The 243,793-nt window shown below is 43.0% G+C and overlaps 2 protein-coding genes across 3 annotated transcripts; both read left to right on the top strand.

Moving 5' to 3' along the window:
- Nucleotides 1-1,001: 1,001 nt before the first annotated feature.
- Nucleotides 1,002-52,488, top strand: LEMD3 (LEM domain containing 3). 2 transcript variants are annotated; one of them, XM_030002779.1, is made up of 13 exons: nt 1,002-2,616; nt 22,108-22,142; nt 24,560-24,626; nt 31,820-31,887; nt 33,858-33,937; nt 34,018-34,166; nt 36,026-36,127; nt 37,159-37,261; nt 37,492-37,670; nt 45,188-45,269; nt 49,755-49,860; nt 49,951-50,029; nt 50,281-52,488. In XM_030002779.1, the coding sequence occupies exons 1-13, from the start codon at nt 1,080-1,082 to the stop codon at nt 50,442-50,444; spliced, it is 2,751 nt and encodes a 916-aa protein (XP_029858639.1). In that variant the 5' UTR covers nt 1,002-1,079; the 3' UTR covers nt 50,445-52,488. The 2 variants fall into 2 exon arrangements, 1 of the variants encoding a protein (XP_029858639.1); XR_005931478.1 differs by lacking the exons at nt 49,755-49,860; nt 49,951-50,029; nt 50,281-52,488 and adding an exon at nt 43,390-43,513 and having other exon boundaries at nt 45,188-45,275.
- A 960-nt stretch (nt 52,489-53,448) lies between these two features.
- MSRB3 (methionine sulfoxide reductase B3) lies at nt 53,449-140,378 on the top strand. The gene is given in 9 exon segments (XM_030002846.2): nt 53,449-53,596; nt 53,598-53,684; nt 73,062-73,095; nt 79,070-79,198; nt 86,806-86,914; nt 88,701-88,778; nt 100,515-100,543; nt 132,783-132,880; nt 137,936-140,378. Coding segments are annotated over 9 exon segments (867 nt in total). The 5' UTR covers nt 53,449-53,458; the 3' UTR covers nt 138,101-140,378.
- The last annotated feature ends 103,415 nt before the right edge of the window (nt 140,379-243,793 follow it).

The following is a 243,793-nucleotide window of genomic DNA, read 5'->3' as shown; positions in this document are numbered from 1 at the left end:
AATAACAAGATTAGCAACTTCAGCTTTGACATCAGCGGGGCACATCCACAATACCCTCACTGCAGCAGACTGGGAGGGGGAAAGTTCTGCAGCTGGATCTTGTTTCTGGACCACTTCTGCGCGTGGTGTTGTAAGGCCAGTCAGAGTTAGGTCAAAATGGAGACTCAGCCTCCTGCATTTATGATGTGATAAGCAGTAGGTAAGCCCAGAGTTTTGTCATTTGCGGTGGATAGGAATGCAGAGGTCAGAAGGAGATTTTGAAGCCTCCACATGAGGTCCCGTGGCCAAAGGGCCAATTCAGAAGTGCCAGCGCACACCTCACGCTCTGAGAAACGCCCATATGACACCTCTTTTATATAGGCACAACCACTTTGAGAAGCACGCGTTTCTGTATATAGCTAGGCAGACAGTTTCAACTGCAGTACATTGCAAAGGCCGTATTTTCCCAAAGAAAAGAGCAAAACACATCCAGGCCGCTGCAGACTTGACGAGGGCGGCGCTCAGCCGCTGCCAGGGAGGCTGCAGCTCCCCAGAGCGTCCACGCCGCCACGCTTCCCCCGTCCCCTCGCCGCCGTGATGCCCCGATGCCGGACCTTCCTGAGAGAGAAAAACGAGCCAGCGCACGGCTGGAAGCGAGCGCACCGCCTGCCACCGTGGGCCCGGGCCCGGGCGAGGCGGGCCGTGGGCTCTTCGGCTCCCCTCAGGCCGAATCGTCAGGCCGGGTCTGTGACCACAGGGTGCTGACTGGTGCCCGGTCCGACGCTTCCCACTGCCGTCTGTCCGCAGGTAACGGGGCGTTCAGCGAGCGGCCGCCTCTCCACGTCTGTTTACAGCGCCTTTCCGACTGGATCTGCCCCTCTCGCTCCGGCTCCTCGGCCCGCCGGGGTACGTGCGGCCGCCGCCGCTCCCGCCGCCGCGCCAGGCCCCGCCTCCCCCTTCCCCCGTCCGGCCCCGTCGGGCGGCGCCCGCGGGGTGACAGGCAGGTCTAGGCCACAGCCGAGTGCGCACGCGTCAGTTCCGGCGGGGAGCGCGGCGCGGCGCGTGGGTAGGAAACGCCGCGGCGGCGGGGCGAGCGGAAAATGGCGACGGCCGCGCAGCTCACGGACGAGGAGCTCTTCTCGGAGCTGAGGCGCTTCGGCTTCTCCCCGGGGCCGGTCACCGAGAGCACCCGGCCCGTCTACCTGAAGAAGCTGAAGAAGCTGCGCGAGGACGAGCGGGCCGGGGCCCGCGGCGGCGCCAGCAAGACCCGGAACAGCAACAACAATAACACGGGGGCCGGAGCGGCGCCGGGCGGCGGCGGCCCCGGGCGGGCGGCCCCGGGCGTGGGCGCGCGGCTGGCGGGCGCCGAGCACCCCTACCTCCCCGGGGCCGCCGCCGGGAGCGGCCGGAGCCGCGCGGCAGCCCCCGCCGTGGGCGGCAAAGTGCTGCTGGGCTTCAGCTCGGACGAGTCGGATGTGGAAACCAGCCCCCGGAGCCAGGCCGGCGCCGGCGGCCGGAGGGAGCGGGCTTCACCCCTCTTCCGCGGCCCGAGGCCCGCCGCCCCCCACGGCGCCGGCGGCGTGAGTAGCGGCTCCCCCCCGGAGGAGGCGGCCAGGCGGAAGCCCAGCGCCTGGTGGGGGGCGGCGGCCAGGAGAGCGGCGGCGGCTCAGGGCGTGAGGGGGCCCGGGGACGGCGACGAGGAAGAGGGGGAGGAGGACGACGAAGAGGAGGAGGAGGAGGCGGAGAGCGAGCAGCAGCGGTGGAAGAACCGGACCGTGAACGGTAACCGGCTCCTCCCCTACGGCGGCGGCAGCAGGGACAAGTACTCCGACTCGGAGGAGGAGGAGGCGGCGGGGGCGAGGGCCAGGCAGCAGGTACCGAAGGAGGAGGCGGCGGTTCGCCGGCCCAGACGGAGCCTCAGCAAGTCGCCTGCTCCATTCATAACAGGCAAATGCGCTGCAGCCGGCGCTGGCGTGATGGAGACGGGCCAAGAAAGGGCTGGCGGAGGCTGCGGTGCTGCTGTAGTCGTAACGAATGACAGGGCGGCGGCGGCTGCCGGGAGTCTAGACAGGGGCAGGAATCGGGAGGAGGAGGAGGAGGCGGCGGCGGCGGGGGGAGGAGGAGGAGGAGGATGTGAAAATCTGGACTCTGGTCCTCCCAGCCCCAGATACCGTATCGGCCTACCTAAGAAATCCCCTCCGGTGTTGTTGCTGCCACCGCCGCTCACGGAGGTGGACAGCGGTAAAATCACTGACCCTTCAGGCACCGTTAGGAAAGCGACCAATAATCACGTTCTCAGCGGTGCTGCCGGTAGCTATAATGTCGAATCCAGGATCTATTCAGCTACCAACAGCCTTCCCCCGGGTGGAACCACCTCCTCCCTTAGACTCAACCACTCCAATCATACGGGTTCAAATCATACCTACCTGAAAAACACCTACAAGAAGAATCTCTCAGAGCCCGAGGAGGAGCTTCTCCAACAGTTCAAAAGAGAGGAGGTATCCACCACTGGAGGCTTCAGTGCACATTACCTGTCCATGTTCCTCTTAACTGCTGCATGCTTGTTCTTTCTGATACTGGGATTCACATACCTGAGAATGAGAGGTTCTGGAGTAGCTGAGGATGTGGGAGCCAACAGTAAGTATTAGGTGAAGGGTAAGAGCAGTTTCTTTCTGCAATTGGGTATACAACTGTTAATTCACCTTTGCGTTCCCAGACATCCCTTAGTGAGCAGTTCTGGGTTCCACCTTGGTATAATCTTTCTACGTAGGATGGAGCGCAGAGGACTTGTCTCTCCTTAAGTATTATACCTTGCCAGCTGGTATAATGAGCTTGCAAGACATTTGAGGATAAACTCAAATCCTGGCATCCCTGCCGTAATCTGTTGATACCTTGTTTTCTAGCATGTTTTCTTCACAAAGCAATTTTATGTGTTCTGTTCAATACAGCAGATATATGGTTAATACAGAATTGATGAGTTAAGGCTTTATGCTGGTCTCACAGAAGTAATTATGCACGTCTAGATACCTGGGATTCCTAGCAGAATCTTAGCAGGGCTAAGATTTGACTGTAGTTGTTTGGTAATAAAGCAGGTTGTTTTCATTTATGTGTACTGAGGCTTGAAAAGGATGCTAGGTTGTGATGATGTTACACACTACAATGAACTTTGTGCAGTGAATGCTGGACCTGTTGTGTGTTGTTTTCTAATAAGTACTCTTTTCTAAATTTAGTGGAGAGTATGTTTTTGTACATGAAATACCATTGTGCTTTAGTTTGAATTTCATTCTTTTTTTAATCCTGAATTACTTGGGAGCTTCTTTAATATGTGAAAGTAACTTCTTGGAATGGTTTTAGAAACTACCATTTTCTAGTCACAAAGCATACGAAAATGGAAACGTACCACCTAAGGGTGGTGATTCATGCTAATTCAATTCTTGGCTGCTCTGAAATGGACAGTGGAGATTCTAACATCAGAAAGAAAAATCATGCCATTACTATCTTAATTTCTCATCAGGAGCAATGAAAATTATGCAAAAAGCTAATTTTGGGACGTGAGAGCATTAGAATGTCCTTGGGGATGTGCATTTTTCTTGAAATGGTTGAGGAAGGCGTTTAGGGTGTATGCACGTGCATGTATTTCTTCATATAGATAGTAGCGGATTTATGTACTTGTGTGTGGGCATGTATACAGTGCCTTGTAAGGAGTGATCCTGCTGCTAGATTGGGATCTGCTAGATGTCACAGGGCAGAAATAGCAGTGTGGGTTGGTTTTTTTCTTTTTTTTTTTTTTTTTTCCCTCCCATTCGAACGTTATTCATTACATTATGGTAGCAGACTAGTTCTTAATTCTATTTTGTGCTTGGGGGGGGGGGGGGCAGTAAAGGATTTAGTGTTTAGGAGGGACAATGGCAGCAAGGACTTAAACATTTGCAATGGTTTCATAGCTGTCCACGTGGCTCTTAACTACTGTTTAGTCTTGGTTTTTGGGAAGGCAGTGAACATATGCAGGTGGGCTAAAATTAGATACAGTGTAGTGTGTCTGTTGGGACTACTCATACTCATATTCTGTGGTTAACTTCTGGCCATAGCTGCTAGAGACATCAGTACATAAGAAAATTTATGTATAAGCTGTGTAATTCTACAAACATTTATTAAATTTTTTTTTCTCCCTAATCTTAAAATCTGATGATTTTAATAGGGCAGAAGGTAGGTCTGTCAGCCTGCTGGGGTAAACTTTCTGACTGTCAAATTCAGTGGTTGAGTTAAAAGTTGCCTGCCATGCTGATTGATAAAGCTGAATGTCTCAGCTATGCAGATAGCAATACTGTGGAAAGAAGGCCACTCTGAACTTTTTGTCTTGGAAGAAAACTTTGTTTTGAATGTGTGAACTTCCCTATAGAGCATGTGGGATCACTGTGTTGAGTATATTGCTCTTAAAAAGCTAACCCAGCTGGAACTGATATACAGGGAAAATTGTTCTCTTCTGCTGTTTTGCTTAGGCTAGGCTGCCCAGCCAATGGTCTGGTAGCCCAGTGTTGCTTGGTAGTCCAGTTAAGCCAGTTCTTGGCCTGTTCTTAATTGTTCTGTTTTCAGTGGAGCTCCTGAAAGTGGATTTCCTGAAGATTTGTTCTGTCAGTGGCACTCACGTTTCATCTGTCCTTTGTCACAGCCCTGGGCTTTGCAATGTAACAAATGGGAATAGTGGGAATAGTACCCATTGGAAGAAGCAAACAGCAGGATTTGTGGCTAGCTTCTTTGATAGGAAGAGGAGCAGGCTGCTTCTTCTAAGTAATGTGGGAATGAGCAGGGAATTACCTTGCCCATATGCTCAGCACATGCTCACTAAATTCTTACTTCTCAAATGGGCACATGCAACAAAAATATGGTAGGTCTGTAGATCAGGCAAGAACAGACAAGACAGGCCAATAAAGACTGATTGCTACTGGGAAGGGAAAGAACCCTGTCTTGTATTGTACACCCAATATTGGCATTTACAGTATTTGTCGGGCTGTAATCTGAGAAGGAGGAGGTGCATGTAATGGGGGAGGCTTAAAACTAGGTGTTGGGGCTGAATTTAGGCCAGCTAAAATAATATAGATGAGAAGATTCAGAAGAGGATTGTCGCTTCTATCATGCATAATGTTCAAATGATTTCTTACTCAGAGCTCTGAAATAGCTATGAAGTCCTTTAGTTTTTCTGCACATGCGGCATAAAATGTTCAAAGGCAAATCAGAATTGGGCTAATTCTTCTGTATCTAACCTACATATGGTCACTTGAGGTAAGGTTTTTATGCATTTAGCTGTCTAAAATGCAGATAAATATCTATGGGGCTTTTTCTAAAGCATCTTAAAACTGTTGATATTAAACTACTTTTTATGTTTACATAAAAGACCAACTAATGCATAGGCGCACATTGTGCTTGCTATCTCTGACAGTGTTGGATGTGAAAAGAAAGGTCATGGTGGGGGGCGTGGGCTTGGTGCTGGTAGCCTCATTCATGAGGCTCTGGCTGTAAAGCATGTTTTGCTTGCACCTGCCTTCAAAATACCATGGAATTCTATCAACTTCTTGCCAAGCCAGCATAGTATTTTGTCAGGAAAATGGTAGGTTTGACTTTAGTCTACTTCCTTAGGGTTCTTCAGACCCTGAAGAGTTGGGTATCTCTTCCAACTTCTTTGGTTTTGTTTTGTAATGTTATTGTGAGCATCTCGGGTAGCTGCTCCTGGGAGTTAGTTCTAAAGTTATTTTTCATGGAAAGTTGTTAATGATATCGGATCAGTAGATGTTGCTTTCAGGTCTTGTTTACTTTCTGAAAGATGAGGGCACTAGTACTACGTTTAAGGTTGTGATATGAAATAGGTTGTGTTTAAGTTACTCTCACTGTTTCTGCTCCAGTACTTTGCCTGGGGAGTAGTTGATTTGTGAAAAACCACCACCAACAAAAAGTAATGTTTAAACTTTAGGTAGGTCTTGTTTAAAATCTTATTAGGAGAGGCTTTTGAAAGTGACATCTCTTGCTAGTAGTTTCGGTCTTTCTATGATACTTGTTACAAAACAACTGCTAGGAGGATAATCCTTACTATATTTGCTACAACTTGTGTTTTTGAAATGTTAATTCAGGTAGACTTAGCAGTCGTGTATATTGCAAGTGGAAGCTTATGCAAATCACAATTCTAAGAGTTTAATTCTATTCTATTGATGTTCCTTTGTTCTCGATTTTTAAATCTCTCAGGTGTTAAAACTTCTATGGAATTTTATGCAGGGTGTTTCATTGTTAAGAAGTTAGACTTGCTGTATGAAAGACAAGAAGATGACTGTTGCGCTCACGGGCCTGCAAATTACTATTAAGGTGCTGTGGTATTTCACAGATAACTGTTACAAATCTACTTGCCTTCTAAGATCACTTTCTCAGGAGAGTCTATCTTCTTGACAGTGTTGGCTTCAATGGAAGAAAATGAATTCTGGATAAGGAATATTTATAGAAGAGAAGATAGTAAAGGGAGGAAGCAAAATTAAATTCCTGTGTTGTGTGGCTATTAATGTTGCTTGTGCTTTGCAAGTGATACTCTGACTTGTATTTGACAATATAACAACTTCTTCTATTGACATGTTAGCATATAGCTCTGTTTCACTTTCTGTATATTGCTTTAAACTCTAGTCAGCAAGTATTTCTCATCTAGGTGATACAAAAGAAAATCCTGATGTACATCTTAAAGACTAATCTCTCTTGTAGCTGATCTCACTTCTGTGGTTTGGTAAGTTTTGGATCAAGATCAGTAGATAAAAAAAACCCCTAGGCTGCCTTTGTAAGGTAAAGCCAGGCAGAATAGTTAAATTTCCTTAGGATCCTTGACCTTTTTGAACTCTAGTCTTCCTTATGGTATATCAGAAATAACTCTTAAAAATGCAGAACAAATTTAGCTGAGACCTGTACCCAGGAAAGTCCAAATAATTGTTACGTAGTGTGAAATAGTTCACCTTAGCTGACAACTTCAAGTCCTTCCTAAAGGATAATAAACAGTCTATTTGCCTTTGCAGCAGATCTGTAGTATAAAGTATAAATAATGAAAATTGCTCATCAGTATTTGAAACAAAAATTATGTAACTTCAGAATTCCTGTTTTTAGGGAAATAGCGATGTTTGATACTTTGTTCAGAATATTTAGAACTAACTAACTTGGCATTCATACCTTAAATGTGCTGCTGTTTGCAGATGTGTACAAAACTTTCCTTATGCCATGACTTTAGATATTCTTACAATGACCTTTTTTCAACGTTCCTGTTGTAGGCTATGCTTTTTTGTGAAGTAAGTCATGGGAAATTGGAACTAAAATTGCTTGCCTGCGGAGCAGGGATGCAGAAGAGCTCTGGCAGGATCTGTTTTCGCTAGGTATAAAAAACTAATGGAAAGTTTGCACTCCATTCCATAGCGCATGGTAGTTTTCTCAAAAGAAAATTTGGTTTCTGATCTGAGAAAGTTACAGGTGATCTAGGACCTGAAAGCAGATCTGGTTGCAGCTTTTCCATGTTTATAAAGCATTGCAGATTAGAAAGGAGTGGGAAAGCAAACTTGTGTTTCTTCTGTTAAGAACCTCTGCCAACTCTAATAGTGTTCTTCAAGTGCAATGCAGACTTCTTTCTGCTTAGGACAGATGCATACAGCGATAATGGATGTTAAGGAAGAGCCCATGATACCTAAGGACTTAAATTTAGCATTGTAGGAGCCCCGCTTTGCACTGTTTAATAAAGTATCCCAGTATGAGAGGAGAATCAGGCCTGCAGTCTTGCTATTCCTGGGGACCAATTGTGTTTCTAAAAAAATCATTTACATTTAACTCCTGTTGACATCTGTGTTTCATCTGGGAGTAGTAGGTCGCAAAACTTTGGCTTGATTGCTAACCCAGCTAAGCTGGCAGGAGTGCTAGCATCATACCCAACAGATCCCTGTCATGCTTCTAGACTTCTGCTTCAGAAATAGCATGAACGTGTGAACAGGCCAGAGCTGCTGTTTGAGAAAGTTGTTTGGTCACTTAACAGAAAAGCTTAGGCAAGTAAATTAAGCAAGTACATCAGTTTTTGTTGACGAAAGTGCTGTTCCAGTGCTGTGGAGAAGCACAGAGTCCAGTGTAATCATGAGGCATATATTCCTTACACCTTTAAAGTTCTTCTAGGTATTTGTATTCTCTGGTAAAATTAGTTTTCTGTTGTGCTTTGTGGTAGGTTGAGGGGAGTAAGTTGACTGGTTGAGGGATTGTGAAATCAAGGTATATTAAGAAGAAAAAGTGATTTTTCAGGGGACTCGCGTGTTTGCTAAGAACTTCAGTAGTAGTATCTTTGTCCTTGCTCTTCCTTTCTTGGCTCCTACTGTTGTTGCTGGTAGGTGTAGAGTTGTGGGAGAAGGTGGCAATGCCTTTGCTGTGATTGTAATAAATGAGGTCATGGTGTAACTCTGTCACTGATCAAAATAACCATGATGGCTTCTGTCCACTGAGGAATTCTGATTTAGAAAAACTTGGAAAAGGAGTGGTGTTACTGATGGAAAGCAGCATACTGATGGATGCAAGGACAGATCGAAGAACCACTGCACAACTTAAAGCTGGTCTCATATAGGTTCCTTCTGTGTAGAAGGTTTGCTCCAGTTTATAACATCTGATGTTGAGTCCTATACTATCCACAATGCTATTTAGTGCTGTTTCTCTTCTCTGCTGTGTGTTTGCGGTCTACTGTGGAGGGTGAGAGGGTAAGGAGCAAGTGAGTGTGGATGCATGCTAAATGTGAAACAGGCAAATGCGGTGTGCCTGCTGGGGCTAGTTTGTTGGAGGAGATGTGCTGTTATGTCTGGTGTTGTGCAGAGATGAAGTCTTCTTTTTGCAGAGGAAAGGATCAAATTTTCTGCTTACTGAGGGTTGTATTGTAACACAGGTATTTTGAATAAAGCTGCCCTTTTTAGAGTCTTAAATTCCTTCGGCTGCTTTAAATGAACTCTGAGTGACAGACTGAATTGATATAGAAGACTGTTTAATGTGGGGAGAAAAAGAGGTAGGGGCTTAAAAAGAGAGGTCTAATATTGAATTTAAGTGGCATTAAAACTTACTAAGTAATCTACAAGATGCATTGAATTCTAGTGATGCTGTCCTGGGTAAGTAAGAAATAGGTCTGTTCATAAATGAAGAATTGTAAACCAATTGCTAGGCCAGTTTTTCCTCTGTCTTAGAGAAGGCCATTTGCTTAATTAAAAATTGGAAGGTGGCTTGTTAGAAAACACTTTTTTATATACATAGTAAGACTTCCTTCACACTGCCTTTATTCAATTAAGTCTTAATACAGGGCTTATATATAGGTCACATCCCCTTAACCTTTTCTGTGTTGAAAAAGTACAAGAAACTTTTATACTTGAACTCATGGTGTCTTGGGTAAACGCAGCATCAGCCTGTCCTTGCTAGGTAGTCAACTGAACTTCATCATGAGAGGACTGCTGGGATGAGTTGGATAAATGTAGTGTTACTCCGGACTAGATTTTTAAGGCCACATCTGGATCTTAATTTTCCTTTTCTCCACAGAAAAGTGTTTCTTTGAAGGTCAATTAAATCTCTGAATTGCTTATTGGAGAAGCCTCAGACTGTCCATTAACTTCATAACCACTTATGTTAGCTTTTGGATGTTTTCAATAGGCTGTGTATCAAAGCCACTCACCTTAACCATCTGTCCCCTCAATACTTGTCATCTCACTATGTAGTTATACGATAAAACATTCCACAGCACACTCATTCAATAATACTTATCCCAGAGTCTGTTCAGTATCATCAAGCTGCCCAACGTGAACCCCTTATGTCCAGTGTTCCTGTGTCTCACAGCACAACTTCATCAAACAAATTTTTAGCTGAATGTTTAGATTTTGTTGGTCATAGAGAGCAAAAGTCTAGCTAGAACGAATCTGAAACCTGTCAATAGATATTGACCAATGGAGCATTTACTGTGAATGAGGGATTTCAGATATCAAAAGGTAGTTGTGTGGTTTGGTTGGTTTTTTTGTTTTGTTTTTTTTGTGTTAGTGTTGCCTGAAACAGCTCTTGGTTGTGGTGTGTGGTGGTTTGGTTTTTTTTTTAATTCGCAGGATATTTTCTGGGAAATGGTAAAACATTCATCATGAAATTTTCTGTTCGTCTCTGGCATTTGACCTATATCTAAAAGTTCAGTGGGCTGTTTGTTCTTTTTCAGGTGTATGCTTCAGACCACCAAAGAGGGTATTTGTTAATTTTTTTGAGTGACAGACTGGGTGGTGCATGTGTGACAAACCCCTGAGAGGCCTCACTCAGGCTATGGAAATCCACAGTCAAACCGAATGATTGGGGAGGGGCCTGTCTGGCAGTCTTGCTTGTGCAGTTTCTCATTCTTGCAAATTCCTTGGAAAGAGTTTACTGTTACTTTGTAAATAAGAGAAAATGATTTACGAAATTCCTTGGTGGGATCTTGAAAAGAAGAGGAGAGTGTGATGTCAGGTTCATCTTAGTCTGGTTTTGTATTGGTTTGCACCTGATGTATGAACCAAGGAAGCTTCTGGAGGTGAGAGGCATAGTGTGTTTCAAGGAAAAAGCTGGAAAGGTGTGGGGGTTTTTTTTGTTTGTTTTGTTTTTTTTTTTGTCAAAGGAACTTTGTGCTGTCTTGGGGAGACTTTGTCTACCTGACAAAATGAGGTTAGAGATGCAGGTTTCCTTCTGGAGAAGGAACTAGTCTCACTACTTGTTTTGGGGTTTTGTTTCTCTTATCTGTAAGCATGTGAAGTACTGCTTATGCAAAAGCAGTTTTGGATAAAGGTGTTCCTAAATCACTGTGGGAAATGGGTAATCTGAGCTGTATCTAAAGGATATATTCATGTTTGGGTACTTCATATTTTGTGAATAATATCAAAATGAACATGTGTTTGCTATAAACTTAGGAAAAAAAATAAAATGGAGTGTTGAGAACATCTGAAAGAGCCATACTGTTGTACTGTCTGTGCAGTGTCCTTTGAGCTAGTTGTTTTTCATTTCTCATTGAAAACCAGAAATACCAGCCTTTTAAGTACTCCTGAGAGCTCATTCATTCAGAATGGGCAGATGTATATGCACAGTCTGACTTGGTGATCCTAGGTGTATTATGACCAGTGTCTGTTCAAAGTTTGACTTCCATCAAAGGTGGTACTCCCTGCAGAAATGCTGTAGATGTTTTTTTTAGCTTGTTTATATTGAGCACTAATGTGTCTATGTACTTTGGCATTGGATAATGCAATGGCTAATGCATTTTTTGATTTATAACTTTACTGTATTCTTTCTCTTGACCTTCAGCTACAGTTGCTGCTTATGAACTAACAACAAAAATGTGCAGATTGAGTACAAGTGCACATGAAGTAGGGGAAAAAAAAACAATGGGATGTTAAATCCAGACTTGTTTTATTCCTCTCTATAGGATGTGTAGTATTAAAGTAATTCCTTTGGAGGAAGAGCAAACTGTGGAGGGAAATTGCATGAAAGTAGCAGACCTGGTCATGGTGATTTGAGGACCAAAGGCCAAACAGAGTCTGCGTATCCCTTCTGTAAGGGAATGAATTAGCATGTGACGTCCTTTGCCATTCAGGAGATGGGAATGTACTGAGCTTCTTAGACAAACCCTGGCATCAAACTGTTAGCTATATGGCCAGCTATACTTCCTTAAGCATGACATAAATGGTTTGAGGAAGGAGAGTTCAGATCTTGTTTTGTACAAGCACCTAGCTTTGTACTACTAAGTAGTAGTGACTTACATACTACAGAGTTTTCATGTATCTACAAATAGTCAATGGTGTGGTAAGGTTTTATTGTCCCCGGTGTTTGATATCTCAGTAAGAGTCACTTGTTCTTCCTTTCCATCCTCTTTTTTTGCTGTTTCTGTACAGCAGATGAGTTTCTTGCCAAGATAGGTTCTTTATTCTCTCTAGATCCACCTGGCTCAGGAGAAGTGCACACAGTACTGCTAGAAGATGCGTCAGCTTAACCTATGAGCTGATGATGTAACCCTTTAACTAATAGGCATAACCTGTTTAATTAATAAACAATTATGATAACAATATTGGAAGCCTTAGTTCAAGCAGACTCTTCAGCTGAGTATAGGAGCCATGGCAAGGCATGTGTATAAGGATAATGGTGATGTATAGCTGTGTGGTAGTCCAGTTGTTCCCTTCAGATAATAATTTTGATTTGAACCAGCCAGTTTCTGCTATCAAACAAAATGCAGCTGGTATGGTGGACAGCCTGGAAGGTTAGCCAACTCTTCAGAGTCTTAGTCCAGCTGAGTAAAAACGGAAGTTGCTGAATACTGCCTACTTTTACTCACTTCCAGTCAAGTGGTATTATGTCTTGAATTACTGCTGCGCTCATCCTGGTTTTGAGCTCTGCAAACTTCTGCTATGTGTGGTGGGCAGTTTTCCTTCTTCTATTTAGCTAATATGGATACTTGTGGTAAGCTGGCTGCTCCTTCCTCTGTGAAAGCTCATCTTTGTCATCACAGGAGACCTGCTAGCAGCTACCTCTGTATGTCTTGCATAGAGTAAGCTCTTTTTTCTCCTTAGGATACACTAGGGCACCTGTTTTCAGAGTTTTACTGCCGTGTTCAGGCTTTGTATTGATCATTGTTCGGTAGTTCTCCTGCTCTTGGTGCAGCAAGCAGTGATAGACCAATGTGCGCTGAATGGTTAAAAGGACAGAGGCACAGCAGAAGCCCAGTTTTAAGTATGAAAAATCCCTATGTGATCTTTATCTTGACTTTGTTAGTGCATTTGCTGTCATGATTGAGGGTCTCTCTTCAGAGTTCTCCTGTTAGTGTTCTCCATTTGAATGTTATCTTTGGATGCTGTAAACTGTTCATACTATTATAGTATATTACTAATACTTTGTAACTGAAGTCTGCCTGGAAGGAGAGGTTATAAGTGGGTATTTTTACAGGAATCCTTCCTGCTTGTACGAGATCACAGGAGTGTTTCTATCCAGCCTGGGCCCCATGGCAATGACAGTAGATTTAATATTTAATTGCAGATTCACATTGATTCTTAAACCCTCTGTGTTTTAATAACACTTGCTTTATGAGTTTGTTTTCCATCTTCAACTTTGGAGTTTGAGGGAAGCAGACCACTTCCTAATTTAACATGGAGCTGCTGGTGTTGCCATATTTTCAAGGTGGAGTTTCCCCTGCTTCTGAATATCTTTGTGGGTTTTTTTTTCATTTGTGTTCATTTATTGAAGTCATGGGTGTTTTTTGACCTTAAAGTATAAGAACCTAAAATATTTGGGAAGGAGCACAGAGGAAGGGAGAAGAGCTATTTCAGAAGCCTATTCCAGTTCTCTTGCAAGTGAAGGTATTCTCTACCCATTGTAAAATGCGGGTAGGTGTCTTCAGTCTTAACGTTTCTCCTGGTGATGTTTTGCAACTGCTGATAAAAGCAGTCTTAGTGTGTTGGGTTTTTTCTTTAAGAAAAAACATTTAAACACTAGCCTATAATGGAGACTGTGTGTATATGTGTGCAAGGAATGTAATATTACCTAATTGTACAATGCATGGCAAATGCACTTCTGAGCCATTTTTCCTTATAGAACAGAGACAGCTGTTTCTTCATTGAAATGTAATGTTTTGTAATATAATGTAAAAGGGGCTGTGTGCAAATTCCGTTGCTATAAACCATTTCCTTACATTGGTAGAAAATAAAACTGGAGAAGAGAATACTTCATTGTAAGAATTGTTTTACCTTTCCCCAAATACAGATAATGAAAAATGATGTTGTAAATAACCAAGCAGCTTAATGTGCTCTTGCCTAAGTGTGCTCTTGTACTGAGTATGCTTCACTGAGATTAATGGAGGCATAGGGGAGATAGAATTTGGGGTGAAAACCAGTTCCTGGGTGGGCGTAGCCACTGGAAGTACAGTCTGGAGTGTTTGGTGACTGGCACTTGCTACTTCTGATGACACCCCCCACTCCTGAGTTAGGGGTATGAAACACTGCCTGAGCCTTTTCTGCCCAAATTTCTTAACCTGTCTGGTTAATTTCCCTCGAGTTGGGGAATGAAAATGCAGTTTTGTTTTCTTGCCAATAGTGTTCTCAAGCTTGTTCTGTTTCTTGGTGTGGCTGCATTGGTTCTTGTTTGGGCTCATTTACCTGTTCCTTCATATATTGCATACAGTTATTTTCACAGGGTCTGCTAGTAGAAAAAGTGAACTTCCATGGTTTTTTCATATGTACAGGCAGGTTGCACATTCTTGCTTTTGAAACAAGCAGTGTCTGTACTATAGCTCTGTAGGTGTTTTTCTTCCCTGAGTCTTGCTGTGGTTGATGGTGATCTTTAGGAAATGGGAGACCAGAAAGAAGGAAAGGCAGCCTCTCTGTTAGTATTTGTAGGTGTTAGTTTGAGGTATCATCTCTGTTTGGAATGGGCACTTTGATGCGGTAGATTCTAGCTGGCAGCAGTATTCATGGAGTGAATGTGGCAATAATATAGTGAAAACTTCTGAAGTCAGCTCTGATGTTTTGGCAGCTTTCAGTTCTGGATTTATTTTATAAGGCTTTTTGCTTAAAAAAGGTGATGTTCTGAAGAACTGACTTAGAACCAACTATTCTTTCAGTTTCACAGTACTGGGATATCTACAGGCACTACACAGATTAAAATATTTTACTTTAATCTTTTAAGCACAAAATTTATTCTAGGTTTTCAGTCATTAATACAGGTACTAGAATGAAACAAGTATTTTTATCCTAGTGAAACTGAATAATCTGGTGAGAAGCTCTCCCAAAACTTTAGTGTCTCTTCTTAAATATGGACCGAATTGACAGGACTCTTGAGAGCATCTTTCAACATTCAGGTCTTTTCTAACCAGTATTTAAATAGGCAGGACTAGATTTAAGCATTTTTAGAAAGGGTGATACAGCTAAAATATGGAGAGGTTTTTTTAAGAAGCAGTGAAGAGCTCCAAAGAGAAATTCTGGTATTTCTTACCCTTTTACTTACAATAATGAAGACTGATATTTTCAGGGCTGAAAGAGAATGTGTCTGAACTGAAATGTCTATCCCAAATATGATAGTTTTAATTCTTTTAGAGGTGGGTTTTGTCAAAAAAGAGATTATGAAATAATTTAGTTATATCATCAACGCTTATATCACCTATTGACAAACAGAATGAATTCAAATGATACTGGGGAAGAATGAGCATTAAAAGCTCTCTAAACTGAGGAAGTTGAAAAACTGACTTGATGTTAAGGAAAGATTTAGGTTTTTTTAGAATTCTCAAATCCCTGTGGTAGATTGTGCTGCCATTCAAAATTGGTATGGCCAAGGACGATTCAAACTGTAATGGTGTACTGATTTAGAACTATAAAAACTTTTTCCAAAGCACACAAAGAAGATCTGTAGTGAAGGAATTGCTCAGCTTGACATATGACTTGGTGTCTTAATATCAAAGCACAGAGACTTAGCCTACTGATTCAAAGTGGCTTCTACCTGAATTAGCATAATCTGGAGATGGAGGTCATGCAAAGCTGCTCATTTGTTTTTAGTGTTGAGTAATTGCAAAGAGGAGAATAAAGGCAGGATTATTTTATTTAAGCTGTTTGAAAGATGGAGCTCTGGAATAATTTATTTCCTGTAATAACTTATTTGTTTGGTTTTTTTTTTTTTCCTGGCATTTTAAGGTTTAGGAGCTTTAAGAGACAGCATGTTAGAATTGTCCTTGACACATACACAGTATGTCACTGGGTGGAATCATTACTTGACCCCAAACTTAGAGAAAAAAAGTTACAGATCTGATTGTTGATGTTAAAAGTACCTGGATTGTAAAATTATTGAGAACTTGTTTCCAAGGTTGTGTAGAAAAAAGCTGGGCTAAAGGCCCATTTTGGGTAGCAGTGCTTCCAGTATTGTTGCTTCTGCTGTTAACAACACATTATCCAGCTAATTTTTTTTTTTTTTTTTTTTTTTTTGACAAAGAAAAAATTCTAATGGAAAGTATTAGGTTATCCACTTACTGAACATACCTTTACAGGACAAATTTTGGAAAAAATACTGCTTCTGTTTTGGGATTAGTCTGCTTGTGGCATGGTGGGTGGTGAGGAGAAAAGTACTTTTCTGTTTGCAGGGAGGAACATTGATTCTGATTCCAAGTGGCTAACTTGGAAGTGTGTGTTGCAGTGTACAGTCTCTGAATCCTTGTGTGGATGGTATTTGGCACTTCTGGTATCACCACATTGAAAAATTAAGTGCTTACAGGTTAATTGGGATCATTCTTGTTTCTGCAGCTGTGGCTTTGCAGCTCCTGGAAGTTGCATTGGAAAGTCGCTTTTTTGTTTATAAAATCAAATTATCTGTACGTTCAGAAATAGATTATGGCATTACAATGACTCTGTTAAAAATGTTAGCTTAATACTCTGTAGTGGTCAAGAAGGAAACACAATGGTAGGATTTTCTATTTTTTATGAAAGGAATTGATAACAAAGTATATATGAGAGGATATATTTGAGAGTATCAGTATGGCACTAATAATCCATGGTGCTCCTTTATTTTGAATAGTGTCCGACTGTGGTCTCCAACCTCAGAAAGCTCATAGCAGAGCTACAAAACAGTTCAGAGAGTAGCAATATGATCAAAAGCATAGTATGGCTTTCATAGCAAGGAGGAATAGGACTCAAGTGTGGAAGAGTGAGGACCAAGGAAGAGACTGAGGAATGAAGTAAAGGCATGAGGATTATGGAGAGGGTGAATAGGGTCTGATTACTCACTATCTCCTCTAATACAAGGAGGAGTTTCTCAAGTTAACAAGTGGCAAGTTCAGAGTAAGCAGAGAAACTGGTTTTTCACACATGCACATTTAAGTTATGGAACTCTGTGACCATATGTTGCTGAAGTTAAAAGCTTGCTTGGGGTTAATGTGGGACTAGACAAATTGGTAGGGAAAAATACATTGGAGTTGATAACTTGGGGGGGAAAGCCACTTCTGCCTGTCTCAGGAAGCTTCTGAGGTGCAAATTTTTTTATGACTGGGAGAATATTCTGTTGAAATGTCAGCATATACTTTATATTCTTACGCTCTGACACTCATTTTTGCCACTTTTGTTCTGTTGATTTCCCCCCTCCAGTTAGGGACAGGTGTCTCTGAAAAGAGTAAAACTTCTTGCTGCTGCTGGAGGCAGGATTCTGGGCTAGTTGAATCCTGGTTTGTCCTGGTGGGACTGTTCCTTCATGCTTCAGTATTGATGTTATCTGTTGAAGTGTATTGAATACTGAAACTGCAAGAATGGCAACACTGTTTGGGGCAAAGTACCACAGCATCTAGGAGATAGCAGTAGTGGAAGGATTAGCTAGCTACCTTTTGGCATCCTAATTTGGTGAGCGGAAGGTAACTGGATCCCTTATTTTGGTACCATGTTAGTGATACAGTTCTAGCATATATCCTAAGCAAGGGTATTTTTATTTGTGCATGTCTTCTTTCTAGGTATGACTGCCTGTGAAGCTATGTCAGTCTTTGGAACTTGTACTAGTAAGGCTCTATAAAAGCTGACTTGTGTGCTCATGAATGTCTGCAATTAGACTGCAACTTCATGTCTGTTAAACCATGCTTTGAAAAAGAGAAATCCCACTTTGTGCTCCCTGTTTGTCTTGCTGAAGAAAACTAAATACTATGTCTGCAATTGTTACCAATGTATTAGGGAGGAAAATGGGGGGTGGTGGTGAGTGGTTTTATTGTTACTTTAAAGATGAAAGCTTCTGTAGTCTTGCAAAAATTAACCTTGTATGTTGACACTGACTGTGCTTGTATTCCTAAAGTTGAGCATCTCTGTGAGATGGCTTGGTACATGCATTTGTGTTGATGGTTCTAGTTGGAATGCTTTGGAGCTGTGCTGTGACCCTTTGTTACTTGAGACTGACCAGTTCTGCCATTCTGAGGAATTCTAGTAAGTTGTCAACATTTACAGCTTGTCCCAACAGTAACATGTGTAAATTAGTTACTTCTAAGGGTCATTAGTAGTTTTTTCAGTTAACCAGAACAGTATTTGCATGCTGCTTTGATTTCTTTTGCAGGCTTTTTGGTAATCTTATCGTCTTGTTCTTGATTAACTAGCATTTAAATAAGATCATTTATTAAAAATGGAATTTAAATAGCATATCCCTTCCTGTTCTGCAATCAAGTTTCATGTGAAGATGATGACCCTTAGTGTGCTTACTTTTTGTTTCCTTCCAGGTCTGGCCAAAGAATCCTATTATCATTACACCTTACCAGGAATAAAGCTCTTCTCCCAGTGTATCAAACTTTCATGCAAAATGTTTAGCTATTATAGTGTTTCAGGCAAGTTGGTACAGTTACCTTTGTCAAGTTTTTGAGGTTTTTCTTCCATGAGAATACGCTTGCTTTTTTATCCTGCAGCTAGTATTCATATGTGGCCGAGTAAAACTGCCATGCTTCTCAGTTTTGGTGCTGTCTGGGGAGTTCTAATGGCTAATGAAATTGCCGTGTCCAGGTAGTTTGTTGCATCCCTCCTTTTTTGAGGGCAGTGGATGTGGTTGTTGGTTGGTTGGCTAATCAGGAGAGAAGAGCCCCTGGGACATCAGTCAGGAGATTCCTGTTTTAGAAAATGATCTTGATAGTTTTTAGCTTTATAGTATAGGTAGATGAGAACTTGTTCTTTGAAGGTTATAGAAACGTGAGCTTGATAGACTACTTTCAAGGCTGGTAATTGTTGCTCTATGGTACAGGTCTTGAACCCTTATTGAGGAGGAGCCTGGGAAGTATGATAGCTTCACATAAGAAACTCAGTAATTAGTTACTAAATTAATGCTTAGTTTGGTAGAACAAGAACTTGTTACCTTAAAACTATACTTATCTATTGTATGAACTCTCAGGAAACCTTTTGAACCAATAATGTTGACGTAATATATTGAAATACCTTAAATGTGGTGGAGTAGATGAAAACTTTAACATCTGTGGCTGGAGCAAGTGGGAGGATTTGCTAAGAGCTTAGATCCTGGACAAAAGAAAGAAGGGTGGATTCAGAACAGAGGAATTACTGAAGTAGTTAAGGAGTGGCCTTATTAACTCAAGTTAATCAAGGTTATGTGGTAAATAGATGCAGATTGATTAACAGTTGTTAATTGCATATGCAGCTGATAAATTGCTGCAGTTGCATTTAACATACTTGGCTGTTAAGGCATTAAGCTTTCTAAACTATATTAACTTCTTATATAAAATGTATCTCACCTACTCATTAACTTGCCATAAAATCACTAACTTCAGAGGCATTTCATGGAAATCCTATAGTGTGAGTTAAAATAATGATTTACAAGGATTTTTAAATTTTTGTGATAGATAATTTTGAAGGAGAGCCCTTTTTTTTGGTCACTTTAACCACTATGTATTTGTGAAGGAGAGGCAAACATTGACTGATCTGGATTGCTTTGTAAATTCAATGTTTTAATTTGTCCAAATATGAAGTTGCTCACATGTGGGATTGACTTTACACTGGGATTGTGATACAGGGAAGATCTGAGTATAGCACCACCATTGCCTTCACTTAATTGCTGTACCGTTCTAGTGTATGTAGAATTGCAGCTGACAGTTTTCAGTTTGCACCTTTGCAGGCATGGAAGTACTGCATTTGTTTGTTCTGTGGGTTTCGTCAGTGCTAAAATATATGTTGCGTATACTGAAATATGTACACGGTTGTGTCTCATGCCCCACCCCCCTTCCCCTACCCCCTCCAATCTAAAACCATATAATCAAGATTTCACGTATGCTCAATAAGATTGACCTTGGGAAGAGACCATGATTACATAATTATCCTGTCTGGATAACTAACGATCAAACTGGGAGGTTGGCAGTCATCTAGAGCCTTGGCTGTGTTTCTCTAATCCTATTTTAGGCTATTTAGATTACAAGTTTAGTGTACTGGGAATGTTCTGCTGAGTTAATGAATGAAATACATACAAGCTTTGTCAAGTTGGTAGCTTGATAATCTAGTAGGCAGTGTCTGAGAATTTGCACCTATGGAATGAATCATGGAAGCGATATAGGGCTTGGTTTACAAGAGTACTTGAACATCATCTGCTTCTATCAGTTTTAATTAATCTGATATCTGAATCAAGTACTTGGATGTCTGTGAAAACCTGTCCCTGTGTTTGGGTGGGTTTGTATTTTTTTTTTTTTTTCCCATTTGCTGTGTCAGAGGAAGTTAAAGTGCTGCTTGCTGTTGGGTAGGTAGCATGCTTAATTTTCTTCTGAGCTCAGGCACATCGACAAACCGTTGTTTGCAAAGTTTCAGAGAGTCAAGTTTTCTTTTTCACACAGAAAACATTTTCATTGCCCCACTGTTTTATACATCATTTATTGGTTGTAATTGTAGAAAGGTGTTCCTTACCATTGCTACATGTAGGAGCAATGAAATGGTAGTCATTCCCACTTGAAACTTGCCTTTCAAAAATAAGGTGAAGCGAGTCAGCATCTGGCTGCTGCCAAGAGCTCCATGGAAGTTTGTGCAGGTAATAAAAATTACATTGTTTTACAAACAATTCATTTTTCTGTTTATAAAATCTATTATTTTTTTTTCAATTAGTCATCCAGATACGATTATGCTTGGCAAAGGTTAGGGGATCCCTGGTTTATAAGTTGGTTCTTAGTTTCTTTTGCATTCTCCATTTCTCCTAAATGAGAAATCTTGCCATGAATTTGATCTAGTGTGTCCACCTTTATTTCTCTTATTTTTCCCCTTTATAACTAAATTAACTGATCAGCTTAATAATCATGGTTATGGTTCAGGAGTCAAGATACTGTCAATCAGCTGACTGTTGGGGAGGCAACTCCTGATGTTTTGTGAATATCTTTATGCATGGGAGTGCCTTATAAGAAGTCACATTGATAACACTGTCAGAGGCTGTTGCTGAGTTATCTTCAGATGCAAGCAGAAATGCAGTGTGAACAGCTGCAATATCTGGGGGGTGTGTGTGTAATTAAGTATTTTGGACACTATTTAAGATGGTACTTGTTTTTTACTATGCCTTGGTATAGAAGGTTGAACTGCAGGATTTCAAAATGCATGAAATTCTTCCCAGACTGAGATTTCTTCCAGATTCTCTATGCAAATGCATCAGACTTAAAAGTAATGGAAAGTACTCTTTTTCTTTTGGAAGAACTACTTTTTGTAGAACTGTATATGGAGCAGTGTGCCCTTTCAAGTGCTACCTGTTCTTGGTGTACTTTCAACATCAGTGTGATGACATTTACAACCTAGACCTTCAATTTTGTGTCGGGTTTCCCAAGATAGATTTTTCTTTTCTTTTGCTTTTGTGCTTGGTGAACTATGGTCAGTAGAAGCTTCATTTCTTGTTTGAATAGCACATAGAACTGTTAATATCTGTATGAGCTCAAACTGTGGGTGAAGAGTGTGCAGATTAGAAAGGCAAAACAATATGCTTTAATGGTGATTGCTTCCTTTTCAGTTACCAGCTGGTTGGTCTTTAAGTGGAAGCATAGCACAAATTACTTGTCTGATTTCAACTTCTCTTCCTTGAAGAATATATTTTTGTAGCCAAGAGGAATATAATAGATAAAGTTATGCTTTTAGGAGCTCTGGAAAGTGTTTTGTTTAGAAGGGAAGGAATGGTCATTTAGTCACACTGCACTTTTCATCTGAGCTGTCAGTGTCATCTCTTACTCTTGTCAAAACAGAAAATGCTGATGAGTTGTACAGCTTTGTGTTGTATGGATTATTGCTTAGTAAAAAAAGTAGTTTTACTTTTTTAAACTAGACACTAAAAAATATAAAACCTTCAAATTAGGACTCAATTACATTGACATCTTTAAAGCAAGAGTTTGGCAAATGGCAAGCATGGTTTTGTTTGCATGGAAATAGCTGTGAAATTTGCAAATATACAAGATACTGCTTTAACCTAAATGCTAGTATAGTGCATTATCAAATGCAGAGTTAAGTCAAAGGTTAATAGCTGTCTAATTGTTATTTGTCACATTATGGACTTGTTTGTTTTTATCTAAAGATTACAATGTTGTCATAAAGCTACAGTGCTGGTATACCTTTTTAGTATTTTCAGACTCTAGAATGAATTAATTTTTTTCTCTTTTTTTGACAGTCAAGAATCCCTTCAGTGAAGAACTAAAAATAAAAGTAAGTAAAACCACTTAATATTGAGATTTTAGTCTGTCAAATGATTGTATAAAAACAATATAGATTCGTTCAGAAGGATGCAGTTTCAGATGTTTTGCATGAGATTAATGTAATTCTTGAAACTCTAAGGTTTTGATTTTTTTTTTTTTTTCATCTTGGGAAATGTCACTAGGATTACAAGATTTGGCTGTGGCATGCTCGTTGCTTTATATACTAAGAGAATGTTACATAATTTGTGTTGTAGAGCTATGAGGAAGAATTGTGGTCTAAGTTTTGAGACTAAATATATCAGTTTGTCTCTTACTGTTACCATTTGGCTTCTCAACCTTGAAAGACAGCTGGTAAGAGATGATTGACTTGAAACACCAGGATCTTACTTAGTGCCATAGAAGAGCAAGGGTTAGCCTCCTTCAGAAAATGGATTTAAAAGTTTGTTTTTTTCACATTGATTCTATTCTGTTACTTGTTCCTATATTCACTCTTTGAACTGGAATATCAGGATAACCATTTTTGAGATGTCACCATTGAAGATATCTGTCTTATTAGTTCTGCAGCATGTGTTTTGGTGGTTCTCTCTTCTGGCCTTCAGTCTTTCTGCCTGGACTGTAAACGTAGTGACCTGCTTTTCTTAGGCATATATAAGCAGGTATTGCAAGATAATTGTGTGTGGGTTTTTTTTGTCTAGGATTGAGCTCTCCAAAAGTGAATAGTTGTGTACTCTAAGTAGGTAGCCTTGGGTAGTTTCTTGGGTAGAAAATGTTTCTGAATCTTTTGAACAGATTGAATTTTGTGGGGTAAATTCTGAGGATTCTTTCAGAATGACTTTAGTAGTGCAGAGAGAATACATCTTGTGCACTGGACTTGGCAGCTTGAGAACCTGTTTTGTGTATTACCTTCTTCTGTGTTTGTTGTGTACTGTTCCATAGTAATCCTACTCCATGCTTGATTGTTCATTAGCTACGAAGGTTATACTGTTCAGTTCCTCCTTTTAAGTGGTCTGCCCATTGATCTACGAAAAAAGAATTTGTTCGCAAAAGTGTTTCATGTGTCTGTCTCAGTGTAGCTATTAGCGAGGTCTTGGGTGTACCTACTGGCAAATAAATGGAACTTGGAGTACTGCTGTTGTGAGGTATGCAATAGAGGACTGATTTTCCTCTTCTGCCATGCCTGGTATTTTCCAGCCAGGAGATGAGTTAATAAAGTTGGTTAGTTTCCTGGGGAGTACTGACTATATCAATTTAATATCAATGATGATTTTGTAGGACCAGAATAGGGAGAGGTGATGCTGGTGATTGTTGATATCATCCATGGGAATTAATTTGTCAAATGTTTGCTCAATGAAAGAAGTGTTCTGCTTTTTGGTAGCAGTTTTCTTATGGAAAAAAAATTGGAGTGTTTAAATTTAAAATTGTCAGATAGTGCTGGTGTATCAGGGAATTAAACTTAAAATACATTGTTTTTTTCAATGTCAATATAATCAGATGCACAAACCGGAAAATTACCTTCCTTGCATATTTTCTGAATAAAGGCTGTAGTCTTATCTCAGTCATTTGACTCTATCCCAGGAGTCAGAGCCAACTTCAAGAAAACCCCAACGTTTTATAATGGCCTTTAGTACGCAGTGTATGTAATTGCATGTTCCTCATCTTTGTATTTTAAATAATTCCTTCTAATAGAAAATGTTTCTGGATATATTTCATTGAAATTGCTCAGTATTTTGATAAGTTTAACTCCCCTGTAAGTAACAATTATATGACATTCATGCTTGTTTTGGGAATTAGGCCTTTTTATACTACTGGCATATGCAGGAAGTGTCAACAAGATTGTATAGTCCACAGCTTTCTGGTGTTGGTTGGTTACGGTTTTTTTGTGTGGCTTTTTTTTTAAATTAAGTTACTGTGGTTTGAAGGTAGACAACAAATGTCTTAGTTTGCTATGAATTTCATGCGGGAATATGACCAGATGGTACTTTAGTATGGCTTGTATGAAGTGTCACTGCACATTTATTAAGAATAAAACTTTTATTTAATTTTGTTTAATTTTTGTTTCATTTTACATAGTAGCTGTCAAAAAAACCCAAACGAAAACCCACCAAACTTATTTTGGATCATTGTACTGTTCTCTCAGTAGTATTAAAATAACCTTTTGAGTTGTTGGTTTCTAACTGGCAGATCCATCACAGTCCAGAATGCAATCTAGTTTAGTTTCAGTTAAGATCTGAAAAATCAATATTGTGAATACTTTGATTCAAAATCTATTGGTTGTATCATTGTTGATGTGTGAAACACTACAGCTTTCCACCTGTATGTGTAAAACAATTTTTTTCTCATGGTATATAAAGATTTTGGGGGTAAATAGAAGAAAAATACATCTCTACTAATGTTTATTTTAACATTAATGTGTTTTTCTAATTCTAGGAAGATGAAATAAGTCTCATGATGAACAGCTTATATGCACTTCATGATAAATTGGCACAAGTAGCAGGTAATGCTTTAAAAATATTGTGACTAAGTGTTTTGGCAACAACTACAAAGAAGTCTATGCTCAGATAGTGATTTGCAACAACTGGTATATGCTGGGGCCGTGATAACCATTTAGAGTTCCTTTTGGGGAAACTAGAAATCCCATTTCTAGTTCACTTACATTACCTTTTTCACCAGTGTAGTGCCTTTTGTTGCAGTGTTTTTTAGTTAATGGGATAAGCTGTTGAATACTGTGATCCTCTATGGTTTTTGATCTAATGTCTTAATGCTTTATTAAGCTGCTGTCATTAAGAGGTTTAAATATGCTATATGTGAAGAGGAATATGTATTTATTTTAAAGGTAGTTATTTCACTATGGTGGAAAAATGTCTGAAAACCAAAATACTTTGCAACAATCAGAAAATGGTTACTAACACAATGAACAGTAGTGGTTGAACAAGATTGCCTTGTTAGACAAAATAGTTCAACTTAACCATACTAATTATATAGTAGTGAAAAGTGCTCTATATGGTAATGTGTCAGAGATGGTGTTTAGGATCAGTATTAATTATTGAATATTCAAAGTAAAAAATACAGTGTTTTTGCCTAGAGTCATAATTAACACAGCTTTAAACTATAGATATTTACACATCATAATCAGGAAATGGTAAAGTTAAGACTGTATTTATAACTTTGGCATCTGGTGAGCGTGAGTTACAGCAGAATCTATTTCATGACTATTAAGCCATTTATTTATCATCCTTGCTTATTTAATCCATAGTGTATTTAGGGGGCAGTGGTTTCGGGTTTTTTTGGTTTTTAAGCCTTACTGTTCTTTGTGCCAACTATTTGTTTTGCAACAGCAAGTTTCACCAAGAAGGCTTTTCCACTTATCAGACATTTCTCAAACATTAAAAAATGTGGAAACAACTCTGTCAGATATGAGGCTGACAATTTAATATGTCAGGGCTATATAGGAAATCTGTGAGAAATTTGAGCAGCTCTGTAATACCTCTAAATTGCAAGAGTAATCTTCCTGCAAAAGCTCTTTGTTTCCAGAGCATTTACAGTATCTGCAGTGAATAAAATAGATGTTTGGACAAACCCCACATACTACTTCTTGTTTACATTATTCTTTAACCCAAAATAGTGAAAGAATGATGTTAATCTGAGTACATGCAAAATAATAGCTGCTTTAGTCTTCATTTTGTTGCTTTCTGACTGCGAATGCCTTGCAGCGTTGATCTTTCACAGGTCAATTACATCTTGATACGCTTTTATCTCTTTCAAACTATTTCATACTTAATAGATGGTAGTAGATAATTCCATGCTATAAATCATTGGGGCCAAAAGAATTTTTTTCCATGCAGGGTAGCCAAACTGGTGTGTGTAGGAATGTCTTATGAGACCCACAGCTGTGTGCAGTAGAGCACTGACTGGCGTGCAGTGGAAGTAATGGGTTATGCTACTTCTCTCCCTCTTTTGAAAAGAAAGTATAACAGCTTGCTGTTCCCTCAGTGTGTCATCTGGCCCTCCGGTGGCCATACAGTAAACAGTGTTCTTGCCTGAATAAAAAGGTTTGGCACCTCAGTTCTACATCAGTGAAAGAAAGGGAGTCGTCTTCATTAGCTGGGGCTTACTTATGTGCACGTACACTTACAAAAACATTTACCTGTCTGCCTTATGAGAGCAATTTGTATCCTCCAAGATGACTGCTTTCTTCCCCAGTTCTCAAAGGTGCATTAATCTCTATTAATTAGTCTATTCCTGGCCAGGAGAATCTTCAGTACTTACTTTCAAAAAATATAGCTATGCTTTCTGGTTAGATGATCCCACAAACTGAAGCTGTGTTGTGAGATCACCTGGTTGCTCAGCAGAGTAGCTTTCATGCAGTCTGAAGAATGACCTAATTCATCTGTACTTAGAAGTTATCTTCAATGCCAAGTTTCTTGAGGTATGAGAGGAAGAAGTCTGCCGTCCGTTTTTGAATACCATATTGATGTAGACCTGGCACAATATCTGGAAGCTGTTTAAAAGCCATAGAACAGAGAAAGCTGCTAGAGAGATGCAGGGGTTTAAGTGTTGATCTTGTACACGGTGCACCACTTCAAAGGGCAGAGAAGTAAAGGAATGTAGTTTTAGTAAAAGTGGTGCTTTTCAGGTCTCTCTGTCACATACTTGGAAAAGTTTCTCTCATTTCATACTTGGCTATGAATCATTTGTTCATGTTATAACTATTAATATTAAAAAGGCAGGCTGGAAACTTGCAGTAGTCTGTTCTGTTAAGCTTTATTCAACATCTTGACTACCATGAAGATGGTCACTTCAGAATTTGGTTTCTAGCCCTCTTTGTTTTATTAGACTTCCTCCATTTTTACTGAGCTAGTTTCTTGCCCTGTCAAATTCAATTGGAGAGCAAGTGATGGGGCTTCTATTTTAGAAGGTAAAACACTGGAAGTTGTTTGAAGGAAGAAAAAGGGTAACAGTTTGTTAATTTTATTTGACTTAATATATACTATGTTCCAACTGTAGATGCCTATTCTGTACTGTGGTGCTCTGATATGATGTAAAATGATTTAATTATCCTATATAAAAATAGATTGCCTTTAATGCATCACTGTTCTCAGAATTACTAGTCTGCCAAACCTATGGTGAGTAAATGCCTACCTCACAAGAAACTAGAGGGAGAAGGAGTATCTATCTACTCATCCAGTTCTGAGTTGAAGTTTGTGTTCCTGTGTTCTTCTGTAATGGTTCAGCCTTTCTTCAAAACAGCAACTCTTTATAGACAGTATGTATTTCAGTGCCTAACACTTTCTCCTAAACCAAAAGATGTGCTTTATTTAAATTAGACGTCCTTCAGGCATATGTTGATTACTGGATGTCTTGGTCTTTCATGGAGAGACTTCAGTAGATCACATCCATTTTCAGCAAGGCTTGCAAAATGGATAAACCTAACCACTATATCCACAAGAAGCAGCCAGCTACCCATGGGTATGACCCTTCTTTTTTGTACGTAAGGGATTTTTATTTAGTTAGACATTTCTTTTGCTTGGCATTCTCTACAGAGTGATGATCTATCAGATTTGGATGGTTCCCTTCTGAGCTAGTAGACAGCACGGGTCCTTGAGATGCAGGAGTGAATTAGACTTCCATATGTAATAAGGCTTACTGATACGTCCATGGCTGGAAGAAAATCCTGGCAAAACACTAGATATTACTTAATTTCAAGTGTCAGCTACTGTATCTGATTGCTGTCCCAGGCTCTCTGTTCTGTCACTCTACTTAATCTTTAGTTCTTTAGGTAATTGATATTGTGCTGTTTCCAACTAGTGATTTAAAGACTATTTAGCCAGTTCTGGTTTTCCGCAGTTATTAAACTGTTGAATTTGCCTTTGGGAGATCAGGCACTCTTACTTGCTCTCACAACACTTGTTCTGTTCCTGCTTTTCTTCAGCTACCCACTTTAGTGTCCTGCTGCAAGTAACCTGTAAGCATGGGACCTGCTAAACAAATGTTTTGTATGCCATTTGCTTTTTGTATTGGTTGACTGTATCACATCAAGCTATAAGCTAGAGACCTGTGCTAAATCCTTGTGTTCCTTAGATTTCCACTGGGTTTTGGTTCTGGTACTTTTAAGAGAATGATTTACCTTGTAAAGCAAATATTTTAAAATTCTGAATATTTCTGTTAAGCGTATATGCTGCAGCTCATACATTCAGCTAAATGCCTAAATGAAAGTCAGTTTCAAATATTCTAGCCTGCATGGAAACGCAGATCCGACTTACTTTCTGTACTGAAAGCAATTGTGAGAACAGACTTAAATGTTTCTTTAGAACTGAGCCTTTAGTTGCTTTTTGTTAGTATTTCTAAGAGAACAACTCAGCTTCTTATGTGGCTTGCCCAAGTACTCTAACATAAGCTAAAAGGTAATTTTGTGATCCTTGTTGGGATGTGTTACTTCTCCCCTCCCTACAAAGGCAAGTAGAATGGTTCTCTGATTGCACTTGAAATTGAAGTGATCTCTGCCCAAGAAAAGTTTGAGCACAAAGATCCGTGCTTTCTGTAAGTTCACAATAGGCATTTTAACAGAGGGGCAGTTTTTACAAAGAGCTTAGACGTCTCTTGCAGCAGACCTGTGTAAAGGTTTTTTTTGTTTTGGTTTGGGTTTTTTTGCCTCTGCTTCAGTTTTATTCCTGGGATATAGGGCCTCAGATGGAACAGTTGGGAAACATTTTTGGCTCAGACTATGGAAAGTGGGTTTCCAAGCCAAGTGGTTAATGATTGCACCAAAGTTATTCAAAGTAAGCCTTCATTTGCAGAACTATTAGCTAAAGCTTGACTGAAATGGCATATAGGAATATCCTGCTGTTTGCAGTAAAACAGAAGGTTGTCTGACTTGTGAATTGCCTAACTTTCTGCAGGCTTTCAAATTCAGAGTTTCTCAGAAGAAAGCTGTTAAAAGGTTCTCAGCAATAGATGGGTTGGAATGAGAAACTGCATCTCCAGCAGCTTTTTATATAGGACTGAAACTCCATAAGTCTGATTAGCTTACTTGTTTGAAGAGTGGGAGGCAAGATGAAAGTGATTTTTTTACTCCCCCCCCAGCATTGCATGAAGGTAACTTGCACTGATGGGCCTTTGACATTGTCCAGGCCTAGGCAGCAGAGGTGTTTTTAACTGTTAAACTTGTTCAGAGGCAAGATAATGTGAAAAAAATTTCAGAAGGGGGACTGTGAGGAAGCTGTCTGCTGGTTTTTGAAGATGAGACCATAAGCTGTGAAGTCAGTGTGTTGGCTGCATACCGCATAAATGTAATTCCTGGAGGAAGGCAAATAAGATTAGAATTTAAAACTACCAAAGTAATCCAGTAGTCCCCCACCTGAGGGAGCTTTTGTCCTCTCGTAAGAGGTAATACCGTGTTCTTGTAAGATTAAAAATCTGAAATTAATCCTGAAACTTGTTTTTTAAGCATTAATTTTTCACAATCCGGTCTCCTGCTTGTGTGGTTTGTTTGTTTTTCTTTTCTGCGTATTAACCTCACCCTTTCTATTCTTTCTTATTTATTTCATGAACGGGCTTTCCTGCTTATCTAGACAATTAAAAACCAACAAACAAAAACCCCAAAAGTTCCTAAGCAGAAGGGTCTCATCCCCCTGCTTTCACAAGCTGTTTTGTTCACTTGAATTACGACTAAAATGCTTTTTCTGTATTAGAAAGACCCCAGGAAGACTTCAGGTCTTACCAAACAACAAAAAAAATGTTAAATGGATGAATACCTATCAGACTTGCTCATGTCATACAGCTTAATACCTGATTGAGATTGTACATATGGCTTCTACAGAGATACATTTTGGTTTTGTTGTATTTATTCCATCAGTTCTAGATTTAAAACAATGTGTTTACACCAGAGAATGTACAAGTATGATATATAGTTTTCCCAAGTCTGCTAACCTTGAAATATTTAAGTCACTGATGATTAGTCATGTGAATTTACAGGTTGTAGAGTTTATGCTGCAGAAAAAGAATGTCTGCCTAAATTACATACAAGAATAGCCCATATCTCTAATTCTGGGGCTGACTTCTAAGTTCAGAATGTTTTTTTGGCAAAGGTGGTGTCAATTTTCACCAGTGATCTCTGTAGTTTTGCTATTGCAGTAGACTTAGGCACTTTGAAAGTCTAAGATGTTGCATGTTAATTATCAAGTGAAACAACTTTTAAAGTAGTGCCTTCTCTGCTCAGTGCTTGATTGAAAATACACGCATGCATACAGGCTTAGTTCCAGCAGCATTTCTAGTCCAGGTAGCTTATGAGCACTCTTAAATGAAACTGTTCCTATTTCTATACAACCCAACAGTGAAAGAAGAGCATCCCCGTTATGCTGATGTGCTTGCAAGGCCAAATTCACTTAAATCTATTGAAGTGTATTGAACAAAACTTTGCTTTAGCAGTGTGAGAAGGACTTTTGATTCATAGAAACACTTATTTCTTTGGAACTCCCTACTGTGAATGAGACATAAGGATGCTTCTCCGTAACTTGCTAGTGTTGCCTAATTTTTGTTCAGATCGCCTCAAATGTTCTCATTTGTGAGGGGAATTAATACTTGAAGTTGCTCCATTTAAAGGGTATTCCAGCGTGGAGTAATTCCAACTTTAAATACTTTGTAAGAGTATAAGCAAATGTTTATATTTATATTATATGCATGAGTATCTTAAACTTTCCTAGCCTTGCTATAGCTTTGGGAATAATAGAGCTTGGCATAGATTTGGGAGGATAAGGCAGGCGTAACCCTGAGCCAGTAAAAGACTGAATTTGTTGTTTACTATTTTGTTGTTTTGACACAGTAAAATTATAGTTACAGATGCTAAGATTTCTTTCTTTTTAGAGAGATCAAGAAAAAAGTGATTTGCCACTCCCTGACAGTTTTTCAGAAATGATGGCCTAGTGATAGATAAAACTGGTGTTAGACCTTTTCCTTTTCTGTGTGACTTTGTGTTGGTATGACTGTCAATACATGTTTTTTTGCATGAATCAGGTACCTTCAGTTTAGCAAAGAAAATCAGGAAGATGGTGGCACGTGGCTGTGAGGACTGACTGTGTATATAACACCTTATTTCCTGACTACTTCTGCATACTTTCCAAAAGAATTAGGAGGATGGTAAAACCACCAGTTTCAGGCCATATTGGGATTTTGTGCATGTTCAGGAAGGTGATGAGTTATTGTGATAACTTGGACCAATCTAAAATGTAGTAACTTTGTAGTGCCTGAAATACTGTTGTGGATATGTTGCAACTGGAACTAACTTAGTCTGTATAAAAGATAATACATGTTTCAGAGTAAATAGAAATTATTTGGAAGAAGTTGAATCAGGGTACAGCAACTGTTCCATGGTAACGTCCTTTTGATAGTTCTTCATAGTATGTTTTGTTCTACTTTCAGTGTAAATGCCGAATTATACTTTCTGAGCAGTATATGAAGTTGTATTGATGTGATTTGTACATATTATTAGCTGTGACAGTCTTCATTTTTAAAATTTTTTTGAAGGAGAAATTTGTCCAACATTTTTCTAAATTTTTAGTGGAACTTGTGAGAATTATTGAGCTACTGCTGCTTGTGTAAATTGTGTGAACTGTAAGCTTGTGTTTAGGTGATTTTATTTTATATAATGCAGTAATAAGTAAATCAAAATAAACAAAAGTTTAATTTTACCAGGGGAACATGAATGTGGCAGCTCTATTCAAAGAAATCTTACCGTCCAGGAGGCAGCTGCGTATTTAAAAGTAAGCAAATGAGGTATTTTTCATTGGTTGTGTATAAGATTTTTGTAAGTTATAAATTGTAAGGCCTGGTTTCATATCTGGTTGTATTGACTAAAATTTGACTTGGTATACAATGTTATTTGGAAATGTTTGGAATTTATGTCTTTAACACATGCTACTTTATGATTTTTATTTGGGGGTGTAGCAAGATTTTGGGGGAGAGGGAAGGTGAAATAAACTGGCTTAATTGCAATGGAAGCGTAGATGATAGTGATTCAATGGCATGCAGTTTTTTTCCCCTTTAGTTAAAACACCAGGGCAAAAATTGAATTGATGGAGATAGTTGACCAACATGAAAATCATAAATTTATGAAATTCAAATCTCTAGAATCTTCTCCAGAAATCGGTATACTATGTTTTGAGACTTAGTAGAAAAGGATACTGTCTTCTTTTCTTTGGGAGGAGAGGTTGACATGCGGCTCTGTGCAGCGGGCCTGACAGGCAGCAGCTGTATGCAGACACCATTCATGGATGCTTTAAATAGAAATGGTGAAAAAAGGCCTTTTTGTTAACTTGATAGGTGTGCAGTATTATGAAATCCCACTCTGCTGTCATTCCCCTGCCTCACTCCCCAAATAAAAGATTACTCTTGCCTTGTCTTGACAGCTGTAGGGTTTATTTTAGCCCATGCTGGTGTACCGTTCAGTGGAAGACTACTTGAAGCTTTTAAAAGGCTGAGAGTATAAGATTTCTTTGATTGGATGGGGGGAGTTAAGCTGATGTGACTTAATATACAAATGTGTAGAAATTTTACGTTTTGGCAAATGTTTACATAGTGGACAAAAAGGGGCAATGTTAAGAGCATCCTGAAGAAGCTACTAACACTGGTTTATGGTTTGGCAATGATATTCTATATCTGCTAAAACCAGTGCATTGTGGGAATACGTTGGAAAAAATGAAGCTGATGCATGATAATTGATGGTCTTACCTATCTATTGTGCCGAAAGGATGACAGTTGTTATCATAACCACTGTTTTAGCTCTGGTAAGAAGCTCAAATTTCATATGAAAATTTGTTACTTTGTATGAAGTCTCATTAACCCTACAGTTCCTCATTTTGGGAGTATAAATATAACTCCTTTGCAGAATTTCAGTGTTCAGTGATAAAACTTTAATATTTTACTCTCAAGGTGAAAATAAAAGTTACTGGTTTTTTATAAGTGCTTATCCTTTAATTCTAGGTCAGTTACATTATGTGAGGTTCAAAGAAGAGATGGAGATAAATCTTTTTGGAGAGTATAATTTCAAATACAGTAGTAACTTCCATTTTTGCTTTTTTTTTTTTTTTTTTCCCCTGCAAAAGAACATGCAAAGTGAACTATGGAGACAGCCTTAGCTCAAATAGCAGTAAATGTTCTATGATAGCTGATACCAACTAATAATAATAATAAAAAAAAGTCAATTTCTACATAGTAATACCAGTTCTTGAACTACAAACACTGGACTATTTGCAAAATATCAGTTAATTTATTTTCCTCAAGCTTCTTTAAAAAAAAAACAACAAACCAACAACAAACCAAAACAACAACAACAAAAAAAAAGACACCAAAAAACCCCCCACCTGAACTGCTTTTATAGGACCCATTTTCAGCTGGCTTTATATCTGGTTTTTACTCTTGAAGTAGATTTTCCATGAGCACCACCTAGTGGCTGAATAATTTTTTCTTGCTGTCGGTTAGAATTATTAATAATAAAACAGTGAATGTGCCTTGGCTTTTCAAACAGTCCTTAATTTGAGGAATGCTAGTAAGTCAGATACCTGCTCATAGCATGTATAGATTCACTTTGTGTAATGAACACTTATGCAAAATCTGAAGAATCAAGAACAAAACCACGTAGTTTTGGCTACTAATCTGTGCAGTATCTGAATTTTACTGTGGCATGATAACTTTCTGGTTATTTATGGAATTATTAATATTTGTCTTTTGACAGAATTTAGATCCAGAATATGAAAGTGTACTTAACACAGCATTACAATGGATCTTGAATAGTGGGGAAGATGTTGGCATAAAGTAAGTGGTCTTTATTTCTTAACTTAATTTCTTCTAACAGAAGGCATCCTTTTTCATAAATACTGTATATTTTTGACTAGGTGTCTCAGCAATGACCCTAATGAGATGGATGTCACTAATGTGACAGATGTGAAGTATCTGGAATCCACTAGTCCAAAGATGTCTTTCAGGTGTCGTTTTCGCCGTGCGTTTGTTAATGTAACTCACAGATTATCAATATTGCTTTTGGGTAAGTTTAATTAAAAAATCAAACATTTTTTGTTATAACTTGTGTTTATGTAAGTGAACAGGGAGAAGTAAACAGCATGTTTAGAGAAAGTTTTTATTCAACCACAAAACTTGGAGTTCCTATCAGTATCTTGATTACAATGCAGTTTGCTTTGCACTTTTGTTGCATCACTGTATTTTCACATTGGTTCCTATCATCTGCTGCTGTAGTCAGCTGAACATACTCATTCTTTGGGAACTCTGCCTTTTTCCCTGCCAAAGCAATACCTTGTGGCTTTCAAAAATTCCAGTTTGAACTGATTTGAAAAAGCAAAATGCTCAGTAAAAAGACATGATAGCCTTAATTTTGAGGATATTTCACTATTTTTCCAGGAACTTTGGAAACATAACTACAGAAAAGATGATTTTCCTAGTTTTAGGAAAAGTTGGATACCCAACATGGTTGTCACCAAAAAGTCTTACCTCTCAGATGATGTTGTGAAAATGTATCTAATCCTTCAGTAAGACTAATTTGTTTAGTCTTTGATAGTTCTCTAGTTAAGCTTCAAATTCTTTCAAGTTTATTTAATTCTTAACCATACTGAAAACTATGCAGCATAAGAATACGGTACAGCTGAATGCATACACTTCAGTCCTTTCCTTGTGGCTGGTTAGAAATATTGAAGATGCAGTGTTCATCTCATGCACCTATTGAATATTTAATACTTTTTTTATCCCAATATCTTAACAATCTCATGCTTATGAGCAGAAGACTTGAGACTTTCTTCATGAGCTTTTTGACAAATCAAAAGAATCAAAGGCAAACTCTCGCAGATTGCCGTCTTCCTGTTAATAGTCAATATGAGGGTTGAACTGGGATGCAGAGATGAAACTCGGCATCCAAGTCAACCACTGGTCTCATCAGTCATGCTGAGCAAATTGCTCCTTGTCTCAACTTTTTCATCTGTAATTAAGGTTAATATGAAGCACCATTTCAAAAATAAAACATTGTATAAATGTTAGATGTATAGTCATAAACTAACACCCATTTTGACCTAAAGTGGTGTCCCCCAGTCTCTTTGATGTATCGGTTAACATTGCCTTGTGATCACTGGTATGCAAACCAAACTATGTATAATTTGTGTATGTGTGGTTTTGGTGGTGGTGTGTTTTTTTTGGTGGTTGTTTTTTGTTGGTTTTGTTTGTTTGGGGTTTTTTTTGGTTTTGTTGGTTTTTTTTGGTTTTTTTGTTTTTTTTTAAGAGATCACGGGCGTAGTGGTGCCCTCAGCTTGAGATAGAAGAAGGAATAAGATTTTTATTTTCCGCTTATGCTGTTGGCCTTCCTAACTAGATTGTCCTTTTGGGGAATAATCTTTAAAGTAATAGAAAAAGAGCATGCAGTACTTTGTTGCAAAAAATACAAATCTGTAGCTGAACTGAAGGAGTCCAAGTTAATTAGTTTTGGCTGGTATATCTGAAGCATGTGACTTGTATATGAATTAGTGAATATTGTGCATTTTTAAATCTTAACATGTTCTAAATTGTCAGTTTATGTGACTTTTGATATGACTTTGAATTTTTCCAATATAATTGTTGTACTGTTTTTCTTCACAAATGGGTAATATTTCAAACCACAGGCATGGGATACCAGGCTATTGTTAAAACAATGAAATGTTTTTCTAAAGGTAACTGCTCTTCAAAGTTTAAGAGTTCATGTTGCTGTGTTAGTAAAAATAAAATATTGACAGTGAGTACAGTGTATTTCACTAGCTTTGAAACTTAAGTACTTCAAAATGTTAGCTAGTTCAGCTAACTTCTGAAGTATGTGCTGTAAACCAATGTTCTAATACTGTTTAAAGAGTATTATACATCTTAATGCAGGTATAGCAGTGGTTTGGGGAGTCTTGCACTACATGAAATACCGTTGGGCAAAAGAGGAAGAAGAAACGAGGCAGATGTATGATATGGTGGTAAAAATCATAGGTATGGCTTTTTGTGTGACATTTGATGTATCTGTATCACCTCTGTATAAGCTTTCAAAGTACTGGCATTAATTCAGTTATGTTTGCTGCCTGTTTAGTTGTCAGTCACCATGCTGTTAGAGTTCTTGGTCAAATGTGTGGTTCATGTGTTTTGTTTCTCACTTTAAAAAAAAAATATCATCCTTTAAACCTAATCAAAGCTTTTGGTATAAAGATTGTAATTTGTGAATTACATCGACATGGCTATAATAAATTTCCATTGACTTGGCAGTATTTTATCTTACTGTTGAAAGCAAATACAAATGCGATGTTTGACTGTAAGTAGGGTGGCATGTTGCTTTCTGTATCTGGTTTTTCAGTGATCCTTAGCTAAAATATCCGCTCCTAAAATGTGTGTTAGTTCTCAATTCCATCCTTAATGGCTTTTCATAGAAAAAGCAGGTTTTTAATTAGTCACTTTGAGCAGCAATTATGTTACTGAAATAGAATGCATAATTCAGTTCTGAAATTCTGCCTTTCTACTTGAAGCCAAAATGTTTTCAGCAGTTTGTGTTTGTAGTTTTTAAGCTCTGTTTTGGGCTGTGTTTTTACTTAAATTGTCTTATTACTTTCACCTACGGCAATTATCGTAAATACAGAGATGGCAGACAAATTGGAGCTGTTTTCTTGTTTTTACCATTTTCCTACCTTTTTTGTTTGCAAATCAAGTTTTGTTGGGGTGGGGGGGAAAGCACTTTATTTTCAAAGGTGACTGTCTTAGCTAACAGTTAAAAGTACCAATCAAGAGTAAGTGCAAGAACTCTTTTCCTTTATTCCAAAGTTATTTGGGGTACTTGGAGGCGCTGTGTGTGGTTAGTTTTCTTGATTTGCTTTCAGCATGGTTAGGAGGAAAAATGCTTCAAAATGCTCAAAACACCTTAACTACTGAAATTGGGAGGGGTCTTCAGAATAGCTGTTCATTGCCAGAATTGCTATTTTTCTTCATGTTTGCATGAACTACGTAGTTACCAGTCTTTCTTATGGTGTCCTCAGATGTTCTAAGAAGTCACAGCGAGGCATGCTCTGAAAATAAAGATTTGCAGCCCTACATGCCGATTTTGCACGTGCGTGATTCTCTAATACCACCTCAGGACAGGTATGTTCTCACTAGAAGTATTGAATTTTCTTATGTGTAATTAAGGAAAAATAGTAAAAATAAATTGGTTGAATAACTAAGTTAATTTCAGTAGGTTGCATAGTATAGTATTTTGGAGATTCTTACTGACACAGGTGGGGGAAAAAACATTGGATTTCTCTTACGTGCTGGATGTCAGCTATGGAGGTTGTTATAATGCTAACTTTGTAATTCTTGCTTCAATTTTTAAGGAGGAAAATGAGGAAAGTCTGGAATAGAGCAGTTGACTTTCTTGCAGCAAATGAATCTAGAGTTCGCACAGAAACACGAAGAATAGGTGGTGCCGAGTTCTTGGTTTGGAAATGGATGCAACCTTCTGCAGCATGTGACAAAATCTTAGTAATACCATCGAAAGTATGGCAAGGCCAAGGTATTGAAGTTTAGTTATATTTTACAAATATAATTGTTTTAATTTCTGCAACTAATTTTTAAACAGTACTTTGTTGCTTGAGTATTGTTACGTGAACTGACAGTGCTATTTCTCTATTATCTTGTTCAATAGACTTTTTCTCTGCATTCAGTGTCTTGTTTTCAAGCAAAATGAGCTTTTCTGTTACAGCTGCTGCAGAAATACAGCAGAGGGCATGTAGCGAAAATGAGTTGCTTGTTCCTTTTCATGAATTTTAAAAAATACTCTTTAGTTGGTCAAATTCTGACCTGCCTTACACTTACTGGAAGTATTGTAATTGGTTGTATCTTGACAGCAGATAAATTGGAGCTTGTGGACTTGAGTTTCCTACTGTTAAGTTATCAGTCAGATACTTAAAGACAGTTTGGAAGAAGAGGTATTTCTTTATTTTGAAAGGGCAACTGCTGGGACAAAAGACTCTTCAGTCAGCAGAACATGGATTTTGAGCATCTTCTAGTAGTCCTTCCTTTCTGTCGTAAATGTTTTTCTACACTGTGCATTTGTATTTCAAGCAAAGCAGCAAAGGTTTTGCTGTAATAGAGGAGGCTGTTGTCATACATGGCTTTTTCAGTGGTCTGTCACTTTTCAGCTTTATCATGGAGCCAAGTGGCAAGAATCCAGTGGGTTTGCAGTTGTCTGGCTGCAGTGGTCATCTTTTCCTAGCTCTTTTTCTTTCTGACTTTCTTCATGTTAAGCTTCAGTGTATGGGGTGGGTCTTTTTTTGTCAGTGAAAAATTGAAGCTAGAGGACTTGAATTCTGGGTTGCAATAAAAAAGAATGTTAATTTCTATCAATGTCTGAATGTGAAGGTAAATGTTTAAAGTGGAATCTTAATTGCCAGTTGTTTAAATGTTGTGACTCTTAAGGAGTCTATCTTGCCTTACACTCTTTTGTAATGCTGTATTATCTCTCCAGTGGGACTGAAATAAATGCTGTGCAGAATCCTAGTTTATAAACTCACCAGCTTATTTTGATGGTGAGGGAGGAGGGAGTGGTTGCTTCTCCAGTTTTTAGTTCAACTTTTAAAATCGGATGTTGTCAAGGTTGTATCATGCATTACTTCCATGGCATTGAACTAGATGCTGAAAAAAGCTTGGTTAAAAAACAAACAGACTTTCTGCTCTTCCTAGTCCCACTTAAAATGAAAATTCCCACTGGCAAGCAACTGCACTCTCATCTATGTTCTTCTGGAGTGTGCTGATTTTGGTCTTAGTTTAACTAATGCAAGAGTAATAGGCTTCCTTCTTTTGCTTTTTACTGGTATACATTTTGAAAAACACTGTTTCTTACAAATATTGTTTCCTATAAAAGAAGGTACAGTTTTAAAGTAGCTCCTTCCGATGTGATTATTTCCTTTCCAAAGACAGACAGAAAGAGCTTCTTTGTGGCCTGGAACATTTATGCTGTCGCAAGCTTGATCGCCCGAGTAAAAGTACTGCTAACATGCTGGTTTTGTCCCAGCCCACTTGCATGTTTTCATAAGTTCTATGTATGCTTTCAGCCCTTGGGTCTTAAATTTTGCTTTTCTGTAAGTTCAAAGCAAAAAACGAACGATCCTCTCTGTAAACTTGAAAAGTTAAATATTTTGAGACATTTTCAGATACTTGTTATCTGATGAGGCTCTTGGTAGTCTTGGGGCCCATTTCTTGCTTGTCTATGCAAAATGTTATATCGGGATATCATTATATACTTCTCAAAGTTATGCTGCTGGTTTTAGCATTATGTTTCTCATATTAAGTCATTTATTGGAAATGAGGGCTGCTTTGTTGTAAAATAACTTGTGAATACTACTGCAGCCTTGAGGTTCTGCAGTCATTGTCTTGCAGTAACATGGCATTCATTCAGCTGTGACAACTGTATTGCATGATTTCATTTTCTCAATATTTTAGTTAGTAAGATGTAAATAGTAAGTTTATTACAAGAGTTCAAGAGCCTTTTCTTCATAGGACATTGTCCATTAAGGATGTGCAGGTGCTTTAGGTGTAGTGCAGAAATGGTGGGTTTTGTCAACAGCTGTGTCTGTTCCATCTCTGTAATACTGTGATGATTGATTTTCAAACACTTAAATTGAACATAGCTTCTGCAAGCTATGTATATTATAAAGCTGAATCTTCTATGTAGTTTATTGTTCAATACAGGCTGTGAAACATGACACTGCAGTTCTGGAATTTCTCATTTACTACTCATTTGCTCTCAGTTTTTCTTGTCCTGTTTGATTGCAGTATAAATCACCCCATAACATTCTGTCCTGTATTAGAACTCAGACTGGATTTTCCTTCATCTGGAAGACTTCTCAGAGTGTGGTAGCTCAGGTTCTACTTTGCTACATGGAATATACATTCAAGACTCTCAATGGAAGAGTAGTTGCCAAAACTTCCTAGAAAGACAGCTACTGTAGTAGCTACTGTTTAGGTGCCATCTGAATTTGAGTATCTGATAGCTACTTCAGCATACTGTGAATGCGGACAGAATAACTTTCAGCTGTGGCTTTTAGCTGTATGTTGCCTGGAGTATATACTTAAGACTCTATGCTTTCTGTTGAATAGGATATTAAGACCTGTCCTGTTTCAGTTCTTTTAATAGCGATTTTCCTAGTTTTCTTGTTATGTTTGTAGTTCAGCAAAGATCTTTGAAGAATTGAAAACGCATGTTTGGGCTCTAACAGAAGGGCATGGAAATAGGGGTGGCTGAAATTACGTAGGTCATTTGGGCTCTGTGTATCTTGGTAGTCAGCAGGCAAAGGCAATTTTCACATGCAAAGGCTCTTTCTATTTTGTTTTCCTTGTTTTCATACGACTGTTGGAAATAGTTCCATTACATAAGTCTCATACTTCTTGCACAGCTGTTTATTTCCTCATGTTAGGAATTCTAATGTATGTGTCACTTTCTTCATTTTTGGAAGTATAAATCAACTGGAATTAAGTTCATCCTCCAGTTTTGATGTTTGACTATAGAAGTTCATAAATCTAAATACTCTTCAGGACTGCTAGGTCCTGAACAAGCTCGGTACATACAAAGTCAGAATGAATTCTTGGTTTTGAATCTTTTGAATAAATTTCAAGGTCTCAATTTTTTTAACCTTCTGAGATCTGGCAGTGCTCTGTAGCAGAGCACAACACCTAGAGTATGTGCAATTGAAGAAGAAAGCCTCTTGACCTGTCAGTGTGTACTAGGATATTGGTAGATGATAGCATGCACTTTAAATAGGGGATCTGTAGCATGTGTGAAGATCTAGGCTCTACTGTCTGTTAGCATCTAGAGTTCAAGCATCACTGTGGCATTTTGTCCAGCCCTTCAGAATGCAGCCTGTCTTTTGACAGGCAGTTTGGGATTTTTTTTTTTTTTTTTTTTTTTTACTGGGTCAGAATAAAGGCTGGTGTATTTCCTTTGAAGTATTTTCTACTAGATACATTAGATGTATCTGAAAAAAAAAATTGATAGGTAAGCTCATTGTAGGATGATGGACAAGTCAGCTGTTTTCAAATCATCGCTTATAAGAGAATTGTCAATTGAAAAACAATCTTGATCATGCCAAGGTGTAATTTAATTAAATCAATGGGGAAAAAAACCCCAAACATTTCTAGTGTGTTCAGTTTGCTTTTGCAAGAACAGATACTATTGTCCTATCATGCCTTTGATAACTGGAGCTCTACAGTAAAATAGGTAGGCAGTGCTCCAATGTAGCTAAGCTAACAGCAATAGCTAAGGTTCCTTGACAGTTCTGGAGATGAGATAAAAAGGTTCTCTGAAGTACCACATCTAGGGTGATATTTCATCCCGCAGCATGGAAGATAACCTGTTACCTTGTGTGAATGATACCCCTCCTTCCTGACTTGTGAGAATATAATCCTTTCTCCATGTTAAAAAAAAAAAAAAAAAAAAAAAAAAAAAAGGCACTGCTCTTAACTATTGCAAGAAAACTCTGGATTTTATGCTTGTTGTAAAATTCTGTATCCATCCCATGCTGGTCTTCTATAGCTGAACTTAACTGTATTAAACCCCAAGTCAACCACACTCTCCTCTCTTAATAACATCTGGTAGTATTTTGATTTCAGTATCTTTCCTGTTTACTGAAGAACCTTGTGTTATGTGGAAGTGCATAACTTCAACATTTTCAACTAAATGTTTTATCTTTTTGTTCTTGCCTTTGATAAGAAGGGTTAGTACTTAATAAATTACAGTGATCTGTGGCTTAACATGAATAAATCTGTTCTTCAGAAACATGGTTACCTATATTTGATGCAAGTCTTCAACCTTATCAGGTGCATGAAATCCACATCTAAAGATCTGTTGGCCTGTCTTACAACCCATGGTGGTGATACTGGGGAATCCCTTTAGCAATAATACAGTATTAATTCAAGAGGTGTAGAAAGCTGTACTATAGTTTTTTAATGTTCATTTTGAAGTCTGTGCAAGAACCACTTCTTCCATTGCAGACCTATTCCAGTCACAGTGATAAAGAGGTTGTTGAAAGCACATGCTTTTAGCTGCTGCTCTTCTTTGAATCTGGAATGATGCAGTCATACTCAGTTTAAGGTAATAAACCAAAGTACATTATGATTGAAATACAAAGTGGCTTTCTTGTCTTGAAGGTGCTCACTAGTCCCCAGGAGGAATTTCTGAAAGTCCTAAAGATTTTCTTGTCAGTGACTTCCTGCACAAAGTTGTCCTTCTGCTTTCCTATTTCATCTCTACCTTTTTACTCTCATCTTGTAAGTCTTGCTGTTGAGACCTATTTAGGAAAAGAAATGGCATGTGAGGTGCTTGCGTAATTATGGTGCAGCTTAGACTGTTGTCCCGCAAGAATGTCTGCTTATGCCCTTACTGTGAGGAGAATATTTTGTATGCCCCACACCAGAGTAAATTTTCAAATAATTGGTACAGTAATCTGAATAGGTTTGTCACTTAAACTTGCTCTTCTGGGGGAGGGGGAGAATTAATTGTTATAGATGTGTAATGAAGTTCAAGAGACAGCAGTTAACTATGCTATTTTGAATTTTGCTGTGTAGGTGCAGCATTATTTTAAACTTGCCCTGTGTCTTCCCTAGCCTCCTCTTTTGGTCCCATTTCTGGTATACATTTTAATGCTTATTACTGTGCTAACATTAATTTTGTACCTCACTGATTTCTGTGGCCATTTTTTTTCCTTATACATAAAAACGTCCGTCTAAGTTGCAAAACTTCCTTTTAATTTACCATGACTTTGAAACATTTTTGAGGAAAAAACAGAATTCATCATTATTTTCATAGCTGTGCTGCCCTGGGCACACTTGCTCTACTAGTATGATGTTAGATTAAGTTAGTAGAAGATTTGTTTTGTGCTGGTGGTGTGCTCTGGCTGAAGTCATCTCTGCAAGCACCTGAGGTATTCCAATCAAAAGGACATGAAGATGATTAGAAATTGGAGCAGGCAAAGCTTGGGTTTTATAGGTACCTACACTAAAGTGTGAATTCCCCATTTAGTTACTTTTGCTATAGCTCAATGGCGTAGCTCCTGCCTTAAATAACAGTATGGGGTTTTTTTGGAGTTCATAAACAGCTTGCAGAAATGTTGATCCTCTGGGCCTAGGGTCTCTGCAAATAACCTCAGCATTCTTTATCCTTGGATTAAAACCATGTGCTGAATAAACCTAGCTATTAACAATCAGCACATAATTTCCTCAACCCCACGCCTTTTCAGGTCCAGGTCCATGACTAGGCCACCCCAGATCACCTTCTCCAGTATGGTGTGGTGCCCCAGTGTACAATATGCTGGTGACATTTCACCCCCCCTTGATCTGCTGGAGCCAACCTACATGAGTAAGGTAAGTCCATTTATTTTTCAATGTTGCTTAGTTCTGTAAAGTTTTTATTGTATACCCTATGTATAATTTTTAATCAAGGGCAAAAAACTTTACAAAACCATGTGCTATTGAAAAAGGACTTGTCCTTAAACTACAGGCAGCTCAGAGATAGATGCAGTGTCACCAGCATATTTAGAAATCTTTTCCCAAGAAAAAACAGACGGTTGTTACAGACGTTGGTGACTTGGACTCTGTGCGTGTATATTCTAATAAGAATATTTTTAGTTATTTAGGGAACTTATAACAGGTTTCATATTAGATTTGGAGGCCACCTTTTCTAATTTCTAGTTGGTAATTGTAGCGTTTTTTGCCTCAGAAATTTCCATAAGGAGCAAGTTTGTCTATGCTGTATCTGCAGGCAGTGAATTTCCTCTTGGTTAGTGCTTGTCTTTCACACGCAGTGTCTTCCACATGACTGAATTTCTTCTACGTGACATGGTTTTTGTGGTCGTGACGTACAGAAGAGCAGCAGTATTCGTGTATTTTGGATACACTTGCAAGATTTTATTTTAAAAGGTCAGCAGTTAGAAGCACAGACCTGTAGTGTCATCTGCCCAAAACTGAGACTTCTAACACTTGGAACGTAACATCTTGAATCTGTCAAGCTTTTCCAAAGTAGGGATTGCAAAGGAGAAGCATTAGCATCAGTTTGGAACATCGTTTTGTCTTAAGATTTTTAATCTTGCGTTTAAACACTTGAATCTACTCATCTCATATCTTCAAAGTAAAACTTCCTTCAAGCCTTGGAAGTTGTTTTACCAGGTTATCCCCTTCCATTTCTGTTGCTGCTTTGCCAGCCCATCTCAAGGCATGGAACTGCTTTATCTGAATCTGAAGGGCTCCTTTATTCCTTTTCTCGTGGTGCAGTATTCTGTTGTGACTCCCACAAATAGAACTTGCAAACTTTAGAGAAGCTAATATTTATTTTAGAACTTCAGAATATATTTCATGGGGTTGTTCAGCTTTGAAAGAGTTATTCTTATTTTTAATTTCCATTTTTCTTCTTACATCTGTTTTATCTTCTGGTGTGTTCCATTTCAGATTTTTGCAAGCTTCTGATCATGTGTGTAGAGCATTTAGGGTTACAAAAGCTCGATCCTTGTAGAGTGTTCTTTGACAGTTGTTACTGCAGTACAGATCCAATACAACATCCATCTAAGCATCTCCCTATTTCTTAGTCAGATGGGCAGTAAATTGCCCCAAAAGTGGAAGAAATGAAAATTCATCAGGCAGTTAAAGCCGAATGGTTAACCTGCAGCTCCAAAAATTTGCTCCAGATGTTAAGAATGTCTGTCTTTTCATGGAGATGTAATGCAAACACTTTCTCTTTAACTCTATGGTATTTTTTTAAATATCCTGAATTCCTTCCATGTACTGTGGCCTGGATATAAGAGAGTGCATTATCTTTTTAAATATAGAAGTTGTAAGTCTGAAAAATTCAGTTAAGTATGGTACATTTTCTTCAGTGCAGTAGGAGACTCTGGGGAACTTAATTTGCTTGAAGCTTTTTTATATGTGGAGGAAAGTATTCTTTTGAGTAAAACCAGAAAGGTATTAATGTATAAAGTTGACACTTGTTAACTAGATGGTATTATGCCTGTCAATAAATACTATTAAATTTATTTTTCTTTGTAGCATTTCATCTAGATAGAAGAAATTCACCACCAAACAGCTTGACACCCTGTCTAAAGATTCGTAATATGTTTGATCCAGTTATGTAAGTAAAACCAGTTATCTGTCTGTATTTCTGTAATCTTTTGGAAGGGTCTGTTTCTTTCCTCTGAGAGGGGTTTGGAAGAAGTGAGTAAACATGAACACCTTAAGAGAAACATGGATTGTAAAAAAAAAAAAAAAAAACCCCAAAAAACCCCAAAACAAACAAACAAACAAAAAAAACCCAAACCCCCCAAAAATCCCCAAACCAAACAAACACCCCCTCCCCCCCCCAACTTCCTCTTTCCTTCTTAACATCTATGAGAAGACATAAATAATCTTACTGTCTGTCCTCTGTCCTTCATTGTCGAGCTTTATGTCAATTCTTGAAGAGTGTGGCATTTAGTCAAACTACTTGGAGCAATGACTGATCTTTCTCCATTAATTAATTTTGTAAATGTTCAATTATATCAGCTGATAGAGGAGACTCAATGTGGCCTAACAACAGACTGTAAGTTTCTGAAGTATTGTTCGGTATTCTGGTGTATTTAGACTGTTATAAACTTGCAGTTTGCATTTAAAAGGCTGAAATTAGATGATTTATTACTTTATGGCAGTGTGACTGCCTTGTTTAGAAGCAAATGTAGTGGGATGGTTTTAAACAAATTAGTGCAGAGTACTGGCTTCTAATGCTCAGATACAATTCTAAAGTAGGTACCATGTATGAATAAGTAAAAAGCCTTGTTTCATGTGCCATGAGTTAAGGAAGAATAACTTTTTTGTAGTCTTTTAAAGCTTCATCCACTCCGCTATCCTGTTATATCCCCATTGGCTGTGGACTAGATCATGTTGGGAGCTGGGAACTAACATGTAGGTTATGCCAGCTAATCCTTTCTAATATTTGAAGCCTGTTTTGTCCCGTGCAAAGAGATACAGGGACTCCAGTAACTCCTCTGAAGCAATTTATTCCCTGATGTGATTGTATAAGGGAAAAATGAAGATGCTATACTGTCTGATGGAGTAAAAGTGAGATGCTAATTGGGACTGAAGAATATGAGGAGTGGAAAATAAAAGCTATTGATTAGAATAGGGAATAACAGGAAGTAGGAAGGGACACCGGAGTATGGACAGAAGTGATTGCAAAGTTTGGACTTATTTCTTCAACTCTGTTTCACTTCTGTTTCTAGCCACACTTAATTATTTAGTTCATTGCCTTATTAATTGGAAAGCTGTTAGCTAATTTAGCTGAGGACAGTGTTATCCCTAGCATAGAGAAGAACTCTAAAAAACTTTCTCAATGGCTTTAAGACTTAATGACTGTTCTGGGTAGAGGCCCAAATGTGGCTTTTTTCATAACTTTCAGGTTGCAGTAGGGTGAGCAAGACTGAAATTTTAGGCATTGTTCTTGAGGCAAATTGATCCTCCTGTAGGAGGATGAAATAAAAGATGAGATTCGCTGAGAATTTTGGGCAAGATCAACGTCCTGTTGTCCTTGCTACAAAGAAGACTTCATGAATTATATTGGTTAGTCTGAGTAGTACTGAAATAAATCCATTCCTGAAGCTTCACTGTAATATTTGTTGTTATGCTGTATTGGTTACTTTATTGTTTCAAAATATTAGCTGTTCAAAATGTCTACTGTTAATGGAACTAGTAACTGAGATGTTATTTTTGCCAAAACAATTTTCCTTTATAGGCTATGTCTTTGCTGTAAACTTCCGTGTTTTTCAGTACTGACCCAGTCTATGCCCAGCAAGTGCATTAAAAAAATAAGTTATAGACTAGGAGTTGTTCTCTTCTGGCGCTTCTCTTTAGCATAATGTCAGCTGTTTTGAACAGTGCAACTTCTAATACATTTGCTTTTTGTAGACCTTTTCTTTTGGAAGTTGACCTAGCTCCGTTACTGGGCTGCTGGATTATTGTTGTAGTGGGATACTTCATCCAATTCTACGTTGCACGCCCCAGGCCATTCCTCTTCCATGAGCTGTCTTGCAGAGGACTGCTGCTTAAGGAAGTACTTTTTATCACACTCTTGGAGTAATCTTAAAAAGAAAAGAAAGAAAAGAAAAAAAAAAAAAACAACCAAAAAAAACCCAACCCCAAAACCCTCAGTACAAGATAAATTACTTTATTCAACTGCTTGTGTCAAAAGAGGAAGGAGGTTTATGTTCTTGTCCAGATCTGGAAGGGATGAATGCCTTCACTGACCACCTGAAACACAGCGTGTACCAGTGATTGAGATTATATGGGCAAATACTGTTTTGATATTTGCCACGGGTGCAAGGTATGCTTAAGAAAATTAAGTTTTTAGCTGCTCTTTTAAGTCAAGCTGTTGTACACTAATGATAAATGACTAAGTACTTTTCAACAATATGCCAGTAGCTGGTAAAAGCAGCCATCCGTAATAGAGGTCTTTTCTCCTGACTCGAGAATCATCTGGGGAATATACCAGTTAATTTTTATTTATCAATGCTAAGTAATCATCTTTCTACTGCCAAAAGTCAGAAAACTTACCTGGACATTGTGAACCCTCAGACCACAGCAGCAGACTTAAACTTGAGTGTATGTTCTCGGCATTTACTGTGCCAGACACAAACCTGTTTTTTAAAATATTGATCTAAGCATTGTTTGGATAAGCCTGTTTCAGTGTTTCTACATCTACCACTAAGTCAGTAAAAAAAGGTTCATAAGGCATGGGTAGCATTCCTGCAAGACTCATGTTGACAGCTAATGGAACATACATGTGCAGGATCAGGGAAGGGCAAGTCATTTGTGTTGGGAGCCTATTTCATTATGGGAGATCCAAGTTAGTTGATAATTCATGATGTTTCATGTCTCAGGTCTGCAAAACACAAAAAGCAGACTAGACTGAGAATGTGCTTCTGCTTGATTTGCAAATGGGAAATGAGCACTTGGCAGTAATGCAGTGATTTCAGTATTTGGGAGAAATACACAGCAGAAAAGATGATTGCCTACTCTTAACAATATGATCTCTTCTTATGGTAGCTGGCTTTCTGCTGATGAATGCATGCTTCTTGAGAAAATTGACATGAGTCCTGGGCTGGGAGGGAATGCACCAAAGTCAAGATTTCACAGAATGATAGAATAGTTTGGGTTGGAGGTGTCCTTTAAAGGTCCTGGCTTTTGCAACTTGGAATGACTTTATTTCCCTAACATCCTGAGCACAGCATGTCATAAAGAAAATACTGTTGTTTACACTGTTAGAGAAGGGGAAGAAGACGACTTGTATACTCCCTTCATTTTGAGCTATCTAGTAAAAAGAAAACACTTTTTTTTCTTCCAACCTGTGTAGGGTGCATCTTCTCCTAACTTTTGCAGGGTTTTAAATTGTAGGTGTTTTCCACTGGAAAGTCTCTCTCCCAGTAGGCACTTCATTTGGATCTTCTTTGCATTCTTGTGTCCCCCTCCCACTTTTGTTTGTTTATATATGATCTGCCTGTGTAAGGGGCATCAACTGGGAAGTCTGATCCTCTAACCAGTCAAGGTCAAATGACAGAAACAAATCTGACATTCCGTGTTGCCAGAGTCCCTCAGGTGTTGTGTTAGTGTCCTGCTCGACAGATTTAAGTAATGTCCATGACCAATTCCCTATGTACATTTATCCCCACCATGTTGTTTTTTTGTTTGGTTGGGTTTTTTTTAATGAATAAGGAGGAAGGTAGATTAAATATTTCAAGAATTTTGGCCTTATGTAGAGAAAACTCTTTAAAACTACCCAGAGCTCATGATAGTATTATTGAAAGAGTAAGTTCATTGTTTTTTGTGTAAAGACTATTCAGGCAGGCTTAAAGGTGTATTAAGGCTGTTGAAATTGTTTTCCCTCGGCTTAGATTTATTGTATTAAGACCAGGTAGTTCCTGCAGTACCTTCACAAAAATACATAGACTTCTGTCTTCTCTAATGATGTACCTAAAGGTTGTTTAGTCTTGACAGTAAAACATTTTTTGTGAAAAGCCCCCCCCCCAAATTGGAATCTGATTTTAACAACTTCTACTTCTGGATCTAGATTGGCATGTAACCTATGGGACAAATGCAGTTTGATGCTTTGTTTGGGATAGTGAATAGCTATTTCGGTGATGAGCATTGTCTGAATAGCTAAAAAGTTCCTTCAGTCTGCTGAAGCCTGACATGTAATGTTGCTTCCGTGGCTGCTGGTAGAGGTGATAGAGCAAAGGGGCAGAGGCCTTTACAGAACAATGGCCAGCCTGTCCCAGCAGCTGAGAGAAGACGAGTTCATGGCTGCTTGCAGTTTCATACAGGAGGGTGATGCCAGGCTGCTGGAAGGGGAGGACAACCCCCTCCCCCAAATACAGATGATTCCTTTTGATTCTTAGGGTTGAACTTTCTAAAGTGGACTGTAGGACCCAATTTACTGACTACTCAAAAGCTAAAGTACTAAATCTGTCCCAAAGGCATTTAACAGAAAATGTCAAGTTACAGAGAAACCAAACTCAGTGGGGAAGGACGAGATTGTTGTGAATGTTTAAAAAAATACTGTGCTTAATTAAATCTTTCATTGTTTGCCTAGGGAAATTGGTGATCACTGGCATCTAGCAATTCAAGAAGCCATCTTGGAGAAATGCAGTGATAATGATGGAATTGTTCATATTGCTGTTGACAAAAATTCACGTGAGGTGACTGTCTTTCTAGTAACATCTTAATGCTTTGTTTATCCTTGTCTGTTGGACTTTAAAAAAACCCCAAACTTCTCTTTCTTAACGCAGGGTTGTGTATATGTCAAGTGTCTCTCTCCAGAGTATGCTGGAAAGGCTTTCAAGGCATTACATGGCTCTTGGTTTGATGGTAAGGAATGGGGGTTTATAACAAAACATGGGTAGAAATGACAGAAGATGGGTGCAGTTGGAGTTCTTTTAAATAGTGAAATGTTTTACATCTAAAGTATTGAGCTGTAACAAAAATAGGATCTTTTTAATAGTCACCACCTGGTAAACTAATTACAGTGTAATGATGTGTTTGTGTGTATTATGTCCTGAAGGAAAATGTAGTAATACTGAACTAGAAGGTTTCTCTTTTCCTATTTCTTTGCCTCATAGGAAAGCTGGTAACGGTAAAATACCTGCGACTAGATCGGTATCATCATCGTTTTCCCCAGGCTCTTACTTGTAACACTCCACTGAAGCCATCAAACAAACACATGAACTCTATGTCACATCTGCGTCTTCGGACAGGCACAACTAATTCTCAGGGAAGTTCCTGAGAAGACTTTCTACAACTGCTAGGACTGTTACTTGCAACAGGAATTTTCCTGTTTGGCTGCCGTCTTCCTTTTTTAGTGCTTTTTGTATGTAATACTTTAATGAATTAAATAAAAGTTTGAACGTTCCAGAAATCTTGTTTCCAAAGGGACTTAGCAATGAGGCAGTAATACTGAGCTGACAAAAAAAGTAAAAGAAAAAAAATTGCTTCAGGAAGTTTTCCGGGGCTATAGTAAACCAATGCATTTAAGTTTTGCATGAGGAATACCGAATTCATTATACATTTGCAGATGTGGTGACTGTATTTTTGCACCAAGAAGTGTTTTTGATAATACAAAAGCATGGAGAAAAGATGACTTCCTGTATTTCCATAGTTTCCTGTGAAATAATCTTGTGGGTATTTTGTAACAAACAACCTACAGTTCCTGATGGTGAATAAGTTAAAATTTCTTTTTCAGTCAATATTAGTTTTTTGTTGCTGTATAAGAATCTTTTTCTGCAGCTTAGGGTATGGGGAAAGTTTAATCTGGCATTAGTGGTTGCGTATAAGTGTGAGGGAAAACAAACTGAATGCGGATGTACTGGGTTTTGTATATAAATGTAAATGCTGGTGGTGGCAAAAATGGTTGTGTTCTGTGAGGATGTCTGCATTGAAGCAGTGAATAAGCTTCCTATTTTATTCAAAACCTAATGTTTTATATGGTTTTGGCTGTACCATGACAAGAGGCCAAATACCTTAAAAGTGTTAGATACAGGTTAAATATCTTTTGTAGGTTTTATATTAAAATACCTGACTATGATTTTTGTGAAAGGTCTGATACCAATTGTAATGAATTCAAATTTGTGAGCAATAAAGAAGCAATTGGCAGATACTGGAAAAATATTTTGTGAAAAGCTGTATTTATTATTACAATTGCCAGGGCTGTGACAAAATACCATTGGGATTAAGTGACTTTCCCAATATGTTATAACTTGTTTTAATGAACGAGTTACCTGTTAAAATTTTAAAAGGTACATACTTCCTTGCAACAATTTTGGCTGATGCAAACAAGAAGTACAGCTGACAGTAAATCTTGTGATTCCAAGCTTGTAAATTTACTAACATTTACCTAGAAGTACAAAATTGTTGCTGAGAAGCTTAGTTGCAAATCTAAGATTATTGGCTTTACTAATCCCCACTTCTACAACAATTTTATCTAATTATCCAGCTGAACGTCCTGTAGGAGGTGAGACTGGAAGCACACCAGTCCCACAAATTTTACTGAAACTCACTTTACTTTGTAGATATGATGGATTTGCAGCATGAACTTGCACAAATAATGCACGTTTTTCTTATGGTTAAGTAAACATGATGCACACTATTCTGCAACAGAAAATCCTATTGTGCCTTACCTTTGTGCTTTTGTGGGCACCATGTTTATTATTGGAGAGTTTGTTAACTGAAAAATTTTAAATCCTCAGTTTTATGTCTCAGATGCTAATGAATGAGTATATATAATATATAATCAGCCATGCAGAATTCTACTTACCAAGGACAAGTACATATTTTTGATGGGTAAGTAGATTATGCCAGGTCTGGTAGATTTTGATGAGTTTTACTATATACATATATGTATATGTATAATATACATGTATATGTATTATATATATGTATATAAACTAATTTTGTTGTATTTGATGTGCATCATAGTGATTTGTTAACCTGACCTTAGTGACCCCATCTTGTGACCTGTTGCAAGAGTGAATGTAAAAATAGTTGTGGCATTTTAAAAGGTCGCCTCGATGCAAATGCATCTATCTTGCTTCTAAACTATATTTCTTGTAAACACTGTACATTTTATTATTGTAATATGTACTATTATGCAGCTTACTTTACCTTAAACTGTTAAGTTGACCAATATCCCTTCCTGCAAGACAGATGGGAATGTGTGTAATACCTGAACATTTGAGAAAAATCAGATGTTTGTTGTAATTTGTCACCCTGTCCTGTAAAAACAAACAAAAAACCAAACCAAACTCGAATTAAAGGTTTATTAGGGGTTTTTATACGCGTCTCACCTTCTAGATATTTGGCTGTCTCTTTGACTGGAATACTTGTTTCATCAGGGGAGTGAGGGGGGAGGTTAATTAATCATAGCCACCTAACGTTTCGTGTGTGTTAGGATTTCAAGCGGAACAGGTGTGGCTGCGAGCTGAAATACCCAACGGAGCATCCCTGAAGCGTCTGTCCCAGGGCCTGCGGAGGAGGCAGAGGTGAAGAGTCTTAGCCGTGTGTTTTCAGCTCGTTTCTTGTATTTCGAGTCCTCAGAGGGACTTTGACAGGCTAACAGAAGACAGAGGCTCTTATTCTGTTATTACATTTATATTACGCTGTTTTAAAATGGTTTCAGTGATGATTTGTACGGAAGGGTGGGGGGGCGGGAGGACCCAAGGAGGGTCTGTATGTCTGTTACTTACATGCCTTTGCCCAGCTCGCTTTTGGCCCCGCCCCGGGCGGGGGGGACTTTAGCTGCATTTTTTTTTTTTTTTTTTTTAAAGATGTGCAAGGTGGGCGTTAAGAGCTGCCTTAATTTCTGTGCCTGTGACGAAGTCCGTCATTCACTCGCCTTCTGGCCGCCGGCCGCGGCCCGCTGCCATGGGGGCGGCGGCGGCTCCCGCCAGGCTGACACCCCCGAAACCACCCCCGCCACCCCGCGGTGGGTCCGGGCGGCGGGGGGCCGTCTCCTCTCGGGCAGGGGAGCCGGGGCCGTGCTCCCTCGGAACAGCAGGAGCGTTATTTGTGAGAAGGCGAGAAGCTGCTCGGCTGGCCTTTCCCCAGCGCACCCCTTCAAGTGAAGGACAGCGCGCTCCGGGCCCGCCGCGGGGACGGGACGGGACGGGGTCCCGGCCCTCGCTGCCGGGGCCCGGGCCGCCCCCCCCCCGCAGCGGCGCCGGGGTCGGCCGCCCGCCCGCTCTGCGGGGCCGGGCCGTGGGGGGCGGCGGGTGTCGTCGTCCGTCCCCCCCCCCCCCCGGCTCCATGTTCATATTTGGCCTCGGCCGCCGGTGCCCAGGAATTTCCCGTCATGCTCCCCGGGCGGCGGGCCCGTCACTGCGGTCCCGGGGGGCGGGCGGGGGGGGCCGGGGCCGCTCGCTCGCTCGCTCCCTCGGGCCTCTCCTCATGCGCGCTGCGCCGCCGCCTTTGCCTTTGCCGCCGCTCCTCTCCGCGCTCTGCCTGGCGCTGGCGGCCGCCGCAGGAGCCGCAGGTAGGAGCCGCGGCGGGCAGCTGCCCCTCCGCCGGCCGCCGCGCCGCGGGGAGGGCGGGCCGGGGGGCTGCGGCGGGGGCGAGGGGAGGAGCGGCCGCGGCGGCGCGGGGGGCCGGGCCGCACCTGCCGGGGCCGCGGCGGGGGCGAGGAGCGGGTCCCGGCTGAGGGCCCCCCCCCCCCCGCCTCCCGCCTGCCCGGGCCCTGCCGGCGGCTGGGGCCGGTGCTCGGGGCGATCCCCCTCGCACGGAGCGAGCCCCTGAGAGGGGTCGCCAGCCCTCCGGCCCGGCCCGGCCCGGCCGCCGCGGCGTCCCTGCGGCCGCCGCAGCGGCTGAAGCGCGGGGACCCCGGGCTCCGGGTGTCCTTGGGTGCAGCCGCCGCTTCGGGCTCGGAGACGAGGTAAATAGTTTCTGGGAGGTACAGCAAAAAGAGCTGGCGTGGTGAGGCAGCGCTTGTCCGGGTGCGTGATCAGGTCGGCTCCGCTGCGGTCGCCTGCTCGGTAAATTGTGCTTCGTTGGTCAAAAAAGGAGCTTAAACTTCACACGGGCTTTCAGAATTTGGTCGCTTTTCTGGAAGGGAGCGCAGTGTGCTCGCTTGATGGGTTGGTTTTGTGTTACGCTACTGACAAACGTAGCCGATGCGAAGAACGAAGTATAATTCGTTTCTTACTGTCCCCTCTCCAAGTTAATGTAGCTGTACTTGGTGCGTCTTCGTATTCCTGGAAATAGAAATGAGACTCAGTTGAGCTTCCTGTAATATTTGACAAACCTGCTATAAATGCTGGCTTTTCTGCTCAAGCTGAAATTCAGTCATCGTCCCCTCAGCTTAAAGACTGTCTGAAGGCGCTGTGATCTTAAATAGGGCTAACTGTTTATTAAAAATGCCAAATCTAATGATGGGTATCTACAGGTAAGGCAAGATGCCTACTGTTACCCAGCGATGAAAGTCAGATCTCTGTAAGAGTTCTGGCCTTAAACACAGCTTTTAGGAAAGTAGAGCGCCTTACATTATATATTCTAAGCTTCCCATTGTTACTATCAAAGTGGTTCTGAAACTTGGCTCTCTCAAAAGATAGATGTCAGAATGAGATATCTGCAGTAGGCAGATACCTTTGTCATACCGATATGGCTTGTTTATGGCAAGCGGTCTGTAAATGGAAGAGCCAGCTCCACTCCCACTATGGCACAGTGCCATTCCTCTGAATCCAGTGTTTAATGCTTAGAATTTGTCCTGTTTATGTTCTTGCCCTCGCTGAATTAACACAAGTGCTTGCCGTCTTCTTTGCTGATGATTCCCAACTTTTTATTGCACTGCTGCATGCCTTTGCAGTTCGTCATGATTCCTCGTCTGCCAAATTTGGTTGGTAACAGTGCCCTTTAGGTCTGATTCTGGAAGTAGTTTCCATGTGGCTTGTCATCTTAATCAGATGTTTGCTCATAGTTTCTAAAAGAATTGCCTGCTTTGCTGTAGACATGGCTTATTTTAGAACAGTATCTCTTAATTGTCTTTTAAATTTTACATAGGGAATTACATATGGTGAATAGCTTAACCAGAGTTACTAAATACTCCTGGAATTCTGAGATGAAAGAAGGTGGGTTTTTTTGGTTTTGGTTTTTTTTTTAAATCAAGTTCTGCACTGATTTCTCAAAACCACTGAAGTTAGTGGAGTTAAGCCATATATAGCTGAGTCCAGAATGTGGTTGGTTCGTCCTTTTCCTGTCTGACGTTCCTTGGATCTTTATAACAGACATTTGAAAAGATCTTTTAGGAGGAAAAAAGAATTCTATTTCTCCCCCAAAAGCACAGTCTTTAAAAATAGCGCCTTTGTATATGGGGTAATGTTTCTATATTCGGTAGCAAAGCCATATGAAGCAGTTGATCCTAGACAAAAATAAAATCTTTTGACTGAATGACCTTGCTTATTTTTCCAAGTGGTGGTAGTTATATGCTCTCACAGCCATTTGGTTAATACAAATTTTTATTTTTGTACGTACCATAAGAATTCCTTACAGCTGTTCGATAAGGGAAACTTGCACACAAGGAAGATATTTGGTCCTTTGCCCTGATGTTTATGAAGGTATGGGAGGATCTTGTTTACCTACTCACGTTTTGTCAGCTTTGTAAGATGATACTTGTTTCTCTATCATTGGAGGTCCAGCCTATTTATTACATTAGAAATGCTAGAAAATGAAATTTCCCTTTTAGGTGCATTGTTAAAGGTTCTTTTGTTACTTATTTTAAAAGATGGAGGAATAGGAGGATGAAGGGGGAGAGAAGAGATCGCTCTGTTAAGCATTTAATCTTCTTAGCCAGAAGGTTAAGAAGTCTGCCTGTCTGCATCTGACTGGCATCGCTACAAGCCAGCGATGCAGTAAAGCCATGCAATTTTGAGATGGCTCTGTTGAGCTGCATAATTAAAGTGAGTGCGTCCTCATTACAGAGCAATTCCTAAGCTACACGCAACTTTATATTAGTCATAGGTAGGGAATATGACCCTCTTTTCCCCTTTCTATTCTTTTTCTTTTTTCATTAAAAGCTGCAGTTTCGGCAGCACTCGGGCTATGAACTTAAGCTGTGGAGGCTTTAGCTGATGGGAAAGTGGGATAAACTATCAGCCTAATTACAGCTTGGTATAGCCCTGATTTGTTTAAGGGTTCCTTTAGCCAAAAGACCCCCAGAAAAATGGACCCTCAAATTCCTGGTGTATTTATGACGGTGTGTTTAGGAATTACTGTAGAATAAAGTCGGGTATGGATTTATCTTTCCCTGAATAACTCTGAAGTTGGTATGCTTATTTTGGAACAGACTCCAAGGCTAGATGGAAATAGGGTGTTTCTTGCTCTGGAATAATCGTGTCCATACATGGAGTTACTTGGAGGCTACTTTCTCGACACAAGCCAGAGGTCTTTAAAACATAACAATAAAAAACCTGCAAGCTTTTGGGGCATTTTTTTTTTTAGTGTCTCATAGAGTAAGAAGTGGCTACAGGTTAACTTCCCCTTCCCTCACTCTTGTGGCTTCTGTAGGATTGTATTATTATGGTTTTGGGTGCTTCATTTGTCTCAGAAGTATCTTAGGTTCTCAGTAAACTATTAATATGTACTAGATTAAAAAAAAAAAAAAAGGCACAAAACTAAAGATTTAAGTCGTCAGCTGTGGAACTTGTGAATATATAACCAACTAGCAGTGTTTTAGAAGTAATTTCCAACCAAGCACTTAAGAAAAGGAAGGGAGCACGTATTGCATCATTAACTTCTACCAGAAGATGAAGAATGTCATTCTGGGTTTTAACAGGGATTTTTGTGTCCTTAATCTGTGAAGATGGTGATCCTTATGTTTTCTCTGAAAATAGGGTAGTAGAATTCTTTGGGAACCCCATTTGTGGTGAGGTAATTGGAAATTATAATTTATCTGCTTAGCTCCAGCCTTCTGGTTCTCATTTAGCAACCTCAGTTCCAATAGCATTATCTGAAAACCGCACGGTCTAGCAACTGGTCCTGGGAATAAAGAGGCTTTTCTCAGTAAGGACTTCAAGACCTGAGGAATTGAACGATACTGGCCCAAAACAGGCAAGAACAATGCTTAAACTTCTAAGGTGCTAACGTGGTTTTGCTGTCTTCATGGACTTAAGTTATAGTTTAGCATTGTTTTGTGATATGATTAATAGCATAAGTACTTCCTTATTTAGGCTGAGCGGTGGAAATTATCGTTCCAGTAAGTTTTGCATTTAAACATGTTTCAGCTTTTGAGTGTTGCACAGACAAAAGTCTAAGGACGGGACTTCTTTAGAGCTCCCCAGTTAGCTCTTTCCTTTCAGTAGAAGCATCTGAACATCGGGATTGATGATTTCCTTGAAATGTGGGCACAGCTCAGCAAAACGTACATAGCGTGCTAAGGCATCGTTTTGTTGGGAAGTGTCACCACATCCAAGAAATCTTACGAGTAACATCATGCATGGCATTTGGAAGTATTTCCCCAGGGGTCTCTTTAACTCTGCGTTCTTCCAAACAGGGACAACGCCTTCGCGTTTCACCTGACGGAAAACAAATCCCTACTACCAAGGAATAACAATAGTGCTGATGGAAAGTAGCTGCCAAATGCCACCACTTTCACTCTGACCGCACAATGAAAATGGAAAAAAAAAATCAACACAAGGAACCTTAGCAGCTTCCTGGGGAAGTGATCCGTGCCAGTCGTCGCCAAAAGGAAACGGCCCCGAGAGCGTTCGGTCTGGCTGAGGGATTGCCCTGTTCTCGTTCCCCTCTGTTCCCCGTGTGCGGTTCTCGGGGAAATCCGCAGGCGAGGCGGTGCCTCCGGCCGCACGCGCCGAGAGCGTAGGTGGTTTGAACCACCTCGAGGACCTGTGTGGCGGGCGGCTGGGGCGAGAGCCGCCTGGATGCAGTTCATGCAGTTCAGTTCGTGCAGCGGGTTTTGATAGCGTAGTGAGCCTGGCTGTGGGTCTCCTGCAACTGGTTCACGAGCAGGCATTGGTTTGATACAAAGTTACAGTACTCACTCAAATCGGCTAAGAAAAATGGGTAACTTTGTACAAGGAGGCTTTGCTGCCTGGGTCAGATTGTCACCATCCTGCTGCTGGGAAGAAGCTTGATACTAAACATGAAGCCAGTGCAAATCTCTCCTTACGTGTCCTGATGATGAGCAGTCACGACTTGCACCCAGTTCAAGCTGAATTTGTACTAGTGAGTGATCCAGCAGCGCACTGATCCAGTCTTAATGATGCTGAAATCAAAGCTTGCAGATCAGGTTGGTTAGGCTTCTGCTCCTTCACGCCAATGGCACTGTCAGTAGCCATGGCATGAGTTTGAGGGAGAGAAGGGAGTAAGACACAACAGACGCGTAGGCTGCCAGCTCAGGGACAGGCAGAAGAGTTGAGGTGGATCAGCCAACTGTGTGAAGTTAAAGCCCTGAGATGCAAATTCAGAAACTCCACAAATAAAGTGATTTGGGTTTTCTATAGCTTTATCATCTCTGCTTTCGAATGGCTGAAGAAAATCTACCCCGTTGGTCAAAGCCTAGTATCTAACTGCTTGCTGTGGGAACTGTACTTCTAGACTGTATCCTCGTTTTTTCCTGGTTTTTTTTTTTTAGGATTAAAATCAGTGTTTCATTAGGTCTTTTGTATATACAGTGGAAAAATACCCTGTGCTGACAGCAAACCTTTTAACATCTCTTTTTGTAAGAGAAACCAAATTGTCTGTGTACATATTTGTTCTGTGTGCTCCTGCTGTAACTTAAAACAAAGCACATGTAAGGGACAAACAAGATCTCCACCGACCTGTGTAGCAAATTAGTGGCTTACTCAAGGAGGGACCCGCTGGATGCTGCTGGCTTCTAATCTTCTGCAGAACCTGTCATCCCTCATCCAAAACCACAAGGCAGCTTTGCTGCTTGCCTCTGAACTTGAGAGAGGTGTTGGATTGTACCAAACTATTTTAGTGGCTGTTGAACTGTGCTGGGAAGGATTACAGCAGATACTTTGCAAGACCCTAAGACTTTGCCCGTGAAGTCCTTTAAAATGTGAAATACAGTAGCTGTCTGGCACAAAACAAGCCTTTTTTGTTGCTCTGTCACGTATGAATTACATAATAGTACATTTTTATCTAGCGACAGTCAAGTAATAACTATGACAGTAATACAGACAGAGTAATAGCTGAGTGATGTAATGCTATTTAAGACAAGATGCAGGTTTTCAGAGCATTATCCTATCTCCACAGTCAGTGTTGTAGACTAAACAAACGAAGTCCTTAAAAATTTTTTGTGGGGATTTGGTTTTCTGAACCACTCTTTTTATATTTCTCCTCTGGACTTTCCTCAATTGTCTCTGTCCTGTGCCCCAAACCAGCAGGGTATTCCAGCTGATACCTCACTGCTGCTGAGGAAAGCAGATTTCTTCCCCAGCCCCTGCTATTATGTATTGTGCTTCTCTTTGTAATAAACTCCAGATTGTCATTTGCTTTTTTTTTTTTTTTTTAATAGTTTCACATTGTTGGCTCAATTTATTGTCACTGTAACCTTGACATCCTTTTCTGCAGTACTGCTGCTGCTCTGGTATTCTTCCTTTTGGTTTTGTGCATTTGAGGATTTCTTTTAAAGTCCAAATGTGGTTCTTAGTACTTGGCTGTATTGAATTTCATCTTACTGATTTTTGACCATTTCTCCAGTTTATTAAGACCATCTTGAGTTCTGCTCAGCTCTTCAGAGTGCTTCCCACTCCTTGCAGGTTGGTGTCTCTCCAGTTTTAGTTAAGACTCCTTGCTGGGTTTTGACCTTAGTCAGTAGGAGAAGTGCTGAACAAGTGTGTTTTTTCAAGCAGCTCTGCACCCATGTTACAGGACCTTGATCCAGAAGGAGGGTGCTTTTCCAGTTTGCTCTGTCAAAAAGTATTTTATATTTGAGATTGGTTGGATTTACTGTTTTCCTCCTGCCTGCAGAATAGAAGGAAAGAAGGAAAGTACGTTGGTTGATGAGGTTAGATTTTGGCAAGTCCGTCCTGGCGGCTTACTGCTTTCTAATTTTCAGTTGCCTACTGTAATTTGTTTAGTTGTCAAACTAAACTGATTGTTCAGTAATTTGTTTCAAAAGCTTTCTGGGTGTTGAAGGTAGGCTTATAGCCATGTAGTTCACCAATCGGTCTTTTCTCCCTTTTTAAAAATGGACATTGTCAGCTTATTCCTGAGCTTTTGGAAAGGCCAGAGCCTTTCAAAAATCCTCCAAGGTGCTTGCTCTTTTCTGAACGATTGCCCCAGCTTGTTTCCCAATTACTGTAGGATAGATTTCCTAACCTGTCAGAGGAGGAAGAGCAACCCCAGACAAAGGTTGCAGACGCACAAGATAGCTCCGTCATCCAGGAATACAGCGATTCAATGTTAGTATGCCTAATTTCTGATAGTCTCATATTTATCCAGCTAAAGCACCTGAAGTGAGTTCCTAAGAGTCAGTAGGAAAGCTTGATAGATTTTGATAAAGTGCTCTCTCAAAAGAAAATGCAGCTTCAGCAGCTTCATTGACAAGATAGTTCATTCCAGAGCCAAGTGACTGTCGTGCTCCACTGACAACGTGCATACAGAGGACTGTCTGTGCAACAGATTTCAATGGTTTGAAATTAGTCACTGCAGCTGCTTCAGATGATTACCTCTGCTGTTTCTTAAAAAAAAATCACTCAAATACACTGCCATTGAAGGTCATCTGGGCAGTCAACCTGTTTCCAACCAGATAATCTGTTGTGTGTGTTGCTTTCTTTGTATTGAGTTACAAATAGCGAAATTTGCAGATGGGCTTAACTGATCATAGTGTATGGTTTATTAATTTTCTTACTTGTTTTGCATAGCAACTACATAAAATTTCCAAACATCTAGCTAAGTTCTGTCTGTGAATATCTAAGTACATACATAAATGTAAGAGAGTGAGAATCTTTCTGCACATACATACCAATGCTATAAAAATACCAAACAAATATATCAGAATTCTAACCAGTAATTCCCGTTTCAAAAAACCTTAAGGTGGACATAGAGCTGGTACGTCCTTTGTCGTTTCATTTGGATAAAGGGTGCTGAAGGCTTGCATGCTCAGCACTGAGATGCGCTGAAGCAAACTGTGGGAGGAGAACGGTCCTGAGCTGGGGACTGAGGATGCCGTGGGGGCATGGCTGAGTCGCTGAGGAATTTCTGATGTGTCAGTGAGTGGTGTGAAATGTCAGGACCAAGAGGGGAAAGAGGGACTCACGATGTTTTAAGCGGAGGATTTCCTTTTTTGGAGCGCGACTCCAAGTAGGACAGAAACAAACTGCATTTTGGGGCAAGGCTTAATGAAGTTCCTGACAGCAGGCTTCAGTGGGGGGGGGGCTGCCTGCGGGTGCAGTGCTGCTGCCTCTGCTGAAAGAAGTGGAACAGATGTCACTTTTAAGAACAGATGATGCAGAGAAAACCTTCAAATTTATCTTAGAATATTGATCCAGATGGGAAGCTGAACTACGAAGCCTTGAAACTAGCAAAAGGCCGAGGGAAGAGGAGAACGAACTTGGTGGCTGCATTGTTCCCCCTGGGACCCTCCAAACGAGACGAGCTGAACTGAGCGGTGTGCCTACCCCGTGAGCCAGCTGCACCGGCTCGGGCAGCCCTGGCATGAGCGTCTGGGGGGGCTCCGCGCAGGATGGCTGCCAGCCCTGGCGTGAGCGTCTGGGGGGGCTCCGCGCGGGATGGCTGCCAGCCCTGGCGTGAGCGTCTGGGGGGGCTCCGCGCGGGATGGCTGCCAGCCCTGGCGTGAGCGTCTGGGGGGGCTCCGCGCGGGATGGCTGCCAGCCCTGGCGTGAGCGTCTGGGGGGGCTCCGCGCGGGATGGCTGCCAGCCCTGGCGTGAGCGTCTGGGGGGGCTCCGCGCGGGATGGCTGCCAGCCCTGGCGTGAGCGTCTGGGGGGGCTCCGCGCGGGGCTGCTGCCAGCGCTGGTGTGAGCAGGCAGGCAGCATCGCCCCTGCCCGCAGGTGGCTCACGGCCGAGGCCGTGGGAGCTGACCCTGGTGATAACTCCAGTATTAGCCCTGCTGTATGCTTGCTCTAACAGAGCAGGAGAAAATATTTATTTTTTTCTTTCCAAAGGTAAGTACTTTTCGCTGTGCAGAAAGGTTTTGCGTGGTTACCGTTGGCTGCAAGTCTAGCTGGTGGGTATAGGATGGGTATTTTTGTCTTTTGCATGTATTTAGGGCTGGGAAATATGGACTGAAAAAAATATAAGTTTAATAAATATCTTCAGTCAATTAAAAGAGGTGGAAGAGACACCGCATTCTGGACACTTGAGGGAGAATTAAAGAGCAGGGAAATAGTCAAAGCAGGTTTTAAAGTAATATATTTAGCTAGAATTACTACTACTTTTGTTCATGAATTGAAAAATAGCTTTAGGATGCCTAGAGGTGCAGGTGCTTGTGTACACATCCAGTGTAAATATATTTAGCTAATTAAAAAAAAAATGCTATGTTTGTGCATTTTTTAACTGCACTGGAATGAAAATAGGAATTCAGCTCACACAGATTCCAAGTAACATTTTTCATTGAAAAAAAGTTTGCCTTTGGACATTTTCTCTTCTAAGAAGGAAAAAGAGTCCTAAATAAATGTTTTTATCCCTGTAATTACCTAAATACAGGTAGATGTACATATAATCCTGGTTATTAAATAGTGGCAGAAAATTTCTTGTAAAGTTATATATTTTTTGCTAATCAACTTACTTAATTATAGCCTAACCAAGTGAAGATTCGTTTTAAGAAAATGGTGTTACAGAAATTTAAATAAAAGTATTTGTTAAATTAATCTACCTTGGACAGTGGTTTAAAATCAAATAACCTTTATGTTTTAATCAAATTAATTGCTGTTAGGATAGAAATAGTTTTCATTGCTCTCTCACTTTTCAGTCATTGACATTAAGTATTAGCTCATCTGATTGTACTGTAAGTTCAAAGAATATTTAAAGTGTAAAGATAAATACTCTTATTTGCTGTAGTGCCTTCTCACTTCTATTCATAAAAATAAAAGTACATCTCTGACTAGGGAAGACTTAGGAGTTTCTGTTTTACTCGACGGAATTTTATTTTGGTATGGATTAGATGCTCTTTTTTTTTTTCAACTGCATAAAGGTTCTTTGGTTTTAGGATGGTTAATGTTACAGTGTGTGAGCCATTCTTTTATGGTTTTTGTGCAGTATCAGAATTTTTTCATGCTGTAATTTTTTAAACTATTTTTGGATAAAAGGCTGAGGTTTTCTTGTATATTCATAAGGTTGCTCTGCATACCATCATGACACAGTCTGTATGATCAAAGGTGCATTTTTAAAGAGTGCTTTTATTCTGTTGACATATGCATAGACTTCTGTGTGCTGAGGATGTTATTTGAAGGATGTTGCTTGAAGGAGAACTCAAGAGACTGTGTAGTATCTAATTTTACGAAAGGGAGATGGCTCCTCTCTGTGGTGATGAGCGGTATTGGCTTTTAGGGAAAGCCACGTAGAAAATTTCCATGTAAGGGAGACTGCTGGGGAGAGATTGGCAGCTATGATGTCTTTAACTCGAAATGCTTTGCTAGTAGCTGGGATGATAAAAAAAGAAACAACCAAGCTGAATTGGCCTGAAATGCAGTTGTGCTAGCTAACAGAGAGATCATAACTAAATTTTATAAACCCCATGCTTTACTTACAAGCTTTTTCACGAAGTATGAGATGGTGCTCAGGTCTGGTTCACAGTCTGATCTGAAAATTATATTTTCTTGTGTAGTAAACTATAAAAATACAGGGAGATAATTCAGCTTTCACGTGGTTTGTGCCGAAGAATTGAATGCTGAATGAAATGACACAGGCTGATGTCTGGGTAGGATGTGGGTCTATGTGTGTCTTTTGCACTAGAGGTTTATTTTTCTCGTAGGATGCGTGGTGTTTATAGGCACATTATGTGCGTATACATGTAGATAAATATTAGCACCAACCACTTTTTCAATTAAAAGAGTTTTAAATATCTTAAAAATCTGCTGGCCATAGACTTACTGATTATTTGTTGGTAATTTCCTATATACAATGTAATAACTCCATGGCATCTGATCCTGCATTGAGGATGCTTTAGTCTGCTGCTGTGGCAGGGAGCGTTGTTTCTTTGGGGTTTTTTATTCCCTGGTACAGGTTTTACTCTGAGAGCTCATGAAATCAGAAGCCAAAGCAACGGCTGAAATCACAACTGTTTTTAGCTCTGATGTGTTCAGGGTCCTTGTCTCCTTCAGTGGACTACTAAGTGTCATTTCTACATTTACTACATAGTGCCTCATAAAAGAGGGTCATCAAATTTAACTCATCTGTGATGCTTCAGGATTCAGCTTCTCCGTGCAGAAGTGACAGCTTCCTTCACACCTCCTGCCCCGCAGCCCATCTGTGCTGTGCGGGACAGGAGTGCACTCTCAGCAAACCACTGCAGGGCTGGTTTTCCTTTCTCTGATTTTAGGAATGAGTGAGGCAGTGCTCTTTTCAAAAGAATGTACTTTTTTGATGTTTAAGGTTGGAAGTCCTGCTAAGTTATACCAGTTCTCAGCTGGAGGCTTTCTCTTTGCTTCATTTTTGTAAGATATTCTACCTAAAAGAAACGGCTCGTATCATGTGTCTATTGCGTATCATCACCCAGGCAAATAACCTTCGTAAGCTGAGGAGGAAGTCTGCTGAGTTACAGAGCACTGTGTAACACAATTTAAAAGAACTCCTATTCCAAATGATATATTTGTTTAATCTTCAAAATTAGTCCTTTTTTTCTTTGACAAGTGAAAACTTGTACAAAGTTGTTTCAGAAAAGCAGGATAGAAATACCCGTTGAAGGGCTTTTGTTCACTGCTAAAAAAGAAAGGTGTATTTCACATTCTGGTAAATGAGACATGGGATTTGTCCTGAATTAAAAATAGAGAGAATAGAAAGCTTGTTAGCCCTGCTGTGTTCATAAGCTTGACAAGGCAAATATTGGTGGAGAGGGAGGGCTATCCTCTTGTGTAGCTCTATCCACAGCAGTAACCCAGAATTTTTTAAACTTTGTTTTTTTCTTTTAGTACTGGAAATGAATTCTTTATTGGTGAGCAACGCAAAAAGCTTTCAGGCTTGCCAGTAGGAATTGTTAAATTAAAAGGTTATTTCCAGAACACTTGTATCTCATCATCTGAGCACCAGAAGCAATTAATTCTTTACCACCGCACTGGAGAGGACTGCCTGGAATGGAAAAGATTAGGTATTTTTCAAGATGTTGAAAGGATTGTGATTCTCAGAAAAGACCCATTTAAGAATAGTTTATGACCATTGTAGTTATAAAGTCACTGCCGTAAAAGGAATGTGCTGTATGTTGGCAGCCTACCAAGTCCAGGAAAATGAAAGTGCAGCTCAGTGCTATTTTAGTGCATCAGATCTGGGAGGAGCAGGAATGGAGGGGGGGGGAAATCCCAATTGACCTGTATTTACTCTCCTTTGGGAAGTATTGCCAGTCATAACTATTGGGAAACAATCTGCAAATGACAGATGTGTGAGCGCTTGCAAGGCTCAGAGACTCTCTGGTTTCTGCCCTTACCCAAGGATCCTCTTTTGTCCCAGGCTTGGGGACTCCTTACTTGTCTAGTCTCTTCCACTCCTTGGGGTCTGTCTGCTTTTTCTTGTCTCTTTGCAATTCCACTTTTCCCATTTCATCTGTTGCCCACAAGGCTTGCAGTGTCTTGTCTCTACACTAATGAAATCTCCTTCCATTTTACAGCCCTCCCTTAAAGACCAAGCCAGAGTCCCTTGAGCAAGGACCCTCTTAACTTTTGTATTACTTAAAGGAGAATTAATTAACTCCCTCCTCCCCTTGTACTCAGTCTAGCACGGATGTCCTCTTCATCCCCACTGTATGAGGCCATGTCCTTTGGCTCTTCAGGGGGGACTGGTACCACTGTCCTGCGGTGTGCAAATGTTAAGTAGCAAAATAAGGAGAATTGAGCCTCGCAGTTCTCTCCTGCATGGGAGCAGTTGCAGAACAGGGAGGCATTAATGCGCTTTTCCCCTTCTCACTTGTCAGGAGGGTACAACCTTCAAAAAACTCTTTGTTTTGATTATCCTCTCATGTCTCGGACCTTTTTAATTTGGTCCCTGGACACACCTCTGGGCTTTAGTTACACCAGCACACCAGCCTCTTTGTTGCCAAACTGGTTTTTCACTAGCTGGAGAGGGGAGCAATGCAGTGGCCAGTTCAGCATACAAAAAGGGGTGTTCCTGTAAGGGATTGTGAGCTTCCCATCTTTGGCAGCTGATGCTAGAGAGAGTGTTAGCTCAGTTTGGTAACTAAATGAAAATTAAATGTAGCTTTTTGTTCTCTGCTCAGATGTAGTGTTTTATAAGTTTAAATCATTTTTCTCTTCTGGATAACCATTCTAATACAAATGCAAACTCACAGGCATATGGAGCCCTACCCCCTTACTTAGCATATTTTTTTCTCAACAATTGAATTCAATGAAATTACCCCAAATTGTGTGCAACAGTTTCAGAATCTGGTTTATTTTCCAAGATTTTAATGGTTATTTTATTGGAAAGATAATCGGTTTAGCCGGCACAATAATCTAAAATCTATTGCGGGAATCTCATCCCTCTTAGACGGAGGAGCAAAGTCTGGGTAATAAAGCTCAGACTAAAGGCTGCACTCCTAAAGAGATCTCTGGTTCACCTCAGTGGGAAACTTAGAAGCAGCCTAAGGATGGCGCGTGGAGGGTGGTTAGTCCCTAAGGCTTTGCTTGTCACTGTGTGTCACAGAGTGGGACTCAGGGTGAGCACGTGAGAATACACGTTCCTGCTACAGGGAGAGCAGTGCTTCCGTGCTGCCTGATCCTTCCTCGTCTTCTTCTCCTGCTTGCTTCTATTCCTTTGTCTGATCTCAAGCTGTAGACTTTTCTTCTTCCTTCCCTACTCCAGCTGTTAAAATGATGAATATAGAAGATACTGCCACTGAAGCTTCCCAGCTAGAATATGAAGAAGATGCATCAGTAACGTTAATAGGCTGGGCCGTATTGCCCCATTTCACAGGAGAAGGGGGTCTGGCCTGTGGGCACCGTGAGGAAGCGGTGGCACCGGGGGGGCCTCCTGCACCCCTCGAGCTTGAGCAGCCTCGGCGTGTGCCATGCTCGGTGTGCCTGGGCAGGCGTGTGCCACCTCCCGCCCTGCTTGCTCTGCGGGCACAGGGACAACCGCTATAGTTTGTGTTGTGAACATTGAATATACTCCTCAGTTAAGCACTTTTCTGTTTCCTCTGCAAATGATCATTCCAGTAAGTAAGGGCCATTAAAATATCTGTAGCTGGATCTGACAGTATCCTAAAGCGTATGCTAGCCAAACTGGTATTTGAAAATCTCTTATGTGTTGGACTGCGTGTTCTGTATTGCAGAAGTGTTTTAGGTTTGAGTTTCTATGATAAATCCACTCAGTTGCTATGGGAAGGGTTTAAGAACAAAATCCAGCATAAGAGAATGTGTAAAATTCAAGAAAGCAAAAAGGATTTGAGCTTCACTGTTTAGGCTCCTTTCTAATGGTAGTACTAACTTCAAGTTTAAAGCTTGACATTTCCTGGTTTTTCACTCAAATATTACGAGGTATGGCAGTAATTACCTCTTTTATCAGGGCACAATGTAAACTTCCTAAAAGTAGACTGGATTGCCATTCAGTTTGCTCATTCCAGCACAAACAGCTATGGAGAGCATGCTTTAATTGCGAGTGTTAAAAGTGAAGTGGGAATTCAGGTCTAATACTTCTGATTTCTGTGGCTGTAACTGAGAAGCTAGTATTGTATGAGGGGGAAAAAGTATATGCAGACAAGCATGCAAGTTAAACGCTACAGTACTTTTGTAGACCTGGAAGGCTAACACAGTTTGTTTCTTTTAGAATGTTTTATGCCTCTTCAATAAGCCTTTGAGAAGCTTATATTTATAATTACGATGTTTGGCTGCATGTTGTTAGCTGTTAATGATTAAAGTATTTTACTCTCATCAGTCTGAGCTTTTGCAAGGTATTTTAATAGCAAATCATGAATTTGTGAAGACACCTGGTTTGCTTTATCAGTGGATGTACAAGCACATGAAAATTCAGAGCCTAAAATCTCTCTTTAAAGGTGAATTTCCAAAGGTTTTGTCAACTACCTTTACAATGTTGTCCTGAATGCTTCAAATACAGTACAATGCATTGAAGCATGCAGTGGCTAAAAATATAATTATAAAGCACAAATGCATATTCACAGGATGTGTGGTTGGTTGAGGGCTGAAGGCTGCCTCCTCGTTGTTCTAGCAGCCTGTTGGGAGGCCAGGACAGAAAGGATGGTTAGCCCAGGTAGTGAGGTGTATGTGTGTGAGGAGAATACTTTGTGCGCTGCAGAGGGTGCTAGTTTCAGGATCGGCGATCTTCTTGGATCGGAAGGGGGAACGGGAACTCTTCCCTTCTCCTTTCTCTGATAAATAACGGGCAGTCCTTGTCCCCCTGCTGAAAAGTTTTCCTGTGCTCCAGTCTCCTGCCACAGCTGGCAGCTTGGTGATGGTTATTGGATCAGACCCCATTAAACATCTCCTTATAAGCTATTGAACATTGCCTTTACCCCCACCTTAGCACACACCATGACAAACCTAAGGCATTTACTGCAAACAGTAAAGTCCCTAAAAAGTAGTAAGTGCAATGCAGGGAGCAGGAGAGACCAAGGGCTTTGGCGTTAGCAGACAATGTGTTAAGGGAAAATGACTAGGGAGTAAGTAACTGTTTAGGTGCAGAAATCTGTGATGCACTGAAATACTTGCTCATCTGGTTCTCTCTAGGCTGCACTTTTTGTTCCTGTAGTGCCCGGTGGTTGCTCTGTTCTGTCTGCAGAGTCTGACTGGCAGCAGCTTTAGGTGAGCAAAAGCCAAATTAAAAAAATCCAAATGCTAAGGCTCAAAAAAATGTGTATATTAAATATTCCACTAAGCTTTATCAGTGAAACACTTGGCTATATGTTTGATTTATGTCAAAATAAATAAATGAATAAATAAAACCTTTGCAAAACAACTGTTTGAACTTATTGCTGGACTGGAGAACCTTAACAAATATTGATTAAACTGTTAATGTAACACTTCAGCAGACTCACAGGCCTTTAGTGTCTTCTAACTTCTGGTTGTTTGGGTTTCTCCAGTGTGGCAATATTTTTGCTCTCTGCTTTTTCCAGTGACACAGAAATTCCTGACAAGAGCCTGGCTCTCCGGCTAGTGTGTACCTGTCCCTAATTGTTTCCTGCCCTCCAAATGGGGCCAGAGACTTGGGGGTGGGGGGAGGGAAATTGGAAAAAAAGTAGAAGCCTCATACTATTAAGGTCTCATTACTGGGGCAAGAAAAAACCTGATTGTTCCCTTAAGAATTTGTGTTATTTTTAAATCTACTTGCAAAGGGCTAAAACTTCACATTTTTCTTTTGAGAGATGGGATTCTCATGTAAGTTTAGAATTCTGGACTGGAGTTGTCAGGAGAAAAACTGAATATGGAAGAACTTAAACCAGTAGTGTTATCAGCTCCTGAGACCCTTGATTGTTTCCCTTACCGCTCTTAAAAGCAAGATGTGATAATATCAGAATTTAATCTCTCAAGTTGTCGCTCCCCCAAAGAAATTTCTCTGGTTGCAGACAGAGGTTGAGAAAACATAACCTGAGTACGTACAAAGTTCTCCATTTCCGAAGGACAAATTTGACAGACCTCCTACATTACTTCTTAACAAATCACGTTTATTTTGGGGCCGAACTTGTGATTTCTGAATGTTTGCAATTGATAATATAGAAGCTTCTGAAAGCTGGCAGTACTTTTAACATATGCCAACATTAGGGTATCAGCATCCTAAAAGGAAGGCTTTCCTGGTGTTACAATGTGTGTCATCCTAGCAAAAGGTTCCTGAAGCCCACCTAATGACATAGTTACTGCTGTATTTGTATGATCGATATTTATAAGATTTACAAGCTACCTCTGAGCATAGTGTCCATCTTACGAGAGCCAGACAGAGGAAAGATCCACGCTGGCCCGTGTTGTGCTAGGTTAAAGAGTGAAGTGTGGTGAAGGGGCTCCAAGAGGTCTGGTGACACCGGCGGACAACTGTGGAGGAGCCAGCGGTGTCCTGGGTGTTGCAGGCAGTGCAGCAAGCAGCACATGTTTAAAAAAAACCAAACCAACCCACCAAACAACAAACCCAAGAAGTGACGTATAAAAGCATTATCCCCTTCCCTGGGTTGTGGGTTTTGCTTTGACCTCTTCATGGAGCATCTGTCCCACCAGAAAAGTGGCACGTTGCAGGGCTGTAAGAAGGATGCGGGGGGGTGACACTTCTGCACGGTGGGAGCGCAGCACTGCAGTACTTGCCGTGGCTCAGGCGTGTGACAGTCGTGTTAGCACGGTGCTGTCCCCAGGCCGCTCGGCCCTGGTGCTGGCGAGGTGGGGGTGCTGTGCCGGCGTGGCTAGGTTCCCTCAGGGCTAAGGCAGGTGCCTCCAGCACCCGCATGGGGTCTTTGCTTCACCTGGAAAGGTCTGGGTGTGCACAGCACGGGAGTTTAAACCACCCGCAAGTGGTATTGCCAGGATGGTGTTTTCTTCCCGTGTTTCTCGTTGTGCTCTGGCTGTTCTTGTTTCATAAATCTGAGACACAAACCCGGTTCCTGAACCCGTTGAAGGCTATGGCCAAGCTTGCATCCGCTGCAGACAGAGCAAAGACCTTAACCTGTCACAGCAACGTTACCGTCACTCTCCCTCAGCCTGTTCTCTGTACCCACGGGGTACAGAGTGGGCAGACAGGGGTGAAGCCCCTCCAAACTGCATGTGTTAACTGTAACGAGTTTGACTTTGCTCTTCGCTTTACAGGCGGTTCTTCCCGTGGTCTGTGAGCTCCCCGCAGCAGGGGTTTCGTGTGCGTGTGTACGGTGCCTTGCACCAGGAGGTCCCCTCCTGCTTGAAACTACCGGGCGTCGCTGGAAGGTACAGAGTAAATAAAAATGGCGATCAAAACGCCAGCGATAAAAGAATAAAATATGTTAACCGCCATAAAGTGCTTTCGTGAAGGCTTGGTTGTATTTTATTGGGCTGTCGGGACCTGTATATCGCCCGAGTCTTCACGAATGCTTGAGACTAAACCACATTTTGGTGAAGGCCGAACCACCCGACGTTTTTCAAGACGTCGGCGTCCGTTTTGCGCTTCGGGGAGGTCCCTTCCTTCCCGCTTCGACGGGGCGCTGGGCCGGCAGGTCGGTCCCGCCGCGCGGAGGAGCGGGCCCGCCGGGCCGGGGGCTGCGCGGCGGGGAGGTGAGGCGGCGCGTCCCCTCACCTCGGCCCCGCGGCTCGCCGGCTGCCCTGCGGGCCTCCGAAGGACGGGCAGGCGGCGCTCACGTCGGCAGCGTGGGCGAAGACCTGGCCGCGCGGGGATGGAGCCGGCCGTCGGCGCCCCGGCTCCGAAGCAGCCGCTCCGGAACGCCGCGCTGCTGACGGTTCGGGCGGGCCGGGGCCCGGCCCTCATGGCGGCCCGGGGCGGCGGCGGGGGCCGAGCGGCGCCGGGCCGCCCGCCGGCAGGGGGCGCCCGGCGCCGCGGCTGGCGGAGCGCGGCTTTGTTCGCCGGGGCGGCGGCGCTTCCGGCCGCGGGGGGCCGGGCGGCGCGGCTGTGGCGCCGGGCGGCGCGGCGCGCAGGTCTCTTGCGGCCGGCGGTCCGCTCGGGAGGGGCTTCGCCCGGTTTTTTTTCAAGCCGCTCCGCCGCACGGAGGTGTTCCGTTCGGACAGGCCGGAGCTGCCTGGCCAGCCGCGCTTCGGCCAGGGGTGCGCCGGTCCCGCGGGCCGGGCCGGGCCGGGCCGGGGCGGCGGGCAGCTTCCCCCGCCCCGGCCGGGCAAACGGTCGGGCAGACGCCGGCCCCGGCGTCCCGCCCCTCCTGTGCTGCCGGGGGCACCGGGGCGGCGGGTGGGAGTCCGGCCCCGCTGCTCGGAGCCCCCGGGAGCCCTGGTACCGGCTTCGGGAGGGCTTGGCTCCGGCCCCCGGTGTCCCGTCATCTGCCGCAGCGAGCGGCGGGGCGAGCGGGCGGGCAGCTGCGTTTCCTCTTGCCCATCGCGGGGTAGATGAACCCGTTAGTAGTCGTGCGTCAAATCCTTCTAAAACAAAATCTTGCGGCTGCCGTCTCTCCGTTTGCTATATTTAAACTGGCCGGAAGATTGTCTCAATGTGTCTCGTGGACTGTTTGCAACGTGAATTGTTTCCTGCCGTTAAAAAAAAAGAAGTCGTGGTTTAAAGATATCTGGCAAGTTTATTACAATGAAGCGTCACGTTCCTCAAACAAGTCGTCAAAAGAACAATTTTTAGCAATGAATGGTTTCCAGCATTCATCGTTCAGTAATGTTGCGCGGTGCGATTTTGTTTTAAATAAAACAAATAGAAAAAGCCTGCACGTTTCATCTGCCCGCCATTCCTGGGTGTTCGAAGCAGGATTCCTGCCCTCTGGCTGAGGTCCTGAGCTCTCCCTCAGTACCTCTGCGCTTGTGACCGCACAGGTTGCTACCCAGAGTTGCTCTCCATTGGGTAGCTAAAGCGGCTGTTGTGAGTGCCCCCTACAAAATTGCCCCCTCCCTCTCGCTTGGTAGTGTAGAAAGTTGTTTCACTGAGTACTATGGAATATATATCAAAATGTTGGGGGGTGGGGGGTGTATCAGAAATGGGCTAAAACGTACTGAGAAAAGTGCATTTAGAATTGTGCTCCCACGTGGTGGTCTCATAAAATTGTAAGCATTGTTTTTTCTGTGAATGTATCGTAACATTTTTGATGTTTTAATTTGTTCTCATCTTTTTTTTTTTTTTTTTCTTTTTCTTCCCTACTCAGCTCTTGCCCCTGTTCTTTGCCTCTGGTTTTGTTGGTGAGGATATCACAGTGATGTCTGCATTCAACCTGCTGCATTTGGTGACAAAGAGCCAGCCAGTGGCCCTGCGAGCCTGTGGGCTTCCCTCAGGTTGAATGGGTGCTGCTTGTTGTGTCATGCGTAATGAAGGCCCTTTTAGGAATGGGTGTCTCTGCTGCAGGAAACGATGTGCTATGGGTTACTCTGGTTTGTTGAAATTTTCCTTTGAGCCAGAAGTTTGTTTGGGGTTTTTTTTGTTGTTGTTGTAAAAGTCAGTGCCTTCAGTGAAGGTTTTCATATCCGAGATTTTAGTATGCTTGGAAATGATGTCTTGTCCCACATATTCTCTCTTAAATTTTATATTATTTTTCTCATTTGTGGCAAAACCAGTGGAATTAAACTGAAAACAATTTATTGAATGCCATTCATAATTTTTTTAAAAAGATGCATAAAAGAATTTAGCATATCAATTGCTATTAAATCATAGGACTTAAAAATATTTTCCAAAATCTTTAGCAGTATACTATAGTTACAGTCCATGTGTCCCTTTTTACTTTTTTATTGTAAATCAAATATGTTGCACTGAAAATTATGTACAAAAAGTGCGCAGAATTTAAAACTTAATTGTTTCATTCCTCTGACAGCATGTTCTTCAGTTACATGACACTTCTCTAAATAAATAAATGGAAACATGCAATTTAATGCCCAGATGCAGCTGCACTTTTCATGTAAGGTCCAGGCTCGGCTGTTAGGCCTGTGAAGGGTGCCATAAGACCCCATCTCCATGAATTGGTTGTATCATGAAAACCTTGGACCCAAGTATTTTGTGTTCTATCACTTAACAGCAACAGTATCTGTAATGTCTGCATAATAATGTCAGTGTGCATGGTTATGTGGAAGAAAATAAAAGCTGCACTGAGCTAATTTTGAACATTACTACGAATTTTCTTGACACCCAAATAAAAAAGATACAATCCTGGCTGATCAGTATTTGAAGCATCAAAAAAGAACCAGCCTGGGTGTTTGTACTATACCCACAACTGGTTCATAAGTGTGCAAAATGTTACAAACACTTTTTCCCAGAGCTGGACTTAACAAGCATATGGAGGTGATGTTTTAAAGATTTTTTTCAGTGATAAGACATCAGTTTTCAAGCTGATGGATTTTTCTAGAGCTGATTACACTTTATTTGAACGAAATCTGAGTCCAATTTTTGCAGCATTTGTGTTCTGTTTCCCCCCACATGTGCACAGAACTCCCATTAACCTAGATAGGACCTGCAAACACATATTGAGGAAGAGAGAGAATAGCCCACATTGTGTCAGCCTGACCTTGGTTTCCTGTTATATTTGCTGCTGAGCCAGATTTAAAATCCTAAAAATACAGGGTAAGCAAATTTCCTTGGCCCTTATTATGCACCTTTTGATGTGTGCTAGCATTGCTGTTGTCTACCTTAAAATGGGGGCACTCAGTCTTCTGGCCATTTTGTTCCTGATCTGAAAAGGAGATCTCAAAGTTGGTCACCTAGAAACACAGCCTGTGGGAGGTTTTGCTATTGCGTACCTGTCTGCAAAGCATTATGTTAGCTATTTTGTCAAATTGTTTTTCTGGCATAATCCAGTAGTCACATTTTGGAATAAAAAGCTCATAATGCTACTATTTATTCCTGTCCCTTTGATCCATAACTGTGCAAACATTAATAGAGTGAGTTCCACTGACTGGCTACTTTATAGAGAGAGAGATAGAGAGATATTTATGTATAATAAACCCAAATTCATCTGCTAACAGTGGAATAATATACAATCACATATCTCACATATTTTAAGAGTAATCTAAATTCTCCAGATGCTTATAACTTAATGTAGGCTTGCTTTGCCTTTGGTTTGGTTTTTTGTGTGTGGTGTATTGAGGGGGTTGCAAGTAAATGGTATAGCATGTATCAAACTAAACATGGGAAGGAGATCTAGAGCCAACATCTGCTTAAATGCCACAATGCACTGTGACTTTAACTTTTGAATATACAGAAAAGACCCCGAGTTCTCCTGAGTTTTTTTATAACGTAACACTTTGAGTTAGTGCTTTTCCCACCATCCAGTTCTGTACGAATTGCAGCCCTGCAACCATACCGCTGTGCTGTCTGCCCACCGAGTCTGGAATGGTGTGGAGTTTGGTCTTCTTCTAATTCAGTGGCAAATTCCATACAGAAGGAGACTTTCTAACCTTCTGGAACCCCTGCCTGCTCAGCGTAAGGCAGCAAAGTGCCAGCAGAGCTGTAAATTGGGCTTTCAAACACAGTTTTAAACTCTATGCAGTTAAATATTTGCAGGACGAGGGACTTGAGTCAAAGTATCATTTCGATTTCTATGCTCAGAATGGTACCTCTGTCCTTCCTGTAAGGAACAGAGAGTACAATGCAATATTTACTTTAATATAAAGTTATAGTTGTAGATCAGAAATAAGTGAATTTTTTTTCCCAAAAGTTAAAGGAATGAAACAAGGTTAGGAAGTATCTTAGAGTAGGGATGACTTTCTGTCTTTCCTTTGAAACGCTATTTTGTAAGCCTGTGCCAGTTGCACTGGATCAGTTGTGCTAGTGAAGTGTTTTTACTTGCTCGTTTTCTATTTGTATATTCGCACCTGGAGTGTGGATCTATTCTTCCAAATTGTATTTTGAAAATAGTTTTTCATCTGAAGGTAGGACTGAATGTTTTGATGCGTGCAAACCCAGTGCACAGTTTGCCCGTGACGTTTTTCATACCCGACACGGTGAAGTCAGAGTAAGAGCAGGCGCAGTCCCTGTAGATGGCACTAAGCATATGCTGCACTTTAGGAAAAGCTTCTCCTTTAGGAGTCATTCATACAGAAAGTACACCCTGAGACCTTATGAAAATTTATTTACAAGTATTTTACAAAAAGCATGAGCATTGGGAAAAATCACAATGATCTGTGCTCATACGCCAACTACTTTCACATTGGTTAAAGGTTTCTTCATTGCAGTAGTAATTACAGCTCCGTTTTGCCTGTTGTGTGATGTTGAAGTGTCACTCCTTGAGCCTGCTTTATTAGAGTTGAGTGCTCTAAATTTCTTTGGAAGTGCAGGATGCACTCAGCACCTGCCAGGATTTAGTTCACAGAAATTAAATCTTAAATAAAACAAACCCCAAACCACAACAAAACCCCCCAAAACTTCTAATGTAAAAACTACTTCAGCTGCTTTAGTGCATACCAACAAGTAACCGATACCAGTTTGATACAACTAACGATTACGCAGATTCCATGTACATATGTTTTCTGTAGCAGACCACCAAACTATAAAGTAAAAAGATAGCTTATTTTGCTTTGCTGTGTCTTTTAATTATTATCGGTTCTCATTTCTTAAAAAAATCCTTTATTTCTTTAACACTTTGAATGTTGTGCTGCTTACATCACATTTTTTGCATGAGATAATTTGGCTTTTCCTCTCCTGTAGATCAAAGAAAATTATGGTGCTTGTAAAATTAAGTAAAAGTAATGATGAAGAAATTGCAGGGGTAGACTTAGGGTTTTTTTTTCTGTATGAAATAATAAAGTCCTAGATAATATTGAATTGTTGTGAAGTGTTTAATTACTAAAATAACTACTAGTAGGAAACCATACTTTTCCAGGCTTAGATTAAACTACAATACATCTGTATGAAGATGGTGCTGGGCATATGGTGTAAGTCTTTATTAAGTAAATATCTATAGTATAGTTTCTCATTGTTTTATTAAATATTTGTTAATTCCAAGTTTCAGTATAATGTCTTTTCATAAAATTGAAATGAATAGCTAGTGAACAGAAAATTACTGGGTCTCAAAATTGGATTTTTAGCAGTACTGTGTTAACATAAAGGATTACTTTTAGGAGCAGATCTTGCAAACAGTTACATACATGAGTTATTCATACGCATTTGTCCCTCTGAACTCTTAGACTGCTCATGTCAGTGAAATTATCTGTGTGTGTAGTGTTTGCCAGATCTGGCTTTAACAACGAAAAGTCTAGAAAAGATCTTAGTCTCTTGTGTTCAAAGTACTGTAGTTGCTGTCAAACTTTGTGTGACTTAAGTATGTCTAAATGTTTCATATTGTATGTTTCTATGTTCAGAGATATAATTTCCATAATGTATAACTTTCCCATAGCTTTCCGTAATGTGTATCACCAAAGATGTACTACTACAGATGTCTGTTCATGTGATCCGAAAGAAAATAATACTGATACGTTGTGTAGCAAAAACCACCTGTATGGCTATGGTTAAATGCCTGTCAATGTTTTCATTATAAATTCTTATTTTCTGGGGTTTATATCTTGAACATAAAAATTTGCTCTGGGTTTAAATATGTCATACAAGGTCTCAGCTGGATGTACTTGTTCCTCAGAGCTGGTTGGAGGGCAAAAATTAAAACTCATTTCTATGAAGCTAAATTAAAAAAAAAAAAAAGGAAATATCAATTTGGAACAAAAATACATTTTTAACTTAAAATACAGTCTTACAAATTACCTAGTTTACTACCTCCCAGCAGTTATGAGGAATTTGATAAATGCTTGAAAAGAGTCTTGGAAACAAGCAGTATGTGAGCACAATAGTAAACAGCACGTGAAGCTGTTCACGTGCCATTATGATATAAATGTCTGTGTGTATGTCTGCCTCCTAGTCATATGATAGTCGAATGCTGTATTATCATAACAGAGCATAACATTATCCTATTTTTGGAATGGCTTGAAAGTGGGTTTTAAAAATTACCTTTCTATATAGCTGTATATTCAATGTTATTCTGTATTTACAAATGTTTCTTTTGTACAATAGTATTCAGTCTAGAATGTCTTACTTAATACAGTTTAGAATGAAATGTATTTGTAGATATCCTGTCGGGAGTAATACTCTTACTGTGCCTGATGCTTGCAAAACTTGGGATCGTAAAGAAGACCAGAAACCCTTTGTTAATGTACCCTTTTGGTTTGTACCCTAGGGTTTGTACCCTGTTTTTTCACCCTTCTGAACTCCTCATTTTGGCGGAGTTTTGCACTCTCCCTCACCTGCTCGATAGACAGAAGGCGCTTGTCCCTGCCTTCTCGGGGTGGAGGCTCCTCAGTGACTCTGGCACTGAGTAGCACAGGGATGATGAGACGTTTCTTCTGCTCCCAGACGGTTCGCAGAGCCAGTTCCTTAATGTGTTCCCTGACGGATCTCTTAAGGTCATTTGCATTCCCTTCCTGCTCCCATAAAGGACCCACCACAAGCCATTTCTACCCTTCTTGCAGGAGTGTTTTAATTCTGGGAGCTCATAAATTTCCCACGTTCCATTCCTGTGCCCTCTGCAGCTCAGGCTTACTGTGTTTTCTGCTTAGTTGGGTATGGAAAAGATGAAGTTTCAGCACTAATGGTGTTCCTGTGTTTTAAAGTTTCCCGTGAAAAGCTACTTTTTTAGTTGCTGGACTGTGTGTTTAAAACAGGAGGTCTGAGAAGTCCTTTAAGGATTGCCTTCACTTTTTTCCCTTCAATTAAAAGCAACCCTTGGCTTTGTCCTTTCTCTGAGGAGCACATGATGAAGGTTGCAGAGAAGAATGTGATGTAAAGGAGAGATGACAGCACACAAAAAGGAAGATTTTGTATATGGCTAAGCTGAGGGAGGGCAAGCAAGAAAAGGTGCAAGATGGGAATGTGAATGCTAAAGTCAGTAAGAGTATGTTGGGAAGTGATGGAGGAGATGATCCAGCCAGTCACTTAGGGGATGTGTGAGCTTGGAATTTGATGGTACATTGAATGGGTCTAGGGTGTGGACCGGGAGTCAGCACCAGGGACACGAACATGACCATGACTTAGCTGTTAGGTTAACCACAGGTTGCTACAGCACAAATCGTGATGTGGGGGAAAACGAGTGGAGAGGAATTGTGTCCCAGAGATGGCTAAGAAGCAGACAATGTTTGTTCTTAGTGACAAGCTAAACGTGTCTCATCTTGTGGTTTCCTTCAGGAGAAGCTGTGTTGGGAAGGGGTGCCTGGCTGGCATATGAAGGTGCCCCCTGCTCCAGCTGGAGGAGAGGTTCTTGGGGGACGGTAGCTGCTGGCAGCCCAGGTCCAGCACTGGCAGCTTTGTGCACTGCAGGTGAGAACTCCCTGCTCAGTGCGCTGGCCTGGGTCAAGGAGTCCCAAGGAGAGCAGAGCAGGGAAGGGCTCGACCGAGTCCTCTTAAAGCCCTTTTATAGGGCTTGACCCCATCTTCCTGACCCATAAAGCATGGCTGAATTTTACAGAAACATAGGGAAGCCCAGAAGGCCCACTAGGGAAAGAAGTTGGCAGTTACTAACCTTTTTGGCTCTTTCTCTACCTTTAGTCCTGAAGCAGGTTGAGAGGGGAGGGGGCTACAGTGTTTTCCGACATGGCCATAGCAGAGCAACAGCTGGAGCACAGTGTGTTCCAGCTGCTCCTGTCTTCATGCTGGGTACGTCCTTCAGTGCCTGGAGATGTGGGATGAAAGGCAACAGAGCAGGCTGTGCCTGTTTGCGTCTTTGCTAAAAGGGTTCCTGCACAGCTGGAGACAGCCTGAGTTTCGCAGGCAGTTAGATCTGGGCTGTTGTGGGGAATTGGAGGCGAAGAAAGACCTCCCCCCACCCTGCTCCTTTCCTCCACCGCCTATCCCAAGTATAGATTGCGGCACCTTGATTCTTGAAACGCAGTGCTCACTTCACAGGCCACACATCACTATTGTGGAGGAAGCAGCAGGAGGATTTAGCAACAGCCTGAATGCCACAATAAGCTACACACCACCGCGGTAACCGCTGGCAAATTGCTGACTTTAATTGTTTCTGCTGCAGGGTTAAACCTTTATTAAAGCTGTGTGAATTAACTTATTTTGATGGCTTACTGAAATATTTTAAATGCAAAAGGTAGCATAAAGCACTCTTACTAAATTCAGCTTAATTCTGCTGTTAATAAAATGCCTTTCCATATGTTGTGCACCCTTTTATTGATCGTGACAGAAGTCTACTGACCAGATACAGAGTGCTCAGTGTCTCTGCCTTTCTTGTTTGTAATTTAAACAAATGTAGTGCATGTGAAAGGTGCTAGGATCATATCAGCAAAACAAAAGTCTCTTTATCTGTTAGGGAGAGAGGAAGAGAAATCCATCATTATAAGTGCTCCCCCCTCCACTTCTGTACCAATAGATCTTGATCTTGTCTTGCCTGGTTTGCATCCAAGAGTAAGGCAAATAGGTCAGCTGCCCCGTGCACTCTGTCTTTGGCCATCTCAGCAGAAAGGGTAACAAAAATGGCAGTTTATACTGTAATGAGCTTTTGCTCCACTTAATTGAAGGCGCTTCTATTCACCAGCCTCTGCTGAGCAGCCACATGCTGCCATTGCTATAGTACTGGTGAAGATGACAGCTCAAAAAGCCCCGGCAGAAGCTGCCTTCACCTCCACTGGCCAGCGCAGGGTGGTGATGGAGTCCTCGAGGCTTATAATTTGGAGAGGCTGTGAGACCAAGACTGTGGCTGGTAGTGACATCTATTTCATTAACGTGAGATAAGGAAGTAAAGTAGACATCCCTGGAGAGGACAAATGGACCTGCTTTTCTTTCCCCCTCCCCCACTACGCAAAACACTTCCATCTTTTGTTAAATGTTTTTTACATTTGTGGGGAGAGGAGGCAGCTTCAGATTTCTCCTCCAGGGAACGTCTCTTCGGCTTGCGTGGCTACTTCAGCCATGTAACCTGCCGCAAAGACGCTTGCAGACCTGCGGAAACAGCAAGGCAGCTTCCGTTCCCATAGATGCTGTCTGGACTGGGACCACTGGGGTTTCAGTACCACTTTCTTTGAAAAGAAAACGAGGGCACAGAGGAGATGCATTAGTTGGGAGTTTGGGCATTTATTTTTTTTAGTGCTTGAGAAACTTACTGTCTTACATGGGAGATCTCTGATGGTGACTCAAAATATATACATTTGTACAAAACATGAACCATGCTGATGACCAGGTGGAAAAAATAAATGTGACAGCTCTTGTTTCTTGGTTGCACGGGAAGCTTGCAAATTTGCAAAGAAAGGGCTTGCCTTCCCTTGTGGCCATGTGACCCTCCTGGGTGTCCAAATAAAGAATTTTTTTTAAAGACAGTTAATTTTGGGGTGGTGTTCTTTTAAGATAGAGCCTGGCTTTGACCCAAAATTGTAACTGTTGTCCTGGTACCCAGCTTTTGGATTTTTAACGCACAATATAGTGGAAATGGTCTTCGCCCCATTACTCCTAATGCTTGCATGAAACTGCAAATGGTATTTCAACAGCGGGTGGGAGTTAGCTACCTACAGCAAGAAAGCAAAGGAGCCATCCCTCAGAGAAGAAACACAGATCTGTTTTTCAATGTGTAAAACATTTACAGGGTTTTTTTAATGATGAAGTTTGGATTTTACTTAAACTTGACCTCCCAACATTTCAGAGTTCTTTTGCAGCATCTATCCTAGTCAGCAGCATGCTTAGGTAATTTAAAATGGCTTGTGATGGGGTTATAAAAACATCTATCATGTCAAATACAGGTTTTGTAAAACAGTGTTTTCCAACTTGTAAGCCAGTAGAACTGTTTGCATCGATTTGCATTTTCAAGAGTTGTTCTTTTTTAAACTAGATGAGCAGTTCCTGCCTTGTTTGCAGTGAGAGGGCACTGTGGCATTCTCCCAAGGCTGCAGACTAGAGGCTGCAGAGAACAGACTAAACAGAAGTGAGAGTTGTGTGTTTGTTTGCCTTTTCCTAAGCAGAGAGAGAGGCAAAACTGTAAACAAGAGGCATAAACTGTGTAAATGAAATTTGAAATAATAAAAATGAGAGATTCCACTTTTAATAATATGGAGTATTAGCGATAGCATATGTGAGGATATTTATTTAAAGAAATGTATGCAAATATTTTTTAACCTTGCAGGATTCCTCTTAACGTCAGTTTGAGATAATTTACCATCAATGACTAAGGTATGACCCACTTATGAAGGGACAGGCTTTGGGAAGCAGAGAGATGTATACTTAGAGCCAGATCCTGTAATCTGATGTACATTTGTAGACCTTTAAGTAGTTGTTGGAGCTATGCATGTTCCCAAGGGTCTGCCCACACAGGTCACATTGCATGATTGGGGCTGGGGTGGTATATGAATAATAAAATGTGCTGGAAGGCCCCTAAAAAACTGCTTGAGCATATTAAAAGAAGTAGTACTGAAAACTAGAAGCCCAATTTATTATATGGCTGTGCTCCGCTGGAACGTTTGATCTTGCTGTATTTAATTCAGGAAGTCTTAATGGTATGTGCTCAGTGCATGACTGTAATGTCCATTAATGCTAGTGGAACATAAGCATACGTAAAACGGGGAAAATGTATGCTGTGTCTTCCACACAGCTGAAATGTTAATTTCAGGGGTACAAAGCAACAAAACGTAAGAGAAAATCATTAGAATGGTTCAAAAGACTATTTGAAGAAGGAAGGCCATCAAGCGAAATGCCAACATATTTCAGGGCACGTCAGAGACTAATCGCCACCCTCCGGCATGCTGGAGCGGGTGAAGGGCTGAGTGGTGAGGAGTAACGGTCTGCTAACTTGTGTCCATCTGTCTGGACATATCTCGTTGCTAGTTTTCTTGTGATTGCTTATATGGAAGGAAATGGCACATGCCTGTGTTATGAACCACAGATTTGAAAAGGTCAATTGAAATTGGAATTCTTACATGAGGCGAGATGCTTAATGTCTTCATTATCAGGTCAGCACCCAGAAAATACTTTCTGTTCACTTCATTCGTACAGAGGAGGACTCCAGCGCTGAACTCTGAAATGTCTGTAGTCTGCAGGTGAATAGTAAATGGCAGTGTGCATTGCATTGCTTTTCAGAAAAGCCATTCCTAAGCACAGGAATGCCGTGGAGGCTCCAAAAGGGTTTCTGTTGGTGTTTGTTCCACCTTCCTCAGCTTTTTTTTTTTATGTTTATGCATTAAGATTTGTGACCCTGGGCTTTTCTTTGCAAAGCCTTCCATCCTGCTGCAGGACCTGAACAGCTTTTAGCACCGCTGTCACTGATGGCAGAAGGCTGATGGCGGGTCGCCTCACGTGGGAACGCCGGTGCCTGTTTGTGGAGCAGTTGCCTGCGCGCTGCTCCTCTAACGAGCGCCCACCCCAACCAAGGCACCAAGGTGTGCCGATTGGAGAGATTTCATCTGGCCTCCAATCCTGCAGTGGAATGTAAAGGGAATTTTGTCTGTCCGTGTAGGCCGGCGTTCACCAGTCCTAACAGCGGGATCTAGCTGGAGTTAGGAACACAGCTGTCCCGGGCTCTTCTAAAAGTCATTGCCGAGAGCATCACCTCCAAAAAGCAAGTGAGATCCACTCCAGAGTCCTAACATAGATCCAGTGAATCCAGACTCTGTTATTCTCACAGTGTATTTAATTTAGTCTCACCTTTAATGTAATCACACTGATGTCATGCTGTTTGTAAAACTGATGACCTTTTTTCTCTTCTGCCTTGAACTGTGTAATTTGCGAATGAACTGTGAGCCTGCCTTTATGCCTGAGTTGCTGAAGAAGTTTGTTGCCTGTATGGGAACCCTTTCCACAGCCCATACCTGGTCCCGTCTTTGGGCAACCAGACTGAGGAAGGTGGTCAGCCTGCACCTTTGTTCTCTGCTTTAATAACGAGTTTGATAACAGCTGCATTACTAGTGGCAGTTTCTGTCATATTGGGCATATATTTGTGTAGCTTTATGTTGTCCCCTCCCAAGATACAGTCAGTTGGCTTGAATGGTGCAGACATCTCATATATGCCGTAAAGGAACAGCTGAAAAAATGGAAGCAGCCACCCTTGTACTGCAAGTTGAGCACTTTTGTCCCCCTTGCATGTAATTTTTTTCCTAACCGGAGGACTGTATTCCTAGAATCTCGTCCAGTAATTTTCAGGATTCATTGCATTTTATTAAGGCTTGTAGGCTAGCCCTGTTTCAGATAACGTATCCTTACATCCTCTGCAGTCAGGGGTGAGTCTTGCTTTGCCTCCTTGGCTCTTTGGCAATATGGAAATAGTGCAGTCAATTTACTGACGGGTTTTTTTGTTGTTGTTGCTAGCAGTTACATAATAAGTGCAATTAATTGAATAGGGCTGTTCTTGAATGCTGAGGGCTGGACCAAGAGATTCCTTTTATGATTTGTAGTGCAACTATAGCTTTTTGCTGATGTATACTCCACTAAATTACAAACCTGAGAGTCCTTTGTTGGGGTAGGTTGCAGTTTACCCCAGTGCAGTTTGGCAAAATTCCCCTGTAGACATAAATACTTGTCTGTGTTGTAAAACACGCGGTTAATTATTAGAAACAATAGGGAAAAAAATCTTTCATAACACACTTCCTACTTCTGATCTATGTCGTGGCTCAAGTGGCATATAGAAATTTCCTTGTGCATATGGTGAGCCCATTGACTGAAGAACGCTAAATTTCTGAAATAGATGAAAAATTATTCAAGGAGAGTAAAGAGGGAATACTGACCATTCTTTACAACATTCAGTATTTTCTCTGACTTTTCCCAAAGTGAAGTTACGCTTAGTTTGCTTTTTTGCAACATCTAAAGAGCAAATAGAATTTTTTGAAAGAGTAATTGGTAGATACTTTTAAAAGTGAAGAGGTGTTGGTTTGTAAGAGTCTTTGCTGCTCTCTAGACTACTTTTTCATACTGAAATTGTAGATGAAAGACCGTATCTCAAACAGTTTCTTTCTGAGCTGCGTAATGCAACGTAACAATAGCTATTTATATAATGCATATGCTTCCTTTCCCTGTTAGCTATACTTTGAAAGACTTATTAGTCCTAGAGGCCTGCACGTTCGGAGAATAAAAACCTCCAACGTTTGACATCTTTAAATAAGCAACCAAATGTTATGAAGAACAAACCTCACTTACAGTTAGGAAACAATATTTACATTTAAGGTTGAAAAGCCAGGATGTAGGAAAATTTTGCTAATTTGGAAGGTGACCTTTAAGTGCACCAAAACCAAATAATTTGTAAGCTATGGCACAGGGCACATTCTTGCAAAATTTGTGTGAATGCTGCTTTAGTGGTTCTTGAAAGACAAACAAAGAGACCTGGAATGAAATCTTTATCCCTCTCCCAAATAAGATTGAGGCTAACAAAGGCATACAGCAGCGCTCTTTCAAAGCTTGCCATTAAAACGAAGGCTCTGCAGCACAGCTAATGAGATGGCTCAGAGTGGAAAACAATCTGTTTTTAAGAATGTTTAGATCAAAAGTAATTTCTAATCTATGAAATAAAGTCGCTTTTCAATACCTTTCTTTCACTAGTAAAGCTTTTTATGTTTGCACTATTTACTTCAATCAGATGTTTTCAATTTTACTTTTTTCTTCCTGAAAATACTTCCTAGGGTTAGTCGGTAGTGACCAACAGCATTATTCTTTTTCTCTCTCCCCTATTCACCCACCCCCACACATTAAGAAAATGAGAAAAGGAGAGGGGGAGGAAGAAAGAAACATCTTTTCTTAAATGATTTGCAAGCATCTGTGCTGTAAGCTAGTTTTTATGAACACTCCTTAGTAATGACTCAAGGTAAAAAAGCAGAAAAGCATCCAATGTTAGGAAATTGCAATCCAATACCATGTAATTTAAACCTGCCATTGCCTCTCCTGTACTAAATGACATACAGATGGGTAGCTCTGTTCCCTCTACTTTGGGAACACAATTGGTCTTTTTATGAGTGTATATACATTACTAGTAAAAAATATTTTTGTCGGGACTGTTTATTTCTAATTGTACCGTATTTTAATTACTGTCATAATTAGAGTGCTTTTTCCGTGCTGTATTTTGTCAGCTAATTTTTGCAAGTGATTATCAAAGTTATTTGAATATTTGGCAATTTCTGTTACTACTTTGGGAGTTTTCATTCTCAAAAGCAACCTTACTGTTAATTTTTTTTTCGTGATGTGAATTTTTGCACTACACAAATGGTTTTTTTTCAGTAATCCTTATGTACTCCTTGGATTTTCTGTGTGAATGAAGCAAAGCATAAGATGAGATTTTCAAAGGAGGGTAATTTCAATAGCAACGCTAATTTTTACGACAAGCTTATCGTTGAACCTTGTACAGCTTTGTTCATAAAGAAATTACTTGCTCCTCAGGGCTCCTATTCTAGTGCTTCAACAGTGAAAAAATACAATGGTTAATGTTATAAAGTAAAAGGACAAGGATGCAACTAGAAGTTAAATCAACCTTATTGGAATTCTAAAGATTCAGAATTGTTTTCCAGCTACTTTCAAGGGTAATGAAATTGTTGGATGTTGTGGCTGAACATCATATGCCCATTACCGTAAGTCTCCAATATAGATGTCTTGTAAAGAACGTTTCAGCTGTAGTTGGGGGTTTTTTGCAGATTTTTTTTTTAACGGTGGGAAAAATGTTACTTTCTTGTGAATGATTGTGTGTGCAACAGTTTAGTGTATAACACACCAAAGGGCTTTGGCTGTAGCACATTGTCACTGCTCCAGTGGAATCACCTGGCTCTTGAGCAAAATTCTTTTTTAAACTTGGATTTGAAGAAATAATCAGCTGCAGTTCAGCTGAGCCATTCTTCGTGCATTAGGGACCGGTCTGGTCATTGACAAGTGTATGCAGAAGCTATGCTGTGGCCGTCTGCCAAAGCAATTATTCAGGATTTAAGCTAAAAAGGCTCCTTCTCCCATATCCTCTCCCTTTGCAGGGTCATGTAGGGATAAAAAGGACTGTAAGGTGGTCTTTTCCCAGGAGGAGCTGAGGAAGCGGCTGACACCCTTGCAGTACCATGTCACTCAGGAGAAGGGGACTGAAAGGTAAGGCAGGACGAAGGAAACACAGTCCTCAAAACACAGGCATCTTTCTTCTCCCCCTCCTCTTACTGGTGCTTCCTCACCTTCCCCACCAGGTTGTGTTCTCCCCCCCCGCCCCAGGATTTCTGCACTTGTTTACTAACCCCTACAAATTAACACCACTGCAAAGACAAGCATCTGCAGCGCGGGGGCCGAGGCCAGGGGTCTTGTGTGACTTTTTCTTTTAATGAACGCTGCATGTCTTATAAAGTCACTGGGCTCATGTTTAGAGTCTGTTTTTAGTTTACTACAAAATGTGTGGAAGTAATAGCGGTTTAGGTACACTTTTTTTGGAAGACATCGCAGTAAGCAGAACCACGAGGGAAATGGCCCCGTGCCAGGAGGCTGGAGTTTTGAAGGTGGCCATTGTAAGTATAGACCTTTTGGCTGCAGAAAGAAGGTAGCATAATTTAGTCCTTTTCCACCCCACTCCAATTTCTTTTTGAAGCACATGTGGAGAAGGTATTTATTGGCTCATTTGTGGTTGGAATGTCAAAAATTTTCAATAACTGCCCTCACATGGCTTTAGTCACTGGAAGCCAGCCCCGAGTCCTGGAGGAAAAAAAAAAAACCAGGACTTGCTTCCAAGACTGTTTTTAGTGAATAAAGTCTCTCTCTCAGCTGATTCCAGCATGAAGGTAACTTGCCAAGGCCTAGCCGTTTTTTGTTGTCTAATTTATACCACTGAGCTTGGCATAAGGCCCTGGCTTTACCTCTGCTCCGAACGTACTAATGATGTAACTGCGTGTTTTCATCCGTGACCTGAAAGGGCTCTCTCCGCCGCACGTGGGGTCCCGCTTAATCGGCAGCACTCTTCCTGACGGCGCGTACCGGGGGCTGAATTGGCTGCGGAGCCCCCCTCCGCCCCGGCCCCCTTCCTCCTCCCGCAGCCCCGGAGGGGCCGGGGGCCGGGCGGTGGCCTCTGCCGGGGGGCCTGCCTTCCCCCCGGCCCTCCTCGCTCTCGTGTATGGGACCAACAACGTGATTTAATGCACACAAACAATCGGAGATTAGGTCATTCTTAAAAATCCTGTTTATAAAAAAAAATTGGACCTCATAAAAAGGGTGAAAGGATAATAAAAACAAGCTGCCGAGCACATAGGCTTTTTGTTGGGCTAGCGCAGCTGATTCGTATTAGATGAATGACCTCCTAGCCTTTTAGATTGTTAACTTAGAAAAATATTCCCTTAAAGCTGTAATATTGCTTTTCAACTAAAAATATAAGGCGCGCACAGCTTGGAACCGCGGACCAATTATTTCATTTTCAGCTGCCATGCCTCTGCTGCCCCGTCGGCCCGCCGCGGCCCGGCCCGGCCCCCGGCCCCCAGCCCCCCGGCCGCCGGGCGCTTCGCGCCTCCGCCGGAGCCCGCCGCGCCCCGGGACAGAGCGAGGGCAGCGCGTCAGGCCGAGCTGCGTGCCGAACGCCCGCCATCGCGGCAGCCGCGGCTTCGCTCGCCCAACGGGGGAAGGTTCCGGTTTCTCCCTCGTTGTTGCTGCTGTTGTTCCGTCCTTTGAACTGTGGGACAACCGGCTTCCTCTTGCATGATGCGGAACACCTGAGGCACGCTAATGAGGACATTCCCCTTTCCTGTGCCTGCTTTATTTGCTGCCTTTAATAAAAAACAACTGCCAACTTTTAAATCGTGGGGCTCTCCTGTAACACTTTGCTGAAGTCTTAGCTAATTTAATAATTTAGAAAAACCCAAATTCCTTTATTTATTTTTAAAATGTAGTGTTGTTGTTTTCCCAGTGCCTTTGAGGGGGAGTACACACATCATAAAGCTCAAGGAATATACAAATGTGTTGTTTGTGGGACTCCTTTATTCAAGTGAGTATGCTAAATGCAGTTTTGAGATTTCTGTCTCTCAGTTTATGTGCTGTGTTCCCGTGTAATCTTGTGTATATTCCAGTGCTTACGTAATTGTATAAGATAATGTAAGTCATTCAAATTGATAGGGGATAGGAGGGAAGCAATGTAAATAATAATGCTATAGTAAAATCAGCCTTATTGTAAAGATGAAAAGTCTTAGTAAATAAATAAGATAGTAAGATAACGTTCAGGTAAAATAGGTAATTTGACAGAAAAAAAGTAGTAGTAATTTTTTTTTTTTCATATGCAGCCATGCCAGGTAATTGTAACATAGTCTTTCACTGCGCTGATAGATACTGAGTTTTGGCTGTTAGCGTTGCTCACAGGTAGCTTTAAGATCCGGATCCTGGGTGGCGATGCTGCATCCATGCAATGGCATTGTATCTGATAATGGGGGAAAAAAAAGTAGGTGCTTTTTTAGAATTCAAGCAGTTAAGAAAACAAGATCCAGGAAGACTGCATTACTTACTGAATTTTCATCCATCCCAATTAGCACACGTGCAGAGCTGCTTTAGGAACTGAAGCAAGGATTAAGAAAGAAATAATAACTTTTGTGTCTTGCATGAAAAATACTCTTTAGAAGTACTGTGGGAATTACGGCCCTGAATTTGGTGCTAGAAGCAGTGCTGATTGAATTCTCTCAATCACTGCATTGTTCTGCACGGATTCAGTTGTTGTTTATGTGGTTTTTTCTTATTTCTGGCTGCCTGTGTTCATTCTGATGAAGAATTTCATTTTTTTGCTTGTTTTTTCCCCCAGTTCACACTGACTCAGTCCCTCTCCCTTGAAGAGGTACCTTTACAGCAGCGTGAAGCAGGATGGTCAGGATAGCACTAATAATAGAGAAAATTGGGTCAGTAATAAGTTACAAAGAAAAATAAAGTTGATGTAGCTCCAGAATCACCAGATGTGGCAGTGATAGTTGTTCTCAAGAGACTGTCTGTAAAGATGAAAGCAGCACTTCATCTCTGTTATGTTTGATTCCTCTGTTAGGAGGATTATCTGCAGAAACTTCAGTAATAACATGAATCTTTTGAGTTGGAAAACTGATCGTTACGAACTCAGCCAAGGCAATATTCTCATGTCATGTGTTACTGTGGTGCTTAGCTTGGGGGTACAAAGTGGGGATCTAAAGTGTCCATAACCTGGTTTTCTACTCTGCCATTTAGACATTCCCCTGCTTACTATAGCTAAATCTTTATGGGGGAAATCCTGGCCCTGTTGAAGTCGATTCAGATTTGGCAAATGAATACAATGGAGCCAGGATTTCACCTTCTGCCTTCAGGACTGGCTTCGTTTCTATCATCTGCTGGAGAAAGAGTAGGGTTTTTTGTGGGGTGAGATTTGGACAGCAGTAGTTCACATAAATGAATGTGAACAAGTTTCCAGTTACTTTCACAATCCATTTAATATGGGAAAAAACTGCAATATGAGACTTACCTGTGATTATCTCAAGTGTGCAGTATGCTTTGGCGTAGTCTTGACTTTTTTTGAATTAATGAGTTGGATTTCTCTATGTGAAATGAGCTATATGGAAATGTCCGTTTTCAGATTCTCTTTGAGACTCCCCATGGATTTTATGGGAGGAGAGAGAGGGAAAGAGGGAAGTTGTTTTTTATTTTTAATAAATCCCAGACCAGTGGGCACCTGAAAAAAACACCTTGCTGATTGTGTCCCAAGGCTGGACTGGCCTTAGCCCAATCTCCGCAAAGTCTCTGTGTTGCTTTGTGAGCTCTTGCCACCTCTGGTCTACATCAAATTCAGCCAGTTGTTCAGAAGTGGCTCACAAGGGTGGGAACGAATGGAGAGGCTGATAGGGGTCCATCTTCTTTTGTTTACTGACCCCAAAATGTCAGTATATAATGTCTTCCTCAACTAGGGAAGATACATTTCTGTATCTTGGTGACTGCTTCAGCCCAGACAGCTAAAAAAGTGGGAAGGAAACATAGATAAGAGAATGCAAAATGTATGCTATTTGCTAAATTTTTCCCACAGAGTGTAAATCACCAAAGTATTTTCTTAGGAGTAAGGTGGTAGTACAATACAGTGGAAGTCCATTGCCCCATTTAAAATGCAAGTTGTTGGGGGGGGGGGGGGGGGGGGGCTGGTGTTCGTTTGTTGTTTTTTTTAATTTCCAGATAGTCATCTGAAACTTGCATTTCCATTTGTTTCTCATTGGGTGTCCATTAATTTTTTTTCTTTGTGTTGTTGTAATCTGTAAATATATATATTTGGACTATGGACCTGTCAGTTTAACCGGGAAGGAGACTGGAGCTTCAGCAGTAATATTAACAAACTTCAACTTTTAACATTTCTGATTTATGTTGTTTCATTACCATGTGACACACGAGGTCAGGGCACACATGAATTTTACACTCCAGATGAAAGACCTGGGTTTTGGTACGTCTTTAAAACAGAACTCTTGTCTCTATCACAGGAAAGATAAAAGAAACAATTAGGAATTTAACATCTCTTCATCTACCTACTTGTACTAGTGTTATGAGAAACCTCCCAAGCTTTATGGAGAACATGCTTTAACTTTTTCCGCAATCAAAGGTGCCTCACACATAAAATCCACAATCATGCCGTTGAATCTAATTATTCCATCTCTGAACTTTCACGCCAGACAGTCTCCTACATCCCAGTACAGCTGCCTAAAGAAAGCAATAAATGAGAGAGACAATCTGAAGGACCTCCTTTTCTGCAAACCAGCCCTTATGTGGTTTTGCGTTACACTTAACTCCAATCTAGCTGCAGGCTTATGCTAAAAGAAGCAGCCCTGCTCCCCCCACCTTTCTCTAGGGTGCTTTTTCATGGCTTCTCCTTCACTGGACCTCACCTGTTGTGGCTGGGGCACGTCTCGATGCAGTACATTGATCTGATAGAAAACTAATCAGCCAGAGAAAAAACCCTCATGCTTATCAACTACACCTGCTCGTGTTAATTTTTTGTGAGCCACGTTTATCATGGCTGGACAGCCTTTGCAGCAAGGTTGTGTATTTCTGTATCAGTTCACAGAGCCACCTGTGCCACTTGAATCCTCAGCATCTTCTAAGGGCCAAGCGTATTTGCAGAATTGCACCTACTTTAATTTTTCAAGACATTTTTTGTACACTATGCAAAAATACCATTCTGTCCACAGCCATGGCAAGAGGAGCTTAGAATGGACCTGAGTGAAATCCACAACTGGCGCTATTGCCATAGGAGAGGAGCTATTCCATATTTAATAAACCACGGTCATGTCCTTTACCATATGCAGGACTGTGTGAGAAAGATGTGGTATAGATGGGAACTGGGAAGCCTGGGAGAATGATTTCCTTTTAAAAAAGAAATATTATTGTTGTGTCAGTTTCCAATTTTTAGGGCCAAGGAATGAATTGCCAAGTCTTCATAAATCACCCACTGCTGCCTTTATTGCTTCCTGGAAGGAATTCTTGGTAATGGTGTTGGCTGTTCTGAACATGCGCTAGGAGAAATAGCAACACCCGTATTCATGTCATGTTTTCATTTGATTTTTGTTGAACTGTGTCAGGTCTTCTCAACATCTCTCAGACATCCAAAAGCAAATTGTGAGAAAAGCAAAGCATGGCTGGGCAATATTGCAGTGCCATTAGCATTGTACCACTCTTGTCTTCACAACACAAGGGAGGATTTCAGTCACCAGGCTAGACTATACAAGGAATTTCCTTGCCCCAGTGCTGAGTGCTTAATTAATGGTCTTTAAGCTTTCTTAATCTTTATATCCTTTGAGCAGGCCAAATGACAAACCAGCACTGGCTATCTGGCTAGGAGAGCCCATATGAAGTAACTGCTGTAGCATCTCTAATAACATCTAACAGAACTACTTGAGCAACTTCATCAGCCCTGACTGACTCTTAGTGTCCTCACAAAACTTTGTCAAAACCAGCAGCTTCTGTTTAATAACATTTGTTTGCAGTAAGTGGGCTCTCAACAGTGTAGGAATCATAGAATCATACTATTGTTTAGGTTGGAAAAGATCTTTAAGTTCCTTGAGTCCAACCGTTAACCTAGCACTGCTAAGTCCACCACTAAACCACGTCCCTAAGTGCCACATCTACACGTCTTTTTAATACCTCCAGGGATGGTGACTCAACCGCTTCCCTGGGCAGCCCATTCCAATGTCTGACAACCCTCTCAGTAAAAAAATTTTTCCTAATACCTAACCTAAATCTCCCTTGCCTCAACTTGAGGCCATTTGCTCTTGTCCTATCTCCAGCCACCTGACAGCAGAGACCAACACCCACCTCACTACAACCCCCTTTCAGGTAGTTGTAGAGAGCGATAAGGTCTCCCCTCAGCCTCCTCTTTTCTAGACTGAACAGCCCCAGTTCCCTCAGCCGCTCCTCGTAAGACTTGTGCTCCAGGCCCCTCACCAACTTGGTTGCCCTCCTCTGAACACGCTCCAGCAGCTCAATGTCTTTCCTGGCGTGAGGGGCCCAAAACTGAACACAGGACTCGAGGTGCGGCCTCACCAGTGCCCAGTACAGGGTGATGATCGCTGCCCTAGTCTTACTGGCCACATGATTTCTGACACAAGCCAGGATGCTGTTGGCCTTCTTGGCCACCTGGGCACATGGCCAGCTCAGTGAGTCAACAGGCAGTACTACCAAACAGTTCTCATCCAAACCCACATTTTTACTAGGTCTTGTGTAGCTCCAAGAAGCTTGAGGATCTTAAAACTTGCAAGAGTTTCTGCAATTTTTTGTGACTGTCCCCTGGAAAAGGCTGATGGAGTTAAAAATGAGTAAAGTTGTTATCACTGAGCATTGGTTTCTTCTTGCTTCATCATTTTTTGGTTGAAACCAGCTGTCGTTTTGAGTCTGCCGTGTCACTGCTGCATGACAGAGTGTTATACACTCCTAATCATCTCACCAAAAATCAAGATGGCAGAGTGCTCATTTTCCTCGGAGCCATCTAGAATCTGGAGGTTTAACCCACCTCTGAGGATGACCATCAATACGAATACTGCAGTGCCTGCAGTAAAGTTGCTTTGTGAATACAGCCCGTGGCATCTTCACATCTGAATGTTCCTGAATGCTGAATCCACATCTAATCTTACCTGAATGCTGAAAATGTGCTAAGCTGTGTATAGCTTATCACAACTGTAGCATGGGGCTGTCGCTGGAACTTGACCTGGCGATTACTAATTTCTGTGGTGGTTTGGAACAGGACTTTGTCCTCCTGGTCCTCAAGCCCCTTGGAGCAAAAATGGTATGATTCTGCCCTTGGGTGGAGCTGCTGGGCGGCTCTCGGGGAAAGGCTCCTTCCACTGGATGCTTGGCAAGTGTGGCGTAGACGAGCCGCAGTCATTAAAGCAAATGATTCTGCACTCCTAATCGACTCATGGGTAGTTTTTAATATCCTCTAAATGGCAGCTTCTTGGCCGGTGCTGAATGTTCATTTCACTACCCTCATGTAAGCAATGAAGTCTGGAAAGTTTTTTATGTTAAGGAGTAGGAGAGCAAGAACAAGTTTGGAAAACAAAAACCACTTAATCTCATTTTTTTCCTTGATTCACAAGCCACCTGGTCTTGTTTTTTCAGTAGATCAGCTCTGTTGTACTGAGCTGGTTGCTGCCCACAAATGTACTAAGGCACTGTCTGAATTACTGCAGGCCAAGGTCACTGGCTGCGCAAGGAGCAAGTCAGATGAGACTGCCAGCTACGAGCCAATACAACAGCAAACCTGAGATTTCCTTTTGCTTGTGTTCTCCTGGTAATACCATCTCCAGCAGTGAAAACAAGTACAGCAATATGTGGGATCTCACAGTTTGCTAGGCAGAGGACATTTCAACAAGCATCTTTTCCAAAAGGCAAATACTGATGTAGATTTCCTAGGAGAAATGTGTTAGGATTTAAAAAACAAGGAAAAGGGGACTTGAAATGTAACATTTCAAATATTTCAATGTCTCATTGAGACAAGCCTCTGAAACTTTTATGATTTACTTATTGCTGAGCACTGCGGAATTGCAAATCCTTGTTGAAGGTACTTAGAAATAAGAGGAAATAAATTCAAAGATTTCCATAATCCTAGAGATATGTATAGATAACTTTCACTGATTTTACTAAGAATTTAATTGATATTTTCACTGTAAAATTTCAATGGATTCTCTGTAAACTTTTAAGTCTGATATGTAATTTCCCCTGTTTGAAATTCACCCTGCTTTGTATTGACTGTTCATCAGTCACCCTGCTTGGAAGAACTAATTTTCGCCTGGTCTTAACCTACCTTACGCTTTAGTATGTGTATGTATATACCTGACATAAAAATCGGGGAGGGTGGGTTGTTATGGATTGTGACTACAGAAGCTGTAGATTTCTATATTTATCTGTTTATAACTCTCACATTAAAATAAACTCTGGACAGAACTCACCCAGAGAATACTCGCTGACTAACATGATGTTAAAATGCTCTTGAATTTGGTTTTTCATCAATATGCAGAACAGAGATTGCCACAGCATCCATCAACAGTGAATCAATCTTTTTTCTGTAGTCAAGGAAAGCGAGATTAAAAATATGTCTTTAACTAGGCTTCCTAAGGAAGTAAGGCTTACAGCATCGTGCTGTCTATGTCAATCCTTTCCTAATAATAAAACTGTATCATTTAATCTACTTGCCAATTTCAGCCAAATTTGGCAGGGGAGTAGCTATTAAACCTCAAAGATATTAAGTTCTTAAAACTTTCATGCAGTTGGGAGAGAGATCGCATTCAAGCCCTCTCTGACGCGAGACCTGAACAAGAGTTCAACTATATTATTAGATTATACCAGATAATATTATTGTAAATAATATATATATTATTGTATTATAACAGAGAATCCACACGAGGGTGGAAGAGAGAGAGGCATTATGAACGTCCAGCTCTGGGAAGTACCTGCAAGTAGTTTTGCCGCCTTAGACACCACAGGATCTGTCCCCTGGCCACAACGCAGCAGCAAGCCCAGCTTTGCTCCTTCTGCTGCCTGAGGAACTACTTGGTTCTTAACACTCGGGGGCTTCCCAAATTCTCTCGTGCTGCGGGTCTCAAATTCCTAGATAGTTACATCAGGTATTAATTTTTACATTGGAATACCGCTGCGTTTTTCTTTCTGGAAGCTTGCCTTGTTATTTGGAGCTTGGGCTCATGAGTAAGAGCAGTGACCGCTTCCAAGTAGTGGTTTGCGTTTTCAGAAGGGCTATGTCCATACTTGTGAATAAAATGGACAAAAGCCTCTTCTCTGGCCCTAAAGGCAAGTGACAAGACATGGCTTGTGTTTTCTAGCCTGAATTCCTCTCCTCTGAAACAGAGTGGCCGGGTACATCCTGCTTGTGGGGAATGGTCTCTGGCCTGAGCCTCCCCTGCAGCTTGCCTAGGTCCTGTCTGGGAGAGCGCTGGTTCGTGTGAGCACGGTGCGGGCCAACACAGTGTTCAGGGACAGGTTCACAAATGAGCATTTCTGTCCTGGCCTTCATTAGCTTGCTAGCAATGCATTTCTGTCCTGGCCTTCATTAGCTTGCTAGCAATGCTGTAGCCAAGAACACTGATACTCCGACTTGGTATTTACTGTATTACTGGGGGCAAACGGGAAAGAGAGAGGAATGATTTTATTCTGCTCAGTCACCTGAGCCAGCACATGGGTTGGCTTGGATTGCATCGGGAGCAAACTCGTTTTTGATCGTTAGACTCGTTAGATCGTTGTCTCTTCAGCAAACTGCCCATGCCAATATGGAATAAAGTTTTTTGAAAATTAAGATGTACCGAAGCTGCACCTGTCATCTTTACAACTGTAACAGATCTTTATTGAATCAAAGTCCTTTTCAGAGAGGAGTAGTATTTTGAATGTCTGCCCCTGCCAGTGGTGTTTAGCATCCTTGAAGCAAAACCTTGCAAAGGAACAACCTGGTATAAACTGCTAATGCAAAGGTGTAAGAAAGCCAAGAGGAGTCAGTGACTCCTTCAATGTTACAACGAAAGGATTAGAACTGCAGAGCTTTCATCAGGTCCTTTCTGAGAGAGCTGTGGGACTTTCAAAGGCTGTTCCCAGTGTTGGGCTTCAACAAAACCTGAATAAACCTGTTAGAGAGTCCATCAAGAAGGGGGAAGGAAAAAACCAATTGTAACGCAACAGTAGAGGTTCTGCAGTAAGTCCTCTTTCCCCTCTCTTTGGCAAAAGTCCGCTTCACTGTCAAATAGCAGATCTGTGTAAGCTTCAGCTGTAGTGTGTCTGGTCACGCTGTAGTATGTGGCACTGAACAACTGCAGTTCAGTCATACTTTGGAAGGCAGTAGTTTAAAATTCACACTATAGGAACACATGGTGATATCATTACTCTGTTTCTCTCTCAGTAACTGGCAGTCTGAGCATCTGGTTTATGGTGCCTTTTAGAAGGAACAGGTCGAACTGCCCCTCTTTGTAGTACAGATAAAGTGACCATCATATATTTTATTGTTTGTGTTTGATTTAGTTATTTCTGGGATCTTTAAAAGTGTTGCAGCACCTTGTCCTTAGCTAAACCTTTCCAGTAGCTCACTATTTCCTTGCATATCGTGTGTTCGTAGTTGAGCTACTTGGCATTTGTATTGCCATGTGTTGCGTGTATTTGACTCATATCACAGTTGGAACTGGAAAGCACTTTATAAATACCCTCTTGCCCTCTTTATGCATATAAACTCCTTCCCAAAGATATTTATGAGTGATTCCCTGACTTTCAGAGTACTCCTATGGGGCAAAAGTAGAGAAAATATGCACAAAGCTACTCTCTGTTGTGGGTTTTTTTCCACTCTTGATGTGATAAATGATAAAAGATAGTTTGTAAAATCAGTGCCTGGCTCTGTAAGGTGCGTCTTGTTGGTAGGATGCTTAGGTTGGATATCAGACTATATACAATGTTAACAAAGAGTGTACAGAGAAGTTTTTCCTTCTAGTAAATGTAGTTTTAAAAGTATAAAGGAGTCAGAGTGAATATTTTTGCGTGTAGCAGAACATCCCTTTGGAACGTACTTTCAGCATTTAATTTTATCCTATTTATTGGCCATTTCTTAGTTGTATATTTTTAACACCTGTGTGTAACTAGTTTCTGATACCTTTGTCTAGCGTGCTGTCAAGAAAAAGATGTAAATACTGGAAGATCTAGGGGGAAAAGTGCTGGTTCCATTGAAATTGCTGGAAACTTTGTCATTCCTTCAAGTAGTCAAGATGACTTTGTGTTCTTGCAGAGTGCTTCTCTCACATCTGCTACTTGATGCTTATTTGCAATGCCAAAGACACTTCATTATTTTCCTCCCTTTTTTCTGTGCCCTTCTCTAACAATTTCTGTAATACTGTGTCCTAAATTTTGCATTGTTTTCCCAAGGTGACATGGTGGCCATAACGTAGGTGACCTTCCTCTTCTCGATGGCTCCTAGGGCTACCTCCCATGTCGTGTTTTCTTTCATATCTATTCTGCTGTTGCCAGACAAAGTTCTATTCATTTATCACCCCGTATCAGTTCTCGGATTTGTTGTCCAGTAATTTATGACCGTTTGGAGCTTTGGTACTCATTACAGTGCCCAGTGACCCTTGTGACCCTCCTCCCCATGTACTCTCTGCCATCTTGGCCCCTGGGCCAGTTTGTTGATGCCGCAAGTTGCAGTGCATATGTCCATGCCAAGCCATGCACACCGAGAACCAGGGTCTTTGTTTGACCAACTAATACCAAGTATCTAGAATTTAGGCAGAGAGAAGTTGATTGTGCAGATAAACAGACACTGATTCGTATGTCACCTCTGACTATGTAGGTAGTGAGGTGTTGCCGATACAGTGATGAGCAAGAGAGAACAGTCTAGACGGATATACTGCAGCTTGAGGAGAATATTGTAAATAAAATACTGAGTAAGTGGCTTTACCTGGAACTCAGTGGAATTCCTGCCAGTTACCAGCAGGCACTTTTTGCAAGGTGGGGACTTTATCCTGATGGGTGTAAATACCAACTGAAATACACTGCCAAACAGGAGCATGGGCTGGTGCCCTGGGCAGTTATTGGTGGTGGTATTCATGAAGGCACATCAGCAACATACTTTCTTCGTTCAGTGCTTTTGGTGGTACTTTATAAGTACCAATTATGAAGATAAGTTATGTTTTTTCCCTTCCATCTTTTCTCCACCTGAAGGTTATATTTAAGACATAAAAGATTGTGAGCACTGGGGGAAGGTGGAGAATGAGCAGGAAGGGTGAAGGGATTTGTTTCCTTTCTGATGGCTTTAACTGTAATGAATAGTGTGAACTTGTTCATATTTTAAATCGCGATTGATCTGATATTTGTTTGCTGTAGCATAGATCTTTGATATGGGATTACAATGCCAATTATATAAAATATATAGAGTACGTGTGAAATACATCTACACGTACCTGCATGTACAAGCTCATAAAATAAAAGAAGAAAATAAATCTGCAATTAGTTCTTGAGCTTTGGTCATTTATTTTTGAAAAAAGAAGGACTGTAACTTCCCAAAATACATCCCCTCCTTGATGCAATGTAAAAGGATCCAACATTGTACTTCCTCCTTAGAATTTCTGGGGAAATGCATTTTGCTGCCAACGTAACATCCTTTAACAGGTCTCCTGCTGGTCAGACCTTGTGTCCTGCTGTGACAGCCATGACCATGTGTACAACTGATTGTTAGTGGGCAATATAAATCTGATTGGAACATGCCCGTTAATTGGTTTGAGAGCTCGATATAGACAATGCTGTCTTACAGGAGATTGTGTAGATAGGCCTAGTCATAGGGTTAATTCTGCTTGACAGCACATCAGCAGCATCTTGAGAGTAATTACCCAACTTAAGTTTTCCCACAGTTGAATTGAGATCTTCAAAGGCTTCTACATTTACAAGCATTATTAACCTATATCTGAAACATGATGTTCCCACAAGGGCTAATTTTTTCTTCCTTTTATTAAATATACAGGTTATAGGGTTCATTTGCTAAATGCTAAGCCCTTAGAAGAAAACACTACTTGCTAGAAAGAGAAAAATCTGCAGTGCACGACCAAAGCTAATGGTGCATAATGCACACATCATTGTCTTTTTGCAAAGACTTTAAAACAAGTTAAAATTTGGGTCTGGCTCCCTTCCTCTATCCCTCTCTCCCACCCCCCGCTTTCCACTTTTAAGAAAATCAAACCACTTATTCCTATGTGCAGAGTGAGTAAATTGAAGACACACGCAAACAAAACCCTCCTACGATGTTGTACAATTAAGTACAGATCATTGGATACAATACATATGACATTAATGAAACGGTATCTGCTTCAAAAATAGATTGGAAACATTCATGAATAAATTAAATCCTCTTAATGACTTTTCAAAAATGAAAATGAATGAAAACAATATTTATTTCATAGGAACAACTGTGTACCATGATTCACAGCATATAATTTAATCCTGTTTTAAATTTATATTCTATTTTCTACATTCATTTTGTGATTTGTCCTTTAAAATATCTTCTTTGTAACTCCGCATTGTAAAAAACCCCCAAATACTAAAGATAATAGTTATTATTTGGGTTCAAATGCATTTGAACGCATTAAATATTAACATACAGAGGTAGACAGTCTTGTTAAAGATGGTATTTGCTGCGGGGGAATCAGTCTGACAAATGGCTTTGATGGCATAAAGCAGTTCTTGTAACTTACGATCTTTTTATTTTCTTTTGCAGGTCAGAAACAAAGTTTGACTCCAATTCAGGTATGTTTAGATTTACAGTGTTTTGCTGAATGTACACTATTCAGGTTAATCTCAAAAGAGTAGTTTATCAGTTCAAGTTCAGTTTAGTTTTAAACAAACTGGGGTAGGTCAGTCTTAAAAAGGATCTTCATTTCTCACCCTCTGAAAACAGCATTATTACTGTGAAACATTTGCTTTCATTCCTTTCATTAGTTCCTGTCTCTTTACATTTTCCCAAAAGATGATCAGGAAGATTTTCTTGCGACAGGCTTTAATTGATCCAGAACAATTATAGTACAAATAAATGATAATACAGACTAAAGGAAATGGAGGATTGAAGTGAAGTTTGAGAATGATCACTGCTTTAAAGGAGAATGTTTTTCTTCCTGGTGGACAAAGACATTTCATGGGAATTTGAAGTCAGTGCAGCCTATCTGTCAGGAAACGGATGATTTGTCATCAAATTTTCGTGACAGATGCATGTACACAACGCATGCCAGACCAGTCTGTAGAGCTCGCTTTAGGAGGTTTACCAAAAGGCAGTCTCTCTCAAGTTGTCTTTTTAAAGAATTTTAATGTGTTGTAGGGATTGGGAGGGAAGTGAAGGTCAGTCTAACAGGTTAATGTGTATCTAACAAGACAAAAAACACAGGACAGCAAACAGGGGAACAGTTGGGGAAAAAAGAGAGAACCTAATACCGGACTGTTTTTTATTCGGTTAAATATTCCTGGGTGTTCCTTAAAGTTAAACAATAGTAAATTAAGAATAGGCTGTTGTCCTGAAACTAGCTGAAATGTCCGTTGCCTGAAAAGGTCATTCAAAATAAATTTTTTTGTTAAGATGAAAAAGACTGTTTTAAGCAGGAAACCTGATATTAAGGCAATTTTGTATTTAGGCCAATGTTATCTTCTATATGGTTTGCTTAATGCAGTGATTATAATTGCTTATAATGATAGAAATTTTACAATATATATTAATCAGAGTACGTATGAAATAGCATGTTTCCTTTTATCCCAGTTACAACATGATTTGGGTTTGAAATGTGAGGTATTACGTTGCTTTTTCTTTCCACATTAGATTTTATCTTTGGAACTATATGGGAGTGAAATCTCTAGCAGGAAGCCTTTATATAGCCAATTCCTACGTCTTGTATACTTGAGTCATCTTGCTTCTATGATAATTTTAGTCTCTGAGTTTGAGGTTACTTGCTTTAAATATTGCTTGAATGAACTCTGTGCTAAATTGCTTCTTGGATCTCGACCAAACAGTTTTACGTGGGGGGATAGCTTCACTCACTGTCTGCCATTACCCCCTTTCTTTTAGTAAAGTCACCAAAACTAGGGTGTGAAGCAGAACGTCAAATGTCTCACTTTTCTGTTGAGGGGAAAGTGCTCTCTGCAGAACTTTGATTTGCTTGGTGGATTAAACTACAAACAGTTATTGACTTTCTCTTTTGAAGCAGCTCTCCTGTTAGGTACCCTATTCTGCGTGCCGCTCCCCTTGGCAGTGAAGGCAGGGGCGTGGGATTTCCCAGGGAGCAGAGGTAGAAGATATTGCAGCCATGGCGAATGCCGCCTCAGTAGGTGTCACCAGGCCCCTGTGCTGGGACTCTGCAGGGTGAGCATCAGCTTTTTAACGTCTCCTCTTCGTCTCTGCGGGCTCCACAGGCTTGTTTTCCTTGAGCTTGGGTCCGTGTTCTGGGCACAGTTTGTCTCTTATTTCTCATGTGGAGGTGTTGGAAAGCCCGGCTGCCCCAAGACCGGAGGACTCGAGTTGCTCTCCCTGCCCGGCTCTGCTGAAGGCGCTCGTAGGCACTGTTCTTAGAAGGCCAGAGCTCTGGCCCTGTGAGCGCCTGATGCAGTTTTATCTCCCCGAGAGCACAGAGAGGTTGCAGAAGGATTTGGAAGTAATGACCATTTACGGGAGACCACACAAAAATACATAAATGTAAATGAGCAGTAAAAGACCCAGGATCTTCTCTGTCTCCACTTTTTTTGCTGCAGCCAAGTATTCTCTGGATGCATACCAGAATTCTCTGCAGCAGGTGATTAACATTATTTTGCTGGGTGTAACATCAGCAGGTACCGTGGACGTCAAAGTCCACCGGGGATACAGTATGGGAAGGTCTGGGACTGAGAAATTTCTTAGATTTATTCCTTCTTTTTCTGCAGAGCCTCACTTTCATCATCTGCTTGTGATCCCTTTCCCCGAAATCCCTGGGGAAGTCTTTGGTTGGAATAGTTTCAGGCTTTCCTGTCATGGGACCCTGGCCACCCCCAAGGTGTTTAAGGCTCCTGACCTGGTGATCCACTGTGGATTGCCAATGCGTGCAGCTGGCCAGGCCAGCCTGGTCTCCTGGTCTCATTTTATTCTTTGCCCCAACTGCTGTACTTGGAACTGAGAATTACGGAGGTTTAACGCCTCAGTCTTACCAGTGCTGCCTCTTTCAGCACAGGTTTCAGGTAACAACCAAGAGTAGATGTTAAAAGACAGTGGAAAAAACAGATTAAGCACACAATTAAAATGGCATTTTAAGAAAAAAGAAATCACAGAAACTCCGTAGCCTCAAAGTGCATTTCATGGCCTGCAACACCAAGGCTGAAAAAAACCCTTACTTTTGTGAAAAGTACAGCAGCCTTCCCTCGGTAGGAACAGTACTCGGTTCTTCCACCAAGAAGCTTTTCTTGATAGTCAAGACAGCACACGCACTTAGAGTTGATCTTTTGATCCCAATATGTGAGAGCAGAGGAGAAGTGGAGATACTGAGATCAAGTCAACATGAATCACCCAGATAAAACATCCCTGTTTTTGTTTCCGCACCAAAGAGTTTGCCATCCCTTTCCAGAACCAGACAATAAGCCCAGACCTCCTGCTGCCTCTGAGTGAACCAAGGGTGTAGGCAGGGTGTGGAAGGATGCGTTGGTGATGGCAGAGAGGCATCCTCGTAAAAAAATCTTTTTCTGGTATAGGGGGGGTGCGGTGCCCTGTGTAGCACCATGTTCTGCATAACGTGGGCCTTTGAAGCGTGTAAACGTAGCATTGGTTTTAAAAGGGCTGCTGCCATTTGACACCTATGACTATATTTATGCAACCTTTAGTTCCTTGGAGACACCTTAAGGTATTTTCATATCCCTCATTTCGTTTTGAATTCCCCAGGCTGTGATTCCTGAGTAAACCAATGATCCCGCAAACTGGAACAAACATGCTTTGTTCTCGTTTATCTCATGTTACTCAAAACAGTTCAAGTGTTGAACGTGAGAATGAGGTAATTTTATTCTAAAGCGAATATTTTCTTCCAGGGAGCTGTTCTACAACCTGTCGTGTGCTCTAAATTAACCCTAATGTTAATTCCAGTTAACTTGCAAGTCTAGATGTCCCCTTGTTAAGCATTTATCAATGCTTCTTGTACTTGTCTTTCCTAGAAATATTTGTGAAGTGTTGAAGAATTAAAAGAAGTCTTTCTGAAGCAAGTAGAAAGTCTGTAACACAGCTTTAAAAGTAGACTCACTCTAAATATAACCCTGGAAATGTTGTTCAACACTGAAATATTAGGCAAACATTGTCAAAAGAAGATTAATTTGAACTTGAGTATTAACTTAAAAGAAGGCTGTAAAATTCCTATAGTGATGATCAGGATTTATCATATAAATAGCTATAACATCTGTAGGGGACACACATTCTTCATATCATGACTAACAGTTCCATCTGAGAAACTTCTTTTTCTCTGCTGATTCTTTCTAAGTCTATAGCTGGCAGAATTTCTGTCTCAGAGACCATGGGGTTAGCTTCATGCTGTTAGAAGATCTTATGAAATGAAACAATTTTGCTTTCCTGTCATAATATGATGAATTTCACTGGTTCTGAAAATAGATTTTTTTCTTAAAAAGTACTTGAAAGCGAAAAAGGTTGTAGGAAAAATATTTTTTTTTCTCAAAATTTGTTAGGGAACAAAGTAAACCACAAAAACCACAGCTGAAACAATTTTGTTCCAATTATTAGTATTTTGGTAGCATCTAAAATGCCTATTGTGCTATGTGCTTGGTTAGCAAATTTTAGAATTTAAGAATGTAAGAATTATATTAGAATAATGAAAGATTATGAAAGATTTTTTTTAATTTAGAGAAAAATAGGTCTTCGGGATGCTGTTCCATAACAGGAAGAATTTGTAGGTCTCAAAAGCTGTTGCTGAACACTCTTAATCCCACTTTAGTAATAGAAAAATAAGCAAAGAAAATGCAAATGACTGTCTCAGCATGCCCACTAGTCACCAGGGAATGGTAATGGTGAATTTCCTACTGTCTGCTGGGAGGGCTGGAGTTTTCTTGTGCCATCTCCTGTAACATTTAGTGTATCCTGCATGTCACCGTGGAGGTGAGCCATGTGATATTCAAGTGATAGTGTTGGCAGTGAAATCGTGAAGGGGAAGAAATTTGAGTTTTGTTCTGTGTTAAGAAGAAAGGACAAATCCCCGGACAATACATGTGGCCTCCGGTGGAGTCTCTTTTATTTATGTGTCACTCAGACGGTGGAATGGAGGAAGTCAGAGAGTGCAGGGTGCAGTAAAGTGATAGTCGGGGAAGCACCATGCTGTAGAAACGCATCTGTGCACTGGCAGAAGAGAGAGGAGTGCCCAAGTGCCGTCAGCTGTGTTCTTCAGCATTCGCTGGACCAGCCACTGCTTCTCTCAGAGAGATGCATCTCCAAAACCCGTTCTTCTGTCTCCCTGCTTCTATACAGATCAAATGAAAGGTAGAGATTACCTATGTGGTTTTATATCATGCTTGTGTCAATACTTTGGAAACATTCCAATTAGTATCAGGAATTAAGCTATAATAGCTCCCCATGTAGCTAGAAGCTGTCCTGCGGGACAGCTACACACGAGCTTTTGTTGGATCCCTGCTGCCCCAGCAGTCAAATACAAAGCAAGTCAAGGAGCCCCCGACAGTTCCTGGAATTTCATTCGCCTGCCTTGTCTGGACTCACAGTGTCAGCCAGTGACTCCACAGGTCATTTCTCCTCTCTGCACATTGCTTCTTCCACCAGAACGAGTGTATCCCCATGTCTTCAGCACCGCACGATGCTGCCACGCCTCTATCCCCATCGAAGTTCCCATCCTTTCCTTTCTCACCTCTTGTATTTACTGGTTCCCTTAATGTGGCCCCTATGATGTACTAACTTGCTAGGCTACATGATTCAGCACAGGTGCTAGAGAACAGTCAAAGAAAATTATGAGGTTGGGGGTGGTCAGATGTTTTCCTCTCATAAATTCCTCTTGGCTACACTTCCAGATGTTCAGCAATAGACTTTCCAAACTCTCGCTATCAGCCCTGATTTCCCCTAGCCTGTCATCAGTCCCATTGTATGAAAGTCATCAGTACAACTATTAAGAGCATAAGGAACTCTTCGCCTGAATAAGAGAGAAATGAAAACCAAAAGGCATCTTGAAAGCGAGCATCTCTTTCTGACCCTTGCTGCTAGGGAAACCCAAAAGAAACTTAACTTGCCTGAAACCGTAGGTCCCTGAAGCAGCAGGGTACTCAGTAATACTGTCCATTGATCGATTGGATCATAGGTCTAAATACAGATTAACAAATCAGTTCCTAAATTTTACTGATGTCAGCTTCTTCACCCAGGTTGTGACAGAACGGTTCTTAATTTCTTCTTAGCAAGGTTGAGTAGTTTCAGGAACAGGGAGGAGAAGAGACATTTGGTGTTTGTAACAAAATCATATTGACAAGTTCGTCAGTCACCCTACAACCAGAGTATTTGATGAAAAAACGTAAAAAGATTACTTACAGAGTCTGTAATAGGCACAAGTGGCAAAATTAACTGAGATACTGAAGAATAGGGATGCTCCAGAGTTTTTTGGATGAGGCAAATGACCTCTCCAGAGTCTCTCTCAACTATGAGGAATTATTTCCTTCTCTCTGGCCACCACCAGCGCATGGATTCTTGAAAGGGTGCATGAGCTGGCCCAGAGAGACGGTGGGAGACAGCAACTACATAAACAGAACAGCAGCTCCGATTATCTTACTTGTCGTTACTTGTCAGTGCTATTTTGTTCTTGGCATTAACAACTCTACAAGCAGATTGTTAGGGATGCAATGACTGGGGAGTATGGTCTGTTATATTTGTTCAGCAGCGAGATGAGCGTTTAGATTCAGATGCAAGCTGAACCATCTGTTGAATGTTTTCAGGGCCACACTGCAATGTGACTTGGAGTATAGATGGCTGGGACATCTCGCTGATACATCCCGGTGAACTACGTGCTTGTAACAGCACTGATCGGCAGTAACTGATCATCGCCCTGCTCTTGTATCTCTTGTAAAGGATGGCAAAAGTTGGTCAAATTATTTCGACATACAGAATGATGTTTTAATTTGCGGAGGGCTGATTAAAAATGTTGTAAGCATGCAGGCAAGCTTGCTCACCTAGGATTTTTAAAGGAGGCAGTCAGCTGCCAGAGGACTCCAAAAGTATAACTTTCCAAATTCTGATACTGGCTTTGCAGTTGCAGATGTCTTTTCCTCCCACTTCCTTTGTTCATCTTATTTGTATCTGAGCTGGGCTATTCCTTGCTTTCATTGGCATGATTCTTGTCAGCTGTCAAAGTATTTTAATACGAAGCATGTTTGCTTCCATAAGCTACATCCATGAATGTACCAATGGAGGCCAGCAGCCTTGACTGGACTCACAACAGCCTTAAATCTTTCTGTGTGAATAATTTGTGTAATTTCTATTTTGTAGGTGTTTCTTTGGATAACATATTCCTCCCTCCAAAAAAATCCTGTTTGCGTTCTCATTAATAGGGCAGCTACTTAAAGATGCTCTGCCCTTGTGAGCTAGCACAAACAGTCACTGCGCCGCTGCTGCACGAAGCACTGCCTGTCGGCATGTGGTGAGAACTGTGTGTTAAAGGGCCTTGATCATGGAGCCAGGAGTATAATATCAACAAAGACAAATACAATTTTCTATTTTTGTCTTACATATACTTTAATAATCATTGCTGCTTCTTTCTTGCCTTGCTCTGAGGATCTTGCTGAGAAGGATTTTGCAATGTGTTTAAATTGGTCCTGTAATGAAAATATTTAGATTTAGGTTTTCCGTTTTATTGTCATTAATATAAGCAAATTCATCAGATTTATTTAGGAGAAATTTTTTACCCTTCTCTCTGAGTACTAAAGACAATCTTTTCTATTTTTTATTTCATTCTAAATCGCTAAAAAAGGCTGTCTTTAAGAAACAATTTGGCAAAAGTAGTCTGAAAAGACATGAATAATACATAAATCATGGTTTTATTACATGGAATTGGAAACTGGTACTCAGTTAAATTATAAACTATAAAGTAGATTGGCTGAGGATTTTTTTATTCATCATAAGTATAGCTGCTTCAGATAGGTTTGGTCTATTGGGGAGTTAGTCTATTGTTATCAAGTTAGCAACATTCAGCAGCACAACATCTTTACTGTTCTGGAGGGCTGGATTACTTAACTACAAAAATGTTGTGATTCTTGCTTAGACCTGCTCATCATTGTGCAGTTTTTCACTGAGCAAGGCAACCTAATTAACTTTTCAAGAGCTACTTGCATTGCAGTCTTGTTCAGTGGACAAAGTAGATTTTTGGTGATACTCTTGAATTATCCTACACTTACAAACTTCTTAAAGAGTTTTTCTGTTCCTTTTAAATGAAAATTCATTCAATCAAATTAACCCTATTACAGACTAACTGTGATAATTAACTTTGCCATAGTCCCATATAATTAGCCAAAAATGGAGTATGTGCAAGAGAAGCCACAAGAATGGACAAGCAGGGAGGTTTCTGGTCACAGCTGTGGCTCATTGAGATGGTTATGTAGCTCAAATGCAGCTTACCCACACCATGTACAGCTCAAGTCAGTTGTATAGTTTCATTGCTTTATTAGTACTCTATTCATTTAAACCATGAAATGGGGAGAAAAAAATTGCCTGTCTGCTTTGTAATTTGAAAGCTGAACTATAATTCATTTGTAAGTGGAGTGTTATGGCATTGTGCATCATGTACATACTTCTGCAGAGGTTTTGAAGAATGGCAACACGGGAGGGATACTGTTTAGCTCACTGTGTGGTGCCAGGAAACAAGAATTCTGTAGGATACAAGAATACTTCATGTCTCTACTATCTTCTGGTGCAGAAGCTATCGTCATCCATCTGGGTGTATATAGGTAGCTGGGATGTGCATATTTGGACATAATTTGGATGGATGCTTCATATTTTTAATGTTGTATGGGCATCTGCTGGTTCTGTACCCTGTTCCAGCATGTCTGACAGCTCTGTGACCTTGGGCAAAGTGCTTTTTCCCTGTGCCTTTTTCCGCCTGCCCATTGTCTGTCTAGTTTGTTTACATTGCAAGGCTTTTCAGGGAAAGAGCTGGCTCTTGCTATTGAGCATGTCCAAGACCTAGTGCAGTGGAAACACTTTTTCAGTTGAGATCACCTCTTAGGTCCACCATAAATCAAATCATGGGTGGCCTTTACAAAATGTCTCCTTTTAGACTGAGCAAATGAAGTTCTGTTAGAATGAGTCTCTGGAAAGCAATATAAAAGGCAGCATGGTAAATGTATTCAACTGAATTAGAGTTTTTCACTCTGCCTACACAGTCACCCGTACCACAAAATTTGTGTCAGGGGGATCTCAGTTCTGTGCAGAAGAAAAACAATTCATGCAAATGGTCTTTCCAGGTCCAGAATCTCTCACGTAATTGAATGCGTGGTTTCTGCAGCAGAATGCATGACTGTGGCTATAGATAAAGGCCTGAATTTGTTCGTTAAAGTCCAATATGTAATAATAGTGAAGTTTAAATGACATGTAAATATGATCTGAGGGCTTAGGCATATAGGACAGAAAATACTTATAGAATATAAAACTTCCAAAAGCTCTTGAAGACTTATATTCCTATCAGTGATATGGGTCTAAGACAGCAGGTGTTCACCTGTTTATCATAGGAACATTCACCCATGCATTAATTTCTGAAAAAAAACCCACTTGAATTTGCAAATGTGAATGATACTTAACATAGGAGGATGTTAAATGTTCTGGTCAATGCCAGTTCATGAAATCAGTTTGAATCTTGCAAGATTCTGAGCAGTCTGATCTATTCTGCAGGCCATGAGAGTTGAAGATGCTCCACACTTGTTGTGGATTAGTTCTATGGTGTTTTCCATTATGATGGAAATAATGCTGATTTTGAAGGGAAAAGGAGGTGAAATCGGAAAGACAGTGCCCTGTGAATGCTGAAGAGATCCTAATAATGTTTGTTAATTTATACTGTATTTGGTACAATATAACTTAAAAAGTAGTCTTTTTTTACGCTGTATGTCCCTCCCAATATGCCTGAATTTACTCTGAATCAGTAAATTCCTTGCTTATTCTAGAAGTCCATGTTGAGTCTCCACTCATCCTTCAGGAAAGCTCACAAAAAGATCTTAAGTACTTCCATTCCCTTTGCATTCATTCCCACTCACCTGAAAATTCCTCTTGCTCTCTTTTCTAGTGATTAACAAAAATTTTCATCTCTTATTTGGCTGGAGGCCAAACAGCTGAGGAGATTGGGTTGGGGCCCTTTCTTGATTTAGGCAGTGACTAAGGCTGTACTGGGAAATCAAATGCTGACTCAGTAGTCCTAGACCCTTCTTTGGGTGGACCACTGCATCAATCATCCTATGAAAAGGCATCCCTTGTTCCTCATAGCGCTTGTTATTCTGCCTCTTTGAAAACAGATAAGGTCAAAGGAGGAGAGAGCAGAGTGCAAGGCGGGCAGATTAGTGGCTCCTGTGAGATACTAAAATCCAGTTCCTACTTGGCTTCTTGTGGAGAAGGGAAGTTCTTCTGTTCACGTGATGCCCTACTGAATCAGAGGAAGATGATGAAAAACGTGGCTCCTCAGCTGAGGAGTATTGCCACTTTTTCATCCACAGAGTCTAGTAGCTGCTTCATGTTGGCTTCCCAGTTTCACAGTAAAACCAAATCAAACCAAACCTAACCTAACCAACTCCCTATTTTTGGCTGAGGGAGAATAGCTTAGGATGCTTTCCTTCAGCCGCCCTGGCTCTCCCTTCCCACTCTGGGAGGAGTCCACAGCTTCAGTAAGGCCTGCAACAACTTAAGACAGCAATAGCATGATTTCAGTTGTGACAATCTGGAGGTGCTTGGCACTGCTGTGACCTGAATTGAGCCCAGAGGAAATTTAGAGCTGTGTAAAACCATTGGGACAAGCACCACACTGCCAGCCTCATCAGCCTCTGTGATAGAGGAGAGGGCAAGACCATGGCATTCAGTGAGTGGGTGCCCTGCCTCAGCCCCCATACGTGATGTGTCAGCTGGCTCCTTTGACTTCAATAGCTTATCTGTGGGAGAGTCCGCAGCCAAACACCAGGCAAAGAGGCCTGCTGAGGTGGTTTTTGCCTGTATGCCTTGATGAATTTAACAGGACAGGATGGTTATGGTCAACACATCCACTCTTCTTCTCATTATTTTCTCACTACCATAAAGTACATTTTCCTGTTTTGGTTTTAGGCAGTGTCTCATTAGGCTAAGTGCATGTTGTCCAAAATCGCACATCTTCTGTTTTGATTAGCATGGTTTATGGGGTTATGAATTTGAATAAGAAAGAGATGCAAGCTGGTTTTGTTTCTTCCCTCTGAATTTGTCAAAGAGAAAAAGCCCCTTAACGTCTTTTCTGTACAAGATGATGAGAACGATGTCATACAGTATTAGTTGAAAATGGAGGAAATCTGTTATTTGAAAAAAATTATCTGTTTCATGTCATTAGACTGTACAAACTAGCCAAGTGATAATTATTAATGACAGAAGATTCAATAAAGATTAAAATATTTCATGTTTTTCTTTCATTGATGTAGCGCTGTAAATTTATGGCCAGTCAGAAACCATATGAAAGATCTGTCAGCTTTTACTATTTCACATTTTAGTCTCTTATCAAAGCTGATTTCAGGTTTTGTAGTACTAAAAGTAAAAGGAAAAATGCAAGATGCTTTTATCTTTTGTTGACTTAATTTAGTGGCAACCACAGCCTTTAAGATGTAACGCTAGACAAGTTTGTGTCATACCACTGCAACTGCCACTGTACGTGTGAACACCCATCTGCTTAGGATTAAGTCCTAAATCAAAACACCAGTGAGGTCTAATGCTGCTAGTTTGTCAGACACAATTTGCACTGAGTTTTATGCGGGTAAGGACAGCACGATCAGGTCTTAAACCAGGCGACAGTGAATTAAGTTACAAGGGCTGAAAGAGTTTCTGCAAGGAAAGAATTGCATCCCTATGCGATCTGATCAGGAGTCTTAGCAACCTTGCTCTCCATTGGGGGCTGAATTACCATTCTCTGTTGTTTGGTATACCATTGTCATGCCCGCCTGTTGTTCTTTACAGAGTAAGTGGTCCCAGCCTTTTCATCAGCCATGGTCCAGGTATCTGAACAATCTTAGATCTGTATGCCCTTCTCCAAACACCATGCCTACCAAGATCACAAAATCCATCTTCTCAGTGTTTGGTTGTTCTGAATAAACCCTGGAGCATCTAATTTAGCACTAGTCTTTGCTCTTCCTTACTAGCTGTGGCAACGGAGGTGCTTTGATTATTTGTGTAATATCCTTTTCAGGTTATCTCTCTGTCTAGCTTTCACACAATCCCTGTGTGTCTGTGGAGAAACAGTAGCATTTCATTTGGAGGGATATTTTATACAAGCTATTACCATACTGGGGGGAGTGGGATCATCTTGGCTAACTGTAACTACCTACCTTAATATAGCCCTCTGAGCTTCACCCAGAGTCAGCTGGAAGAGATAAACATCCTCAGAGACGTTCATCCCTTCTGCTGGAGAAGTCTGTCTGGGGATGCACTGAATCACCCTTTTGAGTGCCCATCATCTTTAGAGTTAGGCATGTAACTTTGACAGCTGAAATTAGGAGAGATTATCTCCATCTGGAATGGATGTGCAGAGAGCAGGGGATGAGTGGGTGTGATCCCCAAGTCACTGTCCACAGCTGCCACTGTGGAGGCGTAGTAGAAAAAATTCATAAAGTTAAGAGGAGAGCTACACAGTTACTCTCAAGTTCTTCTGCTGGGTGTCAGTAAACCACCTGTATGCAGAGCTTGGGTGCAGCGTATTTATGGAAAGGATGAGTTTACCTGCGATTATTTTAGCTCTGTTTCTCCTTGTATGCATTTTCATTTCCTTTTTCTTTTCCTACCTTTCTTCAAAAAAAACCAAATCTGCTTATGTGTCTCCAGCTACTGTTACCCCAGAGAATTGGAGCTATTTTCTTCTCTGTCTCTTGAATTATGAGTAAGAATAGTCAGATGTGAAAAAGCTGACAAAATGTGTTTTGTAAAGAGATCATTCACCACTGTTCATCCATTCATGGGCAAGAAGAGAAATATGTAATTGAGAGAGAGATGGCCTAAGAGTAATGAGAGTGAATCAAAAATGTTGTAAACATACTAAATTTAGCTTCAGTCAGGGCCCAAATATTAAGCTGGTCTTTAGCATGTTTCAGAATGCATGTGAATTTTTCCAAAAGCTTAGTAGGCAGAGATTTTGCTGGTTTTATGTCGATATTCTTGAGCTTTGAGAAAGTCAAAGTCTTTTAGTCCGTGTTAACCATTCTAACCAAGTTAAGGATACCTGACACAATAAATGCAGATGCGGAAACTGAAAGGTGTATTTTTAAAACATTAAAATTTAGAAACAGAAGCGTTCTGTTTCTGCCTCTTACTTTTCAAGGAGGTGGTCATGAAAACAGAATTCTCCTGTTTATATTCTCATTTAAAAAGTGTTTACCCATAAGATTTATGGTTTTTGAAAGTGCTCATATACTCACTTCCATACTACTATCTCCCCTTGAGTCAGTGATCTTTTTTTCACTGCCACACACTCTATTATTTAAGGGATTTAAATGGAGTCCCAGAAACATGGATTTGCAGAGGGGTGGGATTTGGAATGTCAATTGTCAGCATTGACAGAATATCTGGAAACAGATTAAGACATATTTAGGTTGCAGAGTGGTGGAAAAACATGCTTGTGAATAAAAAATCTGCTGCGTAAAATACTGTGTTGAGGGCATTAGGGCTCTGGAAACAAGTTTAAAAGGCAAGAGGGGAAGATACAGCATTTCACTGAAATTTCACCCCTCTCTGCTTTCAAGGACAGGAAGAAATCCATGATTGAAAGAGCACTGTCAGAGCTGGACTTTAGGTCATGAGTTAGTATTAGTGTTAGACTGTGGCAAACTGAAGTTACATTGGCCATTGCTTTCCCAGTTAACTGGCTTTGCTGGAGAAGAGAATTATAGAAGCTCTCTTTTTAAATTGTTCTATTTTCTTTACTATCTGCATGTCTGAGACTCCTCCCTTGCCCCACAATGATGGCGTATCTTGGGCGTACCTGGATCTGTGTCTTTGTGGCAGTGTGACTAAACAGGGCTGCATTTTACTGTTGAAGAACAAACAGCATGATGTTGAAACCTATGTCGGCAGCTGCTTTCACTCCTTTGGTTCCAGGTGTCACAGTGTAGACCATATAAAAAGTAAGTCCCACTCCTAAAAAACAGAGAAATGTACATAGCAGAACTGTAATCTTAACACCCTTGCTCTAGTCTCTGTAAAATTAATTTCTTTAATGATACATTAACATAAGTTTTCATGTTCCCCTTATGCTTTCTCACACAAGGAAGGTCTGTGCCCAAAGGACTTCCTCCTGGCCAGGATGTGTAACACACCAGTGGGACTCCCCAGTGGGATATGCCCCCTCTTGGGCTCCTGTTTCTGTGGAGGAGGGAGTGAGTACCTGACCACCTCCCCACCTCCTCTGAAGACTATGCACAAGTCCAAGCTTGAGACCCATGTCACCAGTCACTTAGGGTACCCATCAGTATGGCACCCAGAATGGCAAGGCAACTTGACTATATCTAGGTGGGAGTGAGGGCACAGACCTTCATCTAAATGCGCTTGGCCTTAAAGTGATCTGATCTTCTTTCACCAGATCAAGAAAGGGGTGGATCATACAGAGACTCTGTCCATCCCTCCCCCCTCTACCCTCCTTTCCACAGCAAAGGGGGTTATTGGGAAACTTCAGAAGCTGAAACTCATGAGATTTCCACTGGCACTTTGCCTCTGAGAATGTTTTTACTTACCCACAAATGACTGAGCTTTAATGAGTTTCTCATAATTTGTACAAGCAGTAACAGTATATTTCTTTCATTCCTCTGCCAATAGTTCTTGCATATTTTTTGAAATTTTCATAAACTGTATTGGCCAGTGCCAGGCTTAAACCTTGCACAGATGGAGGTGGACAATAACATTACAATTTCTAAGTAATCAAATGTATTACAGCCTGCAGTTCCGCTTTTGCATTTGGATCAGAGTGTGTTACTTCATTATTTAAAACATAAAGGTGCTCTGTTAAAGAAGGTGAAAGAATAAGGCAGAGTGTTCTTCAAATTCAGAAAGATTAATAAACGAAGGGCATTCAGTGTCATCTTCAGTGCAATGTAAAGAATAAGATTATCTAAGTTATGCAGACATTCTACCTTTAATTCAGGCTGTATTTACAGAAACTTCCCACCCGTATCTCATTAGTTCAATGTTATGGTTTATTTGTGCAAGTCTGTTTTAAAACTAATGAATGATGGGGAATTAGAGAGTTACAGCAGTGATAGCAGGTATTTAAAAAAAATTCAAAGCAAGAGTAAAGAATGCTGTACTCTCAGGAAATGAACTGATACTTACTGAAGCTCATGCAAATATTTAAATGATCTAATAAAGATCAGTGAATTAAAAAATAAGAAAAATAGTCCCATAGGATGGGCATAGAAAAGTAGATTGTTAAACACAGGGATAGCAGAAAGATATGCTAGTACAAAGCTGCAAATAAAATTATTGTTTGCCCTGCTCACCCAGTTTACATATTTGGATGGATGTATAGCCTTTGCTATACATTCTTACTATAGAAAGAGATAAAATGTTCAAATAGAGGAGGCTAAAGTTAGTCCCAGAAGCTGGGGTAGCCACAGCTAGAACTGTGAGAACAATAGGATTTTTTATTTGGGGACCAAACCTGTACATGGAAACAGGGTTGGGGACTTGTGTGTCCAGGAAAGTTTGCTTTAGGTTGGCAAGCAGAAATAAAAGATTTTGGTTTTTTCAATGTATTGAACTGGGGCAGGGTATATACCCCTCAGATTTTTTAACATAAATTGTTATTGTAAAGCTTTCAAACAAAGGCTTGAACTATATGCTTTCAAAATGAAGAGTGGAAAACAGTTGAGCTATTTGAATTTTGTCAAAATTCTCCAATTTTTCCAGTCAAAATTTTTTGCAAAATTTGAGAATTTTTCTGAAAGTTTTCTAGACCCCTAGAGACTGTGGTTTAAGGCAATTTTATTATTTAGAAAGAAACTAAAACCAAATTCCCAAACCTGCCATCAGCTCAAAACTTGGGCCCCATTTAATGGGATGCTTAAATACTGGTACCCACAGTTTGGTTTCCTTGGATTGGATTGCACAATCAGCTGGCTGTGACAGGCTTTTTTTCGGTGCTGCCCTGGTACAATGCAGCTGAACCCCTCTGTGACCCCTGGGAATGCCAACAATAGAGATGATCATTGCACACACAGCTCTCCAAAGGGTGATCACTTTGTTTCAGGCCTTTCTAGAAAACGATCCATAGTTTTGCAAGTATTTTAGACTTAGCATTTCTTGGGGTGTAGATTAAAAAATGTGTTAACTGGAGTAACAGTGCGAAACAAGTATTACACCGAGTGATAGCAGTGCTGGACACTAAGTACAGAGGTTGAACATTGAAAGTTTTGCTACTGAGGCTGCTTTGAATACAACAGAGTAGGAATTCTGCCTCCTCCCCACTCCACCTCCCCCCTCAAAAATACACCAAATCAATGGGATGGTGCCTTCTGCAAACAAAACACCATCATGTTTCATGTCAAAATGTACAACCGTTTTAATCTGGTTGAAGGTGAGGCTCTGAAGCTGATGTCAGATATGGCTTGTACTGAAAATCTGCAGGTCATTAAGTTGCCTGCAAGGGAGGGAAGTACGTTTTTAAGGTCCATTTTGGAATGTGGGTTGGAGGTCCTCAGGTCCTCTAGTTCTTGCTCTAAAGCCAGAAGCTGCAAAGCTTGTTTGGGTTTTCTGTGAGATGCTTTATGGACTGTTGCTTGTGGCATGGGAACCAAGTCATTTTTCAGAAACTGATTGTGCTGTTGGCTCCATTCTTTTCCTGCGGAGATTTGGACCATATTTTACCTCTTTGGTTGTTTTATAGGAAGGAACCCTATTGAGAACACCTGGAGTGATACAATTACAGCATGAGCGTTTAAAACCATGGGTATGCCTCAGCTTCCTGGGGAGCTGGGAAGAAGTCAGGGAGTGCACGAAGATTTTTTGGGCTGACTGCAAACCGTTCAGAGTACTAGATACCCTTCAAATTTCAGTGGAGGTTTGAGCTTAGAACAGTCCCTTTTAGGCAACCGAAAGCAGACATTTTCTGCTAAGGCTAAGAGTGCTCCGCAGCCAGAATGTGTGTTATTTTGGTTGCAATCTAATGAACATGTGAAAGGTATAGAGGGAAAACCCAGCAACCTCCTGCATTTCAGTCCTTCCCCGTCCCTCCAACTTCCATTGTTGCGATGCTGCTAAATCCGCTTTGCCTGCTCAGAACTTAAGTAAACAGACATTGTACTTGTGGGGAGTTATGCAGCATTTAAAGAAAGGTCTGAATTTGTTGAATAGAGTTGGATCAGTACTGGGGTAGCTTGGTGTCAAAGGTTAGATTTTGTTATATCCAAGACAGGGTTGGGAACTGACATACTGTAGCTTTTCTTGAGTGATCTGTTTTCTTAAGTGCTCACAGCATGCTTAGAGAATGAGAAGTACAGGATGTTTCAGTCCCTTTCCTGGAAAGTGCATCCTCTGCTACCTGCCTTCTGAGAAAAGATTTAGCCCAGATAATAACCCAGGTAATTTATTTTAAATTCTAAATTCGCATACTTTGCCTTTTGTAATGCTGAGACAGAGGAGATCTTTGGAACAGAGGGATTACAGGCTTATTTGAATTATGAAGGCACTGACCTCAAGCAGCCTTTTAGCCAAATCTGTTGTTCATGTGGTCAGCTTATAATCACGTTTCTGTGATATTAGTGCAAAGACGTAGTGTCGATGCTGAGTTCAGAGGTTTACCTTATTCTATCAATCAGGGATATCACAGTAAGTCATCCCCACACCCCTTGCCCTGTATTCTCACTTTCTGCCTTGTGTTGCCTCCAGTGGTTGTTTAACCTCTCGGTTAACCGATTCAGCTTGCTAGCCCAGAAAAAAAGCTGAATCATTTTCTGCTGGTTTAGTGAACTGAACTTTCTCCCCACAAATGGCTAAGCACCAGAGCAGGTGACTGGTGAGCAAGCAGCAGGACCAAGACAACTGAGAGCAGGGACAAGAGAAGGGCAGGAAGCTGATGGATTGCTTCAGCCATCTTATGACACCTTCCCCTAAGTCTGCCTTGCTAAAGCTTCTCCACTTTGCATACAAAATATTAGAAGTTGATTGGAACAAAAGCCTCCCGTGCATCTCCCATGGGACCTCCTGACCAGCAGGTTACTAGCTGTTCTGGGTTCAGAGGGTCTTTGGTGAAATGGAGACATCCCTATGAAAATGTTTGCTTCCAGCAAGCAAGCATTTCATGTTTCTTTTGTTTAAAAACCTGTTTTTATGGAAGATTTCGTACTGACCCCTTGTCAAGATTTTGTATTTTGCCTTCTCTCTGAAAGTCTCTGTAAGACTTTCCTTTTAGAATGAACCACAAACTCGTCTTTCAAACCTAAACAAAAAACAAGGCTACAGTTCCTTGACTTCATGGTCCCAAGCGCACACGGCCTGAGAGGAAGCTCAGACACACAGTTCACTGCCTTTTTGAGTGAAAAGGGAAAGAAAGAAATATTTCCTGTAGCGTAAGGAAGAACTAATGAAAAGAAGAAAGTGGAAAGGCTGAAAATGAGACGTTGGACATATAGGGTGTAAAAAGCATTAAATCAAATTAAAATCTAATTAAAATCTCGCCCTGCAGCTACTTTTCAACTTAGCTATTCTTGCTTACTGTCAGTTGGTCTGGACTATGTTTCTGCTGGCTAACTTCTGTTTTGTTAACAGTACTTCCAGTCAAGCCTGACCTACCTGTATGTCCCCACTTGCTTCATCCCAGGGCTCCCTTGGCAGAAGGTTTGGCAGTAAGGAACCAAATAAGCAATTGTGTGTAAGAGGTGTGAATCAACTTTGCTTCAGTAAATTCAGAATATCTTGCAAACTCATTTGGTGCTATTTATGCAAGGTTTCAGCAGAGTTTACTTTTGAAGTAAATATTAAAGTGAAATGAGGTCCAGCGCTGTCTTTGAATGCAGAGCATTATTTTACACCTCGTTAGGTCTGTTTTTCCCACTAATACAACAGTGGCAATTGGACAAGTAAAAGACTGACGGGATGAACAAAAGTGGTGTTCCTGTCCTGAGCATGCCAAATCCGTTCTGTAAATGTGGCATTAAAAAAAACAAAAAGACCCCAAACCACATGGCAGAAGTCAGGCCTCCCAAGGAAAACCTGCACTACAGCAGTATGTACAAGCTTGTGCATCTCTTTATTTAATGTTTCAGACCCTCCTTTCCCTTGACATTAGAAGGATCATTTGTCTGTGTGCAGCTAATTTGCTGTTTTACTTAGATTTCCTCAAGGAAATATGCAAAAGAGTGTAATTGTGGTTGGATTTTTTTTTCTGCTGTTGAAAATTTGAAGCTTTCATAAATGTTGAAAACAACTTCATCTTGTTACTTAGCAAGGCTCTTAAGTAACAACTCTTATGCTTGTTTTGGGCCCTGCTGGTCCCAGCACAAGCTTATGCTGCAACAGTTACCATGGGGGAACTGTCCCAAGCATGTGTCTGAGATGCCCTGTGAGAGTAAATTGTGTAGGGGAGGAAACCTATCCTTACTCATAGCTCCACACAAGCCGCTGACTCCTCGTCCAGAAAATTTAAGAGTATTACAATAACTGATAGTATCAAGATTCCTTTTTTTAGGAGTATCATCTAGCGAATGGTTTAGGTGATACCTCCCATCACTACTTGCATCACATCTCTGGCATCAGCTAAGTGTGAGTAAACCAGCATGAGAAAGGAGCCATGAAATGTGAGCTGTTCCACACAAAAATGTGCACAGCTTTCACGGATGCATAAATACTGTTGTAGATTTAAGGATGCTCTATTTTGACCTAATAATGACAATGCTATGGCTTTTGAATACCCCTTCTTTTTATTCCTGTAGAAGCAGCTTTGCAGTGCTATCCCTTCATACCCTGTTTTCCTTGCCTGCAAGAGTAAGATTTAGCTGCTGATACAGGATTCTAAAAGGCTTGGGGATAACGGACTGAATTAAACATTCCTCTTCCAGCTGCTGCTGTTCACAACACTTTTGACAGTTAAAATACATCACACATTCTCTTGTCTGTTTAATATAAACAATTAGTATTTTAAGTAGAGTTCAGAATCAGCCCCAAATAGGAGGATCCAGACAGGCAGTTCAGATAGGAAACTAAGGAGTATCCTAAATTTATATAAAAGTAGTTTGCAGTCAGTTCAGCCTATGCCTAACATACTGTCTACTGCCGCACATTAGACCATGGAAGCTAAGAGACCAGTGGCTTGTCTCTTGGGGATGAAGGTTTCATTTTTAATCTCAAAATCATTTTAGCACAACTTTTTATCTGAAATATTTAGTATGAAATATAAAATGAAGGGGGGGGGAATAAAAATTAGAATAAAGTATTTTTGCTTTCATATAATGAAACATTTTAGTTAACCCAAGATCAGTTTTGGAGGAAAGCTTGTTTAAAGAGAATTGTCCTTTTTCTTTTTTTCCATTCTGGAATGAAGACATTTGAAATCGTGAAACTCATTGAAACAAAAAAAAAATCTGGCTTCTCTGTAGGTTTACTTCCTTCAAGCTGAAGTAAACCTGAAGTAACAGAAGAGCTTTAATGCAAACTTAATTGTAGTATAGAAGCAACATTGTGAGAATAGTAGCAATCTTTGTAGTTTTAGGAATTCTAACATGATCTCTGCAAAGTGCAATTTGCTAAAATTTATTTCCTAAATGAGAGAATTTTTAATAAAAAGATTGTAAACTTAAAAAGCTCCTCACTCCTTACGAAAGGCATCCAGGATGCAGTACTATACATACGTAAAACCCTTCTTTTTTGAGTCTAGACGATGCATGGCTCCATAATGGAGAGGGGGTAACATTCTGTATAATACTGCTTCACACAGGTGGTCTTGAAATTCTCTGCACCTAAATTCTCTGCACCTAAAGATCTTGTGGGCACGAAGATCTCTCTGGAAACCTCTCTGACAACTTTTCCATGTCAAAAGCTAAGCATGCACCTCAATGTGAAGCTGGACCAGGACTAGGTATCATTTAGGACTGAACCCTCCAGCTACTAGCATGGGTACAATATCTCATAGGAAGCATTTAGCCTCACTTCAGCTTGCCGAGGAGGAAGCTACATTTTAGGTTATAAACTTCACATCAATGACCTGCCCTGTATTCCTTTGCAATGGTTAGTGGCTTGATTGCACTGGGCCCTGTAAGGGCCACAGTAGTGCAAATAATGAATCATAAATAAACAACTTCCCAATTTTGCAAAAGGAAGCCAGGCAATTAATTTCTTTTAAATTGAGACTTCATCTAAAATGAAATAGGGCCCTCAGACCCACACGGCAGCTTCTGCAGCCATCAACTCAGTTTGCACCTTTAAAGAAAAAAAGGAGCAGGGCACAGGGAGTAAAAATGAAAACAGCTTCAGGTTGTTCAATTTCCTGTTTGTTTAAATTTGTTCTTCCTGACATGCAGATTCATCACACTCCTTTCCTGGTGACTACTTCATTACATTAGTTTAGTTAGGTATTCAGAGGGATTTTTATCTTCTGACTCATAAAATTCTTGTATTCCCCTAAGAATTTCCTGTGTCTGACTGGAATTTTATGTCTTTGTAGTTTTAGCTGGACTTCTTGAAGAAGTTGCTTTCTAAATGACTCTGCTTTTGAGGTCTCCAAGTAGCGTCTGAGGAGCCAGCTCAGAGCCTCATTCCTGCTTTTCAGGAAAACTGATCCATGCCAGCACTTCGCCTCTTAAAATTTTAATCAGAAAATTATCTTAATCTTTTTAAACTCTTCCTTTCCCCACAGTATTTCCCCCTTGCTGCCCATGCCCTTTCCAGGTGTCCGCTTCATAATATTTTTGTCCAATCCCGAAAATGCACCCTGGTGGCTCAGAGTGCCGCCTGCAAGCCTGTCCCATCAGGTTTTCATCACTCACTTGCTATAAAGCAGAGAAGCTGAGGTTACGAGTATATTGGACCATTTAGCAGTTGATGAGAAATGCCTTTGTATATCCCTTCCCTGTCTGTTTTTAGTCCTTTCTGAGGAGGGTGAGAGCCAGGTTAGGCTGGAGCCCTGGTGTGTGCTTCTTTGAAGGGATCAGTGAATTGAAGGTGATGCTTTTTGACATGTGAGCTCCAGAAATGTATGGAGCGATGGTAGTGCCAACTCGCCTGCTCACACAGCAGCTTCGTCCGCCTTCGTTTCCCTCTCGGCGCGAAATGGCGGCGGTCGGCTGCCCTCGGTCATCGGAGCTCGCTGGTACCTTTGAAATAAATGGCTTTGAACAGGAGGAAGCAGCCGACAGAACGGCACCGTGCCCGTTTTCCAAAAGTCTGGGTGAAAAAGCAGGAAAAAACCCAACCCTGGTCACCCGTTCCGGTTTTAGGGTCTTTTCTCCTCTCCCGGATCCCGGTGTGTGGCTGCGGCGGGAGCTCCTCGGCGGGTGCCCCACACACAGCTTTCACCCAGCCGGCACGGGCACGTATCGGCAAGGTTCCTCTCCCCGAGTCTATTTGCTTATGAAATCGGCAGGTGGAGACAAGAACAAGGCTATGCGCTGCCGCCGCTCCCGCCCGCCCCGCCGGGCCCTCCCGGGCTCCCCCGCCCCGAGGCAGCAGCCGGCGCTGAGGAACGGGCGGGCCCGGGCCGGCCGCCTGCCCGCGCCCCCGGGCTTTCCCTGCGGGCCGGGCCGCTGCCCGCGGCCGGAGCTCCGTTCCCCGTCCGTCCCCCCGCCCGGCGCCTTTCCTGACCCTCGCCGCAAACGGCCCTTCCGCAGGCGGCGGGAGCGGCGGGGACGTTCCACCTCCTCCTCCCCCCCAAACGCCATGGCCCGCGGGCGCTTCCTTTCTCTTCTTCCTCGCTCGCCTCCCTCCAGGCTCGTCATCTGGGAGATGCCCGCTTCCCGCGCCCCGAGGGACGCCCCTGCACGCCGGGCTTGCTGGGGGGCGTCCGGAGCGCGGGCACCGCGCGGTGGCCGGTGGCCCAGCGCTGGAGGCGGGGGGTCTGCTCCGCCTGGGCGGCGGGACAGCGGAATGGCGCAGAGGGCCCGGGGGGACACACGGGCGAAGCGGCCGTCGGCGTTAGGGAAGGGCAGCCAAAGGGCGTCCACGGCTGACGGCGCGAGCGGCAGCTGCGGCTGGCCCGGTGCTGTGGGAGGCACCGTGTAATGGAGACCAGTCCCCGTGAGCGCGGAGGGTGTCCGTGAGGTGCGTGAGGACTGGGTGCCCGCTCCCGGCATCTTGCCTCTCTCCAGGTCTCTCCTGCGCATCGGCCCATTTCCTTTTGCCAGCCGTCTCCGAGTCTTCTCATATTTCTCCTCTTGCTTATTGCATCAGGTTTCTTTTCTAAGCCAATTACTCCTTTTCACATATTTCTTTACCTAGAATAGCATAAAAGAAAACAAGACCCTGAAGTGAGTTGGATGTTTATAAACCGATATTATTTGTCTGCAAAAACATGTAGTGAGTATAATTGACTTCCACTGTGACCATTCGTACTGTGCCCAATTACAAATGCTCTTGGCTTAGGTTGAGAATTACTTCCATGTCTTGAGCGGTTTGTGTACAGTACATTTGTTTTAATTATTTATGCAAGTAAAAAATAAAACAGAAGGCTAATCCAGAAGAAAAAGGAAGAAATCAAAGACGTGGTCATGTAAGGAATGGCACAGGCACCGGCGCAAATAAGAGACCTGTGCTGAGCTGATGTGCGCAGCAGCCATGTTAGTGCTTGCTCCGTCTTTGGGAGATTCCAGAGGCAAGCTGGGCTTACCCCAGCAGAGCGTTAAAGGAGAACAGCTCCTCATGAGATCGTTTTTAAGTAGTTTGCTGTTTCTTTCTGAGGGCTGTGTCACCAGCTACATAGTATGGCTGTGAAAAGTTTACCTTTGAAATTTTTCTTGAAAGAAAATACGGGGTTTAGCAGAAAGGGCATGCTTTGCTTTAGAAACCGTAACAGAAAGCAAAACAGAAGGTGAACATTATAATCTGAAATATGAACTTTTCCATTTCAATAGTTTCAGTTTTCAGAAGTTTTCAAAGTACAGCTGAAGTTTTCCATAGAAAACTTAAAGGAAAAGGAGTGTGTGGGAGTGTGTGTGCACACGTATATTGTTTTTGTCAGGCTTTTCTGTGAAGAAAGGTCTTTATTTTCTAGTCAGCATTATTACCCACCTCCCTTTGTTTGCATAAGAGGTTGTTAAAAAGATTTAAACCTCCGCCCCAAACCAACACTAACTCCAAACAATCTAACCCCGCAAATCATTCCTTTTTTCTTTTAGGATTTTCTGTAGTGCCTATAGCTGTTGCATCCTTTTGTGCGTGACAGCACAGTGTTCAACCGCGTGTTGTAGAGACAAAGTCTTAGGCAGAGAGCAGTGTAAAGTTACCCTGGGTACCAGGTCCAGGGTGGCAGAATTACCTCAGCAGTCTTTGCATAAAGCTGCAGTGAGTAGCTTCTGCACTTCCCAGGTGAAGCAGGGCTTCATGGCAAGGTTCCTTGCAGGGCTTGATGAGCCTGTAGCTTGTGATGAGATGTTCCTGCACTGGGATGAAAATCCTGCTGTGGAAATGTATCTATTTTAAGGACTAGCTTAGTGGGTAAGCTGTAATATGAGCAAAGAGGAGGGTTTTGCTCTCTACCGCTTCATGATGGCATCCGAAGGTGCCATACCCCACCTTCCTGCAGAGTCTTGTCTTGTGGCCAAATGGCCCTTGCAGCAGACCTAGTGGTTTGTGGCTCATTCTTCACCCTGCTGTTCAGTACTCTATTCTGTCAACCTTTGGCAGACATTGCCATCTGCTAACTGCCCCAGTCTTGGCCCAAATCCTGACAAAAGCTTTCCTTGATGTCCAAGAAAATTATGTCCCTTCTTAGTTATTTGTGACCAAGTTCCCTCACCAAGACATCTCATTCAATATCTAAAGTAAACAGAAGAAAGGGGGCCTTTGTCTTTTTTTGGTTTTAATCAGTGTAATAACTCTTTCCCTTGTTTCAGAACTTTACAACTGCAATGAGAGCCTGTTTGTCCAGCTGTAATGAGGAGGGTGCTTGTCTGCTAGAGCACTCAGTGCTGGAGGCACTGTAGAAGGAGGCTGAGTAGAAGGAATATAACTGCAAAAGGAAGACAGTACAAGCTGGGGGTTTTTTGAGTTAAAAATAATTCTGTCAGAACTCCACCTCTGTGGTTTCAGTTTTAGTGTGTAACCGAGTTCTGGCTGTTCTTTACCAACCTTATTTCCCAGACATGCATAACAATACTACAGGAAAATATTTCAACAAACAAATTGTGGATGTTCATTACTTGAAACACCCCATGACAAATTTTTCAAATATGTACTTCATCTGTGACTGCTGTTCATTTCAGTGCCAGATGCTGATTATTACAAGGTTGCATTTGCTGGGTTTTTTTTTTACTTTCTCTGTGAGCGCACTGCATTAGGATTCCAATTTTGTCAAATCACTTCCATTGTAAGGCCTGCCAGCTCTACTGCTATCCTGATTTACTCATCCTATATGAAAGCTTCAGTTATTTTAGTGGATTGCACAGGTAACTCATAGGTATACCGATAGCAAGATATTTTGCAATATATACATTTGTTTCAGCAATACTGCTTTTGGAAGGAAAACAAAAACATTTATTCGAAGTTGAATGCTTTGGACTGAGGTTACTAGGTCAACAGTAAATTTTAAAAACTATTTGAGACACTTCTTGATGGCATTTTAAAATTACAGCTTAAGGTTACACTGCTTCACATGATTCTGGTGCCTTTGATGCTGAAGATCTACAGCTGACTTATGTGTAAGATATATTTTTAAAAACATTAGCCATGATTTAAAGTAACAAGCAACACTGTTCAGATGAGGGGAGAAACCCATCCTTTGGGAGGAAGTGAGTTAGGTTCAGTAGTTTTGTTGAACCTGAACCAAGAAAGAAACCATTAGTAACTCAATCTTTCTAAGACGACTTGAGGAAGATCCCAGCTCCTGCCTACCCGTTGATTTTAGCAGCAGCCCAGACACTGGAGATGTCAGGAGTGTTACAGAGCAAGTCTCTAAAACAGCCGACTTGTATTTAGCAGTATTTTAGAGCACAGTGAAAGGACTAAGGAAGCAGCTAGGGCAACGGCGGTATCGTGATACAGTTATTAATTGCTAAAGAGAGCAGGCCCCATGCTTTCATTGCTCAAGAGACATCAGGGCACTCCTGTTCGGAAAAATTCAGATGTCAAATGAAATTGTAGATGCAACGTTTCAGATCTCCCTTAACAATCATTTTAAACAAATATAACCTCCTCCCACTAACAACGAAATAAATCTGGATTGCATATGCTGTTTCATAGTAAGTTATTTTGATGCTCAGAGTGCTGTAGTGGAAGAAAACAAATACCACCTTTATTTATGGCTTTCAGTTTTTTATTTCCCAAGTGAGAAACATAAAGAAAAAAAACAGATGACGATTGTCTCATAAAAGCTGCTATTAGAGGTTCAATTGTTTTGTAAAATTCCCTTCCCACACTGTTCTGTCAGAGTGGTATTTGCCTGCTGCGGTAGCCCAACTGTGCCGTTAGATACAGGTAGCATGTTAGAGATAAGCCTTCTCTTTACTGTTTCTTCCAAAATTAAGCTTCATTTTGTCTGTGTCTTCCCCACTGCCAACCTAGCTACCACTCCGACACTCCACATGTTCTGCTGAAAAACAGTACCATGTCGTCCTTCTTATATCTGGATGGTTCTGGAAAGGACCGACTGTTTTCTTTTCAGTGGAATACATATCTAATGTAAAGTCATTTGCTGGTGAACAAGAATGTTTCTGTGCCCGATTCTGTTTCTAGCTACATTTGGGTAAATTAGATGAACCTCCACTGAAGGTAGTATTACCTGATGGTAAAATACTTGTAAGTAAGAATGTTTGTTGTGCATTCATCATCATGGAGATACCATGAAAAATAACCCAGGATGTTAGCCAAAAAAAGCCCTATATCTGCATAGGCATTCTACATAATAGCAACATGTCACTTTGTAGTTCTACATTAAACTTGTATGTGAGAAGTTACAGCTGTGGATGCCTGTGTCTTTCAGATTCTGTTTCAATAAACCTGTGAGAAAGAAAAAAGTGAAGGCCCTTCAGCTTTACAACAGTTTCAAAGCAGAAGCTTTATTACCTTTTTTTTAATCCTATACACTTTATGTTTTTACACAGACATAGCTTCTCAGTGAAGATAAATGATGAGACTCTCCCTTAAAAAGCCTTTGGGTTTTCATTAATCCACATTAGGTTAAAAGGGAATCAGAATTCTAAAAATACAGCACATCAGAGAAACAAGGTATTTCTTAGGTCAAGGTCCTCTTTTCCATCTGGTGCCATTTGGTAGTTCTAACATCTTCCATATCCCCCTACTTTTCCATCTGGTGCCATTTGGTAGTTCTAACATCTTCCATATCCCCCTACTTCTCCATCTGTAAATAACTCACTGAAGTAAATGCTTGGAATAATTACAGCAAAGAATGATAAAATGCAGGCTGAACTTAATCTCTTTGGGATCTAAAATGAAAAACATAACTACAGACATCACAGTTATTGAAAAACTATGGAGGTCTCCAGTCGGCAGGTGTATGAAATGGGAATAATGTCAGAGCATTAGATGCTTTGGGATTGCAATTGTGCTGTTCAAAAAAATGTCAAAAGGAATATTAGTTCAGGAGAGGGGAAAAAATAGCTTAGCAGGGCTGATTTTCAAAAGCAGCCTGCCGTTTTGCTTCTGCAAATAATTATAGACTCATATTTTAATGGTTAGATGTCTAAGTGCTTGCATCCATTTATTAGGAAGTTGGAGATCTAACTACAATAAAATGTGTGCAAACTTGCAAAACTGGAAGGAGGTTTGAGATGCTTCTAAAATTGATCAATCAATCAACAGCTGGACTGCTTTCCAAAAGTTTATGGGGACAAAATGTCTTTCTTTTTTAGTTTGAGGCCAGCATTGCCCCAAGAAAAGAGTCCTGGAGTAGCCCACGAGATAAGGTTTTTTAGAACTTCCTGGGTTAATGTGAAAGAAACTATGTACTCCTGCTGGGGTTTCATATCTCTACCAGGAATGCACAAAGGGGGCTGGACTGTAGGCACACCATTTGCTGTCACTGCCTTACTCAGGCATTACAGCTACTTCAGCATCTCAATTTAAGAAGGAGACAAACTGTTCCATTTGTCAGCTGTCTGGGACAGCTGTGTGCTGGCTGCCTGTGTTGTCGTGATACCCAGCTTGTGCCAACTGCCTGTATAGGTGCCCGCCTTAGGCAGCTCGTTAGTAATACAGACTCCCTCAGGTACCTAGAAGAGGAGGTCTGAAAAGCGAGAAGGAAGATGCCTCTTTTGAATGATTTGAAACTCCATGCCCGGGGCTGCAAAAGCAGCATCCAGCATAGGTTACCAAAGCCAGCCTTTCTCTTCCTCCCTGTTCTTCACTGTTGCTGCCCAGGGCTGTACCTGGCCATCTCTGCTCTGAAGAAAGCACTCTTTGACGAAGAGGCATAAACTGCTGTCTCCTCTTTGCCAGAATAGGGACCATTATGAAAACCAAAATATTTGGTTTTGGTGACGGGGTATGGGGTGAATTTTAGCAACGTTGTGCAGCTTTTGCAAAATATCTGGGGGATGTCCCAGAATGAGGAAGAATGGGACATGACTCAGTATGTGTGACACCCAGCAGCATAAGATTCTTTCTATTACTCATGCAGGATGGACCGGAAAAGATCTGTCAGTAATGTTCAGTTTACACATGGTTTTCACTTAAGTACTTGACAGAAGAAAGTTTCATTGCTTTATTTAGTCTATTTTAGATCCAAGAAAGGATACTTGCTATATATCTGAAACACTATTCATCTCTGTGGCTGGCTTATTAACATACCAGAAACTGGCCCTTAGGACATAGCGGCCTGACTCCCATGTAAAGGGTCATCAGAGTGAGCACAAACACAACAGACTCTTATTTTAACGCCCTTTTATATTGCCAGTGTGATGCAAAGTGGTTGTGAAAATAAGAATGAGCCCATTTTAAATGTCTATAGCGTGATAAAAATTGCTGTTAGTGTGTCATACTCTCCCTCAAACTAAACTTTGCATTCAAGGATAAATGTATTCACAACTCTTAGCTGCTGTTCACACACACACAAAAAAGTGCAAATGTCATTTGAAGTTGTTCGCTCAGCTGGGAGACTCCCCCCACCCCCATCTTGTCTCCTGCAATTACCCTTTGCCCCTTTCCTCCAGCAGCTATTTCTTCCTAGCTGTTATGTTTTACCATCCTTCAAAAGACAGCGGCCCCGCTCCTGCTGCCCGCCAGATGTGGTGAGCTCCCCCTGGCAGAAAGTCTCAGCCCCGGGGTTCGCAGAGGGTCTCCTCCCGTCCTCAGTCTCTGCAGTGCTAAGGGTGACTGTTCCTCTCTCTCACCTCAGCAGAAGAGATCCAAAATGGTCTTCTTCCCCCCGATTCCTGCGGGAGCATGCCCTTTCCAAGTAGCCAGATAGCCTCCAAAGGCAGGCTGCAGCTTTAGTGCACGGCTAAAGGCAGTCCGAAATGTAGAGCGAGTTGGCCATTTTGCAGCCTTACCGCAGGAAGGAGGCAGGTGCTCAGGAGGACAGGAGTGGAGGAGCAGCAGCCAGCGGGACAGCAGGAGAAGTAGCCTGGGGCTTGCAAAGCGGAGGCCACTGCTGGGTCATTCACCACTTACAAAGACAGAAGGATCGTATGAAGAGTCCACAGGGGCCTCTTGGCTTTCTACGTCACGGGGAGTTGCCTGATGTGCAGGCAAGCAGACAGCTTCTACAGCTTGTTCCTGGCAGCTTTTGAAGTAGAGAAAACGGCCAGAGAAGGCTTAGCAAACTATCAAATGGGTTTTCCACTTTAGCTCAGGAGAGAGGAAATGAAACAGCAGAGGGGGATTGATTTTCCTGGTGAGTTTGGCTCATCAACTCAATGAGCAGTTCACTTGTCTTCCTCTCAAGGTCAAGAGAGTGACAGTGTGCCTTGCTGTGCCCTTCAGGACCTTTTCTGTCACAGGGTTTGCTCGGTTCTCAGTCAACCCTCATGGAGTTACTGGTTTGTCACAGTAATGCTGGTGCCTGGCCCGCCGTGTCACTCGGGAAGAGATGGCTTGACTGAGAGTTAAAAGTCCACCCTGTGGAGGCACAGTCTGCTTCCTGGTCCCTGTCTTGGGGACCATATGTGGCAGTGGTGGAGCCTTTGGAACATGTGTCATGTGTAGCATGAACTGACAGCCTAAACTGAAGTCACTCCAGTTGGGTACAAAGGCTACTTTAGGAGGAGCTTGCCTGTTTATATAGGTTTCAGATGACTTCATTTTTTAAAAGTGCATGGAGTGCATCCAAAGCAAATAATTTTTCTGTGGTGAATGGGAAGACCAAAAGGAAAAGTCTGGAGAAAGGAGGATGGATGGTCTTTCTTTAATGTCAAAGCTGACATAAACACATCTCCTCCAAACCCTTCTCACAAGATAATTTTCTCAGCAAGACACAGATTGCTTCAATCTCTGTGGAGCAGCCTTTGAAGCTTCCCCCTTATTGCTGTTATGGAGGAGGCAGGGTTGTCTTTGAGAATTTCTGTAGCACTGAAGTGTTCCTCCTCCAAAGGCTTTCACACGATCAGATAGTTGGTTGCTCCAAACAGCTCCCTCTTTTGAACTTCTTTGCCATCACACAAGGGCAAACTGATACGTCTGTTTTGCAAAATTATTAAATTAAAAAAACTAAAAAGGCTTCATTAAAAATACTCTGACCAGCTCTATGTAAGGCCTCAATTTTCATTAGACAGAGGCCCAGCTAAGAAGATGACGAATGGTGTTGGAAAGGAGCCACCAATTAGGAGACATCAATTTTTCTGTCAGCAGGATAACCCCTTTTGCAAAACTTGTCATATGTTTATTCCTTTTCTGTTTGTGAAGGTATTTGTTTGGCAGGGATATTTTGCATGAGGAGAGGAATTTCTAAATTGTTTTTTTACGGTTGTCACTGCTGCACTGTTTTGAGTTCCTGTCTTGTGGGATATTTTCCCAGTTCAGAGTTCTTGCTCCTCAGTCTGTCTGCTGTCTGTAACGCTTCCATTTGCAATACTTCAGGGGAAAAAAACTACTCCACTTACTCTGCAGTGAGTTCTGGGGTGGAAACACTTGTGATGGTAGTAGGCAACTTGGGAGCATAGGACTTGGGGCTTCTAGTGCCTTCAGGTTGCAGGCTTAGGAAAGGATGTTCCCAAAAGGAAGAGAAATGCATTTCTGAGCATTTCTTTCTTAAAAATTTATGCCTGTTATGCTTGCATCCTAATAAGTGTTCTTCCATATTTAATGGTTTAAGATACAACTGAAGACATATGGATTTTTTTCCAGTTTACACACTTCCTTTACCCACATTGAGAAAACTTGATAGCTTCCACACCTCCTTTTACTGTATAGGAAATTTTACTCACTTTACTTATGGGAAGCTGTATATATCCTTTATTTGTCTGCATGCAGTGATTCACAGCTGCTGCTGTGTTTCTTAATAGCTTATTGCCAGTCATTTATGAAATCATCAGTAGCAAATGCTTAACAGATATTAGAAGAAGAAACAAGGAAGTTCTGTATACATGGTCATGTGTGTAAGAGAGAGCAAGAGCTGCCTGTGCATGTTATATTTGGTAAGAGACTGAATGAGAAGGACGGATAGCCGGTGGGATTTCAGATGGGCACTGGTAGATGTTGACATGACCTTACAGCCTATCAGGTTCTTACGTGGGAACCCAGCTTCGGGAAATGGAGCATATGATGACAGGTTTTTGAGGGATGGCTGAAAAGTTACAGCTGTGTAATGGGTATCTACTGGGACACTGAATAGACCTGCGTTGTTTTTTACCTGTGTTGTGCAGAGGGGGAGACTTGGCATGGAATAGTCAAAGAGTGGAAGGTCATTATTTAGATGATAAGTGGCCATTACTGGTAGATCCGGTATATACCTTGTCATCATCTGGTGTCAGGTCATGCTGCTCAGCGCTCAGCTAGCAGCTGTCTTGAACATACGTGTTAATGAGTGCAATTGTTTTGTCCTGGATGCAGACCACATGCAGACCATCTACTAGTGTCTAATATAGGAATAGTTATGACTCCACCTGTCCACCTGGCTGATCTGAAGCACTCTCTACTATTTTGAAATTAGACACAGTAGTAGTCATCTCACTGCCTCTAATGTGTGATGGGTCAGTGTCTGAGCACATCCTTCTGCCTGTGACCATGCCTTGGTGAAGGCAAAGGTTAAGGCAAGTTTTGGAGCTCTGAATTGCAACTTACCAACTCTTTTATAAAGTACCTTTCCACTGCAAAAGCAAAACCACTTGTGTTCCATGAAGTCTCACTGTTTGTCTTCAGGGTGGAATTTGTGTTTTTTTAAACTGATGGTGAGTCTGAATCTGGCTTACCTGAGCAACCACCTTCGTGCCCAAGCTAAACTGCTACTGCTGCTTGTGGTGGAGTGCAGGAATCTCTGTTGAGATGGAAGATGGGCAACTAGTGGCACCTTAGTCCTTGCCTGTAAACAGCTTTGTATGTAGGGGGGAAATTCTCCAAAGTACCTAAGTGATTTAGGATCTAAAATCTCCATTTCAGTTATTTCCAGTCTCTGGAGTGAGATAAACATTTTTCAAAGTATGATTCTGTCTTGCAAGAGCAATGCCATCTGCCACGAAGACGCCCTCTTTTCTTACTTACCTTGTTCCTCTTTTCCAGGTTGGCCTTCCTTCTATGATGTGATCAGTCCTGATGCAATTACTTTCAATGATGATTTCTCCTATGGGATGCATCGGATTGAAATATCCTGCAGTCAGGTTAGTTTATAGTACACACGGACCATTCCAATGACAAAGGCTGCAAAAATCATTACAGCGTGCTGTATTTTCCCTAAGATTTGCAAACCTTTCAGTTCCATTAAATAGTAATCATTGTGAGAGAGCACAATGGGTCGTAGGTATAACAGCTGGGTGGAACAAGCTGAAGGCACAAAGGGCTCATTGGAATGCACGTTGTTGTCTCATGTGAGATTTAACAGAGCAGATGTAAAATGGTTGGACTCGGTCCTGAGTCTACAAAAATTGTCTTCCTGAAGAGAGTCCCTTCAAAGGAGCTCCTGAGCCTGAACCTGGCCGACTGACTCACACGTGAGCAGTTGAGAGGGAAGTGAGAAGCAGTGGAGCGACTGTCTGTGTGCTGATTCCATCACTGTGCATTATTGTGCAGCCATGCTAACTCATTCCCAACACTCATTCCCAGCGCAGTCCTAATGGCTGCCTCAAACAATCCCATCTGCCATAATAATGAAGTCAGTAGTCATTTGAAACATGCCCAAATTTTCCGTTATCTGTCTTGTTCTACTTTCTCTTACGCTTTGTGCTGCCCTCCTCTCTGTGAAGGGAGTGGCATAATCATTATCTAGCAAAGGGACAAGCAGCTGCATTGGCGTTTGGCAGACGTACCCAGCAGCTTGCAGTCCTCTCGTTCCTCATGCTCAACCTCCTCCTGAGAGAAGCAGCAGCTTCATTTGGGCAGTGATAATTTGCTGTTCTCTTTCCTGACAGTATTGGTGGAGGGTTAACCGATTTCACCCTGACAATATGCATCCTTACTAGTCAGTTAGTCCTCATATATAAATACTCAGAGTGAGTTAAGTTTCTCAGAAAGAGGCAAGATTGTCTTTATGGAGAATCCATTAACTTCAGTCTGGATAGAGGGTTTGGCCCAACATGTTAATGGCCAAATCAGCATGTCTGCTAGTATGTCACGTGTACTACATAATTCTGTAGTTTTTACATTGGTGATATGCTTTAGAAGATCCATTTAACACTTTTTGGGAAGATCCATTTCCCTAAATTTCCTAGCAAGGTAGCAATGGGACTGCGGACTGGGAATCTTGTGCTTCACCAGTGATGACTGGCATAATCAAAAATGCAGCCCACTCCCTTCAGCTGTGCTTAGTAGGCCTGAATAGTGCTAAAATCAGCGTACTGCCAACCTGCTGAGCTTGTGTCTGCTGAACACCCTTCAAGAGATGGACAGAGCTCCTGGTTTCACCTGAGAGAAGCCCAAGGCAGCTTGTGGTCAGGCCAAGGAATCTGGGAATGTCGTTTACCTGTTGCCAAACAAAATAGCGTTAGCAGATCTGAGACTAGCAGTATTAGCAACAGTCACATGCAGACACCATAAAATTAAAGCAAAACCAAAACCTGAATTTAAAGCATTAAGAAAAAAATGCGACCAAGGATGCTATGTAATCCAATTGCAACTTTCTACCAGCTACTCCAACTTCCTTGGGCAATAACCCCACTGATGATCAAGTCACGCCAGAAAATAGCTTGAGGAGTGGTGAGCATCTTTGCAGCCACTGCTCAGCACAGTCAATACCGCCGCATTGTGTATCCATAACAAAACCATTTCCTCCCCTCCTTGGAGCCCTAGGAATGTGAATCACACATGCAGCTGCAAAAAAATGCAGTTTTCCTGCAGCCTGGAAAGCAGTGGGATTGATATGGCAGGCCTTGGTAGAACTGGAGGGAAATACCCTCTCCTACACCCAAAACCTTATTAATCTTTTGCAGATGAAAAAGTAGTTGTTTTTTCTTTAAAAGTCCTTCCACCTGTCTGAGAGAATAAAAAACCCTCTCTTTTAATGTTTTCCATTATAGAAAGCAAACACTGGGGGAAAATTGCTGTGATATTAATCAAAAACATCCATGGGATTATCCTAGAAATAACTTTCACAGTTTTTTGGAAACACATCACCCTGGATGTATTTAAAAGGTCAATGATTAGTGACAGGTAGAAGTTAATTACAAATGCATTTGAGGAATACTGTAAAACTGGTTACATCTCTCTTTTTTCTCTTTCCTGCTTGAGAGTCCCTTCCCCTGAGGTCTCCCTAGCTATTATTTGTACCTGTACAAATCAATAAAATTCTGTAGTCACAGAAGTACTGTTTGCACATTGATATCTTGGACTCGGCTACAGCAGCTGACTGCAAGCTGCTTTCCATGCCTCCCAGCAGCATATTAGAACCAGGAGGCTTGGGAGATCCAAGCATACTGACAGTTAGCAGTGACCCCCCCCTTTCCTGCTCCCAAACACATACTTCAAATGCTTTACTCTAACCATTTCACTGTCCCAGTGCATTCTGCCCAATATATGTATGTGCAAGGCCGCAACGATGATTGTTTCTTTTTGGGATGCTTTGCAGACATGTATATACATCCTAGAAAAATGGTCGGTACCTATTATGTGTGTGGAGGACAGTAAAATCAATTCATCCTTTGTACTCTCAGCTGAGGGCCAGGTCTCTCATACTGTGATACAGAGGATTGAATTACGTTTCTTTTCAGGGCAGATGAGTTATAGAGTCCTCTGCAGAGAGAATCGCCACATAAATTTTTCGTGAGGGGTAATCTCAAAAGGTAACAAATTTTGCAGTAATCCAATCCTGGTCTGATTCTGCCATCACAAGAAGGTGTAATGAGACTACCTTGAACTCTCATGCAGCTTCTCAGGTTTTGTGAGGAAAACCTTTTTGATAGATTGTCTTTGTAGTCTGTATGTGAGTATATTGCTCCTGCAGACTGTTTCTCTCTACGGTTTCTCTTGTTCTGTTTCTGTCCAGTGGAGAAGGAATGATTTATCTTTGGTTAAATGTTAATCTGGAAAAGATCTGTTTAACACTTCTAGCCAGGAGGTTTTGAAACATTCTTAGTTGAGATGAGATGATTTAATTAGGATGCTGAACATTTAGAAAAATACTCTCTGTGGGACACTTAAGTTTTTTAAGATTTTTTTTCTCCCAAGGTATGGAAAAGCTTTATAATCAGGTGAAATGCCTCATTGTGAGAGACCCCACTCTGAGAAACAGCTCAGGTTTTCTGCCCAAACTGCCTAGAAAAGGCCTTCAATCTAAGGGAAGTGAAATTAAGTAAGCAGTGGAGAATGGAGGAAGGGGTGGCAAGACAGCAATCTCTCAGGAACAAGACCTGAAGCTTTGTCTTCTCTAGTTCCCATGCAACTTTCCCTTCCCTTCTCCTTACTTGCCATGTTTTGTCTTCCTTCCTTACAAAGCCGAGCCACTGCTGCTTACCCCAACTCATCCATGCCTTTTCCCATTGCCTCTGGGAGCTCATCCTGCTGATACCACGGGCTAGAATTTGTTATTGGGGTCCTTACTGGGCTGCCGTGGCTGTTCCAGCGACTCTTCTGCAGGAGCCGGCAGCCTGCCCTGGGATGTGGCTGCCTGGATGGGACCGACGGGTTTGAGCGCTGGGGCTTCACATGCCTGCCTGCCCTGCGCCCGGAGTCAGTGAGAGTTGTTGTTTCAGCTGTCATTAAACGAGAAGAGTTTCTGTCACTTCTAGCTGGTGTGAGAGCCTTTCAGTCTGTTGAGAGAGTTTAGCCTGAAGCCAGCCAAGACTTTACCTGCTTCTGCAGACACCCTCCCTACTGCTTTGGTGAATTAAGGGCCGTAACAGCAGGAGAACATTAGCAACACATTAACTGCAGGGTAGAGATTTGCCGTCACTAACTCATTCACGGCTCGGAATAATCAGTATTGCCTCTATGTATTTGGGACACTATGAATTAATTAAATGTTAAGAATAATTTGCACTCTTTAATTTTGGCTGTCTGACTGTGAGCCCACGAGCAGCTGTGTGATCTCAGTTACATCATTCCGGCTCTCACTGCGATCAGCTATTGACTTGAAAAGCCAAGGCTCTTTGGTAAAGCAGCATGACTTTCCTGTTAAAGATAAATATTTCTCCAGTGCAAGGTTTTATTTTTGTATTTCTCATGGCAGGCTGTAAAAATGAACTTGTGGAATTTAAGTGACTAATTACAAGAAGTTCTTATTATCCAGATAAGTTGTCAACCATAATGTGCAGTGACAGTAATCCTAATTTTTGAATAAGGATCAACTGGATCAGCTTCTTCAAAATATTGTACTCTTCCGTAAAGCAAGGGACTGGTACCTTTCTTACACACAGGCGCAGTAGTGTTCACCGTGAATACCACTGTGAGTATCTGAGGCTGATTCATACAAAACAAAAGTGTCAACACACCATCTGTAGTTTCATATTCCTTACAAAAAGCAAATTCATCAGCATTTCTATTTATAATTGCTCCCAGCTAAAGATTATTCATTCAGAAGTATTTTACATAAGTTCACTACAGGTCTTTTTCAGTATCCTGTCCCTATCTCCTATATACTACAGAAAGTAGTATGAGATGAGTAGTGGATGAGCTCCATCCCCTGCAGGGGCGAGGAGCAGAGGTGTACCCAGAAGGACCCTGATGCTCAGAAGAACGCCAGGATGTGGAAGTTAAAAAAAATGAGTATGAGGGCATACTCCAAAGAGTATCTTCACTGCTTTAGGTCCTTGTCAGGATGACCAAGGGGTTTAGTGTTTTCTTACCGAGGGGCATAACAGATGGCTGCAGGCTGAGGAGAGCCCAAAGCTCAGGCTGCCCCTTTCTTACACAGCTATCCTTCCAGCAGTAAGTGAAACGTGGGCAGTGCTGCCCTCACCACTGTGTTTTTAACTGAACTCCTGCCATGACATCATTGCAGAGACAGGCGGCTTCTCAGAAATAGGAGCCCAACCAAACATACGCAGTGGCACAATGGGAAACACCCAGGAAGTTTGGGCTTGAAGTCTTAGGTGCCTGTGGTATCTCAGAAGATCATCTCCCTGGATCACTCTTGCAAATAAAAGTAGGTTGTAAATCCCACTTGAAAGGGAGATGCAGGCACCAGTGTGCTTCCTTGGAAGCGGCTGCTAGTCATTGCTTAACACCACGGTGATGCCGTCAAGCTGCACAGAGACACAGTGATACTCTATTGTGTTTTGTTTCAGTGTGGTGCTCACCTGGGGCATATTTTTGATGATGGACCTCGCCCAACTGGCAAACGGTACTGCACAAACTCTGCTTCGTTATCTTTCAAGCCAGCAGACAAAAACAACGCCGGAGAAGGCAGCGGTAACGCCAGTCCTGCCCAAACAGGCAAAGCCGAGCTGTAGGATGAAACAAAGCCTGCGGAAAACTGCGCCGATCCCACACAGCTTACAAGGAATGTTTTCTAAGTTGCCTGCTCTCTTACATCCTAAGAATGTTTAAATGTATGAAAGCATTTTGCACCATCCTTCCTATTCCTCACCTTTTCGGAACTGAGGCCTTGCCTGCCAGTGCATTTACTATATAATTGGATTGAAAAATGTGTTGACTGACTCCACAGGTTTTCTTTTCCTTTCTTTTCTTTGAGATTGCTTTGGGGAATCCTTAAATTGAGAGGCTTTGGCATGATTAGTTATTAGTTTCCTCTTAGTGCTGTGTTACTCTAGGTTTGAACACTATTCCTTTCTGTGTGGGAGACGGGACTTGTGTTTATCTCCAGTCTATAGGAAACTTGTGGGCATAAGAAAATCCTGAATTCCTAGCACATCTCTGCTTTGTTCTGACTTGCGAGGCATGCAGCCTTTGGTCATATGTATTCAGCCATCTCCCAGCATCAGCCGCACCCTGCAAAAACTTGTAGTTATGGCTGTTCCTTCCCAACTGAGAGAGATGGATGAGATGTAAAGCCCATCCTTTGGCTAATTTACTGCCAAAATTTCAAGGGTGTGGTTGAAAGGATGTAAACATTGTCTCAGCATCTATTTTTCCCCTTTGTTTAGTATTTAAATCAAGGTTTTAACTAGTAAGGCTCACTTCTGTGGGCTACTAATGAGGCTTTGTCTTTTTGTGAGGCCTGTTCAGCAACTGTAACTCAAATCTGAATTAAAGTTGAAATCTGCAGGGGGTAATTATATGGACAAGTGCAGAGATAAACTTGAGAAGTGAAGTAGATGAGGGATGACACTGGGCTCTTTATCTTGTTGGTTACTACAAAGATTCAGAAACACAACAGTTTCTGCTTTAAGGGAGTTTAGGATTGAATGTGGCAGCAGGAAGAGGGAGACCCTCCTGAAGTATCCAATTTTAAAGATTAGCTGGTCTGGATGCATACTGCCTACAAGGCCACAGCCTTTAATTTGTGCAGTTGCGGTGTAGGACATGAGTGAGGGGGTTGGTTTAAGAAATGAATTTGAAAAAAGCCTGTCAGAGCTTCAGAAATTTTCATGCAGCAAGATTTTCTGTCCTATAAGGTGTTTTTCACAGCTGCTTTTAGATTTTGTTGAATAATAATATGTCTGGAGTTGTGCATAATACTGTTCTTTAAGCTATACTATACAGTATTTGCTAACACCACTTTGCCTTTAAGCATTGAGAGACTTAATGAATAAAGTATTTACTTTTATTAGCAAACTTTGTGACTAACATATTTGGATCCAATTTTATTTCGACCAGGAGCAAAGCAACCACTGATTTTTATGGAAGCAGGATTGAGGTTTTTATATCAGTGATAATAAACATATTATCTAAAGTACAAACATCCTTCAGTTAAAATATAGCTACTGTAAAAGCATACAGAATGGTCAGAATTGCCTTGTTTTAGCAACATAAGAAAGACATGAAAAAAGCATACAAAACGTTAACATCGAATAGATGCAAATAGGGATGATAAATATTTAGAGCTAAAACACTCAGGCTCTGCTGTAGCGAGCACCTACTCACATGAGTATTCCCCCAGGTGTCACACAAGGAATTGCTCATCGGCTGCAGGAAAGGTTGTGCAGACTGACTTTTGGTGTTTCAAGGCAGTCAAGTTTCTCTTGGTCCCATTGTTTTTTAGCAATTTCTTCTAGAAGGACTGCTTTTATCCCTTGCTTTTATTTAAAGAAAAGTAGGTTTTCTCTACCACATTTTCTGACATAAACATAAAAAAGGCAGCATCTATAAAAATGTGGTACATAAATGTGGTTTAATTCCAGATTGCTGTTGGATTTAAGTGTTATCAAATTTCAGTATATTCCTGCCTTATGTTAAAGAAATATATTGCTTAAACTTCAGTACGCAGTAATGTATGCTGTCCTAGAGGAGATTTATTTTTGCAGGATATGGAGTGCAATGAAATGAGTCAATATGGTGAGGTGTATGTGATCTCTGGGAGTTAGACCATTTAACATAGGAAACGCATTGTTCTCGCTTGTGCGCAAACTATACCACAGTGCAGTGCAAGGTAAGACAGATTTCCTTTTATTGCTCTTGGAAGATGCTAGTAAGGGCTAGTATTGAACCCTCCAAATTTGGTTCAGTCTGGTTATGATCATGACAGAGGAAACTTGGGAGCTGAGCACAATGTATAGAATAATAGGAGAATATTTCTGTATGTTTAAATTTTGCACTGTCTAGATGCTTATAAAAACTGAATGCAAACTGTGTAGAAATAGCAAACTATATTTTATATCTCTATTGTTACTCAGATGTTTAAATAGCATACCTTAAAATATCATGTAAGTCACACGTTATTTATATATACTATATATATATATATATATATAAAATTGCACAGGTTTTTTATATATATATATGTACACACACATATATTATCCAAGTATAATTTTAGCCTTCGGTACCTTTTTAATAACTAAGACCTTTCCTTAAGAGGGTTCAATACTTTTAAGAAATCAAATATACATTTTTCAAATTAAATTTGTTTTCATATATTTGTTGTACACAAATATAAAATAAATTTCTTTATAAATAGTTCTGTTCTGCTTCCTTATTTATCTGTTCTTATATCAGGTTTTTGCGCCCCTAGCTGCAGCATGGCTTGGGGAACTGCTTTTACTTTGCTTTCCCTTAACTTACTGTGAATATTATATATCCAGCACTTTATCTCCAGCAGGTTTCTGGCAGGGGCACAGCACTGCAAGGTACCAGGTGTCCTTGCACTTACCTGCTTTAGAGAGAGTATCGCAAGCACCCAAGCCCAATAGAGAGGGGAAATGTTTAGAGAAAGGCTCAACTTTTACTTAGCAGAAGTTTTGGCCACTTCCAAAAGATGCGGTGTGGGATGTGGTGAGTCGCAGGCATGCCATAGGAGACCTGCAGTGCCCAGGCTCAGTCTGCAGTGGAGTAACCTGGCTGGAAAGTTGGTTTCTGTCAAGGTTTCATCTCCAAGGATGCAGGTTTGGAATGCCCCACAGGCAGCAGGTTAATGCCGCTCAGTAGATCAGCTCTGCAGTGGGTTTTAAAAGATTAGTGCGATGGAGGGGAAGAAGTTGCAGGCTATTTTCAAACCAGCTTCCATGTTCGTGTTTGTGGGAACCAGGGAGTTACATCAAAATTAATTCGCTTGCCAATTGGTCTCAAACATTGCAGAGTGTCCTAGGACGGATGACACACTGAAGACTTGTTTACAAGTTTAGTACAATCCCTGTTAGTCCAAAAATTAATCCCTTGTAGCCCTCTGCCTCCCACCCATCCACTGTAGTTCCCTCTCAGAACTGTAATAGTTTGATATTTCTGAAATGAGGGACTGACTGGTACTCACTAAAATGAGATGCAGGGCTCGACGCCCCGTGGTGGCTTTGCCCTCCGCTCCCAGCATGACCCGGGCAGTCCGTCAGCACCCAGCGGTGCTGTGCTAAGGCGCATCTTCGGCGGCGTGAGGTCCTCTTGCTGCTGCTGGCCGGGCAGCAGAGATGGGGGACGGCGCTGCGCTCCAGTCCAGCTCAAGGCAGGCTGAGTTTTGCAATGCATGGCATGCAATTGTGCCTGAGACACTTGTGCACCCCACTGCTTCAAAACCAGGGAAATTTCTAGTAAGAGACGCTCTCCCTGCTGCTCCTGCTGTCCCCCAGGGTGCCCTGGCCACAGGGTGGGAGAGGCAGTGGCAGCAGGATCAGCGACACGAAGCCAGTTAACAAACCGCTTTGTGATTCTCTTCTTGTTGTAGCTATATGGCTTTCATATATGAAACCATATAAGGCTTAACCATAAGCCTTTTTCACAAGCTCTGTCAGCTCTCATACATTAAAAAAAATACAGTGTGTTATGTGAACTGGTTAAAACTGGGGCCTTAGCACAGTGGCTATAGCATTTATTGCCCACGTGGATGGTGGTAGGCTGACATCTGGATTTATGCGGCAAAGACATCGCTCCAAGAAAGGAGAGGGAGCTTGTTGTGAAGTAATGCATTGGCCTCTTATTTGTATTCGCAGGTAAGTGGTGTCTGAAGGCTCTGTCATCTCTCAGGATAAAAGGCAAGATAAAACTGAAGTGCACAACTTGCCTCCGGTGGCCCAACACAAGATAGTGATAATAATGACCCACTGGATGGGACCTGCCCAATGTACCAGCGCGAGGCATGAGACCTTATTGCCCTCTCAACAGCTGACAAAGGTGGAGCTTTCTGTGGCACTAGCGAAGCTCCGTTGTATTTCCTCTTCTTCCTCACCCCAAAAATGGCTCAGTTAAATAAGACAACATCATAAGTCAGCATTTCTGTTGGGGTGACACTGAAGAACGCATTGTCACAGACATGATACCAAGCGTGGATGTGGATGTTGGTACTCTATTGATTGTACTGAAAGGTGTCAGTCCTAATTCACTTAGCCTTGTTTTGCAGTCTGTTTACCCAACTGAATTTCCTAAGCCATGAGGTTAGGCCTTGTCTAACAGAATATGTGATGTATATTAATTTTTCTTACTGTTCAGTGTGTTACAAAATGTCTGTGGTTAACATCAGTGCATGGCCAGCAGTCCTCTCTGCTCCTTCACTCGTGGTCTGGGAGGGTAAGCAAAATACATGATACGGGCTACTTTTCTGGTCCTAACGCAAGAGTTTCAAAATCATGCCCTCTCTCTTCCCATTCTTGAAGGAATTTAAGGATGAAAACAAAACAGATGTTTGCACTTTCCAAATTAAAATCAGTATGCTCTATACCCACTTGTTTACAGAACAAATGGGAGAGTATTCAGTGGCACTAGAAGCAAATTCATCAGCTTCCAAATTCAGTAGAAGAAGACAAAATGTTGCTCAGCTCATTGGCAAACTGAACTAATAGTTCTTGTTTTATTGACTATTAAAATGAGGCCACCTACAGGTCCCACAAAAAACCTGCAAAAATGTTTAATCCTGCGTATGTGAAGAGCTGCATTCCAGTCTGGCTTGCTCCCACTTTGTCACAAAGAGAAGGCATAGACCACAGGGCCTGACTACACTTTTCAGATCAAAGCCATGACAGAAGTCAGCAACTGTATTATTTTTACAGTCACTTTTTTAAAAAAAAGTGAGATAATGCTTCCAAACGCACCCCAATCAGTGAAGTCACTGAAATAGCCGAACTCGGAGCAGCGTAGGCACGTGATGTTCTGAAATCCTTATACAGGCCACCGGTGTAATATTAAATGCACTAAGCAAAAAGGTCTCAGTTATGTCCACATGTTTTTGGGATCAGGACCTGCTTGAGCAGCCCAAATTAAGCAGGAATAGTACACTCGGAAACCTTCCCCAGAGACCTCCTAGGACTTGTAGCCAGACTTCTCAGACCTTTCGTGTAGCCAACATAGGCCAGCAGAAAAAGAGAAGCGGTTCCAGAAAAGAAAAGAGAAAAGGCTTCCAGTTTCAAACTCCTGTTTTATTCACCTCTGCTTAGACAGCTTGCAAACACTGAAGACATTTCACTCTGCAGATGTCTTCGCCAGCGCATTCTGATTTGGTGCTCTTTATAGTTTCAGTACAGATGATACCTGCGGTCTAACTTCTTTTAGCCAGGAAATTTTACTGCCCTAATGCAACAGATCTGTTTCCATCCCCTCCATTTTCAGTTGCTGCAAGGATTTTCTTCTCTTTCTTTTTTCAATAGCTGGCATTCCAGATGGTATATTATTATTTTCTTTTCACTGTAGCCTAAAAACTGTCTGGACTGCGGCTTCACCTTGTCCTAGACCCCGTAATTCTCACTTCTTGTCTGCCCAGGTGGAAGATGTACTGGCAATATAAGAACTGTGACAAATCGTGTGTGCCCACTTGCTGGGAAAAGTAGCAGTTCTCTGGAAAAGCAAATAAAATACGTCTTTATCGTCCTATTAAAGTGGACAAGTTGATTTTGTGTGTGGGCTAGTTAATTTTCATGTTTTTCCAGGCTGCCCTAAAGCCCTTCTTCTTGCAGTCTGGGTATTGTCTCCTCCAGTTTACAACTTTATTATTGTATGTTTCATACAAACACGAACATCTGGAGAACATCCTCAGGTATAACTGCTGGGCAGTGCAGAAAATATCTGGTGTGATCTGAAACAGGTTTTTCTTCCCATGAAAGTACACCCCTGGGACTAGGAAACTTAGAAGGTCTGTAATGGCGTAGAGATCCTTTCACCTCCAGAACACCACTTCACATTTGGCCTGGGTCTGTAACAGCCAGCATCCCTGGTGATTTCTTAGCTGTTCACTGTGTTTTTGTGAAATTAGTTGGTGCTGGTACCGGTTCACAGAAATCACTGTGGCAGTATCCCTGAGAGCCTCGGTGATGCTGCAGCTGGTGAGGAGATTGAATTCTCGCTGTAGGAGCAGTCAGTGCTATCCAGAGAGCAGTCAGGAGGTGGAAGGGTAGCTGGAAGGTGCAGAAGGGGAAAGAGGAATTTGCATTTTGCCCCTTGCTATTTGCCCCTCCCATTCGTCTTAAATTAGATGGATTTCCACCATGGCACTGTGAGAGCACACTTAACTCAGGACCATTAAAATAACACAGGCTTGTGAAACCCTGTAAAAATGGGTCTGAATTCTTAACTTTGTTCCAGTATCTGTGTGACACCACTGACTTCAGTGAAACAACGCTACTATAAATCTGAGGGGATGGAAGGGACTAAGGTCAACTGAGAAAGATTCCTCAACATACCTGAGATAAAATATTTTCAAGATTCATTGAAAACTTTCTGTGGAAATAGGATGCCTTTGGAAAAATCCTCCTCCTCCAATAACTAGTACAGACAATAGGAATCCTAAAAATGGTCAAGCAAATTCTCAGAACAAAGGTCTGTACCAGCTGAAGCAGAGTGCTGCTGATCCCTCAGTGAGACAGTCCCCCAGCTGCATCCCTGCATGCACGATTACTTCTCCGTGTTCACACCTTCGTTTACGTGCTGCAGAGGATACTTGCAGTCACAGTGCATTCATATACCCTTGCTGCTTCAGCCCTGTTGTACAGGATTTTGAGAAAGGTGATAATTTTATCTTGTTCCTAGTTTTAACAATTTCTAGGGAGAAAAAAAAATCCGAACAGGTTTTTTTCTGAAGCTGAGAAAATTCTAAGCAGTCCCTAGAATTTGTTGTCTCCATGTTGTCAATGTCAGCTTTGTGGGCTACCACCAGTCCCAGCAGTCACCAGTGACCATGAATTCACTATTCTCTGTTGATAAATTACAATTTTATCTTTGTTTGGCTAGGGTTTTTAGTAGTCTGCCAACTCAAAACCATTGCCTAATATATCATTAGAGGGCAAATATGGTCCCATGTATGTCTGTGGCGTGTAGGCAGCTCCTACCAAAGTCTGGGCATTCCAGAATCCTGCTGAGGAAGGAAAGCAGAGCCCCAAATCATTTAGACTGCAGATTTTTCTTTTCAAATAAAATATTTTTTGTTTTTCAAGGTCAGACACTTGGGGCTGTTCAGGTCACAAGACGCCAGAGGCTGTTTACTTTGGAAAACAAGGACAGCAGTGGTGGGAGGTGGTTTTAGCAACACCCAAATCTAGCGTTTTAAACCAAACAGCAGTCTGGCCAAAGGGCAGCTTCACTCATCCTTACTGACACCATGACATAGAGGGAGAGCGTCCAAGAACTGACTGACGTACATGCAACAGGAATAATATTTGGTATTCTCACTTATGAACTCAAATACCTCAAAGCATGTGGGAGATCCTCAGATGAGAGGAATAAATATTTTGCATTGACTGCAGTCAGTGTTTACAGTGGAAAGTGATTTCTTGAAAGGCTGAGACAGTGCCCAGTAGTGGGTTATATCTAAAAGCGTTTAGGTCATAGTGGAGCTGCACTTTTCCTACACCCAGATGCCAAGTGGGATGGTAGGTTTTCCTCTTCCCTTTGGGTATTTTATTTCATCTCTCAGTTGGGTCAACTATTCAGGCTATAGAGATTTCTACAAGCCAGGTTTCCTTCTAGGTCATTAGTGGAAAAACAGAAGAAATGAATCTTTGAGAAGTTGATACAGAGTGGCAAGAAAAAAAACCCGTGTGAGATGTTCCTACTATTAGTAGATATGGAAGCACTTTTATATACAGTTTTGCTTCCCTTCTGAATTGTACAGCAGGGCTGAAGCTGATCGAGCAGGATGCATAGCTTTGCTTCTTCTTGCTAACTGGCCAAGCCCGCTCTTTCTAAGAGTACAGGGCTTGTCATACCCACGGACAGCTCAGCTGAAAAGGCAAGGTCTCCTAGAATCTCCTCTGGAGAAACCACGTGTCTCCAGCCATTTCCATCCCTAGCTGGGTGGCCATGCATGAGTTTATAACACTGCTTAAAAATGTCTGTGACTTTCTGTATGTGGATTTTTTTTCATCCTTGCTTTTTCACCACAAACCAAAATTGCCATAGGTAACTACTTTCCTTCTGTGAAGACATTTGTTTCCTGTTGACATTTAATTAGAAGATATATTCTGTGGGTCAAGTTAGAGGGCAAGAATAAAAGTCAATTTTAGATGATTCAGCCCATTCTTAACCAGCAAAATGGTGTTTAGAAATGTTAAACTGCAATAAAAATCCCCATCTATGTGGACTTACCTAGAGTTTCACAACAGCAGTGAGGATAGGGCACAGAGCTTCCTATTTCAAATGTCTTCAAAACATCCCTTCAAAGAATCTCTATTAGGTGTTAGGAGTATAGAGCCTGTGGCATCCAGTTACACAGTTTTGACCATTTAAGAGAGGTGAGTAAAATAGGGTCAGTTTTAGAAGAGTACTGTGAATGGATTACTGTTTTAGCCCTGAAAATACACATTTCTTCCAGCAGTGTAAAAGTGAGGGGGGCGTTTATGCCACCAGTGTAGGAAACACACCTCTCTTTTCTCCAATGACTGAACTAAACTAATGAGAGCTATCAAACTTGCTAATGACTGAGGGAAGGCCTTTCAGTGCCTCACACTGGTAAAACCTAAGTGTGTTCTGTGGTGTTACTTCCGAATGACACCAATGTGAATGAGAGGAAAATAGGATGCAGCATCAATGTAATGCGATAGTCCACGTACTCTTAATGGCAGCGAGTGAATCTGGAGAAGCAAGTCCAGCAACCCCGGGAGAGAACCACATAAATTGCCAAAGGTACGCTCCGTTACCTTGAGCCTTAACTAGTAGATACGTTTCCGAATTAACTACATTTTAAACCACTGATGTTCCAGAAAAAGGAATATGAACTCGGCTGCTTTCTCTAAGGAAGGAAAAAAGGGCAAAATGGCAGAGCTGAGCCACCGGTCCTGGGGACCATCCTCGAGCCGCGCCATGAGGACAGGCGGGGAACTGCTCGTATGGGCAGATCCCAAAGGTGAGTTGCCGACTTCTGCTTTCCATACACTGGAAATGGGCGGTGCGTAATCTCAATGTGTTTGCCATTATGCAAAGAAAAATCTGAACTTGATTCTGCTCAATCAAACAGCTTGTCCTTCTCAAGATCCGTGGGCCGGGCAGTCAGCTGCAGGAGGTCTGCAGGAGAGTGAGCCTGGGATTGTTTACAAGATGATACTCAGGGATGCCTTCAAATCAGCTGAGGCAACCACTGCTTTTAAAACACAGACGTTAGCTAAGAATGTTTATATTTTGAGAGTAACAGGATAACTTGGGACAAAATGCTCACCTCGAGCTCACAAAGTGTTTTCGTGCCCGAGATTGTATTACAGTTTAGAAAATCCACGGCAAAGTCTCCAGGTTTGTTTGAAGACATGCATGAAGAATTATATGGTGAAATGTTTCATTCTGGCTGTGAAAAAAGTTAATTCAAAACAACTAAAATGTCAGCCATAAAGATGTACAACATTTTTCAGGAAGCCTTGTCCACCCTGAACAAATGTTTTCATAAAAAACAGCCTGCCCGTAATAATCACTGTTATTGAAAAGACATCCCAAGGTTGCTGTATGGAAATATGTTAAATACGTTCTGAAATTCAATCTAATATAATTTCAACATTAGAGCTCATTCATAATCCTGTATTAAAAGCCTATGCAATTTTCATGAAATATGTCTGTCTGTGTAATCATGAATGCTGAATATTGTCATGGCTTTCCAGGAATTTTCAACCTCAATGCAGAGGAAAGAAAACTCTTCCAACTGGACTTTTACACCACTGAGAAGAAATAACAATAACAGCTCTAAACTTAAAATAAACATTTCTGGAAAAATACTATCTTTTAAAAGAGGCTGTAGTCTGAATTTCAAGCTACTAGTAATACGACGCAGAGGCTTCGAATGTGCCTATGGTTACAGCTCCTTCCTTTGTGTGGTACTGGGGACAAACAGCCCCAGTAGGAAGGAATATACTCACGCCTAGATTTAGAAAGTGATCCCTTCAGATGGAGTTCACTTAAACCCCATAAATATTTCTGTTTTGAACCCCGAGTTTACAACTGGATGTAGCCGTTATGCTGGTTATCAAGTCTTGCCAATCCTTTCTAATTGCACAGCACCACAAATGCATGCAGCATCATAGGGGGTGGAAAGGTAAAGAGAAAATTTTCAGCATCACCATACGTCTGATGTGCTTGTATGAGTACACTAGCCACTCGTCATGAATTTCTTTGTGTTTATAATTTTAGAAAAGCATCGAAGCCTATAAAGTAGTCCTTGCACACACAAAAGGGTGAGGAGAGGGAAAATTCTGCTTCTCTCTCTAATGTTCCTATTCACTGATGGCTCTTTGATATTTTTCCCTTTTATGAGCAACCTTTTTTTATTAGTGGAATATTGCTGGTTCTGTGGCATAACTTTAAAATGATAGGAAAAATTATACAACTGGGATCTCAATTATTCAGCACAGCCATTTTAATCCTTCATGTTATTTGATCCAGTACAAGGTAATATACGTCTTATTTCCAATTAGAATACAATTCTCACTATATTCATCATCTATCGATGTCTGCTTTTCCATTTGCCAGAGACATGAAAGTCTGTGATTCAAAGGGTGCCATTCAGACTACCCTACTTGTGGACAATTATATAGTGTCAGCAAGGCTGCGTGTAGGTTTGATGCCTATAGCCCAGGGCAGCTGGGAGCTGCTGTGCATTTTCTTTCCTGCAGAGTTTCTCACCAACTGACAGCATATTGCAGAAAAGGTTCCTCCATTCCTCCGCAGCCCTATGCCATTTGTATGAGCAATATTGCAGAGCCCATTTGTTTGAGACTCCTCAGCTGCATGTGGCAAAAAGATCACTTCTCACGCCTGAGGGCCTTACCCTGCAAACCCCTTCACAGTGCTGGGTGCTCTGTGACCCTGTGCTTTGCTCTCCTTGCTGTCCTGGGGGCGAGGTGGTTGGTGGACCAGGGATGAGGAGAGGAGAGGAGAGGAGAGGAAAATGGGAATGGTGGTGGGTGAAACAAGAGTGTGGCTCTGGCCCATCACTGGCTGCCCATCGCTGGGTGATGCTGGTCCTGCACCCCTCCTTCTGCCCCGTCCCCCCGCTCCTGCCACTCCCTCATGCTGGTAGTTTTATATTGGCATTGAGCTGGTTTAGCTTTCTGAAGCCACAGAAGACTAACCCAGCAAAAAAGAAGCGGGTAATTTGGACTGCTGAGGTGAACTGACTGAGTGCAGGGTGAGATGAGCACTGGATCTGGCAGCCAGCTGCAGAGGGAAGGAGGAGCAGGGACTGGGAGGACTGGAGGAGGGGGATGGTGGGGACCACATGTCACCCCCTAATGGGAGTGACAAGTTGCTATGCTGTAGTATGTAACTTCACTGCTCTGCCGCTCTTTCCCCATCTATATAAGTAGCTAACAAACCCCTTCTAAAGCTTGCAAAATATCTTGAAAGATATCTTGAGAGCCTCCGGAGAATGGAAAGCTGATATTGACTGCAAAGCTGAGTGTCCCTGCCACGAGTTGGAGCAAGACACATGCACTCAAAACTTATCCCAGCTCTATAGTACCAGGTTAACTTGATGTGAAAATTCTTCAATAGTCTTCTGGCTTCAGTCATTCATATCCAGATGGTGCTGCCTCGAGGGGGCCACGTCACAAAAGGACTCCCAAAAGCCGCAGCTCGGCAAAGATTTGCACTATAAACTCCCTGTAGTCCAGCCCACCCCTTGCATAGCCCGTCGTTACTTGTGAACCTGCGTGGGTGTCAGCATCCACCTTGTGAGCATTTGCTTCCATTCTGTGCTCACGGGAAAGACAAAGTCTGCTATCTACTGGAGAAACTCTTCAGAAATTTGTCCCTCTGAGTTAATAGGTGTGTGTCCAGCTTGGCCAAGAAGCACGGAAGACACCTTTGCCCCACGAAACTGTGACAACCACCTTGATGCACTTAAGAGATTTCAGGCAGACTGTCCCTCTCTCAAATTTTAGGGTGCCTTTGAAAGTAGGTTTATCCTTGGTCTTTTGGTAGCATAAGTATGCTATAGAAAAAGACGAGACAAAGACCAAAGCTCAGCAGCCGAGTACTCACAGCCATGTCCTGGGTTGGGAGAGGAGAGGCTCTGTGCGCAGCGTGCCTGTGAACTTCGAGGTGAGGGCTGGAAGGCAGATGACTTTAGATGGTGGCAGGACTCCTGTGATGCTTCCCTGGAATTAGAGGTTGGCCCACTCCCATTTCTTTGGTTTTCTAATGTGCTGAACTCCAAGCACGATTCACGCAGACCTGAGCTGAGAGCAAAGATATAGTACTGAAATGGACTGGTGTTTTCTAGGTCAGTGGGTAATCTTGAGTTAAGGAACCTTCCCAAAAAGCTACTCCAAAGCCCCTTAGACCTGGTGCAATGGTGGTAAACAGTGCCCTTGGGGGGGGACCAGGTCTAAACTGAGTAATCATACAAATGCCCACCTCCCTGTGTACAGTGGGCTTCATTCTCACACTTCCAAATGAACAGGCTGCTTCCCGCGTATGCAGCTGTCAAAGTGAGATTTTTTTTTTTTTTAACTGTTTCCATCTCAAACCTTGTTTCTTTGTCTGTGTCCAAAGTGTCCTGGCAGACAACCAGGTTACTGTAAAATGATGTTGAGAAGATGGATAGGGAACAGCAGTTCACTCTTTCTTATGGCACAAGAACTAGAAGGACCCAGTGAAATTTTCAGACAGGAGGTTTAGTGGAAGCAAGAGACAGAACCTTTCTGTACAACACAGAGCTACTCCATGGGTCTCAGTGCTGCAGGATGTTATGGGGATGCACAAGCACACATGATTCCCAGGGGTTAGGCAAAATTGTGGAAATACAGGTATGTACTATTTAAAACCAGTGGTACAGGCACAAACATGAATTCAGGGATATCCTAATCCATTTATTGCTGGAAGCTGGGAGTCTATAGTGGAAGTAGAATGAAAACTTTCTTACAAATGTTCTTTAAGAGGCCACCACTAGCAATGACGGGAGAGTGGAGGCTAAGTGAGATGGCCCTGGGAAGCTGCTCAAGTGTGAACATGTGCGGCAGCTCACGCTGGCATCCCGTGTGTGTGTACATACGTGTACACAGGCAAGCTCGCCTTCGCTTGCCCTGCAGTAACTCTGCCCATTCTAGACCCTCAATCTCACGCATGTTTGCGAAGAGCCAGGGTGAGGACATGGTTGCCTTGTCCTCTGCACTGCCTTTCACCCCAGGAGAGGAATGTAATTCTGGAAGATGCTGACCACTGTTGGCTCTGGTGAGCTCTGTGCAAATCTTGCTTTGAACTGTTTTTATCAATGAATGTTTTTATTCCAGGTGGCAGATGTTTGAACTAGTCCAAATGCATGATGCTTTGCAAAGGTGTGGAAGGGCATGACCCCACAGCTCTGCATTTTTGTAATGATTTTCCAGGGCCCTCTTTAAAAACTGTCCCCTTGCTAATCTCAATAGATAGTGAGCTCTAAGAGTCATGCTAACACTGGAAAAAATTTAATATCCTTAGAGACAGCTTCTTGCAGGGGCTTTTACAAGTAGATCAAAAAGCAGATCTGTATATTTTCACATAAATGTTCGAAAAGCATTATGGCAAAAATACTCTTTTTTAACTCTAGTGGTAGCGAAAAGGGCCTTGATAGCTTGAACATTACATAGCATTGGCATCCTGCATGTGGTGATTACAGGACAGAGAAACTCCAGACTCTGGCACCATAAAGCTTTTCTGGGTGCAGCTCCACATTTACACAGAGAACACCTGAGATTTAACTTAACGATTGTACTGACCAGGAACAAGAAATTTCCCTACAATGATGTAGCCAGGCTACCTGCAGCCTCTTTAAAGCTGCAGGAAGCAGCCACATCATTTCAAAGGCAAATGAACACATCCCTTAAAATTGCAAATCCTACAAAAGCCTCTGCCCAGCAGAAGGCAAAGGCAGCAAGTTGCGATGTGCTGCCATTTCTGCGGGACGAGTGATCGCTGCTGCTCAAGGCATCCTTTGGAAATGCTGCCCGGGAACAGACGTCCCGGGAATGGGTACTAACAAGCACTGTATTTGTAAAGATGTTTGGCATTTCGCTTTTTGCAGAGAGTTGGGAGGCTGCCCTAAGGATAAGTGTTTCTTAGTGAAGACCAAAGGAAAGGGATTCCCTGGGTTAGGCAGAGAACAAGGATGAGCACCGTGGGGAGAGGGCAGTGATCTCCTACAGTATTTGGTGTACTTAACTTGTGGGTCCAGACCTGGTGCTAGCATCTCACACCTCTATGAGATACAGTGCATTGAGAAGCAGAAGGACTTCAAAACATATTTTAAATTATTTCATCTCAAAACATTACCAAATGCGGATGCTCTTGGGTATTGAGCTGAATCTGTAAGACTGGGGAGGAACACAGGGAGAAGGGAAGAAAATTAAAGGCCATACGAACAGACGGACTCATACTGTTTATGTAGGAGGAAACTGAGGCACAAAAGCAGTTATGAACCATCTGAGGTCAGCCAGACAGTAACGCTGAGAGTGGGGAAGCTTTAGCTTGCCGTCCTTGCTTTAGTCCCCAGACATGCATGACCATGCAATGGGAGACCCCCCCCCGCTCCTGGCTCTGGATGCTGGCCTTGCTCGCTCTCTACTCGAGGTTGAGCAAGTGGGTGCAGCCTGAGCTTAGAGGAAGGGCGAGGAGGGAGGTTGCAGGGCCAGGGGGATGTGTGTAACTGGTGACAGCACTGATGGGCAGTGGGATGGCTTTGGGTTTTTAAGGTGAGTATGTGTGGTGGGTAGCAGAAGTTACCAGAGGTTAACTATTCCAGAGGGGACCGTCAAACTGCTGCCATCATGGACTGTGACTTAATAGCAATAAGAGTTTTACTTCTCACCCAGCAATGCCAAGTAGGCATCCAAGGGGTTGAGAAAAAGCAATATCTTTACTACTCCACGCATGCCAAGCCTTTCCACGTCCCAGTTCGTGGCCTTTCCCCATGAGGCAGGCGTCCCTCTGCCTGTCCTCTGCATCTGCGCTCAGACGTTGGCAGGGTGTGTTGGCTGGTCCAGGGTCACCAAGCTGCAAAGAAACACGGTCTGTCAGGTCTGGAGCTATGTGCACGCTTTCATCACATGGATATGCGTCAACATGTCACTTTAAAGTAGTTCAAGTAAGAGAGATGGGGGAACAGATGAGGAGGAGGGAGGCAGGAAACATGTCATAAATCCATAGCAAGAGGGACTCTGAAGTAAGAGAATTAAAGGCTCTGGAAAACACATAAAAATCTGCCATAGAAAGGGCACTGTCAATGCATCCTGTCAGTGCAGTTTGCTTTTTATTTCCTAGTGTGCAATATGATATAAAAAAACCATTCACCTCTACTAGATGATCCATGAAAGCCTGTATTTGACATGAGATTTATTTTTTGTATGAATGGACTTGGCGTTTCCAGACGCTGGTGAATATCAGTCGCCGTCCTGTAAAATGAGGCCACCAGCACCTGTGGTCTCCCAGGGACTGTCTCTTCCAAGTGCTGTTCTTCACACAAGGGCCACTTCGTTTTGTTTCTACTTTTCGTTTAAGTAGAGCTGAACTGAGGAATGTAGAGTTAAATAAAAAATAACGGAGAAGGATCAGACTGAAATAATTCCCTGCCCTCCCTAATCCCACTCATGCAATCATCAGATATGTGAGGCTTTGCGCTTTCTCATGTTGCTATTGTAAAAAGCGAGAGAAAATTTGAATCCACTCAAATGTTACAGAGAGTCTTAAATACTACAAAGAGTTTCTGTAGACATGTGTCCCACTGCAGGGATCTGAAATTCCCTTAACACCCAGAATACTAAGCAGTCTGGGGATTGTGATTTTAGAAAGAGATTTGAGAGAAGGGAACATCCTGGCTTGCCTAAAAATGACTGGTGAGGGGAAAAATTGCCAACGCAGCAACCACCTATCTCTCTGGCAGCCAACTGTATTCTCGTTCAGCCATCCCCGCCGCCTTCATGGGACTTAACTTGTTCAACACGGGGAAAAGGACTCCAGGCTCTGGCTGAAAGACTCGGCGATGCTAGTGAGTGAGGAAGAGGATTTGCACTGTGTAACCAACTTTAAACATGATGAAAAATAATTTCTCTACGAAAGCGTATGAGCTGGGACATCCCAGCCTGAGAGGGGGACTTCCTCCTGACAGCCAGCGTGCCCCCCACTGCACCACCTCGTCTTACTCCTCGGCCACACTCTGCAGTAGCGAGGACGCATACCGGTAATTCTGGTGGCAGTTGGTTGTGCTAGGGTTGAATCTGCATGGCTCTGATCCGCTGCATCTGCAAGGTATTCTTACAGTCCTAACGGTACGCCATCGGGACGTAAGGGAGGAAGAGCCCACTGCACCTGGGCTTCCCTGTAGGGACCCACCAACCGGACTGGAAGCGCACTGCTCCCTTCTCTCAGCCACCCATCTTACCTTACTTTTCTCCTCCTAGTATGGTTTGAGAGCTATTGCTGCCGAGACTGCGTTTTCATTTCTTCGGTTTCATTGCTAGCCTATGCGTAATGTATTAGTGGTGTGAAATGGAGAGGAAGGAAATAGAGGGGAAGCACAAGGAGCAAAGTAAACATCTTCAGGGAGGTAGAGACCACACAGAGAAATGCTCACTCACCTTTTTGAACCAGGAATTTAACATCCTTCTGCTTTGCATGACAGTCCTGCGTGCAGCACTGCTCTTTCGGGCTTTGCCGGGCGCCATGGAGGTTGCAGAGCCCTGTGAGTCAGGCTCCCAGGCACACGTCCTTCATTGGACCCAGCCATGTGGGACCTGCTTTCAGCTCCGAGGCATTTGAAAATTACAGCCGCATTTCTCTCCAGATGAGCAGGCTGTTACGTATGGAGACTTTGGCTGTCTTTCCCCTGGTGATGGGATGTTAGGAGGAGTCCTTTTCTGCATGCGATGGCTTGGATCCTGCCAAGAGTGAGAGTAGATGAGACAGCTTCTGCTTACGGCCTTCTGGGTGCCGAGGTGCTGTCCGTCCCACAAAATCCTAAAGTGCTGGGAGAGCAGGCAGAGCATAACAGCCCCCGTTGTTACATGCCGGACCACCAGAGTCACAGCGTCCCTGTGTGCAGAGGGACCCACGGGGTCTCCGTCCGCTGCTGCAGCGAAGGACAAGATCCCAGCTGACGTTTCATTTGGGAGAGCCGGCAACCCCACGAGCCCCCAGGCCGGCTGAGACGGGGCGAGCACCTCCGGGGGACGCACGGCACGACCACACCGCAGCCTTCACCCCCCTTCCCTGGCGTCTTGCCTGGGGAGGGCTGCTCGTGCAGCAAGCCTGCAGTCCTCTGCTTCAACCAGGAGAGCTGCAGAGGTCGCAGCTGGAGAAGGTGTGCTTGCAGGCTGGAAAAGGGCAGGGGTACCCAGTGTGTGCCTTCGAGGTCTTCCCGGCTTCCTCTCACCCCATCCACCCACTCCAGGCAACAGGAATCTTTCAGGACCATTGCTCAGTCATAGCTGGGAAATGGAGCTGAACAGTGAAAAAACCACAGGGCTCCTCACCGGTAACCAGAAAAGCAGCCCAGCTGCTTTCTAGGTTGGATGGGACCCTGGCGCTCTGAATGTGAAGGAGCTGTGAGGAGCTCGAGGTGGCTCCGGGCTGATGTGCCTGGAGGTTAAAGCCGGCTCTGCTCCTCTTGGGACTGGACCCGCATCTGCCATATGAACCATGGGGCTTGGGGCTGCACGGCTGCTGCCTGGCAGTTACTTGAAGGAGAAGAAAGAAGCAACATGGTATTATTGATTGTTTTGCCTGTTAATCAGGAAAGTGGATAGCTTCAGTGACCATCAGCAGAGTAACCAGGTACAGTGCGGGCCACTGCTACGGAGCTACGTCTTTGTGGCCTTATCCAGGTTCATTCTGCATTTCCTTCTCCTTGGTGTACTTTCCTTGGCTCCACACACAGAGCTGTGCTTGCGGGGCAGTGCCGTAGCCTGCAAAGGCACAGAATGATCCCAGCCGCTCTGGGCGGGGGCTCGAAGCTGCTTTCTCCTTTGCCAAAACTAGAGCTGTCCTAAGATGCTGCTCTGAACCCTCCTGCCTGCCTCCAACGCTCGGCAGGAGCGCTGCGATGTTGAGGAGACCCCATTTTTGCTGCATCACAGCTGGAGGCCAGACAAGCAGCAGCAACACTGCTAAAAATCATCTTTGCCTTGAGCTGGAGGCGTAGGCCATCATTTGCCTATTTTCCGGTTCCCTCAACCTCCTAATTTTGCAATGGCTACAGAAGTGCATCTGCTTCGGTGTTTTCTGGACAAGCTGTGCTCCCTCTATGGGAGAGAAACAGGAGATCTCGCACGCAGCCAGCCTCTTTCCAGCATCTTAAAAGCTGCTTAGCCAAAATTTCGCCCTGATTTTGTTTCTTCAGCTTTGGCAACCTGATTGTCAAAGTAGCAGCAGGTTGCTGCTGTGCCTGTGCTTCGGAGAGGAGCGCCCGCCGAGTCTGGTGTACGGAGGCGGTGGGGGCTGCGGTGGGCGCAAGCAGCCCCACCAGTGCCTTGTCCTGGGCCAGCCCCTGACTGGGGCAGCCCGGTCCTGCTGGCCGCGCTCTGGGAGGGCAGAAACCAGCCCGGGGCCCCGGGGCGTGAGCAGGCTGCGGGGCTGGGGAGGCACAAGGCAGATAGCCGGGGTGGAAAGCGCAGCCTCTGCGGGGGCTCGTGGCTGGAAGACGAAGGTTTCTGCCTGGCGAAACAGCCGTGGGAGTCACGCGTGGCAAGAGAGGGTGGTCTCGTGCAGGGACCACGGTGCAGAGCCTCTGGGGACACGGTGGCAGCGGCCACCCCGGCCCCCCCAGCTCCGCGGACAGCCACAGCAAGGCCCCCATGCTGCCGCTGGCCAGGGGGTTTGGTGGACATGAACCACAGGAAGAAAAGGATTTTTTTGGAAAGAAGTGCAGAAACGTGTGCCTCCATCACTGGCCTCACCTCCTAATCCAGCCCCCCGAGGCGCCATGTGTTTTTTTGGTTATAATGTGCACTAAACAGCATATGTGGATGTCCTTACGTACGCATGCCTGGTTCGTGGCTCCAGCGTAAGAGGGTCTGTGGGCAGAAGAGGAGGGGTTAAGCTGTGTAGCTCCAACCATGCCGCATCCTCAGGGATGGGCTGCCGGGTGCAGGAGGAGTGGGGGGGCCATTCCCATGTGGGGCTGGAGCAGCTGTGGCCGAGGGTCCCGCCGAGGGTCCTGCAGGGCTGGGGGGGGTGTTTGCCGACTCCAGCCCCCAGCCCCTTGGCATGCAGCCCAGTCCCAAGAAATATAAACCAAAGAAGCATAAACAGATGATCACATGAAAAATATATCATGATTAGCCAGATAGATCCCAAATGTTTGTTCTGTAAACTGCAGCAGGCAGCACAAGTGTTCGCTGCAGCTGTAGTTTCTCATCTTATTTGTGTAAGTGTGCCATTAAGCTTAGACATGGGCAAAATAATCTTTCCTTGATTCTCACTTAAGAAGCTGCTTTAAAGATATGTTATATCAATGTTTGATTCGACCCTTTTGTGACTGGTATTATACTGTAAACTGATTCTCACTTAATAGAAAATCTTTGCGCATTTTTTCTCCTGGGTTACTTCCTTTTCCCTCTGAAGCCAGTAAAGTGGTTTGTTTTGTGAATGAAAGCTGGATGCCTTTAGCAAGATGGCATTAACACTGACCTCTGCTCATGCATTGAATTCCTGCCCAGCGGGAGGTGAGGTTGGAGGAAAGGGTTAGTTCATTGATGGTCAGAACCTGCTGAGCGCAGGGCTGTTAACCTGCCTGGAAAGGGAACCGCTCAGAGGGCTTTTCCCTTTCTTGGATTAGCCCAATGAAGCCATCCTTCTCTCCCTTTAGTTTTAACCATCTGCTGGAAAGATGGCTCTGATTCATCTCAGCTTGGTAGAGATTTTTTTTTTTTTAATAAATAAAATGGCAATAAATTGGGGGGGGGGGGATACACTTTAATTTTCCTATTGCTACTGCCTGTATCAGAGAAGACTATCTGAATTTCACAGCATGAAACATTTAGCAAGGACATTGCAAAGAAATCAAAACCAAACTCCTTCAGCCATTTCCTAAGACATTCAGCATGTTTTATGCTATTTGGATTCTAAAACACATCCTGGAAGAAGGATAATCTGGAAAAGAAAAATTTTGTGAAGCTGATTGCCAACAGCATCTTCCGACAGCTAGTGCACAAGAGCTGTTCTGAGGGAGATGGGGCTACAATTTACGATGCTACTGGACTCTGAAAAGGTATTGTGTAAAAATAGCAACTTTTCATTTGATAGTTTTGTCTGCTGAATGTGGTGATAAAACCCGTAGTCTGCTTTTTCAGAGCTGGAGAGGACCCAGAGTGCAAGTCAAAATCCAGAAGGTTCACACAGCACAACTGGAAAACATGCTGTAGGTTTTTCTCTCCTTTTTATCTTCTTAGTCCTTCATAGCCAAGGCAGCATTTGGAAAATCAGCTGTGCCTGCGCTCATTTTTACACCATCAACAGATTCATTAACTAATCCTCCTTCTCCTCCTCCTTTTTCCCCTGCCACTCTGGCTACCAAGTTGCTTCAGCTGCAGGTGGAGGAGTGACCATATTGAAGGCAGAGCAAGATGTCCGTAGTCCAAGCTGAACTGTAGCCATAGCAATTAGAAACACAACATCTTATTTTAGCTCTCCCACAAGTGTCAGTCAAGAAGAAATCCATTAAAGTCAGTGGAATTGCACCAGCACAAAGTTGGTTTCATTGAGATTAGGCTCTAACTTTGGTGTCTGTTTTATTTGTAAATTGAGCAGGTAGAAGCCACTGGGAGATCATTAAATCGGAACTCAACAATTTTCATTTCCACTTGTTTTTTTGAGTAAAACCATACTTTGTTATCCTTGCCAGAGTCTACAAGGACTAGTTTGAACTATTCTCACCAGCTAAGACAACACTTCTTCTCTATAAGGTGAGCACATTGAATAAAGCTTATCGATGTAGTTGTTTCTTTTTCTTTTAATTCACCTCGTGACCTTTTAAAATTACTTTACTCAACAAAGGACAATAGGGCCAATCCAACTCCCATTAAAGTCAGCAGGAGTCTTTTCATTGACTTCAGCTGAAGTTGGGCTGGGCCCAATAAGACTAACTTTAAGAGTAAAAAATAGCAACTCATATAGAGCTTTATCTTGCCCCCTGTGGCTTGATAACTGACCTCCCACCATGTTCGCTGTGGCAGGATTGGGCCCATAAAGCCAAGTAAAACTGTTGCGGGCCTAATCCTATAACCCAAAGCTTATAAACTATTTGCATTTCCTCTTTTTAATCACACAGGAATATTTGAGAAGTATTCATGACTTTATGAATGGGGAAATGCTTCCAGCTGAACGGATTGGTTTCATCTTTGGGTTGCTTTGTGCCCCAGAGTTTTCCCTTTTTGAAATAGGAAGATGACAGGGGAAGGGGCTCAAAGATGACGTCATGCACGTCCCTCGGCTTTCCTGTTCCACCTACCCACACAAGCAGTGTCCCACCAGTACCGTGCCAAGTCACCCCAGCTCCCATCCTCTGCACCACTTGCTCTCCCAGAAGAAAGTGCCACTGGTCTCCTCTACCTGCGTGTCCTAAAGGGAGCAGAGCAGCACCCGAAGGGGTTCGGCTGGGCCAGGGTGGTGATGTGGTGGCCTGTAGGTCTGATGGGAAGAGGCAGACTGGATTTTGTTCTTTGTTACACCTTCGGCCTGACACTCTAAACATTTGTTTTCTAAATAATGCTTAAAATATACCCTAACAAGAGGAAAGTTCCACCAACTACACAAACTCTCAGTCTGTTTTATGATGTGGATTTTCCAGAGGCTCTGGACGTGACACAAAGCTGATGTTTTCCTCTTCGTTGGTTTTTCATGATGCTCTTTTCCCCTTTCTTTCTAATTACCTTACAACAAATCGACGTGGAAGACTCCATCTCTAGCACACTGAATTGTTTCTCCACCAAGAGTAGAAAGGTCATTTGGCAGGTCTTTGAATTGCTGTTAAAATTACCACCTACCGTAGGTGCTTGTATGTTTTATTCCGGAGACCCTAGATCACAAATTTTCTCTAGGTTAAAAATAAATCCACTCACTGGCATCTGTGGAGAACATTTTCCAATGTCAGAAAACTACCCCGCTGTCAGAATAATTTGTAGCAGCCACCCAGGGAAAGGTGGGCTCGACGCCGCAGCCACGCTGCGAGACAGGACGCAGCGGTACTGCAAAGCAGCAGATGCTGTTTTTCCCTCACCCCCGTGTCATGAACCCTTCTCCTTTTTCAGCAGAATCTAAATTTACCCAGTCCTTTAAATATAGATATATAGTATATTGGAAAGAGCTCTCGGATATCCTCGGCTTCTCCCTGCACGAGGAGGAAGAGCCCCCCTGACTCCTGACACCGTCAGCCGTGGTATTCTCTGTGCTCGCCCAAATGCGCTGCAGCATCAACATCAGTCACTTCAAAGAGCTCTTTCATGTACCACATATTTTTTTATCCAGAAGGCCCAAGCGAAAGGCAGATCTGGCTGAAACTGGCTTTATTCGGCTCACCACTTGTGTGGCCCCTTGGAAAGGTCTCAGAAGAGTGAACAAACTTTCTGTGCGCTTTCAGCAAGCAGGTGTAAGATATAAAGCTTTTTCTATCACCTGTTGTTAGCAGTGGAAGGTAATTAATGGCTTTGTGTTGCTCTGGGGAGTGTAGGTCCTACCGAGTGAAGGATTCCTCCCCCGTCTGCAGTACAGAGAAGTCCTGTTCTCTGGGTGAGACAGTACAGGGAGACGGGCAGTTTCCATTCCTCTCTGCTGAGGCTCCTGCTTGTGTCTCAGGAGAGAGCCTGCGGATTGTACCGGAGCAGGGCATGCCATGGCCGGACGGGAAGCATGTCCGGCTTCACAGCTGCCCACCCCAGCCACCGCAGAAACGTGGGCTGTCCCTCACGGCACCCACCTCTCTGCAAGCAGCTGGGACCACGTCCGACTTCATCCTGTGGGGAATGCTCTGGGGAGCTGTCTGTGGCGGGGTCAGCAGCGTTTTGATGAGGACAACCTGAGCCCATTTCAGGAGCCTTCACGCAGGGAAGCCTGGGGAGATGTGCATGCCTGTCCCACCAGGTCACCCTTCCCAGCCACGCGAGTGGTCATGGAGCGAGGGATGCTGCTCTCCGACCCTGCTGATGCCCAACGCAACAGCTGGAGGAGCCAGCCTAGCGGTGCCCCTTTTGGGGAAATCTTTGGCTCTGCATGTCTCAGGTGGAGCAGGCTCACGGGAACGTGCCTACACTGCATAGCAAAATCTGCTCTCTGTGCTGTCAGATCCTTACTGCTGCCACAGGTTCAACAGTGTAGCTCTTTTCTGCCTGGTTCTTACTAACTTTAGGGAACAGGCACCTAATTCAGGACCTCAATCAATGTCAGCTCCTTCCATCATCTAGTTCACTGTCTGAAAGAGCCCTTGCTCTCCGCTAAGCACAGAAGGAGCCTGCCAGAAACAGGCATCTGATTTCGGCAGTTAGTTAGATGCCTAAAGTCAGTTGGGATAAACCCAGTCTACATCCTCAAAAATCACTAATCAAGCCTTTCCCTAATTTCTTAATCTCCTGCAAACATGAGATCTGATTAAAAATAATAGCTCACTTTTGGGGGAATCTTCTGATAAATTCATGAGAGCTGATGACGTTGCTTAGCATTCAAGTGCCACCTAAAGCAACATTTGTTCTTAATGATTTATGTAGATGCAAATACTCTGGCAAATTCTTTGCTCTTGGATTTCTGCAGGGAGAGACGAGCCAGAGACTGCACTCTACAGTCAACCAGAAGCCAGAAGAGAAGGGAAGGCACATACCAGATTTACTGCATATACCTTCGTTGGCCAAACAAGGCAGGCAGCCAACAGCCTATTCCATGTAGCAACCATGGCTTCATCTTGCTTTTGCAGCCAAATGAGAATGGTGAGGCATATGGCAGGAGGTTATCTTTTGCACTCTTGATTCCTATTACAAGGTTCAAAGTTTTTTGTTTACATGCTCAAAGAACAGAAGCCAAGTCTCTTCATGCTCGTACTTACTTGGGTACAACTAGCAAGAAGGTTTGTTTTTCTCATCTAGAAAGCATTTGTCTGTAGCCAGTCACTTATAAAAGACTTTCGGGATCGTTTTTTCCATTTCTCTGTTCTTTGAATATTAAGCGGCAAGTAGAAACTGATTCCCTAGAGAATATAATACTTTCTGCTGCCACAGACTGTCATGTACTTACCAAAAACATTGATTTCCTTTGGACCCAAAGATATTGCCATTTTTCTGATAGATTGAATGTGACTGCATATTTCCAAAATATACAAAGGTGGGACAACCACAAATGTATAATTAATGAATTGTTCTGGCCATATTTACTACAGAAGTTATCTGAGCCTTGGCTGGAAAACATATCCATTCTGGTCTGGGCCAAGTGCATGCCAACATGTAGTATATTTTCATTAAGTTACATAATACGAATGTTTTTAAGAATCACTTGTGTTGCTCCAGTCTGCCTGCCAGAAGTGTTGCTCAAATCCATTCCCTATTTAATCGTGAAGGAATGCTGTTCAAAAGATTTGGGGTCAGAAGTGCTCAATAAATCAATCCAGATACACTCCTAATGAGTGGTGAATTAAACAGCATTTGTTTTAAGATCAGAGGTCCTCTTGGGAGATTATTTTTTATTGCAAGCAGAATTGCTCACTTGCAGGTATCAAGAAGCTGGGAGTTAAGGCCTGTTAGGAAGGTCTACAAAAGAATCTGGATCTTCTTTACTGAAAGCATGTGATTATGTCCAGACAACAATGATAAATAGGTGAGATTCATGTCCTCCACTGGAATACCCAGTTTCCTGAATTAAGGAGAAAGAAAAATTTTGTGGCTTCAGCTGGGATTAAGTTATTCTGCATTTATATCTCCAGGTTCTTGCCTTGCAGACCACCACACAGGGATTCAGAACAAGGAGTGTGGAGAATAGAGCTGAGGTGGAAAGGAGGTGTTTGGAGTCCACGCTGGCCAGCAGGAATGGCAGCTCGCTGTGACTGCTCAGAGCAGATGAGGCTGTCCTCTGCAGGGCTGGGCTTCTTCCTCTCCCGGGGGAGGAAGGCAGGAGAAGCCAGGACTTTTTGCCACCTCGAAGGACAATGTGCAAAATTGCAGGCAAAATGTTTGAAATGGAAAGGATTTTGCTTGCTTGTAATGTCTATTTCTAGACTTCTATGTTTTTGAAAATTGGTGTTTTTTCAGAGCCTTAGAAATGAACAATTCCAGCTTTCTGGTCACTCTCTAGCTTCCCATCGGCCACCCTTGTCTGAGCAGGCCAGCAGGCTCACTTGTGCATGGAGGTAACAAGTGAGTATAAAATGTCCCCACGCAGCCTAAGTAGCATGGTGTGGCTGCTTTACGCAGCAGCAAGTGAGAGTCCCTGAACAAGCAGGAGAGGATCAGGTCCCACACCAATAGCTGGGGAGCCACACTCCGTGCTAGGAGAAGTTAAGAAACCCATGCATACGAAAGGACCTGACCATACATCATCCTTCTATATTATCAGGAAAAGCGTAGCCAGTTCCCTCTGGTGTCTGGAGAAACACAGATCCTTCCTGTTTGCACATTATTATGTTTTTGTCACACATTGCTCATTACAATTTCATTTAATTCTAGTTTAAACATAGAGGCTGACATTCCCTTTCCTGTCATAGTTCCACATGTGGACAGAAATGCCCCACAACAGAGTCATGGCAGGGGACAGATGGATGAGACGACTTCCAGGTGAAGGATGTGGGTGCAGAAATTGGAAATATCCTCATAAGGAACAAGGGCTTTGAAACTACAGTTTCCACAGAATATTTAGCAATCCATGCTCTGGAACTCAATTATTAAATTAAAAAAAGGTTTTTTAAAAAAAGTGACTTAAGGCTAGTGTGGGTCAAAACTTGGCATTTTCTTTCTGTGGGAAATCCTGACATTTCCAGACAGTTTTTGTTCTGGATTGGAACAAAGCCTAAAAAAGTTTTACCTTTCCTGTAGTAATGAAATTCTGAAAATATTATTTTGTTCTGGGAAGCTCAAAACATTGTTTTTCACTTTTTCTGAAACCAAACGCAGCAGACATATGCTCACCGTGGGGGGGCTGTCTTCTCAGATGGCTGCCAAGTCTGAAGTGCGGTGGTGTCAGAGGAGACTCCGCAGCATCCCCTGGGCTGCTCGTGTGGTGTGGTGCATAGAAACCCCTCAGACCCATTCTTTCTTGGGCCTCCAGACCTGCCACGAACCCTGCTGTGCAGCAGAGCCTGCGAGCTGTGGCTCTTGACCCAGAGCTGTGCTGCCTGTCAGGTGCTGCCAGGGGACACCGACCCTACCAGGCTGCCAAGAAAGCTTCGGCCTGGGGACAGCAAAAGTTTCCACAATCAAAAAAATTTTCATGAAACATATTGGTTTTGACATATCACCATTAATCAATTACCAATTCCTGACTAGTTTGGAACCGTGTTGGTTTGGTGGGCAGTGAAGCACATTATGGGGCTTGGACACTCGTAGTGGTTCTCATACCAGTCACCCATGGGAGAAGGGAGATATATCAAAGAGACTAACCTGTGCAGAAAGGAAGAATGAACTTCAAAAGCTCTGAGGTGATCCTATGGGTATATACAAGCCCAGGGAATGTCACTGATGGAAGCGTGAGTGTGCAACTCGTATGGGACAGGAGAAGGGCTGAAAGATCTAAAAAGTAGTCTGGGGCAGCCACATTAGTGTTTAGGTTATTTATGTTGGTTAGGCACCTACATCTTTCCAGTGTTCTAGATCTCACCTCCTTTTGAAAATGGGATTTGGACTCATAAGTTATCTGGGCACTTTTAATAGTTTTGTCTCAAATTAATAACTCTTCCAGCAGTAACTTCAGTATTTGCACATTCCCTGTTTTACAGTGGATATTATTTATCCCCACATATGTCAGTTCACAAGGACAGACCATTCCGAAAAAGATGTAGATTATTATATAGCAGTGATGGATAGTTTCTTTATAGAAACCACTTGCATGTGAGAGAACAAGTGTTGTGCATTAAATACATTCCCTGTATTAGGCATACATAGAGTTCATACCTGTCGTTAAAGTAAAAATCCAAAGACAGAGGGAAAGAGCAAGAAAGCTCATGAAATTACATGAGATATCCACATAAATACCAAAGAAAACACCATGATTTTTGTTATTACAGTGAGCACCTATGGAAGTCATGGTGCTTGAGAAACTTGGCAAATGGGCTGGCGTGCCTGGGACTTTTTGTTCCTGTACTGAAGAAAGATGAAAACTCTGTGTATTGAGGAGTTAGTTACTCATAAAGCATTAATAGCTGGAGAGGTGCCAAATCATTATTTTTTTTCTGGAAAGGGTATTAGGTATTATTCAACAAGATAAGATTTTCTTTCCATGTGTCCATACCAGCTCAATATTGGAAGACGAAACACATACCTAGAGGATTACAGGACCAGAAAACACCTTTTCCAGGAAAACAAGCTCAGTGAATCACTTCAGACAAAAATGTGTTGAAATGTTAAACAAGTGCTCTCTTGATTTAATGTTCTTGTTAATTATAAAAAAAAGTTTTATGAAAATGGAGACAAGTTAAGACTGATATTGTTTTATAGAACTAGTATTTTTAAGGGAAACAATTAAACTGGGCACATGACCTCAAACTATTCTGAAAAAGGGGTAGAAAACATACTAGGAAAAAATTGGTCCTGTATTATTTTCCAGTGACTGAACAGTCAGAATTGTCATAGCCTCGTGTCCTTGGTTTGGCTGGGATAGAGTTAATGTTCACAAGAAGCTGAGAGGGGCACAGCCAGGACAGCTGACCTGAACTAGCCAAGGGGATATTCGATACCATATGACGTCATGCTCAGTATAGAAACTGGGGGAGCTGGCCAGGGGGGAGGAGGGATCGCGGCTCGGGAACAGACTGAGCATCGGGTTCCAGGTGGTGAGCAATTGCATTGTGCATCACTCACTTTATACATTCTTTTATTAGTATTATTGTTATTATTACTTCTTCTCTCCTTGTGTTGTCCTATTAAACCATCCTTACCTCAACCCATGAGATTTTAGCTTTTTCTTCCCATTCTCCTCCCCATCCCACTGGGGAGGAGAACCGAGCGAGCGGCTGCGTGGTGCTTGCCGGCTGGGCTTAAACCACAACACCTCATGGTTTCTGCTGTGGGCCAGCTAACAAAGACACAGCTTAGTAGACCTCCAGCTAGCAGAGTTGTTTTCAAACTTGCCAGGGTTTCTCTGGACAGGTCTTGACCCTCAGAGATGGTGCAGCTTGACCATACCTTCAAAATGAGACTCATCCCAGTGCGGAGGTCCCCCAGAGACCCTCCACGGCATGGGATTCTTTAGTTTACAATGCAAGTGAGCTTAGACGGTCACACAGGCTCTGTGCAGTGTCCCTCATTTAGTCTTTTAAAATTATTATTAGGGTCCTTCACACGATGATTCTGTTTCCTGAATTCAGTGCACTCACGAGGTTGGGGGGAACGGGAGGATTCTCTGTTTCCTTCCCTTCTCCCACAGGCTCCCTGCACGCATATATGTGTGTGTGTGTGTGTGTGTGTGTGTGTATATATTTTCACATGCATATGCACAAACTGGGGGCTGGGAGCCTTAAAAGGGCAAGAGCTCAGTGCTGGTGGCTGTTGACAGGACAGGGAGAAGAATAGCTGATCCAGGAGAGCTCCAGACAGACCCCTGCCAGCGGCGGAGGAGGGTGAGGAGCTGTCTGCACCAGCTGGGATTTCTTTGCCAGTTACAACCAAATTTGGGAAATTCTTTTGTAAAAACTCTTTGCCTTTAAAAGTTGAGAGAAATGGAGTGCTTGTGTCCCAGAAGCCCCAGGGGCCAGCAGAGGTAGGAAGAAAAGCAAGATTTGGGCTCGGTGAGTGTGAGGAAAGGGGGAGAGTTTCTGGGAAGGAATATCTGACTGCACAGATATGTCTCTAAGAGACGCTGTCATGTTTCTGCTCCTTATTTAAAAGAGCTGGAGTACTTTGGGGCTTTTTTTGGACAGCGAAGGGGTGGTGGAGAAGACGAAGAAGTCTGATGGCAGCAAGTATCTGGCACGACAGTGTTGAGGCTGAATCTAATAAAAATAGAAGCATAGATATCTCAGGCTTTTCTGCCAAGCCATAAGGGTGTGATTACTTTGCTTGGAATATGCTGTAATCTTCCCTGAATCCACACATTTCAGGTGCAGGAGAGCAACTTTCTCCATAGTTTTCTCTGAGTCTGGGCAGATTCACCAGATTTTCCAAGCTGATGCTTTATTGTGTTTCCCTTTTCTGTTTCAGCTCTTCTTGTAAAGCTCTTTTATTTATGCCCTGCTAAACTCTGGTAAGTAGAGAGGTTAGTCCTTCCTGCTGCTTGACATGGGGCATTTAGTTTCCTGGGTCTCTGGACAGCAAGTTTAAGTTGGTGACACCGAATTTTGCCAGCAGGAAATGAAACCCAGCCCATCAGACGGCCAGTAAATAATTGCCGAAGGATTGCATGAATATTCAAGCATATATGGGCATCTTTAGCATGTAGCCCTTTAATCCAGGGAAATAAGCCAACACTACCACAAGATCACTACATAAATGAGTATGTTTTGGTCTACATATACTTATAGGGTATGTACCGCCATGTATTTAGACAGAAAGAGAGGCAGGGAGAGGGCAAGAGTAAACTCATCTGTGGAAAGCCAAATAAGGCAAGATAAGAAATGCAAAAGCCCCATTACACAGCCTTGTGCTGTCTGGTGGCACAGCAATTACATCCCAGCCGAGGCTGCCGGGAGCTCACAGGCAGCTTCAGCAGCAGGACCGGCCTGTTGGCTTCCCATTAGAAGTCCCCCCCCCGCAAAGGCATAAGCATGTAATGAAATCATTGCTACCAGCAGAAAACACCCTTCCCTTGGCCAAGATGCAGGGCACTGATGTGTCAAGGCACCTTCCCAAGCAGCCGCAGATGGTGGCCTGCCCTTTCCAGCCCTCCCTCCCCTGCTTCGCCTCCCTTGGGGAACGCCTCTGCTGCCACTCGGCTGCCGGCAAACTCAGGCAGCACAGACCTCAGCCGCTTGGTTGGCCCCACATGGCTCTGATTTCCAATTCTGCACAAGCAACATCCACCAGCCCTGGAAGCCAATTAGAAAGTCTGTAAAATGCCGCCGGTTACAAGGCAGTTTTCTGCTGAGTGCATGGCCTGGTACTGATCACTATGGGCTCTAAGCCCAGGCTTTTCTTCTTTTGCTTCAATTACAGGGCCTTCAAAGCGTCTTGTGTTTTCAGTTGCGATTGTCATCACACTTCAATGCAGCATGTGCCATGGCACGTGCGTGAGCACAGCTGGGTTTCTATACAAAACCAAAGATATTTGCTTTACAGGCCTGTACATACAGTCCCCACAATCTGCCAACAGCCAAATGTGTTGGGCTACCATTTCTAGTGGAAGATCAAAGAGTATGTTTAAATGCTTCTAATTCAACATCCAAGTAACTACAGACAGTCACAGGCAACGGGGGTGGCAGGGGAGATGGCGAAAGGAAAGGAGGTATTAAAAGAGCGTGTTTGTTGGGTGTACACATGCAAATTTGGCTGGCTGTGCAAAGCCGGGTGGGACACACGCTTTTTGGGTACTGCACCCAGGAGGGTGTTCCCACTGCCCAGGCTAAGCCCCTCTTCCCACTACGTGCCCCCTGGGCCGAGCCACGGACCTGGGCAGGTTGCCCCGCGCTGCGTGCAGGAGAGCCCATGCCACCTGGCCGGGGAGCAGCGGGGCTCGCGGGAAAGGGCAGATGAGCACACGGTCTCCAAAGCCCACCCACGGCACTTCGGTGCACGCCGGCAGGGTGGGCAGCCCCTGGACCTGCCGCAGCTCCTCCCGCCCCGACACAAGCGAGGGCAGTTTCGTCCGTGTGATGAAGACCTAGCTTCCCGTTCCTGCCCTGCCTGGGCACTGGTTTGGGCCTAGGCAGTGAAAGAGGAGTGTATTTCTGGTTGTCTGGTGGGAATCACCTCTCCTTCTTGCTCCGTGGTTCCTCTTCAGGCAATGGGAAAGGTTTGGCAGAAGCCAGGAAGAGCCGAGGTGTATGAGCAAGCAGACACTTAGATGAGAGAGGCTGGAAGCTTTTATCTACTCGTCTTGCAGTCTTTCCTCTTTATGGCTTTGTAGCAGGAGAGGGAAAATCTGTTTCCCGTGCAGTAAACAAAAAGCACCTGAAAATGATGACTGGAGCAGATCAAAAAAGCATTACATGGAACAGCCCCATCTCCTCCCCTGCCCCAGTGAGAATGTCACACGGGGAGGTAATGATGCTGAAAATGACCTATTTGTTGTGTTCTTTTTATGTCATCCTTTCACTTCCATAAAATGAAGCATGTGTAATGCTTGACTGACTTGTTCTATTTTTTATAATACAACAAATGATGTGTAAATATGAGTGCATACTACAGCAAAATCTCCAGTATGTGTTTACTGGTATTGACTGGTATAACTTATCTAAAAGTTACAAAATTAGTCAAACTTCCCAAATTCTAGTGTATCAGAGTGGCATGTTTCAGTGGTCCTGACCCAGCGCTGGAAAAGCCACACAGACCCCAGCTGCAGCTGCAGGTGTGTCCTGCAGGAGAGGACTCTGGTTCCTGAGCTGCGGAGATGTTTTGGTGCAGGTGCTGAGCCGGCATCTTCACGGCACAAAACTGCTGCAGGTTGGGAGCCGGCGCCAAAGCTGGAGTGGGTGGTATGGTGAGGGGACACCAGCAGCAGTGGCAGAGTAGGAGCTCTGTGAGCCGTGGCTGGGGTTTATCCTCTGTGGCTGCAATCAGCCCCCGGTGGATGTGGCTGCTCCACCACAGAGCTACACAGAGCAGCTCAGCTCTGGTGTTCTTGAAAAGATTATTATGCTATCCCTGGTTTAGCTGAACACACAGCATCTGCCTTAACTTTGATTTTTCTTGGGTTTGCTTGGTTTGTCCTATGCCTGTGATGTTCTTTAAAAAGTCTTTTTCTCTTTCAATGAATGTGTACGGTAGCAATTTATCAGATCAGAAAGGATTTACTTTCTTCTTTCTTTAATGTGTTTTAAAAACAAAATGTATCTCTCTTCTTTTCCAGGGTTAACATAAGAGACCCAATCTTGTAATAACCCTGTTTCCTGGTAATGATGTAGAACAGTGGACAGTGGTATGGAATAATTCTTTCCATACAGGAGTTATAGGCTGATTTCACTGCCGGTAGAAAATACAGGACTGTAGGAATTATCATAGCTTTAACCACTTCTCCACGGTTTGTGGATTTTCCTCTGATATAGGATACTGTACACATAGCTGGGAAGTTGCGGCTAGATACAGTACCTGTCAGTTTGAATTCCAGCAAACAAGTTGTAACAGATTTATGGTGTCTCGGTAAATGACTCCTTTTACAGAATATCTGTGCTCACAAAATAGGGTATAATATCAGTCAAAAGCCCCAATTCACCCTCTTTGTCCAGATAATAGGACTCATCCAGAAGCTAGAAAGGGAGGGAGAAGGTGGTCACTCACCTAAATATTGGAGCTTTCTCTCTTTAGGCCACCACCAAGTTTATGGGATATCTTTTCATGGACTGTTCATTCTGACTCACTAATAATTTGAATTAAACCACCAGAAATACATCAAATTGACACTGAAAAGCTGGTGGCTGTCTGCAGGTATCAGCAAACAGCTGGCTGTTTTGAAAGCAGTGCTTTTGTAATGGGGATACCCCCTCCTTTCTCTGGGCTGTAGGTACACCCAGAGTCCCCCAGCCAAGCCTCAGGACCTGCGCTGCCCACGCAGGTGATCCCGCCCCACAGTGCTGCAACGTTGGCATGGACTGGTGGAAAAGTGGGAGGATATCTTGTAGCCAGGATGGGATGAACCAAATTCCTCTGGCTAGTTGGCTGCTTAACTGCACTGAAGCTAGCATCAGTTAAAATACAACCAAAACATCTTTAGCAATCTGGGCTTGAGGATCTGGGCTCCTTTAGAAGTAGCTTCATTCTTCTGCCCAGAGACACCTGGGCTGTGTATGCAGCCTCTCCTCCCTGCCACAGATAGACATTTGGGATCAGGAAAGCACATTTCATAAAAATGGCACCAGGTAGTGCCCTGCTGCACCCATGGGCTCAAAGGTCTGTTGGCAAAGGGGACGCTGCTCCGCACTGGACCTGGGGGTTCTGCTTCTGCTTTCGTTTCCTGAACCACTGGCAACAGCAACTGCTCAACAATCACATCTATTTTTCCGATTTGTTTTGTTGTGACTGGTAAAGCAACAGTAAAATCAGCTGCAGTTAAATCAGATTTTATCTTAGTGGCATGGAGAGAGAAAGCTGCTCACGCTTCATTAGCAAAGGTTGATTGATTAGAAGACATTACTTAGTTTTCTTTGTCCCACTGCACTGTCTCCTGACATGCCAAAGAGAAGCTTTGCAGCAGACAAAGGTCCTTCATTTCACTGTCAGGTTTTTCTCTTGGTGGTGTTGAAGAAAGGCCTGATACCACACCAGGAAGGAGGCTGGGAACAGATGTGCAAGATGTGTGTGTTAGCATGAGCTTGTGAGATGTGTGTGTGAGATGTGAGTGTGCAAGATGTGCATGTGAGGGTGCAAGGCGCATACACGTAAGCATGCGAGATGCATTTGTCTGCACGACGCATGTGAGGGTGCAAGATGTGCGTGTGAGGGTGCAAGGCACGTACACGTAAGCATGTGAGATGCATTTGTCTGCAAGACGCATGTGAGGGTGAGTGCACTGCGGCGGTGGGGGCAGCAGTGGGGCAGGCGGCCGCAGACGGGACCCGGGCACAGGGCTGGCATCAGGGGCACGGGGAGGCCGAGCTGCCCCTCGGTGCAGGAGAAGCACCTTCCCGAGGCAGTGCCACTGCTCGTACCCTCTCATCCACCTCCCACGGCTCCTCGTGGTTGATTTTCATCTTGCGTTGTGCAGCTGGAGTCCCGGAAGTCAGCTTTTTAAAGATGCATGGTGATGAATCAGCTGTAAATTAAGCACCCTGTTAGGATATGATCATAGGCACTAAATAAATGACTTCTCAGTTGGTCCTCTGGAATTAAATTAGTTAGTTAACTTAGGATATTTTAAAACAAATCCTTACTGGTTAATGACCAGATTTGGTTTGCTCCAGTCATCACCAATTGCTGGAATAGAAAAAAAAAACTTTAAAGATATGAGTCATGAGAAGAGCTGGGTTATATCACTAACACATAGTTGACAATATTTCCTGCATCGGTTCACAAACCGCCAGGATATCCCTGGTGAACTATACACAGTCCATCGCGCTCTCAGGGGGAATATGTGTGCTGTCAGTCATTGGCAGCATAGCAGGGTAACCAACAATGAAATAAAAGCCTCAGCGCACCCAACGGAGGTTGCGGGATGCTGGAAAACTCCATGAACAGCTGAAATGCTGCTGCCGAGCAGATGATCCCGAAATTGAATAAGGCACTGGGATGCAGAAGGCTGGCTCGTTTGTGTGAAATCCTGTGCTAGCCCCTGGGAAGACCCCCTGCATCCTATGGAAAGGGCACGTTTGGTAAGAGAAGAAACTGTGGGCTCATGTCAGCATTTCAGATTTATAAACAGAGATTTGGGAGACAAAAATTCAGACTGCACTTAAATGCATTGAAGTAGAACAGATTTCTGGAGAGAAAGAAAGAATAAGGGGAAAAGTTGAACTCTAATAGAGCTACAATAACTTTGTAGCAAACTGCTCATCTCCACTTTTTTAAAAAATACTGTTTGCAAAGGTAAGTTTGTTTTCCTACAGTGACACACAGTGAACATACAATATTCCAAAGATTACCTACTGACTAATAAAAAGTGAAAGTTATGTTGGAAATGCCTTTTTTTTTTTTTTTTTTTTAGGTTCTTTTAGCAGAACAAAAATTGTGATGAAGAAAGTTTGACTTGATTTATGGCAAACCACTTACTAGTCCAATAACGTTAGCCTCTACATACCCCTGGTGCTTTGCAAGAGGTTTTGTCCCTCAGTGTCCAGAATTAACCATGGTTGGACTCCTGGCCCAGCCACCTTCCAGGATGCCCTTGGATCTCATGGCAATGAACGGCTGTGCTGCACCACAGGAGCTAACCCCTCTGAGGAGGCTAACTAGAAAGCAGATCGGTTTTTGTGATATTCTTTCTGTTTAGAAAAGCAGGATTACATCTCCTGTGTAACACAAATACTGGGAGAAAGTTCTATCTTTTTTCTCCTAGCAGATACAGTAAATGAAATGAGTTAATAAGATTAAAAAATATTCATCAAAGTTGTCCCATGTGGTTCCTTCAGGTTCTTTCAGAACTGCACATTAATACCAACACAGACCACAGGTTTTGTTTGCTTATTGGGAATAGTGTAGTTCCTCTCCAAGACTCTTGTACTTCTCTTCAGTAAGGTACCTACATATGTCTTTGCTGATGGAGATCTTAAAACCCTTCATCCTCCACACAAGCCTTTAAAACCCAGAGAGTGAACGTGGCCACATCAGTACCAACTGTGCCTCACGTGAAAGCCCACAACTGACTCCATTGCAAACAAAATCTTATTCACAGGAATGTTCATGAGAAAGTGAACAGGAAGGTTCACTCAGCTCCACCTTTTAAATGAAGATTGACAGCAGATATGAAAATGGCTTTTGTTTCCAATTTCATTCCATATGGTTATGGAGTGGTTGCAGGATCAAGCTATTTGTATCTGAAAGGGAACATTCTTTCTGTAGATACGAAACATCCAAGTATTTGCAAAACTTTAAGAGAAGTGAATAATTCTGTTTTTACTACCTTTTCAGCTGTCCTGGAAATATAGACCATCCTGCACTAATGAGTTCCATTTCAGGAGTCTTTTTTGTTTTGAAAAGCAGATGCAGAAGTTCAACCTATAGCCTTTCCAGATAAGAGAAGGAAGCATGCTTTTATTCACACAAAGATAATATTCTGTCAATAATTTGCATATGGATACTTTGCATGCGTAATTACATGCCTGGGTCATCAGTGGTGTATTTTGATGTTGGATATTCAATACTTAGTAACTACCCAAGTGCATTTATCTTTGCACTGTATCACTATTTTCAACCTCATCCTAATTGGAATCCTTTAAACATGATTGTTAAAAAATGTATTTTATTAAACAAACTGCTGTACTCTAGAGGAAAATACAGTTGGCTCTGGGATGAGGCACTCGGTTCTGCAGAGATAATGAAAAAAGTCTTATCTAAATTCAACTGGATTAAGATAAAGATATGTCAGTAAATTGAATGCAACATCCAAGACTGGATCTCTGACAAGAAAATATATGCAATTTTATGACGCTTGCTATTTAACGGAAAGGAAAATCTATTTGCAATTTAGCATGAAGGGGGAAGAGCCCTTTACCTCAGAGTCACCCTCTGCCCAGACCGTGCTCCCAGCCTCCAGATTCTCCCACCGCTTATCTCCTCCCGCTCCTCTGCCCACCTTTCCCTCTTCCCCACTGACTCTTCACCTGGGGGCCAGAGGGAGCTTCCAAACTCTCCTGCCTCCCCTGAAAGTTGGTCCTGAGGCTCTTTGTGATGGGGGCAGCAGAGGGAGAAATGCGGGTGGTGAAAGGCGGTGGGAAGCTGTCAACCATGACCATGGTGCTGAGAGCCTTGGGTATCCCAGGGGGGTGCAGGATGAGGAGAAAGGCACCCAGGGCTGCAAGATGCCGTGAAGCTGCTCCCTGTCCTTGGGGACAGACGGAGAGGCTGTGTGGGCCTGCTTGGGGTGAGACATGGGGAGGGGGACACTGGGTTATCCCATGCATTGGTGCTTCTCTTTCTGCACAGAGAGGCAAGAAAGGAGTGGGGAACATGGGAGGTAACGTCAACGTGATGAAAGGAGGGATGCTGGGAGGCATGCTACCGTGGCAGTAGGTGGGATGAGCAGCCAGACCTGGCGTTCATATCAGAAGGTGACTTTCATGGCAGAAATGTTGGTGTTAGCAGCTGGCTGCAGCACAACATCGCGCCGATGGAGCCAGCAGTGAGTGGTGCAGAAGGGAAACCGAGGCAGCGCCAGAGGTCAGCGCCAGCTCCAGAAGGACCTTTCCGTTCTCACCCTCAGTCAGTCTGACTAACTATACCATGTGAAAATGTGGAAGAACAGTATCTGCTCCTCTGTGACCCAGCCAGGATCCAGCCCAGCCAGGCTTCTGGGTGGCTGCAAGCAGCAGGCCGGCAAGGCGGCAGCCCTGCGGAAGATACCGATGTCCCTGTCTCTGCCGTTCCTGAGCCCAGCCTCATTACGCCAGCCTCATTCCCCCAGCTAAGCGGGGACCTCCGAGGAGTTTCATGCAGCTTTCCCTGGAGAAGGTCCGCCAGCCGGTCCCAGCGCTTCGCTGGAGCAGATAACAGTGTCTGGAAAGACCATCGTTATCTCTCGTGCCGTCTGGAGGCCGGGGCTCCCTTCCCGTCTGGCCTCCAAACCGCGCTCGGCACTGTCTGCTCACAGCCACGGCCGCCACCGGCGGGTCGGGAGCTCATCTCCCACCTCGCAAATCCCTCACTCAAAGCTACCATCGCCTTTGCTTTCTTCACTCTTTTCTCTTCTTTTAAAAAGAGAAGTGACATAAATTCACTCTCGTAATACGCGTCAAGTGAAGACCATCCGCGTTACAACGCGCTCCCTTTACGAGAGATGGAAATAGCTCTGGCATGAGGTAAAACGATACCCATGGGAGAAGGAGATCCGCGTCCCCCTCCCAGCCCCCTGCCATTCCCACAAAAGCACTGGCAGGCTCCGGAGCCAAGGGCTGGCCCATGTGGACCCTGCATACTTGTGCTCTGAGGACACGTTTCTTGGCGAGCAGGCACACGTATGCCGCATCCCAAAATGGCTTCAGCCGGTGTGGTGTGTACAGCCCTGAGCGAGGAGCCCGGCAGCCCGGGCCCTGCCTGCCTCTGGCCTCCCTCACGGTGAAGGTGGCACAGGGCCTTTCTCCTCTCTCTTTGCTGACACAGCACGGCCTTTTGAGAAAATACACCTTGGAGGTGTCTCACAAGGGCTGATATTAGCTCCACCTGAGGAAAGTATTTTCAGCACTCAGTTTCCCAAATATTTGGTTTCCCGGCCTTTTTGTGTCGCCTGAGGTGGGCTGCAAGGCCGTCCCAGCTCCAGGCGGGGTGCGGGCAGCCGGAGCTCCTCTTCCCAGGGCTGCCAGAGCAAGGCTCCCTTCACCGACTGCAGCCATGACACCTACGCCCGGAGCCTCCAGCAAACAGCTGAGCGCAAAGCCTCAGGGGATTTGTTTCGTATGACTTTAACAAGTAGGTGGCTGGCCAGCTCCAAGTCGCCCAAGCTCCCTATACAAACACTGCTGAGAAAAAAACCCCATACTTTGAGAGGTGTCCCGCAATCCTTAGACTCCTTCTGCTGTCTCTCACGCAGGACCTCGACAAGCGCCAGGCCATGATGAAATCCTGACCGCAACTGAAATCACTAGGTTAGCCATGGGCTTCAGCAGGACCAGGATGCCACCGAAGCAGTGGATGCGGCCTCTCATGGTGCACATCGCTTATGGCACACGGGAGGTGAGTGGCAAAGAATACGCAGATTTGAGTTGCGCAGGCCGCTAAAATACTCACCACCGAATACGAGTGTCTGCTCAGAGAATATTGTCATCTGCACAGTTTGCTAATGCTCACAGCCACTGTCAGCACCCCTTCCCTTCCACTATTACTTGCTATGTTACTTTACTCTTGTAACGCTGCTCCATACAGAAATCTCCCTAATCCATTTCAGGCAGGCAATGGGTACCGGCACCCCCTCGCATTGCTCGGTTGTGCTAGTTCCTGAGGATTACAAATGAGGGCCATCTGTAGTCCCTACTATTTGTGGAGATGAAAAGGAGCTTAACTTAATGTACTTTGGCAGAGTAATAGGGAAACATCAATCACAGGGTGACATGTTAGTTCATATGCACCAATAGGCTCATGTTTGTAGCTGGACACGTTAAGTGGATCTGTTTCTTTAAAGACGAGTCCATCACTTACAGACAGGCATTCGGAGCTCTAGCATACAGGACACTTTTAAGAGATACTTGATAAAGAGCTTGAAAATGTGAGTAGTGACATGAAGCTAAACTCTGGCTCATTTTCTTCAGATTCCCTATTAATATGAGCCTCATAAAGTTGAAATTGGGGTCACTTGGACAGTTATTTTAGCTAAAACAGATGGAGTTGTGGTGGCTGCTCCTAAAGAAGCAACTTTTACCATAAGTTACCACACACTGTCTCTGGGATAAATATATTTTCCTGTGCTACCTCATCTGGGATTGTGTGGTAATTGCTGGACCAATGCTGATTTTTTAATGGTAACCATGCTAATAATTTCCATTAAAAAACTATTCTGAGGTAGTTCACGGCAGTGAAGAAAAAAAGTATTTTCCTCGCAAATGCCAGAATCAAACAGTTTCTTAATTTATTACAAGAACATAAAAAATGAGCATCCTCTGAATTACTATTTTCCCCTTGTATCAAAATATCCTGCATGAAGAGGGATTATTAGACCCCCTGAACTTCCCTTGTAAGTAGAGCACAGTTGTGCGAACAATTCACAATGAATAATTTATTGGATGAAGTTCAGCACTTTTTTGACTTGTGAACTCTTCAGGAGCGGTTCAGGACTTCCTTGTTATTGATGGTTACACAAAATTTTTCACAAATTTCTTCAGTAATTCCATCTTCAGGTGGTTCGTGAAGAATTCATTCCCGTTACTTAAATTCAAAATTAATTTTGCGTCAGGTCAGCAGCGCAACTCAGGTGAGGTGACTTCTGTCCCTTGAATTCACGACACATAAGATTATAGATTCATTCTCATTTTCTGCTATTGGATATGCAATTTCTAAAGAAGCAAAATACTTGACATATGTAGGAACTAATCAGCTGAGGAGCAAAGTTGCTGTTTGTTATCACCACTTTTAGTCATGTTTATTAGCCTACAGAGCAACCAGGACTGAGGCCCCCCTCCAGCAGATGCAAAAAGGAGGCGGTGGGAAGTCCATTTCCCAAGGAGCTTATGGCTGCAACCAGGACCACAGGTGAGGAGGTGAGGAGGGAATGATAGCAGGAAACATCATGTTAGGCTATTACGGTTATGAAAGGTGGTAACGTAAGAGGGGGATAAGTTATAAAGAGAGAAAAATGAGAAGAAAAGGTATATCAGAGGCAGAGGATTGGGGGAAGAGGACCAGATGTGGAGTGAAGCTAAGGTAAAGAGGTCACGATGAAAAGGGAAGGATGATTTCTCTTCCCACCTAAGCATCAGCCATTACTTGCCAAAATGAAGCACGCAATGGGAGCTGCCTCTTTCAAAGTTGTTTTCATCTGGGGATCAGGAAAGGGAAAGCCCAACAGCTCCCAGCGCTGCCAGGAACAGCCCAGGCAGGTGCTGCTGGAAGTGCCCCACAGCTTTGCTAATGCAGCTCAGGCATGACTCAAAAAGCCCCGGCCTTCATTAACCTTGCAGTTCCTCGAGCAAGGCATGCTATTTGTACTGAATAGTGCCAAGTTCTGCAATGAGAAAAAGATGTAGATTAGCCCAGAGAATTCAAGCTCACTTTGGTTTAAAGCAGAAATGAAAGGAGCCACGTTTGTGATTGAAACCCAGTCAGCTCTTGATCACCTGGGAGCAGTGCATCCAGATTGTGGATTAGCTGTGCCCTGATAAAAATATTCCCAGTCATCTTCCCCCCTGCCCCCTGCCCTTGATGTTCATTCTTCATCATAACTTCATTTTTCAAAGCTAAATATACTAAATATGTTCTTACAGTCCAATTTACATATGTTCTGTATTAGTCTATTGAGAATAACATTGCAAGTTGACTGGACATGGAAAAAATGCAGATGACTTCAGTGGACAGTACCAGTGACTTTTTCCTCAGTGCATATGGAGGTAAAGGCTAGATACAAACAGCAACTGATTTCTATTAGCTGGCTGAAAAGCACTGTGAGCACTTATTAGCTTTCCACATGCCCAAATGTCAGCTAAGAAATCACTTCTCATTGAGGCAGGCTCACAGCGCTGTGAATTCTGAGCCCACCATAGGAGGATGACGGGATGCACTTACAGTTCATTTCTCTGTGGTTTTTCTTCCAAAAGTCCTTTTGCAATGGGCACGTAGTACAAAGCAGGCAACCGCTAACCTGCATCTGGTAGACCCCAGGGAGGTGATGTTGGTGCTCTTTGAAGCTACCAAAGGCAAATAACCGCAGGATGGAACCTCACCAGCTGTGTGAGTGACAGTGAGGGCAGTCATCACGTTGCTCTCACCAGGCTGCTGAGTCAGGACCAGGGGCACAGCAGGAATCATAACCAGGTCCCTGTCCTCACATCCACACTCATGTGGAGCCCCGGTAAGGCTAAGGGTGGGTGGCATGGCGCGGCCTGCCGAGGGCCAGACTAGCAGTCAGCATCGGAAAGCTAGCAAAAAAAAGCAGGCTGTGAAAAGGAATTGGAAAATAAGGCACATCTTTAACTGAAAGCCTGTTTTTGAGGCAAACCCAAACTGTTTTAAATCAGCTGGATCACAGTATTTAACAGAGAGCAAATATGGATCTTAGTAAGACACCAGATATGTAGCAAGGATACACTTTCCAGGTGCAGTAATGTGGGGTCAGTCAGAAATCTATCAAAAAATGTCAAACCTGATAAAAGGGAGAAGCTGCTATAGGTCTTGCTAACACAGGCGAATGATAAAATTGTAGCAGTAGAATGTGTCTTTTAACGGCCCATCAAAACACCAGCATTCCTGGCTTTTTAAAAGCAATGTTTTATTGTTTCTGGAGAGGATCTGGAAGCACTCTCTGAGTTGGGCTGAGATTTAATAATGGAGTTAATGCTGTGTGTTTGGGCTGTCACGGGGCTGAAATGTCAGGGATTAAGTGGGTCTGCTCTTTCTGCTCCTCTGTTGGGTTCCCTATGCTGCACTGGGCATCCTTGGAGGACAGTGTGACCACTGCAGTGAAAAGCTGCTGGTTATAAAGGGAGAAGGTTATCTGACTGCTGCATGAAACTAGGACCATGCACTATCTACTTTCCAGCTAGTTTATAAATATTTTTAAAAAAGTGCCCCTGTTCTGTCCCCTCACCAGGCTTGCAGGGCTGTCCTTCATTAGCATTGCAGGAATTAATAGTAAGTTTGATATGATTTGGCCTCCCAAGTAATGCTGTGAAACTCACTTTCCGCTGCCCCCTCCCTCCTCATCTTTGTGCGCCCAGCCCTCCGGCCAGGGCTGGGGGTCCCGCTCCCCTCTTTGCCCTCTCCTCTGACTGTGAGAGCAAGTGTTCAGTGCTGGGCTGACACCCTCACCCTTTTTGTTATGCCAGGCCCTGTGCTGGCCCCAGGAGCTGTGTTATAAGGTAGGAGTGTCTGCTGCTTTTTCCAGTTCATTAATTCTGATCAGTTCTGCAATGAAGAAACGCAGAAAATGGTGTAAGATTTACAGAAGCTGGGATATCTGCTGTATTTTGTTCCAGAACAGGTCTAAGCAACATAACTGAATGACCGTACTTATGCTCCTAACGTGTCTCAAATATTGGTCTTATTGCCTTCTGCTGAGTTTTGAAGTGATGATTTACCTGACATGTGCCACAAGCTAAGGTCTGCTACCCGCATTTCAGCTGACGTATCTGAGTCACATCCCTCCTGATGTACCAAAACTCTTAATTATAGAGTCTTTCAACCCAATGGGACAAATTCGGTGCCTGATCCATCAACATTTTTTCTAGACAATCTGTCATGAGTGAGATAAGACTTTGCAAAGGAGAGAGCAGAAATGAGAACGGAAGGAGAATGGTAAAAAGAGAAAGATGCTGTAAGAAGGAAAGGAAACCTTTCAGGAAACAAGATATATTTAAGTCAAAGGAAAATTTTAGCACAAGAACCAATGGACATTAATGGGTCATGAAAAACGCAGTCTGGAAATAGGAAGAAGGAACATCAGAGAGATGAGGTTCTGAATAGTCTTTTGTAGGAATAACAGGAGCAAATAACCCCTTTTTTTTTTTTTTTAAGAGGGAGTTGTTTTTTTAAGAGGGAGAGGGTTTTAAGAGGAGTTTATGAAAGGGATTACTTAGTGTGATTGCCTATGACACTGGGAGACTAGACTAGTGATCCAGGAGTCCCTTTTCAAGAGTCTGAATGGCACTTAATGGCAAGAAGGAAATAACAGGAGAAAGAGTCAGAAGTAGGTAGTGGATATACTTCTCTCAAATGGAAAGAAACAACTTTGGGGGCTATCTTGTGTTTAAAACACAATGACTAAAACTGTTAATGACTGATTTCTGTTGTCTTTTCAAATGTATATTCTTTACCTGTGAAAGGTGCAGCCAACAGAATTTCTTTTCCTTTTGGGGAGTAAATGATGTGTTCCCAGAACAGCCTGTGTTAACAATCTGTTTTAGAAATGAGGGGGATCCAGCAGTTGTCTTCAGTCTGGACAGAAACCTACCGATACAGGGACTTCTTATTGCTAATCTTAGATCAATACAGTATCACTTGCAGAGATGGGAATCCAAGAAACGCATAGTGCATACAATCCAAATTTGTATCAAAATGTAAAGTATCATGGGATGTGCTTATACTTTGAGCGGATCTCTACTTCACAAGAGACAGAACCTCTTTCTTTTTTTTTTATGTTCTTTTATTTCCCTTTGCCTACCAATGACGGTGGTGAAAACTCCTTTTTTCTTTCTCAGATACAATTACATGTGCTGGGCTTTTTGCTGCTTCACAAGACGAGGCGCAATGGCCAGGTGCAAGGCCATCCTGCACGGTCATACCTTTGTCCCCTTCCCCGGGGCAGCTCTTCTACTGCATTGGGGCCACCTCTGCCCCAGAAGGACAGAGGGAATGAAGCTTGCCTCTAAAGAAAGGGCGATTTTGGAGAGATGACGGTGAAACCCACCCACAGAAAAAAGCCAAACCCAGACCTGAGAGCGGCAGGGTCTAATAAGTGCCCTGTGCCAGGCTCCCGGAGCTGCCCTGCCCTGGGGCACTGCAGGCGAGGCTGGGCAGAGGAGGTCCTGGGGGAGGCGGGATTCTGCCTCCCACCTCGCTGGGCTCTGCCTGCCCCTCACGGCTGGTCCCAACTGCGGTCGGAGGTTCCTGGCTATGGCCGGCAAATGTCCACTGAGAGCAGGAGACAGGCTACGGCACTGTGTGGCAAATAAATGACGTCAACACAGATGTGGTTGCTCTCAGTGGTGTGTGGGGAGAGGCTTGTGCCATCATGAAGCCAGATCACGCACCACATCATACGCGTGTGCAGAGGCACACTCAGGCTGGCAATGCTGATGTCAGCAGAGGGGCTAATCTCCCACATCCTCCCTCCCCAATTTACTCACAGCTGAAGAGAAAGACTAGCTTGGGGGGCAGCCTGCAAAGCCTCAGGAGTACATAAACACAACGAAGACTGTAACAGAAACCACGTCACATCCCAGCAGATGTTCCCCAGCGAGGTCCGTGGGGAAGCGCTGTAGGCCGGTACAGGTCCTGGTGTTGCTTGCCTGCAGGAGGAACTGGACGTGAGTTTAATCCATACAAATCTCAGACTTCATCAGAAATGCTTGTTATTATTTGGTTCCCAGCTTTCGACATATACAATCCAATTACACAAAGTTGTCATCTGTAATGTTGTGTCTCTCCATTCTTGCCCTCACCTTCTTAGTATGCATCACCTCTCTTGACAGCAAAAGCTGTGCTTAAAAATCTGAGGGAATAAGTGTCTCTAGGTGGAAGGCTGCTGAAATTGCTTGAAATTTATTTCTCATCATTTTTTCTTAAGGGAAAAAAGAAGACGGCTTCCCCAGACACTGGGAAAAATCAGACTTGTCAGTTTGACTTCACTGAAGGGGAAAGACTCCAAAACTGCTTTAAGGAATCAAATAGGGAACACTTGGAAAAGCAGAGCTTGATTAAAGACAGCTAACATCAATTCAGGGAAAGGACATCATGCCTAACTAATTTGTTGGAATTCTTTGAGGAAATTACTGCCCTGGTAAGGAAGGGGAAAGGATATTATAGACTCCGTTTTTCAGAAAGCATTTGACAACATTCTCCACTGTTGGTTAAAATGTCTAAGGTCTGAAGTCATGGAATAGAAGGACAATGAGCATATTGGACTGAAAACTGGCAAAAGAGGAGGAAAGAAAGGGTAACTATGAATGGGAGCCTTTCATTTTATAAAGGGGGATGTAAGAAGGATCAGGGAAGAAACCACATTTTGAGTTTGAAAACAAGATTTCCCAAGGTTACTGAAGACACTCCTGAACCTTGGGAAATACATTAATTAATAATGAGGAGCCATGCAGACAGATGGAGAAAGGAATGTTTTGTGTTACCACGGTATCTTGGAAAGCACAGAGAAAGAGGAAGACTTTCTTGACTGCTGTGATAAAACATATCTGTCACAGTTTAAATTCCACAGACACGGGAAAAGACACAGAATTTCACACTGCAGAAACTAAAGGTGGCCCACCTTTCCCTTCTTCATGTTAATGATTACTCCCCTGCACTTAAGCCTTCTTTTTTTAAGAATGATCTTACCACGTGCAATTGCACACAAATGTTATTACTTAGAGTTTTCTTGTAAGGCAACAATTTCACTTCAGGTTAGTCTTATCTCATTAAATAGGAAAAATAGTTCTGCTTTTGAGCCTTTGCTTTGGAAAAAAATCCCAAAACCCTGCTGCTTCTTCACACTAAGGGCTTGTCTATAATCGTGTACACTGAAGCATGTGTTGAAACACATTTTAGCCAGTAGATGTGGTAACCCTGTCCCACACGGTGTAAGCTAAATCATCAAAAGCTGCTGTTGTTCCTGAGTTAGAGTACATGTCTAGTCTGACCTTGAGGTATTGGACCAGGGAGCAGGCTTCAGCCTGGTGTGTTCATGTAGTTGCCTCTGGGCCATCAGCATCCACCTGCTGCGGGCATCCGCACTGATCGAGCTCAGTCTGCCTACATATCCCATTTACCCTTGAGCCAGCAGCATCTCGGGAGTCCTGTAGCCTTGACACCACTGCAAGAGACTACCAGAAAGGGGTAGCCCTCTTCGGTGCACTTCAGCCTTGGCCCACAGCTAGCAGCCCTGCCCTTGGCTCTGTGCATGGTGAACCACCAGCACTAAGGCTTGCAGAGCAGCCTCCTTCACTAGGAGTTTACTCTAAAGTGGGCACACAGTCTCTGCTGCAGGTATGGTCTTCTTCAGGGGAGAGGGAAGGCAGCAGCACAAGGAGTCCTATGCCTTAAGCCACTGTGCAGTTCACCAGGGGATGCCTGCCAGGTTCCTTAAACTCGCTATTCTCCCCTTTCCAGCATGGCTCACCCCATCTCATGCTCTGCCTGAAGGAAAAGCAAGCTGATATGTGTGTTTAGCTGTCAGGTATGGTCCCTTGAACGTGTTTTCCATAGACCATTTGAAAGCCATTCTTTTGCATAATGCCACCTTTGCTGCTAGGGTATTATGGGCAGGAGCACTTCACTCTCCTGATTACACCGTGCTTGGAGAGGAAGCAATCACTTAAGTGGTGTGATTAAGACTGCTTCTGATGGGCTTTAATATATGGGAGAAGGTACCTTCTTCTATCAGTGAAAGCATTAAGCTAGGAAGCTTTGTCATACACAAAGAATTTATTTCAGTAATAGAGCCTTATAAGCCTCCATTTTTCTATGCAAGTTGATTTAGTGTGTGCCCTTGGAACCAGCATGTCTTTCTCTGTTTCCTCTCTTTCCACTTTGAAGTAGAAAAGGCACTAGTGAATTTTGCTTTGTTTTGTTTGGTTTTTACATACCTAACTGACCAGAAGGAAACAGGATATGCAGCATTGGCATTACAGCAGGAAAATACATAACTTCATCAGCACGTCTTACTGCTTGTCTTCTTGGGTAGGTCGTCTTCTTCCTCTTGTCTGCTGCCTTTTCTTGACTGTATCTGTCTGGGGATATTTATATACCTCTAGGACGGAATTTGCCACCAAAAGAAGTATTTCCCTGCTCCTCCCCTCCCTCCCTGGCTCCATTTCTCACTTGTTTGAAGCACTGAACACCCTTGACTCCCAGTTCTCACTCTAGCGGCTTGTGGTGACTTCTAGTAGATTTGTATTTTTTGCCTTTACTAATTTTCAGAAATATTCCTTCCCTCTGATTTGAAGCATCATTAAATTCCACAAGCTTCAAGCTGGCCCTTCTGTCCTGCACACGGAAACAGTTTTCTTCATCACTCAGAGCAGAAATAGCAGAAGTTGGAGATGTGACCCTTTTGGACACGAAAATACAGCTTTTTTTGCAATATGGTGGTTCTCTCAATGTTAGTTCCCTTATAAGCCAAAAAAGTACGTAACGTAGGAAATAAATTACTACGTACAATTCAGTAATATCTGCAAGTAGAAATAGAAGACACATTTTATTTTAACTCAGCACCTTTTGCTGCTAGGACAAAGGCTGGGCTAGAGAAATTCTGAACATTAAGCCTATAACCTTTGGAAACCCATCTCGTCTCAGCCTTTCCTCTCTATATTAATTTTCTTCTGATGTTTTTTGGCAGCCTTTGCAGTATTTTCTCCACAGATGATACTGCAGCTCCAAGCATCTTATGGGGAGGGAGAAAATCTTTTCAAAGACAATGCTAATCTACTCTAAGCAGATCTCCCTAAACTATTCGTTATTAATTTCTGCTTTGTCAAAAGGTCTCTTCTCCATGCCCTTGGGCTGATTATTAATAGACACAATAAGAAATTTATAATCCCACTCTAATTATTTTTTGTTTTCGGGCAAGGGAAGGGGAGAGGGTTGTGTATTTTTGAACATTAACTGTTGTCCCTCCTCTTATCAGGTTAATTGGGCTGTGCTAATGTCTGACTGGATATCCTGCCCAGAGGTGATTTAAAAATGGCAAATGTCATGATTTTTTTTACTTAATGCTGGAATGTCAGCATTCTCATATAAATTATGGCAGTTGCTCTTGTCTCAATGACATAGGTATTTCTTCAACATGTATTCTTGGATAAACACCTACCCAGCTATCAGGAACAAGGACCACATGATTTCACAACAACAAAGAAAATAATCTTCTACCAGCCTTTTTCTCTGGCCCTGTAAAAGCCCGTTGGTAGCCAGCCAGGTTTAAAGATGTCACCATCATGCTTGCTTAGCTCTTCAGGGCTCTGCCTGGCATCTTTTCAAAACAAATCTTGGAAAGCACACAGAGAAATGCTTTCTTTCTGGAGCCCTCTAGGTCTTCCTAACTACACAGTGGCTGCCAATTGCAGCTAACAGGGCTCTTGCTCTTTTTTTCCCCTTTCCCCCCTGTCTTTTTAAGTATCATTTGTCCCAGCCCAGAAGGGCTTGCCTCTGCCCATCCTAGACCCAGCTGCAGGATGCGTCACGGGGAAGAGGCGGTTTTGGGATGGGGGCTGGCGCGGGGTGGCAGCAAGTGTGGTTCCCACAGCTCAGGGTGCTCTGTGAGGGTTAGCGCCTACAGTGTTGACAACCCGTAAAACTCAAAGTCCTTGAGCTGAGCAAACTGATAAGCAGTGAACATGGCAAGACAAAATAAGAAAGAAGGAGTAGTGATTAAAGAGGTGGAAAGGCTGCTTTTGTGATGAGGGTGTCACAAGGAAGGAAAGAGCTTTTGGTCTGGGAGAGATCATTTCTTGGCTCTCTGGAGGGCAGATAGCAAAAGGACGGTCTTTTCTTTCAGGGCAGTGGCCTTGGAAGGGGTTCTGTATGGTGAGGACCCGATGGGCAGCAGGTAAAAGCAGGCACCTTCACGGACATTTAGGGGTGGCTGTTGGTTGAGCTCAGCAACACTTCAGCTCTGCTGATAACCCCATCTGCGCAAAGGGCAGGATCCAGCGCTCACTGGGTCTGGCAGCAGATGGATAGCTGACATTTAAACACTAATTGGGGTGGGACTCTGAGCCACAGACTTCATTTCTCCTGTCAGAGACCACTGCTAAATGATTTGGCAGCTTTTAATTTCTTAGCACCAAGCAGCACTTTGTACAATACTCAAATATCTTTCATGACACTTGAGTTTGTTTGTTTGTTGCTGTCAGGTTACCTCTTCTTCAGCAAAGGAGGTCCATACTTCTTATTTCAGGTTTGGCTATTTTCTCTGTTTTGCCTCTGAGAAAGTCAACCAGGAGAAAAATGTTGCAGTGACTTGAAGGAGATCACGCACGTAGATCTTGCTGGGAACGGAGAAGGAGACTGCATTGTGCTTGGTCAAGCAGGACAGTTCTTGGCACTACCAGAGTACCTCATGGTATTCCAGATCTTGTGGATGTGGGCCATTCACTATTTTGCCTGTATTCAATAAACTTCTGTTAATACTGTCCAAATAAGTTCAGGGAGCTTTGGATGCAACATAATATTAGATAGATATAGAGCATTCGCTTTTGCGAGCTCTTTGTTATGATTTCAGAAGATTAAAGCTTCACGGTATTTCTGAAATATACCTGGCGGAATTATTTCCCATAAGCTAAGGGAGCAGAAAGATGAATGTCCCTTCCTCATGCTCGGGTTGGGATAATGGATCCAGTGACTTGGCGGCTGGGGCTCCCACAAGAGTCTCCTTGTTCTCATGTCCACCAGCTCTCGGGTGGCAACCGGCCCTGGGTAGCAGCCACCCTCTGATGCGCCCTGAGAGATGCCGAGGGTACTTGAGAGCACCAGCTGAAGCCTGGAAAAGGGATCTGGAGAGAAATAGGGGAGACTAACAAAATGGTAGGAGCTGGTGTGTTTTGTGAGTTGTTTTAAATAAAGAATCCATTTTAATCCTACTGGCCTCTTGCCTGCTTGCTTCATTCAAAATAAAACACACTCTCCAGAAAATGGTTTTACACAGCCCAGCCAAGTTTCTGGTAGAGCACAGACCCCAGACATCCATAATTCATGAGCAAGGAAGGGTGTGGATATTTTGTGGGAACCGGACCCTCCGTGAACAAGATCATTTTCATTTGCTGATTATGTCGTGTAAACAATATGCTTTTAGCATTCAGAGGAACAGAACTGTGCATCTAGCAAAGTCAAACTGTTGATTCGTATGCTGGAAGGAAATTAAATTAACCTGAAGCCGATGAGTTAACAATAAATATTAAAAGGAGGAGTATGTTGTCGTTCGAAGTTTACTTTACCAAGTTTTAATTTCTGCTATGTATCTTTTACCTGTTGAACAACCCAAATGCAGTTCAGCTTGCAAAATACTTGCACTTTTCATTATTGTGGCTTAGATTTGCAATGCTGTGGCAAGGTTTGAGTGTTTGAAGCCATTCAGAATGTTTACAGTTGAGAAATGCCAGTAAGTAAATAGAAATGTCTCGCCAATTTATGCTTGACAGAATGGTATAGCAAAAAGGACACAGTGGATAGCCATTGGTTTTCCTCATGCTCATGGTTTTTGATCCTAGATGCTAAAACCTGATCCCTAAGATACATAAACGATACATAAAATCCCTATCATCTGTCAAGTACGATAGATATTTTATTGTACCTAGCTGGTTCTCAACACTATAACTAATTGCCAAGTATAGTTATCAGGTGTGCTGCACTTACACCTTCAGAGCTCTAGGTGTCAGATCCACAAAAGCACTTGAATATGAAATTTTTACCCTAACTCTGTTAGGCATTTAAATCTCAAACTGTCATTCCCAAAGCTTATTTCTCAGGTCTCACCTAAACCTAAAGATGGCAGGGACTGTGACCACTGAAACTCTGCCCTTCACCTCGCTCAGTGGATGCCTCTGACGTGCGTAACCAAAGGAGGGGATGTCTCCCTGCAACCTTTTTCCCAAGGTGTGGGAGGCCATATCCTGGCCGCAGCGACCCGTCTTGCAGAGCTCACCCCACAGGTCCGGCCCCAGGCTACACAACCCGGAGGCTCAATCACTTCAGCAATACCGGTACCGTGCAGATGACTCAGTGAACCGAGGTGACTGTCACTCCATGAATCAAAAGCTGACATAGGTGAGGGGCAGCAATCTCCTATGATGTTTCAGAAGCAGAATATTTGCACATCCTGTTTTCTTAACATCCATGTCATGACTGATAAGAAATAAATATAGGAGCAGCTTCATACTGCAGGCTATCATCCATGTTTCTCCAAATAGGGCCAGGGTTTTCTACAGAGGCAATTGTATTAGGCTTTTGGGAAGACCCTTAGAGTGCTCTAACTGTGTACCAACTACATGGATTTACACTGAGAAATGCTGATGCCTCACCTGAAAATGCCTTATTGAATATGAATGCAAAACCCGCTGGCTGGCTCACATCCACAGGCAGTATTTGGCTATAAACAAATCATCTACTTCTCATACAAGAAACCCTGACAGACTGTTGGGATTGCCTACGGAGAGACCATCAGAGCAGCACTTAAACCCTGGCATGTGGTTTCACGGTCATTTTGCACCAGCCTAAGCTGCTGACCTGCCCGGCCAGCGATGGCAAGTGTTGGCAGAGGGGTGGTCCCGGGAGCAGGGACCTGGGGTGCAACTCCCCCTCTGACACCAGCATTGCCTTATGCTGATTTAAGGGGACTGCGAATCTCCATCCTTAGGGCTCAGCACTTTACGTTCCAGAAACTGTATCCAGAAGGAAAGAGAAATCATCCACCCCACCTTATGGAAATGTATGGAACAGAGCAACAGGCTTCATTCATTCCTGGGTCTTGATAGACACTATGACAGAAGCCAAAAATGTTTTGAGTGCCTCCAAGTTTATTGTGAATAACCATGGTGCATAGCTTACTGGGATGGAAAGACACCATGACAGGCTGTAAATTTTGTTGGAACTCTACATATTTAGCTTCCCTGGTAGTCACCCGTCCTTGGGGATACACTCATTGAGTGTTATCCTAAGAATCCTAAGGACAGCAGGAGGAGCGAGGCCATGGGAGATGACATCTCCTGAGCTGCAGAGGAGGCTAGCATCAAACTGGGATCTCATTCTCCAGTCGCAGCCATGGCCAGCGCAGGGCATGTGGCAAGGCACACTCATGGCCACAGGCACCCTGCTTCCTACAGCAAGAGATTTATTCTTTTCCCATGGAGTGGAGGCTTCCCTTCCTCTTTGGTGGTAGGACATAGGGCGAGCAGGAAAAGCCACCTGAGCAAAGAGAACTAGAATGCTCAGAAAAACACATTTACAATGGGACCCTCCCAGGGTTAGCATTTTTAGAGATAGATATGCAGAAAAAGAATTAAACAAGGACAAACACAGCCATGTATGAAAGGCGGATTATTTATACAACAGGCATTAGGACCTCTGTGGCTGGGAGTTAAGGAGATTACAACCACATGAGAAGGCTAACCTACTCCTGTAAGAGCCATGAGCCATTTATTCAAACAGAATAAGAAAATTAGCTTCAGCTCTCTCCAGTCTGAAGCCATTGTATTCACCAGCAAACTCCTGAGTGAGGGAGATAGATTGAAAAAGAAAAGTGAGCAAGGAAAAAAAAACCCTATACCTTACAGACATGCACATCGAGCAGGGGTAGAAGTGGTGATTTAAATCATGCTTGAAGCCTGTGGTGCCTTATTACACACGGGCTAATAGGGAAACAGGAGAGAGAGAGAGAAATAAGGTGCCCAATTCATTGGCCCAGCTGCAGGGAAAGGACTCCCCCCACCTGAGGGAACAGGAAATTCATTTTTAAGACTGCATTGGGGATCATTCAGCTGGTTTTAACCCCAGTCCTTTGGGTATTTAAACTGCTCCTAGACTGGACATTAAACCTTATATGGAAAAGACAAATCTCAAGTTTTCAGGCGGTAGACAAGAAGCGTCTGAATTTTCACAAGATAGGGATATAGGTTGTACCTGAAAATATGTGTATGCTGGCACCAACACTAAATACGTCTGCACAAATGGGGGAATTGTATGGAGTGACCTATTTTGCATTCAGAAGTGTGAAATTTCCAGCTTGCCTCAATAAGAGTATGCTCTGTAAGTGTATTGCAGAGGTTTGGGACCAAAACCGGTGCACAGCACAGTGTACAGGGTCATAAGTAGAAAGTTGGCTCTCAACCCTTGCGGCTTGGCCTGACCTAGAGCTGACTTGGCCCTCATGAAACTCAGGATGTTGTGAGCATCCCGGCCCCGTGGTCCCCCCACCAACACTTGATAATTTGTGCTCTGTGCAGGGGGGGTGTCGAGGCGGGGGGTGGAGGCTCGGCCAGAAGTACATATAGGAGGGAGCCAGGATGCCTGGATCTGACCGCTTGCTTCAAAAATTTGCTTCAGTCTTGGCTTCTCCAGCTCTCACTTTTATAGCTCAAATCCCCAAAGTCCCTGCTCCATATTTACTCCTTCCTTGGCAAAACCATGATCAAATTAGTGGAAGTTTTGACTGAGGAGAAGCAAATTTATACCCTGCTCCTTGGCCACCTGAGGATATATATGTGCTGGTGTGAGGAAGGGGAGGGGGAAAAGGGGACAAAAGGATCATTCACGGTAACTCCCAGCCCAGATCCCACAGTCGCGGCGGTACAAGGACCGGTCCAGCCAGCAGCCCCCGCACCACTGCGAGCACAGACCCACAGGCTGCCCTGAGGCCGGCAGCCTGGGTGGTTTGGCCAAGAGGATGGACACACACTCGGTGCCAAGGTCTATCTGTCTGGCACCAACCCCCTCCATCGCCGCGCAAAGGCGGTGGCTCTGGAGGCAGCCACCTTCCCAAAGCTGCTTCCTGACCTTCTCCTGCCTTGCGGCACCACGTGCACTTCCCAGCCTTCAAAGAGCCAGGCTGGCACAGGGTGGCCCGTGTCACCCCGTGGCTGCTGGGGAAGAGGTGGTCCAGCCACACGGGGCGGCCCCAAGCCTCACAGGTTGGATGGTCTTGGCTGTGCCTGCCAGCCATCTCTCACGCCCAAGCTGACTCTGGCAGCACCAACCGCCCAGGGGTAATGCCAGCTTAAAGAAACTTCACAGCAGGCCCTGTGGCACAGTGGGCATGTCCTCTGTCACCTGAAATTGGAAGGAGAAACAAAGAAACTCTCCTCTGTCTGAGTACAAGCCACATTTCCTCAGGTCGAGCATGGCCAGTGAAGCAAAGAGGAGCCATTTAAAAGCCGAAATGCTGCATGCAACTGAAATCTGTGTTTTTTCAGCCTGGGAGCCAAGAGTTTCTAAGTGTGTAAAAAGTGATGAAGCAAAGCAAGTTTATATGCGCTGCACAGCCATCTACGCATGTGACATTTCTAAAGGGGTTTGCACATCTGCTGGAAAATGTTTGGGGATCCACAGATTGCAAAGAGCTAAATGAACTCTCAGCCTTCGTTAGTGTGAAGCCAGGCTGCTCGGGGCCGGGTATAAGAAGTGCTTTGTGCATTGAGGCATGCTTGGGCCAGTCGACAGATCCCAACATTTGCAGTATCGTGGCAACCAGTGTATCACTTGCATCAACCTGTACGGCACTCTGCTGGGTCCCAATACACAAACCTCACACAAATATTTCAACATGTTTGGAGCCAAACTCTAGTCAATATATGAAGTCATTTCACCACAGCTTTTAGCCAATAGGAAAAAATTCCCTACTAACTTATTTTTGGAGGTTAAAAATAGCATTTGTGTGAGTGTGTGTGTGTGAGGTTAGTAAAAACAGAAATGAGAAAGACAGAAGCAAGGGTATAGGCCGTTAGCATTTCTGAGCCACCTGGAGCTGGTCCCCAGCTGGGCAGGAGGGCTGCCTTTCCTTTTCTTTGGACAAGCACCCTTTGTTTGGTGGGACTGGATCAGGGATGGAGAGCAGAGGGCTTGTCCCGCCAGCCCCCCCAGCTGCGCTCCTCTTCTCTCCATGGGCACGAAGCACAAGCAGGGATGGCCCACCATGGGCATGGACCCATAGTGTCCTTGAAGAGAAGCCAAAGCAAGGAAAGGACTACCAGGGTGGTGGGGGTGGTGGCACACTGGGATGTCCCCATGCGCAGGTGTGCAGTCACTTGTGCTCCCCGGGGCAGGAGGAGCAGATGCCTCTGCTTGCCCCTGCCCGCCTGTGGGGTGCCCTGGCACCCCGACCCTGCCCGCTGCACCCGGGGGCGGCCGGGGCAAGCCCATGGCTCCACCAGCAGCAAACCTCTTCATGTGGGAATATCACAGAGGCCTCCAGGCAATAAATTTCCTGAAGGAAGATTACACTTTTTGGCAGCCCACTTTTTGATGTTGCACTTCCACTGCAGCACTCTGCTTTCACTTACTGTGTGCAGTGTGTGATGTGGATTTTCATATAACGTTGGTGTGCTCGGTTTTGGAGTTGTGCGGCACCAGATGCTGCCCGTGGGCCCTCACATCTGGTGGAGGTATAGTGGCAAGGTCTGCGGGAGCTGCTCTCCCGCAGATGTGCTCAAGCTCTCACAGGGTGTGAAACCGCTCTTAAGGACAAGATTGTCTTATGAGCCACCTCTTGATCCCATCTGTAATCCCCCAGCCATCAGTATGACGACTGCTCTGTTCGCTCATGGCTAAAATAATACTGGAGTAATATTGCTGTGCTTATTCCTGCCTTTAATGTGATGGCTGTCTGCGCGCATGATTGCATCCCAAAGCATTTCTCTGATCTCAGGGGTCTGCAAATGTTTAAGTTAACAATGAAAATAAAATATTTTCCTTATCAAAAGCTTGCCTTTCTCATGAACTGTGCTGGTGTGTCAGAGGGAGACGTGGAAATCCTCGCTTTCTCTGGTTTCTGTCTGGTCTTCACCCTACTCCTTCTGCCAGGCCCCCTTTCCCCGACTCTCCCCCTCCCCGGCTGCCTGTCCTCGCTTCAGCCTCTCACCCCTACTCCAGCCTCATGCTTCCTTCTCAGGGAAGGAGGGAGACATGGGGAAAAAGGTGTGCTGGCTCCTACACTGAGTCATTCTTCGGTCAGCCTCCAGCATACCATGACTGTGCTGGTCCTTCCACCCATGTACCACAGGTTTTCTCCAAACCTGTGGGCAATAGGACTGCCAAATTTTGGCTACAGGGTAGGGTGTGGAGGGAAGGAGCAGTGTCCCAATGCTGTCCTCCCCTGTCACCACTCAGGACAGTGGTGCCGACTTTACTCCTGGGAAGGTAAGAGAAAGCTAATGCTAAACTGCGGCTTTTCTTTATCTTTCAAGGTCCATATTCTGGATTCCAAACAATTGTGCTCCACAGAAAAATGAGAAGAAATTACCTGTGCCCCTGCCCAGAAGACCACCTGTGAGATGTGCTTAGATTTCTCGGCTCCAGCTCATGTGAGCACTAGGTAAGTTATTAGAGTGTAACCCCGGTGTATTTCAGAAGAGGCAGAGTTATGCTGCTATACAAATGATAAGTGCATTCATTCATCCCATCATATAATAGGCAGAACTAACGGATTGCTGTTGGCTTTCATCCACAGTGGGTAAAGGTGGTGTTGAGGTGCAGGTCTGTAATCTTTGACAAGAATTGCAGTGCTAGTGGGAGAACAAATTACTTATACTGAGTGTGATTCATGAAAAGGGGCCACTGCATGAAGGGTGGAATGATTTGCATCTCCCCTAAAGGGCTACCAGGTGTGTGAATTTTAATTTTGCAGATTAAATGCAAGGGAAAGTCATGGGGTTCTTTCTAGACTGAAGTCAGGAGTACATGGGGACAATTCACTGCACAGCGTAGGGCAATTTTCCATGGGAGGTGATGTGACACAGTTTTTCACTTCAGGTCTTGCAAGAAGAGCTTTCACTGATCTCACTCGCCCTGCTGGCCCATCGCTCCTAGGTTAAGGAAATCAGGAAGCAAAGTGAATGGTGCAAGGGCTGCCCTGTGGACCTCATCTTTGATAACCATGCTTCCTCTTCTTGTCATTGGAAACAAGAAGAACGTTGTCTTTGATCATGGTCTGTCCTAACCTACTGTGCCCTTTTTTGAGTGCTGCTTCTCTGTCCTGGCCCAGCACAAATGGGGAAGCTGCTTGTAGCAACAAAGCAGAGAAGAGGTAAAAATGGCCATGACCTACCTAGGCCTGACTTTATTCGGTGAAAAAAGTCCCCCAAACTTGCCAAAACTTTCTCATCTACCATAGCAGGAATAATCCTGGCCCTCCAGGGCGCTTCACCCTTCCATATGTGCCCCCACCTTCTTCTCCTCTTGCCACAGTAGAAAGGGACCTGCCCTGGTCAGACCTGCTCCTCAGGATGTCAAAATGTAAGTATATTTGCACTCCTGAGAAGTTTCTCTCTGCAGTCTGTCAACATCGGGATCCTTGGAGAGGAAAGATCAATTCAAAATTTTAAATTATATACTAACTAAAACCTTTCCTAGGTCTTTTGTCCCAATAATATTGGAATAGAAGAATTTTACCAGCTACATCTCCTTAGCTGCGCTCATAAAAATGCACATTCCGACAAAAATAGACATTAAATTCCCCAACTGTTACCATAATTTCCCTGGCATCCAAAAGGCATAGCAAACAGATGAGATTTGTATGCATTTTAAAGAGCAAGAGGTGGGTAAACATTTGGAAAGTGTCTACATGAGCAAAAAGTTGAACTCCAGTTTTCCAAAGGGACTTTAGAGCTGAGTTCCTCTGATTTCCAGTGAGACTGGACTGAGATTTGAACATCCTTGAGACTAAGACTTAGGGTTTAGCTGTTCTTATGCATGCCTCACACACCTCATACCTCAATGACAGCACGTTGAGCCAGACCCTCTCCGCAGTAACCAGAGCAGCACTTGTGTGTTTCATCCGCTGGCTCTGCTGGGCAAGTTGCAACCTCCCGCAGAGCAGCTGTAAGACATAGCTCAGGAAAGAAGACTCTGGAGAGCTTCTCATTCTCCTTTCTCAGATTGTTTACAATTCTGGGGAACCTCCAGAATGGGGCAAAGATCCTCATTCAACTAGAGAATAGTATGTTGACATGGACCACCTCTGCACAGACAAACTGTAGGGGCTGGGTTTTGTCTCTCCTAGCTCTTAGCCATGTGCTAATGTATTAGCTTCCTTCCACCTTTCTCCCCCATGGATATTTTATGTGATATTTACTATCTCTTTTTAGTTATGCACTGAGGCTCCCTTTTCCTGAGGCATTTCTCATGAAATTTGAGGTAATATTGGTGAATTTCCTTAAGGCATTCTACTCTTCCACGTGGAAAATCTTGGTGTCTCAGGCAGGTCAAGGTTTCTGAGGTTTGCTTGCTTCTAATGATCTATTTCTGGCTTTGCCAGAGAGCCCGAAGCTTCCTTCCCTCCCTTACAATGGCGACGTGGGTAGCTGATCTTGGGGAAATACCTATCATACTTTTTTTGGTTCCTTGTGCTGTTAAGTTGGTTTAGTCTCTCTGGTGGTCAATACCACAACCTTAGTCTTGCTGTTGAGTCCATCTAGATAGCAAGTGTAATGCCGCTACTCCTTTGCTGTGCCAGTGCCTTTCAAAACTTCCCCAAATATCTCCTTTCTGCTGTAGCCTGTCAGCAGTAGAGGAAATCTCTAACTGCTTCTGCTCATCCAAAGCCCTTGAAAGTCCATGAAAAGGCTGCTGTTGATTCTTCATAGGGTTGAAGCTTGGCCTTGAATGCCTGTGTATGCATGTCTCCTGTTTACTGCAGGGACGGTAAAAAATATGAAGGGTATGCAAACAACTCTTCAGTATCACAGAACAGTGAAGCTTTGACATAGAGACTTTTCCTCAGGAGTGCAAAATACTTAATAGGGTGGCAGCAAAATGCTTGTGGGTGCATTGCTGTGTCCTTTTGGGGGAGTACAGTCATGGCAACGGCTCATTTGCAAACAGAACTCTTACGGGCAGGCAGGAAAACCACCAAAGCTGTGTTGGTTTACATCACCTGAGAAAGACCAGGTAGATCCTGGACAAACTGCTTGCACGCCTTCTAAAGGGGGAGAACCCTGCCTTCTTGGGGTTTGGTTCATATCTGGAATTTCCCTAAATTCCACTCACATGAAACAAATAACTCAGAGCTCATTATTTCCTTAATCAGACACTAAAGTCCCTGTTTATTTAAAGCTCTGCAGAGATAATCGGAACTAATCATAATATGTAATACAAATAAAGGCATTCCTCCCTTAATAGTAGGAGCAGATCTAAGCCAGTTGTTCTCTAACTGAACTCAGCTGGACTAAGATGAGTTTTCTGTACTTGTAGTGATTGTTATTCTGTCACTAAAGGGATAATGGGAGGAGATACTCTTGTTTTACAAGGCAATAATTGGGTTTGCAATGGAATAAACCATGAGGAAGAAGTCTGAGTCATTTATCTCAGCAAGTGGAGTGGATTATTCCTGAAGATGAGGCATTCTTTCTGTTCTACAGGAAGGGAAACAACAGCATTTATATTATCAATAAAAACTATAGTCACCCTTTCCAATCATACCTTACCCTCAGATGCATTTCCCTGGGCTTAACCTGTACATGTTTCCATTAACAAAAATGAGGAATCTCTTCAGCAGCTCTCCCAGTTCCATCCTCTGCACATGTCTGATTTAGCCAAATGTTGCACAGAATAAACATAGTTTTTCTTTTCTTTTCCCTTTGTGCTCGTAGCTGCCTAAAGCCAAGGTGAGCTGTGAGCTTCAGCGCTGAGTGACCAGAACACCCATGATATCTGGGAGAGCACTAAGTTGCTCAGGACTCCAACGGATACTCAAGGGAGGCAAGGAGAAGGTTAGATCAAATGGAGCCAACATTTGTATAAATAAACATGGGGAAAACCTGCCTGATTTGTTGCTTCAGAGATACACAGAGGGAAAACTCTTTTTACTGAAGTAAAACCAGAGAGAGAAATTCAAATGCCCATAGGGAATGCTGTTCTCTTCGCAAACACTGCCATTGCTTATGATACTGCAGTATCATCATGGAAGTGGTAGCATTTCAGGTGTTGCCCTAGAAAAATGGAATATGTCTTTCTTAACAGGTGGAAAGGTTTCCTGGATCAGATCTAGCTCAAAGGCAGAAAAGGCTTCGGTGTATAATCTTAGTCTTTGTGTTGATAACCTGGGGAGCCTGACTCCCCAATGCTTTGCGTATGCATCATGAGCAGGGCACAGGGAATATTGCCATTGTCATTCAATGGAGCTAAAAGTACCTTCACTGACTTAAAAGACATAAAAGACTTCAGATATCTCAGGAGATCCAATACCTTGGAAGTAAAGACAGAGGTATAGAGAATATAGAAAACTGCAAAATAAAAAGCTGCTGCAAATCTTTATGAGGAAAGGCAAACCTTCTATTGAAGAATTTATTTCAGTAGAATCAAATAATCATACCATTACTTGCAACATCTGAAAATGGCTTCAAGTACAGGAGACATGCCACCACTGTAGTTCAGGTAATGCATGGGCAACAGGGACAGTGGAGAAATCATTTTCTGTCTCTGCTGCGTCTGTGGAGGATGATCTGTATTACCCTTTAGTACATATATTATCACAGCTCTCTGCTTTTGTGTAGGTTGTAGTTGATGCCATGCACCTAGTTTTCACACACATATTCATTACATATTCATCAAAGAGCCCTGAAGGAAAGATACTGTAAATCAGCATCTTAATTAGCTTGAGGTCTGCAATGGAAAGGGGGGAAACCTACGCACATGATATTGACACCTCTTTTACCAGCTTCATGGAGGTCCCCTCCAGAGCCCACAACTGGAAGGAGACACCAATGAGGCACTTCATTCATTGTGCCTGATAACTAACAAAATGGTAGGGAGGCTTTCCTCCATCCTGAGCACAAGATTGCTCTGGGAAGGTGATTTCTTTAGCTCAAATGGTCACAATGTGAATCAAATTGTCCTCTTGGTTAGCTACTGGAAATCAGTTTCTCCTGCTTATTGGAAACCAGTTGCAGTGAAATGCAAGGAATATTATTTGCAAAGATATGTTCTAAGATTGAGAGCATGTCTTCACGCTTGTGACATAAGCTGAGCATTAACTTCATGTCAGCACAGCTTCGGTCATTCCTGCTTTGTTATTCCCTTTCTAGTACGGTCACATACAGGAAAGGGAAGACAAATTGGAGGTACAATGAAAGGCAGATGAAGTGGTTATTATAAATGCGTTCTACATCTGAGACAGTTCAGCTATGGAAATGGCCGTAATGCCAGTAAACATGATCTTACAGCTATAAAAAGCTACTGGTTTTTTGTTGTTGTTGTTTTTTCCAAAAGAACCTACATGCATCTTCCAAAATTACAAAGCCGTACCCCTAAAGTTCAGAGGCTGTAATGTAATGTATTTTTTATTCTTTAAATCTTTAAAATATAAAAGTGGCAAAAGACACCTACCCAAACCCTCTAGGGCTAATATTCAGTTGAATAACTGCTGACTTTTATACATTATCCATCCACAACTGAGCTTGTCAACTGGATTCCCTTTATGGTCAACAGAGTGAAAGAGGTGCTTCCACAGTACAATTTATCTCATCCTAAAACATATATGTAACAGAGGTCAAATAACTCATACACTACCGATTTCTTTCCACTGACTGTAAAGTGGATCCGAAGCTATGTCTACATCAGACATCACATGGAGCAGTAGGAGCAGCTCAGTAGTGCAAAGCAGCTTGTGCAGAGGACCTGACATCCACATTTGGGGCTTTTTTTTTGGACTAGCTCTAGTCTGCTCCTGTGGCCTGAATGCCCATTAGCAGTTGGAGCGCATTTGATGGTCCTCTGGAGATCATTTCCTGGCTTAGCTTCCATCCAAAAGGAATCCAGTGTGCACACTGAGAGGACTCCACAACACAAAGTGTGAAAAATGGTGGCAATGAGGAGGTTCACTTCAGAAGTGCTATCCAGATACAGCTTGAAACACTGATGTAGCTGCACCCTCAAGTACTTACTAGTTAGTCCAGCAGTCAGCAAAGCAGACATTTACAATTAGGTGACATGAGTTTCACCCTACTTGTCTCTAACACATCTAAAATATCTCAATAGCCTCTTCACAGAAAACAGTGATCAACCAGCAAACCAGTCTCCCTGTATAAATTTCATCTCCAGGACCAAGAACCTCTCCTGTAGTTTTTCTGAAAAGCAGAACCTGACAATATCCTCTGAAAGGTGGTGCCCCTGCAATATTTTGTTTTGGAGGGAGGGAGTCATGAAGAAAACAGGACTTTCTCCAGAGCTTTGCATCACCTGCTCCCCTTCGCTTCATATAGATTAATGTGCAATCAGGCTGAATACCTTGATCCCAGCAATGCAAAAGGGAATAGTAGCAATGTGTGCCTTTACAAAGACCAGTAAATGTGTCTTGCACATCTAGTGAATTACCTAAAGCTCAGATTTTCATAGGCAATTTGCACATGGGGTTTACTTCTCTGGTGGGCTCAAAGGACCTGAAAGCAAAAAAAAGGGTTTCCCAACGAGGCACGCATGTTCTGAAATATCAGCAAGGCTAATGCTACATACAGAGGAAAAGAGTCCATTCACAGTTCAGTTCTTATGTGAATTTTGGGATGTATGGCTCCTTTTATGTCAAGCACTTGTATCCATTCTCCATATATTTACATCTCCACTTTAACACTATTGCAGAACAGCCTATGGCATACGTGTGGAACAGCACAATGCACAGATGGCTGTGCTTTTTTCCCTTTAATGGGACATGAGCAGCAAGTAAGCTATATAGGCTGTTCACGCCATTATATATTGCCTATGCTATATAGGCATGTATGCAATATACCATCACCTCACCACCCAGCAACAGCCTGGCACCCAATTACTGCCTAACTCTTACTGCATCTTTATAGGAAGCCTTTCTATAAAGATCTTTTCCCACTATGCTTTGCTTATGCTGTTGCAAAGCTGGCCCTTAAAATTCCACACAGATGTGCAGCTGTGGTCCTGAAGTGACCATTTTGGGATTGGCTGCTGCCATTTCTCCCTCTTTTCTAACCAGCTGGTAAGTACATTTAATATGTACTTAACATTTAAACTTCTCCCAGCTCTATCCCTTTGTTATTTCTCAGGGGTCAGCACTTTGTACGGAGGCAATGTGTCTGTATCCTTTGCATAGAGTACCAGCGGGTCAGCACCCAAGGAATGACAGATATCTTCATGGAAGAGGTCGGTGGCAATCATACCGAGAGAGCCTGTGCTTCGGAGGTTGCTCTTGGCTGCCTGAACCACCACAGCTGCGCTGGCATAAGGGAATTAGCCATTTAAAGAATACAGCCAGCTTCTCCTTTGCGTTCTGGACAGCTAGAAGTGGGTAGATATACCTTTAACTTGAAATATCTTCAACATCTCCCCAAATATTTCGCAGGAAGCTGTTCATGGGGGAGCCCCAAGATACCTGCAGATGCATGCTGCGCAGGGATGCAGCGCAGGCGATGCGCCTGCCTGCTGAGGTGACTCCCGGCAGGCACCTCTCTGCCTTTTCAATCTTTCTGAAACCCAGGGTAGCCTGTTTTTCAGCAGCACAGGAGGTTTTTCAGGAGTGCAGCCTCCCGGAGCACAAAGGCTCCCTGTTGCTTTGACAGGAGGAGGACTTGTGAAGAAACAGAATGTGGGGAGACCTCAGCAAATTTTCTTTCCTTCAGGGCCTCCCTCCGCCAGCGGTTTTTTTCCAGTGTCAGGGTACTCCCCGTCTCCCTTGGCCACCCTCTGGAGAAATGCTGAGCACCTGCTATTTCCATTAACTTCAGAGCGAGTTGCAGGTACTCAACACTTCTCCGCGGCGACTCGTGGACATCCATGGGCACTGTGGGCACTTAGCACCTCACAGCTGGTGTGGGGGGGATCAGGCCCTGGGAGAGGTTCGGGGGAAGTCCACGAGAAGCTGTAGGACACATGTACTTCTGTGAAAGAAACTAAAATTGGGCTTTTCCAAAAAATACATATGCAACTGAGGCTCCAGGGATGTTGAAGTATTAAGGAGTTTGTAGTACTTTCTTGAAATTCACACCATTCTGTTGATGTAAAAAAGGTCTCCTGCATATGAATTTTAAGAGATCTGACTGTGCTCTTCAGAAGGAGAAAACACACAATACCATAAGTAAATATATAAATCAGTTAGAGAACCTAGAGATTAAAGATTAGGTTCATAAAGCTTTATGTCCCATATATGGAAAGTGCCAAAAGTTGCTCTTAATGACTTTGGAAAAGCTATGTGCTTTTTCTGTAGTCCTAGCTCTCTTTCCCCTTGTTAGCAAATGGTTTCATTCTACAGTTGAAAAACTCACATGCCAAAAAAAGGGGGAAAAAAAGGTGAGTGGAATTTAACCAAAAAAATAATAAAAGTCATTCATGGTTCAAGTGTTCAGCCTAAGCTATATTTATTCAGTTGACGTTTTTTCCAAAAAGACCAATGCGTAAATTAATGTGCACATGGGCAGGTCTGAATTATACCCTGGCCATTTATAGTATGCAAGGTTTTATATGACTTTTTACTCTCTTGTTCAATAAAACAATAAGTAGTTATGCAGCAGCCAGAGGAGCCAGTGATTCATTTACTTCCACGGGATGCCAAGAACCTTCTTAAGGAAATACACTCACCAATATGTAATGAAAACTTTTTGTACTTTCTGTGGTGCTTCAAGGATTAATAGAATTTCCAAAGACAAGAGATGAATGAGATGCAGTAGCAAGCGCTGCAGATGCCAGGTTTGGCCCAGAGGTGACTGCATGCAACTCGGCCGTCTCTGAAGCTTCACAGCAAGTGTGCTTTGCTCACACTGTGGTAAATACAATCAAATGCCACTTGCCGCCAGATGATTCATCCTGCACAGGCTGCTCGATTCTGCTTCTTCGGCTGATTTTGTTAATGTTGTAGGAAATGTAAAGTAAAAGCCCGCAAATCAACTCTGATGTGGATAATAAAGTGTGCTCTGCGTGCTTGTCTTCCTCTCTGACAGACACAAATTTTCCTGTTGGGTGGTTTTAGTGAGCGAAGAGGCAGTTGTGTTCTGGGCTGAAATCAAGTGCACCTCTAGGCCACCAAATATCAAGTTTTTCTTGATCTGCAAAGGAAACAAGGAATCAGCCTTGCTGATGGGTGGTCAGGAAAACAAGCAGACTGGTGAGAATTGCTCGAGATGAAGTGCTAGAGACCTGTGCCGCTGGATAAATCCATGCTGAATACACTTGCAGGAATGCACACCAATCTCAACAGCAGTATATGAGAAATAGAAACATTACAAAGAAATGCAACATCACATAAGCAGCCACAGAACAGCAAACATACCAAGAAAGACTAAACAGACTGAGAGTCTCCAACTAGAAAAAGATGCAGCTGAAGGCAGACACAACAGGCCAAAAAAACAAATAAATCTTTCCAGGCAATTGGGCAATTTGCTGCCTCAAGGATGTTGTGGTGACTGAATGTATACACAGGTTAAAACCAGGATTAGAACAAGTACGTGGAAGTCTATTGATGGCTACTCCACAATGACTGCCCAGATGGACATTCAAGGTCAAGTTGCTCAGAGCAACCCGATCTAGTTGAAGATGTTCCTGCTCATTACAGAGGGATTGGACTAGGTGACCTTTAAAGGTCCCTTCCACCCTAAAACAATCTATGATTCTGTGATTCTATGAAACCTGCAGATAAAGATGTCCCTCAGCCACTGCCTGGAACTGCAGAGGTTTCATTTCTTGTGATGTCTTGAAGTACCCTTTGCTGGCCACTGCCAGGTAAGGTGTTCAGCAGTGTGATGCACTGCAGCAGTTCTCCTACTCTTAAGCAACAAATGCAGGACAGGGGTGGAAGCATTGTCATGGACAAATATTCTGATTTTTCTTTAGATTATAGCAGCAACGTAATAACTGATACCAGTCAGACACTGAAATCTTTGTAATTCAATAAAGAATTCATTTCAAATAATGGAAACCCCTAACTATTCTTCTGCATAGATACCAAAATAAGGTCTAGTAAATAGTGCGAACTTTTGGGCATTGCCAAAGTATTTTCTCTGGTTAATCATAGCTCTTGGCTGCAGTTGAGGACAGTGAGGGAAGGGTGTACTGAAGAAACGTGCTGCCATTAGCATTACACCAAACAAAATCCGAAATGTGTTTGTTTAGGGAGACTGAAGGGAAGATGAGAATGGATCAGTGTAAAGATGCAACCTGCTTACCCTGAAGAGCAAGAAAAGCAAACAGATTGCTGCCCACGGTAATCAGCAGTCAGAAGGGTCTCCATCCACTTACTCTCCTGTACGTATATGAGAGCAACACTCAGTTGTACTGATGTGGCTTGTCCAAGAGCCAGAACTGAGGGATTCCTGGCCCCTAGTCCTATGCGCAGGACAGGACGGCTTTCCAGTCTCCTGCTTGCTTGCTTGCGTTCAGAAGTGCTCATTCCCAGGGGAATGAACCCAGACTTAGGAATTCTTTAATATTTTTGGACTCCACATATTTCCAAATGGACCTGGAAAATAAACCAGCCTGCGGGTGACAAATCAAAGATTAAATTAGGTAAGAAAACCAAATAAGTCACCTCCAATCATACATGCAAATGGTAACTTGTCACACATTAAATTCTAGATGTCAGAAAGTAACCGTCGCAATCCAAGCGCGCTGCAACTCCCTTGGAGAGCCGAGTGATAAATCTGTATCTTTTGCAACAGATGAAGCATTATCATACCCTGGAGACTGACTGGCTCTGCTCTCATGGCAGTCAAACAAGGAGCCAGTGACCCTGGAAAAAGTCTCGTACTGATCATTAACAAACAGCTGGTAACATACCTGTAAGACTTGTTTAATGCTTACTGATAAATGCTAATATATATTGCTAGCAAATTCTCTGAAAGGAAGCCAGACCTTGAATGGACTGTTTCCTGCAGAGACAGTCTGACTGGGATTTTCATTCATAGACCTTTGAGGTTATTCCAATACGTCTGACAGTGCTATACACACCAGAGCTTCATTCTTCCCTCTCCTACACCGTGTATATCAGAAGTAACTTCCAGACACAAAGAATTCTCACCAAGGAATTGTTGAGATGTTGGTATGAAAAAACGTGGGGTTTTTTTCAAAATTAAGTCTTTTTTTTTTGCTCAGAGTTTTCACCTGTTTCGTATTATATTTAATGGGAAATCCATTTGTTTAAAAATGTTTCTGCTTTTCATGCTTATGGTAAAATATTTTGAAAATAAAATTTTGTCTATAAGCCAAAAAAATTAAAGAAAAATCTCTTTAAGAAACTAAGCAATGTTCAGGATTCTTTCTCAATCTTTTGGCAAGGAATCTTGAACACAATGAAAATATTAAATTATTTTCTTGTTGTTTCAATTGACTTTTCAAGTTCTCTCATCAAGTCTATAAGCTTGCTGAAGTCAGAAAAGTTTTAATGGTATTATACACATAACATTGCAGTTTTCCCACATATTTTTGGATTTGCACATGACTCACCTCTCACTTCACAGCATCCCCCATTGTCCCCACTGGTGACTTAGCAGTCTCACAGAGAAGGCAAGTGGACTCAGAGCATTAGAGGTTGCTGGCCTTCAAGGCAAGCAGTGTTTGGCCTTTTTTTGTGATGGGGAATAGACCAAAACTGACAGTTTTATCATTGAAATGATTTTGAGATCCACTGGACAAATCTTCAGATGATCCCAGGGAGCTGCTGGCGTTCGTGTTGGAGTGTAGTCCTTAGGGGATGTCATCATAACTTAGATTCTCTACGTGGCAACTGGTATTCTGTGAATTCCATGCAAGCTTTGTACCCATGTTATTTGAGAGCATTTGTCCATCAGGCTTTGACCCATGGTATAGAGGCCATTGATTTTGAGATCTTCCCTGAAATGCCACTTCACTCATGACAAGGCAAATATTCTTCCTTGCTCTTAATGCTGTGGTCAAGGTCTTTCAGTATGGCCTTATAGCATAACATCCATTTTATTTTAGTAATTTATACTAGTGCAAGTTACAGAACTGAATAATTGAGATTGGAAGGGACCTCAGCAGGTCACCTAGTCCAACCTTCTGCTCAAACCTGCATCAACACTGAATTCAGACCTGGTCGCTCAGGGCTTTGTCCCATCAGGTCTTGAAAACCTCCAACTACAAAGGTTTTGTAGCTTCTCTGGACAACATCTTCCAGTGCTTGACTCTTCTGGCAAATGATGTAACTTATTCCTCTAGCAAGGAAAGTGGTTCATCAATAACTGTGTCCATTCATATGGGAAACTTTTGACTTGTGAACTCTATACCATACCCTGTTGCCTCTCAGTTTCTGGGAAGTCATTGGCATTTAAGGGGGGATGTGGAGCATTCAGATTTCAGCCTGGAGAGTAAATGGCTGAAGAGCATCTTGGAATTTGATCATTTGTTGGACTTTGCAGGTATCTGGCTGGGGAGAAGCAGGGGACATGACTGAAGCTGGGACATAGAAGTGGCTGTAGCATTATGTGGTGTATCACCTTCTATAGCTACTTTCTATAAAGTGCTATGAATACGTTGTTAATGTTCATTTTGTAAAAGGTCAATTGGCTTTTAGCAAGTTTTCTCTTTTCTTTTGACTAGGAGCTTGGGGTTTCCGTGGGCTATTGCTATGTGTTTGTGTTCAGGTCAGCTTCTGGTGGGGCCACCTCTGACATTCTTACACCCTGAGAACAACCATTTGTAATTCTCTCATCTCCATCAGTTACTTAAGGCAAGTGCACATGTACAGTCATTATTAACACACTATTTGCTTAAGGCAAAACACTGGCTATTTTAAAACACATGGACATTTCACCCATTCCAGAAGAAATCAGCTCTTTTTGTGGAGTTCTTGCCAGCTGCAGCCCATCTTAAATCTCCTATTTTGGAGAAAGGTAGTGATTCTTCCACCTCAAGGGATGTTGGTTCAGATGCTTTTCCTTCATTTGGTCTTTCTTTGGAGTCAATATCATGCATGAGAAGCTGTAAATTGTTTCCTGCTAACGTAAGATCAAAATCTCCAAGCTACTTTGCCTGTGTTGGACCTCTTGGCAGCTAGTGATATATCTGATCATGGACGGTTGCTCTAGCAGCCAGGGATAGTGCTGTTTTAATTGAAGCTGCTCTCCGGTGGTTCCTGCCCTTTCAGAGTACTGGAATACACTCCTGGTGATGGCTGCTTGGACTCATCGCTGAGGACTCTGAAATATGGGTCAGCTTTGCTGTCTGTGTTCTTTAAAGTATAGCCAGCTGGGGAGATCATTATAAAATATCAGGTAGAGTATATTGACAATACTCGTCTTGTATTTCATGTGGACACTGCAAGTTCAGTCTAAGCTATGGAGGAATGTCTGAATGTTATTGCTTTTTGGCTGCATTAGGGGTGTCTTGTCCGCAGCTTTGGAAAGACAGAAATATTGTTGCTGGATATACTGTCTTCTTGGCTAGAAGGGACTTATCTGGAGACTGTGAATCAGGTTAATAATACTGGCACCATTTTTAACATCTCCTTGCACTTGGAAAGCCTTGAGTTGGCTATAGAGTTAAAACGTGATTTCCAGCTATGTGCTTTGCCTAAGTAATTCCCCCATTTATCTCACAACAGCCTGGAGAAGCATGACCCTAGAAGCTGGCTTATAACTTATTTACAGTACTCATGGTCTTCCTGTCCTGTGACAATATTCGGTGTAATAGTGTCTTTTTTATATTGGGTACTTTTTAAGACACAGCGTATGTGAGCCTTAATGCTGTGTAAATCTCCAGCCTGAAAGTAGGCTGGTTATATTCAGGCTTGTGAATCAATTTGTCCACCATTTAGTAGGTTTTGCAGTCACAAGCCCTTTGGCATATCAGTAATCTTCCAAGAGTGTGTGATTTCCTCTTTCTGAAACCTAGCTTGTTTTTTCTCCCCCTCACATTAAGAAAGGCTTAAAATGTGGGGTGTTTTTTCTTTCCCAGTGATGAAATTGTTATGACCACTGTTACTGTTCAATCATTTATTTCTGTTGTTTTTATTTATACATCTGCTTTGGCATTTTTTTTTGAGATTGGAGTGTCCTTTAATTATGACAAAAATGGTGTGGGAACTGTTACTGAGTTCCCTCCTGGGTTTTGGAGAGGATAAGTTTGCAGCACTTTTTAATGTTGTTACTTCAATGCTGTATTTGTTTAACATTCACTCCTAAGTATTAAGTCTGGCTTTGTCTCGCACCTATTCGGGGGCAGGGGGGGGGCCTCTATATACCTCGGTGATTTCTCAGGGTATACTTATTCTTGCCTGACTGAACACATCTTTAAAGACCTTTTCATACAGTTGCACTCATGAGTTTTACTATAATGGTATTACTGCACCTTCTTTTCTCCCTTTCATGGAACGTCTTTTCTAGAGTGTTTTTTTTAAATCATTCACTAACACCTGTGTCACCCCCTGACAAAAGGCATATGCCCATTGTCACCTCTTCTCCAGCCCGAGCAAAGTCTACCTGCTTTTTCCCATTAGGTCATGGCCCCTGACCCTTTTATCAATTGTGTTGCTGGATTTTAGGCTGCCCTGGTTTATCACTAGCTCTTCTGAACCAAGGGGCCCAGAACAAAACAGACTACATGAGTTATGCTCTTGGAGTCAGTGGGACTGCTGGTGTGACTAAGTGCTCACCAACATGAGCCAGGGTCTCATGCCTGAGTCCTGAGCTGTGAAAAGGGGAATGCTTTATGTCACTGATTTACTCAGGTTCCCTCGGAACGTGTCCAAAAATAGCAATTTGCTTTTTTGCACAAAGCATCCTGTCATGCACTCATGATTAATTTATATACCGTCACTGCCCGGGTCTCTTCATTACTGCCTTCTAGCTGGGGTTCTCTCGTCAGGTATGGTATTTCTGCCGATATTATTTCCCCCCAGCCTCCCGTCAACCAGAGTAATAACTACAAATAAGTGATATTGCCCATATTGGCAATCCTGAAAGAAAACTCGGCTTTTGTTTTTCCTCGGAACTCTCCTCTGCGTGCGGAGGTCAGCTTTATGTGTTCAAACACATTTTATGGGGAAGGCAGTGGAGCACAGCACGGAGCGGAGGCAGCGGGGAATTGCTCCCAGGTACTTGGGAAGTTGCACATCGATGCCTCTGCTGAAAATTACCCCCTCCACCAGCCAGTGTGTCACTAGGGCTCCGCCGTGATAATGCACAGGCTTACGACCTGCAAAAGTCACTGCTGACCTTGGGCCAAACCAGCCTCCTGGGAAGGAGCAGCAGGAGTTTTGTCAGTGACTTCAGTGTGAACGGGAGCGGTCCTTTCTCTACGCAATCGGTTTTCTTCTCCAAGTGCTGTATTCTCCCTACACTATTTTGCTCTAAATATAATAAAGGGCTCCCTGTTGCTACGAGTAGCACCACTCTGAATGGAAAGTGCTGTTAGTCTTGTTTATTTTGGCTACAACGGTTGCGCTCCGTTGTATTACGGCTCTCCACGACTTGTGTATGTATTATTCCTCGACTCATTACGCGTAAGCCCCAGGGGAGGTGCAGGGGCCAGACGTGATCCACAGATGTCCACCATTCCCCCAGTGCCGAGCCGGCCGAGGAAAGCCGCCCCGGTGCTGGGGCTGCCGCCGTCCCTCCCCGCCGGCCGCGGGATGCAGGTCAGAAGTGGCCGTCAGGCGTCCGGCGGGTCGCCGACGCCGTGCTCGGTTGAGCAATATTTGGGAGCTCTCGTATGCTGTTTATCGCAATTACCGCTGGGCAAGCCCTGCAGAGTTTGGTTTGTTTGAGCTACTACAATCAAAGCCGCGGGGTTCAGTTTTCAGACGTTAGCGCTTGAGCAACCTCTATATATTTACTTGGAGGTTCAAGATCTATTAAAAGGAACCATTCCGCTCTTTTGTCTCCTGTAAGCTGTATCACATTTGGCAGGAATGAAAGTACAATGGTTTCTTTGTATGTAATATATTGCCTAAAAAAAGGTATGTGATCGGAATGAGAGAGGTGCTGGCTGCAGTTACTGCCCGACTGGAGAGGGATGTATTTTCTCTGATGTAGAACAATTGTGTAAGCTGAAGAAATGGTACAAATCAATTGACTTATTGCACATAAAAGTAAAGTTTGTACTCACAACTCTTTACTCACATGACAGATAACATCCCAGTTAAAAGAAAGCGCTTTAAAAATCCAGTGCACATGCCATTATCTATCGTGGCTTTCCTTCTATTTTTATTGCCCCCCGCCTTCCCATTTCTTACTTTATTCTGCATAGTGAAAATCAAAATCAGCCTCACTTTTTACAAACAAACAGCCTTGTGAGAGATCCCAGCACTTGGGGCTCACAAAACCATACTCATTTGTTTCCAAATTATTTTTTTTTTCCAATTCACCTGTAAAACCAAGAAACAGTTGATTTTAAAAGTTCAAAACATCATTTCTCGTGAAATGCACATTCAACAGCATCTCCTACTAATCTTGACTATGAAGATCTGAATGAGAGCCATACAGATGAGGAAACCTTTTCCTTTCCTTTAGAGTCATGTTACATTTCCACATGCAATTGCAGGATACAGGATACTGGGACTGGGATAATAGATTTAGTCTCTCCTTTAATATTTAGGGATTCTATTTATAAAGGAGAGATGGAGTATGGGACAGAACTAGATTATCTCGCTTTGTCAAAAATGGACCATTTATTCATGTTAAAAAAATACCATTTGAAACACTACTCTTTTCAGCACTAATAAAAAACATGAATTATAAATATTAAAAAAGTTCTAGCACATGACTGATCGTGTCATTTCCTGAAAACAATTCTCCTACAGCAGCTGTAAGCTCTAGGTCACCAGTTTTGTCCTGGTAGACTTATAAAATTATGCAGTAGTTGAGCCATGACTGTCCTACCCCAAACTGAAACCACCTTTTCCTTTCATGCTGAGCACTAGTATTGTCCTTTTCAGCATGGGTCCCACCAAAATAATTTTTATCAGCTATACCAATTCAGAAAACAGATGGTATGCATTTTGGCTAAACATAGAACACTTCTATATAAACCAAAGTTAAAATCAGTATAGAGAAATATTAAAATTGCACTCATTAGAGATAGAGTATCTTCTAAATAATGATGTTGAAGCAGGGATCTAATGAAATCTATGAATTAAGTTTTAATTTCTTATCTTTATTTCATCCAGCTTCAGTCTCCCTAGAACTTAGTGTCTCAAGGGCACAAACTCTGAACTGTATCTGTAATATCACCATTTATCTTTTGGGAAGTTTCTAGTCATTTTGCAAGAGGGGAAGCAAAAAAATCAATTCATTTTATTGAAATAAGAAACATACCTCGCCGAACACTTATTTCTTTTACAGTCTGAGTTATTTTGAGAACCTCAACATTTTAAATACTGACATAAACTTTATGGACACATTTTTGTTGAATATTGCTTACAATTCATTATTTCTGAGTTGATGAGACCGTAAAGTTTCTTTTCTCAATGTGGGTGTTTGGGTTCTTCTTTCACTCTTGATATCTTCCTGGAAACTTTATTCACCTTTAAAATTCAACCAGTCTTTTCACCCCCAACTTTCTCATTGATTTGTTCCTAGAATAGTTTGTGTCTGATCTGGTGTATGGACTGAAGTAAAAAGTTATTTTCCAGGCTATAGAACTTCTGTGACAGTAATATATGATCCATGCATTTTCTACTCAATATTTAAGACTTTCTAAATTCTATCAGTATCAGTTCCTTTGCATTTTCCCATCTGAGCTGCCATATCAACCCTTGCTGAGCTCTCGTTTCACAGCATCTCACTGCATACTTTAGAGTTGGCAAGGTCTTAGCTTGCCTGTGCTAACATGTATTCATGAGTTGTGGTTCTTCTTACTGATTTCAGATTGCCAAACAAAACCAGCATAGCACGATCCACAATAGTAGTCAATATTCAGATCTGGAGATTACTCTAATTGCAGCTATAATTATCTCTGACAGTGTACAGGCTGACTTGCAGCAAACCCTTCACAAGCATTTGTGTCACCTACATACTGCAGATATAATTGCCTTTCATTGGATAAGTCAAATCTTTATTTACCACAGCAGCATGCCACTTTCCTAGAAGCTTCCTAGAAATACCCTTTACTACTCAAGCAGCACAACAGGACCTGTGAATTTGACTTGATGCTTTCTCAACCATTTAAAAGTCCTGGAATCATATTCTGACTTCAGAAAAACAGTTTAAAAAAGCTGCGGTCAAATTCTTCATATTTTCATCTTGTTCTGAATAATGGCTTCATAGGACAAGTTCTTGCTGGCAAGATAATATATTGTACTTAGCATTTTTATTAGAATCTTCCTGTTTTCTCCCTTCTTCTGAGAGTTCTGAAAATGAAGTATGTCACCACCATTCCTTGCGGTCTTTTGAAGAGTATCAACAGCTCCGTGATGACATGGGGAAACATGGTGCCATTCAGATTTGTCTCAAGTCTTTTTCCAATTAGTGAATCCAGACTGTGTGAAAGCTTCCTCTGTGCACTTCATCAAAAGTAGTTTGCAAAACGGTAGCAACAAAGTACACTATCCCCATTAGCTTCAGAAAAATAGGTCCACTGAAAATCACAAAACTGGGATAAGCATAAAGGCAGGCTTGTTTTTCTGAAGTCATGCACAGGGAGAGCCCTAAGTCACAGTTGATGAGGTGTTTAATAGTGTCAGGCAATTAGCATTTGGTTCTTGTTGCACATGACACTGGAGACATGTCAATCCGACGAGCTAAATTTGATCCACTTGTTGTTGAAGGTCTAGTCTCCTCCTTTTTAATCAGCCATGGTTCAAGTGATTCCATTTTTGCAATTTTAAAATCTATACTTCGGGATTTTTCATTCCAGTCAGTCACTGATCACTTAGGAAGAATGGCACAGGATTAAAGAATTAGACCCACACAATACCGAAACAACTAGCTGGCCCCTGGCTTTTGTGTAGCCGCTTGTTCTGCCTAAAAGGGTCTACAATGCGGCAGATGGGAGAAAGGAAACAGCCTTCACCTGATCTGTTCATTGCCCAGAAAACAATTGCTTTTATGCTTTGCTTATATAACCCCTGCTTTCCTGCCTCAGCCAGCGATCCTGACAAGGGCAACAAGACAAATAAGATGCCAGTTGGCGGCCCCTTGACCCCCAGGGCTAATTGCGCTGGGGTCAGAGACTCCACGATGTCTGGCCTCTCCCCTCCTTTTGTGCAAGGAGCTCGTGGAAAACCCACAGGACAGCAGGGAGAGGAGCAGAACCACGGACAAAGCTCTGGAAACCACCCCAGCGCATGGGCGGCTGGGATCTGCACCCACCCCGCGTGGCGCCCGGTGAGACCAGGTTGCTCCTCTGCCACGTGCAGGAATGTGGCCACCAGACACGGAGCAGCCCAAGTCCCTCTAAACAGCAGCCCCCTTTGCTGGGACCATGCTGGGGAGGAGCCGGGGCCCTCGGGTCCCCCCGGCACCAGGCGCACGATGTGCCCAGGAGGGCGCGGAGGTCTGCAGACTGGAGCTGGCGAGACCGGGTCGGTCCTTTGCTTGTGCAGCTCTGCCCTCCCTCCCTCCCTCCCCACGGCAGCTCAGAGTGCCTCTGCACAGGCACCAGACCCAAAACCACAGAGAGAAGGGACGAGGAGTCCTTGAGCAGCAGGCGAGAAGGGTGGCTGGTATCTTTTGGGAGACGCGGTGGGCAGCAGCCAGCTGGGCTGCGGGAGGAGCGGCGGGAGCTGCGCCTCAAGCCGGCACACAGGGTTTGCTTTCACGCTAAGGGAGCTCTGCTTCTGGAGGCATTTCTTTCCGGGGGAATAAAGGAGTCGGTAGTCATCATGTGAAGAGATGCTGAATGCAGCCTTGTCTAATAAAAACTAGGTAATGACCAGACAGCCAGAACCGTTGGAAGGGTATGTTAATCTAATGCTGAAGAGGACAAACAGTGAACTATCGGAGAACTGTTCCTGCTCTGACACTCAGTATAAAAAATAGATGCGTGGTTATATATAGCTATATATATGTACATATACATATAAATAAATGTGTGTGGCTTGGTTAATTCCAGTCTGCTTCTCAAAATCAACAAACAAAAAAGGCTGGGTAAACCCGTGGCTGGGTAGGAACTGCAACAATAGAAATGGGAAAGCCACACAATAGACTGAGTAAAAGATGGTTCAGTCTTCTGTTTGGAGACTTTATTCTACACTGAAAAAGATTCCAGTTACAGTCTTATATTAATACAATAACTGAATAAGGCCATATCTACATGCACTTCTAGACTGAGCGTTGCTAGAGACCAGCTTGGTTTTAGACCACAAGAGTTGCAGAAGGCAGCAGTACATGGTCTCTGAAACAACTGACAGAAAACCCGGAGAAATTTGTGTTCCCTTTCACCAGTAAGGCAATGAATGAGATGCAGAAAAGAAGCAGCAGAACACGGTCATTCAAGAGGTAGTCCAGTCAGTCACTGTCTGTAGGTGAAAATCTGTGGAGGGTACAAGATGATACGTGGACTTTTTTTTTTTGAAAGGTGTGCTGAGGTATGGGTGTGTGGTCCCATAGCAAGGAATCCCAGAGGCAGAGAGTGTGGGCTGGTGTGACAGCTCATCCAGCCCCCCAACCCTTGCTTACCTCCTGGAGGCTTTCCTGAAGGAGGATGGATTACGGGTGGGAGTGAGCAGTGATGTGATTCTGGCTGTTCTGGTGGGCTGGATCTGGCCTGTGGGTCACCATTTGGCCACCTCTGGGGTACAGGATCCCTTGAGTTCCATGCAAGCCCTATAAATCTCTGAATTTTCAGTCAAGCACCCAACATGACACGAGTTAGACATAGCAGAATGCCACTGGGAGGGATTGCTGTAGACAGGTGCAAGGGTGTGAAGAGGACACAAACCTCGTTACCATCATCTTGCATTGCTCGAAGAAGTGGAGACAACAAGAGAATATAAATATCTGTCTCAGTACATTAATGCTTACACCACAGGTACCAGCATCTCAGAAACAGTGCAAAGGTAAGTGATTTTCTAAAGTACACTAGGGAATCCAGGACTTCTGTGATTTCATTTTCACTTCTAATAATGGAAGTAATCACAAAATCTTACCTGCTAAAGCACTTCCTAGAGGAAAACAAATCTTAATCCAGAATTGTTTCCTAACAGTTATTAGACGCTCAATGTTAACAATTACTAGATGCTTTGATCAGACAAAGTAAGAGTGAAACCTACTGTATAAGTAGATAATAACAGATGTCTTACCTGGGCATAACACTAAAGGCTACAAGTAAAAATAGAGGCTTTCACAGAGATTTAAACAAGGAAATGAGACTAACACAGACTCTTAGTAAACCTTTTTTTTTGCCTTTTTTTTTAATATATATATTGTTAAAGAAAAGGCTGTTGTCACATCAGTAGCAAGTGGCTGGACTAAGGTCATTTAGTTTACTCTGTAGGGGATTTCTATGATGTTATAAAGTGCCTGCTTATCGTGTCACCTTGTGCAAGATCAGGCATCAGATTGAAACACGGTGCTGTAAGTTACCTGGCTGTAAACTGCTGTAAGTGGATATCTGTTGAGAGCAAGGGGCAAGTTTGTTGCAGGGAAAACTACTAACAAGAGCTTGTGAGGAGTACACGGCAGGTGCCTTTACATTCTTCACTCTGCTGCTTGACTTCCCTTCTGAAAACCTGCTCTTTGGTCCCCGTGGCATGTAAATGACTCCACCTTAGGCTCCTGCACACTTTCCTTCCTCCCCAGCATGGTAGCTCCTATCTTCCCCCTGTGACTAAGTCATGCTGCCCCAGGCCATGGCTACCTGGGAAGCCTGGCTGGTTATTTCATAGCCACGGAGGATGTGTGAAATTTAAAGATGTGCTTCAAGAAGATGGACAACATCCCCTCAGTCCCCAGCTGCAGACTGCAGGGAATCCAAAGTGCTTTTGGTGGCCAGAAGCCACAAAAAAGCATTTATTACCCTTCCATGGGCTTGCTGTCTGCACTGTACAAGTTACGAGGAAGATATGGGCTTCCATGAGCTATAGCTCACACATGTGCTGTGCACATACACACAAATAATGATAACAACGTATATATGGTACATGTAAATATAGCACGCTTCTTTGAGACTGGTGGTGGTCATGATCAACCCTAAACCTTAGTATATGTTTCAATTTTTAATTCATTCCAGAGCAAAAAAGGAGATCTATATAGAAAAATGCTGTAATCTGTAAAGAGGTTCCTGATTCTTATCTTCAGGGAGTGGAATACCACTACAGAAGCAAAACTGGACTCTACTCTTGCCTTTCACAGTAATTTATTACGCAGCCTTGGGTAAGCTGCACAGAAAGTGCCCTCACCTTTTTGTGCCTGTTTTCTCCCACAGCCTTTGACTTACCCATAAAACACAAGCTTTTCCCAGCAGAGGCTCTGTGCTCCCACCGTATTGTACAATTTGTGGTGGTCTTGTTGGCATTTCGTGATACAAACAGAGTAATTTGACCCAGAGTAGCTCAGCGGGGTGTCTGTTCACAAATGCCTGGGTAGTTCACATAGGTAGAAGCTTGATGCAGGAAAGAAAAGTTCAGGATGAGATTACTTCTTAGTACAAAAATGAAATTCTCACCTCTGCTCCAATCCCTTCGTACAAAAGGGTTGCACTCAGAGCAAAGGCGATCTGACTGGTTTGGGAAAGAGCCATTCTGGGTCGGGAAACACGGAGGCAACCCCGTGGGAGCATCAGTGCCAAGGGCATGTCAGAGACAGAGGAGGTGACGGAGTGTAAAGAGAAGGGGGACGCAGCTGCGAGGATTTCAGCAGCCTCTCCACCCCTTGCATCCAACGGGAAAGCTGCTGCCACTCTTTAGGAACACACCTGGTGCCATGTAAATTTTGCCAGCGTAACTCTGCTGTCCCCAGAGCAGCCCAGCAGCCAAAGTGTACAGAGAGACGGCGTCAAAAAAGCTTTTGTTAGCTGTGTGTTGTGCTGCTTAGAAGATGGGTCTTACTATCCAAGCACCTGCAATATTCAAAAAATAATCTAGGGAAGCAATAAATTTAAAATATCCCCCAAAAGCCTAAGGTTTAACAAATATATGGTCTAGTTCTCCGCTTTTACCGCTTCCTGTGTGGCTGCAGCGAGGCTCTTGGAGTGACTCCCAAGCCCGGTCTGCGTCAGGTAGACAGCAAACACAAAGCAACATGAAAGACAAAGCCATTACACAGTTGAAAATGCCCCTGAACTTACTCTCCAAGCGCACAAAGCCACCTGCTTTCTCACTTGCATCACTGCACTTGTGTTATGGAAAGACTTTGAACTCGTGTCGAGTCTGAGCCTGAAACCCTACACAGGAAGCTTAACTGCTCAGCCCTGTCCAATGCTGCATCTCCACAGAGAAGTGTCGTCTGGGAGCCTCATACAAAACGTTGCAGCACGCCCTGGTTCTTCTGATGGGAAAGGGATGATGTGTCTCAGGCCAGCTTTTAGTTTCAGTCACTCCCGTCACACTGAGACAGGTTTGAAGCGCAGCCCTCTTCTGAGGAGCGGCAAAAATAACACTTCTCAGGAAAAAGAACCCTTCTTTCCCCAAGAACTCTGCTCCCTATTAGGCGCTATTTTATGAATTTTGTTAAATCTCATTGCAATATTGCCTTTCTTTTCAGAAAGTTGTGGGAACTCAGTTAGCTCCTTTACATATTCAGCTGACTGAAGTTAGAGGAGCTGCTCTGCAGCACAGGCGTGAGTCCAGGCTCAGAGACAGCCCGTGGTCTGAGCCCTGTGGTCCAGAAGGCATCCCCAGGCATCGGGACAGCAAACATGAGGTCTAAAGCCTTTCCACAGCCAATGCCTGGGTCCTGAGCACTCGCACCAGGGCCTGGCTACTGCGCTGGATCCGGCCATGGCATTTACAAGCAGACCTTCACCTTTTGTATGAGCAAGATTGCCTGCACGGTGCCTAACTCCATCCACAAATCCCTGCAGGGCTCACCTGGGGCAGCAGTGCGGGTGACTGGGAGGTGATTGATGCTGCAGGGTCAGACCTGTCACACGAGGCAGAGCCCCCGTGCTGCAGGTCCCTGGGCGATGCTGGCCATGCAGCATGGCGCTGCAACCACGGAGGGACGATTCCTTACATCTGTGCAACCCCTGAAACACATCGGAGCTTACACAGGCGTAACTGAGGCACAGTTTGGTCCTCATAATCTTTATTACTGATGATGACGGTGATGATGATGTGTGAGAAGGAAATAGCGCAAGCTTGACCTTCACGCCCCAGGGGGAATTTGCAGAGCTGGCAGATATAAAACCCCTCAGCTTTTCACTTGTGAACTGAGCAAATTTGTTCTGGGAATCATTAATACATAATGCCATTTTGAAGCCAGTTTTTGGAGTAGAATTGCACATTTGACTATCCAAATCCTTCTGTCATCCCCACACAATTCTGCAACGGGGCTGGGACTGAAAGAAGTCAATTGTACTTCAGAAATTACAGGCAGCCAGTTTAAATAAAGAAAAGTATCTGCTATTTGGTGCTTTCCATTCATAATGTGATTCCGCTCTGTTAAAATTCATTAGGCGACCTAGATCCTGAGAACCCATTCCTGCAAATTGCTGAATGCTTCCTGGGAAGTGCTGCGAGCTTTTGACTCTATGTAATGGGACTTGAAAGAGGTCAGCCCTGGCCAACAACTGTCCCTTACGTCTCTTCAAAACACCATGAGTCTGTTCCCTTTCCTCGAGGTGATGTAGCGCCAGCCCTAATGATTCTCAAGGAAAAGAAAAAGCAAAAATACCAGACTTGAAGTTAAAACTGAATGAATTCATGACCTCTTGCACAAGCCCACAGTTAGGTCGTGCTCCAAGGAAGTCCTGGACATGAACTGGCAAAGGACTGCAATCCCAGCCAGGTGTAACAACTTAGAGACCAGCCTCAAAGCTTTTACTGATGTGCCTAGTCTTAGCACAATCTTTACTAATCTTTACTGTCCAAGCTCTTTCCATCAACTTCCATTGTACTTTCATTCTAGATGAAGACCTAACAGCAGATAGGAGAGGACCACAACTCATCCAAATTGGAATTTCACACAGCATTTGCGTTTTTTGCACATGAACTCTACAAACACTGAGGGGCTTTGATGTGCTTGGAGTGCAAGCTCTCCATTCTTGTACTAACCCTCCTTCATTAGAGCTCTGCAGACATATCCGCTCGGCTTGCAGAAAGGAAATCATGTGACATTTTAATTTACCAAGGTTATTGTACTCACTCTGTACTCAGTCTAAAATTAAATGGAGGGAAAAAGCCTGGGCTGATGCTTTGCTACAGATGAACGGTTAAAATCACAAAATGTCGGGAAATGCAAAAGTAAGGTTCTAACAGCAAACTGTAATATAGCTGCTCATCCTCCGTATTTTGGAGTCTATGTTTAAAAAAATGTAAATAATTAAAACTTTGGGCTTTAAAATAATGAAAACAGGAACTGAAAGCTGTCCCTGTGTGGCTGAATTAATATTCTCCTTGAACGTGTAAAGCCAGTGCAGGGTGCATATGACTTTTGCCAATGCCGCCTGCTCGCCTCTTCTGCCTTCCCCTCCCTCGCAGCTGAGAAGCAAAGACTGCCACAGCCCTAGTGCCCCACTCACCATGTAGGGCACAATGCCTTATTTCACTCTTGTTTTCATGTGGAAGCTTGCCTTTTACTTTGGGTTTGCTCTTTAACTACAGCGCAATTTCAGAAGGTATGTAAGTGCGTGTCTCTCCTCAAGCCCATGAACGGTGCTGCTGGACGCTCCCGTTGCTGAATCGTAACTTTCCTGCAAGCTGGGAGATCACATCTACCAACACCACGCACTTGTTCTACCTGTATGGTTTGATACAGAAGAATAATGCTCTGTAAAGAAACTAATTGCAGTCAGCCCATGGAAAGAAGTTCAAGATTAATATTTCAGCTGGTTTTGCTGTAGCAGCTTTCAGAAAACCACTTACCGTGGGAAAAGCGGGGCTTCTTTTTCTCTGCTGTTCCCATAAGTAAAAAAAGCTGAACAGATCATTCTGCAATTTTAAAACTAATTGCAGTAACTGAGATGGACAGTTTCAGCCCAAAAGGCGTTTTTCAGAACGTTACAAGACAGTGGAACAATGGAGTTATGATGGAAAATGTTTATGAATCTCAACTGAAGTGACCATTGCTATAACACTTTGTGAGGCATTATACTTCAAAAGATCAAAGAGCAATACAGAGCTGAAAATATATTACTGTCTTTTAAAATGGGCTTGTAAGACTTAAACGTGAACATTTAATGTTGGTCTCTGGGAAAAGAAAAGAAAAAAAAGCAACACACAAAATATAATTAAGATAATAAATGAAAGGCCTTTCTTTTCATCATTTCTATAACTACCTTAAATATCTGCTGGAAATGATTATATCAGCACAGGCTGGACTGTATTAAAATAATGAAGAGTGAAGTTTTCACTGTGTTCCCATTTAATCATCACCTCACAACTTTACATTTTAATGTCTGACCTTAGGATATCCTCTTCCACTATCACATTAAGAATGTTGAAAGGAAACAGGAAGGGCCACAAGGGCTGTAGTTTCCTCAGAAGAACAGTGGCTATCAGCCTAATGGATTCTGAATTTCTCAGACAAAGAGCAGCAGCGACTCAGCCCACAGTCAGTTATCAAATGTTCACACAATACGAGCCTTTCCTCTAATTAACAGAGTTGCCTTCAATGAGGGCACTACCTTTTTTTGCATTATGTTACTGGAAGAAAAAAGATTCAGCTGCATGGTGGGACCTAGTCTATAAATAGCCTGACAAAATGCAGAAGACAAAACAAAGTCCATTTAGTTGCTTTAAAAAAAAACCCAACAACAAAAAAAAACCAGTAAAAAGGTAGGAAAGAAGACCTGCCAAAACATCAGGAACTGCGTTTGACCTGTTGCATCTCCTCCATGGTTCAAAGCCTAGATTTGAAGTAAACTCCTGAAGTCAGTAAGCAAGTATACGGCAGGTTTCTGGATGTCATTTCTGTAGGGCGAAGCTGAACATTGCTGACTGGAGTACGGGTGGAAAGGCAGGGACTGGCTGGTCTTCTGTAATGAAATTTGTAACATTTCCAGAGGGGCAAGGGGAAAGGAATTATAATGGATGAAAACAGGAGACAAGTTATTAAATGGAATCCTTTCAGCAAACAGGCTGACGTTAAAACTGTGTGTTCATGTAGGGGGTGAACAGGGAGAGGAGGGTGGCTCTCCGTCATCATACACATCATATAGGGCCAAATGGCTGTGAAATCTCAGATATTGTCTTAAAGCAGTTCCAAATGTGAGAACTGTGTTTGTTTCATGCAAACCTAGATGGATCCTACTATCTAATATTACTTACATGAAATCAGTTTAACATGGTTTTCTCAATGAGAAATAGATGAGGATACATCCTGGGAAAAAAAAAGTGAGGAGCAATTTCACTTTCAACAGCCCCTGAGTTCAGCTGCTTATGGGAAGTGCAGTGCAAATGAAGCTGGATGGCCGTGAATTTTTGCAGACAGGAGGAGCTACAGTGTGAACTATGGACCACAGTACTCAAGTCCTGTCATTTTTAAATTGACTTTTCTTTGGTAGTATCAGGATGTTTGTACTACATTCATGGAACTCCCTCTGGTGTATAACTTAACACATGAAATTTCTTGCCTTATTCTTTACCAAAGAGCCTGTGCATGGAGGAGCTGCTTTCATGACAGTGCAGAAGATGTGTGATGTGTGTTTCTTTTACAAAGGGAGAGAATGACCCTGGGTCAGATCACGGCCATGGTAGGGCTGGGAACCAGGGAAACATCTGTGTGACGTGTGTCCATTAGTCCAAAGTTGCAAGGGTCACTTCAGGGTTGGCTCTGTGGCCCCACCAACAAAGGTGCCAAGCATCCCTAGTCTCTCTGCTTTAAACAGGACCCCTACCTGAAACAGCTAACAAAATTTAGCTTTGAAACCAGGGTATTGAGGAACTAACTGGTGTTTTACTCATCATCTTTTCTTCACAAAGTTCTTTCCTCTGTCCATCTTATATTCAGTTCCTAGAAAAAAGGGAAAACACCATAAAAATCTCAGTCTTGTTCATTCCCAACCATGAACCATCATATGGAAAGAAAAGGCAAGTGTGTTGTGGGTGAGGGCTGGGAAATACATGGCTTTGCAATAAAAGCCTTTGTTGTGGTAGGGTAAAGATATAGGTGGATGGGCAGCTTGCTTTTGATTTTTCTTCATAGGTAGGTGGCTCAATACCCAGCTGTTCATTCTCTTTTCTTTATTCTTTTCTTTATCCTTCCTTCCCTTCCCTTCCCTCTCCCTCCCGCTCCTCTTTCTTTCTTTCTTCCTTTCTCTTTCTTTCCTTTCCCCGCCCCCCTCTTTGTCCTTTCCCTTTCCTTTTTCCCTTCCCTTCCCTCCTTTTTTTTCTTGAAGTGGATGGTATGGATTTTTTTAGATGTACGTAAAAAGATAAATCAAGTAAGGGACTGCTTTATTTGCTAGGTAGCAGTGCAATGCTCCAGTCCGCACAATTTTCATGCTCAGTAAGGCAAGGCTCCCCTAAAAAATGACTGGAAACAATGTACCAGGCAGAAGAAGGTCTCTTTTTGGCACTCTCTCCTGTGATAACAGCCTTTCATGAAGCCATGTTCTTTGCATATCATACAGAAGGAAGGGAGGTGCAGGGTTATTTTAAAAACATCCACTAATTAAAAATGAAAGTCTATTTTCTTCTGCTTACTCTGGCATTTGACTATAAATAAACTAACAGCAGAGCAACTACTGGATTGAAATTTCCCTTCGGTTCACATGCTAGCATGGAATATCAGAAAACAGATATTATTTATGCTCCGTATTATGTAAAAGAGTGACCTCCTTTTCCCTCCTTCCACATTACATACTGTAGATACTCATAACAAAGGGCGTGCTGCAGGGACTACAGGGTGCGTGAAGAAATTAGGTTTATTTTTATTTTGCTGATAAGCATTTGGTATGAAAGTAGTTTTTATCTCAGCAGCTTTAGGTCACTAAAAGCTAACTATTTCAGCTCTCTGTTTCATCAAGTGTGCCTCTGAGGAGCAATTCATCTCCTTTACCTTAGAAACACTGTTTTGTGATAGACCTTCCTTTGGTGGTACCCTGTCTCTTGCTATTGACCACAGACAGTCTGAACCTGGGTACCTAATTTTTTTGGATGGCTAAAGTGAAATGAGTCTTAATCCTCTGTGTCTTTCCCAGTTTCCGTGCCTAAACCATAAAAAAACCCCTTCTTCCTACAGCAATAGTCCATTATGTGACAACATATACTGTGCACCCACAAACACATTGGACTGAACTCTGCCAGCTCAAAACTGATCTTCTCAGAGGATCACAACTGGTTGATCTTCTACAACTTGAGGACCACAGCCTCAGAAGGGATCTGGGTACCCAGCTCCCAGAGAGGATGATACCTGACGCTGAGTCCTACCACTCAGGGCAAATTAGAAGTTCTGTTTCCTAAGAAGCAACTGTTCTCAATTTTAAAAAAGCAAAACAAGTAGTTTTTATAGTGCCCCAAACATACTATTTTACTCTCCATTTTCTCAAAAGGGCTATCCAATTTTGCTTGAAGCAGTTCAGTCCAACACTGGAAACACACATTCCAAAAAGGTGATGTTTTAACATAGTTCTAAGTATCTGAAAATGAGCTTTCGGGATGAAAGCACATGTGTAACTTCATCTGGGGGAACCAGTATGCAGTCTTGTAGAAAAAACAAACGGTATAATATTTTATGCTAGACTTTTAATGGCTCTGTAGGCATTCCCACTTGTCTGATATAAATGCAGCACAAATACCATACACTTTACTTTCGGTTGTTAGAGATAACCATGAAGGGAGAGCTCATTCATAATTTCACTTTATTTTAGTACTTCCTAAGTTTGAAGTCATTCTCAATTCATTAAAAGGAAAACATTCGCTTCAGATTTATGATCCCCATGCCCTTTCTCTCATTCACAGAAGTATTCACATTAAAATCACACGCACTCTGTCGTTACATGACTGACGTTCTTTTAACAGGGTGGTAATGTCCTGGCGGGCCAGCTGCTGAACATAATGGCAAAATTTTCAGAAAAGGCAAAAGAATATCTCTGTTAAAGAGAGGTGATATTGCCGAGAAAGGATGAGTGCCGACAGTCTCAGGGGAGAAGCTTTTAAATCTCATTCTGAACTCCAGCCACTGCGTCCCTCGGTGATGACATTGGCCCTGTCATTTCATTTCTAAAATGCTGTTGGTTATTTCTGACCAGTGTCTTGTGGTAGCCCGGGGTCTACCAATATAATGACATTGGGTATTTTCGCCACTAATTTTGATTTTCTGTGTTTTTTGGAACAGGGACTAAACAACTGTTTAACACTGAGTAAGCCCTGGTCCCTGCCTTGTGCTCCAACAGGCTGCAGCTACATAAAGAAGGTACTATATAGTAATTGCAGCACTAGCGGGACTCCAACAGCTCTTATCGCTGACAGGAGTGGAGCTGTGTGCAAGGGTAGGAAAATGTTGCAAATGTTTCCTACTCTAACCAATGTAACTCCATTTCGCCACCTATAAAATAATGCTCACTTCTTTCACAGGGGCATTTGGAGGATTATTAGTTGGTGTCTCTCTGTTCATCACTTTGCAAATGTAAAGCACTATGCAAGTGTTATTATCGAAGGGCTGACATCTGTGAAATACAGCGTGTATTTTGAATTCTAATTTTAAACCGAGGAAAATCAAGTAAGCAAGAACTGACCATGTGTTAAAAACACTTGAAGCCCTCTTTCTTGTAACTGTTTATCTACATTTTTAAACCTATGTTTACATTGTAGTAACAGCTGTGTTTAAAGGGGACATGACAGAGCAGACTAATTTGTAAAGCTAAACTTGATTTTGAAGGAAAAAAAAGCTAATGTTTGAAAAAACACTTCAAAAGAAGACAAAAATGATTAAAATAGACATAACCATTTGTTTAAACTATGACTTTCTCAAGAAAAACCAGGCTAATGTAAACTGGCCCATGCATAGTCCAAGCAGCTGTTCTGTGTAGCTGTTACACAAACCCCTGGTTTCAGGGAGGGATAAAATTAAGACAAAACAGGTCATTCTCAATGAAGGAGCCCAACTCAGGACTGGATTACAAACCAAATGTGCATACACAGGTGAGATTTGCCCCAACCTGTCAGAAGAAAGCAGGCCAATTTTTTTTTTACCTACTTGCCTTCAACTGCATTTTAGCCATGTGTACCGTAAGTGTCTGGTGTATTTATTTTTGTCCACACCTTCAGCAAACCCAGAGCCAGCACTGGCTGAGGTTAAATGAAATTACTCCATTTCCTACTGTAGGCAAAGGCTTTCTTAGAGGTTTTAGAGAACTTATTTCTAGGATGTTGAAATGCTAGTGAGGTAAATGAGATCTATGTTTCATGGAGACTACCAGGAGAGATTTTCTGTCTCTGGTCAAAGCAGTGGGAAACATTTTAATCACCTGTATCATCATCATGCTATTTCTGAGAAAAAATGCTTTGTAAAGAGGAAGATGTTGTCACATGCCCAAGCACTAGTCATACTACTAGCATAGCATTAAATCTATCTTTATAATCTCATTTGAATGCCCTTTCATAAAACGTTTTCTGTTTACTTGATTCATCTGCGGCTTTGTAAGCCGTGTTATCTTCGTAGAATACAGCTGAACTGAATGAGTCAGGGTGGTGATATCATGGTGGTGATATGACTCAAGTGGGTCCTAAGTCAACCTTAGAATCTTTGGAAAATCGGAAGTAAAAGCTGGAAGCAGAGAATGAAGCGCACAACAAACCAATGCAGGGGTAGAGAGCAGAAAAATGAGGGTTCACGCTAACCTGCTCCCCTGAGGAGAACAGGTTTATTTGCCTCTGGATCCAGACACAGATAGTCACTACAATAACCCAGCCCGGACAGGATGGACGCAAACATCCAGGTACCCACAGTCTCACCCAGCTTAAGGTTTTGGTCTCGCTCGTGAGTTTTTGTCAGCTCCCATTGAAGAGGAACGGAGGTCTCCCAAGCGAGGTTCCCCTGCCGTAGGTCTGGGCCAGCATTTCCTCTGGAAAGCAGTCGGCAGATGCTGTGAGGACCTCTGACCTCCAGGTGTCCTGTCAAAGCCAAAGACAGGGAGGTGCGATCACGGTGCAGGTCCCCCTGTTCAGGGTGCTTGTGGAAGGAAAAGCGGTTACAGCCGCTACATCCTCAGCTCTGGAGACGGCTGATGGTCAGTTCTTGCCACTGCACAGCCCTCAGCAGGCTCTCTGGTCTGTCCTGACCAGTGACCACAGATGAATAACATGCGACCTCATTGCCAGCTTGGCCCACCCCCCTGGCAACTCTCCTCAGTAGGAGCTGGGTTATTGCCTTGGTAGAGAGGTTTTCAAATAGTTTTGACAATTGCAATCCAAATGCAATGGGAATGAGAAGGAAGTTCTGGGGGTGGCTGGACGTAAAGCTCACTGTGGCCACCGAAAGCTGGTATGGCCATGCTCAGCGGTACTGCTCAGGGGTATCTGCACCTGCACCCTTGGCTGTTTCCTTCTCACAGCCTGCTTTTGCTTAGGTCTGTGCCACTGCTGGCTGGAACTTTACTCCCAGGGAGGCAAGAAGGCAGGGGAGGAGAAGCAGCGCATGTTCAAAATGGAGCTGCCGGCCTGGTAAAGAGGCAAGCTCACTGAGAAACAGTGAATTGCCTAAAAGCATTTTTCATCAGCATTAGTGTCCAAATATGCTCGTGTCCTGAGTCTTCATTTTAGTAACAAAGTCCACACTGAGATGTCAGTGCTTGCCTTAAACCTTTTTCCTCCAAGCTGGCTGCTCATGTTCCCAGCATGTTCAGTGGCTCCTTGCCCTTCTCTGTCACGGGGCTTCAGCTACACTGGGGGGGTTACCCTTCATTGTGAACATAATTTGCTGAATGGAAAGATGGCTCTTGTAGTTTGACTCACCTGGTAATGAAGCTGTTAACACTCCGGTAGGCACAAACGCATGCAAAGGTATGACCTAGCAGTGTCCTCTACCCACTTGGATGCAAAGACAAGGCTGGCTGGCTGCTCTACTTTCCCATCTTTGGTGGTACATGATGATTAAAAGGCACGTTATAGTTTTTCATGTACCCTGGAGCAAACCATGGCGTTGCAAATGTATTGGAAAATGGCAGCTGGAACAGATTTGCCCTGTCAAAGCAGTACAGAGGAGTACAGTGTAAGCGTAAAGCTTGTATCTGCAGGCAGGTACTATTTTTTTCATGACATGTTTCCACAGTGCTTAGCAGAATGAGCTCCATTCCTCCGAGTATCTAGGAAGTCCCATGGTGTAAATAATGCTAACAGGCTATGGGCACACGGAAATGAGGAACATTTTCCCCATCCAGACAGTCTGTTGTAGCTCAGTGTAATCTGCTTCTGAGGGAGACTGTGGCTATTTTTAAGACAAAATGATGTTTTTCTTGGTCTTGTGTTCCAGCTAAAGACACTGTAATGGAAAGGTGATAGATTATATACTCAGTTAATGGACATCCCGCTGCAAAGCTTCCAGCAAGTGCAGTCTTTGTATAGAATACCAAGGGAAATGTTTTCTAAATTCCAGTTGTATTTATTTACTGCTGGATCAAGAAGAGAACTGTATTGTATTATTAACTAGTTCCCTGGATTCTTATTTTCCCACGGAATGAAAATGACACATTTAATTTCTATAGTTTATTTTAAATTTAAAATAATTTATAAAGCTGAACCTGCGGTTTGAGGGTATCCATAACAGTTCCTCATTTCAGTGCAATATTTGAGTAGGCAAGTGCTAAAAGAATACTTTATATATATATATATATATATATATATATATATATAACTGAACAAATAGCAGACTATAACTCACTAATTTCAGTATACTAGGGACAGTTTCATCTACAGTGCCAAATTCTCCTTCTGGCTGCACTAATATATTTATATTTATTTCACTGGCTAACTGAGTTTATATATACAAATATAACACACTTTTCTTTAGGTTAGGTGAACATATATAAATACCTGACCTGCATTATTTCATTTTTTACATGAATTTTTAAGACTGAAAAGCGTCTTCTCAGCATGAGAAGTGATCTCATTTGACTTTAGATCTGACCCCAAATAGGAAATGGAATACTTGTGGCCTGATACTTAATGCAGTGTGTCTCATTTTCCAGGTGCATACATCTGGTCTTTAATGGCCATTTTATCAGGACTGCATCATTTCATCTTGGTCCTTTCACCACAAATATTTGATTGTAATAAGATCTGACCGTGGGATGTGTCATCTGTAGTATTGACTACATAGAACGGCTTGGGTTTACTATTTCGCTCTTCAAGGGATCCCATGTGCTGTTAGGGATGACAATTCTTTCATGGCAAAACATTGCTGACAAGATATTGTGCAAGGAGATTTGCATGACCAAATATCCTGTGAGTAGTCCAGCGGTTAGGATAGGAAACAGAGAGTCAGGATAGCCTGGCTCCATTCCCACTTCACATACTGACTCACTGCGTGACCCTGGGGCAAATCGCTTAGGCTGGAATTTCCAAAGGGTGAGATGCACCGCTCCCAGGGAAAGCCAGGCAGAGCTGGGTGCCCGACTCCTCTACATCTCTTGGAAAGCCTCAAGTGCCAACCGTTCGGCACCTCAGTTTGCCCGCATTAATACAGGGACAAGGTTTATAAAGCTATTTGGGTCCTCTGGCAGAAATTGTTTATTAAGGAAATGATAATCATGGCATAAATATGTAGCCTTTATACCGACACATGCTATTTGGTAGGTACAAGCAGATGAACAAATCATCTCCTTTGCTCCTTGAGAAATGCAGTGTAGTTTGTTCCTGTTCTATTAAGAGGATTAGTTAAAAACACTTAGGGATTCTCAAACCCATGTTTCCAAACGTAGTTTGCCTACAAACCAGCAGCTACAGGGCTTCCATGGCAGTAGCAGCTCTTGGTCCCGCGGCAGCTGATCCATATGGGCTCGGAGAGGCACGGCTTCTTCTCTACTGCATCACTAGACTCAGTCTAGGACCCAACACTGTTCTCCCCCGCCTCATCAGACCATGACCGAAAATGTACCCGGGCCCTCTCATCCTCCGCTCTCCCCCCCTCCAACCCATGGAAACGCCAATCTTGTACCCTTGCTGTTCACCCAGTCAGACATCTCAGCCTGCATCTTTCCACCGCTTCCCACCTTGCACTCTCCTCTTTTATCGCCCTGCCCCGCTTTTATGTCCTACCAGGAGATGCAGGTGCTGGCACTAGTGGGGTTTTTACAGAAGCCACGAAGGCAATAAGGTGTTGCTGGTCTGCTGCTGGATGCATGAAAATGAGCATGTGAATACGCTCATGCCAGAACTTACACAATTATCTCCACCTACACTGCTGGAAGCTGTCTGCGGAGCTCGCTCCAAAGCAGCTTGCACATCACCAGGGAACCACGATGGGAGGTGGTCCCTGGTAAGCCACTGGGTTTGAGTGGGCACACTGCTACAGAACTTTTTTTTTTCTCTTAAAAAGCAAACAAAAAATCATAATATGGGAGATTTTTACACACAGGGTGAATTTCAACCAATGTTTTTGTTTGGAAATGGCAAAAGAGAAAAGGCAACTCTTCAGATCAAAGTGAAACCCCGTGTTTTAAAATTTCTGTTCAAAGAGAAGTACTGGGCTTGAGAGGGCCATGATCTTTTATATTGTTGATGTTTCTAAGTTTCTATTGAAAAATGTGAAAATGCTCTCAAGAATGGCCATTGTCTAACTGGAATCTGTGATTGTAATGAAACATTTACATTATCAGCCAGCTTCAGTTGAAAATGTATGACAGGGTCATCTGATTCAGCACTGAGCTTGCGTCTTATTTAATTTGGGAAAAAAAAATCTTAAAAAAGAACAAAACTAACAGGGGCCCAAATCTTCCATGAAGGCAGCGCAGCTACTCCAATTTACACCAGCAAAGGGGTAAATCGACAAGCTGGGAGCTTGCCTACCTACGGCATCTGGTGTCTTCCCCCGTCTCTAGCTGTGATTCTGGAAAGACACGGGTCTGTTTTAAGACCCCTGCCATAGCTGCCAGCCCTGTGCTGACGTGTGGATACCACGGTGGGTCTAAGAGGGCACCAGACATCATGTTTACGCCCGCAGCCACTTGCTCCCCTATGGTGAGTTTGCTATCTTGGAGTCTTGCCTAGCTAGAGAGCAACGTGGAAAGGCGTCGAGGTCTTCTCACTAGTGGCTGGGAGACTGAGTGTGCTTGCATACATGACATTGTTCAGCCTTTGAGAGAGACACAAAGAGAAAGGAAAGGAAAACGTTAAGGTGAACAGCAAAACAAATGGAAACAAGGAAGCTTGGCTCAGCACTGAATGCCCTTTGCATGAAGCCAGGCAGGAGCGCAGAAGGGGAAGGATGACGGGGGGGGGGGGGGGGGGGGGGGGGTGGCGGGTGGAATTTGGCACTGAAATAACTTTTAGCTCACATAGAGTGAATTTCCTTTTATCACTAGTAGCCTGGGTCATGGAGACTCAGAGGAAACTATCCCATTCCAAATGTTTGATACTGAATATATTTGGCCGGCTGCTACTTCCAGATGTGAGTGGATCCAGTTTGTGCATTTGTCTGATAACACAGTTTGGCCCCCATCTTTGCTCTCGCTTACAAGCCCGGAGTACAAGCCAACCACCTGCTTGTTGCCCCAACTGCTGACCCACGCACTGCCGAACATTCTTCTGGTACATGTCGGAGCAGCTTAGAGGCTGCCGTCACTTGTGCCAACGCTCGGTATTTCCAAGGGGCTGCTACCGCACCTGGCTCATGGAGATGCCAAAATGCCTTCAGACTCATCCCTGTTATCATGACACTTGCACCGAGATGGCAGCAAGCAACATCCCTCTGCCTCCCAACACGGCACAGGCAACTCCTCCGCTCGTTCTCCTGCCGCCAGCTAGGTCTGTTCTAGTGCGAGCTTGGAGTAACAGAGCAGCGCAAATTTGCCCGAGATCAAAGATGATCTGGCCTCATCTCAAAGGTTATTTTTTTTAATCTCCGCTTTATCTGGTTACCCTGCCCGGCAGCTTTACAAGGCTTGTGAAGTCATGACCAAAGAGAAGCTGAAGCTCACTCGCACCCCCCTTGCTAGCGTGCTGCCTCTATCGCAAGCCGTCCAACAGCTCACTCCTTTGGCTTTGAAGAAGACTCAGCTCAGCCAGTATGAGGGAGGTGACTGGGCCGATAATTTATTAGCGCTGCAGCTGTGAGGCAAAGAAGTTGAGAAAACAGTTGTGAGTACAAAGAAAGCAGGGGGAGACTGGGTGTACTCTCCAGATAAGATTAATCCAGAATTTTACAAATTCTACAAATCTCTTGATACAGCAAACTCAACTCCTCCGGCAAAGATTTGATGGAGAGGGAAGCATTCTTTCTACTGGAACATATATATACACGTTTGCCGCTGCTATATTTGCTTGTTTGCAAAGCACGGTGGGCTTCTCCAGAATTTTTGGTGTCTACAAGTAAAAAAAAAAAGAAAATTGTTGTCACAGGTTATGACAGTCCTTGGAGAACAGCTTTATGACGGCGTTTTTGTGACACAGATAAAACCAAGCAAATTAGGGAACAGAGCAACTTTATTACATTCGAGGTCTTGCAAACCTTCCAGTGCACGTGGGGAATTTGTTACGCTGCTGACGACTTTCACAACTGTTTTTTCCCCAAAATTTTGTCTTGTATTGTACAGGCTTCTCAGTTCATGTGTTTGTTTAAATCTGCTGCGTGTATTAAAGCAAAGAGGTGGTTACGGCTGCTTTTTAGCATCCGTGTGGTAGTCAGAAGACGAGGACCTCAGCTGCCCAGCGTAGCGGGTTCTCTCGCTTCACCCCTTTTTGCGTGTTTGCGTGCGCGCGCGCGTTTATTTTGCGTGTCTGTTTATACAGGGGAAATCAGGGAGACCCGTTATGTCGCGAGCGCGAAAGCCGATGTGTCGCGAGCGCGAAAGCCGTTATGTCACGAGCGCGCCTCATCGGCGCGCACACGAACGCACGCCGGATCCCGCCAAAGGCCTGCTCGTGCCGGTCCGCAGGCGCTCCCGCGGGCCGAAGCAGACGTTTTCTCTCGAGTCCCTTCTGCCTCCTGGCAGGCTTTCCTCAACCAAAACCCGGCCGCAGCGGGCCGGACCTGCGGGTTCAAACCTGCCCCGGAGGCCCGAGTCCGGACGGCGGTTCCGAAGCCCGCTTCTTCCCGCCGTGCCCCCCCGCGGCGGCCGGACCACCCGCTCCCCCCTCACGCCGCGGCAGAGCGACCCGCCGCCCCTCCCGCTCGCCGCGTCCCGACGGCTTTTACCCACCGAGGCCGCCGGGCTCACACGCCGAACTCGCCCCCCCCCCCCCCCCAGGGTCGGGCCGCTAGAGGGGGACCGGGCCCGCGCCTCAGCGCGGAACGGCGGGGGGGGGCGGGGGCACGGCAGCCGCCTCCTGCCCGGGGGGGGGGGGGGGGGGGTAGGTGCCGAGCCGGGCAGAGCCCCCCCCCGGCCGCCCCCTTTCAGAGCCCCCGGCCCGGCTCTGCTGCCGGCGAGGGGCTGCCCGCCCTCACGCCGGGCCCGGGCCCGGGGGCGGGGGGGTCCGCCTGCCCCGGGAGGGCCGCGCTCACGCCGCTGCCCGAGCTCGGCCTCCAGCCCCCGGGGGGGGGGGGGCTGCGGTCCGAGGTGCCGGCTCTCGGTCGGGAGGCGCCTGGAGACACAAACGAGACCGACCCCCGCCCCGCGGGAACCTCCCGCCTCCCCCCGGCCAGTGTCAGTCACCAGTAAGTCGGGTTGAAACACTTTAATGTTTCTCCCAGCTAAAATAAAATATTAGCCGCCTCCCCCGCCCCCCGAAAAGTATTTTTATTGAGTCCTATTCCGCGTCGGGATGAAGACACTGAGAGCACCGCACAAAGAAGTCCCTATATATCACCCGGTCCGGTAGTCTAAACAACTGCGCTGGAAGTTTTCCAGCCTTGCCCAGTCAATGACCACAGACGTACTTGGAAAGCAATCATCATCATCATCATCATCATCATCACCACCAGCGGCAGCAGCCGTGTGACCCGGCCCTCCTGCCCCGCTCCTCCCCGGGAGGGTGACACGCAGGGACGGGCGGCTTTGCCACGTGCGCCGTCAGGGGGTCGAGTGCGCGATGACCGCACGTGGAGAGCCCACGACACAAGACAGAGGATGGGGTTTCATGGCTTCGGGGGCTAACTCACAGTCCTAGGAGACTCCTACAGCTCTTAAGGAACCACACTCGGCCGACTCCTAAGGATTAAGTTTATAAGTAATCAGCTATTAATAAGATTCTTCCATGTGTGTCTTTTTCATGGGAACCTTAGGAGAGACTTCAAGAACCCTCCAGAAGCAGAACCTTCCGAGATGAGACTCCGATGTTTAGGACACTGGATACAAGAGAGGAAGATGATGCCCCATCCTTCCAATAACATACAGTGACTATTTGGCATAATAATAGACCAGTTAATTAATTAAATATACCATGCAGCAGTAAATAAATGGATGGCATTTATTGTTCTACGCACAGGACTTGGTTAGACTGCAAGAGAAAAATTACAACAGCAAAGATCTAGGCCTGTGTCTCAGTTTCCTTACTGATACATAGGGGATAAATCTGCAATACTCATCTTCCTAACAGATTTATTGTAAGACAAAATGTATGAATTTGGAAAATGCATTTGTATTTTCAGAAAGTGACAAAGAAGTATGATGTAATGTATTCCAAAAAATCTTCCGTAAAACAGTATAGTTGATGTACCTAATTTGAGCTGACAAGTTTTGCATCGGTTGTCATACTTAATCAGCATATATCAACCATTCTGAAATGTAAAGTGGCATAAACAGCAACTTACTCCTAACTGGTATCATACAGATATTGGAAGTAATAATACGTTTAGATTCCTTTGGCTTTACAAGGCATTTAGTAGTGATAAGAACAAAGAAATGATAAAGTTGCAGGGTGAAGCTATGAAGTGTCTGGTGGAGCTGTTCATAGCAAACCTTTTATTTTTGGAAACTATCCTGCATAAACATTGCACCCTTAACGATTATTCATGCCCAGGTATTTAGACCTGAAAATTGCAATAATAGCGTCTTATGTTCTTTGTTTTTTTCCTCTAGGATAAATGGGGGTGTGTTTGAATGTGTGTGTGCAGGTGTGCACACGTGCACATGTATGTGAGCCAGTAACATCGAGACGGTGTCTGAAGCTTCTAGTGAGAAGGACAAGTTCAACAGACAAGCCTTACATTTTGCTGTCATTGTTGCATGGCCTCTGACCTTTCTTACCTTAAGTAGAAGGAATTCATTGGCCTAGGCCATGTCTGGTTCCCATGAAAATGAGTCCTTCCATGTACACATTCCGGCTTCTGCTCACACATTTTGGAATGAATTCCTCCCTGCAGAAACGCTGAGAATCACATGAATGCATCAAAAAGCTGGTACCCCTCATTTGGAACAATATCGAATCACAGAACAGTTTGAGTTGGAAGGGACCTTTAAAGGTCATCTAGTTCAACCCCCCTGCCGTGAGCAGGGACATCTGCAACTCGATCAGGTTGCTCAGAGCCCTGTCGAACTTGACCTGGAATGTTGCCAGGGATGGGGCATCTACCACCTCTCTGGGCAACCTCTGCCAGTGTCTCACCACCCTCATCGTAAAAAATTTCTTCCTTATATACCTAGTCTAGATCTACCCTCTTTTAGTTTAAAACCATTACCCCTTGTCCTATTGCAACAGGCCCTGCTAAAAAGTCCCTCCCCATCTTTCTTCTAAGCCCCCTTTAGGTACTGGCAGGCTGCTCTAAGGTCTCCCCGGAGCCTTCTCTTCTCTTCTCCAGGCTGAACAACCCCCACTCTCTCAGCCTGTCCTCATAGGAGAGGTGTTCCATCCCTCTGATCATTTTTGTGGCCCTATATGCAGCTGACAGTCTTAATTTTGGCACCCTTTTTTTAAAAATATAATGTTTTATTTTACGTAGCCCTATATCAGAACAATATCTACAGTAATTCAACAACCTTAACTTGCAACAGACTCACTTCATCCCATATGAAGTAAAGATAACAGAGACCTCCCTGTTTCCTACTGCGTGGCTGTAAATATTGTATCCAGTATTTCTCTACCCCCTCTAGACCGCATGTCTAGACGTACACAGCAGAAAATCCCTTTTTGAATGTATTGGACACCACTTGGTGTGGCTGCTGCAAAATGAAATTTGCCCAAAATTGCTCCGTGTAATCAGTATCTTGACACTCCACTGCGTATGTTATGGGATTGTCACAAAGCCTCTGATTTCATCACCCCACAATGAATGTGGTTGCAGCAAGTAATCTTAATACCCAGTAAAATTATTTTACAGACATGAAAAAGCTCTCTTCCCCCTGGTATTGAGGAATTTGTGGGTAGGGCTTTGCAGACTTGCAATATTTAAATGAAGCTTATAGACAAAACAACAGATATGTTAAACACTTCTAATAACATGGTCAAAAACCACATGGCTCCTCTCAAAGGCAATCATGGAATTTAAACAGCAAAATAAGGTTCTCGATTAAGTATGGAGTCATAGGGGGAGACCTTATTATATATAATTACTTGTAACACACCTGAATACTTTTAACACAGAATCTCATTACTTTAAATAGTTGCATTTCTCCAAACAACAACATAGATTAGCAAACAGATTAGTGTGTTTACTCAGCTTTAAAACAAAGCATTCTCTGAAGTCAGTGATGACTGTCGCTTTTTATGCCACCCTGTTTTTCACGAAATTGTAGAGCTGTGATCCACAGCAGCATAATTTTACTTGAAAGAAAACATCAGTATTTTGACCATTTTGTTCTGAAAGTATTAACTGTGGTTTTCATGTTAGCCCTTTTGTTTTTCTTTCTTTCTCAGCATCTTTCCTTACATCTTTGGTAAAGCAATCGCTAAAACATTAAATGACCCTAATAAAACCTAACCCAGGTTCAGAACTTTCCTAACAGACTAATTCCAGTTTGTGACTTCACGGTAATTTGGAAGGAGCTGTATCACGACTGGTAGGAACATCCCCCCACCCACATACACACACACCGTTCTGCCCGTGAACATGGGAGCAGAGCTGCCCCTGCTGCCTATTTCTTTGAGGTCAGCCCAAAGCTCTGTCCTTCCAATGCCCCACTCAGTAAACTGCATTTTACAATTATTTCCTTTGCCTTAGAGGAAGTGGAATAGCAGCCACAGGTATCCTGGCAAAATCCATGAGAAGGTGTATGTTAGAAGTAAAAGAAGTTATCTTCAGAGAAATATCATGTATGGCCCTCAGGATGACTTCTGCAAACCTGGAAAAGGATTCTCCAGCCGGGTCTCTTCTGGAGCTTTGCTGCTATGGCTCTGCTGGGAAGACTTTATAGCCCAGTCTAGTCCTAGTATAACACCCCACTTACTCAATTAAAGGGCTTCTCAGCCATTCATCCTCCCAACGCTCCTGAGACACATGGAGTTCAGCAGCGTTACTCATGCGATGCCGTTGGAGAGACAGGAGAGAAGGAGGATGATCTGCCCAAGACCCGCAGCCGGCCCGTGGCAGAGCCCAAAGTAGATCTGCTCCCAGTTTCTGCTCGCTGTTCCAGACCTTTCTTTTTTTTGGCACACCCCCAAACTCATCCTGCGGTTCATGAACCTTAACAAACCCTTCAATGAAGCTTGCCTGGATTTTGGATTCGTAAAGAAATTTGAAACCAAGGCAAGGCTTTGTGTTGGTGTGTGCTGCGCTGTGAAAATTTCACATGCCTGTTTTTCACCCCACTTGTTCAGCCATAATAGCACGGCACAGCGGGTCAGAAAACTACAAGTTTTACTGGATGGCCCGGTTTATAAGAAGAAGGTGGTGAGAGCGGCGGGTATAGAAAATGGGTTTTCAAGAGTTTATGAAAGTTACCACTTCCTTTGGGAATCCACATTCCTTGCAGAATCTATTCCTATTCCCACCCATACAATCCCTTTGTTTTTACTGCAGTGGTCCTGTGTATCTAAGAATTTGGCACCATGTATTTGTTAAGAGACTCTTCATGCGTAGTTTGAATTGCTCATAAAATCCTGTTTTCCGCAACCTGTATGGAGAAATACAGAGTAACTAGGTTAACTGAAATCAAAGGAAAGCAATTTTAAGTCTTTCATAAAATTTTAAACAAGAAACAATAAAGGGCTCTAACAATAGTGGTTTTAATATGTCTGTGCTGGTGCACTCTTGAAACCAGTTTGCAAGCCAACCGTGAAAATGTGCAGTCTGAAACATGTTTTCTGCTTGCACTGAGGCAACCAGCCTGCTAATCTTCATCCCAAATGTAGACATATACTGTAGAAAGCGCACAGCCTGTGCAAACTCTTACTCAGCACAGTAGTCCTTATTTATTCCCGTGGGGCTTTTTACTGCTACCACTACAGTCTATAGATTACTAGATCAGTGGGAGCAGCGTTAGATCGTACATAAGCTCAGGTCCTACGTTGTTGTTCTGAGGAGCAAGAGGGCACAAGAAGCTCTTTTACTTTCCCTTCGTAGCCTGTTTGCGTTGTCGTTTGAGGAACAAAGCTCACTGTCAAACCGCCATTTTAAATTTTATTGTGCCTCCCCAAGCTGTGCTAAAATGGAAGGTAAGCAATCTGCCTCAGTCACAGTGTTGCTGTATTTTTCATTTTCTCAGTGCAGCGAAGGTGGTAGGCAGACATCCGCTTTCAGATCCAATTGTGCTGACCGAAGAATCCACCAACTCTGGCTGCTTCACACTTCCCACCATCTGGTCAGCACTCCCCAGTTCTGCCCGCGGAAGGACTTGCGGGAGAGTTTAGGCAACCCACGGCAGACAACGGCTGCTGGGAGGGCTCAATGCACTTCAGCAGCCATCTGACTTGAAGGAGACTCTTTGTATCCCACTGCTTAGCTCTTTTTGTTAGCCATATTGGTTGGTCTTAAAAAAAAAAAACAACAAAAAAAGACACCACCTCACCCTACAGAACTTGCAAGAACGTTGCTTACGTTCTTACCCACTGCTACAGCAACATTATACACAGGTAGGTAGGTAAGTGGGTAAGTAGGCAGATAGATAGATAGATGATGGATAGATAGATTTTTGTTGTCCTGTAAAGGCACAGTCTTAAAACAAAAGCTACCGCACACTTACACAAGCAATCGCATCTCCTCACGCTTTTCTCTTAATCTGTATGTAAACATCCCAGAACAGGCTGGGGTGCACAAACTTTTCTGTCTAAGGAAGCTTGTCCATTTTCTCCACCTCTGCCTTTCAATTTACTGAAGAATTCATTTTCCACTTCTTCCCCAGAATACAGCAAACACAACAGGGAGAAACGTCTTGCCATTAAAGGGGGTCAAAGTAATCACTGGAGATGCACACAGTTCAGGTGTGTTTTGATGATTCTGGCATGAAACCCATTGATCTGACCACTCCTTTTGTCCTGTTTTCATTCTTCATGACATACGTCGTGGATGGTTAGCACATTTTGTTTCAAGTTTCCTGCTCCCTTATTTTATCTCCTCCCTTGTATGAACACAGTAGTTACGAGAAGATATTTACCATCCATACGTCGCCCCTCCAAGGAGAGCACATCAGGCACAGCTTTCAAAGGCATACAACATGAAACAGTATATTAGAAAGTTTACTTTACTCAGAATTGTTTGTTGATAATTTTACTCTCTGAGATCTTTCTTTAACAGACTATTTTTGACAGGCACCTTCACGACAGCTCTGCAGCATCTAAACTGAACTGAACATTCTGCTGCATAAAATGAAAACCACAATCAACAGCAGCAGGACATCCCAGCAGCCCAGCAGATCAAGGAATTTTTTTCTTAAATCTTAGCAACTTTCTGACTCCAGAGCCATATTTTTATTTTCTAAGGGTATCTCTAATGCTGATATTAATTTAACTTCAAGCATTCAGTCAGTGCACAAACCCCGCTCTTGCCAGTGAAAAGACATCTGAAACAACATTTTCTGCAAAAGGATAATTAATGCAAAGTTATTACAAGGCTTGTTCAGAAACGGTAGCATTAACCACAAGAAATTTTAAGTGCGTTTCTTTTTTTCTTACAAAAGATAAAGGTTGCACATAAGTTGACCCATCACAGACACAGATTATGATTCCCAATTCTGTATTTTTGTTTTAATTATGATTTTAATGTGACTTTTATGAATCACAATATCAGAGCTGACTGCAATGAATAGGGACATAGAGGGCTGTCTAAACCCTTATAAGTGTGCTGAAAGTTTCTTTTGTCTAACACACCGGCTAACTTCTTGATTAGATAAAGACCTAAAAAAACTCCTCCAGTGGAGAAGATGGCAATCAAATGTGGAAATCTTCACTGTACCGAGCACCCTGGGGTTTGCTAAATATCTGCAGATCTGCTTGTTGTAAGTGACAATGTTTATGCTTGCAAGTGAATTCCAAGATAGCCTGGCTTCCTTGGGGTTTAATCTCAGCCTTTTTTTGTTTCTCTGATTAGTTGGAAACTGTAGCAGGTCACCCCGGCTCTTTGAAGAATGCAGGGTCTCATTCCAGGGTGAGGCCCAACAAATTTGTGAATGAATGAAAAGTTAATTGAGGAAAAGAGTAGAGCATACTTCAGTCATAGTTAATTTAAGCAAAGCTGATAAGTTAGTAAATAGAAACACCAGTGTATTCTTTCAAGTAGAATTTTTGCTCTTACTGATATCTTAGGTGCTGTTTCTCTGGCCCTTTTAAAGATTGGTGCTTGTCGTAGACACTTTATTATCTAATCTTCTGCCCAAGAAGAGATTCTGTAGTGTTGAGTAATTACAAATAGATTGAGCTCTGTTAGAAAGTACAGTTACAAAAATAAAAGGAAAGCTTATGCCCTATAAACTTTGTGATTTATTTTTACTTTATCTTCTTAAAAGAGTAGGTTGGGTTTTTTTAGTAACAAACATTGTGGAAAATAACATGAATGTCATATGTCATCATTTTTTAGGAAGGTGAATGAAACTGTTGAATCCTTCTGGATCTTTATTGTACTAGAAATGTCTTTTGCAACCACTTCAGGATTATGGTAAAATATAAAAATGTAATAACGGCTTAATAAAAGGCATCTATTAAATTTAAAACTGTTATATTAAAGCTAAAAACAAAATGCAGAAAACTCATATGCAAGCAAATGAAAAGCAGTCTTTCTTCACGTGTAAAGAAGTGGAAGAGAACGCTGTATTTTGCTAGAGGAAAGCTGCTTACCTTAAAAAGCATAACTGTGAGCTATGCAATGAAGAAAGGAGAGCGGTGAAAAAGGCAAGGGCCACAGGCAGCAGCTTTTAAAGCCTCTATAGCAACATTTTTTATGAGTCAGAGAAGCCACAGCAAACAGCTGGAGATGGAATCAAACATTTCTTCAATTTTAAATATGCTTCTGACTTAGACAGAACTTGCCACCCACACATCTGAGAGCACCCTGCCATCACTAATGAATTTGGTCTCCTGCAGTCCTCAGAGGTGAGTGTTATCCTCACTCGGTAGATAAGGAAAATGGAGCAGGAAAAAGTCAAACGATTTGCCATACGTCACGCAAGAAGACTGCAGAAGAGTTAAAAATAAAAGATAGTCTCAATAAAGGCAGAACGAGTGAGGCTGTGGTACAGTTGTACTGGCAAACCTGAGAGGGAAACACGCTTCAGCGCAGCCGTAGGTGCCCGAAGTTGAGGACTGGAGGGTGTTTCTGAGCTCCGCTCCCATTCTCCAGACCTGGCTTCAGCGGGGCTGAGATCCTGCTCCCAGGTGCTGCAGAGTGACACTTTGCGGAGTGGCTTCAGGTTCGACACGGTCTCTCCCTGCACATCAGCCGCTTGCCTGTCCAGGGTGGTGACCATGACACAGATCTATATAAAGCATTGGAAAATAAGGAAAAGCAAGAGGTCTTAACTCCTTAGACACAGTACTGAAACTTTGTGGATTAATTTGATTCTATTTCAGGTCTAGATTAAGCTCACTGAATTGGATTTTAAAATCATAGACGAAAGAAATATGAGAGTCCAATTCATGGATGTCCCATGTACAAATTTTGCAGGTTCCTAATGGAGCCCTACATGAGCCCACGTCTTCTTCCTTTCCATCTCTAGCAAAGGGAATGACTGCAATTCACACGCGGTCTTTTGGTTTCCCCTGTGAAGAGGTGGGCCTGCTGATGTGAGTGACTAGACGTTGCCCTCCATTGCTTTATATTTGTGTATGTGCATATGCACAAGCTAATCTGCAACAAAACTTTATTTGGGGGTCCCCTCAAGCTAAAAACATTACAGCTGCCATCGCTTTTACTAAAAGAGGAGCCATCTGAGCCATTACAAATCCAAATCCTAACACATGACGGTGTTAAAGGTGACAGGTACAAGTCCACTGCTTACCTGTACACAACAGCTACCTGATGAGTAATGAAAACCTTATTTAATTAATGTATAATCATATAATAACACTTGCAATGTGTTCTAAAGATATCTACACTGGCAGAACTGGTTTCAGGGATGTGAGAACAGGCCTGAGCTCCCAAGCCTAGTTAGGCAGCAGTTCAAGACAGGCAAAGCTCAGGAGGAGGAGGAGGAGGGAAGAACCTGTGCCTTAGCCTCTGCTCGACTCCACCCTGCGTCTAAGGCACTGAGTCTCCAACCGCACCTTACCACAAATCTAAGTGACTAAAACCCTCCCACACACCCTATTTACTAAGTTAACCAGTTTAACTTTTGTGCTTAAAGGATGCTGGACACAGAAGACATTGTTAGTGCTGTCAAGGGGGTTACAAACCAGCTACTTTGCTGCCCCGGAGCTCAGCTGAAGCAGGTATTCGTCTTACAAAAATAGAAACAAGAGTTGCACTCTTTCTGCTGATACCAAGACACCATTATCAGCAAAATAAACAGCAACTGATGAAATGAGAAGCTAAAGTTTTAGCTGCAGGGACAACTTCTAGCAGCCTTAGGTCATGTTCTGTTTCAATAATTGTGGTCAGTCCTACGCATAACCGCAACTAACTAGCATGATTTTAATCATTTTTCACCACAGATACAAAGTACAAAGGTTTGTTTAAAAATATGCTGATTAAACGAGGAGTGAGCCCGCTTCAAAAGCCTTTTCAAAATTGCATACGTGGGTCCAGACCCCCCCAAAAAAGGCACCTGAGAGTTGCCTGATGCAGTGTTCTGGTGTTAAGCCCCTGCACTCCGGAGTGCAACGCAATACACGTCTCGACTACGATGCTTGCTGCTGCCGCTGCCCCAAGGATGCAGGTTCCTCCCCGGGGACCCCGCGCAGCCCATCGCCCCGCGCAGCCCTCCCTAACCCTGCTCGCCCTTCACGCCTTCTCCTGAAACGCAAGGAGGGCTCCCCTTCACCTGGAGACCTCAGCTTCCCTCCGGGCGGCTGGTTACTAAGCCGTGGTGCCAATATGCTGCCCTGTTATGGTTAACCTAGCGGAGGTTAGTTCATTTACCCAGGCGGGGAGAGTTAGGTTTAGTCCCTCCCTTACCACGATGGGGCTTACACCCACCTCCTGCCACCCAGCCTCAGCCCAGCCGAGAGCAGGAGCCACCAGGGAAAGGCTCCGGCTTCCCCACCGTGGCGCGGGCAGCGTCCCGGCGACCAGCTGGGACCCGCTCGGGCTGTATGTTACCCGCTCGCCAGCCAATTCAAAATAAGTAAGTGCTTCTAGAGCCGGGGACCAGAACATGGTGCTCTTCTGTCTGAAGCCCATGAGGCTTTTATACCTTCCCCTTCCTCTGCTGTGGCTGCAGATGGCTTTTGTGAGAAGCGCGGTCCAGGTGGCAGGCGGTAGGTGTGTGCCGGCCGGGCAGAGCCCTCCCGAGGAGCAGCTGCTTTAATTCACCTTTTGGCCGTGTGGCTGGGACCCCAGATGTCGGCGTGGAGGGACGTCACCGCAGCCCGGACCGGGCAGAGGTTGGGCAGCCTGCAGCAGCGGCCCTGCTGCCTCCCCTTCCCCCCGCCCCCTCTTTGGCCCCCAATGGCTCCAAATGAGAAACTCGGGAAACCCAGGTCCTGGGAGTGGAACACAAAGCACATGGAGGAAAGATGCTGCGCTCATGTCTGCCACTGCCTTTTGCTCTCCTTTTGAAAAGAGGGAATCTTTGGAGGCTTTGTTGTATTGCCCTCTTTCTTTCTCCTCTCCTTTTAAAGGTTTAATCCTTATTTCC

The sequence above is a fragment of the Aquila chrysaetos genome, chromosome 26 (genome assembly GCF_900496995.4).
Source record: "Aquila chrysaetos chrysaetos chromosome 26, bAquChr1.4, whole genome shotgun sequence".
NCBI lineage: Eukaryota > Metazoa > Chordata > Aves > Accipitriformes > Accipitridae > Aquila > Aquila chrysaetos.
The sequence above is the reverse complement of the archived record's forward strand: the minus strand, read 5'-3'. Positions and strand labels throughout refer to the sequence as shown.

What these genes read in the sequence shown, in the direction of transcription:
- LEMD3 (XM_030002779.1), top strand. Translation starts at nt 1,080, where the DNA reads ATGGCGACGGCCGCGCAGCTCACGGACGAGGAGCTCTTCTCGGAGCTG. An exon ending in GTGAAGAACTAAAAATAAAA is followed by an intron (nt 22,143 to 24,559) that starts GTAAGTAAAACC and finishes TTCTAATTCTAG; the next exon opens with GAAGATGAAATAAGTCTCAT. An exon ending in GGGGAAGATGTTGGCATAAA is followed by an intron (nt 33,938 to 34,017) that starts GTAAGTGGTCTT and finishes ATTTTTGACTAG; the next exon opens with GTGTCTCAGCAATGACCCTA.